Here is a 243,793-nt window from a genome sequence, read left to right as displayed (position 1 = left end):
AAGAGATTGTTTGAGGTGTTACTAAGGTATTTAGATTTTTTTTGTGTGTGTGTTTGTTGTGGGTGTATACAAAACTTTCTTGAGGAAGAAATGAGTTGAAACTGGCAGGAGCTTTTTTGATATCTTTGTGATGGTTGTAAGTACAAGTGCTGATATTAGACAGGTAGGAATTTTCTTCAATTTGCTTTCTCTAATAATATATAATTCTATATTTGTGCTATGGTTTTAGAAATTAGCTTGTTTTGCAATCCAGATTAAAAATTATGGGCCTAATATTCAAAAGGGTTTGGGCCAGGTAGGCAAGGTCCTGGCCAGTTAAAGCCACACTGAGCAGGCTGGAATGGGGCACTTAACCAGGCGTTCCCACTGAATATCTCCTGACTGCTATTGCACTGTCCAGTTAGTACCAGGACAGAGCTGGAGTGGAGCCAGCACTTAACAGTCTCTTAACTGGTTAAGTAAAGGATAAAGTTAGGACAACAAAAAAGGGTGTACTAACTTTATCTGGCAAGTTGCCTGGGCACTTTATGAATATCTGGCACAGACCTACAGGCTTAATTCAGATTGTGGCTATAAGATTTAAAAACTGCCTACTACCCAGGATGAATATCGGGTGATATATTTTTAATTAGTATGTTGCACTGGTTGTTGAGTTTTGCAGTTTTATTATATTTTTATATCATTCTAAAAAAATTATCCCTAGAATAGACCTGTTTGTTAATACAAAAGGACTTTTACTTTGATTAGTTCTGCTTATAACGCAAACAGACATTAAGCAGATGTGATGAATGGGGTTCATAGTAGTCAGCTATGAAACAGCTGAGGTTATTAAAGGAGGGATGATATTAAAAATTCCTTTTTTCATATATGAAAATCCTAGGATGTTCTTTATTCGTGCATGACTTAGATTTGTTGGACAATCACGAAAGAGGAAAGATCAGTTTAAATCCTTGAGATTCGTTCCTTGTGACACTAGCCTGCTGCTTAGTTCCTGTCTAAACCAAAGCAATGGTCTAGTCCTGTTAGAAACACTACGTTCAGGTCTTTATCTGCCGTCATTTATTATGTTACTATGTTACATGAGGGGCATTTTCCCTCCTTGCCTGACATTCTATTTTCTCTACAATGGGAGCACCCCAATTTTACTACAGTGAACAGCACTTAAAAATCATCCTTCAAATTATGTTTATAAGACATGTTTACTTTAGTGAAGGGAAGCTTGTGTGGTCTTCCAAAGAAATGTTGCACATTGCATTCACAGTGTGTATAAGTCCTCACAGGAAGATCCTGCTTGAAATGGATCTGTCTGGAGCAAAACGAGACCATCTGTTTTTTTAACAAAAGACTTCAAAGTTATGTGCATATTCAGGAAATGCTCAGGCTCCTTATAGATCCTTATGTCGCTTGATATATATTTTTTTACCAAGTATTTTAATCTCTGAAACAAAATGATATATAAACAGGTATGTGAAAAATGAAATTGAGGGGGGGGAGCATTTCAATTTTAACACAAATTGAACTTTCTTATTTATGCTAACCTCCTGAAATATGTAGCATTTGTTCAGATGTACGAAACTGCTAAAGAAAAGTTCCCCAAGCAGCAGGTACTAGAACCAGGGTTAAGGACAAGTACTGATAGAGCAAGGACACTTCTCTGATTGTGCAAGCTGCTAAGAGTATTTAAACAAAATGGAATCTAAAATTTGAATGAGGAAGTCACTATGAGATAAACAAGCTACAATATTCCAATTTTTATTTTTTTATGGAAATGCCAAAACTCCTCGTGGTCTAGTAGCTTATTGATTTTAAAGTTATTTTTTCTTTTTGTTGAACATGGTACAAAGAGGCTAAGGGTTTTAAATCTCCACTCTCTCATAATTCCTACCTGTCTTACGTTTATGGAAGGAACAAGTGGCATATGTTCTCTCATACTTCTGTATCAGTAGTGCTTCCAACAAAAATTAGACTTTGTAAGAATTTCTTTTGTTTAACTTTATACATACTTTAAGATATGCAATGTATATTGACTATATGCTGCTAATATTGTGATTATTCCATGGCTGCATTATCAGTTATCCAATCAGAGGTGTAAAAAGTATTCTAGATAGCAAATGGTGCAAAATTCATATATTTAGAGCTGCAGGGATCAGCATGGCAGCCATATTGGCCATACATGGACTAGATAGGATAATTAACATCTAACATGTAATAGAAAGCAGGTCCTTGATTGACTGAAAAAAAGGCAAGAATGGAGATCCTTAGAGATTGTATATTTCAAATACTAATAAAGATGATTGAACAAAAAAAAAAAATAATACTAAATCTAATGTTTTAATTTAGAAACAATTTTGAGTTGCATGCCTGACACATTTGCCATCACATACAATATCGTGTTCATAGTTGCTGTGTATGTTAGCATTAACAACAAAGATCTCTTGTGATTCAGTAATTACCATGACTCTTAGGGCTCCTTTTACGAAGCCGCGTTAGCGGCTTTATCGCTCGCACCTTTTTAGCGCGTGCTAGCTGAAAAACTACCGCCTGCTCAAGAGGAGGCGGTAGCGGCTAGCGTGGCCAGCAAATTAGCATAGGCTATTATGCACGTTAAACCGCTAACGCGGCTTCATAAAAGGAGCCTTTAATGCCAGTTCCACTGAGACATCAATACTATACTGTTACAGTTTAAAGAAATATTAACGGTCAGATTTTAACTTCCACACATACTGTATATATTTATTCCCTCTTTGGATCTAGAATCACAAGGAGGGAAGATCACTTTTTTAAATTAGGGGAAATAATATTTGGAATTGGGTATAGGCAAAAGTATATTTTCAAATGAAAATCAAGTATAGTAGAATCTTCATTTTAGGTACGAGTAATCCGGGGCTGTAATCGATGAATTATGCAGCTATATCAGTCAGGCAGTATAAGTTACGGTAGCCTAACTGTTTTTAATGCTCTTTCACAAACTATCTTTTTTAGCAACTGTTAAGTCTACTCACAAAACCAGCGAAGAGATTCACTAGTATGTGTGCCTGTATGTGCTGAATTTAATAAACTGAAGCTTTCATATTAAACGTTATTTATATGATAACTACTCTTTTCTTAGAACTCTAATTTATATAATTTGTGCAATTATGTGATTTTAAAATGATTTTTATACCAAAAATGCCTTCTAAATTTGAGGAAATGTAGGTGTGATGAGTATGTTTCTATAATTTAATTATTTATCTTTCAAATCAGCTGGTGTAATGGAGTTGCAGTTAGCCTTTGTGCAATAAAACTTTTCTTTAATGGTGCTTCCAAGGTTTAAGAATATTGTTGAATTCTTATCTATAAGTTTATGTATATCTGCTGTTTGTTTTTCTGTACAGGATAATTGACTCTTAAAATTGTTTGCACTTTCATAGGTGCTGCAGATTTGTAAACTGACAGTTCAAAATGCACACTTATTTTATACAGAATTATTGCTTTGTATATAAAAACAAATCTGCAAGTAAGTAAAATCTGAAATAAAATAAAATCTTTTTCCTCACAGTGTGAATGGTGTCTTCGTATATCTGTAACAAATTTATGTTGCTTTTACAGTATTTCTATGGGTCCTGCTGCAGATAAGGTAAAGATTAATAAAACACACCCTAAAACAACAAAAATTATTATCCACAAATGACCTAATACTCATCACATAATAGTAGCCCATTAAAATTAAGTAGAGGAGATCATTTCTTTACAAAGTCACAAAACCTGTGCAAATTCCACACTTGCTGCAGCCTTCCATACTTTATCAACAATTCTGGAGGCCGCACCTTCAAAAAGATATAAAAATGATGGAGTCGGTCCAGCGGAAGGCTACTAAAATGGTATGTTCATCATAAGGTGTATGGGGACAGACTTAAAGTTCTCAGTCTGTATACTTTGGAGGAAAGGCGGGAAAGAGGAGATATGATAGAAACATTTAAAAACCTACATAATAAAAATATGCATGAGTAAAGTCTCTTTCGTTTAAAAAGAAACTTCAATGAGAGGGCATAGGATGAAGTTAAGAGGTGATAGGCTCCGAAGTAATCTAAGAAAATACTTTTTTACAGAAAGGGTGGAAGATGCATGAAACAGTCTCCCAGAAGAGGTGGTGGAGACAGAGACTGTGAATTCAAGAGGCCCTGGGATAGGCATGTGGGATCTCTCAGAGAGAGAGAGAGAGAATGGTTACTGCGGATGGGCAGACTAGATGGGCCATTTGGCTTTTATCTGCCATCATTTTTCTATGTAACAAATTGGCCAATGAGATATTCCTCAATATCTATGTTGTTCCCACTGCCAGGGTGTTTAGAGACATTAGATGAGCCTACGGCCTCCTCCAATCCACTTTAAGGCTCCTAAACACCCTCCTCTCAGATTTTGATAATTAAGAATCGTAATCATCCTAACGCCAACCCTCAGAATAATTCTGTAAAAATACAAAATTGGATATCATTTTTTTAAATATTAAACTTTTTTTTTGTAAATACATATTTGTGTATGTACACACGATACATATGAAGGAAGCTTACAGAATTATTTATGCAAGTAAATTGGGTTATTGAGAATTACTCGCACTTCCTATGGCTAAAGGTATGCTTTGATTGTTCTTTAGTTTATTTGGCAATGACTAGAGTTGCCATTTGTCACCTCAGGCAATTGCCTTGTCTGCCCAATTGTTAAGCTGACTCTGCCAGATGCTCCAAACACACACAAAACCATGGACAACTGGAGTGGATGACACTTTCAGATTTTTGACATGACTGCAAGAAGATTAATTTAAATTACTCTCCTTTGGGAGGTGCAAGTGCTCTTTGTTGGAGGGGCTGTGGGTACCTATTTCCATATGTGGTGGCAGTGTGGGCGGGTGTCTGGGTTCTGGATTGGGATTTTTTCTCGGGTGTCTCGGATCCTGGATATCCCCATTCCGGTGGATTGGCGACATGCCTTGTTGTTCTGGCATCAATTGGATTTAGCTTGGGGTTATTCTATGTTTTGTAAATTGGCCTTCACTGCTGCTAGATTAGCTATTGCTTCCCTTTGGAACCAGGTGCTCCCTCCCATGTGGGCCATGGTGGAGCATCGCTTGCTTACTTGGCAACTTCTTTACCACTTAACAGCCCTACGCCATGGTAAACTCCATGGCTATGCTCATATTTGGCGCAGATTTCGGGCTTCTGTGGGGATCAGTGACAGGGGTAGATTGGGGCACTGAGTTGACCATGGGGCTGGACTGGGATGGCGGAGACTAGGGGGAACCTTTATTTATATCCCTATTCCTTTTTTTGGGGTTTTTTTCTGGTTTTGGATGCTTCTCGACCTAATTGGGTGTTGTGGGAATTGTGTTTTGTCCCTGGGGGGTGGGGGGGGGGAATTTGACTGCGTTTTGGTGGGTTTTGTAGTTTGTTATTGTTAGATTGGGGGGATTACATTTGTATTTGTTCTTGACTACACTTTGGGTGTTATTTGGAGTGTGGTTGCTTGCACTTTATTTTCTTGCTGCTGTATTCTATATGTTTATGTTATGTTTGAGGTGTATCTCAATAAAAGCTGTTATTTAAAAAAAAATAAATTACTCTCCTTTGAAAACCAGTATTTATCCAGCTAGTAGACTTATTTTTTCTGAGGGGCAGAGTGAGGAGATTATCACGGTGTAAAAAATGAGTTGTTACCTCCACATGATTTACCATGAAACTTAACCTGTGGTATACGTCATGCAGACTGCTGACTACTGTGGTAAATGAGTAATGCTGCTTGTGACCTGCCTCACAAGCAGCATTATTCCAGTAGTCTGGGAGCATGAGCATTGGACCTCGAGCTGCAGCCCAGTGCAGAGAATGACATGGAGATAAATTTGTCCCTGTGAGATCTATCTCCAACCCTGTGAGTTCTATCCCTGCAAACTCTGTCCAAGTCTGGAACACTTTAAAATCATAAGGGTTTAAGGCTTTTGTAGATGAGGAAAGAGCGTGCAGGGTTGGAATACCAAACCAAGCCTGATACTTGGTTGTCTAGTGCCCTTCCTGCATTGTCTCCAAAATGGTAACCCTAACAGTTCCTTTTGGGTTAAGGAGGGGGCAGAACAGCACCAACTCTTTTAGGCTCAAGCCTGGGAGTATCAGGCTGCAGCTTTGAGGCCCAATGCACCCAGCACAGTAATATATCCCCAGCTTTTGGCTGGACTTATTTTACTGTTTTATGCTCATTGTATGCACCCCACAAATCACATTCTGGTTTTACATAGTATTGAGCTGCTTTGCATCTCATTACTATGTAACCTGCTAGGGTAAGATGAACTGCATTAGAATCCTTTAAGTCATGTTAAAGGCCAAATAATGTGACTTATAGCCTTAACTCAACTTGATAACATTCCCTGCCCCCCCCCCCCCACCCATATCTTAAGATTTGACGTAGTTTTACCCTCAGAGGGTGGAATTTTTCCAACTGGATGCATGGCTCCTCAAGGTGCAGCTCCACAGTTGCCACAGACTATTGCAATGGGCCAATACAGAGTACTTGTCTTGGTTGGGTTTTCCTTATAACCACTAGTTCTAGCACCTTCTTTATCTTAGAGTACCAATAACTAAGAAACATCAGACCACTCTGTCTTAATACAAAAAGATACTGTAAGGTCTTTTTCTGTTTGGCAAACAAAGGTTAAATCAATGTGCATTTGAGATGGACTGCTAAAAAGAAAAAATAATACAAGACACATTTATTTCTGCAAACTCTTTATTTTTCATCATTACCAAATGTGTTTGTTAACAGTTGATTCAACTGCCATTCAATTTGAAAAAGCATTATGAACCTAAAGACATTCTTAGCAGGAAACTCAGATCTGTTCCAGGCTCATATTCGATTGGTGTTTTACCCCTGAATAAAGGGAAGGAAGCACAAAACAGCTTTTAGAATGTCGAGAATTCAAAATGGCAGCAAGGTGCTATAAATTATGGGTTTTACTATTGGAGTTAATATAAAAGTATCTGGCACTATCTTATTTGTAGGCTCAGGGCCCAAAATGACAAGCCATCTAAGCTGAGTTCTGCTACTACTCTCACCCTGTCTTAGGGGAGAAGTGTTTCAATCAGTTTCAGAGGACACCAAGGCTTGGATTCTATAAACGGTGCCAGTATCGTCGCCTACCTATATAAACTGCTGCCGACCACATGTCAATCACACATCAGTGGGGCTGTTTTTAAAAACAGGTGCCTTAAATGCAGGCCAACATTTTACAGTCTTACATTTAAGGCACCTGTTTTGCACTTGCGGAAGCATTTAGAATCACCTGAGGTCACTTCTGGAATAAACCACACCCATGCTGGCTTCAGGCATCCTTAGGCATGCCTATATGCTTCCATAGTCATGCGAATGGTGCCTTCAAAATAGGTGCCATTCACTGCATCAATTTTTTAGACGGTGGTAGGATATCTACCGCCACCTAACTTTGGGATACCGTTTCTATAATTCTGGCTCAAGGGTCTGATTCTATACAGGACACCTACTTTAGGTTCCGCTAGACACCCTAATTGTGGCCTAAGTTTTGTATGGGTTATGAACTTTTTAAAAAAATTTGGCTCAATCAGTGTGGTCATTGACCACGCTGATTTTCCATCATCATAAAATAAAATCATTACAACAAACAATTTAAGAGTTCGACACTGAACTCTTAAGACACTTAGCTATGCCTAAGTGGAGGTGCCATCCCACGCTTATCTGAAAAATAGGCATGGTTAGGATCGAAGAAAAGGCATGGCTGAGTTAGGCACAGTTAAGCGTCTGCTGTAGGCACTAAGAAATTAGGCCAGTGAAAACCTGGTTTAATGGAGCGGCACCTATTTTAAGGATACCTAGCTATGCCTAAGTCTGCTTAGGCGTGTAATTCTGTAAATGACGCCTACCAGTTGATTGACAATCGTGTCAAACAGTAGGCACCGTTTATAGAATCAGGCCTCAAATGCTTGAGTCCCTGAATGTAAAAACCACTTAAGACAACCTCCATTATAGGCAGTATATAAATAACTAAAATTTGGAAACGTGTGTGTGTAACATGAATCTCCCCACTGTTACAGCAAGATGACATCAAGCAACTAGCTATAGCTCCACTCCATCTGAGGCATCTCATCCACTGTAGCACAAAACCTGTTATACAGAAGTTTCCTGATACTGATAGCATTCCATGTTTTCTATGAGTTCAGAACATCATATTTGACTTCAGTACTCTACCTTAAAAACAAACGGGCTCCTGTTAATCCTAGCAAGCTTGATTTCTCATCTTCTACTAGAAGCATTGAACCTTCACGCAAAGCCTTAAAAATAAAGTCTCCATTACTGATTCAGCAAGAAAAATATAAAATTGCATTAAGGCAGTAACACTTGAAACCCATGAAAACTTCCTAGATGTTTTGTCTCTGGTTTCTTTTAATATTTTTATAATGTCTTCCCTGTTTCTGCCAATTGTACCTCCAATGTCATGTATTATAACATAAAATATCGAATTGGATAGAGACCAGACAGCTTATCTCATCTGCCCATTTACTTTCTTACTGAAGTACCCCAGAATCCACATTTCTTCTGGCCTTATCCTCACTTCCTTACAAATAAGAATTTTTCATAGCCCATGCATTTTGGAATTCAGAAACAGTTTTTGTTCTGTGTTCCTTTTATCCATCATTCTTTGTATAAAGAAATGTTTCTTAATGCAAATCCTAATTTTGCTGCTTGTCCAAGACATTGCACAGAAGTGTGATATGTAATAGTCAAAACTCTTACAAGTTAAAAAGTGTTCTCAGCATTGCAGAAAGGCAAATTTTTACTGAGTTGGGTAGATGAGATAAAAGTGTATGAATGTGGGATTGCATAGATGGGGGTGGGGGGTAAATGGATGTGTAAAGCTCAGGGATGTTGTGAATCAATTTCTCATAGGGCCAAGTCCTATGTTTCTAGTTTATTAAGACCTGAAATACTGACAATCAAGACAACCATATTGGTGGTTTACATTTGATAAAAAAATATGATAGACAAGAAAGAAAAAAAATGAATACCACTATTGATGGAATATAATAACAACATAAGAATAGTTATAGCAAGTTAGTAAAATGAATAACAATAGCACAAAGACACTGGAAAGTCATATCAGTCTATTCCAAACCTGGCAGATCCCATTCTCCCAAATTACCCTACAGCTCTTGAGAAAAATGGCAGGGTCATACTAGTATCTTAAAGCCCAACAGATCTGTAAATAGATCAATTTTAAGCCCATTTTTAAATGCTTGAAATTACATTTCTACTAATAAATACTTTGACAAATTATTTCAAAGTGTTGGGCCCACCATATTAAAAATGGAGGTGTAAATTGTGTAGCCTCTAATACATCTGAAAGAAGAGATTATGAGACAGTTTTGCTGAGAACCAAAGCTCCCTAAGAAGGAAATAGGCAATTAACAATCAAGCCAAAAACCAGCAAAACTTTGCAATGTGTTTTATGAACTAATGTTAACATTTAAATAATAATAATAATAATAACTTTATTCTTCTATACCGCCACAATCTTGCGACTTCTAGGCGGTTTACAATCAAGAGTGCTGGACATTCAGCGAAATACAATAAGTAGATATTCAGAGGAAATAACAAAGATCAGAGACCTCAGGAGGCAATAGTATAGAAATACAATTTGCTGAGCGAAAATGTAATATGTACATTTTAGTAGGTAATGTCCGACAGGACCTGTTGGGGATAAATGTAATTCCATGTGGAATACGCAGCCAATGTTCAGCCTGAAGCAATGGGGTTATGTGATCATATCTTCTTATTCTCAAAACAAGTTTAACTACTGTATTCTGGATAAATTGATTGAAGTCACTTAATCTCAACAGCGTATATTCCCTAGAAAAATGAGTTGCAATAAAAAGAGATTATGTACTTACCCTGGAAAGCTCTTTTCTAGTAAATAGGTGAGACATTCTCTAGACAGATGGGTTGTATCCCTTTTGCCGCATGCCATCTACAGAAGGATTTTTGTCTGAGCCCCTGCTCTACTGCACTGTGCTCCTTAGCTCCCTCTACAGTTAATACCCAAGCGCCAAGAACCACTAAATAAACGTGAAATAGAGGCACCTATGGCAATCAAATTCAGCAACAGCCATTCTGCTCAATAAGTAACATTAGAACATCAACTCCAAACAGCCAACAAAGGCCTCAAAGGAGCTCAGAAACTACTCCCGTAGAAAAGTAACATATACAATACGAAATTTATTCTGTAAATGGGTGTTAAATATGGTGTAATATGGGTGTTAAACTCATTTTTTGCTCTAGTGGAATAATGGATACACTTCTCCCTCCGTATTTGCGGAAGATGCGGGCGGAACATAGCCGTAAATATGGAAAAAAACGCAAATAACTTTTTATATGTTATTTGCGGCTTTTTGTAACAGCCAGCATTTTTGTTATTAAAACTGCAAATAACTTTTCAGCTGTTATTTATGGTTTTTGGAAACGGTCACTATTATTACTATTAAAATTTGCAATTTTGGTAGAATAACAATATTTGTTGAACAACAATACAGTGGTGTACAGTAATAATCTAAGGGTAAAAAAAAAGTTCAATACTGTTTCCTCAACAAGGAAAAAAAGAAATGTTCAATACTGGAATACCTGTACAGTACTCAGGCAGTGTCTTCGTCCTCATCGTCTAGTACAAGTACTGCAGGAGGAGGAGACGAGGAAGATAAGTGAGCACCAAGGGCATCCTCAGGCAGTGGAAGTAGGTCTTCAGTAGGAGGAAGACATAGAGATGAAGGGGATGCCTCTTCATGGGTGGAACAGGTGGACTGTGAGGCAGTGGATAGAGATGCAGTCACTCTCGGTATCTTTTGGAATACATTGTGATTTCCGTCTGGCTCTTCTACTTCATCGTTTCTTTATATATATTTTTGTATGTAGAAATCACTGCTTCTGCTAACTCCCTCATCTTTAACGCACGTACCAAGCATGGATGGGTCGATGTCATAGAAAAAGTCAATCGCACCACTGAACCTGCATATGCCCTCTGCAATATTATCCAGTCTTGTCTTCTGGCATCTCTTCTTCTACTCCTCCTTCCTCCTTTTCATCTGGTATTGCCTCTCCTTCAGGAGCAGTCAGGTCAATGAGATCATCTTCCGTTAGTTCATTTGCTTTGGTGTCTATTAAGTCTTGAATATCCTCCATATCCATATCTTCAAAGCCTTCCCCACCCACCTGCTTTGCCAAGTCAATGATGCCTTCCATAATTTCTTGGCCTGGCTCTGTGATATTTACATTGTTATCCCTTTTTACATATTCAGGCCAAAGATTCTTCCAGCACAAGTTCACTGTCTCTGGCTTGACAGTTTTCACCGCTCTTTCAATAATATTGATGGCATCGGCAATAGTGAATTCCTTCCAATTTTTCATGATGTTCTCCACATTGTGGCACAAAACACTGATGAAACCACTCTAGGAATAGACCTCTTGTTGTCCAAGCCTTCTTGTTGCTCATCCAGTAAACAGGCAGCTGGAACTTATCTTTTCCCTTCAAGGCTCGGGGGTTTGCGGCTTTATAAATCAGTGTTGACTTTATCATATGGCCTACTGCATTTGCACAATCTATCCCTTGCAGCCTTGAAACCTGGTGTTCACTTATCCTCTTTGCTGATGAAAGTCCTCTCTGGCATTTTCTTCCAAAAGAGAGCAGTTTCATCGGTATTGAATGCCTGCTCAGGTTCATATCCCTTCTCTTCAATAATTTGCTTAAAGGTAGCAGGGAACTCTTTGTTGGCAGATGCTGCTTCTCCTGTCACTCTAACATTATGCAGGCCATACCTGTGACAGAATTTATCAAACCACCCTTTACTGGCCAGAAAGTCGATGGATTGTGACATTCCACCTTCCCTGCTCTTCAAGTTTTCATACAAAGACTTTGCCTTTCCTCTTATCACAGAGTCTATTGGTATTCTCTTTTTGTAGCAATCCTGCACCCACAGAAATGTTGGAGCTTCCGTACGAGAGAGATTGGCATCTTGCACAACATGCAATGTCTTCGCACTTGCTGGTGCAGCTCCCTCAACAGCTTCACGGATTTGTTTTTAATTCTTTTTGATGTACCTAACGGTTGACTCATTAATGCTATAATGTCTAGCAACAGTGGAGGAGGACTTTACTCTCTGAAGCATATCCAATAATTCTACCTTTTCTTGTAAGGTTTTCACTTTTTTCCCCCTTTTGGGAGCACTTTCAGTAGCACTTGAACTCTTGCGCTTTGTAGCCATGGTGGGAGATCTGACCTGTTCCTGAAGGAGAGGCAATATCCCAGATATGTTAGGGCTTTTAGCAGGCAAGCAGCGATTCCCAAAGCTTTTGGCAGCTTTTAGGGCTTTAAAAAGGCAAGCAGTGATTCCCAAAGCTTTTAGCAGGCAAGCAGCAGTTTTCTGGGTAATAGCGATGTTCTCCATGCATGCTGGGAAGCAGCATTTCTTTCTAAGGATGCCGGGAAGCAGCGTTTTTCTCTGTGCACGCTGGGAACCAGCAATTTTCAGGGTGAAAGATTTGAAGCTTCGGTTTTGTGGGAGAAAGCATGGAAGCAGAGTGAATGCTGGTAAACATTAAACTTTTTTTTACAGTAAAAGGAAAGGAACTTTAATCATGATGTAATTTTGGGGGGATGGAGCCAGCCTGCAAAAAAATCGCAAATAAGTGACACGGCAAGTGCTGTAACCGCAAATACGGAGGGAGAAGTGTATTGTAGTGGAGAAGGATGTATATTTTGTTGTCTGATTTTGTATAGATGTTTGTTATGTATATTATGTATGTGATTTTGTGATCCATTTTGTAAAAAGCAGACTATAAATAAACTATAAACTATTCTTCCCAGTCCCCAAGGGCTGACAAGAATCCAAGAAACAACTTGGAGAAGAATAAACAAATTGAGACAGTAGACAGGTGCAGGAAGGACAGGGCAGGAGTCCAGAATGTCTCGCCTATCTACTGGAAGAGAGCTTACCAGGGTAAGTACATAGATCTCTTTTTCCAGTGCAATAAGTGAGACATTCTAGACAGATGGGATGCACAAAAGTAGTCCCCAAAAAGCTAGGGCAGGCTTGCTGCACTGGCCCGTAAGACCGAGGACCCAAAAGGCAGAATCCTGTCTCGCTTCCACATCCACTCTGTAAAATTTGGCAAATGTGTGTATAGAGGACCACATTGCCACCCTGCAGATCTCCTCAGGTGAGACAGCTCTAGCTTTGGCCCACGAAGACACACTTCTGATAGAATTCACTCTGATGGAAACAGGAGACTGTTTCCCAGAAAGAATATAGGCTGACAAAATGGCCCGACAGATCCATCTGGAAATCATGGCCTTGGAAGCAGGAGCACCCCACCAAACAGAATGAGTCAGCACAAACAGATGGTCAGAGAAACAAAATTTGTTAGTGACCTCCAGGTAGCAAAGAAGCACTCTATGCACATCCAGTTTCTTCAAAGGAAATCTTGCATCCTGGAACTAGTAGGCTGAAAAGAAGGCAAGAATTTGCAGTGGGCTAGAAATATTGGAATGTGCAAACATGCTTTTGTGAGAGCCAAAGAGGCAAGGAATTCTCCCGGAGCCACCGTTACATTGTCTCCATACGAAAGCGTGGAACCTTGAGAGCTGCATTCATGTCCAGAATAGGCCTCCAATCTTCACAGTCTCTCTTTGGCACGATGAAGTAGAATATTTGCCTGAGCCCAAGAGGTAGGCTGGCACTGGCTCTATAGTTTGAATATCCAGCAAACATTGAGCAGTGACTTGAACCTTTAGTGCCTTATCCGGCCACCCCACGGAAGAGTCCACAAACCAGTCTGTCAGAAGTTGGGCAAATTCCAGATTGTAGTCTGATCGAATAATGTCCAATACCCACTGGTCAGACAAAATGCAAACCCGGGCAGACTCTCAGTGTTCCTATCGGTAGAGGGGCATCCCTTGGCCTGGCATCATTGTGCCTTTTTGGCAGAAGGTACAGGACAGGAGGCGGAAGGCTGGGAACGCCTGTAGCCAGCATAACTGGATCGAGAGCCCTTTGAAACTCTCTGGCACTCGCATAAGGTCAGGATCATAGAAACATGATGGCAGAAAAAAGCCCAATGGCCAATCTAGTCTGCCATCCATAGTAACCATTATCTCTTTCTCTCTCCAAGAGATCCCACATGCCTATCCCAGGGCCTCTTGAATTCAGACACATTCTTTGTTTCCACCACCTCTGCTGGGAGACTGTTCCATGCATCTACCACCCTTTCTGTAAAAAAGTATTTCCTTAGATTACTCTGGAGCCTATCACCTCTTAACTTCATCCTTTAACCTCTCATTGCAGAGTTTCCTTTCAAATGAAAAACTCGACTAATGCTCATTTACATTACGTAGGTATTTAAACATCTCTATCATATCTCTCCTCTCCCACCTTTCCTCCAAAGTATATAGATTGAGATCTTTAAGTCTGTCTCCATATGCCTTATGATGAAGACCACATACCATTTTAGTAGCCTTCCTCTGTACCGATTCCATCCTTTTTATATCTTTTTAAAGTTGCAGCCTTCAGAATTGTACACACTATTCTAAATGAGGTCTCACCCAAGTCTTATACAGGAGCATCAATACTTCCTTTTTCCTACTGGCCATACATCTCCCTATGCAACCTAGCATCCTTCTGGCTTTCACCATCACCTCTTCAACCTGTTTGGCCATCTTAAGATCATCACATACAACCACATCCAAGTCTCACTCTTCTGTCGTGCACTTAAGTTCTTCACCCCCTAAACTGTACTTCCCTCAGGTTTTTGCAGCCCAAATGCATGACCTTGCATTTCTTAGCATGAAATTTTAGCTGCCAAATTTCAGACCATTCTTCAAGCTTCGCCAGGTCTTTCTTCATGTTATTCACACCATCTGGCATGTCTACTCTATTGCAGATTTTGGTATCATCCGCGAAGAGGCAAATCTTACCCGACAACCCTTCAGCAATATCATTTATAAAAATGTTAAAAAGAACAGGCCCATGAACAGAACCTTGAGGCACACCACTAATAACATCCCTTTACTCAGAGCAATCTCCATTGACTGCTACCCTCTGTCACCTTCCACTCAACCAGTTCTTGACCCAGGTCCTGGGTCTGCTGGCAGACAGGGTCTTAGGGTGAGGTCCACCATAGAATTCATGCAGTTGTCCAGGCCCTTGCCAAACAATAACTGCCCCCTAAAGGGAAGTCTAGCCAAAGTAGCCTTGGAAGTGGAATCACCAGCCCATGGCCTAATCCAGAGCATTCTGTGGGCAGAAATGGAGTACGCCGACACCTTTGCCAAAACCCGTATAAAATCATACAATACGTCAGCAACATAATCTGACCCAGCCAAAAGAAATTGAGGAGGATCCACAGCCTCTTTCTCCAGCATGTACAGTCGAGACAGACAGGCACGTGTGACAAAAGACGCCTTTACGCCTAAAGTAGCTGCATCAAAAAAGTCTCTTACTACATCCACATGGCGGTCCTACATATCTTTAAGCACCACACCAACTTCACTGGGTGAGAGATGCATTGTCACCTGCACAACCAAAGAATCCACCCCTAGGCTGACCCAGAAGCTGTTGGCACTCCTGTGCCAGAGGATACAGTACAAGCGAGACATGGCCCTCGCTATCTTAAGAGCACCTTCCAGAAAATTAGATTGCTCTGAAATCAGAATGCTCATATCAGGGTGCCGAGGAAAGGTGAAAGACTGCGAGTGCTCACCACAAAGCCAGGAAGAAGAAGTGGACGGAGATGGCTGAGTGATTAAATTCAACTCCTGCAAAGACTCCAAAATAAGATCTGGTAAAGCCGCAGACCTAAATAAACACAGAACCATGGGATCGTCCCCAGGTTCCAAAACCTCAGAGGGATCTGCATATCCAGCATAGCAGAGATACAAAACTCTACAAATATTCAATGCATTTTTTTCATACCTTACTGACACCATTTTATTTAGTACTGTTTGGCTGATATATCACAATCTGTCAAAAGCAGAAATAGATATATAATAATGATATTCAACATTACTCATTCCATGCACCACTTTAGCAGGGAGCTGAGTTGCAAAAAGTCACAATTATTGTACGTTACCTTCCTTGAAGTGAATTACTACTTCCATTTTTAGCGTAGCTGAAGCCATGAGTTTAATCACACTGATTTATAGACTAACAGTACAGTAATAAAAATGATCTGATAAGTCCAGTCCAGTAACCTGTGCAGCTTTTTTTCAAAATGTACTAGTATTGAGAATCACATCAAAAACATCATGTCATCCTGGGACTATCCTAACTGAAAATTAAATACAGGAAAAGTAATACAATGCACTCTCAAGGACACCAGGCCACCCTGTGAATTGAAAGTGACAAGGGCAGCATTTCTATCTTGAAAAAGAAATTAAAAATAAAAGATACCATCTCATTAAATCATGGTGCACTAAGGATTCTGCTTCTACAGCAGGGGTGTTAAAGTCCTTCCTCGAGGGCCGCAATCCAGTCGGGTTTTCAGGATTTCCCCAATGAATATGCATGAGATATATTTACATGCACTGCTTTCAATGCATATTCATTGGAGAAATCCTGAAAACCCGACTGGATTGCGGCCCTCGAGGAGGGACTTTGACACCCCTGTTCTAGAGTATATCATTAAAACTACTTTTCTAGATATGCCTCAGTAAAAATCATTATAGAACTGGAAGTTGGAAAACTGTACTGTACAGCTAGTGCAAATGAACTGTTCATACTGAATATACAGTACTGAGTGATTTCAAAACAACCCGTACAGGACTACACTTGAGAATCAAGCGTCTTTTCAGCCACAAATCACGTCTGGTCTAGAGATGAAATGTGTATGTACATTTTATAGAATTGCACTAAGCATCTATGCATTATATAACTTTTAGGTGCAATTTTAGGGTATCTGATCATTACTGACTAGCAACCAGTACTTACCAGCACCGGAGGTGTGTCTGGTTCTTCGTGATATTGAATAATTCGTTGCTCACGTGTCTCCTAGTATTGAAGAATGCAAAATAAGTTATTGCAAATCAGATCCTTATGTGTAAAAATCCCCTTCATAAACAGACAAATTAAACTTTCATAGGATAGATATTTATCTATTTTAAAATGTTTACTGCCATTTGAATCCAAAGATGCATCAAAGTGGTCCCCAAAATACAAAATCAAATAAAAACAGGCCACAACAAGGGGGCTCCAGCTTCAAGCCCCCTTTCCACTGAAGCTGCTGTCCTGTGTGTGTCATGGGGGGATTATATGTAGGCCTGGGGATAGAAGATGGCTGCCACAAATGCAACTCTTTTACTACTATAGAGAAGTGTTAAGACTCCACTATGAAGGAAACACCTCTCCAGCTCTCAGGCAGGCAAGGATTTCCCAGAGTTGTCCAAGTACGATATCTAGGAGAGAGGATGGAGGATGGAAGGTGGAGGATGAAAAAGTACCGTATTTTCATGCATATAACGCGCATTCGTGTATAACACGCATACGCGTATAGCGCGCGGGAACAAAGCATTTCTGTAAAAAAATTTCTATATAGCACGCACACGTGTATACCGCGCATGCTGCTAAAACCTCCTGCCGCCACCCCCGCTTACTCCCTCTTCTGGCTTGCGAACCAGCATCCTCCCCCCCGCTCGCGTCACCTCCCCCTCCCCCGCGATCCTACATCCCCCCAGCACTGCAAAGACATCACTTACCCGATTGGGCACCGGCACCAATGCACAGGACGTGCCAGTGCTCGAAGATCCTCATTCGCCTGGGCTGGGCTGGGCTGGGCTGGGCGGTGCGAGGGAGATCCTCCCTCTTCCCTGTGCTGGGCTGGGCTTTGAGCATTTGCGCATGCTCAAAGCCTTCTGGTCTCGCTCTCTCCGAGATTCTGCAGAGCGAGACCAGAAGGCTTTGAGCATGCGCAAATGCTCAAAGCCCAGACCAGCCCAGCACAGGGAAGAGGGAGGATCTCCCTTGCACCGCCCAGCCCAGCCCAGGCCAGCCCAGGCGAGGGAGGGTCTTCGGGCACTGGCACGTCCTGTGCATTGGTGCTGGTGCCCAATCGGGTAAGCGATGTCTTTGCAGTGCTGGGGGGGATGTAGGAGGGGGGGGTGACATGAGCGGGGGGGAGGATGCCGGTTCGCAGGGGGGATGCCGGATCGCAATGAAAAAAAAATTGTATAACGCGCATGGTTATGCTCAGTTTGTAAAATCGTGTATAACGCGCGCGTTATATGCGTGAAAATATGGTAATTAACATATTTTCACTTTTCTACCAATGATACTGCTGGTTTATATATACATGTAAATATAGTTGATTTCCACATTTCCTATGAGCAATTTGTTAGTCTGCCTTTTGAGATATATATTAAACCTAACTTTACATAAAATATGAAGAGTGTCTTCTCTCCTTCCAAAGTTACTATCCAAAAAAAGAGAGAGCGTTCCCTGTTACTCTGTAACCAGAAAGCATGATAGTACATACATGCACCAAGGGTCTGATTCTATATATAGCGCCCCAAAAATCGGTGCTCACTAGAATGGCGCTTAGTGCACTAAACATCTAGGCATCAAATAACTTTTAGTCGCACCCATTTAAGCCAGCTAAAACCATGCCCAAATGCCTATGCCTAAGTTGTGCAGAAAGGCTAAAGCAGCTAGAGCTCTTCAGCCTGGAGAAGAGATGGCTCAGGGGGGGATATGATAGAGGTCTATAAAATACTGAGTGGAGCGGAAAGGATAGATGTGAATTGCTTGTTTACCCTTTCCAAAAATGCTAGAACTGGGGGGGCATGCGATGAAGCTACTAAGTAGTAGATTTAAAACAAACCAGAGAAAATATTCCTTCACACAACGTGTAATTAAACTTGAATTCATTGCTGGAGAATGTGGTGAAATAAGTTAGCTTAGCAGGGTTTAAAAAAAGGTTTGGATAAATTCCTAAAAGAGAAGTCCATAGGCCATTATTGAGATGGCCTGGGAAAATCCAATGCTTATTTCTAGAATAAGCAGCATGGGATCTGTTTTACTACTTGGGATCTGGCTAAGTATTTAGGACCTAGGTTAGCCACTGTTGGAAAAAAGGGTACTGGATTTGATGGAAAGGGTACTGGACTTGATGGACCTTAAGAGGGTGGGTAAATAGTGTGGGCAGACTTGATGGGCTATGGCCCTTATCTGCCGTCATCTTTCTATGTTTCTATGACCTTTGGTCTGTCCCAATATGGCAATTCTTATGTTCTTGGTAGTCTTTAAATATGCTGGATATAGGAGAGCAAACTAGACATGAAGTTGAGCCAAGGGAATGCACATAACATAACATTGTACTTATAAACCGCATAACCGTAAGTTCAATGCGGTGAACAAAAGATTAAAAATAACATAACCTAAGGATGATTTAAATTAGTTCACTAAATATTTTGAAAATAGATGAGTTTTCAATTGAGTTCTAAAGTGCTTGTAAGAGCAAGCACTACGCAACAGTGGCCTAAATTCCCTGTCATAGAAAGCAGCCTAAAATGCTAGTGTATATTCCAAGGATTTCTTACTCTTACAACCTTGAGCAGAGGGAAAATTAAACAATGCATGTGATTCTCTCCTATGTTTATGGAATGCTATGAGAAATCTATTGGTCATATAGTTTGGAGCAATACCATATGCAACTTTGTAACAAAGACAACCCAGCTTAAACAAAACACATGCCTCCACTGGAAGCAACTCACAGTAGAAAGGAGTCACATGATCATATTTCTTTAGACCATAAATTAATTTGACTACCGTATTTTGAATCTGTCTAAGCCTAGCCATCTCTTTCTCAAATAGACACTGTTACAATAGGCGAGAAGACTTAAAAGTAACAACTAAACTAAAAGAAACTCAAAATATGATTTTATGGTACGCAGCTTCCACAATGTGTAATAAGCCTTTTGCACCACAGCATCTACTTTCTTTTTCATGGTCAACTGTTGATCTATAACAACTCCCAAAATTTTAATCGTTGGATTGATCTTATAGAGTGTTGTGTCTATAGTAATTGATGGTTCATGTTGTGAATGTCCTACACATCTGAGAAACTTTCTGAGAGTAATCCTGGAAGCAAAGGGTCCATTGTATTCCAAAGGTCTTCTGCCGCAGTGGCTATAGTATCAGTTGTTTGTAGGCCTAATTTAAAAATATGAAAATAAGTCCTTTGAGCTACCTCTTGGTATCCCTCTGGGGACCCAGCCGATGCACTAGTTATAAATTTTACTGTGAAGCCTAGTGACTTAACTGTATAGCATTCCCAATGATTGCAATGTACGGTGACACCTAGTGTTCAATTATGTACTGGTACCATAGCAATACCTGTTGACATAGGACAGTGGTACCCTGTGGTTTTGTAAATAAACAAACAGCAAAGCAATCCTCCTTAGTCCATATGGTTTAGGCTAGAGAGGTCTTTGCAATGGTCTTCCGCCCAGCCACTCCAAGACCAGGAGCCCAAAGGTCCTTTTCAAATCTCAGTTTCTTGAAAGGACAAGAAAACATGAAGATCTGAATCATTAGGCTGGCACCAAATCATTTCATTAGTGGCATACATTGAATCTGTTATTTCAGACTTACCCCCATGTGCGTACTGTTAACGTCTGGATCCAAGTAGTGAGGATTAATATTAAAAGGGACAAGTCCAAGAGCCTTCAGAGATGGTGGACAAACGATTGGCATGTCATTGGTTGTGTTGATGCCAACTGTAGCCACATTGGTTCCAGCACTGGACCCCATGTAAGGAATTCCATCCTGATTTTAAAAAAGAAGATGCTACATTGTAATAGATATTAAATTAAAAAGTGTGCTATTAGCTGACAACATGATTAAATCTCAGCTTCAAATAGAACCCGGCATTCTTGTCAATTCAGAGATTTTGTAAGCCCATTTTACAGGATTATGTTAATCATTTGTTACAAAAATATTCTAATGTGAGAAAACTACAATAAATTTGTATGATCTTTAGTTAATATCAAAACAAAAAACATCAATATAAAAAACATCAATATAAAAAAAATGAAAAAAGTGAAAAATATAAAATATATTAAAAAAGTGAAAAATATCATTCAATACATATTAAATACTTAAATGGTCATTAGTATTAACCTCATTACCAAAAGTGCAGGTAATGAAAACAATCAGACATTTCATAGCACCTGCCCTGCCTCCTCCTTGTTGAATTTCATAAAATCTAAATAGAGCAAAAAATGTTACTTATCTTTTTTTTTTCAGTTCATGAAATTTTTATTGAGTTTTCAAAAACAAAATAAAAGGAGTATACACAAGAAGCAAAATAAGGATTATAACAGTGTCAACTGTTGAATAACAGCTAATAATACAGATCTAATGATGAGTGATAAAAAAAGCATCCAGTGATACATAAAATATTATAATAAATGGAAGAATATTGATAACATAAAGCAAAGGATGTACAGCAAAGGATATAATAACAACAACTGAGGAGGAAAACAAGTCAGCAAACATATATAAGTAAGTATACAAAAGAAAAATGAAAAACCTTGCTTAGGTAGTAACATGGTAATATGTAAGACATATTTGAAGCTGAACTTCATAAACATTAACTATGAGTAGAACATATAAATAAGTAGCCTAACCTGGATGTCCTTGAAGCCCATCTGAAGAGCTATGTAACAAAACAAGCAGTGCAATCAGATATGTTAAAGTGTCTAATAGAGAGATGCGATAATTCAGACGCAGAAATCAGCCAAATGAAGGATAAGGAGAGATAGAATATTCCAACAGTGGAGCCCAGAGTTGCTCAAATCTTCGTAACGTGTGGGATCTATCAGCAGCTATGCGTTAAATGTTACTTATCTTAAAGCTGTAGTCCAGTGATGTCAGAAGGATCCAGAAGAAAACCTTGAAAGTTCTTATGACAAATCCTTATAAATCCTACGTAAGTCCACATCAAAAGCAATATTTCCTCCATGTTCTTCCTCAACATAAGTTAGTGTTTCACTTTAGTGCTTCGTCAGGAGGAAGGACTTGATAAGGGAAAGTTCACAACTGATACTCTAAGCACTGTGATAACCTTTAGAATACAATGTGCATAAAATCCTCTGCTTCCAGGATTACTCTCAGAAAGTTTCTCAGATGTGCAAGACAATCACACCAGTGTGCGCTCCCTTGGTTCAATTTAATGTCTGGTTTCATCTCCTATATACACCATATTTAAAGATGACTACTACTATACTTTCCCTTACTGAGTCCTTCCTGCTGACAAAACACTAAAGTGAAACATGAACTCATTTTGAGGAAGAACAAGGAAGAAATATTACTTTTGACAGACTATGCAGATGATGTGGAGTTACAATAGGATTTATAAGGATTTGTCACAAGGATGTTCAATATTTTCATCTGGATCCTTCTTTTTTTATAACTTTTTGGATTTCTTGATTATTTTTTGTACACTTTGGATACTTTATAGTAGAGAAATATGATATATTTTTGGTAATGAAAACTGACATCAATACTGGATTACAGCTTTAAGATAAGTAACATTTTTTGCCCTATTTAGCTTGTATGAAATTTAGCAAGGAGGAGGCAGGGCCTGTGCTATGATGTCTGATTGTTTTCATTACCTGCACATTTGGTAATGAGGTTGATATTGAGCACTGTTTATTTAAGTATTTAATATGTATTGAATGATTTTTTTTTTTTACTTTAATATACAGTAGAACCTTGGTTTACGAGCATAATTCGTTCCAGAAGTATGCTCGTAAACCAAATTGCTCGTATATCAAAGCGAGTTTCCTCATAGGAAGTAAGGGAAACTTGCTTTGATTTGTTCCACCTCCTCCTCCCCCCCCCCCCACCCAGGGCTACCGGCGCTGCTCCATCCCCTCCTCCTTGAGGCCACCGATGCTGCTCCATTACCTCCCTTCCCCGTGATCCGGCATCCCCCCTGCGAACCGGCATCCTCCCCCCGCTCGCGTCGATCCCCCTCCCCCGCGATCCTACATCCCCCACCCAAGCACTACAACGACATCGCTTACCCCGATTGTGCACCGGCACCAGCACCAATGCACAGGAGGTGCCGGTGCCCGAAGATCCTCCCTCTTCTGGCTTGGGCTGGGCTGGGCGGTGCGACGGAGATCCTCCCTCTTCCCTGTGCTGGGCTGGACTGGGCTTTGAGCATTTGTGCATGCTCAAAGCCTTCTGGTCTCGCTCTCTCCGAGATTCTGAATCTGAGAATCTCGGAGAGAGCGAGACCAGAAGGCTTTGAGCATATGCAAATGCTCAAAGCCCAGTCCAGCCCAGCACAGGGAAGAGGGAGGATCTCCGTCGCACCGCCCAGCCCAGCCCAAGCCAGAAGAGGGAGGATCTTCGGGCACCGGCACCTCCTGTGCATTGGTGCTGGTGCCGGAGCCCAATCAGGGTAAGCGATGTCGTTGCGGTGCTTGGGGGGAGACAACACGAGTGGGGGGGATGCCAGATCGCAGGGGGGGCGCCGGATCGCAGGGGGGTGGCTCTCATAAACCGAGTCAAACTCGGTTTCCAAGGCGCCAATTTTGTGAATGTTTTGCTCGTCTTGTAAGTCTCTCATCTGTACCCGTCTCCTCTACTGCCAACTCCCAACTCCATCCCTTCTGCTTTGCTGTGCCGTATGCCTGAAGCAGTACACCAGGCTCCATCGCTTGCTATATTCAAATCCAGGGTCAAAGCCCACTTTTTCGAAGCTTCGTTTAGGTCGTAACTCTTGCAGCTTGTAATACACTATATCTGTTCTCATTTCCTCTGTAGCCCCTACTCTTACTACATCTTCTTCTCTTATTTGTCCCTTCATGAGCACCATATATTTATCCACCCTATGTCTTGTGTATCTGTTATAACTTAGATTGTAAGCTCTTTCGAGCAGGGACTGACTCTTGCATGTTTAATGTACAGCGCTGCATGCATCTGAAGTGCTATTGAAAAAAATAAATAGTAGTAGAAGAAGAAAGTATCAGGAGCAGCAGAATACCTTTCTGATTGCCCACAAGTTCTCTACTTGCTAATGCCATGTTGGACAAAATATGTGCTCCATCCTATTCCACTCCCTATAGCCATTACCATATGCAGACTGCAGAGTCATCCTTCACAGGGGATCCATAGTAGTCCCACCCCCACACAGCCTCATCCTGAAACTAGCTGCAGAGCCAATGAAAAATCAGTATTGTGCAGAGCCTTAGAACATCTGCATACCTTCTGCTGGGAAAACTGAAGAAGCAAGACTGGTATAGATCTCTACTCAGAAATATTTGTTTTGGGTTCGTTTGGGTTTTTTTTTACTTGTATACCACCTTTTTGTAGTTTTACAACCACATTCAAAACGGTTTACATATAGGTACTTCACGTATTTTTTTCCCTATCGATCTAATGTACCTGGGGCAGTGGAGGATTAAGTGAGTTGCACAGGATTTGAACCACTACACCACAATGCTATACTTGAATACCTCACAGTCACAAACAGACCCTGAACAGACTTTTATCAAATACAGAATAAGGGATCATAAATTATAAATAAAAATGTGTAGACAAAACCTGAACTGTAAACCTCAAAAAGCCAGATGCAGTAGAACTAGAGGTCATGAATTGAGATTGTAGGTTAGGAAACTTAGGAGCCATGACAGAAATACTTTTTCACAGAAAAGGCGGTGGATGCCTAGAATACCCTCCATGGGAGGTAGTGAAGACAATAAACACAGAGGAGCACTATATAGAAAAAAAGATGGCATCCAATTAAAACAAAATATAAAATGACCCCATAATTGGTGTGAGCCTTGCTGGCAGCTTCAGAGGTCAAGGCCAGACTTCTACAATTTGGGTCCCATAAATAGAAAAAAATGATAAGAATCAAGGCTAAAGCGGGCTTTGACAGCAGCTCCAGTACTTGGAAAGTAGGACCAGTGCCATCCAGACTTCTGTGCCCCAAAATTGGCAGGGAGAGACAGATTTAAGTATACCAGTGTTTAATTATGAAAAAGAGGAACCTGTGCAGAGTATCAGATGAAACTTTGGCCACCTTGTTGGACAGACTGCTAACATTTACTATGTTCTCAAATCTAACCTTCGTAACAGCTGAGTGTCATGTTTTCAGGATATCTACATTGTGAATATGCATGAGATGAATTTGCATGCTATGCACATCTTTTATATAATTCATTGTAGATATCCTGAAAATCTGACTGCCTGATGCTCTCTCACTACTATAGGGCATACAATACTATTAGGCTCATTGTAATACCTATGTCATTTATACTATGGGGCTCATTTTCAAAAGAGAAAGATATTTTAAAAAATGGCATTTGGATGTTTTTCTTGCTAAAATGTCCAAATCACTATTTTCAAAACCCATATTTTAGATGTCTTTCTAGGTGGCCTCCACCTATTCGTCTAAACACTAAGGGGGGGGGGGTGTTGAAGGTGTGTTTTGGGTGGGCTTTGGACTTGAATGTTTTGCAGTGATAATCAAACATTCAACAAAATGCCCAGGGCACCATGTTTTAGACCTGTTTTAAAAATGAGTAAGGGTCAAAAAGGTGTCCAAACTGAGCAGATGAACACTGTAGGGATTAAGGCATGAACCCCCTTACTCCCTTAGTGATCATCGACCCACTCCCACAACCCAACGATGTGAAAGAAACAGTACATACCAGCCTATATTACAGCGTCAATAGAAACAGAGACATTTCAGCAGAGCAGAGGGGTACGCTAGAGGGTACTACAGTGAACATCACATTAAAAAGTCCCAGGTGCACGTCACTATAACTTGCTTATGTTGCATGGTGAGTCCCCCAAAGCCTACTCAAAACCTACTGTACCTACATAAAGATGATACCTGCAGCCATAAGGGCTATTGTTGTGCAGTAGAGGAGGGGTACAGTAAGTTCTGGGTGGGTTTTGGAGAGCTTACCATCCAATATCAGCAGGTTATGGCAAGATGTGTACCTAGGACTTTTTAATGTGATGTTCACTGCAGTACACCTTAGATTGCCCCTCTGCTCCACTGAAATGTTTCTGTTTCTATATGAAGCTATAATATAGGCTGGAATGTACTGTTTCTTTCACATTGTTGGGCAGTGGGAGTGGGTCGATCATCAACAGTAGCAAGAGCCTGCTGTAGGTCCCATGATGACATTTTAGGGTTTGGGGAGACTTCTTTTAGCATTTTGCTGTCTGCTCTGGGGGTCAACTTGCTTGGACGGCCAGTTGGTATGTTGGCAGTTGTTTGGAAAGTCCTCCACTTGTACACTATTTTCCGGACCATGGAAAAGCTAATGTCAAATTATTTCGAGATCTTTTAAAATCCCTTACCAGACTTATAAGCTGCTACAATTTTCTTTCTGAAGGCCTCAGACAGCTCTTTTGATCTCATCATGGTGTTCACTCTCACTGCAGCAGTCATGAGCACACCAAATTAAATGTCTGAGGTTTAAGTAGGGCAAACCTCCTTCAAAATGCTGAGTAACCATGTTCTAATCATGCACCTGATGTGATACACCTGTGTATGATTTGAGCCACTTTAAGTGGGAGGATATGTGGGGGTGTCCTAATTTATTCCTCAATTAGAATACACATTTTTGTGGATATCTTTTGTTTCATGAGTAAATCAAGGAAAATTTTTGTGGTTTACCAGCACTTTCTTTTCCAGAGATAAATAAAAAAAATTTAAAAAGATTTGACATCGATACATGAACATTTCTTAAAAAGAACTGAATATTTCATGGGGTATCCTAATTTTTTCACATGACTGTACATCCCATAGTTTGTTTGTGTACATTTTTCTTTTGGATGTTTTGTTTTCAAAAATGTTCCTAAAAGATAAACGCACTAAGCTCAAAAAGTCAAGGAAAAAGTCATTTTTAGAACAAAAAGATGTTTTTCTGATTTGAACATGGTCATTTTCTCTACTGGATTTTTGGATGTTTTTCCCAAAACTTCCAAAATCGGATTTAGACACTCTATCGAAAATGCCCTTCCCCATGTGACAATGCCCCTGGAATTTTATCCAATCAGACTTAAAGGCATGCAGCACCGTTTGAACTTGGATACCTGAGACCAGGGGAATAAGGTTTTAGCTCTTTCCTGTCCTATCATATTTATGGCATTCTTTTCCTGATTATGTGACAGTATTTTAGTATGATTATAAACTGCACAGATGGCTTTAATAAACTTGGAAACTTAGATCTCTGACCCAGAAATTAATGCCCTATTCCCCAAAACACAATCTAAGCTCTACCCAGAGGGGCTTATTTGAAGTCCCATCATTGCAAATCTTGTGCTCAACTAGATGGAGGTCTAAAGCATTCTCAACAGAGGTACCCCTGATGTGAAACAAAATGCCTCCTGCATTATGCCCGATGGACCATTAAAGATCTTTTCGTAAAGTACCAAAAACGAATTTACTCATAATGTCTGAATACACTAGGTGTAGGTGCATGGGTTTTCATTTAGTTTTTATTTCATAATAAGGGATTAGGTCAAGAATTAGCAAACATGTTTGTAACCAGGAAATGTTAAAGGTTTATTAAGGAAGGTGAAAAGGGGGAGGTTTTGCGTGGCAATTTCATTTGTGAACCACTTCAATTAGGGTTTCATTATCATGTAGGCATTATATAAAAATTAGAATAAATGAGCTTTATTATATCGTTCCTTCTCTACATACTGTCCCTTCCAGTGAATTTGATTTATCTCTGCTTTCTTGCCTTGGGTGAGGAAGTAGCCATCCATAGATGAAAGAGGAATTACTAAATCAATCAACTGCTTAATCCTTTATTGTTTTAGAAGGCTGGCAGGTACTGACTGTAAGGCTCCATATAGTTTCCCTAGAGCATATGCTTCTGAGCAGACACACAGGCCTAATATATTAAAGGACATTTAAATGCCAACATTCTCCCAACATATGGGGCTATTTAAAATATAAACTATAAAATTCACAATCTAAAGATTTCAATATTAAAAGAATTATATGCTTAAGAAAAGGTTTTGTAGTCACTCAAGTATGAGATTTCAAATCTCATGAACTATGCATCAGTTTTACATCACTTTTATTCAGACATGTACAGAATTTGTAGTTTACAGTGATGTGAAAAAGTATTTACCCCCTCCTGGTTTTATTTATTATTGTTTATGTGCCATTCTGAACGGTTTTTTATCTTCAAACAAAATGTAATATTAGACAAAGGGGCAGTCTACATATTATATACAAGTATTTATTTTGTACCTGGGGAGCTGCAGTGGGAAATGAACCTGGCTCTCAGGCCACTTCACTAAGCATTAGGCTATTCCTCCATTCCAAAGGGAACCTGAGTAAATATGTAGCACAGTTTTTAAATTATTATGCCATTTAATTAATGAACAAAGTTGTCCAACACCCGCATCACCCATGTGATAAAATAACTGCCAAAGCAGTTGTGCATTATGCTGGACTAACAGCAGAGAAGCCCGATAACTTGGGTTGGAAGTTTTCTTTAAACTTATCACTGTTCTATAACCTGGGAAGCAGCAGGTTCAGGCTTTCTAGACTTATCTGGATGTCATCAGTAACGTGGCAGAGTGAATTCACAGGCGGACAACGCCGAAGCAGCCTGTTTAGAGTGCTGCCGGCACGACGCTGCGAGGTGCTATATGTAGGGCTCGCTCGCGGTCGGCGGGTTTCAGATGGGAGAGAGGGAAGGATGGAGGTTCGTTCAGCTGCGCGGCAGGGGCAGGTGCTCGCACAAGGATTCTGCTGCACAAGGGATGGGAGGGAGGAAAGGGAAACTGCCAGCGAATCCCGGGACTAGGGCTTATTTTTGGGGTAGGGCTTATATTAAGACCTACCCTGAAAATCCTGCTAGGGCTTATTTTCGGGGTAGGTCTTATTTTCAGGGAAACACGGTACCTCCTTTTTCCTACTGGCCATACCTCTCCCTATGCACCCTAGCATTCTTCTAGCTTTTGCCATCACCTTTTCAACCTGTTTGGCCACCTTAAGATTATCACATACAGTGTTCTCCCTTTTAGCCGGGCGGTCCGCCCGGGTAATTTAGATGACCGCCCGGCTATCATCCGCTGTGAATTCTGCTCCTGCCGCCAGTGCTGCTCAACACCAAAAATAAAAAATAAAAAAACGGCTTGGAGATTTCACGCCTTAGCCCATAGCGAACTTATGCTCTGGGGCTCTAACGTGTGCATGCCGGCTTCCCTTCTCTTCCCTCCGAAACCGGAAGTTATGTCCGGGGGGTGCACGGGGGGGAAGAAAAGAGAAGGGAAGCCGGCACGCACCTGTTAGAGCCCCGAAGCATGCGTTCGCTACGAGCTAAGACGGGAGAAAGGTCAATGAAGCTTACAATTTGCTCTTCTTGCTGCCGGGTCCTGCCTACTTTCTGTTTCCACGAAGGCAGGACCCAGCAGTATTTCCCCAATAGGTCGATCGCGATCTTCGGCCAATCAGCCTTCCTCTCCCCGACGGCAGAATTGACGTCGGAAGAGGAATGCTGGTCGGCCCGAAGCATGGAGAGCTTGGGACGGCAGCAGCGGCGGCTTTGGGGCCTTTTATCCGATGGCGGCGGCCTGGGGGCCTGTTCCCCGATGGCAGTGGCTTGGGGGAGGGCAGGGAGAAAGAAAAAAAGAGGGCAGGCAGGGAGACAGAAGGAAAGAAGAGAAACAGAAAAAAGAAAGGGGGCATGAAGAGAGAAAGAAAGGGTAGGAAGAGAGGAAGAAAAACTTGGGGGAGGGAATGAGGTCTGGAGGAGAGGAAGCATACAGGCTGAAAGAAGGGAAGAAAGATTGGATGCACAGTCAGAAGAAGAAAGTGCAACCAGAGACTCATGAAATCACCAGACAACAAGGTAGGAAAAATGATTTTATTTTAAATTTAGTGATCAAAATGTGTCTGAATTTATATCTGCAGTCTATATTTTACACTTTTACCTTTTACTAAACCGCAATAGAGGTTTTTAGTGCAGGGAGCCTATAAGCGTCGAGAGCAGCACTGGGCATTCAGCGCAGCTCCCTGCGCTAAAAACTGCTATCATGGTTTAGTAAAAAGGAAGGGGATATATTTGTCTATTTTTGTATGGCTGTTACTGAGGTGACAGTACATAGAGTCATCTGCTTTGACCTCTTTGAAAAAACCCCGGAATACGAATGATAATTAACATTTTCTATGTGTACAGTGTTGCTTTGTGTTTTTTTTTAAATTTTATGGTTGGTAGATCATTTTGACTTGGTCATTTTTAAAGTAGCTCGCAAGCCCAAAAAGAGTGGGGACCCCTGCTCTAGAACATCGCTCCTTAGTTTTATCAAGTGGTGCAGTGAGGGGCCAGCACTTTACATCTTATCTCCTCATGTACAGCACGGTTCTTTATTCTAAGCAGCTCTGGCACTAACAGTACTACGGGTGCCTTATGCTACTTTCACTACCACTTGCAGTCAGGTTCGGCATTTTATCGGTCCAAGCTTCCTCAGCGTGTAACAATCAAAACACTGAGTATTTTTCACCCTTTCTCCCTCGGTGTGTAGATCTAACAAGGATTTAAAATTGGGAGTGTGATCGGACTTACCATTTTGATAGCATTGAAAAGGACCAAATGATGTATGGGGCAGTTCTCATTTAGACTTTGGTCTGGTGCTGGTCACCTATGAGGTACTGCCTGAGCCACAATTTCCCGTTTGTACACTAAGGGCTAATACTGATGTCCACTATTTAAAGAATTTTTTGTAATGATCTTGTATTCTCCCTAGTTCACACATTCTTCCCAAGGGATTAAGTATGTTAGCCAATTATAGATTGGATTTCATTTTGGACTTTATTGGCTACAACATTGTCCAAAGGGTTACAATTTTTTGTGATGTTTTTATGTGTGCATTACTCATGTCTGGAGGGTTTTTTTGTAATATAGTTCAGTCTAAGTATACTATAAATGGAAATAAATAAAATTAACTAAATAGAAATAGAAATCATTTCTTTCCCATGACACTGATGGCCACAAATGTTTTAACACAGTCAGTCATTTGGGGAGAAATTCTATAAATAGTGCATGGAACTTAATTGGTTTAATTGGTGTGGTAATTGACTGCACCATTAAAAACCAATTTAAAAATATTTTTAAAATAATTTAAACTGTTTGTGGAATACCATGAGGCGCCTAGCAATGCCTAACAACGTGTAGTAGAAAATTAGGTGTGGTTAAGGGTGGATAATAGATATGATTGACTTAGATGTCGCTAGGTGTCTGTGCTAACCACTAGTATATTAGGCTAGGAAAATCCTGGCCTAGTGTATCAGCCCTACCACTTGCTTAGGCACCGGTAGACATGAATCTATAAATGTGCCACATAGTTGACTAACAGCTGCGCTGACCGGCACTTACAAGATAGGTGCTGTTTATAGAATCAGGCCCTTTCAGCATAACAAGTAGATTATGGAATATCTTCAAATACATAGACAATTACTAATATTTAAGTCTCTTATAAAATACAAGTGTCCAAAATGATGCTTCAGCATGGAACAGTGGAAGAAAGACAGTTGTGAGGCCACAAACCTCATCTAAATAGAACATTTCATGCAGATTACCTGCAAGATTCTTTTCCTGATCTCAGAAATCAAACCATTATCATACAGAGTTTTCAGCAGTCGAAAAGTGTTGCCACCACCTGCAAGAATTAAAACAGAAAAACCCTTTATCATATACAGTACGGCTGGTGGAATCTTTTAGAATCCTTAAGGTAGGGATTTTTGTTTTTTTTTTTTACTATGCACAATAATAACTAAAATTATATTTTTGGAGTAATTTTTATAAAAGATTTTTTGCATATAAAAACTGTCTTATAAAATTACCTCATGGATTATACGTTTCAAAGTACACATGTAACATGAAGGTATGTACTTTTACATGATCCATGGTGAAGGCATGCTTGGGGGTGGATTTTGTGAAAAACATGGGTAAAATTCTCTACATATATAACCACATATTTTATAAAATATGTGCATACATTGCAACTCTCCCTCTGTTCTGCCCAAACTATGCCCCCACGAACACCTATGCACTTAGGTGGAAATTCTATCAACGGTGCTCAAAAATGGGTGGCAAAAAATATAGGCCTTATTCTACAAAATCCACCTAAAGTTAGGCACCAGTATTGGCACAGATTCTATAAAATTTAGGCACCCATTATAGAATCATGCTTAGCATTGCCTAAGCATCCTAACATTTAGGCATACCATATTTGTACCAGGTTTTTCTTTACCCAGTTAGGCACTGAATTTGGAACCTGTTAGGAGCCAGACTCGTGTTCAGGTCCTAGTAACTTGATAAACATCAAGTTCTCATGGCAGAATACAAAAGTAGATTGCTGGGCCTTTCTTCTGCAAAATATAAATTCGATTTCCCTGTTGTCGCATCGAACGTGATCCTCCGCCTCCAACACTGCTCATTGCTGCTGCCCAGATAGGTGATACATCGTTAGTCTGACATCTCTGCTAAAACCTTTCTGCCTTGGAAGGCCCTGCTGGTAGTGAAACTATAGACGACATAGCTTCCAGCTTCACAGATGCGCGCAAGCCCCAGTGGCATAACAAGCCCATATACCATGACTGGAGATTAGAGCCTGAGTGAGCTGCTGCCTCTGCGCTCAGAGGTTGTGAGATCAAATCCCGATGCTGCTCCTTGTGACCCTGGGTGAGTCACTTAATCCTCCAGTGCCCACCGCTTTGAATATCAGCTTTGAAATGCCAATGCGACAAAAAGGCAGTATACAAGTCCCCATTCCCTTTCCCTAATTCACAAAGATGTGCCTAACCCGAAAACATGCCGATGACCAGCCCCCTAACCACACCCACTTTTAGTGTAGGCACTTTGGGATAGGTGTCTACTTTTTATAAAATCAAGTTTTTTGAGTTAGGCACCTTTCAATTAACTCCAATTAAAGCCAATTGTGAGGTGTCAAGTGCCAATATTGGTACCAATTAAGCCTATTGATCAATTAACTTTAGGTGGACTTTATAGAATCAGGGCCTAAGTGCTATTCTATAAAGGGTGCATGTTCTATAAAGGGCGCCAATTCCTGCGCCTAACTTTAGATGCCAGACTTATACCTGCTGAAATCTGGTGTAAATGCCGGAATCCAAATTAGACACACTGAGGCAGTATTCTATAACCACATGTGTAACTTTTCGTAGCACCTTTGGCACACCTATGGCTATGCCCCCTTTTGAGTAATGTGCTAATATAGTAAGGTGCCATGCCTTATAGAATAACATGCAGCCAGATGCATGTACGCAAATTCAATGAGTGCTAATCAGCATCAATAATTGGTTTTTGACACCCAATTTATTGATGGTTAAGGGCAATGGCGTAGTAAGGGGGTGGGGGCAGACCACACCAGGCGCCATCTTGATGGGGTGCCGGCACCTCTCTGCCCCCATGCCACGTTGAGCCTTCCCTTCCCCACGTCCCCCACCTGTACCTCTTTAAATATTCGCCAGCACAAGCAACTTCTCTGGCCTGCTGCTCGCATCGGCCTGGCTCCTCTCTGAAATTACTTCCTGGTCGCATAGCCAGGAAGTGATGTCAGAGGGAAAGGCAACCCCAGAACAGCCAGCAGGCTGGAGAAGCTGCTCAGGCTGGTGAAGATTTAAAGAGGTATGGGGGAAGAGAGAACACGAGTGTGGTGTGGGGGTGGGGAAAGAGCGGGGGGGTGGGCAGAGAGGAGGGCGTGGGTGCCTCCCACCTCACTAAGGCACTTGTTAAGGGCTCATTGACCAATTAATTTGCATGTACATCTCAGCAGCATGCCTTATGTATAATCTGGGGAATATCGAAACGAAGAACACAAAGCAAAAACTGCAGGACGCCGAGACTTATTGAACAATCAAAAACACATAAGACAGTTTGTTTCCAAAAGGACTGATAAGATCGGACCTGACACGGTCTGTGTTTCGAAGAAACACTCCTTCCTCAGCGGTTCTAACATGTATCAGAACAAAATAACCTGATGGATAACAACTGAATAAAAAACAGGAAGCAGTGGTGAATGCATTGCAAAGGGGGATCAACGGCCATTCACCGCTGTTTCCAGTTTTGTATTCAGTTGATATCGAAACACAGACCGTGTCGGGTACGATCTTATCAGTCCTTTTGGAAACAAACTGTCTTATGTGTTTCTGATTGTTCAATAAAGTCTCGGCGTCCTGTACATCATCACTGCAGTTTTTGCTTTTTGTTTTTCGTTACAATATTTCACTGCAGTCGAGTTGGATCTTTTGTTTGTTGTAATCTGGGGAGTATAACATACAATTGTGCACACTCTTTCTATGTATCTACTTTTCTTGACATATTTTGTGTGTCACCCTAACCATTATTCCCTCCCAGTCTGGAAGATGTGAACATTTACTCCTCGTCATCTTCATCAGATGTATGTGTGGAATTTATACAACAACAAAAAACAGGGAGGATGGAGGGAAATGTAATCCAAAAATATCACTCCAAGACAAAAGCACCTCACAAGCCAAGAAAGCTAGCTTATTACTTAAGCAAAAGAAAAGCCTCAGACAAACGGAGAGGTGTGCCCACACTCTTCCTCCCCAAGCATCATAGGCAAAAAACTTTCGCACAAGTTTAAAGTTAGCAGGTGGGAGCAAAAAAAAAAAAAGCTGAGAATGATTAATGGTAAAAACCACTGAACACAAACAGGCCAGGCCGACGATCGTTTCTTGGCCGGTAACCACTGCTTCAGGGTCTTAGTTTCAAATCCAGGCTATTCAATAACACAAAACACAAACCCAAAAGGGAAATGAAAGTGCTCACCTGCAGAAAGTTGAAAAAGCTCATTCAACTACTTACAGTACGCAGATCCTAACTGCTGTTTTCAACCACAACTTTCAAAGCACTATTGTGGGGCTTATAACCACGTCTAGCCCTGTAAGGAGAAAAATCACGTGACGAGTCAGCTGAACGCGAACCAGCCAATCCGGGCAGACCATGTCAGCTCATTCACAAAACAGAATGATTTAAATCACATGGGCTAGAAACAGCTGATACACAAAAGAGAGCATACTAGAGAAATGCTGCAGACAAGATAACACTAAAATGATGACCTGATTAACTGTAGAAATGCTGATGGGATTCAATAAAAGTAGAACCAATCGATGCTTGCATTTAATCCACGGGGTTGCACAGCCTAGAGCTGAAAAATCCAAAATTGCTCCCTGCGCTGGAGTTGAAGTCTTCTATTGCGGCCCCTAGGATGAAAGGGAATCTGATAAAGTACCAGACAGTGTAGTTGGAAAAAAAATCATGCTTATCAGTATCACAATGTTGAACCATAGGAGCTGAAGCTAATTCTGTCTTTAAAGCACTTCTATGTTCATTTAAGCGTAGTCTCAGAGGATGTGAAGTTTGTCCTACATAAATGAGTCTGCAGGGGCAAACAATACAGTAGATCACATAAGAACATAAGAAGTTGCCTCCGCTGGGTCAGACCAGAGGTCCATCGCGCCCAGCAGTCCTGTAAGGTGATCCTTGTCTAAAACCCTTTATTCCCCTTTTATGCTTCTATCTATACCCTTTCATAATCCTATCTCTACCTCTATCTGTATCCCTCAATCCCCGCATCCTTCAGGAATTTATCCAATCCTTCTTTAAAACCCCGTAGTGTACTCTGTCCTATCACAACCTCCGGAAGCGCATTCCAGACACCCACCACCCTCTGAGTGAAAAAGAACTTCCTAGCATTAGTTCTAAACCTGTCCCCTTTCAATTTTTCCGAGTGCCCCCTTGTTCTTGTGGTTCCCAATAGGCTGAAGAATCTGTCCCTCTCTACCTTCTCTTTGCCTTTCAGGATCTTGAAAGTCTCTATCATGTCTCCTCCGAGTCTTCGCTTTTCCAGGGAGAAAAGCCCCAGCCTTTCTAACCTATCTGCGTATGGAAGGCTTTCCATACCTTTTATCATTTTCGTCGCTCTTCTCTGAACCCTCTCCAGTATTGCCATGTCCTTCTTAAGGTACGGTTGACCAATATTGGACACAGTACTCCAGATGGGGGCGCACCATCGCACGATACAGTGGCATGATGACTTCCTTCGTTCTGGTTGTAATGCCCTTCTTAATAATACCCAACATTCTGTTTGCTTTCTTTGAGGCTGCTGCGCATTGTGCCGTTGATTTCATTGTTGTATCCACCAGCACACCCAAGTCTTTTTCAAGATTACTTTCTCCTAGTACTAATCCCCCCATTTTATAGCTGAACATCGGGTTCCTTTTTCCTATATGCATGACCTTGCATTTCTCTACATTGAAGTTCATCTGCCATTTATTAGCCCACAGTTCTTCAACTGCCAGTCCGCGGACCGGTGACGGTCCGCAGGAAATTTTTGCCGATCTGCGCAGGGCCGGCAAGATTGACTCATTTCAACTTCCTGCCGGTCCGCGCAGGGCCGGCAAGATCAGCATCGGAAGCGTGCGCTGGGCCGGAGAGATCTTGGGGAGCCTCCGACAGTGCCTTTCTCCCCTCTCTGCAGCTCTCCTTCACTTCCCAGCGCAGCGATTCACCAAGGCAGCCTCGGGCTTTTGCTGAGTCGCGGCTGCCTCTGATGATGCAACTTCCTCTTTCCTCAGAGGCGGCGCGACCCAACAAAGGACCCAAGGCTGCCTTCGTGAATCGCTGCGCTGGGAAGTAAGAAGAGCTGCTGGGAGGGGAGAAAACCATTATCAGAGTCTGGGAAGCTGCTGGGCAGGGGAAAAAAGGGACAGCTGCTACTGGAAAGGGAGGAGAGATGCTTCTGGGAGGGGAGGAGGGAAAGGAATCTGGGAAGCTGCTGGGCCAGGAAAAAAAAGGGACAACTGCTACTGGAGAGGGAGAAGGAGAAGGAGAGATGCTTCTGGGAGGGGAGGAGGGAAAGGAATCTGGAAAGCTGCTGGGCAAGGAAAAAAAAGGGACAGCTGCTACTGGAGAGGGAGAAGAAGAAGGAGAGATGCTTCTGGGAGGGGAGGAGGGAAAGGAATCTGGGAAGCTGCTGGGCAAGGAAAAAAAGGGACAGCTGCTACTGGAGAGGGAGAAGGAGAGATGCTTCTGGGAGGGGAGGAGGGAAAGGAATCTGGGAAGCTGCTGGGCAAGGGAAAAAAAGGGACAGCTGCTACTGGAGAGGGAGAAGAAGAAGGAGAGATGCTTCTGGGAGGGGAGGAGGGAAAGGAATCTGGGAAGCTGCTGGGAAGGAAAAAAAGGGACAGCTGCTACTGGAGAGGGAAAAGAAGAAGGAGAGATGCTTCTGGGAGGGGAGGAGGGAAAGGAATCTGGGAAGCTGCTGGGCAAGGAAAAAAAGGGACAGCTGCTACTGGAGAGGGAGAAGGAGAGATGCTTCTGGGAGGGGAGGAGAGAAAGGAATCTGGGAAGCTGCTGGGCAAGGAAAAAAAAAGGGACAGCTGCTACTGGAGAGGGAGAAGAAGAAGGAGAGATGCTTCTGGGAGGGGAGGAGGGAAAGGAATCTGGGAAGCTGCTGGGCAAGGGAAAAAAAGGGACAGCTGCTACTGGAGAGGGAGAAGAAGAAAGAGAGATGCTTCTGGGAGGGGAGGAGGGAAAGGAATCTGGGAAGCTGCTGGGCAAGGAAAAAAAGGGACAGCTGCTACTGGAGAGGGAGAAGGAGAAAGAGAAATGCTTCTGGGAGGGGAGGAGGGAAAGAAATCTGGGAAGCTGCTGGGCAAGGAAAAAAGGGACAGCTGCTACTGGAGAGAGAGAGGGAGAAGGAGAAGGAGAGATGCTTCTGGGAAGGGAGGAGGGAAAGGAATCTGGGAAGCTGCTGGGCAAGGAAAAAAAAGGGACAGCTGCTACTGGAGAGGGAGAAGGAGAGATGCTGCTGGGAGGGGAGGAAGGGAAGAGAGTTACCGCTGGACAGGAGGAGGAGGGAAGGGAGAATGAAAAAAGGAAGGAAACAGCTGGCAGAGAGATTAGAGGAGGGGAAGGGGAGACAGGTATGAGAAAGTAGAGAGATTGATGATAGGAAGGGGTCAGCAGAAAAATAAGCAGAGGGACAACGATGATAGATCTGGTGTAGGAGAGATAAAAATGAAGAGAGCAGTGAAGCTGGAATGAATCATGTAAAAAGGAGAGAGGGGGCACAAGCTGGATGGAAAGGGGAGAGGGACATAGAAAGAAGACAGATACCATATGGAAGGGGGAGAGGACAGACAGTGGATGGAAGGGGCAGATGCTGGATTGAAGAGACAGAAAGGGCATACGCTGGAAGGAAGAGAGTGAAAAAAAGATTGAAAGCAGAAACCAGAGACGACTAAAGGTAGAAAAAAATAATTTTATTTCTATTTTGTGATTAGAATATATCAGATTTGAAATATATATCCTGCTAGAGCTGGTGTTAGACATAACTGGGGACTGCAAAACCCAGGCAGTGCTTCTTTAGCTTCCAGCTGGCTTAGGGCGCTCTCTGACCAGGGGGCAGTTGCCCTAGTTGCACTCCCCTAAAACTATTCCTGTCATGTGTTACTTCAGTATTCTGTTAGCATGATATTTCTGTGTAGCATTCTGTAATAATTTGGCTTGTTCAGTTTTCTTGATAGTAGAGGGGATATATGTGAAGGGGAGGGGAGACAGGGGTTTTGTTGATCCTTGCTCTGAATTATTTGTATTTATAAAATGACAATTCTACAGAATATTGTTTCTTTTTATACTTTAATAAAATACATTCAATATAAAATCATAACTGAGGCTTGTGTGGATGGGATCAGATGATTTGTGGGGACCGAGCTCGCGGAGATGGGGCGGAAATGGGTTTTTTAAATTTTAGTCCTAGTAGTTTGCCGGTCCACAAAATAATTCTTTTTTTTCTGCTGGTCCACGGGTGTAAAAAGGTTGAAGAACACTGTATTAGCCCACTCCTCCAGTTTGCTCAGGTCCTTTTGTAGGTCTTCACATTCCTCCAGGGTTCTAACCATGCTACAGAGTTTTGTGTCATCCGCAAATTTTATAACTTCACACTTCGTCCCTGTTTCGAGGTCATTTATAAATACATTGCACAGCAGCGGTCCGAGCACTGACCCCTGCGGAACACCGCTTGTGACCCTCCTCCAGTCCGAGTAGTGGCCCTTCACTCCAACCCTTTGCTTTCTGCCTGCCAACCAGTGTTTAATCCATCTGTATATGTCCTCTTCCACCCCGTGGTTCCACAGTTTCCTAAGTAGCCGCTCATGGGGTACCTTGTCAAAGGCTTTTTGGAAGTCAAGATAAATGATGTCTGTGGGTTCCCCTTTGTCCATCTGGCTGTTTATCCCTTCAAAGAAGTGCAGTAAGTTTGTTTGGCACGATCTTCTCTTACAGAAGCCATGCTGGCTCGCTTTCATTTGTCCATTTTTTTCTATGTGCTCACAGATGCTGTCTTTTATCAGCGCTTCTACCATCTTGCCCGGAACTGAAGTCAAGCTTACCGGCCTGTAGTTCCCCGGGTCACCCCTCGATCCTTTTTAAAGATAGGTGTAACATTTGCTATTTTCCAGTCCTCCGGAATCTCTCCAGTTTTCAAGGATAGGCTGCAAATTTGTCAGAGTATTTCTGCTATTTCGTTTCTTAATTCTTTTAATACTCTTGGGTGGATTCCGTCCGGGCCCGGTGATTTGTCGCTTTTCAATCTATCTATCTGTTGGAGGACATCCTCATGGCTTACGTCTATTTGCGACAGTTTTTCTTCTTGGTCACCACTTATGATCTCTTCGGGTTCTGGTACATTGGATGTGTCCTCGCTTGTGAAGACTGACGAGAAGAACTTGTTTAACCTATCAGCTACCTCTTTTTCCTCCTTTACCACTCCCTTTCTGTCTCCATCATCCAACGGTCCTACTTCCTCCCTCGCCGGTTGCTTCCCTTTAACATATTTGAAGAACGTTTTGAAATTTCTTGCTTCCCCAGCCAGCCTCTCTTCGTATTCTCTCTTTGCTTTCCTAACCACTCGGTAGCATTCTTTTTGGTGATTCTTGTGTTCCTTCCAGTTTTCCCCGGTTTGGTCCTTTTTCCATTTTCGGAACGATTTTTTCTTGTCTCTTATCGCTTTCTTCACTTCATTTGTTATCCATACCGGGTCTTTTGTTCGATTTTTTTTTGCACCCTTTCCTAAACCTGGGGATGTACTGATTTTGTGCTTCTTGCACCGTGTCCTTGAATAGGGACCAGGCTTTCTCTACGGTCTCCATCTTTCTTAAACTGTTTCTGAGTTTCTTTCTCACCATTGCTCTCATAGCATCGTAGTTCCCTTTCTTGAAGTTGAGCGTAGTCGCTGTGGTTCTCTTCACTTTTGATGTTCCTACTTCTAATATGTACTGGATCATGTTGTGATCGCTGTTTCCTAGTGGTCCTACTACTACCACTTCCTTTGCAGGTCCCCCTAGCCCATTGAGGATTTGATCAGATTCACAAGAGATATGAACCTTATGTTGGTAGCATTTCCCATCACCAGGATTGATGAACTCACTGCAGCTAAGCAATATATCACAATTGCTGCATCTCCCATAAGGACCATGTGACGCCCCCACCGCTCCTGAGTCTCTTACGTTGGAATGAGGAACCGCCGGACTGAGAATCTGTTTCAGGTTTTGAGTTCTCTTGTGCGAAAGTTTTTTGCCTATGATTCTTGGGTGAAAGAGTACACCTCTCCGTGTGTCTGAGTCTTTTCTTTCGCTTAAGTAATACGCTAGCTTTCTTGGCTTGTGTGGTGCTTTTGTCTTGGAGTGATATTTTTGGATAAAATGCCTATGTGCCTACATTTATGCTTCAAAATAGATGCCTAATTGATCTTTCAGCCTAGTGAGCTGTTTCAAACCTAACTCCTTTATGGCTAAAAGGAAGGTTAACACCTTAAATGTGGCTCCTGAGAGCTTAGTTTATTGCTAGGTAATGAAACAAGATGAGTGCCATTATAATATGGTTTCTAACTTGTTCTCAGTGCATGTCTGAGAAATCTTTTCACACCTTACTTGGAGCTATAAGAATATTTCAATGAGAACAGCCTCATTAGCAGAACTATAAAACTACTAAGTAGTGTTTCCGCAATTTGACCAGATGCTCATAAAATATTTGAAGTAACTAGGGTGACCAGCCAAGAATTTTACACAGCAACATTTATAATTGAGTTTCTAACTGCTAATCAAGGAGGCACTGAACACAGGCTCCAGTGACCTATAAAACAATTTAATAAAGGGAAACTGTAGAAAATAAAATCAAAGAAAGAGGGATGTAGATATCGATACAGCCAAAGCCCCTAATAATATATATATATATATATTTATTTTTTTTTTTTTTTTTAAAGAGCTATGCTGACAGTGGCAATGTCTCATATCTTACTGCGACAGAAAAACAGATCCTAGATAAGAAATGTGGATCATAAGTTGACAGGTGATAGGAGGAGGATAATGAATGGAAGCCGATACCAGATTATTTTTTTACACAAAGAGAATCCCAAAAATGTTTTGTTTAATTTGTTCATTTTGGCCCCCACAATAGAGAAGTTTAACGCTGGCCAGCAAGGTAAATGCTCCAATGCTCATTCAATTCCTTTGAGCATCGGAACATTTACCTCACCAGCCAGTGCTAAAACACTCTACCACGGCTTGATAAAAGGGGGTCTTTATTTTTTTAATTGTACAAGACAGTACTATCAAAATTTCAAAAATAAAATTTAATGGCATATCAAATAAAATTCAATTCTTGTAAAACAACTTAAATAATTAACTAATACATAAAACACAGTCCGCAGTATTGACCATTTAAGTAGCGCTTAACCGGCTAAATGTGAATATTCAGCGTGAGATAACAAGTTATCTCTGCTGAATATTTGCAGTTAGCTGCTGAAAGCTAACTATATCATGCAATAACCATCAACTGAGCAGTTAAGTTTAGTGGCCACTTCGGACTGTGTAAATCCTATCTTTGACCACTATAAACTTAACCCATCAATGCTGAATATTGACAGTTAACCCTTTAGTGGTGAATAAACCCCCAGATATTCAATGCTGGTCACTGGAAATTGCCCTGCGTTGAATATTCATGGGTTAGTGCCAACCACAGGAGTTATTCAGGCTACCTCCCAGTGACTGACTATCGAGCCCAGCGAGCTTAAAAATAAATGTAAGGAAATGTTATTTTCCCAAATTAATGCTGCAAATATATTTATAAGTAAAATCATAATTTCTTTAAAGAAAATAAGCGCAAAAAGCATTCAGAAAATAAGGGGGCCTTTTAAATGAAGAGCATTATGCCCCTCCCATGCAGTTAAGGCACAGAAACAGGCTATTGTACAACTATGTTAAAAGGTTTTGCAGTAGTTTATCTTGTTACTGCATTTTGAGGATTTTTTCCCATTAGAGAGTATGGAATGGGCGCATTAGCCAGTGATAAGCATAATGCATTAACACAGAGTGAACGCGGAACCATTTACTGTATTTAGTCTCGTATTAACTGTCAGCTACCATATGCTAATGGGAAAATTAACCCATGACCTGCAATAAAAATAGTGGGAACACCTCCAAAAATTTGCTGCTACTGCATAATAAATCCTATATTAAGGCAGGTTAACTGCAAGTTTTAGTGGTATTTTAATAAAAGGGTCCCAATGGTGGTTGTTATAAATTTCTAACAAAACAATACAACAAAATGATCATTTATCAAGGCAAGACATGTGGGGTGAGGGTGGGGTAATTTTATAATGTGTTTTTTTAATATGCAGAAACGCCTGTCATAAAATTGTATGACCCAAAATGCACATAAAAAATAAGCACATGGAAAGTCAGCTCCTACTTCTACCTGATGTGTAGGTTTTCTTAGGGGTATCTCATGGGCAGAACAGAAGCAGGGTTGGAAAGTACACACATATTTTATATAATATGCAAGGATATGATTACCCTTTCATTCCATAACCTTGCATGCCCAGGTTATAGAACACCCACAGTTATAGGCATAATCTAATTGACAAATTAGCTGTTGACTGGCACCAACAACCAATTTTAGTCATAATTTGTATTAGTTGATGTTATTTGGCACTAATTTGCAGTTACGGTATTCTATAACCTTAGTGTTCAAGTCTATCGTGCGTAACCACAAAGAGGTGTGGGTATGGGAAGGGCTTGGGCAAGTCAGGGGCATGCCCAGACTTGCACACTGTGGTTATAGAACATAGACATTCATGCAAGAAACCATAACATTTATCTAATCTAATCTAGGACTTATGGATCGCTCTATGCCTATAAAAGTTCAAAGCGATTGCACAAGAGCCCATACAAATATGAGAGCCGTTGACATGATGCTAGCAGCTGGGCCTAAATGTTGGCACATAACTGTAGACTTACACAAGTATCCTATAATGGCAATAGCAAGTGTAATTGGCAATATAGAATTTGCATTTAGTACATAACATCCCAGCACCTAATTTTTGGCAACCTATAGAGAATTAATCCCTTAGAGTATATATTTATACCACCTGTGGAATAGGTATAAATATGTGCACCAGCATGTGTGTGCTGTTGGGGCTGGTTCTAGGTACCTATGTTATGTTTTAAAAATAGTTATCTTTATACATTTTTCACATAGACATTTTACTATAAAATCAGGCCCTATATGCAAAAGACTTGTACAAAAAGTCAGCTCTTAAATCAGTTTATTTTTAAATGGTCACAATAGACATGGGGAGGGGATATAGGTGCTGGTGTAAAGCATGACATAAGGTAGATCTGTGCCATGCAGGACAAGAGCCTCCTCTCCTTTAGCAGAAACTGTTCCCTTCCCTCATGTGTCTTTATGGGTTGGGTTTATGCTCCGTTGTCTCCTGTCTTGGTCTGTACTTGTTCAATGTGGGCATTCCTATGTCTTGTCTTTCTTGCCATAATTTACTCTTCTGGGGCCAGTCCAGAGCACTGAAGGTGTTCATCTGCCCTGCCTCACCACTGGGTCATTGCATTGTGTTTGTGTCTATGTCGGTTCATGTCTCCCACCTTAGATCCCGCTGCATTTCTTACCTTATTCCAGCTTCTGGTTTGTTTCTGCTCCTGTGAATTCTTGTTTTGCCTTGCATGATCATCTAACCCCTGTTTCTTGATTCTTTGACATTCTTGGACACTTGATAGGGTGAGTGATGTATTAAACTTGCCCTTAGCATTTAAGACCAGTGAAAATAAAGCCTTAATCAGCTCTGTGTGCCTGAATTCCTCAATCTATCCATTCTTACTCCTTCTTCTAGAACTTCCTTTCCATCTCTTCTGCATTTGTATCTTTATCCTCCCAACTAACAGCAAAGGCACTGTAGACTAGGTCATGCAACATCTAAAACTATGCATTAAACCCCCCTCCCCTTCTATAAATTTAAACATCTCTTGCATGCTTAAATTCATAGAATACTGGCATTCATGTGGGTAAGTGCAAACTTAGGCAAGCTACTGCCATTTATGCATATAAGTGCTATTCTGTAGTTACACACTGAAACGGTTAGGGGGGCATTTACAGAGGAGGGGCATGGTCAGGGCCAACATTTAAATGTGTAAATTATATAATATTATAAATTATGTGCTTACATGTTGCATTTAGGTGCTAATATTTACACTAGCTGTAGACTGGCATAACTGTTGGTGCCTAAACATAGGCACATTGATGCCAACTTATTCTAGTGCAGTGTTCCCCCGCAAATTCGCAGTTCCGAGCTCACTAATTTGTGGTATTCTCTGACTGCCTCTTCCTGTACTAAAGTTGGGCACACCAATCAGAAGCTGCGTGTCAAAGCAGCTCCTGATTGGTGTAGCCTTACTTTAGTAACAGGAAGAGGAGGTCGGAGCATACCGCAAGTGATTTTCTTCACTCGCCGGCGCTCCAGCTGCCCTCTCCTGCCTTTTGACAGGTGAAAAACCATATTTGCGGTTTTTTTAAATTCGCAGGGGTTCCTGGAATGGAACTCCCGCAAATATCGGGGGAGTACTGCATTCTATCATAGCTATTTTGCTTGTGTCTTTATAATATGTGTATTACCCTCTAATTTATGCCACATAAATATGGTACTCAGTTATAGAAATGCCCCCAAAACAACCTAATAGACCATTACCTATAAATATTGCTTCAGATTTTTTTACAGCTTCCACTGGATCAGCAACCTCATGGATACTATCCAGCTTATACCCTAAAAATGTGAGGAGAAAACAAGACATTAAGGAAGCAGGAGCTAAAGGCGTTGCTGGCTATGGATAGCTAGGTGGTACCAGAAGGCTATAATGTCCCAAAAACCAAACAGTTGATGCTGTCACCCACTATGCAGTAAGGGTATGGGGACGTAGCTAGCTGCTGGCCAGATGTTAAAGCAATAAACTCACTAGTTTTGGTAGTTACTCAGAATCATTACAAATCGTGGTGGTATGACATAGGTGAAAGGGCCTGGATTTTGGATTTCATACAGGAACCTATGCCCATCTATCCAGGATAGTAGAGATTCAAAGAGGAAGACAATCAAAACAAATCTGGATAAGAAGCATTACTCTACAAAATTTCAAGCTTCTATGGCTAGCAACAGGGATATATCCTTAGCAATGTAAACCAGAAAAAAATGGGTAGGCTAGCTGGTCCAATCAGTCATCCACAACATTATCAATAATAATATTAGGATCACTGTTTAAAACCATTTAACTAGGAGTCAGCACCTGCTACCTAAATAACCCCCTCCCCTAGGGTTACCGGATGGCCGGATTTCCCCGGACACGTCCTCTTTTTGAGGACTCTGTTGGCAGTCCAGTTGGCTTTTAAAATTTACAACTTTTGTCAGGGGAAACCAGACATCTAGTAACCCTACACTTGCACACCTATCTGGAATCCTTCTCTCCCCTCTCCCCCACCGCACACCTATCTGGAGTCCTCCTCCCTCTCCCCCCAATGCACCTATCTGGATTCCTCCACCCTCTCCCACCCCACTGCACACTATCTGGAGTCCTCCTTCTTCCCCCACAAGGATCCTGTGCTTGCCCACCCAGCAGCGTGAGTAAATTAAACACGCTGCCTTGGTCAACCCAGAAGCTTTCTCTCTGCAGAGGAAAAGCTTCCGGGTTGACGAAGGCAGCGTGTTTAGTTCACTCACTGCCAACAGCACAAAGAATTTGCAGCAGCACCAAATAAGCAATCATCGGATCCGGGGTAGGGGGGGGGGGGGCAGACGGTAAGAAAGATGCTGGACTGCGGGGATGTGGAGGAAAAGGAAGGAAAGATGCCCTAGACCTACAGGGGAAGAAAGTAAGGGGCAGACCATGGGAGGAGGGGAAAGGAAGGAGAGAGATGTCAGACCAGGGAAAAGAAGGAGGAGGGAAGGATTCATGACTAAGGCAGGGGGAGAGGAATGGAAAGACAGGTCAGACTGTGGGAAGGAGAGGAGAAAGATCCCAGACCACAGGAGGGGGAAAGAGGGAAGACAGATGTCAGACCACAGGAGAAGGAAAGAGAAAGAGGATATGGTACACAAGGGAGGAGATAGGGATGGGAGGAGTGGGGAAGGTAAGAAAATAGAAGAAAAGATGTTTATGAGCAAATGGGAAAAGGGAAGAAGAAATAAGGAGAAGATAGTACACATAGATAGATGGGAAGGGAAGACATGGAAAAGTAGATAGATTTGAGGAGGAAGCAGAAAAATGGAAGAAAGTTGAATGTTAAAAGTTAATGCCAAAGATGGATGTAGGACAGACCATGAAGGAGAAAAACAGCAAACGGATAAGCAGGCCCCAGTGGAAACATAGTTAAGAGCACAGACAGACTGGGAAAAGATGAATAGAAAAATAAAATCACTAGACAACAAAGGTAGGAAAAGTGATTTTATTTTCAATTTAGTGATTGAAATGTATCAATTTTCAAAATTTACATCTGCTGTCTATATTTTGCAATGTTCGGGAAGAAACATATCTTTCTATTTCTCTTGTGTTGTACTACACGCAGAGCCTGGCATCTTAGGGATTTTTTTTGTATATATTAGGACTTTTAGTTTGTGGTCCTGTATTTGCATATGGTTTATCTGTGCTCTACACGTGTTCTGGTAGGAATGAATGTCGTGAAGCATTTTGGTGTCATAGCCCCAAGTAGGAAGATATTTGTTGGCAGTTTTTCTGGGTTTTGGAAGGTCCCGAGCTAGGGGCCGCATTTGTAGGGCCTCTGCACATGTGCAGATATCAAAGTGAAGTACATGAGCGTAATGTTATCACATCACGAGCAGAGGCCCTCAAGACATGGCCTGGAGATCAGGGAAGGAAACATGAGGTTCCTGTGGGGGCGGGACACGGGGCAACATGTCTTCTTTTTTCTTCCTCCCCTTTTACTAAGCCACGATAGAGATTTTTACTGCAGGCCGGAGTGCTAAATGCTGCTCCAATGCTCAGAATTCTACAAGCATCGGAGCATTTAGCACTCCGATCATGGTAAAACCTCTATCGTGGCTTAGTAAAAGGAGTGGGGTAAATGCAGCTGAGAGAGATATTCAGCAACACCGTCATATCTTTAGAAACCACCTTGGCACCATCCAGATAGTGCTGGACCTATTCAATGGCAGAGGCAGGACAGAAATGCAAGTTATGGTTTTTGGTTTGTTTGGGTTTGCTATACCACCAGTTACAGTTTAGTAAAGTAGAAAGGAAACAGAATTCCATTATCTGATGGGACAGCATAGCAATGGGTATAACTCTTTCCAGTGCCACTAAGTATCGAGATAGCTTGTCCTAATAGTTATCTGGATAAGCTATATCAGGGGTGTCCAACCTTTTGGTTTCCCTGATCCACATTGGCTGAAAAAAAAATTTCTGGGGCCACTCAAATACAAACACTAGCTGATGAGCAAAAACAAGGTTGAGCAGTTCCCAAATTTGCAATCACTAATATAGAAGATGAACGTATCTAATAATAAACCTTCATTAAAGGGACACTGAGGAGAGGAACCCAAAAAAGCAGTAATACTTACCCTGACTGAGTGATCCTCCATGTATACTGCTGACAGTGGGAGCAGCCACAGGCTTCTGCATCCCCACTCTGATGGTTCTCCCATTCACTTCTATTAGAGCTATGGTGAGCCTCATCAGAGCGGGGATGCTGAATCAGTTGTCAGTGTCGCACGTGGAGGATCGTTCAGTCAGGGTAAATATTACTGCTTTTTTGGGCCTCCCACTTTGAACTTGACTCCCTAAAAATGAACACCTCCCATGCTGTAGCTAGTAGGGCTCCCCAAGCCTCACCAACTGACAGCCACCTCCTCCCCCTCTAACTTCCCAAGCTCTGCAGCTGGCAGCAATATTACAGAGCTGCTGCCTTCCCTCCTCCCTGCCCCCCCTTGGCTTTCATGCATGCATGAAAGCAGTGGCAGCTTGAAGATATTGCCATTGGCTGCAAAGCTTGGAGATTTTGGGTTGCCAGACTGGAGAAAGACGTCTTCAGTTGGCAAGGCTTGGGAAGCCCCACTAGCTCAAGTATTTATAAACTGCACCCAGGCAGGGAGAAACTTTGGTGCCCATCCACCACTGAATACAAAAATAATTGTGATGCACATATCCCAAAGCTAACATATTCCAGTTAATAAATTCAAAATAAAACAAGTTTTTCTACCTTGTTGTCTGGATATTTTGTTTTTCCATCATCTTGGTCCCAGTTTCTATTTTTTGTCTATCTTCAACTAATTCTCTTCCAAGTGTCTGCTGTCCATCTTTTTCTCCTCTTCTCTCTTGTTCCATTTCCTCCTTATGCCTGTCTCCAACATATTGACTTTCCCTTTCAGATTTCTTAACTTTTTCTTTTCTTTTTTGCCTCTGTCCACTCAAATCTTGCCTTCTTTCTCACCCTTCTTCTTTTTAAATGTTCAGCTACCTCTCAATTCTCCATCTTCCCTCAGTCCCTAGCTCTTCCATTTCCCATCTTACTCCTTTCCCAACCTCCTATTTCTTTCTATCTACTCCCCATTACCACATTTCTACCACTGTACTCACTGCTCTCTCACTCATCTTGTCATCTCCCTTTTGACCTCATCCACATGGCTCACCACTTTCAGAATCCTCCTCCCTCTCTCCACTGGTCAGGCTATAACTCCCTATCCCTTTCTTTTCATCCCCTGCCTAGCATCTTCTTATCCCAGCTCTCTTCCCTCCTGCCCCCCCCCCCTCAAGGGTCCATCTCTCCTCCTCTATCCCCATGGTCCAACATTTTGCTCCCTCTCTTTTATGTTTTTCTTCTTCCCTCCCCCCCCTTCATGCTGAACAATGAAATGGAGGAGAAAAAAAGAGAGATGCTGTCCTCTATTTCTGGCCCCATAAGCTCTCCCCCCACGCCTAATCTGGCACTTCTTTTAACCAGTCCAGGAGGCTTCCTCAGCCCAACATGTTCTCCCCCCTTCTCTCCGCACCGATGCACTCCTCTCCCACCACCATGTACAATAATTTTCTCTCTCCCTCCCTCCTTCCTTTGCCCAAAAGTTCTCCTCTTTCTTCATCTCCCCATGTGCACCATCTCTTTCCCTGAGACACCCAATTCTCCCTTTTCTATTCCCTCCCTCACCTCAGCATCTTTTTCCCTCACTCTCTCACTCCCTATGGCTCATGCTCCCCTTCCTCTTTCCCTTCATTCTGTGTCCTAAGTTCATGCCCCTCCCTCCCTCCTTCCTTCCATCCATCCATCATTTGTCCTAAGTTTGTGCTCCCTCCCTCTCAAGTCCCAACACGCCCTTTTCCCTTCCCTCCCTTCTGTGCCTCCTTCCGATGTTTACCTTCAGGTTGACTCCCTCCTCACTGCTAGTCACTTTTCTGCTCAAAGCCATGGGCAGCGGCTCCTATGCACCTCCAGCGGCTGATCTGGATGCCTTCTCTCTGATGTCACGACATCACAGGGAACGCTTCTGGGTTAGCCGTGGGAGGCGCCGCTGCCCGTGGCTTTGAACAGAAAAATACTGCAGCAAGACAAAGGAGGGAGCTGGCCAGAAAGAAAACACCAGGGGGCAGCAGAGGATAACACCACATCGCCCTCGAGAGGGGCTGCACAAAATATCTGGCGGGGCCGCAGGTTGAACACCTTTGAACTATATCATCAATCTGTCTAGATATTCAGTGGCAGCCATTATCCGGATACTACTGCTAGATACCCAGCATTAAAAAAAAAAAAAAAAGATGAAGACCACTATGGGCTCAGTATCAGGGAGACAAGCTGTTTTTTCCCTTCTCACTCCACACAGTTCTGTCTTTCTCTACACTGTTCTCAGGCTGGGAAGAAAAAAAAAAAAAAAAAGCAAAGCCCAACAACCCTCTGAATCATTCAAACAAGCCAATAGCCTTTGAAACCTCTGAAAGAAAGATTCAGTGAACAGAGGAACAAATATAACTGGTAACATGGTTGTTCTCTTACCCAGAGATTCAAATTTTGTCCTTGCCTTGTGAGCATAAGCATCTCTGTCATGAAGGGCATAGGGAATAAACAAAACTTTTTTCACCTGTCTGTAAATAAAAGAAATGATTTTTAAAAATACATTTGCTTAGCCAATTTATAAACTACTATTTCTTCTTTTCAGCTTTTATTTAAATGTAAATAATTTATAATGGCATAAATGCGACCATCTCTTGGAAAACATGACTGAAGTCCCCAGAAACAAAAAATGAGGTTTTAATGAATACTATTAGAACAAATAATTTGAACCGATCCTTTTTTTTAAGGTTTAGAAGTTCAAACGTGTGGCTGCTTTTGGACCCATGATGTGAAACTTGGCCATTTTCAACATTTTGGATATGCAACTTTTCTCATGTTTTCCAAGAAATAGTCACAAATGTTCTCTTACATTGACTCTGTTAAGTTTGGTTTTCCTTTTTTATCATAAATTGTGAGCCCTCCAGGGACACACAAAAAACTTTGCTATGACTTCCTTTACTTTGTCCAGTGCAGAACTGCTCAATCAGTGCACTTTCGATAACCTGGACATGCCAAGCACCAGGTACTCTAAATACAGACATCAATCATTTAGCCCCTCCTTAGTTCTGCCCCAAACACATCCACACCATATCCTCATGTCATATGGAAATATCTGGTTTTATATAACAGGGATTCAGATGTCCATACAAATGAACATCTAAATACCAGTTTTCAGATGTCCAAAACAAGAATAGAGATTTTAAACTAACCACTCAAGTTATTTGCATCCATATGCTCTCTATCTTTAGTAGTTCCAAATGCATGCTTTTTTTAAATGCTTGTTAACCTATAAAGTACTTCTACCAAACTACTGTAAACTTCTAGTTCTAGTTCTATTATGAAATAAGAAATGTTAATATTTCAAGAATTAAGTCTTTGTCATTTAATTTATTTGTATCACCATTTTAATGACCTGGCTGGCTTAACAGGCCTCCACACTAGTGCTGCCCGATTCAGGAAAAAAATTTTTTGATTCGATTTGATTCAGCCTTTTGAATCAATTTTTAAATTAGATTTTCTTGCCCAATTGGCTGGGTTTTTGTTGGTTTTTTTTTTTCAAACATCCTGGTAGGTTTATTTTATAGCCTCTTTACCCACCCCACCCACTTTGCACTCTCCTACCAACACTGGTGCTGTGGTGTAAACAAAATAAACAAAAAAGACTTTAACTCTCTTTGTTAAATACTAGCTCACGTCTGTGGTCTAACATCAGCTCTGGCAGGATAACATTTCAAATCTGACATATTGAAAACAGAAAATAAAATTATTTTTTTCTACCTTTTGTTGTCTGGTCATTATTCAAATCATGTTGGTCCCAGACTCTGATTTCTCTTTGTCTTCTGATAACTCACTTGGCAGGGTCTCCTGCCCATTTTTCGTTTTCTTCTTTCTCAATGCTAACCATCCATCTTCCATCTCTGTCCTCCCCTTCTGTTTCCCTTCCCTCCCCCCGAGGTCTGGTATCTTTCCTTTTTTTCGTCTCCATCCACGTAGCTGCAGCACTGGACCCCACCATCCCCAGATCCACCATCTCTCCTATTCTCAACTATCCTTTCATCCAGCATCTCTCCCTCCTTCCCCACCACCCGAGGGTCCACCATCTCTCCCTTTCTCTTCCCAACTACTCTCCTATCCAGTATCTCTATCTTCCCCACCAACTCCATCCCGTGTCCAACTTCTCTCTCTTTTTGTTCCTTCCCTTTCTAAATCTCATTGTCTACCATCTCGCTCCATCTCCTCTGTTTTTAGACCCATTATTTCTTTCCCCCCCTTCCCCCTCAGTCCGGCATATATATATGTCTCTTTGGACCTCCCCTTCTCTCCCTCCGTGTACTTCTAAACCAGGGCCCCTCCACCAAAGGCCTGCATATTTCCCCCTTCTTTCTAGCGTCCTCTGGCTTCCCCCCTTGCCTCCTAGTCTCACCTTCAGCTAAATACAGCAGCCTGCAGAGAATCGCCAGTGCTGCAGCAATCCTAGCAGGCTGCCACTGGCCTCTATAGCACATTCCCTCTGCAGCGGGCCCACCCCTCCTCTGACATCAGGGGCGGGATTGCATCAGAGGGAATGTGCTGTGGAGGCCAACGGCAGCCTGCTAGGATAGCTACAGCACCAGTGATCCTCTCCAGGCTGCCATAATTAGCTGAAGGTGAGACTGGGAGGTCAGGAGGGGAAGCCGGAGGACTCTAGAAAGAAGAGAGGTACATGCAGGCCTTTGGGGGGGGCCTAAATCCACGAATGTAAGGGTACCTCGGGCTGGCGCTTATGCCTGACTGACCCTCCCCCTCGCCTCTATAGCAGGAGCAGCAGTGGCAGTGGACGGCTAGCAAGAGGCAGCACTGCCGCTCCTGCTTTAGGAGACCTAAAGGTAGGGGGAGGAGGGTTGGTCACCGAATCGCAGAGCCAAATTTTTTTTTTTAATGAATTGATTCGAATCAGCGGATTGGGCAGCACTACTCCACACCCATTCCCCATCCCAAGTATCCATTATCCTCCAATCATTATATACTATAGCTGCAGATTATAGGTCTCTGTCTATGGAGCAGATCCATCATTCCTGGCCCATTATTGCTGGTTTTCAAAATGCCAATAGCTAACCCAGAGATTCTCTGCAGGAAATTGCTGTAAAAGAAAATGGCACTGACCTCAAGTCGGTTACCGCCATTTTGCCAGGAATAACAAATCTCTCCGGCCCAGAAGAGGACATGCAAGAAAAAGATGAGGTGGGTAGTGGGATTGGCGGAGGAAAGGAGAAACCTGACTTTTTCCCCATTTTGTTTCAGGAGGGAGGAGAAATTCAGATTTTCATGTTTTTGTTCTTTTTTAAAGAACCAAAACAAATATAATAAAAAATTTTTAAGCTGTATGTACATTCTTGATGTTAATTTGTCTGTCAGAGTATTCTCTCCTAAGTTGTATTATTGCATTCCCTGTCTGACAATGAAGCTGTGCAATAGTTCTGGAGCTTAGCTTGCTATTCAAGATGCTGTGCTCTACTTTCATGGGTTTTGACAAGATAGCTGATTTGAGCTTACAAGACAAGCAAAGCGTAATGGATGCTACATATGTAGTGGCAAGAAGGGTGCGCATTATAATTGCAGTAATGTAAAAGTGCTGCACTCATGTCAGGATTCATTGCTCAAAAGAATTTCAAGCTTGGGCAATGAGAGGCAGCAAATTTAGAAGGCTGGAGATGCCGAGGTTGATTTGCCCAGCTTGATAACTGGAAATGAGGATTGGTGAGTGGCCATTTGGAGAGGCCAACACACTAAATATAACTAACTGTTCAAAGAAGCTGTGTGGAAGGCTGCATAATGACAAATTTGATAATAAATAAGCATATAATGAGGCATTAGGGGCCCACCAAGCTCAGAGCAGCAGATTGCACTAGGCATCTCCCAACAGTATACATAAATCTGATCTTTCTTGGACATGTTAAATTGCTCAGATGATACAGCTTCCCCACAGAAGAAAAGACAGCCATGCCAGTGAAAACTAAGAGAAAGAGGCCAACACACACACACATTTTACAATCTGATAACAGGGCACCAATGCCATATCAAACAAGAATGAATGAGGAACTGCTGGCATGCAAGGTCAGCCTGCTTCCAAATAGAGAAAAAATAACATGTTTTCCCCATTTACTGATTCTTAAGTCTTTGTCTTTCATTCACATCTGTTTGTTCCACGAAGGGTCACCAAAGGTCCAATGTCAAGGAGGAACCCCAATCAACATCTTCCACGGATATAAAAAGTGGTCCAAATAAAGGGGTCCCTAATTCTGGACCTAGTTGAGACCATTCCCCAAAGCTCTGGATATCTTCATTAGCAGTCCCAATCAGTTTCTGAGATGGTCGAGTGGGGAGCTCTGCACCACTTGACATGGAATAACCCCATTCATAAGACACTAACATAGCTACACACGTATCCTCTGCACACACCATGCAATCCTCAACTTATTCCTTGCTATTATGGCCTTACAAGCTCATTCCACACATTGATAGAGAACACTCATATGTTCTGCCCACACACCTCCTCCACATTTACGTTCTAAGGCAGTTGTACACAAATTCTAAAATAACCTTGATTATATGGCTAGCATTTAACACACATAACTAACGGTAACAATTGTAATTGCCAATGTTCTGTAACATATGTGTGCAATTGCCCCCAGATTCTATATATTGTGACTAAAGTTGCATGCGCAAATAAAAACATAGTAAATTACGGCAGATAAAGACCCAAATAGTCCATCCAATCTGCCCAAACATACACTCTCTATAATTTAAATTGTTCTTTTTCTTAGATATTTCTGGGCCAGAAGCCCAAAGCTCTGCCCGGTATTGTGCACAGGTTCCATCTACTAGAGTCTCCGTCAAAGCTCACTCCAGCCCATCCTCAACTGAATGGCCATATACGGGACACAGACCATGCAAGTCTACCCTAGTATTGGCCTTAGTTCTTCAATACATACCATTATTTTCCGATTAGAGATCCTCTGTGTTCATCCCATGTTTTTTGAACTCTGGCATCATTTCCTCTCCACCATCTCCCTCGGGAGCGCATTCTAGGCATCAAACACCCTCTTCATAAAGAAAAATTTCCTAACATTACTCAGGTCTACTACCCCTCAACCTCAGATTATGTCCTCTGGTTTTACCATTTTCCTTTCACTGGAAAAGATTTTGTTCTACATTAATATCTTTCAAGTATGAAGAATGTCTGAATCATATCTCTCCTGTCCCTCCTTTCCTCTAGGGCAGGAGTGTCAAAGTCCCTCCTCGAGGGCCGCAATCCAGTCGGGTTTTCAGGATTTCCCCAATGAATATGCATGAGATCTATTTGCATGCACTGCTTTCATTGTATGCTAACAGATTTCATGCATATTCATTGGGAGAAATCCTGAAAACCTGACTGGATTGCAGCCCTTGAGGAGGAACTTTGACACCCCCTGCTCTAGGGTATACATATTCAGGAGTTCCAATCTCTCCTCATATGTCTTTTGGCGCAAACCTCCTACCGTTGCTGATCTGTGCGCACAACTTAATTGGTAAACAAACCAATCAGCACTGAAATGCCAATTAACAAGCAATTATTGGCATTACTGTAATTAGCAAACAAGAGGAAAACCCAACAAAATCTGCAGTAAAAAAGAGGACAACACAACACAAAGAAACACTGCAGATGGATGTACAAAAATGCAGGCTAAATTTATTAATCAAGAATCATGAATGCGGTTAATGTTACCACCTTGAACCAAACCAAAGGACCCGACACGGTCCGTGTTTCGGTAAAACACGCCTTCATCAGGGGTCCCAGGTGGATAAGGTATCAAATGAAACTGCAAATCAAAAGCTTAGTCTTAGGAAATAGCAGCAACAGCAATGGAATAAAACTCTGTGAGTACTCCGCCATGGCTAAGATTTAGATGTGGCCAATGAAGCCAATGAAAACCTGACCTAAATGCCTGCGCCTAAATTGTGTGCAGATCGAGCATATTCTATTGCAGTGTGCCTAAATTTTTCGCCACGGCGGAGTACTCACAGAGTTTTATTCCATTGCTGTTGCTGCTATTTCCTAAGACTAGAATTAGTTATAAAATTTTACTATTAACCTTCACTACTCGTTCAAACAGTCAACCTGAGTTTATTGACAGACTTCTTACTCCTTATTATCCCTCTAAATCTCTTCGCTCTATATCACAAAACCTCCTAGTTGTACCATCTTTCAAATTAATTAATACATTGAGATCCAACAACTTTGCTGTCATTGCACCGTCCCTATGGAATTCTTTGCCCAATCACTTGCAAGCAGAATCTTTGACAAAGCAATTTAAAACAAAACTCAAAAATTTTTTATTTGAGGATGCTTTTGGATAAAACTGTCCTTCTTAGGACTAAATTAACTAAAGTCCCTCCCCTACCTATTGTTCTACCCCTAAGTGTGCTTTATCTATAAATTGTAGTTCAGCCCTTCTTTCCCAATGGTTTCCAGTTTGTACATGTGTCTTCTGTTAATATAGATTAACCGAACATTGTCTTGTATAATATTTTAACCTTAATTTGTTTTGTCTCTTTTAAAGATATCTTTTCTATTATTGTTGTACACCGCCTAGAAACCTGAATAAGTGGTATAAAAAATCTTTTAATAAACTTGAAACTTGACTAAGCTTTTGATTTGCAGTTTCATTTGATACATAAGAACATAAGAACATAAGCAGTGCCTCCGCCGGGTCAGACCATAGGTCCATCCTGCCCAGCAGTCCACTCCCGCGGCGGCCCAAACAGGTCATGACCTCTAAATCACCAGAAGGGGCCCCCATGCCACCTTGGTTTCCTATTGAGTCCTATCTTCCCATCAAAGTCCTAGCCCTCCGGTCTTGCACATGCATGACCTGGTTGGGTTTCTATACTTATTTTCTGGTTAGCTTTCTCAGTATCCCACGATCCCTTTATCCCTCAGGAATCCGTCCAGTCTCTGTTTGAATCCTTGTACCGTACTCTGCCTGATCACTTCCCTCCGGTAGCGCATTCCAAGTCCACGACCCTTTGGGTGAAAAAAAACTTCCTTGCATTTGTTTTGAACCTATCTCCCTTCAGTTTCTCCAAATGCCCCCTCGTACCTATTGTCCCCTTCAGCCTGAAGAATCTGTCCCTATCCACCGTCTCTATGCCCCTCATGATCTTGAAGGTCTCTATCATATCACCCCTGAGCCTCCTTATCCACCTGGGACCCCTGATGAAGGCGTGTTTTACCGAAACACGGACCGTGTCGGATTCTTTGGTTTGGTTCAAGGTGGTAACATTAACCGCATTCATGATTCTTGATTAATAAATTTAGCCTGCATTTTTGTACATGAGATAGATTTGCATCTCAAGGAGGCAGTGCAGGCAAAATCCGTCTCATACATATTCATTGTGGATATCCTGAAAACCTGACCTGCCTATGACTCTCAAGGACCGGAATTGTCTACCTCTAGTCTAGGCAGATATTAGAATAATAAAAACCTCCACAGTAAAGTCTGGGAAGAATAGGAGCCAGCATATTTATATAAGCAGGCAAAATACCTGATTTAACTTATGAGTCCATCAGTTCACACAGTTTGTCTCCTCAGAGGCTTGCTGGAACCTGCTTGCTAGTTCATAAAAGGCGGTATATACATAAGCAGAGTCTGAGAGGAGCATAGGCAGGAATTACATTAACACAAACTTTTGGATTCTAAATAGTGCTCAAAATTTCATGCACAAATGTTTCAATCTGCCCAATTTGCACATGCAATTTAATGAGCTAATTTAACACCAATAAATGGGCACTACCAATCAAATATTGATATCCATTAGCAACAATTTGGATTTACATGTGCATCTTGCTAAGGGATATTCTATAAAGATACATATGTAAATCTTTTAGCTTGCAACTGAAAAAGGGGTGTAGCCATGGGAGGGACATGAGGGACAATTTTTTCCCCTTCCCCGCAGGAACTCAATTTTCCTGTCCTGGCCCCGCAAGTTTTGTAGCTGCCCTGTCCTTCTTGTAGGTTCACAGTCATAAGCGCGCCAGACAAACAGGCGCTGACAAATTGGAGCGGACAATTGAGCGCAAGACATCAGTGCACCGCACATAAACCTTATTTTAAAGGGCTCCGACGGGGGTGTGTGGGGGAAACCCCTCCACTTTACTAAATACTGTTCACGCTGTCGTTGGGGGGTGGTTTTGAGGGTTTGTTACCCCCCATTATAGAGGAAACTTAACTTTTCTCTATTTTTTAAGGGAAAAGTTAAGTTTTCATGTTTAATGTGGGGGGTTACACCCCCCCACGCCCCCCCAACACAGCAGTGTGAACAGTATTCAATAAAGTGGGGGGTTCCCCCCACACACCCCTGTTGGAGCCCTTTAAAATAAGGGTTTTGTGCGGCGCGCTGATATCTTGCGCTCAATTATAAGTTCCAATTTGTCGGCGCCCGTTTGTATGACGCGCTTATGACCCGTCACCCTTCTTGTAAGCTCTGCCTTAACTGCACAAGCCTCGAACACTTATCATTTTAAAGTGTTTGAAGCTTGAGCAGATGAGGATGGAGCTTGCAGAAATGGGGCAGGGACAGGGAAAGAATTCATGGGGACGGGACAGGAAAATGAATTCCTGTGGGTACAGGGAAAAATTTGTCCCCGTGTCATTCTCTACATAGGTGGGTCACAGGTTTTACAGAATTTGGGGGATTTGTGCCTAATTTATGTGTAGGAGTTACACCAGGTTTCAGGTGGCATAAATCCTCATGCCCAGAACTTGATTGCAGATCCTAGTACTATGCATTGTTCTAGAAAGAGCATCCAACTCTGTTCATAGAATAGCACTTGGCACACATTTTTATGGTGCCCAAATTTGGGCAACATTTACAAAATCTGGTCCATAATTTATAGAAAACTGTAAGTTACCTGCATATTTTTGGCTCTATGACTGGCATAAGTACTCATGCCCTAACTCAGTGGTCTCAAACTCAAACCTTTGAAGGGCCACATTTGGATTTGTAGGTACTTGGAGGGCCACAGAAAAAATAGTTAATGTCTTAATAAAGAAATGACAATTTGCATGAGGTAAAACTCTTTATAGTTTATAAATCTTCCTTTTGGCTAAGTCTTAATAATAATATTGTTAATATAGAGCTAAAGAGACATATGATCAAGAAAACTGTTATTTTACTTTTGTGATAATGATAAACATACCGAGGGCCTCAAAATAGTACCTGGAGGGCCACATGTGGCCCCCAGGCTGTGAGTTTGAGACCACTGGCCTAACTTATAGGTGCAATTTTTTTTATATATTTATCTTTATTATGAGGCTTATTATAATACCATTCACTTAGCATATTTGTAAAAGTAAAAAAAGAGGTCACATGGCCTTGCCCTGTTCTACCCCTAAGCCCTGCCCCCCTCCACCCACCACAAACCTCATCTCCTCTCTTTCCCAGAGCTTGAGGCCATATCTAGAGGGCCTTCGAGCATGCATGGATGCAGTGTGATGTCATATGCATGCGCGCATGCATGTAATGTCATTGTGTTTTGTCCACACATGCTCAGAGGCCATCCAGATGTGGCCCTGAGCTCTGGCAGAGCCAGGGCCTTCCAAAACCCAGACAAACTGCCAGGTTTTCAAAATTCATCCAGATACCCAACAGTCCTCTAAAAAGAGGACATATCCAGGTAAATCCAGACTTCTGGTAACCCTATGAAGATATCAAAATAAAAATAACAAATAGCATCAAAGTGGTTACAAACTAAAATAACACAAAAATAAGAAGCAAGTAAAGAGAAAGAGAAAGAGAAGAAAATAGCAGGACAGCAAGAAATTCTCCCACAAAAATGCAACAGCCAAAATCACCCTAGCCCCCACCCCCCGTTTCAGTCACCGAAAGCAGAGAAAAAGTAGAAAATTTATAGGCTTCATTTAAATTTAATCAGATTATTTACTGAAGGAAAGTAGAATTATTTTAAGCAAGTGCTGCCATACTGGCATCAAGTTGACATTTAATTTCATTAGTTAAGCAAATAATTAAGGACTCAATTCAGCAGCCAGGGAGAACCTTGCTTGCTTGGGACAGAGTGTGCTTGTGTCACTGAGAAATTTACATAGTTGCAAACATACAGTTTTTTCCTAAGACTTTAGAGGTAAAAGGGAGATTTGAAATCAGGCAAAAATTGATTATACTGCAGGGGTCAAAGGAAAGCTATTTTATCAATGACCAAGCTTGATAGGTGGTTCTAGAAGTTGGTGGGCTTGAAGAACATGGCTGGAGCAGGAAAAGGAAAAGAAAGCACAAGGGGTTATTCCCAGGGTCAGCACAACCTGGTAAGAGTGGCAAGCATGGCAGGAGGATGCTGAGCTTTGGGGGTATTAAAAACTACCATGATTGCTTATATCTGCTGCACCAGCCTTATTCTCAGGGAGTAATAAGAGGGTGACCGGAACACAGGGGATGGGCTGAAATCCTCTCCCTTCTGCTACTGCCACTGCTGCTATGTCTCTTGACCCATGGTAGCAACCAATGAAGCATAAGCCAAAAGCACTCTAGGGCAAATACTATAAGAAGCACCCAAAAGTTAGGCATCGATATAGGCAACCGTCAGCGCAATTCAAGTAAAACCGGGTGCTGTTTAGTGAATCGTGCTGAGCGGCACCTATTTTGGAGGCAACCAAATAAATAGGACAGCTCTAGGCACAACTAAAAGTTAGGTGCCCATGCAAGCGCTTAAGCACGCTTAAGAGCAGCGATTCTGTAACAAGGCGCCTAACACGAAGCCACGCCCACGCCTAACAAGCAAAGCGCCTATTTTTTTGAAGGCCATCTAAATTTTTAGAGGCGTCTTGTTACATAAGAACATAAGAACTGCCATCTCCGGATCAGACCAATGGTCCATCGAGTCTGGCGATCCGCACACGCGGAGGCCCAGTCAGGTATACACCTGATGTAGTTTTAGAAACCCATATCCCTCTATGCCTCTCGTAAGGAGATGTGCATCTAATTTGCCTTGAATCCTAGCACAGTGGATTCCTTAATAACCTCCTTTGGGAGAGCATTCAGGCGTCTACCACTTCAGCTACGTGATGCAGAACTTCCTGACATTTGTCCTGGACTTGTCCCCCCTTAGCTTCAAACCATGTCCTCTTGTCCGTGTCACGTTGGACAATGTAAATATTTATTTTCCTGCTCTATTTTATCGATGCCTTTCAGTATTTTTGAAGTCTCGATCATGTCCCCTCGCAGCCTCCTCTTCTCAAGGGAGAACAGTCCCAGTTTCTTGAGTCGTTCCTCATATTCCAAGTTCTCATACCTCTTATTAGCTTCGTTGCTCGTCTCTGCACCCTCTCCAGCAGTTTTATATCCTTCTTTAGGTTGGGAGACCAATGTTGGACACAGTATTCTAAGTGTGGTCTGACCATTGCTCTATAAAGCGGCATTATGACTTTCTCCGATCTACTCGTGATTCCTTTCTTTATCATGCCTAACATTCTGTTTGCTTTCTTTGCCGCTGCCGCGCATTGTGCCGATGGCTTCAGGGTCCTATCTATCAGTACACCCAGGTCCTTTTCTTGTTCGCTCTTACCCAGAGTTGTGCCTGACATTCTATACTCGTGTTCATTATTCTTACTACCTAAATGCATTACTTTGCATTTCTCCACGTTGAACTTCATCTGCCATTGCTCTGCCCATTTCTCTAACTGATACAAGTCGCTCTGGAGTTCCTCGCTATCGTCCTGCGATCTGATTGCCCGGCATAGCTTTGTGTCGTCTGCAAACTTAATGATCTCACTGGATATTCCGTCTTCCAGGTCATTGATATAAATATTAAATAGGATCGGCCCAAGTACCGAGCCCTGGGGCACACTACTAGTCACTTTCTCCCAGTCTGAGAACTTCCCATTTATGCCCACTCTCTGCTTTCTGTTTTCCAGCCATTTGCCTATCCACCTTTGTATATCTCCCTCTATTCCATGGCTTTGTAGTTTCCTGAGAAGTTTTTCATGTGGAACTTTGTCAAACGCTTTCTGGAAGTCCAAATATATTATGTCCACCAGCATTCCACTATCAATTTGCTTGTTCACGGTCTCAAAAAATTGAAGTAAATTTGTTAAACATGATTTCCCTTTCCTGAACCCATGATGACTGGGTTTCAGCAAGTCGTGTGTATCTAAGTGCCGGACTATGCTATCCTTTTTTTTTTCCAATTCTTTATTCATTTTCATATCTCATAACAAGTATACAATAATCATTCAATATTCATACAATTCACTTGTATACTTCATATAATATTAAATCTTATATTATCCCCACTCCCCCCTTCCCTTCCACACATATCAACATTTTATTTGAATCTCACACATTATACCCTCCCAATCCCATATCATATTATTCTTCTATATTAAAAAAAAAGTGTCTAATCATTCGAATATTCAATCAATGGCCCCCAAATTTTTTAAAACTTGTTATAATTTCCTTTTTGCATAGCAAGAATTTGTTCCATTTTATAAATATAACATATAGAATTCCACCAAAAAGTATAGTTAAGTCTTGTATAATCTTTCCAATTTCTAGTTATATTCTGAATGTGCTTCAACCATCTTTCCAGGGACAGACGTAAGGCTCACAGGTCTGTAGTTGCCCGGTTCTCCTCTCGATCCTTTTTTGAAAATTGGCATGACGTTCGCTATCTTCCAGTCGTCTGGTATCTGTCCAGTTCTGATTGTCAGATTGGCAAGTTTTTGCAATAACTCTCCGATTTCAACCTTCAATTCCTTTAAGACTCTCGGGTGAATTCCATCCAGTCCAGGGGATTTGTCACTTTTAAGTTTGTCGATCTGGTAGTATATCTGGTCCAACTCCACTTCAACTGTGGTGAGGCTGTCTTCTATTACTCCACTAAACACTTTCACTGCTTCTGGTATTTTTGCGGTATCCTCCTCCGTAAAGACGGACGCAAAGAAGGAATTTAGTTTGTCTGCAATTTGTTTATCTTCCTTGATGTACCCTTTTCTTCCCTGGTCGTCCAGGGGTCCCACCGCCTCTTTTGCGGGGTTTTTCCCTTTCACGTATCTAAAGAAGGGCTTGAAGTTTTTGGCCTCTTGCGTTATTTTTTCCTCATAGTCCTTTTTGGCATCCCTCACCGCCTTGTGACATTTCTTCTGATCATCTTTATGTTTTTTCCATGCTTCAGTTGTTTTCATGTGTTTCCATTTTTTGAAAGAGTCCTTCTTTTCTTTTATGGCTTCCCTCACCTGTCTGGTAAGCCATGCCGGTTCTTCCTTACCTTTTGTTCTCCCTTCTTTGGAAATCCTCGGAATGTGGAGATTTTGTGCTTCTGTGATAGTATTTTTCAGTAGGGACCATGCCTGGTCTACCGTTTCAAGTTTGTCCACCTTTTTCTTGAGTCGTTGTTTCACCATGGCTCTCATGCGATCGTATTTGCCCTTTTTAAAGTTTAAGGTTGTGGTTAAGGTTTTGGCACGTTTTCTATTCCCGATGTCAAGCTTAAAGTTGATCACATTGTGATCGCTCGTCCCCAGTGGTACCGTAACTTCTACTTCTTTTGTCGGTCCCACAAGGCCATTTAGTACCAAGTCCAGGGTGGCTTTGCCTCTTGTCGGCTCTTTTACCATTTGTTCCAGGAAGCAATCCCCTAGCGCCTCCAGGAACTTGGCCTCCTTGCCGCAGTTGGAGGTTCCTAGTTTCCAGTCTATCCTCGGGAAATTGAAGTCTCCCAATATTATTACATTGCCCGTCTTGCATTCTTGTTTGATTTCCTCTATCATTTCTGAGTCAGTTTCCTCCGCCTATCCTGGGGGACGATAGTAAAGGCCAATTTTCGTGTCTGCGCTGTTTTGGCCAGGAATCTTGATCCAGAGGGACTCCAGCTTCTCTTTCGTTTCCGTCGTAGCCACTCCAACAGATTCTACTCCTTCCTGAACATATAGGGCAATACCTCCACCTTTCTGCCCTATTCGATCTCTTCTATATAGTTTGTATCCCTGTAGTACTGTGTCCCATTTGTTTTCTTCATTCCACCATGTTTCTGTTATGCCAATGATTTCCAACTTATCATGTCTTGCTATTGTCTCTAGTTTCCCCATTTTGTTTCCTAGACTTCTAGCATTCGTATACATACATTTGAGTTCTCTTCGTGTTACCTTTTTGGACTTTCTACTCTTTGCTGTCCCTACTGTTTCTTTCACGGTATCCTTAACCGCTCCAGTGTTGTCTCCCTTGTTTGCCATGCGGTCATCCCCTCCTGTGTCTGAGTTGTCCTTTCCTGCCTTGTCTTCCTTATTTGCTGTGAGGTCGTCCCCTCCTGTGTATGAGTAGTAGCCCATGGTTCCTTCATTGGGGCATCCTGTCGTCCGTGCCATCGATTGGTGGTCGACTGTCAGCTTTCCCCTATTTATTAGTTTAAAGCCTTCTCGATGGCCTTCTTCATGTTGCCTGCCAATACTCTTGCTCCTTCCTTGTTGAGGTGTAGTCCATCTTTTCTGTAGTACTTGCTTTTTCCCCAGTACGCCGTCCAGTTGAGCACGAAGTCAAAGCCTTCTTCTTCGCACTATCGTCTCATCCAGGCGTTAATAGCTTGCAATTCCCCTTGTCTCTTTCCATCCGCTCTTGGTACTGGGAGGATCTCGGAGAAGGCCACCTTCACCTCCCTGATCTTCAGCTATCTTCCAAGTGAGCAGAGCTGGCCCTTCATCTCTTCCCTGTCATACTTCCGTCGCTCTTTCTTGATAGGCGCCTAAGTTTCAATTATTGCTGATTAAAAAGCTTCTATGAGAGCTATAATTTGATGATATAATAAGTAATGTTAAAGTATAAAATGATTGTATTTTGTGTTATACTTATTTTGAGTTTAAAAATGAATAAAGATTTATATATAAAAAAAAAAGCTTAATTGAGCTTGATATTCAATTTAGATAGGTACCTAGATAGATGGGCACCTCCATAATAGGTGCCTAACATTAGGTGCCGGTTACACAATTTGGGCCCATATGCTCAGAGGGCCCTACCCCTCTAACACAATCCCTCCCAACTCCTCCCCCAAACAGCAGTGCTGTCTCCATTCTAACCCTTCCTAAACAGCAGTAGTCCCAACCTTCCTAATCCACTCTAGCAGCTGTGCTCTTCCTCCTTTCTAACCCCCCTTCCCACTCCCACTCTTTGTAGGACTACCCTGGGCCTACTTTTAGAAGCTTTAGAGTCCCAAAGGCAAGAGAAATGCCACTTGTCCCTACCTATTCCAAGTTTATTGTAAATTTAAACGCTTATCAAAATACTAAGCTTATTGCAGCAATAAAATAGGGGTAAAAACAGAATTAAAAACAACAGTATTAAACAGATGAAATATACTCAGACGAACAAGACACAAAGTAAATGTAATAAAAACAAAAAGGATAGGTGGGAAAACTACATAAATATAGAAAAGAGAACATATATGGGAAAAAAAACAAAAGGACTAAGGGGTTCAATAAAAAAAAGAATAGTAGTAAAGCATCAATGAATAAGAAGCTTTTTAAAGTTCCTTTAAATTTATCTAATTTCTGCTCTGCCCAAAGATAAGTGGGTAATGTGTTCCAGAGTGTGGGTGTGGTAACGGAGAATAATGTTGTTCTACAGGTATTTATTATTTTTAAAGAAGGAACCTTTAGTAGATGTTGTCCAGAGGATCTTAAGGACCTATTAGATTCAAAAGATATTAGATTTTTATCGAGGAATGCTGGTTCTTTAGTTTTGAGGGTTTTGAATATTAAAAGGGCAATCTTATAAGTTATCCTTTTTGGACTGGAAGCCAATGGGCTTTTTTCAAAAGAAGGGTAACGTGTTCGTATTTTCCAGAGTTTGTAATCACTTTAATGGCAGTATTTTGTACTAACTGTAAGCGCCTGATATCTTTCTGACAGATTCCCTGATATAAGGAGTTACAGTAATCTATTTTCAAGATGGGTTCCAGGATTTTTGCCAGAGATCTAATCATTCTAAGTCTGTAAAAGCAGCTTCTTACCACAGAACCCATTTGTGAACAAAAGCTGAGTCGGTTGTCTATAGTTACACCTAAGATTTTAATAATTTCGACAGATTTGATTGGAATGTTATTAATACATATTGGAGATGTAATTTGAACATTATCTTTTCATAAAAAAAGAGACTATTGGTTTTAGGAATATAGATAACATATTTGTTTTTAACCAATCGTTAATACGGTCAAGTTTCAAATTTATAGCAAAGACTGCTATTAGATGGATCAACGGGATGTATGATTTGGAAATCATCTACATATGCTGTAAAACTAAATGATGGGCATAATGTTAATAAAGGGGCCATGTAGATATTGAACAGCAACGGAGAAAGAATGGATCCTTGAGGAATTCCAAAGTTATTTGTATAGGTGTCTGAAGAGGTGTTATTGAAAATAACTCTGGAAGAACGATCAGTGAAGTAGGAAAGAAACCAATCCAAGACTTGCTCGGTGATGCCAATTGAGGCTAGTCTTTTAAGGAGAAGATGATGATCAATGGTATCAAAGGCAGCTGCAAGATCTAGTGAGATCAGGATAATAGATTTATGTTGGTCTAGGAAATATTGTATAGAGGTTGTTAAGCCTATCAAAGAATGCTCAGTAGAGTGGTGCTGACAAAATCCTGTTTGGTTTGGATGGATAATTTTAGTTTTATTGACGAAATCAGAAAGTTGATTAAATACAATTTTTTCTGTTAATTTAGCTAAAAATGGTAGATTTGCATTAGGTCTATAATTGTAGCATTCTGAATTGCTCTCTTTCTAATTTTTTAAGATCGGGAAGATAGTAGAATGTTTCCAAATATTAGGTAAAGTTGATGTTTGCAAACTACTACATATGAATTTGTGACTATATGGACCAAATATAGAAAATAATTTTTTAAGAATAAATGGGGGAATACTCTCAGATTTACCTCCTTTAGCGTTGAGAGATTGGATCGTATGTTGAACATCTTTAAGAGAAGGTAGAGTAAAGCGCACACAAGTGGAGCGAAAAGAGACGTTTCCTAATTATTCTTCTTGACATACGGGAGTATTTTTGCTGTAAACGATCATTTTGGATATTGCTGATTTTTTCTTGGAAAAAATCTGCGAGATTTTGGGCTGTAAGGGAGTTATCGGATGAGATATAAGAAGAAAAAAATAAAAAAAATTAAATTGAATCAGGTTGGGCAGACTGGATGGACCATTCGGGTCTTTATCTGTCGTCATCTACTATGTTACTATGAGTATGCTTGTATTGTGTGAGTTTTTTTAACATTGCAAATAGGGCAGCTGAGTTCTTAGCTTTATTTATGCATTCAGAGTAAAAAATTTTCTTTGTAGCATTTAAAGCGGCTTTATAGAAATGTGAATGTTCTTCATATTGTGATGCTAACCTCAAAATGACTGCTGCATTCTCTAGAAGCCTTGCAGTACTCTGAAGCACTTTCAAGGGTATGGGCTCAAAGGCTCAGTACTTTGATTGCTACAGCAAGCCTAGAAGCATAGCAGCAGTAATGGTGGCATAAGGGAGGAAGAGAGATTTGAAGAATTTCCAAGCACACTTGGATACATTGCCTAGCCACATTATATCTTATGAAATCCAGAAGGAAGCTCTCTTTGGCACAACGCAAGTACAATAATGAGCAACAGCAGTAAATCTGAGAGACTAAAATCATACTCCACCTATCCTGGCTTATAAGTGAGCTATATACAAAAAATAATAGAAAAATAAATATTTTGCTAAACTTTCTATTGGGAAGAGATTCATATCTCATTAGATAACTTAAGAGAATATGAAAAACAAAATCTCATACCTTCAAGGGGAGAACACTCTAACTTTGATTATCTCCTCCATAGGGTTTCCAGACGTCCGAATTGCCCCAGACATGTTCTCCTTTTGAGGACATGTCTGGGGGTCCAGCTGGGTTTTGAAAAGCTGTGTCGAGCAGGGAGGATGTCCACGCACGTGCGTGACATCATCCCATAGTGTCCACGATGCATGGACATCCTTCTCGCCCGACAAGAACAGGCAGAGGGGTAGGGCTTGGGCGGAATGGGGGTGGGATTAGGGTGGAGATGGGCAGAACTAGGTGGGACGGAGGGGGGGCAGGGATAGGGGGTCCGGATTTCCCAAAAGGAAAATCTGACAACCTATTTCTCCATTAATGAAGCCAAATCATATCATAGGATTTAATAGGTCCAGAAACTCAAAGAAGTGGAAAAAAAAACCCCTCCAAAACAGTGTTTCCATTAATTTACGGTACTTACTACAGAAGTCAGACTTACCAGCCTATAATTACGTACTTCTTCCTTACTTCCACTTTTGTGGAGAGGGACCACATCCGCACTTCTCCAGTCCTCCGGTACCACTCCCGACTCTAGAGACTCACTGAAAAGGTCAGTCGGTGGAGCCACCACAACTTCCCTAAGTTCCTTCAGCACCCTCAGATTTGGCCCCATCACTTTTACTTTTATTATAGCTAGCTTCTCACAAACACAACCCTCATGTTTGTCTTCTGTGGTCCCGCTCCCAATGTTTCAGCCATGAACACAGAACAGAAATATTTCTTAAGCAATTCAGCCTTTATCAGCTTCTACATATTCCTCCCTTTCACCTTCGAGTCTCACAATGCCACTTTTGCACTTCTTCCTATCACTAATACTGTATATCTAAAAAATATCTTGTCTTCCTGTTTTACTGTTTCAGCTATTTTTTCCTTCCATTTGCATCTTTGCTTTCCTGACTACATGATCAGCCTCTCTTAACTTTTCCAGATATTTTTGCCTGTCTTCCTGTTTCTGTGATCTTTTGTAGTTTATGAAAGCTAACCTCTTATTCCTTACCTTCACAGCTACTATTTTTGAGAACCAAAGTGGCTTTCTTTTCCTCTTATTGTTACTTACTTGCATCACAAAAAGGATTGTCACTCTTACAATTACTCCTTTTAGTTTTGCCCACTGCATTTCCACTCCTTCCAGATGTTTCCATCCAATTTCTTGACGTAATCCCCTATCTGAACAGTTTTATTAACGTCTAGAACCTTTGCTTTTCAATGCGCTCTCTCTATACCCATCTTAATATTAAACCGCACCATGCAGTGATCACTGGATGCCAGATGATCACCCACTGTAACATCAGAAACACTATCTCAGTTTGTAAGCACTAAGTCCAGTATGACCCCCATCCCACGTGGGATCCATTACCAACTGCTGGAACAGTTCTCCTTGTAAAGAATCCAGGATCTCCCTAATTCCAGAAGACCCCACAATAGGGATACCCCAATCAACATCCGGTATGTTAAAATCACCTATTAGAAAAACTTCCCATTTTTAGATATATTCTGAATATCTACTATTAAATCTCTGTCCACTTCTTTTGTCTGTGAATAACTTATGTGCACGACAGAAGAGTGGGACTTGGGTGCGACTGTATGTGTTGTCTCCCTGTCTCATCCAAATTAGTAATCCACAGCTATAAATATATACAACCATCTCCTCCTCTTTTCTTTCTGTACTTATAGCTTTATGTTCCCTTTTCTTGAATTTATTGTAGTTCTACCTACTCTCCCTACTGTTTAATAGTAAGTCTGTCTTTATCCATGTAATCTGTTTTTTATGTCGTTTTATTTTTTTGTACACCCCCATATTTTCTTGTACATCACCTAGAATCCATGATAGGAGATTAAACAAATTCTTTTTTTTTTTTTGTAATTATATATTTATTGAATTTTTCAATATAATCAAGCATAAACTTGTACAGAAAGGAAATTCAGCAAGATATTAATATAAAAGTAAACAATATAAAAAGATATTAAATATAAGCATAAATTTCAACTCAAGTTCTCAAAAGGGATCCAAGGTGGATAATAGGCGATTAAAGAAAATTACATTTACAAAAGTAGTAACTAGTTGAATGAGGTTAATGCACCCTTTCTTATGCTGAGCACTCATATTCCATCTTTCTCCAGACATGAAGTTGAGAGAAAGGTTGTCACTTGAGATGGCTCAAAGAAAACAAATTTATGTGAACGATAATTAATTACACATTTACATGGATGTCGCAAGTAAAAGGTCGCCCTCAAGGCTATAACACCAGGTTTCCTTAGCAAGAATTCACATCTCCTTCTCTGCGTATCCCTAGCCAAATCTGGGAACATCTGAATTTTACAATCTAAAAATTATTTTTGTTTATTTTTAAAGAAAAGTCTCAACAACCAGTTTTTATCTGGCTCGAGAGCTACTGTTAAAAGTAAAGTTGCTAGGGTTACTAATTCTTTATCAGATATTTCCAAAATATTAGATATATTCATTAAATCATTCATTAAATCCAATTTCCGTTGCTGTTGTTGATCCTGGATTTTGTTTGGAAGATAGTAGACCTGTGTAAATGGTGGTAATGAGTCTTCAGAAAGCTCCAATATTTCCATCATATAGCGTTTCAACATTTCCCTAGGGGCTATCATAGAAACCCTGGGGAAATTAATCAATCTAAGATTATTATTACGAGAAAAATTTTCCATTGCCTCCATCTTCCTTCTTAAGTTAGTATTGTCTTTAATTAATGTCTCAGTAATTTGCTTGGAGACTTTTAATTCCTGGTGGACATTCTGTACTGAAGTCTTAGAGTCCTCAATTTAGAGTCCTAAATTTTTAATCTCAGTTTCATGATCATTAAGTTTCCTTTCCAGTTGTTGTAATTGCGGATTTATAGATCTTGCCAAATTGGCTATAAGATCCCACAGAGAATCCAATGTTACCTCCCGGAGCTTCTCAATTTGAAAAGAATGTAAATTTAATTTGAATAGCTCACCCTCTGGCAACATGTCTCGTCCAACTGTCTGTCGGGCTCGTTTATTCTCCACGCTCAGATTCCTCTGCTCCAGCAAGGAATCTGGCAACACAGTCCCCCTCTCATTCTCCTTAGCCTCCGGGAGGAGGTGACCTCCGACCTCCGGAAGTACCTCCACTCGCGGGGAACTGAGGGTGTGAGGGAGGTGCTCTCACATCGGGGCTCAGCGATGTCTCCAACCCCATGGAGAACGGCACAGATGCACCTCCACCGTGCGTCTCCTGCAGGGGACTCCCCGATGATATCGGCGTGCCCTGCATTCTCCTCACCAGCTCTTCGATGTTGCCGAAGACGACCGTTCTGGAGCGCTGCGAGGCTCTAGTAGCGATTCGTCCTCTCCTCTTCGGCATTGCTCAAAACAGGTAAAAAATGTAGCGAACTAAGTAAATTCGAAGGAGCTTCAGGGAGAGTGTAGCTCAGACAACCTTACATGCGGCCATCTTGGATCCGAGAAATGACCAACTGATCATTCTTATAAGAGCCACATCAAATCCTGGGTGTTAGGCTGAGGTATACTGCGGTGTGCTCTTGGAACAGGTCTCTTGTCTCCATTCTGTCTCCTCTGCTCCTATGTGGGTTGGTTCAGTGGCTGCCTCCGATTAAACTAATTCTTAATAAAACTTGAATCTTAAGGTGGCCAAACAGGTTGAAAAGATGACTGTGAAACCTAGAAGGATGCTAGAGTACATAAGGTGAGGTATGGCCAGTAGGAAAAAGGAGGTATTGATGCCCTTGTATAAGACTCTGGTGAGACCTCATTTAGAATATTGTGTACAATTCTGGAAACAGCACCTTCAAAAAGATATAAAAAAGATGGAGTTGGTCCAGAGGAAGATTACTAAAATGGTGTGTGGTCTTCAACATAAGGCATATGGAGACAGACTTAAAGATCTCAATATGTATACTTAGAGAAAAGATGGGAGACGGAAGATATGATAGAGACGTTTAAATACCTATGTGGCATAAATGCACGAGTCAAGTCTCTTTCATTTGAAAAGAAACTCTGAAAAGTTAAGGGGTGATAGACTCAGGATTAATCTAAGGAAATACTTCTTTTTACAGAAAGGGTCATAGATGCGTAGAACAGTCTCTCGGAAGGGGTGGTGGAAACAGAGACTCTGTGAATTCAAGAAAGCGTGGGATATGCATGGATCTCTTAGAGAGAGGAAGAGATAATGGTTACTGTGGATGGGCAGACTGGAAGGGCCATTTGACCTTTATTTGCCATCATGTTTCTATTGTTTCCACAATGAGAACAGTGTTGGGCTACTCTATAGAGGCTAACATCCCAATAATTAATAAACATGGGCCTAGAATCCAATCAACTCCTCAAATTCAAAGCCATGACTAAAGTCTAGTCCATTTATACAGCCTAATGTGGTAGCAAAAGCAGTTCTCTCCCTGTTTAAGAAAGACAGTCATATACCCAAGCTCTCTTCAGGATGACCAACTAAGAAACAACTCCTCAATCCTTCTCATTTTAAAAAATCTACTTTTTTCAGAGAAAGGGAAAAAAAATCCTGCAATGAAATAGAGAGGATAGGGAATAGACTCCTCTGAACAGTTCCCTCAGCTGCAGTCAAAAAAGTCTCTCTCTTTTATTTAATAAAAGCAGAAGGCACTAAAAGGGCAACTTCCAACTTGCCCAGGAGCTGTTCTCCAGAATCAGTTCAGGAGCTGTCCAGTCCACCCATCACTATTTACTGTATACAGAGAAATACTGAGGTTCTAAAGCTGCATGGTGCCCTTTAGGGGCCGAGCACACAACGTTTTCAGTCTCTGTCTCCTTACTACTACTACTTATTTCTATAGCACTACCAGATGTACGCAGCACTGTACAGAGTCACAAAGAAGAAGAAAACAATCGCTGCTCGAAAGAGCTTATAATCTAAACAGCCAAGACAGACAAACAGGATGTCATGGAAACAGTTAAGGGGAACGGTTAATCAACTGTCTGGGTTAGAGGGCAGAGGAGTAGGGTTAAGGATTGAAGGCTATATCAAAAAGGTGGGTTTTCAGTCTGCTTTTAAACAAGGGCAGAGAGATCCAAGATGGCGATGGGAGAGAGATCCAAGATGGCGACGGAGTGAGTCACCCTTGAAAGCTGCTCCTGCTTGGCTTTGGCGATTTCTATTTCATTTAAAATTTTTTACCTTAACTATGCCTAAGCGCAGAGGCAAACAGAGAGGCATTCTTCCAGCCTCATCTGGTACTTCAACGGCGAGACAGGTGGCAATTACAGCGTATGCCACACCGGCTGGATCAGGCACATCCGCTGACCGAGGGGGGCAGACCTCAGTCTTGGAGAGCGAGATTTCGCTTAGCTCTATGGGTCCTGGAGCTCCTCCGCGGCCTGGGAGGATGTCGGGGACGCCGTCGGCAGCGCAGGAGGTGCCGGAGACGAGTTCTCCGTTGACGCTGCTGAACTCACCCCTGACCCCGGAAGTATTCCACGGCTTGCCGACTCTCTTGCAGTCGACAATGGAGAATGGAGGAGCAGTTGCTGGTGAGGAAGCAGGGACAGAGGAGCAGCGAGCTAATGGGGTAATCCCCGGAATATCTTTGCCCCCTCCTCTAGTAAGACCTGAAGTCATCGATATGGAAGCAATCTGGAGTGGACTTGAATCAATACATAAGGTATGCTCTCAACTTTTTTCTTCAACACAGAATACTAATTTACAAGTTAAAACTTGGAAGAGAAACTCCAAAAGCAGTCCAATAGAACGGACAATTTGGAAAAATCAGTGTCAGAAATAAAGGCTTTTATGAATTTACATTTGAAGGAAAAGTCTTTGCTGGTTAGAAAAATGGAAAATGCAAATAGAAATTTAAATCTTAGACTGTTGAACTTTCCGGTATCCAAATTTCAAACTCCAAGAGACTTATTTAATTCCTTCTTACAATCAGTGTTGAAATTTCCTGAAAATAATATGCCACCGCTCCAAAAGCTATACTATTTGAATATTCCCAAAGAAGAGAAAAGCAAAGGGACTGTATCAGGAGACTTGGATCTCACTGGTATGCTGGAAACATCAATTCAAGAAGAAATAATTGTTAGAGCAACTTTACTGGTAACCTTTGTTTTTCTTCAGGATAAAGAGGCAGTTCTCCGTTTATTCTATAGGACTGAGAATGCAGAATTTCACGGTTCCAAAGTTTCAATATTCCCTGATGTATCAAAATTGACGCAAGCCAGACGGAAGAAATTCCTGGCCTATCGACAGTTAACTTTGAATATGGGAGCAACCTTTCAGTTACGCTTTCCCTGCAAATGCTGTCTTACCTACCAGAATGTTAGATATATATTTTATGACCCTGACCAATTAAATTTCTTTTTAGAGGGTAAGACGGCGTCTAGAGCTCCAGATCCTTCCATACAGTCCTCTATCCAGACAGATGGTTAAATCCAACCGCACTCTGTAATTTGCATGAGTTTTTCTTTTCTTTTAGATCCAACTTCCCTTGGAGGTGATGGACTCTCTCTTCAATATGTGGCCTCTGATTAGTCATATATGTGGAATTATTATATATAATTTAATATAATTATTTTCTTTTTCAATTGTTAATTTCTTTAGATTGTTGTTAAACAATTTGTGAAAAATTATAAATAAATAAATTTAAAAAAAATAAACAAGGGAAGGGACTTGGCAGACGCACTCAGGTAATTTATTCCAGGCATAGGGGGCAGCTAGTTTAGGAATTTTACACTGTACGGAACAGATTTGTTTGAGAGTGGGATTAAAGGGTGGGCAGGAACGATAGGTATTGTGAACTACTTTGCGTGTTAAAGGAAAGTAATATATAAGTGTGATCAAATAAATAATATACAACTGAAAATGGATTTTACATTGTTCTTAATATATTTTTAAAGTTTAAGTTTAAAGTTTAATTTATTTAATATGTACCTTAATTTTGTAACCTGTTTAGGACATTGGGGTTTGTTTGTTTTTATAGAAAATGAATACATTTTTAATAAATGAAAGTTTCAGTTAAATTTGCTGTATGTTTTAGTAAGTATGAAATTTCCTTTACAGTCTCAATCCAATTTAATTATTTTTAACCATTAAAGACAATGTTAAAGTACTTAATAATTAATCTAGGGATAATTTAGATAAGACAAAAGCAGAAAGTCTACACTGCATTTGAATGTGCTGAGCAAGACAGTTTAAACTTAGACAGGGTTCAAAGATAACACCAAATCCATAAGTGATGATAAGAAACCTGTTCTAGAAATGTGAGAAAAAAAATACTATTCCATTATTAATGAGAAACCCAGCAACAGTGTAACAAAAATAGATTGTATGGATTTTTTTTTTTTTTTTGCATCATTCTTGAGCAGACATTAGAAGATTCTGATGGCGTACCCTCCCTAGTTGTTTCATTGTGATTCTAATTAACTCAGGGCAGGCTGCACCATTTTTTTTACCAGTATCCCAGGTAGGCATCACAGTGATACAAATAAACAGAGAGTTTGTGGAAAATGTTTAAAACCATAGCATGTTCTAGTACTGTACAATATGTACAGTTTTTTAACATTTTAGAACACTAGAGCGATAAGAGATCTTCATCTTGTCTGTGTCCCTTGACTAGATTTTACACTCCAAAAAGCATGAACAAATCTCTTCAGTGTTATCTGTAAAGGACTACAAAAATGATAGTAAAAGTAACATCTATATTTTGAAAAATATAGCTACCGTAGTAATTTCACAATGCTAACTATAAGAAATAAGCTTCTTTTGCAGTCAGGGATTTTTATTTTCATGTTTCCTACTCGTAAAGGATTTAGTACTGCACACATAAGATAACACCTATGATGCTGTTGAGGGCAGGTAAGTAGGCCTCTGGCTGAGCATTCCTGGGACTACACCTCCCAATAGCCTCTTTTTTAATGTTACTTCCTTGAACTATGATTTCCAGTAACCCCTTTCCAACTCACTATCTAGGTGCAAAGTCCATAGCACATTGCACCTAATTTTCAAAAGGAAAAGAGAATGCCTACTTTCCCTTTGAAAACTATCCACTGGCATTTTGCAATTGTTTCTTTGTGTGGGTGAAACTTCAATGAAAAATAAAAGATGTTGCTCTGAAAGTTCAACTTATGTGCATAATGTTCTGCCCCGACCCACATGCCGAGAGAGAGGTTTTCAAGGATAGTAACAAAAATGTTAATTACGCTGAAGAATAAATGTTATTGGGGAATTTTTTTTTTCATTTGTATGTTTTAAATTATTCAATATTGTTTTATCTGATTTACAATTGTAATTCCCTTGGTATTATGGAATGAGGCAAGATAGAAAAGTATTGGTAAATAAAATAAATACACAGTTGAGAATATTTCCTTGGAGTTATGTTGAGAGCATGTGTGCAATTTTCAGACAGTTTATCAACCTGGATAGACAGACTGTTTTAAAAATTGCCCTCTTAACCCTTTATTTGGCATTGTTGCTCAGAAGCAACATGTGTTTCTATGGCTCTTATGGGAGATCAACCCAAAGAAGCTGACCCAGTGACTCCACTGTAGAGAAATATGAGCAAAGCAAAAGACTCTGTGGAGAGTTGAAGTTCCTGATATAGACTTTATTGTTAATACAACTTGATAAGTCATGAAAAAACATACATATGGGACCTAATTTACTAGAGACATGGGACCCAACACGGTCTGTGTTTCAACAAAGATGTCTTCTTCAGGGGTCCCTGTGATCCATAAAACAAAACTCGTGGATTATCTACTTATCTGTATACTCTGCATGTTTATGCAGTAGACGGATCAGTAGATAATCCACGAGTTTTGTTTTATGGACCATAGGGACCCCTGAAGAAGACATCTTTGTCAAAAAACGGACCGTGTTGGGCCCCACGTTTCTAGTGGATTGGGTCCCTTATGTATATTTTTTTGTGGATTATCAAGTTGTATTAACAATAAAGTCTACATCAGGAACTTCACCTCTCCACACAGTCTTATGGGAGATCTGCATCTCCAAATGCCTGTTATCTTGGCACTGTTGGTCTTGTTCAACATCTTTACGTAAAGCAGCCATTTCACCATCTGCCACTTAAAGGGTTAAACAAGATATCACTCCTTACACAGATCAGTTTCTGCTCCAGTAGTACATACATGCCAAGATTAGTACTTCCCTAACGAGACAAAGTAGCTTGTGCACGATCTGACTTAACTGACATTATGGTTAAGACTCTTTCTTACCACACTCAGTTGGCTAAAAGGTCAATGCCTTTATTTAAAACAAGAATTTATGCAACTATGGCATACTATTTTGTCTAAATAAAAATTACATTCTTTCTCTTTAGTGATCCAAAAAACTGGAAGTAGCTAGAGAGAAAAACATTCTTTTATTCTCCTAATATTCCCATGGCCTCACCAGGCATATCTCTTCCTGCTCCATAGAACTTATAAATCCATTCAAAACAACAAAATCTATAGGAATCATTTAACTATTCCACAAACATTCTTAACCCTTTCAGGACCAAGGGACATATTTGTCCCATAACTTTAAAATCCTATAAATTTTGATTGGGATAGTCTACAGTTCTAAATTTGATATGTACGGATTCCATATGATACTGCCTTTATGTAAACAAATTGGTTCCGACATTCATTCATTAGCGTCGTTGCCAGATTGACGAGAAGATTCACTTGCCACACTGTCCATAAGCCAGAAGTGTGATTTTTTTTAAAAAAAATAATGATATTTCACAAAAAAAATCAAATTTTTTGGCATCTGCAAGCCCTTTTTACCATAAAAATGTCGTCAAAACCACAAAAATTGGCCTACGATCCTTATGGTCCTGAAAGGGTTAAAGGAGAAGAGTAAGAAAGGGAAGATTTGGAATTTTAAAGCAACCTCAAAAAGATGGCTTTTTAGGCGTTACTTGAATATAGCCAAAAAGAACAAGATGCACACCTGTTAAATCCTTCTTAGACTGATACGAACATAGTCACTGCACTTACTGTCCAAAGAACTTTTTAATCTGCTCCTGACAGTGCTCCAGATATCCTCCTCCATGCAAGGTGGAGTTGGAAACCAGTAGCAGCCGCTTCTGCACCCCCATGTTCGTGACTTTCCTCTCTCAACCCTAGAAACAATCTGAGCGCGTTACTATTGCTGGGTACGGCCACTAGTACAGACAAAATCACCGCAGCCTTTCCTCAGCAAGTGGCAGAAGTGCTGAGATTTGCAGATTTGGCAACACACAGTGGACCGAGGACAAAGTTCCGGTTCACGATGCTACCAAACTAGGATACTTTACAACTGCTGCTCCTGGCAAGTGGGTGGGGGGAGATAACGGAATCATAGATACAGCCTTCAGCCTGTTACTCTCTTCCGCACCGTTAAAAGGCACGAGGGATTAAAATTGGGTTGTTTTCTATTAAGCAAAGATAATCCCCTTTTTATCACTTGACCAGGACATTGCTAATATTCACTGTTTCGCTTCTCTTGTTAGTCTTTCTGCAACACAATTCAATATGGAATTAGGACAACTATTAAGGAACACAAGGCGGAAGGGAACACTGCCGCGGGAAACGCCTTGCCACGCTTTCAAAAAGGCAACCTGTCTCTACGGGCGCCGCGCAGGGTCAAATCGCTCAATCTGTTTCTGCGTGGCCACCTACACGGGAGAATTCGGTTGTCTACCGCTCTAGCCTGTGAGGGGCGTGGCGTCGGCGTGCGCCCTCTGCTATTGTTGACACGGACTCACACACACTCCTCCGCCCGCAGGCTGACCAGTCACTGCCTGAGCTGTCGATCGCCAGCAGACGTGGAGGGCCTCTGCTGCTGGTTGACGCTGGGCAGCGGGTGAGCGGATTGACGGAGGGGCGAGTGTGCTGTCTTTTCGTTCTTCCCCAGTATGCAGAAGTGACACTTTTCTTCGCAGAGGAGCGGATAGAGATATCTGGAGATCAGGGTGGGAACATGTTAGACTTCGTAATTTTCGCCATCACTTTCTTGCTGCTGCTGATCGGGGCCGTGTTGTACCTGTACCCGGTGAGTGCTAGCATGGGGTGCAAAAGCCGACACAAGTTATAAATTCCTTGTTGACAAAGTGAAAGAGTTTCTTGATATTGATGCAGGGCCAATGCAAGGGCACCCTAGGGGGAACTTATGAACACAAGAATAGCCTTTCTGGGTCAGACCAATGCACCCCCTCTCTTAATTAGCTTTAAATTTCTAGAACTAACCCCCCTCCCCTCCCCCCCCCCTCCACACACACACACTTCCCAATTCAGATATGTCAAGTTACCCAGTTCCAAGCTGGAGACTTTTGGGACAGTCCTGGCTTTCTACTCAAAGCAGTGGGATCCCTAGTGCCTGATTCTGCCCATTGAAATCAGTGTTGTAAATCACATAATGCAACAGGATGGGGTGATTAGAAATCCAGGACTGTGTGAAAATCTCTAGTCTAGAAAACACCCTCCAGGGATTCAAGACAAAGTTAGACAAGTTCCTGCTGAACCAGAACGTACTCAGATAGGGCTAGTCTCAGTTAGGGTGCTGGTCTTTGACTAGAGGGCCGCCGCATGAGTGGAGTGCTGGGCACGATGGACCGCTGGTCTGACCCAGCAGCGATTCTTATGTATCCATTGACTTTTCTGCAGATTTTGATCATTAAAATTGATCATCCCAATGCCATAGTTCCTAGAACAGACATGTTAAACTCTGGCCCGCGGTGTAATAAAACTTGGCCCACCAGACAATTATAAATATACACTTAAGCTGGCCCGCCAACAGACTTTTTTTTTTAACCCAGTCAAGTACAAGTGCTGCATCAGCTGTAGGTTCATGCGGCTTCCTGGTCTCACATTAAAGCAACCTGCTGAGGATTGCTGGTCAGCTTTAGCGATCCTAGCAGGCTGCTGTAGCCTCAGCAGCACGTTCCCTCTGCTGTGGTCCCATATGTCGGAGGAGGGGGTGGGCCGCAGCAGAGAGAATGTGCTGCGGAGGCTGATAGCAGCCTGCTAGGATCACTACTGACCGGCGATCCTCTGCAGGCTGCTTTAATGTGAGACCGGGATGGAGGGAGGGAAGGAACAGAGGGGCAAATCTCAGGCCAAAAGGAAAGATGCCAGATCTCTGGGGGAGGGAAGGGAAAGGGAAGGGAAGGAGACCTTGGCAAGCAAGTTATCAGAAGACAACCAGAGCCTGGGACCACAACATGATTTGAATAATGACCAGACAACAAAAGGTAAAAAAAATAATTTTATTTTCTGTTTTGTGATTACAATATGTCAGATTTGAAATGTGTATCCTGCCAGAGCTGGTGTTAGACAGCAGGCATGAATTAGGACCTAAAAGAGAGAGGAAAAGTATTTTTTTATTTATTTTGTTTACATTATAGAGCCAGCATGGGGTTGGAAAGGTTGTAACCCTATACTTCTTTTTTTTTAGTTCATTAATTTTATTGAATATTATAAGTAATATACAGAAAGCAGTTCAAATACATAAAAATTGAATAAGAAATAGTGATTTAGAAACAAAAGAAACCATAATTGCTGTTATTTGCATATAGTAGATTAGTAAGAAGAATTCAGAGTATTTGAAACTGCTAAGAAAAGAAATAGAAAGGATAGAAAAGCAGAGAAGATGAATTGAAATAAAAAAAGAAAAAAGAGAGATAAAGAAAGAGAGAGAGAAAGAGAGAGAGGCAGAAGTGTCTACAAGGCAGAATGAACATATGAATCTAAGAATGACCAAGGTGATTTATTTCGCACCAAATTTGTAGATAAACGAGATATCGTGTTCTTTTCATATGCATATGATTCGAATTTGTGGTACATGCTTAAGGAGTTCCACCAAAAGGTGTAGTCTAGTAGTGTGGGTGACTTCCAATTTTTCAAAATGTGCATAAGAGCTGTCACAATCATGGTGTCAATAAGTTTAGGAGGACAGTTTGATAGTGCGAAACAAGGGTGTTGAGAACGAAGGATTATAATGTCTATGGAAATAGCTTCTGAACATTTGGTAATAGATTTTATGGTGTCCCAGATACGAGTCCAAAAGGAATGAACCATAGTGCAGTGAAGAAGCATGTGATCAAGAGTTCCAGGCTCTTTCAAACAGTTCCAACAGGTAGGGTCTTGTTTCAGTTTCGCTTTCCACATTCGAAATGGAGTCCATACTGCATTCCACATAACAAAGAACATTGATTGCGAAACTCTTGAGGATAATAGAGGGCGATTTGTAGATGACCAGAAGAGTTCCCAATCTATTTCAGAAAGCGTGGTCTTTAGGATAGAGCCCCAATGGTTCATGGATTGAGGTGTAAAGGTGAAGGTGTGATCTCTTAAGATGCTATAAAAAAGAGATATCGCCCTACCTTTCAGTAAAGCCAAAGTAGACCAGTGACGAGTAGTTTGTTGAGAGGTCATAAAGTCAGGGCGCATTTGTACATTAGCTAGTATTTCAGTAAGCGTAAGCCATTGGGGATATATAGAGGATGGGAGTGAGTTTACAGAACAAAAAGTATCAAATGGGATAAATGAAGTGGAGGAGATCAATTGATGAACAAACCACACCCCTGCCCGTTGCCACCTCTTCCATGAAAGGGATCTACCCTTATTTTGAATTTTAGAATTATTCCAAAGGGACATAAGTGGGCCTTCAGCAACAGAGATCTCAGCCGCTGCATCTAATAGTTGAAAAGCATGTTGCGTTGCACTCAACAAAGAATATTTTCTCAAGTGTCTAGGTATCGACACTGTAAGGAAGCAAGAGATGTGTAGTGGTGCACATAAAAAGCATTCCATTTCAAACCATGCTGGTTTATCCTGTGGATATGAGTCAACAATCCAGTGAGCTCCGTATTTGGCTAAGGAGGCGATGTAGTAATAATAAAAATCAGGTAAATTTAAGCCACCATTAATCTTAGAGGCCTTCAGCTTGGCGAGAGCAATACGAGGTTTTTTCTTGTTCCAAATAAATTCAGTAATTTTCATATTAAGCCAATGAAAGAATGATTTATGGCAGAGAAGGGGAAGCATAGATAGAGTATAATTAATTTGTGGGGCTAAGGTCATTTTAATAGAGGCTATTCTACCCCACCAGGACAAATAAAGCGGGGACCAACGAGATGTAGTACTTGAAACTAAGTTTTTGATTTTAGATATATTGAGATCCTGAGCAAGTAATGGGTCTTTATGTATTAAAATCCCTAAATATTTTACAGCTCCCTGTGACCATGGAAAAGGAAAATGAGCTAGATCTGAGGAGGAAATGTGATCATTTAGCGGAAAAATCTCTGATTTCTCCCAATTAACAGAATATCCAGATATTTGAGAGTATTGAGATACGATGTGGATAAAATGAGGTAAAGAGATAAGAGGATTTTTTAGAAAGAGAAGAATATCGTCAGCGTAAGCTGCTAGTTTAATCTCTCGATTGGACGACGGAATACCTTTAATTAAGGAACATTGTCTGATAGCTGTCAATAGAGGTTCCAATGCTAAATCAAATAATAATGGTGAAAGAGGACAGCCTTGACGGGTACCTCTATGGAGGGAAAATCTATTAGAGAGAGAGTTGTTAACCCTATACTTCTAATAAGACTAAGGGGTCCTTTTATTATGCGCATTTAGCACACGCTAAATCAGTTAGCATGCCTTAATAAAAGGACCCCTAAGTATCTTAATAAAAGATTTGGCCCGCAACTTAGCCTATGTTTTAGATTTCGGCCCCTTATGTGATTGAGTTTGACACTCCTGTCCTAGAAGAATCTTATTAAAAAAACATATACAGTTTTGGTTTGCGAACATAATTCGTTCCAGAAGCATGCTCATATATCAAAGCGAATTTCCCCAAAGAAAATAATGGAAACTCGGATGATTTGTTCCATATCCCAAAAACTTTAATAGAAAATACAGTACTGTATGTACTTGTATTGCAAAATCTCACTCATTTCAAACAGTCACTACACTGCGGGTGAATTGGGCGTGATGTCTTTTATTGTGTTCAGCCACGCTCAGCGTGAGATATGACTATGTTGTGTGTGCTTGAACTGCGGGTGCATGTATTATGTTCAGACATGATGTGCCGTGCATATATTGTGCATATTTGATGTGATACATGTATGTATGCTTGTACTGCAAGACAAAGCTCGTTTATCAAGTTAAAATTTAAGAAAATGTTTTGCTCATATTGCAAAACACTCGTAAACTACGTTACTTGCTATCCAAGGTTTGACTATATTTAGACATCTGGAGGAGCATAATAAAAAAAAAAAATCTAAGTCTTTTTTTGGCCTAAGTCCTCTTAAGGCACTAGTCGCACAGTCAGCAGTAGAAAGATATCCATTCTTGGAAAAAAACATCTAAAATGTTGCTTTTTTTCGAGAATGGCCTACTTCTATATCTAGGCATTTAATCACCCAGACCGCCACTACGTTTATACTTATAACATATTCCCGACCAAAAATTTGCCCAAGTCCCAACACCCAAAACAAGACCTTTTAGGCGTAGGAGGGGCCAGTCCTTCGCCTAACACCACAATTCTCTAATCGGCGTGTGTCATAAATACTAGTTAGAGAATCAGGGAATCTGTCCCCCATTCCGCAAAGATCGTCGGCAGGAGAGATGCCCAATCCCTCCTGCCAGACACCCCCATGAACCCCAAAAACATTGCCAGAAGGAGGGATGTCCAGTCCCTCCTGCCAGACACCTCCCACCCCCTGAAAGGTAGGCAGCTACTGGACCCCCCGTCCAGCCAGATCCCCCTACCTTTTTCATTTGGCTGGATGGACGGATGCTTCCTCCAGCTGACCCACCTTCACCCAAATGGTGGATCTTCCCGGTGCATCATGGGATTTACCGTAGAGGGGCCTAAGGGATCTGGCCAATCGAAATCTTTAGCCAGTCTCCCAGTGCATTATAAGATGTGCTGGGAGTGGCCTAAGATTCCAATTGGCCAGATCCCTTAGGCCACTCCTGTGGGGGTGTGGCCTAAGGGATCTGGCCAATCCCATAATGCACTGGGAAGGGGAAGGCCAGCTATTTGAGTGAAGGCAGGCCTGCCGGATGGACAGAGGAAGCATCCAGCCGGCCAACTAAAAAAAGGTAGGGGGGTCTGCCTGGGCTGGGCTAGGGGGGGTCCGACTGGGCTAGGGGATGGGGGTCCAGTGGCCGTCTTTCTTTTGGGGGGTGTCTGGTAGAAGGGACTGGGCATCCCTCTTGCTGATGAATTTTCATGGGGGGAGGTTTTCAGCAGGGAGACTGGCCATTCCTCCTGCCAGCGATGCTTTCGGGGTTCATGAAGGGTGTCCGGCAGGAGGGTCTGGGCATCATTCCTGCTGGCAATCTTTGCTGGGTTCATGAGGGGTGTCTGGCAGGAGCAATTTTTGCAGGGTTCGTGGAGGGTGTTCAGAAGAAGGGATTGGGCATTCCTCCTGCCAGCGATCTTTGTGGGGTTCATGGGGGATTTCTGGCAGGAGGGATTGGGCATCCCTCCTGCCGGTAGTCTTCGTGGGGGGGGAATGGGTTGCCTGGGCCGCTAAACTGATCGTGGCTGGGAGATCCCTTGCTGCGATCAGCTCAGCGGCAACCTGATGCAGCACTTATACCTGTTTTGACTTTGTCTAAGTCACAACGCATAAGTTCCTTCCAGGCAACCTCGTAAAACTTTAGATTATCACTGCAAGACGACTAAGTCTAGGTCAGCCCACATCCTGCCCACTTCCCACCCTAACCACTTCTCCAAAACCATCCCTTTGAGCCTAAAAAGTCTCTGAATACTTCCAAAAACCAGTTTTATTTATCGGCACATGGATGACCTGTATTTTAGGGCTGAGCTGAGCTAACACATTACTGTTCAATGAAGACATATCGTTCAGCAGTGGATTCAGTAAAGTGGTATGTGGTGAATACAGCTCATTGATCTTATCAGGAAGAGAAGCAGCTATTTGAACAATTGAAAAACACTTATTGGTGGACTTCTATGGGAAAACGAGAAGGCGCGGGTTTTTTTGATATGTGTGAAGTGTTTGTAATATTAAATTTAGTTCAAATAATATTTTATGAATGATTAAATGATTTGAAAATAAAAATATGTGTATGTAATAGCTTCTTTTAAATTAAGATAATGAATATGCATGAGACATATTTGCATGCTTGTCTCCTCCATTATAGTCAAATTTCTCTCATGCATATTCATTAAGGATATCCTGAAACCCTGATTGGCTGGGGGTTCCCCAGGACAGGATTGAAAACCACTGCTTTATTGCACCAGGTACAAGCTTAGATTGTAAGCCCTCCAGGGACAGGGAAATACCTATTGCACCTGACATTCTACCTTCCTCAACTGAGATTTTATATAATTATGTGCTTTAATCTATGCTGCCCTGCCAGCTCTTTAATTAAGTATGATTCATCCGGTTTCATAGAACATTTATTTTTTTTCATGTTGTAGGCTTCTAGACAGGCTTCAGGCATTCCAGGCTTGACCCCAGCAGAGGAAAAGTAAGTAGTTAAATTGCTTCCAGATTTTTTTTTTTTTTTTAAGATTTATTAACTCCTTTTCATGAAGAGATTCACCCAAAATGGTTTACAATTCATTAAACAGTAATCAGGTACTATTAAATATGTAAAATTAGTTTTTCATTGTACTGTTCTATGAGCCCCTTTTAAAAATACTATATATGTATATGTATTTTTCCTCAGGGATGGAAACATTCAGGATATTGTGAACAGTGGCAGCCTGCATGAATTCCTGGTGAATTTGCATGAGAGGTTTGGACCAGTCGCATCTTTCTGGTTTGGACAACGACTTGTGGTTAGCTTGGGTTCCGTTGAGCTCCTAAAACAGCACATTAACCCAAACCGGACATGTAGGTTTTATTTTGTTCTGGATTTTGCTAATTTTTTAACTGAGCTGGAATTTGAAATAGTTAGTATAATAGCCAGTGCAAACTATAACATGTCTTAGGCCAATGTTCTCAAACCTGTCCTAGGGAATCACCAGCCAGTTAAGTTTTCAGTATATCCCTAATGAATATGCATGAGACGGATTTGCATAAAATGGAGATGGCATGCATGCAAATCTGTGTCATGCTTATTCATTAGGAATATCCTGAAAACCCGACTGGCTGATGATCCCCCAAGTTTGAGAACTACTGCCCTAGGCAAACCTTCAGCTTTGTGCCTCCTCCAATTATCTTTTAGGCTCCTGTGATCCTCAAAAAATCAAAATCACTCCAACACTACTCCTCCCATCTCGGTAAACGGGCTGTTTTGAAAAATGATGAACTGTAAAAAAAGAAACAAAAAATGAATCTGGTATAAAGCAATGCATCTCAACCCAGTCCTGGGGGCACACCCAGCGAGTCAGGTTTATCCCCAGTGAATATGCATGAGAGTCATTTGCATGCACCACCTCCTTGGTATACAAATTTATCTTATGCATACTCGTTGAGGATGTCATGAAACCTTAGGACTGGGTTGAGAAACCCTACTATAAACTTGGGTGAAAACTGCCTACCTTCCCTATTGGTAAAATACCTCCTGCTATTTCTTTGCATTTAAGTCACTTAACCTTCCATTGCCCGAGGTAGAAAAAAAACCTAAACCAACTTGGACTGTTAGCCCACTAGGGACAGAGAAAAGTACTTGCATATAATGTGTACAGGGCTACATACATCTAGCAGCACTATAGAAATAATAAGTAGTAGTAGAAGTTTGTGTGAATTTCAGGACCTCTTGTTTTGCTTGGATTCCAGCTACTCTTTATTGCCTTCCAGAAACTGCTACTTGATGAATTGCCTGGCCCTACGTATTGTTTGGGTCAGCCCTGAGTAGTACTAAATAACTGGATTCTTAGTTCAATGCTATTTATTTTTTATGAGCGAAGGTAGCAAAAATGGAACATTCTCCTGCTCCTCCTCACAGCTTCAACCATAGTTTGGGGACCTCCATGTCTGTATAATATAGTCAGTAACTAAAATCATGACAATTACTTCTGAGATGCCCAGAAAAGGCTGTCCAGCATTTCTGTAATATATATAGGCCATTCTATAAAAGACCTCAAAAGTTTTATAGGCCAAGATGCATCATGCTGGATGCTAATTTTATGATAGCATCACGGTGCTCAGATTCCATTACAGAATACACACACCCAACATTTAGGCATGCCTACTTCCTCCTTGTCAATAACAGGCATAAATGCACACACCTAAATATGACTAAAGTCACCAGAAAGAAAAAGTGAGCTTTTCCCAAGTTCTGTTAGAGCAAATAAGTTGTAATACAAACCCCATCCTTTCATGTGAAAAAAAGTAGATAAAAAAGTTCTAAGTTCAAACACTTTTGCAGACTGCATATGGACCCATGACGAAAAATCAGCCATTTTGGATCCACAACTTTAGTCACATTTTCCTAGATCTGGTCTCAAATTTAGCACCTTAGCACGTACCTTATAATACAGTAAAACCTTGGTTTGTGAGCATAATTTGTTCCAAAAGCATGCTTGTAATCCAAAGCACTCGTATATCAAAGCAAATTTCCCCATAGGAAATAATGGAAACTCAGACAATTTGTTCCAAACAAATTTTATCACCTTTTACCCTAACCTATTGTATTTTCCTTTTTTGTTTTGCTTTTTCTTTCACTATTGTAGTTCTCCCCTTTCTTTCCTAATGTTTGAAGTAAGTCCATATGTCTTATTATGTGTTTTATTAAGCCACTTTGGTTTTCTCTAATATCCCTGACTTAAACTGTTTTTATGTAAATTTGATATTGTACACCAATTAAGCGGTTTAAATTTTTTTTAATAAACTTGAAACTTCCACAACCCAAAAACTTTAATACAAAATACTATACATACTTGTATTTGAAGAACTCACTCATTTAGAACAGTCACTACACTCCTGCAGCATCAGAGAGAGAACCATCGGCTCAGTTGTGATGATGTGATACTTGTATACTGTATGTACTTGTATTGCAAGACATTGCTTGTATATCAAGTTAAAATTTAATCAAATGTTTTGCTTGTCTTGCAAACCAAGTTACTTGCAATCCAGGGTTTTATTGTATTAAGTTTTGTTTATAAATGTGGGATTCTGCTAAGTAAATTACTTGCCTATGTTATAGAATACTATTGAGCAAGAGCTAGTATTTTGTAACTTTAGGAAACCTGTTATAGAATAAGGAGGATATTGTACAGAATGCCAGTAATTTTGTCAAGGATTTTTTCTATGCAAAGCCTGTTTTGCATGTAGCAAAGGCCCTCTAGAAACTTACTCTACTAATGCCTGTCTTTCTTTACCTCCGTTGTGGTGCCGCTAATGTAGTCTTGTCACTTTTGCACTTCCCCCTTTTTGTATCTTATTAGGTTTTGATGTTATATTTTGTTTAAGTTTAATCAATTTTACTGCATTCATCTTCTCTATCCCTTTTACTGAACCGTGATAGCACATGGAGCCACACTGAATGCTCCACCCTACTCCCGACACTCACTGCTCCTTTAAAGAAAGCCATCGGCTCTCCATATCTTCTTAAAATCCAAAGCCCTTATCTTCTTCAGGCATTTTAGTTCTAAGGCAAGTCGCTAGCTCTCTTGCTTCTCTGCAGACTGGCCTTTTAATTGCCTTCCTCCTCGCTTCCAGTAGCTTCTGAGTCCGCCCCTTCCTTTCCTCAGGAGCTTACTCTAGCTATCCTTTTCTCTTATTGGAGGCTTTAGTTAGACTATAATTCACAACCTTCCCCCAGATTCCATTCTTCCAGCTTGGGCTTTCCTGCATGACTGCTTCAGCCTATGCCTGGCCCTCCCCCATACCATTTACTTAACATTTCTCTGAGGATCATTCTGGTGTGCCTGGAGGTTAGCTTCTCTTCCTTCCCCCTCCCGGGGAACACACAGGTTCACATTCTTCTCAGGACATCCCTCTCCCCTTGGAAAGTAGACCTTAAACACCAAAGCCTCCCACACTTTGCCATTTTCTTAGGTAAGAGCTTATTTGCTATCTGTTTCCTTCTGGCTCCTTCCATGCTTAGTGCTGGGGTTTTCTTTAGGGTTACTTCCTATTGTCACTTTCTCTAAGGCTTTCTCTTGGTTCCTAGCCATGCTTTATCTGAGTAGGAATGATAATGCAGGCAGTTCCTACATTACTCCTAGGGGCTTGCTTGGCTGCTTGCTCCTTTCTACTTGAGCTGACACCACTCTCCTCTGAGGTGAGCCTGCCTTCCTGTCTCTGCAACCCCTCCCCCATATAACTCCTAGGGCTTTAGCCTATGGTTTCCTTCTGTGATTTTCTGGAGATTCTGGGGCCTCTTAAGGCTATTACTACCCTGTTCCTTCCCCCCATAATCTCAGTGAAACCCCTTAAGTTTCCCAGTATAAATGCCAAGACAGTATGTACCTACATATGCACTGCATATAGGCATTCCCAGAGGTGTAGTTAGGCAGAGCAGGAGCAGAGTTACAATTTACCTGTGCAGTTTACTAAAGCCCTTCTGATTTTCCTATTGGCAAAAGGTTGTAAATTAAAAATATATCATGATCAGATGCTTTCATACCAGGCTGCAATTTGGAATAAGGTGTTTAAACCTTTACCATTGACGTCTGTTTCATATTTGCATTTTAGGAGACAGCTGAAGACTTACTTATTTTCAAAGTTCTTGGGTTTCTAGTTTCTAACTATTATCAATTATGTATTCCTAGCTAATTTTTTGTAAACTGCATAGATTATGGTAATTTAGTATATGCAGGTAATTCAGTTAGGACAGCTGAAACACTTACAAACAGTGCAAAACACTGCAATTAGATTAGTAGGCCATGCACATATCCGTGATCATGTGACACCTTTTATATTTAAAATTCCATTGGCTACCAATGGAATTTAGGATCAAATTTAAGACCTTGATGTTGGCACATAGAACATTTTTTCAGCTACAGCCTTCATATCTCTTAAACTTGGTGTTATTTTATGCCCCAAGATGTTTATTACGATCTCTGAATGACAACAGGGTAGTTGTTCCCCATATTTTGAAGGCACATTTTGCGTCAAATAGAGATTGTGCGTTCTTCTATTTAGTTCTACAGTTATAGAATAATCTGCCCATAGGTTTGAGAAAAGAAGAATCTTATATAAATTTTAAAAGACATCTAAAAGCACAATTTTTTTCAATTGGCTTTCTCAAATTGAATAATTGAGTTTGGGACTGTAATCTGTAATATGTACTAATATAATAATTAATTTTTGATGTGGATAAATGTTTTAATTGTGTGTTTTAATTATTAGTTTATTAAGATTTACTGTTTTTATTAGAATTGTTATGGTAGAGATGTTGCTTACCATTTAAAAAAAAAACCCACACATTTTTTTTTACTTTTTTCTATCCTATTTTTAAATGGATTTCCTTTCTTATTGAATATGTATTATATTGTACACCACTTGGATCCTTTTTTAGGCTGTTATGCGGTATAGAAAGGTGTTTTTTTGGGGGGGTTAATTAATCTTTATTCATTTTTAAAGCTCACAATAAGTGTAACAACTAATACAATCATTTATACTTTAACATCACTTAGGCTGTTATGTGGTATAGAAAGTTTTTAATAAACATAAACATAGAACTTAAAGGTAATGCTATCTAGAAATGGATTTTGTTATGTTTATGTTACGTTATATACTCTGAGGGGCTGATTTTGCAAGTGGCGCCTACCATGGCAGGCACCTAGAAAACAGGCGCCACTTCCAGAATTGGGGCTGCTGGTGCCTAGCAAGGACCCTAGGCGCTGGAAACCTAGGCCAGGATTTTACAAGCCTGTATTTCTGGCGCTTAGGGTCCTTGCAGGATCGCAGCTAGCGATGTCTAGTGATGGCAAAGTCCAACGCTGCCCTTAAACACGCTCATTCCCAGGTTTGTGTCATTAGGTGCCATGAATCCAGGCACTGGTCCCGGAGAACATAGAAACATAGAAATAGACGGCAGATAAGGGCCACAGCCCATCTAGTCTGCCCACCCTAATGACCCTCCCCTACCTTTCTCTGTGAATAGATCCCACGTGTCTATCCCATTTGGCCTTAAAATCAGGCACGCTGCTGGCCTCAATCACCTGTAGTGGAAGACTGTTCCAGCGATCAACCACTCTTTCAGTGAAAAAGAATTTCCTGGTGTCACCTCGTAGTTTCCCGCCCCTGATTTTCCACGGATGCCCTCTTGTTGTCGTGGGACCCTTGAAAAAGAAGATATCTTCCTCCGCCTCGATGCGGCCCGTAAGATACTTGAACGTCTCGATCATGTCTCCCCTCTCTCTGCGCTCCTCGAGCGAGTATAGCTGTAATTTGTCAAGCCGTTCTTCATATGGAAGATCCTTGAGACCTGAGACCATCCGGGTGGCCATTCTCTGCACCGACTCCAGTCTCAGCACATCCTTGCGATAATGTGGCCTCCAAAATTGCACACAGTATTCCAGGTGGGGCCTCACCATGGATCTATACAATGGCATAATGACTTCCTCCTTACGGCTGACGAAACCCCTTCGTATGCAACCCATTATTTGTCTTGCCTTGGATGAAGCCTGCTCCACTTGATTGGCAGACTTCATGTCCTCACTGACGATCACCCCCAAGTCTCGTTCTACTACCGTTTTTGCTAGGATCTCGCCATTAAGGGTATAAGACTTGCATGGATTTTGGCTGCCCAGGTGCATAATTTTGCATTTTTTGGCATTGAAGTTGAGTTGCCATGTCCTAGACCAGCGCTCCAGCAGGAGTAGGTCGTGCATCATGTTGTCGGGTATTGAATCTTTGTCTGTTGTGCATTTGCCCACTACATTACTTAGTTTGGCGTCATCGGCGAATAATGTTATTTTACCTCGAAGCCCTTCTGCCAAGTCCCTTATAAAGATGTTGAATAGGATTGGGCCCAAGACTGAGCCCTGTGGCACTCCACTGATCACCTCCGTCATTTCGGAGGGGGTGCCATTCACCACCACCCTTTGAAGCCTACCTCCAAGCCAGTTCCCAACCCATTGCGTCAATGTGTCACCTAATCCTATAGAACTCATCTTGCCCAGCAACCTGCGGTGTGGTACGCTATCGAATGCTTTGCTAAAGTCCAGGTACACGATGTCCAGGGACTCCCCAATATCCAGCTTCTCTGTCACCCAATCAAAGAAGCTGATCAGGTTGGATTGGCATGATCTCCCCTTAGTAAATCCATGTTGTCGGGGATCCCGTAGATTCTTTTCATCCAGGATTTTATCCAATTGGTGTTTGATTAGAGTTTCCATTAGTTTGCTCACTATCGATGTTAGACTCACTGGTCTGTAGTTTTCTGTCTCCATCTTTGAGCCTTTCTTGTGGAGTGGAATGACGTTAGCCGTCCTCCAGTCCAACGGGACGCTGCCTGTACTAAGGGAGAGGTTGAAGAGCGTGGACAGTGGCTCCGCCAAGACATCACTCAGTTCCCTAAGCACCCTGGGGTGCAGGTTGTCCGGCCCCATTGCTTTGTTAACCTTGAGCTTTGACAGCTCACCGTAGACACTGCTGGGCGTAAACTCAAAGTTACTAAAAGGGTCAACTGAGCCAACCCTTGTCTGTAGCTGAGGGCCAAGCCAAGCCAAGTTTTATGAGTTTTTAATGGTGCAACCAATTATTGCACCACTTAAAACCTATTAAACGCTTAAGTTAGGCGCTGGCAGGAGTGATCTAGGAGCCTGCCAACACCTAACGTTTGGTGACTTTAGAGAATCTGGATCTTAGTGCTCATACACACATTCACACTAACTTCAGGGCAGATGTAAATGTGTGCATTGACATTTGCATGATACAGGGGCTGGGGCTAGGTGCCTATCATATAAAGACACATGGCCACCTTTATAACATAGGTACGCTTTTGGTGTTCATAACATCAAGTCCAAAAGGATCTTTGCAGCCCTAAGCTTCCATTCTTGGTTAACTTGTCTCTTCTATTTCAGCGGATCCATTTGAAATGATGTTGAAATCATTGTTAGGATACCAGTCAGGAGCCATTGGAGATGCTGGTGAGAGCCTCCTGAGGAAAAAACTGTATGAAGCTGGAGTGAATAAATCTCTGCAGAGCAACTTTGCCATCATATTGAAGGTACAGCTCATAGGAGATTTTACAGGGTGGGAGGAAGTATGGCATATTACTTGAATAAATGAGATGCAGTCAAGATGTTTTCTATAGAAGTTAAATACCTTTAGAAGGGATAATGTAGTGTGAGAAAGGAAGGAGCTCATTAAACCAGTCTCAGCAGTAACCTCAGCTTATAAATGACAGGGGGCAGTGACCCCAGTTAGGGTTGCTTTTTCCCAAGGTTTAAGTAGATTAAAAAAAAAAAAAGTGTGAGGAATTGTAAACATTTGTACCCTAGAATCTTGGGAATTTCACCTGTCTGAGGTAAAAATTAAGTTACTTGTAGCAGGTGTTCTCCAAAGATAGTAGGGCACACTTTATGACAGTGTGCTCCAAGCCCCGTTACAGGAGTTGGAGGAGTGTATTTTGGCTCAGCATGACACCCGGCGTTGATGAACAGCCAATAGACAAGGCATGAGCCTCCAGGTTTAGCTAGGGCAATAATATGGTCGTCGTCAACACCCTCGATGCCTTGGCATCACACTAAACCAAGATACATGCCACCTCTTCTCCTAACAGGGCCTGGAACCAACTTGTCCTCAGAGAAGAGATGATTATAGATCCTGTTCACTTGAAGTTGTGGAGAGAAGGGACCTTTTATTTTTCCTATTTGTCCCAGGCTGTTTACTTCAAGATTGCTCACTGGCAACATGAAGAGTATCCTACCAGCTCTTCATAAGAGTGAACTGTTATCTGCTTTTGAAGCATTGTAATGAAGTGACATTAGAGCTTCAGCTTTTCAATTAGTTATATTCTCCCTTCCCTCATTTCCATCAGCTTTTCATCTCCCTTCTTATGTTGCTGGAGCAGCAGATCTATTGCTCCATGTTAACTGAATCCGGGTTCCATAGACTGTCACTACAGAGTGGGAAGGGAGAGCAGTAGCTGCTGAAGAGAGGTAATGTGAGGCAATAAAAATGGATTTAGCTGTAAAAGGCTAAGTTTATGGGAAGCTGGGGGGTCACTGAAAGAAGTCTGAGCAAGATATATGGAAAACTGCCATCCTCATGCCTGGGATGGCAAGGAATTTAAAAGCACTTTGATATTATTAAAGGTTGCTGTGTAAAAATTAGACCTTTGGGCTTCTTAAAGGATAGATAAATATAACATATGGCTTAGTGTGTTAGCATCAACAGCAATTTTTCCAGGCTTGGATTGATATTGTATTAGGACCTAGGCAAACATACATTTGTGCTTCCCCCTACCATTGATCCCAATTTACTTCTCCTGACTGTCCCTCCCACACCCCATTCATAGCCTTCCCACCCTCCCCCACTCATTTATTCTCTCCAACAGTTGCAGAGATGCCATCTTACCAAGTTCCAGTCTGGAGATTTTAGAACAGTCTTGGTTTTGAACTTAATCCCAAAGCAATGTGGGATTTGAAGTGCCTGATCCTGCCCATCAAAATCAGTGCTATAAATCGTATAATGTACCAGGAAGGGGTAGTCAGAAATCCAGTGCTGTCCCAAAATCTCCAACTTAGAATTTGATAATTTGCCATCTTTGGAAAACATGTAGAGCTTAGCTATGAGAGTGGTGGCAGTAATAATTTGTGCATGAGCATAGGGATTATGCAGACATATGCTTAAAAATGGAGTGACATAAAGCACAGTTACTTACCGTAACAGGTGTTATCCAGGGACAGCAGGCATATATTCTCACATGTGGGTGACGTCATCTACGGAGCCCCGATGCGGAAGCATTTTCAAGCAAACTTGATTGAAGATTTAAGTTTGCTCTGCTGCTCCACGCATGCGTGCCTTCCTGCTCCACTAGGGGGCGCATCCCCTCGTGGTCTCCAGTTCACTTAACTAGCAAAGAAGCCAACCTCGGGGAGGTGGGCGGGTTGTGAGAATATATGCCTGCTGTCCCTGGATAACACCTGTTACGGTAAGTAACTGTGCTTTATCCCAGGACAAGCAGGCATGATATTCTCACATGTGGGTGACCTCCAAGCTAACTGAAAAGGGATGGAGGGAAGTTGGCAATTTAAGCAAATAGATTTTGCAAAACCGATTGGCTGAACCGGCCATCACTCCTGGACAGTGAGTCCAGACAGTAGTGGGAGGTGAAAGTATGAACCGAAGACCACGTGGCAGCCTTGCAGATTTCCTCAATAGGTGTGGACCTGAGGAACGCTACGGAGGCTGCCATCGCTCGGACCTTGTGTCCCGTTACTCGACCATGCAGTGTGAGACCAGCCTGAGCGTAGCAGAAGGAGATGCAATCGGCCAACCAGTTGGAGACTGGGTGACCTAACCGGTTTGGGTCGAAGGACAAAAACAATTGTGGGACTTTCCGGTGTGACTGAGTGCGTTGGAGGTAGAAGGCCAACGCTCTCTTACAGTCAAGAGTATGGAGCGCCACCTCTCCGGGGTGAGAGTGGGGCTTGGGAAAAAATACAGGCAAGACAATGGACTGATTGAGGTGAAAATTAGACACTACTTTAGGCAAGAACTTTGGATGGGTGCGGAGTACCACCTTGTCGTGATGGAATACCGTGAAGGGTGGGTCCGCTACCAGAGCTTGTAACTCACTAACCCGTCGGGCGGAAGTGAGCGTGAGCAGGAAAATTACCTTCCAAGTGAGGAATTTTGGATGGCATTTGTCTAGGGGCTCAAATGGAGGTTTCATTAGTTGAGCCAGAACCACGTTAAGGTCCCAAACCACCGGAGGGGGTTTGAGAGGAGGGTGGACATTCAGAAGACCCTTCATGAAGCGAGAGACTAAGGGATGGAGCGAGAGGGCTTTCCCTTCCAGGGTCTGATGAAAGGCCGCAATCGCACTGAGGTGTACTCGAATGGAGTTGGTCTTTAGGCCGGAATGAGATAATTGAAGAAAATAGTCAAGGACCAGAGGGACGGGGATCGACACCGGGTCCTGACTGTGGGCGGAGCACCAGGTTGAGAATCTGGTCCACTTTTGGGAGTAGCAGGTTCTCGTCGAGGTCTTTCTAGAGGCCTCCAATATCTCCTTGACTGATTGAGACACGGGGAGAGCAGTCAGGGGGAAAGAAACCAAGCATTCAGATGAAGAGATTGAAGATTGGGATGTAACAGCGAACCCTGACCTTGTGACAGTAGAGAGGGAAACAGAGGCAGAGGCAGTGGATCTCTGACACTGAGTTGAAGTAGAAGGGAAAACCAAGGCTGGCGTGGCCAGCGAGGAGCAATCAGGATCAGGGTGGCTTGTACTGTTTTCAGGTGGACAAGCGTCCGCAGGATCAGAGGAAACGGCGGAAACGCATACAGGAACCTTCCCTCCCAGTCTAGGAGGAAGGCGTCGGCCTCGAGCCGGTCCGGGGAGTACATCCGGGAGCAGAAGAGAGGCAGTTTGTGATTGTGGGGGGATGCGAACAGATCTATTTGAGGTGTCCCCCACTGTTTGAACACCTGTCGTAGGGTTTGAGAGTGCAGTGACCACTCGTGTGGCTGGAGGAGGCGGCTGAGTCTGTCCGCCAGGCAGTTTTGTTCTCCTTGTATGTACACCGCTCGAAGGAAGGTGTTGTTGGAGATTGCCCATTTCCAGAGGCGCAGGGCTTCCCGACAGAGGGACCAAGACCCTGTTCCTCCTTGTTTGTTTACATAGTACATTGCAACCTGGTTGTCGGTTCGGATGAGGACAACCCGGTCGTGGAGCAGATGTTGAAAGGCTACAGCTGCGAGATAGATGGCCCGGAGCTCTAGCACGTTGATGTGACAGCGGTGGTCTTCCGCTGACCACATCCCCTGCGTGCGTAGGCTGTCCAGATGGGCTCCCCAAGCGTACTCTGACGAGTCCGTGGTGAGTACCTTGCTGTGATGAGGGGCGAGGAAGAGTAAACCTTTGGAAAGATTTGAAGAGTCGGCCCACCAGCGGAGCGATCTCTGCAAGGAAGGAGTCACTGTCACGGGGCGGTCGATCGGGTCCCGGTCTTGACGCCATTGAGAGGCCAGGGTCCATTGAGGGATTCTCAGATGGAGGCGGGCGAAGGGTGTGACATGGACGGTGGAGGCCATGTGCCCTAGGAGAATCATCATCTGTCGAGCTGATACCGAGGTCAGCAGAGAGATCCTTCGACTCAGACTTACTAACGCCTCTAGGCGCGGAGGGGGGAGGAAGGAACGGAGGTGAACCGTATCCAGCGTGGCCCCGATGAACTATAGGGACTGCGAGGGGCGTAGTTGGGATTTTGGGAAGTTTATTTCGAACCCCAGACTTTGTAGGTAGGTAATAGTCTGTTGGGTCGCTGAGATAACCCCTTCCCTGGACGGGGCTTTGATCAGCCAGTCGTCCAGGTAGGGGAATACCTGGAGGCCCTGGGAACGTAAGGTTGCTGCGACCACCACGAGGCACTTGGTGAAGACCCGAGGTGATGATGCTAGGCCGAAGGGGAGGACTCGGTATTGTAGGTGCCAGTCCCCCACCTGAAAACGCAAGAACTTGCGGTGAGCGGGGTGTACTGGGACATGTGTGTATGCCTCCTTCAGATCGAGGGAGCAGAGCCAGTCGCCCTCGTCGATCAGGGGGTAGAGGGTCGGTAGGGAAAGCATCCGAAATTTTTCCCGTACTAGGAATTTGTTGAGGCGTCTCAAGTCTAGTATTGGGCGTAGGTCTCCCATTTTTTTCGGTACCAGGAAGTAACGGGAGTAGAAGCCCTTCCCCCGTTGGTCGGGGGGAACCTCCTCCACTGCCCTGAGGCGAAGCAGGTCTCGAGCCTCGGATAGGAGCAGGGGTAGCTGTGTCCGGTTGGGTGGGCAATTCCTTGGGGGGTTGTCTGGAGGAATGGCCCGAAAGTTGAGAGAGTATCCTGATGAGATCACGCCAAGGACCCATGCGTCCGACGTGACTTGTTCCCAGCGAGGGTAAAAGGCTTTGAGGCGACCCCGATGGGAAGGAGGCCTGGGACTATGGCGGAGGGGGCCCGCCCCCTTCCGCGTATCCCGTCAAAAGGACGGGGATGGTTTGGTAGTCGCGGGCGGTTGGGACTTGGGCATGGCCTGGTGGTGGGCTTGCGGACGTCTGGGTGGAGGCCGCGAGAAGGCAGGAGTGGATTTTTGTGCGGAGGGGCCCTATACGGCCTGGACGCGGGCGGTTTGGGCTTTTGTCGGACGAGGGAGGCAAACGAGCATTCGTGTTCGGAGAGGCGTTTTGTAGCCGCCTCGATAGTGTCATCTAACAGTTCTTTTCCCACGCAGGGGAGGTTAGCCAACCGGTCCTGTAAGTTGGGGTCCATATCGACCAGGCGTAGCCAAGCTAGTCGGCGCATGGCGATAGCAAAAGCTGCCTCTCTGGAGGAGAGTTCGAAGCCATCGTAGGCCGCGTGGAATAGATGGAGGCGTAGGTTGCAGAGGGATTCCAAAAGTAGGCTAAAGGCTCCTTGGCGGGAGGCCGGTAGGTCAGTCTCAAAGGCTCTCAGTAGTCCAATGAGGTGTTTGAGGTAGGATGTGAAGGTGAAAGTGTAGCTTTGCACCCTAGAGGCCATCATCGCATTTTGATATAGTCTCCTGCCGAACTTGTCTAGGGTTCGGCCTTCTCGGCCTGGGGGGACCGCCGCTGAGACCCGGGAGGGGTGAGCCTTTTTTAAGGAGGATTCTACTAACAGCGACTGGTGGGAGAGCTGTGGTTGTTCAAATCCCGGAAAGGGTACTGTACGGTACTTGGCCTCCATTTTGGAGGGCACGGCTGTGACCATATAGGGGGTCTCCAGGTTCCTGAAGAGAGCCTGTTGGAGTATCGGGTTAGGCGGTAAGCGAAGGGACTCTCTGGGTAGTGATGGCATATCCAGTTCCGCTAGGTACTCTTTAGAGTATCTGGAGTCGGACTGGAGGTCTAAATTCAAAGCGTGGCCCATGTCCTGGACAAAGCGTGAGAAGGATGGTCGGGATGTTCCCGAGGCCCCGTGGGGGGTCGGTGAACGAGACCTCCGTCGGGTGGAGAAGGAAGGGGAGGCTTCCCTTGAGTAGCGAGACCGGGGAAGCACTGTGAAAGTGTTCCGGGGTCGTGGATCTCCGACGTCTCGAATTGTCCCTCGGGGACGATGCCGGGGTTCGGGGTACCGATCGATGTCGAATCGGTGACCTCGACCCGGACTCCCTTGGTGAAAGCCCGAAACCTCGGATCGGAGCCCCGGTCCGAGGGGGAGTTCGGAGGATGCGTGGGTTGGAGAGTGATAACTCTGCCACCTTCAGCGGTCCCGTACGAGGTGTAGGTGAACGGCCTCATAGAGTGGGGGAACCCCGGGCCTTCTTAGAGGTACGGCGGTTCGAGGTTTCTGTTGGTTTAGCCCGACGTTTTGCCCTGTGGCGGTCTGTGGAGGGAGAGTGCCTCGGATGCCTCGGCGAGGAGTCGGAGGAGGATGAGATGCGGCGAAGTTTGCGCACTTTTCCCCGAGGTGGCTCGACGCGAGGCTCAGGCTGGTCTGGCACATGCGGGGTCGAGGTCGAGGCAGAGGCCAGTTGTAGATGGGCCATTGCAGCGGACAGCTCCGACGAGATCATTGCTCGGAGTAAGTCCTGGAAGACGGGCACGGACTGCATCGAAGGCATGTCCCCTGCCTCGGTGCACTCCACCGGGGGCGACCTCGTATCAGAGTATTCCCGTGTGGTGGAGGCACGGCCCGAAGGCTTGGAGGGCTTTGTCGGGGCTGTAAGCATGGGGCTTCCGCCATGCGTCGCCGGTGTCCCCGAGGTTGGTTTCTTCGCTGGTACAGAACCTGAAGAGGGAAGAGGGGACTTACCCGGAGCCGAGGCTTTCTGTTGTCCCGAGGACTTCGGAGTCGAGTCTCGAGGCGATGCCGAGGTATTCGGGGCCGAGGTCAAGGCCGGGGCCGGGGCCGACCTCGAGGTCGAGGTAGAAGGTTGGTCTGGGGCGAAAAGATCCGCCATGCGGGCTTTCCTTCGACGGAGGGCCCGATTCTGGAAAGTAGCGCACTGGGGACAGGAGTCGGTTGGATGAGCGGCCCCCAGGCAGAGGATGCACCGGCGATGCGGGTCTGTGATGGAAAGAAGCCGCTCGCACCGGGTGCACTTTTTAAAGCCGGTCAAAGGCCGGGACATAGAATCGAAAGTAGCCGCGGCTCGAGTAGCCACGCGGCCACGGGGACCCGGAAGCCTCCGGGTAGGTCAAACGAAGCAGGAATCAAGTTGAAGAAGAAAAAAAATTTCGCGCACAGCGACTAAAACGATGAAAAACAAGAAAATCGCGGTGCTAGAAGGCAGTTGGGGCAGAGCCTGAAAAAACACGACTTCTAGGCTCAGCGGAAAATTTTTGAACTGGAGACCACGAGGAGATGCGCCCCCTAGTGGAGCAGGAAGGCACGCATGCGTGGAGCAGCAGCGCAAACTTAAATCTTCAATCAAGTTTGCTTGAAAATGCTTCCGCATCGGGGCTCCGTAGATGACGTCACCCACATGTGAGAATATCATGCCTGCTTGTCCTGGGATAAAGGAAGATTCTCAAAACTTCATGCTAAAATCTGATGGGCTGCTACCAGGTTGCTATTATAATGATTTCAAAAAGGCGAGTAATTATCAAAAGACCCCGCATGCAAATGAGATTTGCAGATGTTCACGTAGGCTCGCTAGATTTACTTGAGATGAGTCACTGGTGGTAGCGATCAGACCCACTAAACCAAATTGAAGATCAGCAGGAGAGATGCCCACTCTCTCCCGCCATGCTCGCACAACATCCGGATACCCAACCCTGGCAGTGGGAGGGATGCCCACTCTGTCCCACCGTGTCGCAAAATCCCCCGACACTACTACCCATCCACCCCGCAGCAGGAGAGATACCCACTCCCCACACCGCACAATCCCCCACTACTACCCACCCCCAACCCTCCACCCACAGCGGGAGAGGTACCCAATCCCGCCGTCACACGACCCCCCCTGTCCCTCCCTATCTTATTCACAAAGTCTAGCTGGAAGGATACCTACCAGCTCCAGCTGCCAAGCTTGCCTCATACAAAATGGCGGGCCTTCCCCTTCCTGGTGCATCCTGGGAAGCGCCAGGGAGGAGCCTAAGACTGATTGGTCCAGGCGGGGTGGAGATGGCTGTGTAGTAGTGTCATGGGATTGTGCGACAGTGAATGTTTGTATGATTATTTGTTTTGATGTACAGTTTTATAGTATTAAATCAGCTCTAGGCTTTGCCAAGCAACACTGCCTACTTTTCATGGCCACTGACTACAAATTATGAGAGAAGGAAACCAAGATTAATGATGATCTACTGTCACATTTCATAGTTGTCAGAAGAATTGCTTTCCAAATGGCTCTCGTATCCAGAGTCCCAACACATGCCCCTCTGCCAGCACATGCTGGGTTTTGCCATGAAGTCTGTCATGCAATCAGCAATGGGCAGCAGCTTTGAGGATGACCAGGAAGTACTCCAGTTCCGCAAGAATCATGATGCAGTAAGTTTCTTCATGGTGCAGCATTCCCCATATTCATTCTCTCTCCCTTGGAGACAAACATATAAACTATGGGTAATATAGGTGTTAGCATTTACAAAGCAAAAAAAGCCTCAAGGTTGAGAATAGGGATGGTTGGAGATATTTCTGGATGGATAGTTTTTAATATGTATGATGATGTGGAATGACCAGTTATAGAGATATACTTTGTAGGTATGATACTACTTTGTAGGTATGATACTACTTTGTAGGTATGATAATGAGTAGGTTACACTGTTTTAGTGCCGTCTGGTTGTAGTTTAATTATGAATGTACTAAGTGTACATTGCCTCGAATGCTAAAGTGGTGATATATAAATACCTAGTATATACTAAATCTAAATCTTAAATCTAAGTATTTAGAATAATGCCATTTACTCGTACATTCATACATGTACACATCCATACATAAATGCCAACATTTCCCTAAGTGCTATTCTGTGAATACCCACATAGGGGCCTGTGCAAAAAGCTACTGCAGGCTGTAGTGTGTGGTTAATGAGCTTGGCTTGAGAACTGAATCCCTGTTATCTTCATGACAGCATTGCTCCCTGATCCCTAGAGCAGGTTTTGTATACCGCTTATAAATAGGTCACAGTGGAGGAGCATCACCAGAGTTTCTGCTTTCTAAGACTAGGAGGAGTAAATAGTTTCTGTCTATCTTCACAGATTTGGTCAGAAATCGGAAAGGGTTTCTTAGATGGGTCACTTGAGAAAAGCAAGACCAGGAAGAATCTTTATCAAGATGGTAAGTGTGTTTTGAATGGTGTGCAGATGAAATATTTGTGCATACATACATGATGTCATCATTGAAACCACTGAATGGAGGGGAAAAAAGACACGTGTACACCCATATGTTTTACCACAGCCTATGCCAGCTACCCTTGTTTTTCTGCCTTCCGCTTCTCCCCAAAAATGTGAAAACAGAACATGTATTTATGCAGTATAATTGTATTTCATCTTCATATATCCTGTGGCTTCTTTTCCTCATATGACTATCAAACCTAATCTTAACAAGTATCTGTGGTGTATTTGAATCTTCTCTCAATTGCAAGAGTCAGACTGAGCTGCTGCTCCTTTACCCCATTAGAGCAAAGCTTGGAGCATTAACCTCTCCTCCTTGCACTCCACCCTCCATTTAAGATTTTTAGGGTTGCCACAGGAGTTAGAGAACAGGGCAGCATTGAGTCCATATGTCACAAAGGCCCGCTCTTTGTCCCTGAAATCTTTAGCAGCTCTGGTAAAGATTTTGGGGTAAACCAATATCTCGGGGAATATAATATTTTAAATCAGCACTCAAAAAATAAATCCTTAATCAATAGTGCTGCAAATAACAGAAAAATCAATCAAAAAGAAAAACAATATTTATAATATATAAATATCAAAATTTAGTACCTCCCTTACACACCGATCATTTGAAATAAGGACCAATGGAATAGAGAACCAAACATGGCAGCATTCTGTTCTCACATTTTTGGATTTGGGGATGCAATATCAAAATCAGTTGCCTTTCTTTTAGTTCTTAAATGCCAAAGAGGAAAAAGTTTGTTTTGAGGAGAGGATTCCTTTTGCCATTGGTTAGCTGAGTTCTGTGTGAGACCGCTTTTGTATTTATTTGGTTTTATATTTCAAGCTCTCATGCAGATGGAAGCTGTTTTAAAGAAAATCGCAAAAGAACGCAGAGGAAGAAATTTTGACCAACACGTCTTTGTAGACTCCCTGCTGCAGAGCAACCTGAGTGACAAGCAGGTAAGCTTCTGGGAGAACCCTGAAAAGCTTAGACCGATGAGGAATTTAAATCCAATGAGGGATACAAAAGAGCATGAAATGTATCATCTATGACCAGTAAACAGCTAAAGATACCAAAAGAAAATAAGCAACCAGGTGGCTAGCCCAATGAATACTGGAAAAAATAAAAATAGATTATAAATTATTATGTAAATCCTCAGTGTGAGGTTATGATCTTTGAAGAGAAAATTGCCAAAAGACCACTCTGTTGCTCAATTAACCCAGAATATAAACTGGCCAAGAAACCATAATTTGGTTTCAGCCACACATCATCATCAGATTCATCATCATGTATGCAAGTGAATAAAGTGACATAAATAATGTACTCGTGATTCAAAACAATTTCAATTTCAAATATATATAAATAAATTTTCTGCCAGAATTCAGTGTTAGCCCCCCAATTGCCAGCCAGGACACGAATCAATAGTGGCTTGTAAACAGGAAGAATACTTAGGGCTCCTTTTACAGAGGTGCGCTAGGGCCTTAACATGCGCAATAGCTCCTTTTTTGGATGCGGTAGATTTTCGGCTACCGTGCTTGCGTGCGCTATAAACCCTAGCACACCTTCGTAAAAGGAGCCCTTATCTTTGAAAGAGAGTAGTCCACGTTCCATTAGGTCATGAGCATCAAAAGTTAGATGCTGTAATAATCTTCCTTCTGTTCAAAGATACTCACATTTCAGTTCAACCAGACTTGGTTTCAGGGCACGATTGCCCCTTCTTCAGGAACTATTAGCAGTGACAAATCACAAAAATAAAGAGATGCCAAGATATCACCATTGCTTGTCACTGGCTCAAAAGGGTGAGGAGCCGGAGAGGCACGACCTATGCTAAATAAAAAGCCCTGAATGCCGTAAACGGGCAAAGCAGTGGGTATTAGTTCTGCCTAATTCAGGGAAAAAGGTTTGACTCGATTAAATTTTTTCCTGCCTAATTGGGTGTTTTGGTTTTTTTAATGTCCTGGCGGGTTTATTTTGTAGCCTCTTCATCCACCCTACCCCTTTTGCCCTCTCCTACCCATGCTAGCACTGTGGTGTAAACAAAATAAACAAGGCTTTTCCTCTCTCTGTTAGGTCCTAGCTCACGTTCGCTAACACCAGCTCTGGCAAGATACACATTTCAAATCTGACATATTGTAATCAGAAAATAAAATTATTTTTTCTACCTTTTGTTGTCTGGTCATTATTCAAATCATGTTGGTCCCAGGCTCTGGTTTCTGTTTCTCTTCTGTTAACTTGCTTCATTTGATGTTTTCTTCTTTCTCCGTGCTCACCATCCATCTTCCATCTCTGTCCTCCCCTTCTGTTTCCCTTCCCTCCCTTAGAGGTCTGGCACACCTCCTTTTTTGTCTCCATCCCCGCAGTTCAGCATTTCTCTAATGACCACTCCCCCTTCCAGTATTTCTATCCCCCCACCTTCCACACCATCCCTTGGGTTCAACTTCTCTTCCTTTTTTTTTCCCTCCCTCCATTCCATTGTGCACCATCTCTCCCCCTCTCCTCTGTTTTAAGACCCATTATTTCTTCCACGTCCCTCCATGTATTTCTAATAGCTACACCAGGGGGCCCCATGAAGGCCGGCATGTTTCTATCCACTGTCGTCCGGCTTCCCCCTGGCCTCCCAGTCTCACTTTCAAAACTAATTACAGCCTGCAGAGGATCGCCGGTGATGTAGCGATTTTAGCAGGCAGCCATTGGTCTCCATTGCATGTTCCCTCTGCTGCGGTCCTGCCCCTCCTCTGACATCACGTCCTGTTTTGGTCTGGGATTGACCAAGACAGAGGGAATGTGCAGCGGTGGCTAATGGCAGCCTTCTAGAATCACTACATCACTGGGGATCCTCTGCAGGCCATAATTAGTTTTGGAGGAAAAAGACAGGACAGGGGGAAGCCGGATGATGGTGGGGAGAAGGGGAAAACATGCTGGCATTCATGGAACAACCTAAAGCCGAGGAGCCAAGGGTACCCACCACACTAGCACCTATTCAGCACTTCCTGACCAAAACCCCACCGTGCGCTCTGACATCGGGCTTCCTAAAGCAGGAGCGGCAGTGGCAGTGGATGGCCAGCAAGAGGCAGCGCTTAGGACATGCTTTTCACTGCCAGAGCGCTGCTTCTCCTGCTTTAGGAAGCTCGAAGTTATGTGGGGAGGAGGGTTGGTCAATGGATCGGAAAGCCTGATTTTTTAAGAAAACAAATCAATTTGAATTGATTTACCAATGTGAATCAGTGAATCGATTTGAATTGGTGAATCAGGCAGCACTAGTGGGTATACTCTTCAAAATTTTATTCACATATGGGGCTGTGGAAACAATACATTGATATTTTTGTTTTGTGGGGGTCCATCAAAGAAGAATTGGAAGAAGTTCTGGCTTATTTTAATGAGTGTCACCCTCCATCTGCTTTGAAATGAAAGCACATAGTGTGGGAATAGTGTTTCTTGATGTGAAAGTTGCACAAGGACAGAATACGTTTTTTACTACAGTTTATTTGAAACTATCAGATCGTAGCACCTTATTGGAGTATTCATGTACTCTAAAAAATCCATGTACTCTAAAAAATAAATAAATAACTTACCTACATCTCAAGAATATGTGAATCAAGCGCAGAATCTGAAATTGCGGTATTTTGAGAGAGGTTATCCGAGAGCTGGATCTCCAGGGCTTGGAAGAGAATTCGGTTTAGTTCCTGGGAACATCTGCTACAATACCCAGGCTAGGAAATCAAAGAAGGCAATGATTCCATGTACAATAAAATTTTCATCCATTGCACATATTTGGGTAGGAGAATCAAAGGGTTTTGGCCAATGTTGCAGACCAAACCTTGTTTCCAGAAGCTGGACTGTTAAATTTCTTTTTCCAGGAACCGTAATTTAAGTAACATGTTATGTAGAGCGGATGTGTGGTCTAGCACAAGGGTGAGGCGGGTGGGTCATTTTCGTTGTGGGAGATGCACAGCTTATGATAATATGCAGGAGGGGGAGGTTGCTCTTATTCCTGGCAGAAGACCGGTTGAGTTACGCTCTGTTACAACTTGTGAAACTGTGGGAGTAGTATATGGGCTATTATATCTTTGTGATCTTACCTATATTGGACACACCTCCAGGAACTTTAAAACTAGACTTTTTGAACATCAGTCTAACATTACTTATAAAAAAGAACTTGACGTGTTGACGTGTCATTGCGTTGAGAAAAAGCACATGTTCCAGGAATCTAAATGTTTTGTCTTAGAACACATACCATCTACAGGACGGCAGGGAGATATTAAACGCATTCTGTACCAACATGAGCAAAGGTGGATTTTCTTTTTGGATACTTTGTGGCCCAAGGGGTTGAATCAGAGGCTGGAATGGTGTTCGTCCTATTAACTCCATCAACTGTGAGGTGACATCATCACCCTCCAGAAGTGGCCATGCCGGAAATTGATTGAATGAAACCTTTTTGTTCAAGTGGTGCTTCTTGTTCCGGTAGTGCACGGATATGCTGTGAGAGCAATAGCTGTTATAATCCCTGACACAGCTGTTTAGCGGCGAAACAAGGACCTTGTTGGAAGAGAGAACGAGCATGGACTATGAGCAGTTTTTGGCAGTTTAGTTAACATCTTTTTGACACTGGGCGTGAAAGAAAGCAACGCTGAATAGATGGTGGCTACCATGCTTTCGAGCTAAATGGAAGTTTTCTTTTTTCAGTAACCCTGTGCACTCTGATTAAAGAAAAACGTTCAAAACATTACACACAGAAAATAGGTACATCTAAAATAAATAGCAGAGAATTGTTTAAGTTGGTAAGCAAATTAATAGACACAACTTGGGTCCTCCATCGGTGGAAACCCTAGCCAAATTCTTCAATAACAAAATTCTAGACTTGAGAGCAACTATACCTCTGTCTACAGCTGATGTTGAATTCCAACTTGAACTTCATGAAAAGGAGCCCAGTGTGGACATGCTCGGGGACCACTTTGACTTTCCAAATTGTCATCAATTTTTAATTTTGTTTAACAAATATACTAAATCAAATTGTTTGCTGGATGAATGTCCTTCTAAGATTATGAAAGATGCAACACTCGATTTTAAAAGGGATTTATTTAATTGGGTAACTACTATTATCCCAGGACAAGCAGGCAGCATATTCTTGACTGATGGGTGACGGCACCGACGGAGCCCCGGTACGGACAATTTTAGAGTGATTGCACTCTAAGAACTTGGAAAGTTCTAGCAGGCCGCACCGCGCACGCGTGAGTGCCTTCCCGCCCGACGGAGGCGCGCGGTCCCCAGTTTCTTAGTTTCCGCGGATCTAAGAAGATGCACTTTTCAACGGCTGTTGAAAACTTTTTTCTCTTTCGCCTTCCCGCTCGCGTAAACTCGTTGAGAGAATTTGTTTTCCTCATTTTATTTTATTTTCTTTGTAAAAAAAAAAAAACTTCATTTTTCTTTCATTATTTCGGTTTCGCCCCAGCGGGGCCTGTTGCCACCATCGAGGCCTCGGCCTTCGATTTGGCTGAAGCCGTTTTTACCTTCATGCCCCCTCAACTCGGATTTAAGAAGTGCCAGCGGTGCGCTCGACCAATTTCACTCACAGACCCGCACAACTGGTGTCTTCAGTGTCTTGGTCCTGACCATCCCGCTGTGCCACTCTTAAAAAGAGAACTTTAAAAAATCGTCAAATCCAACAGCGATTATTGTTTGGTACCGAGATGTCAGATTCGGCGGCACCGGTCCCCACTTTGACCCCGACGCAGTCAGCACCTGCCTCGTCGACACCGCGCCGGCGTCGCACCCATCAGGTAAGCCGGCTAAGAAGCCTTCCCCGCTGGAGCGCCCTCCGGTCTCAGTGGCAGCGAGCCCAATCCTGCCGACCTCGAGGCGCCCGCGGAAGCGCTCCGCTCCGATTGAGGTAAGCCCCTCGACATCGGGTTCCTCTTCGGAGTGTAGAGCGGCACCCAAGGTACCGCAGAAGAAAAAAGCGGTACCGGTGCCTTCACTGGACGAGCGCATTGCCGCCGTCCTGCAAGTACAGCTTAAAGAACAACTACAGCAGCTGTTACCTGCTCTTCTGACACCGAGCCTTCCAGTCCCGGTCCAGTCAGAGCCTCCGGTACCGACAGTGGAGCAGCCTCCTTTGTCGGCATCCACCTTGTCGGTACCGATGCATACTACTTCCTCGGTATCTATGCCGGTCTTAGCACTGGAACCGAGATCCTTACACCAGGCTGTTCAAACCTCGGCGCCGACACAGCCTATAACATCTCCCGGTGCCGGTTCACAGAGGTCTGGGAAGTCGTTGCATAAAACTTGACACCTAGAACCCTCCACACCGGAATCCCGGGACCGCAGTTTTCAAGTAAGGGACCCTGATCTGTGGGGCGATTCGGAGGACCCTCTTCTCTCAGAGGGAGAGTGTTCATCAGGGGAAGAGGATCCTTCTGTTTTAGATCCGTCCTCTAAACCTGATGCAACTTCTTTTACCTCTTTTCTCAAAGAGATGTGTGAATCTCTCTCTATTCCCTTGGAGGCTGAGTCCAAAAAATCCAAGGCATTTCTTGATGCTCTGGATTTTGACCAGCCTCCAAGGGAATTTCTCAAACTTCCTCTCCATGACATATTAAGAGAGACATTTTACAAAAATCTAGAGACACCCTTGACCATCCCAGGAGCTCCCCGCAAACTGGACTCCTTATATAAGGTCATACCTATTCCAGGCTTTGACAAGCCGCAACTCCCCCATGAGTCTTTACTGGTGGAATCTACTTTAAAGAAATCCACGGGGGCTAGTGTATACGCTTCTGTCCCTCCTGGTAGAGAAGGTAAGGCCATGGATAAGTTTGGCAAGAGGTTGTATCAAAATGCGATGCTGGCAAATAGATCAGGGAACTATGCTTTCCATTTTTCTTTTTACCTTAAGCATCTCATTCAGTCTTTGTCATCTTTTGAGAAATATCTCCCTGACCGTAAAAGATCCACCTTTCGCCAAACTTCTTCATCGCTATTACAGCTGCGCAAGTTCATGGTCAGATCAATCTATGACACCTTTGAGCTGACCTCTAGGGCCACGGCTATGTTGGTGGCTATGCGGCAACTGGCCTGGCTCAGAGTTTCAGAACTCGATGTTAATCATCAAGATCGACTGGCCAATGCACCTTGTTTGGGGGATGAGCTGTTTGGAGAATCCATGGACTCCACTACTCAGAAACTCTCAGCTCATGAGACTCGATGGGATACTCTCCTTAAGACAAAGAAGAAAACCCCACCTTCTAGGCCTTTTCGCCAACAATCGGCCTATCAACGTAGATTTGTGGCTTGCCCTTTACCTCAGGCCCAGCAACAACCCAGGCGTCAGAGGCAACAACAGAGGCAAGCTGCTAGACCAGCACAGCAGCAACAGCAGGTGAAACCTCCCCCTTCACAGAAATCAACTCAACCCTTTTGACTTGGTTCTCCAGAACATAGCCAGTCTCCCTCCTTCTGCCCATCTTCCGCAGCCCATAGGAGGACGCCTTACTCATTTCATAAGCCGTTGGGAAATCATCACCTCGGATCAGTGGGTCCTCAACATCATCTGCCACGGCTACTCTCTCAATTTCCAGACTCTACCTGCCCAAAGTCTGCCAAGAGAGTCTGCTTTGAACACTCCTCAGTCTTCCCTCCTTCTTCAAGAGGTTCAATCCCTCCTTCTTCTGAACGCCATAGAGGAAGTTCCTCTAGATCAAAAGGGGCAGGGATTCTACTCCCGTTACTTTCTAGTTCCCAAAAAAACAGGAGATCTCAGACCCATTTTAGATCTTCGCGATCTCAACAAATGCTTGGTAAAAGAGAAATTCAAGATGCTTTCTCTGGCTACTCTTTATCCTCTTCTCAATCAAGGCGACTGGCTATGTTCCCTAGATCTCAAAGAAGCATACACTCACATACCGGTCAATCTGGCCTCCAGACAGTACCTCCGCTTCATGATCAACCATTGTCATTACCAGTACAAGGTGCTACCCTTCGGTCTTGCCTCCTCTCCAAGAGTGTTCACCAAATGTCTGATTGTGGTGGCTGCATTTCTACGTTCCCACCACCTTCAGGTGTTTCCTTACCTGGACGATTGGTTGATAAAGGCCAATTCTTCTCAGACAGTACTCCAGGCCATCAACCAGACCATCCTGTTTCTACAACTTCTGGGGTTCGAGGTCAATCTACCCAAATCTCATCTCATCCCCACTCAGAGACTTCAATTCATTGGAGCGGTGCTGGACACAGTCCTCATAAGAGCATTTCTGCCGTCCAACCGTCTTCACACTCTCCAATCTCGGTGTCAGCAGGTGCTTCATCAACGCTCCATCTTTGCCAAGCAAATGATGATACTCTTGGGTCACATGGCCTCCACAGTTCATGTCACACCCTTCGCACGTCTCCACCTGCGCACTCCTCAATGGACCCTAGCGACCCAGTGGTCCCAAGCGACGGATCCTTGCTCACGACACATATCTGTGACATCATCTCTTCGTCGGTCTCTACAATGGTGGTTGATATCCTCAAATCTCTCCAGAGGTCTTTTGTTCCATCTACCTCCTCATCAACTTGTCATCACCACCGACGCCTCCCCTTATGCCTGGGGAGCTCATTTGAACGAATTCCAAACTCAAGGACTTTGGACAGCCCAGGAAATGAAACATCACATCAACTTCCTGGAACTCAGAGCGATGTTTTATGCCCTCAAGGCCTTCCAACATCTTCTCTTTCCTCAGGTCCTCCTGCTATGCACAGACAATCAAGTTGCGATGTACTACATCAACAAGCAGGGTGGGACAGGCTCTCGCCTCTTGTGCCAGGAAGCCCAAAAGATTTGGGCTTGGGCCACAGATCACCATCTATTCCTGAAAGCTATCTACATTCAGGGAGAACAGAATTCCTTAGTGGACAAGCTCAGTAGAATTCTCCAGCCTCACGAGTGGACACTCGATCCTTTCACTCTACAGTCCATCTTCGCTCAGTGGGGCACTCCTTAGATAGACCTCTTTGCAGCTCCTCACAATCATCAGCTGCCCCACTTCTGCTCCAGACTCTACTCTCCTCACCGTCTGGCAGCGGTTGCATTTCTCCTGGATTGGTCCAATCTCTTCCTGTATGCTTTCCCTCCTCTGCCTCTCATGCTCCGGACCTTGTTCAAGCTCAAGAGGGAACAGGCCACCATGATTCTGATTGCGCCACGGTGGCCCAGGCAACATTGGTTCTCCCTTCTACTTCAACTCAGTTCCAGAGAACCTCTTCTTCTTCCACAATTTCCTTCTCTGCTTACACAGCATCAGGAGACCCTTCTGCATCCCAACCTCCAGTCTCTGCACCTGACAGCCTGGTATCTCTCGGGCTGACTTCGAATGATACTCTTTTGTCTCAGTCCGTTCGCTCTGTTCTGGATGCCTCCAGGAAACCTGCCACTCTGCAATGTTACCATCAGAAGTGGACACGGTTTTCTTCCTGGTGTCTTCTTCATCATCATAATCCTACGTCCCTTGCTGTGTAGACCTTGTTGGATTACCTTCTTTCTTTGTCTGACTCTGGTCTCAAGTCTACTTCCATCAGAGTCCACCTCAGTGCTATTGCTGCTTTTCATGAGCCAGTCCATGGGAAACTCCTTTCAGCTCATCCCTTGGTCTCCAGATTCATGCGAGGTCTTTTCAATGTGAAACCACCTCTTAAAGCACCTCCTGTGATCTGGGATCTTAATGGGAGAAGTCTAAGGGGAAGGGGAAAACAGGGGATTCAGGAGGACAAGATGGCACCAGGGTGCAAACAGAAGGCAATAAGGCGGAGCCACAGGGCAAAGGGGAGACACAAGGCAAGGGGGAACAAACCAAGGCCCAGGGGACGATAGCACAGGAGGGGGCTGGTACTCCCCGAGGAAAAGCGGGGAGGTGGGGTGGAGGGGACATGGGGAGGAAGAGAGTTGTGAGGGTAAAGGCAGAGGGCACAGCAGAGGCACCGGGAGCGGGAAAACGGCCCGAGACCCAAGGGAAGGCGGCCCAGGTAAAGGCAGAGGTGGAGGACAAACACCGGGACCTACAGTGCTTATACGCAAATGCAAGAAGCCTCATGGCTAAGATGGGTGAACTGGAAGTCATGGCCAAGGGGGAGGACCTGGATATAATAGGAATTACAGAAACCTGGTGGACAGAGGAAAATCAATGGGATGTGGCGCTGCCAGGGTACAAGCTCTACAGGAGGGACAGGACCCACAAGAAGGGGGGAGGCATAGCGCTGTATATAAAGGACTATATCTACTCGATTGGGATCGATACGGCAACAAAGGCAGAGGAGCTAGAATCGCTATGGGTCAAATTGCCGGGAAAGAAGAGTGCAGACATAAAGCTGGGGCTGTATTATCGCCCGCCTGGTGCGTCAGAAACAATAGGACAAGACTTGGAAGCAGAAATGAGACAGGAATGCAGGACTGGAAGTGTAACAGTGATGGGGGACTTCAACTACCCGGGGATAGACTGGAGTACTGGACACTCCAACTCCACGAGGGAAGCAGGATTCGTAGAAGCTGTGAGGGACTGCTTCATGGAGCAACTAGTCAAGGAACCGACGCGAGGGGATGCTACTCTTGACCTCATCCTTAACGGATTAGGGGGGCCTGCAAGAGGGGTAGAAGTGGGAGGAACACTAGGCAACAATGATCACAACGTGATCAGATTCACATTAGAAAGGGGGTCACCCATAGTGGGGAGGACCGCAACGACTGCGCTCAACTTCAGGAAAGGGAACTATGTTGCTATGAGGAAAATGGTGGGGAGGAAGCTCAGGAACGGCTTTAGGATGGAGACTGTAGGGAGCGCTTGGACCCTTCTCAGGGACACACTGCAGGAAGCGCAAAAACTGTAAATCCCCAGTTTCAGGAAAGGCCGCAAGAACAAGACCCGGTTTGGATGACACATGAAGTAAAGAAGGTAATCAGTGACAAGAAAGTGTCCTTCCGGAAATGGATAAGGGATCCAACGGAGGAAAATCACCAGGAGCACAGGAAATGCCAAAAGGAATGCCACCGAGAGATTAGAAAAGCAAAAGGGAAATACGAGGAGGGGCTGGCCAGGAAGGCGAAAAACTTCAAGGCATTCTTCAGTTACGTAAAGGGGAAGCAACCAGCGAGAGAGGAGGTGGGGCCATTGGACGATGGGGATAAGAAGGGAGTGATTAAGGAGAATAAAGAGGTAGCTGAGAGGTTGAACACGTTCTTCTCGTCGGTCTTCACGAGCGAGGACACGTCCAATATACCGGACTCAGAGGAGCTCATGAGTGGGGAGCAGGCCAAAAGATTGGGGCATATAGAGGTAAGTCGGGAGGATGTCCTCAAGCAGATTGACAGACTGAAAAGCGGCAAATCACCGGGACCGGACGGGATCCACCCAAGGGTTCTAAAGGAACTAAGTCAGGAAATAGCGGGCGCAATCCAGCATGTTTGCAACCTATCCTTGAAAACTGGAGAGGTACCAGAGGACTGGAAACTGGCGAATGTCACACCTATCTTTAAGAAGGGATCTACAGAACCATGGTGAGACCTCACCTGGAATACTGTGTGCAATTTTGGAGACCACACTACCAAAAAGACGTGCTTCGAGCTGAGTCGGTCCAGCGAATGGCCACTAGAATGGTCTCCGGACTCAGGAGTCTCCCATACGAGGAAAGACTGAACAAACTGCAGCTCTACACTCTTGAGGAGCGTAGAGAAAGGGGAGACATGATTGAGACGTTTAAGTACATCACAGGTCGTGTCGAGGCGGAAAGCGATATATTCTACCCCAAGGGATCCTCGACCACAAGGGGACACCCGTTCAAACTCAGAGGAGGGAAATTTAGTGGTGACACCAGGAAGTATTTCTTTACAGAAAGGGTGGTAGATCACTGGAACAAACTTCCGGTGCAAGTGGTCGAGGCCACCAGTGTACTCGACTTTAAAAATAAATGGGACATCCACGTAGGATCCCTACGGGGGTCGAGCTAAGGAACTGGGTCATTAGTACTCGGACTCGATGGGGTGGGACAGAAGAGTGGGCAGACTTGGTGGGCTGTAGCCCTTTTCTGCCGTCATCTTTCTATGTTTCTATGTTTCTATGAGAGGTGACCCCGGGAACTACAGGCCGGTGAGCCTGACTTCAGTTATAGGGAAGATGGTGGAAGCAATGATCAAGGACAGCATTTGCGAGCACATCGAGAAAAATGGCCTACTGCGGACAAGCCAGCACGGATTCTGTAAGGGAAGGTCGTGCCTGACAAACCTTCTGTACTTCTTTGAGGGAATAAGCAGTCAGGTGGACAAAGGGGAACCCATAGACATCATTTACCTCGATTTTCAAAAGGCCTTTCACAAGGTGCCACATGAAAGGCTGCTTAGGAAGCTGTGGAACCACGGGGTGGGCGGGGATGTACACAGATGGATCAAGCACTGGCTGTCAGGTAGACTACAGAGGGTCAGAGTAAAGGGCCAATATTCTGACTGGCGGGGAGTCACGAGCGGTGTGCCGCAGGGATCGGTGCTGGGGCCGCTACTCTTCAACATATTTATCAATGACCTGGAAACGGAGGCAAAGTGTGAGGTTATAAAATTTGCAGACGATACCAAGCTCTGCGCCAGAGTTAGGACCAGGGAGGAGTGTGAGGAACTGCAAAGGGACCTCGATAAGCTGGAGGACTGGGCAAACAAATGGCAAATGCGCTTTAATGTAGATAAATGCAAGGTCATGCACATAGGGAAAAAGAACCCGTTGTTCGAGTATAAAATGGGGGGGAGATTGCTGGAAGACACCGGACTTGAGAGAGACTTGGGTGTGCTAGTGGATCCATCCATGAAACCATCCGCACAGTGTGCAGCAGCCTCGAAGAAAGCCAACAGGATGCTGGGCATCATCAAGAGGGGCATATCAACCAGGACGCGGGAAGTCATCATGCCGCTGTATCGAGCGATGGTGCGCCCACATCTGGAATACTGCGTTCAATATTGGTCGCCGCACCTCAAGAAGGACATGGCAGTTCTTGAGAGAGTCCAAAGGAGGGCAACGAAACTGGTAAGAGGGCTGGAAAACTGCCCATATGCTGAGAGGCTGGATAAACTGGGGCTCTTCTCTCTGGAAAAGAGGAGGCTCAGGGGGGATATGATAGAGACCTTCAAAATACTTAGGGGCATAGAGAGGGTGGGCAAGGACAGGTTCTTCAGACTAAAAGGGACGACAGGTACGAGGGGGCACTCAGAGAAACTAAAGGGAGATAGGTTCAAATCAAATGCAAGGAAGTTTTTCTTCACCCAAAGGGTCGTGAACAAATGGAATGCGCTCCCGGAGGAAGTGATCCGGCAGAGTACAGTACAGGGATTCAAACAGGGATTGGACAGATTCCTGAGGGAAAAGGGGATCGTGGGGTACTGAGGGAGGTGCTGGGGTGTTGCATAAGTATAGACAGCTCACCAGGTCGTGCAGGTGCAAGGCCGGAGGGTTAGGACATTGATGGGAAGATAGGACTTCGATGAGAAACCTAGGGGGCAAGGGGGCCCCTTCTGGTGATTAAGGCAGGTCATGACCTGTTGGGCTGCCGCGGGGGCGGACTGCTGGGCGGGATGGACCTCTGGTCTGACCCGGCAGAGGCACTGCTTATGTTCTTATGTGGTTCTCTCAGCCTTAATGAAGCCTCCGTTTGAACCTTTGGCCACGGCTTCTTTCTAATTTCTCACTTGGAAGGTTCTCTTCCTGATTGCTCTCACCTCTGCCAGGAGGGTCAGTGAGCTCCATGCACTAGTAGCAGACCCACCTTTTACCGTCTTTCTTCATGACAAGGTAGTTCTGCGTACACATCCAAAGTTTCTCCCTAAGGTTGTCTCTGAATTCCATCTCAACCAATCCATTGTTCTGCCTGTCTTCTTTCCGAAACCTCACTCTCATTCTGGAGAACAGGCTCTGCATACTTTGGACTGTAAGCGGGCTTTAGCTTACTATTTAGACCGTACTAAGCCCCACAGATCATTCCCTCAACTCTTTCTGTCCTTTGATCCGAATAAATTGGGACATCCTGTTTCTAAACGTACGCTGTCCAATTGGCTCGCAGCGTGCATTTCTTTCTGTTATGCGCAGACCGGACTGACACTGGAAGGTTCTGTCACAGCCCATAGAGTTCGAGCCATGGCAGCGTCTGTGGCTTTCCTCCGTTCCACACCTATTGAGGAAATCTGCAGGGCTGCTACTTGGTCCTCAGTTCATACTTTTACATCTCACTATTGTCTGGACGCATTCTCCAGACGGGATGGTCACTTCGGCCAATCTGTTTTGCAAAATTTGTTTTCCTAATGGCCAACCTTCCCACCATCCCTCTTTTTGTTAGCTTGGAGGTCACCCATCAGTCAAGAATATGCTGCCTGCTTGTCCTGGGATAAAGCACAGTTACTTACCGTAACAGGTGTTATCCAGGGACAGCAGGCAGATATTCTTGCGTCCCACCCACCTCCCCGGGTTGGCTTCTTAGCTGGCTTATCCTAACTGGGGACCGCGCGCCTCCGTCGGGCGGGAAGGCACTCGCGCGTGCGCGGTGCGGCCTGCTAGAACTTTCCAAGTTCTTAGAGTGCAATCACTCTAAAATTGTCCGTACCGGGGCTCCGTCGGTGCCGTCACCCATCAGTCAAGAATATCTGCCTGCTGTCCCTGGATAACACCTGTTACGGTAAGTAACTGTGCTCTCTTACCAGAGGGTTATTTTATGAAGAAATGGGACACATTTTGATTACACCTATCCCTAAGGACCAGAAGACCTCAATTGCCCTGAAATCCAACTACAGGCCCATAGCGAGTATCCCATCCCCTTATTTACCAAACTCTTGGAAGGATTGGTTAACTTGGAATTAGTGAACTATCTAGATAAATTTAATATCCTTAATGAACATCAATCAGGATTTAGAAAAGATTTTAGTACTGAGACAGTTTTAGCTTCAATTCTTAATCACCTTTACGGTCTTTTTAGTAAAGGTACTAGTGCCCTGATTTTGCAACTAGATTTTAGCAGCACTTTTGATCTGGTTGATCATGAAATAATGTTACACTGCCTAGATGCAATAGGGCTTTCGGGAAGAGTCTGGAACTGGTTTCAGGGTTTTCTCACAAAAAGATCATACCAAGTGGTTTGCGAGGGAAAATACTCTGGTTCTTGGACTAACCCATCAGGGGTACTTCAGGGTTCCCTATTATCACCCACCCTATTTAATATTTACTTCTCGTCCTTAGGACATTTACTGCAAAAGTGGAATTTAAATTTCTATATATATGCAGATGATATTTTGATTTTACCGTAATTCCCTTAAACAGCATAACAAATGAAATTTTAGAACTCATTTCTTTTATTATGACTGAAATAGAACAATGGACAATCAATTTTAAATTGAAATTAAATACAGAAAAGACAAAAGTTTTCTTAGCAAACCTAAAGGATAAAATAACTAGAACATCACTTCACTTAGATGGTCATGATTATCCGATTTCTAAATCTATAAAAATATTAGGAGTTACATTAGACACAAATCTATCCAAACTTAGTGGTGAAGAAGTGCTTTTTTGCACTATGGAAACTAAAGACTATCAAAAAATATTTTGATCCTCTATCCTTTAGATTAATGGTGCAGGCATTGGTTCTATCTATATTGGATTATTGCAATATCGTTTATTTGGGTGTACCTAAAAAAACAATGAGAAAATTGAGAATAGTACAGAATACGGCTGTCCGTCTAATATTCGGGCTGAAGAAAAGAGATCATGCTAGTCCCTACCATAGATTGCTGCACTGATTACTGGTGGAGGCACGAGTAATATTTAAATTCTCTTGTATTTGTTTTAAGTTGATTTGGGGACTGGCCCCTACCTATCTTTTGTCTTATTTTGTGCTATACAACCCAATGAGGAGAACCAGAAATTGTAATTTATTTGCCTATCCAAAGATTATAGGTCATTTTTGGAAAGGACTTTTATGTTTCAAGCAAGTAAACAGCAGTCCTGGTTAGGTAATTACATTAGTGGAGCCAGGTTGCCCTACGGTGCTTATTGGAATAAATTAAGACTGTACTATTTGATAAATTAATTTTCTAAATAGAAGTTACACTAATTGCAATAATTCTATAATAATTGTAATAATTCTACTCTGATTATCCTTAAGAAATATATTGTACTTTTGCTATTTGTATTTGGTTCTTCGCTGATTGTCCAGCTCTCTTCGATGTAAACCGCCGAGAAATCATTTGATTGTGACGGTATAGAAGAATAAAGTTATGTTATGGTGGGCTTCTTCCCTGTGGGAGACATTTTTGTATGTGGAATTTTTTATGCCAATGAGAGGCAAATGTGCAACTTGATTGCTTTCCTGCTAAACCTGTTCACAAGGGGCATTCTCATAGAGGAGTGAATTTTTGGGGGCATCACCTTGCACTGGTTGATGTTTGGAGAACACATCCTTTTGGAAAAGAATATACTTTTTATTCCAACCCACATAGATTGTATACTAGACTAGATTATTTTTTGGCCTCACATAATCTTTTTTCTCGTATTGAGAACGCTTTTATTGAGAAGATGCCTTTTTCTGACCTGGATTGGCCACCTTGAGAATGGGCTACTGGGCTTGAAGGACCATTGGTCTGACCCAGTAAGGCTATTCTTATGATTCACTGCCAGGAAGACAGATAGAATGTGGAGGTTCTCACTAGAATTATATTACGACCATGACTTTCATAAGTACATTCATACTCATTGGCAGGAATATGTTGCCTATAATGCCACGCCTGATGTTGGGCCTGATGTTTTGTGGGAAGCATCTAAGGCAGTCTTGCGAGGACATATTATACAATATGTAACCACTAAGCGCAATTAAAAGCTTTACGGGACACTCATAGAGTTATTCGATCCAGCGCCACCCTAGCAAACATTAAAGAAATAAGGGCCCAGATTGATGCCATCTTGGACCAAAGAGCGCGACGGGATATTTACTTCCAGAAATTTCAGTTCTATCAATGGGGAGGAAAGGCTGGTAAGTTATTAGCAAATTTGGTTCGACCCTACCAGAAGAAACAGGTTATTCGCTTTATAAATAATGGACGGGGCACTACTTTTATACGGGGGAATCCCAGATCCGGGAGCAATTTGTTACCTGTTATCAGGACTTATATGCTCATCAAGCGTTTTCTGTGTCAGCTAGGGATTGGTTTTTTAGGGGCTTACCTCTCCCTAAACTGACAGCTGACCAAGCAGCTGCCCTGAATCTCCCAATTTCTTCAGAGGAAATTTGTAGGGGGATCAAGATTCTGAAATTGGCCAAATCTCAGGGGCCGGATGAATTTGGACCAGAATACTGTGAACTCCTGGCTGATCTTATCACTGATCCTTTACAGGCATATTTTCAGTCCCTGTCCTCTGGTGCCATTTTGCCCCAACAGAATCTGGAACATATCACCTTGCTTCCTAAACCTGGGAAGGATGCCACAAAAGTTGGTTCCTGTGTAGACCCATTTCATTATTGAATCAAGACGTTAAATTGTTGGCAGCTATTATGGCTTCTCGCCTCAATACATTTTTACCTCTGCTTATCAACCTGGACCAGATGGAATTTGTACCCAATCAGTATGCATCCATGAATTTAATCAAGGCTCTGGCCGTTATTCATGAACATAGAGGAGGGGGGGGGACCTCGTCTATCGTGGGTCTTGACATGGAGAAAGCCTTTTTACAGCATTTCTTGGGAGTATTTGTTTTGGGTCCTTCCTGAATACGGGTTCCAAGGGGAATTCTTGAATTGTAAATGGTTGCCTTACTGATTCATTAGATCTATGCTGGTAGACTAGGCAGGGCTGACCTCTGTCTCCACTTCTGTTCTTCTTGGCCCTTGAACTCTTAGCTATAAAATTAGAACTAGTGGGGATTTGCAAGGTATTTTGCTTGGAGGTAAGGAATGCAGACTCACATTATTTGCTGATGATATCTTATTATTTCTCGATCAGACTCCAGTCCATTTCCTAATTGTCTAGTTGATTTGAGACTTTGAGGTCATCTCCAGCCTTTGGCTCAATTGCGAGAAATCAGAATTATTGCCTTTGGGGTAGGGGGCGGAACCCGGCATGACTCGCTATCAATTTGTCCTGTGCATAAGCCTATGAGATACTTGGGAATTTACCTACATGCTGACCCAAAGATATTCTATCACAGTAATATCATGGCCCATATCGATTATGCTTATCCTGGAAGGAGCTTCCCCTGTCTCTCCTGGGCTAGGTGCCTCTAGTCAAGATGGTGCTGCTGACTAAGCTCCTCTATCCCCTTCAAACAGTTCCTAACTGGATGCTTCGAAGGGATGAGCGCCGGATGCGGATGATATTTGGCTCTTTTATTTGGAGACATAAGGTGGCACAATCAAAGAAGTAAAACGGAAAAAACTATACGACGGCCTACTAGCCACTCAAGCAGCAAAAATAGATAACCGAATCTCCATCCTATTAATAGCAACCCCAGACTACAAGATGTTCAGAAAGGAAATAAAAACTATACTCTTCAAGAAATCCCTTAATAAAGCTTAATACCATGAATACCCCTTCTTACCATTCCCTCCCCAACCCCTGATCCTTCGTATCCCTCTCTTGGAAACGATCTCTGATCTAACTTTGTAACCCTTCTTCCATAACTCTTTTTGTAATCCGCTTTGAACCGAAAGGTAATGGCAGAATAGAAATCTGTAATGTAAACATAGAAACATAGAAAGATGACGGCAGAAAAGGGCTATAGTAATGTATTTGTTACAACAGGAGACTCAATTCAAAATTCTCCACAGGGTGTATATTACAAAAGCAGGGGTCTTGGAGGGAGGGAACTTGTAGTAAATATCCTCAAACATTGGGTACTTTTTTTTCATTCCTTTTTGGAATGTTCCAAATTAACTGTATAGAATAGGGCCTTTCATTATATTGAATTGGTTGTACAGAGATAAATATGAGGGTCATTTCACAAATAATGCACACTATTTTTTTTTTTAATTTACATGTTTTGTTTTGTTCTTTACAATCTTTCAATGTTGTCTCCCTGCTTTGCCATGAACGAGTCCCAACGTCCAGAAAGCTTCATTATTCCATCCAAGACACCGTTTTTGTTCAGTTGCCGAATGGCTCGGGTAACGGCAGAAAAAAGCTCTTCAGATATGCAAAATGATGTCCACGCATAGGTTGTTTCAACTTTGGAAAAAGGTCAAAGTCTGGTGGGCTCATGTCTGGACTGTAGGGAGCATGAGATAACACTTCCCGGACGTATTTGCGTAGTTTTTGAACGATGACATTCTCTATGTGTGGGCGAGCGTTGTCGTGTAGAATGAGTGGCCCAGCCAAGAGCAACTGAGGTAGGGTTTTGTGCGTTTTTCTGCGCATTTTTTGCAAAAAATCACAATAATACACTGCTGTGCCACTTCTTCCACATGGAACTTTGTCTGTAATGATGAAGCCTTCATGATCATAATCAAAAATCATCATTTGTTTGATTTTTGATTGAGCTCATCCAAATGTTTTTTGGCCGTAGAGAAGGTGGAGCTCTCCACTCGTCTTTAAAAAATACACAAATATGGCTGGGACATGCTACCTCATGCTCCCTACATCCGCGCATGTGCAGTGGCCCTCCAGATGCCAGTAGGGGGTGCCAGCAGGGAAGAGGGCCATAGAGAAGGAGAGGCACTGGCGCCAGCAGATTGCCTACAGCAGTGTTTCTCAACTACCCCTTAAGTCTAACAAATATCAACTGAGCACCACAGACCTCCCTAGGCCCATCCAAGCTCTGCCCCAGATCCCATCCCCTTTACTAATTGTAATGCAATCTTTTCCATTCATTTTTCATATACAGATAATATAAACAGCAGATACAAATTCTCAAAACTGACACATTTCAATCACTATATTGAAAATAAAATCATTTTACCCACTGGCGATCCTCTACAGGCTGCTGTAATTAGCTTTAAAGATGAGACCAGGAGGCAGGGGGAAGCCGGAGGACGCTAGAGAGTAGAGGGAAACATGCAGGCCTTCGGCGAATTGGGCAACCCTGGCACTGTACCGCATAGGGTAGTCAGCTGGCAGGTGCCTCTCTTCCTCCTCAGTGTGCCTTGGCACACTTGGAATCTCAGGAGGCACACAGTTTGAGATACACTGGTCTAGACCATAAAGATGTCATCAATAAACCTAATCCATATATGGTCTCCTTTTGGTGACTTATTCTTCAGAGCTCATAACCTCACACTGAGCATTTACATAACAATTTATAATTTATTTTTTCCAGATTTCATTGGTCTAGCCACCTGGTTTCTTATTTTCTTTTGGTATCTTAAGTATTGATTTTTATATTGGGGTTTGTTGGGTCAGTAAACAGCTAAAGGCACTATATTTCAAGTTCATGAACTCTTTGGAACAGTGGCATCTATCAACTCTCAAAAAGGGATAATTAGATTATTCCATGCTCTTTGATTATAACTGATGTTTCTGATTTTAACTTTTAACCAATAAAATGTTGATGAAAACATCCCCAGTATTAAAACATTAAGGTTTTTTACTAAAGTGCTTTAAGTATTTGCACTTTGTGTCCTAAAAGTAAAAACAGAGGGTGTGTTAGGCACAAAGGCTGCATGCTAATTATTAGGGAAATGCCCAGCTTGTCCCATGCTTTCTTGAATTCAGATATTGTGCTCTTCTCCACTGGGAGGCTGTTTGATTCATCTATAACTCTTTCCGTGAAGAAATATTTCTTTAGATTGCCCCTGAGGCTTTCACCCTCATCCTTTGCCCCCTTGTTCTAGATCCTTTTTAATTGAAAGAGGCCTGCCTCATACCTTTATACCATGGAATGAAATATTTCGATCTTTTCTCCCCTCATGTATTTCTTCTAAAGTATTAAGATCTTTAAGTTTGATCCTATATGTTTAATGAAGAAGACCACATCATTTTATTAGCGCCCTTTGAACTAACTCCATCCTGGTTAGACTCTTTTGAAGATGCAGTACTCCACATGAGGTCTCACCAGCTCCTTTATAAAGAAGCATTTTCACTTTTTTCTTGTAACCTTTCCTTTCTCTATGCACCCAAGCATCCTGGCCTTTGCTGTCACATTTTCTACCAGTTTGGCCATCTTAAGATCATCTGATTATGGTTACCCGCTGGATCCCATGCTTCTTTCATGCACAGAAGTATTTCACCCCATATACTGTGTACCACTCCAATGGGATTTTGCAGGCCAGATTCACGACTTTGCATTTTTTAGCATTAAATCTTAGCTAATGTACTCGAAACCATAATTGAGCTTTACTAAATCCATCCCTGTGTTATCTACACTTTCCAGGGTGTCTACCCTGTTGCAGAGTTTGAAATCGTCCACAAAGAGGCAAGCTTTACCTGACAGTCGTTCTGCAATGCTGCTTACAAAAATGTTGAAAAGTAATGGACCAAGTACCGATCTCTGGATCACATCACTAGTTGGTACTCCATTATATCTGTCTTCTGTAACAATACCTTGTGCAGTCTTCTGTAATAATACCTTGTGCAGTGGCTGCACGAGCCTGGCATTTGCACGTCGGGGAAGCAGGGAGAAATCGTCTGCGGCGGTGGCTTGGGGGGGCAGGGAGAAAGAGTAACATCAAGCCCAAAAGGTGCAGCCGCTCCTTCAGGCTGAGCAAATGCAGGGCTCTCACCTCTGGTCTATGCTGCTGGGTTCCCAGTAAAATCTCTCTCTACTCTCTATTGTACCAGAGAGGAGGTGCAATCAAGTAAGGTAGTACTCCCCACCATCCCTTTTCTTTTACTATGCGGCATAGTTCAGCTAAATTGTGGCAAACAGAAGAAAGAAAATCATGTCTCAGAGGAGAGACACGGAGCTCACCAGGTGTGTGCCACCATCTTGACAACTCCCACACAGTGGCTTGGGGGGGAGGGGACAGGGAGAAAGAAAGAAAGATAGTGGCTTGGGGGCAGGGAAAGAGAAAGAAAGAAAGGGGGGCAGGGAGAGAGAAAGACTGACAGAAAGAGGGTAGGGAGAGAGAAAGAAAGACTGACAGAAAGAAAGGGGGCAGAGAGAGAAAGAAATAAAGATAAGGGAGGGGGCAGGGAGAGAGGAAGAAAAAGTTTGGGGAGGGAATGGAGTATGACAGGGGGTAGGCAGAGAGAGAGGAAGAAAAAATTGGACTCATGGAGGGACAGAAAGAGATATTGGTTGGGGAATGGAATGAGGTCTGGAGGAGAAGGAAGCATGCAAGAGGCAGAAAGAAGGGAAGAAACATTGGATGCACAGTCAGAAGGAAGTGCAACCAGAGACTCATGAAACCACCAGACAACAAAGGTAGAAAAATTATTTTATTTTCAATTTAGTGATCAAAATGTCTCCATTTTTAGAATTTATATCTGCTGTCTATATTTTACACTATGGCCCCCTTTTACTAAACCACAATAGTGGTTTTTAGCTTAGGGAGCCTATGAGCGTTGGGAGCAGTGTGGGGCATGCAGCGCAGCTCCCTGCACTAAAAACCGGTATTGCGGTTAAGTAAAAGAGAAGGGGGTATATTTGTCTATTTTTCTATAATTGTTACTGAGGTGACATTGTATATTTTAAAGTCATCTGCCTTGACCTCTTTGAAAAAAACCCTGAATATAAATTTATAATTAACATTTTCTCTGCGTACAGTGTGCTTTGTGGGGTTTTTTTATTTTATTGTTGGTGAATCATTTTGACTTGGTCATTTTAAAAGTAGCTCGCAAGCCAAAAAAGTGTGGGCACCCCTGCTCTAGATATTCCGGAAGTCTTTGATCAGTCTGTTTTTTAAATCTCCTTTTCTATGGAATAATCTTCTGTCATATCTTCGGGCAGAATTAGCCTTCCTCTTTATTTTCAACTTGCTTACAATAATCCACATCATTTATAAGATTTCATGGTTGTGTTTAGGGTTCTGTGGGGGAGACTGATATACACAGTTATGCCTCTGAATGTGGTTACATATGCCTTTTGATTGCTGTATGATTATAGAATGTATTTGTTTTATTTTTAAATGGAGTATCTTTTTATACTTTGATTTTATTTGTATTGTAAGCCACATTGACCTGTTGCAAATGTGTGACATCAAAATTTTAATAAACATAGTTAACACCCCTATCTTTGAAGTAAACTCTATTTACCAGTACCTTCTTGTCACCTCCCAATCAATTAATTTCTGATCAAGTCATTTTAATACCCATGCCAGGAGCACTTAGTTTGTTCCTGAGGTACCTGCGTTTGAAACTCTGTCAGTGTCTTGCTGAGGTCTAAGTACACTACACCTAGCACTGACCCTGATCCAACTCTCTGGTCACCGTTCAAGAAAGTGCTTAGATTCATCTAAGAGAAACCTCTAGCAGTCGCAGAACCATGCCGCCTTACATCCTGTAATCTATTTACCATTAAAGTCAGACTAACTAGTCTTTGATTTCCAGCTGCCTCTTTACTTCTGCTGTTGTGGGGAGGAACCATATCCACTCATCTCCAATCCTCCAGGATTACTCTATACTCTAAAGTGTTAAAAAAAGTTTGCACAGCGGAGCCTTCAGAACTTTTATTTACATACACTTAAGACTAGAAGCCGTAGTTATAATTAACTCAGCCATTCTTTATACTTGTACCATGAGTAGCCGAACAGTCTTTACTGTGGTAAATAAGAGGGAGATTTTTATTTAACCCAAGATCCATAAAATACATTTTAAAAATTTGCTTATTAAATGAATGAGATTGTGAGAAAGTGTGTATCGGATATTGGACCTCCTCCTTCCTTCTGTGTTCTCTGATCCTGAAGTTGGGTATCTTTTTATCACAGGCATATCCAGATTCTCAGCTCCAAGTTAGACCTTAGATACAGTGCCGCCAGCACATGAGATCTTTAAGAGATCTAATTGTCATCCTTTAAAATTTTTATTTACAGTAGTAGGGTTTTTTTTTTGTGTTCTGCTTACAAAAAGTGATACCTTGTGCCCTCTATAGTGCATTTCCCAACATGAAGACCATTTCCTACTACAATGAACACCTGACAGCCTGTGGCATGTTGGAGCCAAATCTCCAGTTACAGTGAAGGACAACCCTGTTACGTGGGAAGTCACAAATTAATAGTAGGTTATTTAAATGAAGAGCAGAATTCATAATTACATCACAGGAAAATGAAAGAATAAATGCACTTATGTAATTTTTGCTTCAGATATCATGCGCTTCCCAAACCTGTATTCAGTATGACCCATTTTTAATTTATGTGGCTCCAGATGAGGGAGAAAACAAAATAGCAGACATGCAGTCCTCCTCCCCTCCCTTACCCACCTGCTGCTACCATTCTTACAAAGCAAGTAGGCAGAAGCATTTGGTACAGGGCATGTGAGTAATCATGCACTCTAAGTGGGTTTCCAGTCCAAAAGGAAGCTTGACAGATGGAGAGGACAAGGCCTGCGAACGAGCACCAGCTGACCACTACCTCTACTAGATATAGGCCATGTTGGAGGGTAAAAGTGTGGGGGAGCAGGTCACATTTCAGGTCCTGACCCACAGTTTGGGAGCCATTAATTTACACAGATCAAGGGCAAAATTCCTAATGAAGTGCCTGATACTGGAGCTTTATTTTATTTCTTTGAAGGAAGCTTAAATATGCTCTGTTTAATTGGATATGGCTTGGTTTAACCATCTGCTTTGTTAAAAATCAGCATTTGTGAATACTGAATGTATTGTTTCAGGGTAAGGGAAAATTCTCAGACTTCAGTAGGGGCAAAGATGTGTTTAAATTTCTGTTTCTCTGGCCCCATCCCCTGAACCAGATTTTGTTTCCTAGATCTTGGAAGACAGCATGATTTTCTCCCTGGCAGGATGTGTCATAACTGCAAATTGTAAGTAAAGGACTAAACTGACAAAAATGCAGAAACAAATAAAACTGAAGGCTTATTGAGTAACTGTCCAGGGAGAAGTAGTGGCTAGAGCTGCAGCCTAGGATGCCCTCAGTTTAAAGCCCCTTCTGTCCTGACTATTTCATCCCTCATTTTTCCTTCCACTGATTGCAGTTGGGTAGTTGTAATAAAGGCTTTCTGTTCTAGGGCTCTCTTCTAAGTTGGCATTAAAATGTTTTCATGATCTGGTCTAAATGGGTGATGGACTTCTTTTTTTTTTTTTTTAATATTTTATTTATAAATTTTTCATTCTTACAATAATTTAATTTTACATAAACTTCAATTAATACATGAAAAATTGTGATTACAAGTAATTCATCTTATCACATAAAATATAACCCTCCCCTTTCTTCATTTCTTAAATCCATATAATATACATTCCCACCCTTCCCCAATCTAATATATCCATTACTAATGTGCTATGAAACCTGATCATTGGAATATCGAGTCAATGGTTCCCAAATTTTCTTAAAATTATGAATATTTCCCTGTTGTAATGCTATTGTTTTCCATTTTGTATATATGACAGACTGAATTCCACCAAAATATGCCACTCCTTTATCTAAGGTGTTATGATATGTCATCCTTTATCATAGCTTTACTTAATGGAGAAACGGATCTGTATCTCCCTATGAGTATATGATTTTAACGCTGTATAAATGCATTTTGGGTGATGGACTTCTTGTGTTTTTAGAATGCACGTTGGAGTCCAGTACCTATAAAATACTTAGCAGATCTAAATGAGTATTGTTGGTGATAGTAGTAATGTGTTTTCTTCCTGAATTCTTGTACGTTATGCTAACTCAGTCTAGCGTTAAAATCATATACTCATAGGGAGATACAGATCCGTTTCTCCATTAAGTAAAGCTATGATAAAGGATGACATATCATAACACCTTAGATAAAGGAGTGGCATATTTCTTACTCTGGAGTATATTGTTACTATTGGGGTAATTTTACTAATCCACCCAGCTTACTAATACTTTTGTACACGCGTACCTTGAAATGAATTTTGTACTGAGGTACAGAATATCCATGTATTTTGCACATGGTAATTCTGCAGGTGATGTGATAGGCATGAAACAGTTCACATACATTGGAAAATGCATTTTACATATTACACTCTACTGAAAGTATCTGTTTTATTTACTACTATTACTACTTACCATTTCTATAATACTACTAAACATATACTGCATCGTACACATGCGAGATAGTTTCTGCAAGAAAGAGAATTAGGAAAATAATTGATAACCTCCTAGTCTCCTGTTCATAAACATGTTAAGATTTAAAAGCAGCCTCTAAAAGATGTTGGATTTGAATAATACCAGAGATGGAGTATGACTCACCAAGTCAGGAACTCTGTTCCAGGTGTATTGGCACAGTGAGGCAGAAAGAATGGAGTCTGGAGTTGGTGATAGAGAAGAAGAGAACAGATAAACTCAAGAGGTAAAATGCATTTGTAACTTTACCTACAGGACCACCTAACTGCATACCACCACCAAGTTAACCCCATCATTACCAGACTACTTGGAAATTGAGGCTTAGTAAATGCAAAAAAGTGCCTATGATTCATGGTGTTAACAACATCTTGGGAATAACTGAATCCTGGATGGATAAAAGTGGGAAACCACAGACTGAACTATGCCGAACAAGATTGACAATTCAGTATCAACCAAGATCAGAGAAATAGGGTGGAGAGGTAGCAGTCCTGATCTGAGAGCCAATCAGATTGTACGGAGTCACTGGGCCCCCACCTGCCTAGGTCAGAATGATTCTAAATTCATCTAGGAGATAAGAAACCAGTATGGCTGCTCATGACTACAGAGCACCTAACAACAACACATTATCTATGCAAGAACACGTGGATCTTTAATACAGCCCTAGATTAGTGATCATGGGAGACTTTAACCTACATATTGAAACTCCAGACAACAGCATTGTTTTCTTTCATATGATGGCAGCTCCAGGATTTGCTGATGTAATCAATTCTCCAACGCTTGAAAAGGGACATGTAGTGGTCTACAAAGACATCATTGCATGGAAGACTAGTGGCATCAATAACACGTTTGTTGTGGAAAGATCATTTTTGGTTATAATTTTCTGTAAAGGGAAACCTAAAACAGAAGGGTCCTACCAGAGTTTGGAAGAAAATTAAAGAAATGAGAAATCTGACTGCTGAAAGCTTCTTGGAGGCCTTTTCCTACAACCTGGTTGGTGAAAAAATGACTAAAAGATCAGAGCAGATTGAAATCTGGAATACACATTTAGAAGAGAGGGTTGACCTGATTGTTAGAGCAGTGGGCGGAGAAACTAGAGAACTGGATTTGACCCAGGTAGAAAACTTAGATTGTGAATCCACTAGGGACAGAGAAAGTACCTGTATAATTAAACCACTTTGGTTGTACTACAGCAAGGTAGTATACCAAGAATTATGTAGCCACCAAAAGATATTCATAAAATGAATCCAAATATCAGAGACTTAGTAAAGCAGGTTTCAGAATTACTACAGAGAAAAGACCTCAGTGTTTCCCAAGAACAAACTCAGGGAAACTACTATGACACGTGCATAATTGTCATAGAAAAACACATCCTTGGTCTAAGAAAAACTCTGTTTAAAGTTCAATAAATAGTGTTTCATAAAAATGATTATTTCAAATTCGCTTATACAAAATAGAAAACCAGCACTTATCTTGTTAATATCTTTATATCCTCTGGTATAGGAAAGATCATCCCAGTTGGAAATAATCATCCAGTGCTATTTAATTTAGCAATGCACAGGGGATGATCTTAGGAACTCTAAATTAGACCAAGTCAAAACAGGTATAAGTTCTGAATAGTGGCTACTGAGCTGATTGTGGCTGCCGCGATCAGCTCAGCAGCCCAGGCAACTGTCCACCCCCCATTGCAATGATCGCAGCCGGAGAGATGCCTAATCTCTCCTGCCAAGATCCCTGCTAACCTCTCCGGCAGGAGAGATGCCCAATCTCTTCTGCTGACACCCCCCCCAACTGTTGCGATGCCCGGCAGGAGGGATCCTAAGCCCTTCTGCCGGAAGACAACCTCCTCCTCCCCCCCCCCCCCCGCGATTACCGGCAGAAGGGATCCTAAGCCCTCCTGCCAAAGACCAGCCACCACCCTGGGCCCCCCCTACTAACCTTAAGCGATAGTTGGATGGGTTCTCTGGCCGGCAGGCAGGCCTGCTCGGGTCTTCCAAATGGGCCTGCCCCTTCCCAGTGCATTGTGGAATGCACCAGGGAGGCACCTGGGCCAACCAGAATTAGGCCAGTTGACTAAGGCCCCTCCTATGGGTGGGGCCTTAGGCACATGGGCCAACCTAGAATACACATTTTTGTGGATATCTTTTGTTTCATGAGTAAATCAAGGAAAATCTTTGTTTACCTGCAATTACATCACTTTCTTTTCCAGAGATAAATAAAAAGAGATTTGACATCGATATGTGATCATTTCTTAAGAAAGAACTGAATATTTCATGGGGGTGTCCTAATTTTTTCATATGACTGTAGTTCATATTTTTTATTATCACTATTATTTATGGCTAGAAACTTCTTTAATTCTGTAATGCTCTTTGAACATGCCCTGATCTCAGAAAAAAAGCCCTTATCCTTTTCAGGTTATGTTACTGCTTTTCAGTAAGGAAAGTGACCCAGGATTATTCTCTGAGGCTATCAGGCATAAGAAGCATTGTTTGTTCTCTGAAAAGCCTGTCTAGGAGAACATTGTTTAATGGAGGACCTAATTTGCTTAGATACGAGCAGGCTAGTACTCTTGGGTATCACATCTGTTTACATTTTAATTAATCTGATTAAGAACATAAGATTAGCAATACTGGGTCAGACCAGTGGTCAATGTAATCTACATACTATCCTTTTTCCAGCAGTGGCCAATCCAGGTCACAAGTACCTGGCAGAAATCCAAATAGTAGCAATAAAAAAGTAGCTCTTCTGCTCATTCCATCATCCTGGGCACTTCTGAAGTGATGATTTTAGATCCCCCCACCACCTTTTTTTTTATCCTTTACCTTGCTCTGATTAAAATAGTAATTCTCCCTAGCGCTTCCCCATCCCTCAATCTCAATAGTTAATTTGCTGATTAAGAATTTTCATATCATCTGCTAAAAAAGTGATGAGTTTAATGTGTTAACTTAGAAATGCTCTGCAGAGCACACATGATTTTTTTTTTTTCTTATATAGGCCCTTTGGTTTGCATGGGATCAATTTGCTTTTACTTTCCAGGATATGAATGATGGTCAATAAAGTTTGCAATCTCTGCAAAGCTAATTTAATCTGGCAATTGTTCTGCATGAATGCATTTCATTCTTACGTGTTACATTCTGTTTGATTGACATTATTTCACTACTTCCATATCTAGGCTCTGGAAGTTTAGATCTATTAGTTTCCTCAATATTTTAGTTCTTTGCTTAATAGGATATGACCCAGGAGGAGAAAAAAACAGGTCTAATGTAGAAACTGCAATTTCCTTTAATTTTACTGAGCAATCTTCGACTGTATGGAAAACGAAATAACCTTCAGTGTTAACTGAACTTTTAGCAGAATAAATGACATCAAGCAACTGTAGGAGACCCATTTGTGGTCCTGAAGTTAGTGCTTCTTCTTTTGGCACTGTAAGACTGATAATGCATTTCACTGTCTGCTCTGAAGATAGTCTCTCACAAAGTTTCTTGAATAGAGTTACCCCTTTTCAGATGTTCAATTGAATTTTCCAGCTGGTTTTTAGACACTCCTGTGTTCTACTTATTGTAATTTGGACTTTTCTTAGAAGGTACCAAAGACAACAGAGAGGTAGAGATCATAGTAAATCTTTCTTTGTACTTACTTAAGCAGATCAGATCCATCCCAAATTATGTGTATGAGGGCTCCACTGCTGAATATGCTAAAGATAAATTAGCATAGAGAGTTTCCAGTGTATGGACATTCCTCAAGTATGTATAATAATTGTAGATACCCTGGAAATCCAGCAGCTGTAGAATTCCCAAAACAGGTTTGGGAAGTCAAGGACTTAAGTGGCCGACTTCTCTAATTTTAGATTACTAGGTCCACAGATTCATGCTAGCGCATTTTTGTCTACATATGCCTTTATACCTTAAGAGGAATAAAGAACTATCAATTCTTAGTTCAACAAAGGTTGAGATTTAATTCTCACAGAGAGGCAACTGCCATGTCTCCATAATATCCATGGACATTCTGTTTTGAGTTTTGTACAGGTGATGCTGTTGTTCAACTTTCATTATTCCTTTTTGAGCATTGCTAAGAATTCTCTTTGGGTCTAATTGTTTTGTTTCCTTCTAGATGTAATTCTGTAACTGGGCACCAAACACTTGCACCAGCCTTAGAACCGGCATAGTTGCGTGTGTGCCTGTGTACTGTAACTTACAGTATTCTATAAGTTACCCATGAACTGTGCACCCAGTCAGACTACTAATGTGTATGACCACCTGTACACCATTTGCTGTTGAAGACATATGCATAATTACAGGAGTCGCATTTAAGCAGAATATTGACATATACTCACATATGTGCTGCTTCAGAATTACCCCATTTTTGTATCTGTCAGAAACATCCTTAGCACATCAAGGGCCAGATTCTATAAATGGTGCCAGAAAAGATTGGCACTAAGCACAATTTGTAGAATCGCACTTTGCTCTGATTCCCGCACCCTAATTTTGGGCGCCAGACTTATGCCTGCTGACCTGTTATTCTGTAACAATGCGCGCAACTTGTCAGAACACCCCTGACGCATCCATGCCCCTCCCTTGGCCATACACCTTTTGAGTTGGGCATTATGGGATTAGGCGCCAACATTATAGAATAGCACGCAGCCAAATGCATTCCCAATTCTGATGCCAATTAATGTCAATAATTGATGGTTAGCAGCCAATTATTGCTCGTTAACAGCTCATTAGCCAACTAAGTTGCATGTGCATCTCAGGTTCACGTCCAAATTTAGTTGCCCAAATCTTTGCACCCAGATATTTATTTGACTTTGCATAAAAAGTATTATGCTACTATTTATCCTTCAGCCAAGTAGATAGGATTTGCCAGTAGTATGTATAAAGGAGCCATATGCTGTGTTCTTTGTTTCTGATCCTGTAGCAGCCTGTAAGGATAGGTTTGTAATGAGCCACTTATGTTAAAATTTGAAGGGACCGTATTCAAGTATTTTACACTTTGAAAATTACCCTACTGAAAATCCCTACTCACATTTTACACCTTCTCTGCACTATGAAAAATTTCCAACTTATTTTGTGCACATACTATAGGCTTGTATTTGTATATAAATGTAGCTAACCACTCTCAACCCTAGCCCCGACATATTGTGACAAACCCACTGTGATCCCATTTTTTGTCACAGGAAAATTTAGGAAAACATACAAACCCTGGTGCAGGAGGGCAGACCAGGTCAGAGCCCATGACAGAGAAATAGCCGACTACCATATGAGCAGTGAAGATGAGATTGACACAGAATGGCAGGACAGACAGAAACATGAAAGTTTTGCCTTACCTAAAGCAGTGCTAAAACAAAGCAAGAGACTGCTGCCCTGCTATTACCCTGTTCCTGTGAGACCAAAACCAAAGAGAAAGTTTTCCTTCTCTCAGAGAAACGTTGCAGGCTGAGGAAGGGAAGCCCTTCCCCCCCACACACAAGCCAAGCTGAGGTGAGTAGCCCTAATTGAATTCCCTGACGGACAAGACCAAGCAGCCTGTTTAGAGTGCTGCTGGCCCGACGCTACTTTGGATCAAGGTAGGGCTTGCTCGCTGTCGGCGGAGAGGGAAGGATGGAGAATCACCAGGGGTTCGGCTGCACGTTGGGAGTGGGGGCGGGGAGATCGGGTGCTCAAGGGTTCTGCTGAACAAGGGAATGGGAGGGAGGGAAGGCTGGATAGAAGCTGGGCAAGGGTTCCGCTGCACGAGGGATGGGAGGGAAGGATGGATGGATAGAAGCTGGGCAAGGGTTCCGCTGCACGAGAGATGGGAGGGAAGGATGAATGGATAGAAGCTGGGCAAGGGTTCCGCAGCACGAGGGATGGGAGGGAAGGATGGATGGATAGAAGCTGGGCAAGAGTTCCACTGCACGAGGGATGGGAGGGAGGGAAGGATGGATAGAAGCTGGGCAAGGGTTCTGCACGAGGGATGGGAGGGAGAGAAGGATGGATAGAAGCTGGCAAGGGTTCTGCACGAGGGATGGGAGGGAGAGAAGGATGGATAGAAGCTGGGCAAGGGTTCTGCTGAACAAGGGAATGGGAGGGAGGGAAGGATGGATAGAAGCTGGGCAAGGGTTCTGCTGCACGAGGGAAGGATGGATGGATAGAAGCTAGGCACGGGTTCCGCTGCACGAGGGATGGGAGGGAAGGATGGATGCATAGAAGCTGGGCAAGGGTTCTGCTGCACGAGGGAGGGAAGAATGGATAGAAGCTGGACAAGGGTTCTGCTGCACAGGGGACGGGAGAGAAAGGACGTGGAAGCATTAGGATAAAGGAGAAGAAGGGAGAGATGATCATGTGCATACCCTGAAAATAAGAACTAGTGCATTTTTTGGCCCAAAATTAATATGACATTCTTATTTTCGGGGAAACACGGTATATTGACTTCGTGTCTGAGATATACAAACCTTTTCTTTTTGTTTTATTTTCATGCTTACATTGAAACCTGTTATGGAATTATAGAGTAGACTTTGCTTAGTGCTGCACAAACTAAGCCAATGTGATGACCATTGATTTTGAGGTCAGTGGCCAAAATAAAACCTGCGTTTTTCTTTTGCCATCCTGACTATGTGATCTATTCATTAAAGTGTCTGCTGAAAAGGTCATGCCTAGGCTATTGCCTAAAGCTCAAAAGTCCTGAAGGGCTCCCCTAGTTCCAGGGGGAACACACCAAACCAGAGCAGTGTGTCATGACCCAGCTGCCCACCATGCTCTTTGGGGGACACGGGTGTGACAATATAGTCCAAAAATTTTACAAAAGTAGTATTACCATTTATTTTTACAGTTCTATTAATTGGCAATATGTGGTGCTAATAAAGGAGTGAGCGATACCTGCAGAACACTGTTCCTGAATATACTCATATATGACACATGGAGGCTCATTTTCAAAGCACTTGGACATAAAAAGTGCCATTAGTTTTTCTGGTTCTTTGTGTGTTTAAGTGCTTTGAAACTAAACCCCGTAGTCTACCTCAGCAGTCCTCACTGAAACATCACCTCATGGGGAAAATTTAGCAGAGTTCTGTTAAATGGCGTCTGGTGTGGTATCTTTTATTTTATTTCATGAAATTCATTTGAAGAAGTAACTTAGAGGATGACAGCAGAAAAAGTTTATTTAGTCATTCCATAGAGTGAGTGAGACTGTAGGACATTCTTCTTCATCCAAGGCAAGACAATTTTTATCATTATCCTGATTAGCTGAGCATGCAAGATAAAATAATCCCAGTTCTCTCCAGCTCCTCCTCCTCTTCAATGCTATATTGCAAGATCCTTCATATAATCCAAACAGCCACCAACACAGTTGTTACCTGAACATCCAGCCTCTCTGTTCTCAACTTCCTGCACAAATCAAGCTAGCAAAATGAGTGCTCACCCTGCCAGATAATCCCAACTATATAAGCTCCTGCTATAGGATTTCTAGTTGTATTTACCACTATACTAATAGCCTGCCAGAAAAATACAATCCATCTGCTAATTGATTCTGTCACTGCAACTTACCAGCCATAGCTGGCTATGTGAGTACCTGCATTTTCTTCTTGACCTTCTAATTATAGTTATTACCATTCTTGCAACTGTCAGATCCATTTGCTAATCAATCTTGCCCTGCCTTCCGTACATTAATGTTTTAGCTTCCACTGCCAATTATTTAAGATGGGCATTTAGCGCTCTCTATCCTTTCTGTGCTCCAAATTTTCCTGACATCGTTCTACCTCCTCAGAGGATCATATGTTGACTCCTTGTTCTAGAACTTTCTGTTGGAAAGATTTGCTTTTTTTGCATTATTAATACTTTTTAGGTTTTGAATGTCTCTATCATATCTCTCCTGTTTCTCTGCTCTGAGGTAAGCGAGTATACAATATACATAGATCCAAAGTGTCACCTTTTAGGTCTTCTGGGACCAGTTCTCTTTCAGAATTATAACAAAACACTCTCAGGGGTTCTGCCACTGTAATTTCTATTGCTGTCCACTTATCTAATATCCAGGAGTCTCAGCTCATCTGCCATCCAAACCTAGGCATGTGTGCATTTGCAAATGAGGAAGTAGAAAGCATGATTACTTACCTTAATGGCAAAAGTTTCTTGTAGCTGCTCATTTAGCACATTTAAATTCCCCCTTCCCAACAGTCTTTTTACCAACTTCATTGTTGCTATTCTTGTTAGAAAATCATAGTGGGTAAAGGGGTAAATTCTATAAACAATGGTGAAAAATTGGCATGAAACGCTATTCTATAAACAGCACTCTGATTTGAACACTTTATAAAATAGTGCCTAGAGCTGATTCCCACATCCAAAATTGGGCATCTGTATTTATGCTAGCTGAAACCTGGTGTAAGTGCCTGTGCCTAACTTGGCATTTGGGCATGGGAACAGTGCTATTCTATAACAATGCACACAGTGTTTTGGAATGCCTCACCCTTGGCCACACTCTCTTTTAAATGGCATACTAGTGGACCTGAATACCTGACAATAATTATTATCTGCTTATTACAAGGTAATGGCTCATTTAGCTCAGAGGTTTCCAACCCGTGGTATGTGTACCCCAAGTATTAATAAAGGGATGGCATGATGAGACACAAATTAGAGAATGACACGGTGACAAAATTCATCACCGTTCCCTTCCCCGCGGAAAATAATCCCATGTCATTTTCTAGTGTCTATTTCAGCCTCAGTCCTTCTACAACAGCATTCTTCAAAGCAAATCTTGCGGGTCAGTGGTTGTGGCCATTCATACTCTGATTCTTCCCTCTCTCTTTAAAGAATGACATGAAGATGGGGACGGGAACGGTGATGAATTTTGTCACCGTGTCATTCTCTAACACAGATGTCTAGTTATAGACCAATATCGGTTATTCCTTTTGTTAGAAAAGTTCTTGAAAAATTGGTGCTGAGACAACTGGAAGAGTATACAGTATACAGGGTATTGGTTGCCTGGATCCATTTCAATATGGGTTTCGTAAGGCTCATAGTGTTGAATTATTCATTAGTGTATACTTTGAGGGATGGTATGGATAAGTGTTGTTCTTCTGTGATCTTACTAGACATATCTGGGGCCTTTAATACAGTTAACCATAATGTGCTGCTTTCTAAATTGAAAAAGTTAGGAATAAAGGGAGTTGTATTTGATTGGTTCTCATCTTATTTAATGGGCAGGTCCTTTTGTGTGAGAGGGGAACGAAAGATCTCGGATTGAAAAATTATTAGTAGGGTAGTCTGCCAGGGATCTCCCCTGTCTGCAGTGTTATTTAACATTTATATGTCATCACTTGGGCAGGTTTTTCAAACATTGGGGGTTCGATACCGGATTTATGCTAATGACATCCTCTTCTTTTTTCTGGTTGAGGGTCAACAGAGCAAGGTCGAGTTGCGATTGAATCAATGTATGACAAAAGTATGTGACTAGATGAATCAACATAGTCTTAAATTGAACGTGAATAAAACAGAACTAATGATTGTAAGGAGAGATAGTGAAGGAAATTAATATCTTGGGAGTTTGCTTTGATATATCATTGAATATGGGGCAACAAGTTTTAAATATGATTCAAAAGGGTTATGCTCAGCTTCATCTACTATATAGATTGAAACCCCTCCTAACAACATATGATTTCAGGATGGTGGTACAGTCTCTATTCTTCAGTAGGCTTGACTGTTGTAATTCGCTGCTTTGGGGATTGGCCAAAATAAAGCTGAGAGCTTTACAGGTTATGATGAACTCTGCAGCCAGACTGATTAGTGGGGTAACGAGATCATCTCATATTACCCCAGTATTAAAAAATTTATACTGGTTACCAATCGAACAGAGGATTCATTTTAAAGTATTATCTCTGGTGCATCAAACTGCACCGCACGATGCCTTATTGGTTCCAGTGTCTCTGGAAGATATATAGACCTGGTAAAACCCTACAATCAGTTAACAATATGAAGTTGGTATGTCAATTATCTATGAACATAAATTATGAGTCTACAGGAATGAAAATATTTATGATCGCTGGGATGTCTATGGAATAAGTTATCTGGTCAAATACGATTATGTGTGGAATATCCCACTTTTTTAAAAACTGCTTTAAGACTGAGCTATTTGTTGACACGTAATTTTTTTTTCTCTGAAACTGTCTTGCTTTCCCTTATTTAAAGAAGATGAGTAATTGTTGCAAATACTGTAAATGGCATTTTTTATGCTCTGTGTGACGATTTTGAACTGTTATGCTCTTCTGTGTTTACTTTTATGTTTTTATGTATATTATCCTGGAAACTGCTGAGATTTTTGGCGGTATAAAACCTTTTAAATAAATGTATAACATTACGAAGGAGTACACAGCATCTCCAACACACAGCAAATTGGCATCTATTCCCCCTAGTTCCAGCAGCACCTTTCCCTCTTCTCCTCCCACCAGGGTACAGCACCTCACATTTTTTATCCTTCAGGCAGTCCATCCTTGACATTTATCTTGATTACTACAAGCAGCAGCACATAGATTCAATCAGGCAACCCTGGGGCCTTCGCTTGGCTATGCCCTACCTCCACGGGAGACAGCTAAATCAGTAAGCTTTCTGAGAGAGAGGGAAGATTGACTGAGGGCAAATGGGATGTGTGTGAGAAAGAGAGGGGAGGGAGGGAAGACTGGCTGCAGGCCTCTGTGGAGATGTAGGCATCATCTACAAACACTTTTTTAATCCACTTTAATTCAGTTATTGTCTTCCCTCTACCACACTGAAACATTGTAAAACAGGGATGCTTTAAGAATTTTATGGATGTTTGAGAGCCATTGGCTAAACACTGTAAAGAGGAATAGGTAATTTAATTATATTGACAAGTAAACATACACATCCTGGGGTGAGGGGGGGGAGGTAAGGGAAGGGAATAGAATTGGAATTGATTCAAGGATTTTATGAATAGTTTCATGAAGGTTTTATTATATTTTGTCTATTAGTTGGGAGGGTGGGGTGGGATTTCATTGTGCAGTAATATTTGTAAGTTTTGTTGCGCTTATTATGTAAGATGCAAATATGTGAATCATTTATTGCGCATTGTAGTCTGAAAAATCAATAAAGAATTTTTTTTAAAAATGAAGTCCTAGGAAATATTATAGCATTTTGGCAGAAACAGAAAAGGTAACAAAAATGGCTCTTGCTGAACTACTTTCCTTTGCTTCAGTGCACTCATGTGAAACCTGCTTCTTTCATCTAATAGTTTTCAAAACTAAAATGAGAAACTGCTTGTGTCTGGAAAAGTATCTGATTATGGAAATCAGTACATTGAAGCCAAAATTCAGAATGCTTGTTTCATCAAAAAAAGGCCAAATGTCCTATTCAGGCTGTAAAAGCAAACATGTACGCCTATATTTCACCAAGTTTTTAAGTCCACACTTTGAATTTAAGTGACTTTGGTTGAATTTTTTTGTATGTTCTGAAGATGTTTTCTACTTCCTTATCAATACTATATGCTGTTTAGTTTTCATTTGGTATGTAGAAAAGTGCCATGGTTCATTGGAGTCTATTTGTAAAAAAAAAAAAAAAAAAAGTACTTCACAGAAGTGGAGAACTTCCTCATAGTGATCAATCCAATTTCATGTTTCATTATCCCAGAGAGAAGATGAAACTGGAAAGCAAAAAATTGACCCCCAAAACTCCACAGAAATTGCAAGTCCAGCAAAAACAAAAAACGCTGTGGAGAAGGTGGTGTTCAAGTTGCAGGCTTGATTGAGGATTTCTCACCCGTGCAGTTTGTTTTTAGTTATTAATCCACGAGCTTTTATATCGATCTCTAGGGACCCCTGAGGAAGACAGCATGTGTCAGGTCCATAGCATCCAATGTTTTGGGTCCTAGATATGTGAATTATTAAATTGTACTTTCAATAAAGCCTGTATCTTGAACATCACCTTCTCCATAGCGTTTTTTGTTTTTGTTGGTCACTGTAGGCAACTTTTGCAGAAAACTTTGGGGTCCTTTTACTAAGGCGCGCTAGCTAATTTAGCTCACGCTAAATGCTAACGCGTATATTATAGTCTATAAATGCGTTAGCATTTAGCTTGTTTTTATAAATAGGCACCACTGAAGTTGTATTGTTCATTTCTACTCAGTTTGAAAGAACAAATACACCACCTATTAAGAGGCCAAACAGTTTATATGAGAGTGAAATGTGTTGGATCAGGCCGTATCTTGGTCTCTATGCTTGTTCAAGTGACCTGTATTTGTTAAGTATGTTGACAAGTTAGTTAACTGTTTAACAATGAGATGTTCATTTCAAAATCTCTGTTGGTTAAAGCTCAACTTGGTTGAAATTTGTTTGACTTGGCTTGAAAAAGTTGGGACGCACCGAGTTAGCTAATTAATTTGTGCATGCGTCTTCGATCCGTGCACATTTTGGGGCACCATATATAGAATCCAGGGAGAAACATTAAGGGGTCCTTTTATCAAGCCACGCTAGCGTGGTTAGCGCGTCGGACATTTCATCACGTGCTAACCCCCGCAGCTGGCTAAAAAACTAACGTCTGCTCAATGCAGGCGTTAGCGGCTAGCGCGGCAGGCGGTTTAACGCGTGCTAAACCCCTACCGCAGCTTGATAAAAGGATCCCTAAGTGGGCAGAACCTATTGTAGTAACACTTGGTGCTTTCCTGCTGAGCAATTGGGGTGTGATAAATGACAACTAACGGAAGAAAGCATCATGTGCTTTCTTAATGTGGGTAGTCCTGTTTATTTTGCTTTGGTGAGATATATCTTTGCACCATACAATTAAAATTGTACCAGTAGGTTCCACCATACAAGCACATCATGTATCAAGTAATTACCTTGCTGGAGTGTCCAAGATTCTTCCTCCATCTGTTGTTCAGATTTATTTTTTTCCCTACAGAAATAGTTGTACAGATGGTTTTTTCTGAGAAAGGAAGGCATTCTGGTGAGTGGGCTTCTCTTGTTTATTTTTCAGTATGCACATGGGCAGTGTATTTCTTAACTACATCAGAGCAGGTTCAAGAAAAACTCTTCAAGGAAATGAATCAAGTCCTAGGAAAAGGCCCAATTACAGTGGAGAAAATAGAGCAACTCAGGTGGGAACATTTTGCATTGATAATATCTGATTTTCACAATTTCCCCATACTCTCTGGTTGTAGCTGCAGTCTGGTAGAAGAAAGAAATAATCTGAGTTATCTCATTTAATTTGTATTTGTGTGTTTAATGATAAGTAATAATAGTTTGGCAACAACTTACGCTTCTTAAACGATATTAATATTGCCAGCCAGGGGTGGATTTACCCACAGAAAAAAAGTATTTGATAACAATGTGGAGAAAATGCCTCAAACACTTTGAGAGATGGCAATCAACACTGATTTTAAGCCGCTCGCTTCTTATCATAGGCTGCAAAAAACTCCACACACAAAAAATGCAAATTTCAAATCGTGACTAAGACCACCACTGTACACAGGTTTTAAATGCAAAACTTCTTTTAATCAGCTTAAAGTGTTTACGATTCCATTGCTCCGGCGCGGTCTCCTCTCATTTGTCAGACCTCAGCTGTCCATTACTGCGCCGCACCTGTTAAGAACATAAGAACTGTCACTGCTGGGTCAGACCAATGGTCCATCGTGCCCAGCAGTCCGCTCCCGCGGCGGCCCTTAGGTCAAAGGCCTAACTGAGACTAGCCTTACCTGCATACGTTCCGATTCATCAGGAACTTGTCTAACTTTGCCTTGAATCTCTGGAGGGTGTTTTCCCCTATAACAGCCTCTGGAAGAGCGTTCCAGTTTTCTTTCACTCTCTGAGTGAAGAAGAACTTCTTACGTTAGTACGGAATCTATCCCCTTTTAACTTTAGAGAGTGCCCTCTCGTTCGCTGTACCTTCGAGAGGGTGAACAACCTGTCTCTATCTACTAAGTCTATTCTAGAGAATGACACGGTGGCTAGCTGCGGGTAACCCACCGAAACGGGGGAGAGAAAAGAAGTGGTCGCTGCGAGTACGGGGAGAAAGCCATTCACTGCCCCATGGAGTGGTGAATGGCCTTGTCTCCGCAGTGAAGGGCGGGGAACGCATGTGGTCGATCGCACTCCCTCCCTCCATACTGATAGCTATTGCCGCCGCCCAAACATCTCCCTCCCTCCATTCCTTCTGATTGCCGCCACCGTCTTAGCATCTTCCTCCCTGCGCCTTACCTTTGCGGTAGGCAATTTCTCTAAAAGTGCTTCCTTCCAACAGCCGGAGCGTTGAAATCGCATGTGGCTGCCGTAAAAGACATCTCTGACGCAACCAGAAGTTGCATCAGAGACAACCTTTCCTGCAGTCACAAGCGATTTCAATGCTCTGGCTGCTGGTAGGAAGCACTTTTAGAGAAATTGCCTGCCGCAAAGTTAAGAAGCAGGGAGGGAGAAAGGGAGGAAAGGTGGGGTGGAGAGGAACAAACGCTGAAGCGAACTGGGGAAGGTTGGGTGCAGAGGAACAGATGCTGAAGGGAACTGAGAAAGTTGGGCTAGAGAGGAACAGATGCTGAAGGGAACTGGGGAAGGTGGGCTAGAGAGGAACAGACACTGAAGGGAACTGGGGAAGGTGGGCTAGAGAGGAACAGACGCTGAAGGGAACTGGGGAAGGTGGGCTAGAAAGGAACAGACGCTGAAGGGAACTGGGGAAGGTGGGGTGGGGAGGAATAGATGCTGAAGGGAACTGGAGAAGGTGGGCTAGAGAGGAAAAGATACTGAAGGGAACGGGAGAAAGTGGGGAGGAACAGACGCTGAAGGGAATGGGGGAAGGTGGGGTAGAGAGGAATAGACGCTGAAGGGAACTGGGGAAGATGGGGTGGAGAGGAACAGACGCTTAAGGGAAATGGGGAAGAGAGAGATTCCAGACTGGGAGGAGCGAAGGGAAGAAGAAGGGTGGCAGACCAATTGCGGTAGGGGTGGAGGGAGGAGAAGGAAGGGAGAGGCACAGTAACAGAGCATATGGAAGAGACAGAGAAGGCGACAGTGGAAGGAAGGAAATGAATGAGGAGATGAGGAAAGCAGAAACCAGAAAACAAAGGTAGAAAAAAAATTTATATTTATTTTATTTTATTTGCTTTAGGATAAAGTAGTATATTAGTTGTGTTGATAAAAATTTATAAACAAAGCCCTGCCTGCTGAACATCTCTTTCTCTAATTCAGCAGCCAGAACTTTGATTTATAAGGAAGGAATAAGCTAAATATTGCAGTACTGAGGCTTGTATGGATGCTGCGGGGATAGTAGTCGCAGGGATGGGGCGGGGACAGTGGTCGCGGGGACAGGATGGTGACAGGGACAGTGAGCGAGGTGATTAAATTTGCAGATGATATGAAAGTTATTCAGAGTAGTGAAGACACAGAAGGATTGTGAAGACCTGCAACGCGACATAAACATGCTCGAGAAATGGGCCGCGACACACACATAGTTTCATGACATGGCATGATGCGTATAATATATATTTATGCTTAAATATTTTTTTTTATTGAACAGACACAACCATAACAAAGACAAAAGCACAATTCAATTTTTACAATAGTATCTATTCACCATGGAGCAATGATCTCAAACTCAAACCCTTTGCAGGGCCACATTTTGGATTTGTAGGTACTTGGAGGGCCTCAGAAAAAAATAGTTATCTTATTAAAGAAATGAAAATTTTGCATGAGGTTATATGCAACAATCGTAGGGAAACAAGATTTTATGTATGTGATATGGAAACCGCATAGTTGTATGCGGTATATAAATTTTTTAAATATATAAATCTTTCCTTTTGGCTAAGTCTTAATAATAATATTGTAATTTATAGCTAAAGAGACATATGATCAAGAAATGTTTTATTTTACTTTTATGATTATGATAAAATATACCGAGGGCCTCAAAGTAGTGCCTGGCGGGCCACATGTGACCCCCGGGCCACAAGTTTGAGACCACTGCCATGGAGGACTGTACTCTTATATCATCCACAGCTACACCAAGGCACCAAAACCCCAACCCAGAGCCTCTCCCTAACCCCCCTCAGCCCCCCTTCCCCCTCATATTCTCCCCTCCCCCTGAAACAATGCACAGACTGATATCAAGGGCTTCTTTTACTAAGCTGCGATAGTGGTTTAAGCGCTCGCTGAATTGCCCCGCGCGCTAGACCTTAATGCCAGCATTGAGTTGGCGTTAGTTCTAGCTGTGTAGCTTAGTAAAAGGAGTCCCAAATCTTATGGCAGTATACAATTGAAGGTATGGCAGTATACAATTGAAGTCTTCAATATACGGCTACGACTCTGGAGATATAATGTTCAAATTCCATATGTTAACAAAGTCTCTGCTCCTGTATCGAGAAGAATACGCCAACTGAGCTGCTCAGCCCATCAGCTCATGTAGTCTATTTCTTCAATACCAAAAGGAGGGTTGGTTCAGGAGAAAGCCAACAATTCAAGATACATTTCTTATATATATATATATTTTTTTTTGAATTCTGGTGTCACAAAAGTCCTTCACTGCCAGATACTGTACAATAACATAATACCCTTCAAATATGCTATCCAGAAATATGTTATCCATGTAAAAACAGAAAGCAACCTATGAACAACAGATCTTCAACATTTCTAGTTGGGGGCTAGTGGCAGTAGTTATCATTGGGGGTAGTGGGAGAAATAGAAACAGGGACAAGTTAATAGGGATTTCAAATACTTAACTTTTCGGGTCTCTGTTCTCCTCCATCTTGTGGTCACCAGTAGTTGTTAGACAACAAGCCTGTACTTTCTTATGTCAAATTTTTGGTGACACACTGCTTGAGAATCACTGCTTTAGAGGAAGAAGGGCAGAATGGAGATCTCTTTATTGAAATATCAACTCTCAGAAAAAAAAAATTATTTTGTATGGCAAGCTATAGAGGATCCATCCTAGTTCTGTACTCTAGAATGGGTAAAAGTTTATTGATGATGTTAGTAAGTATGAATTTGTCTATTATTCAACCTCATATCAAAATTTGTATATAGTGTAGTCCCAGGAATCATACAACCTGTATTTCTTCAAGAAAAAAAAAATTTGATCATTTTAGCAGATGGTTAAAAAATAAATTGTTAGAATATTTTATACTTCCCCTGCATCTTTTCTTAATAATGAAATATTTAAGATTTTATTTTTGTCCAGCTGTGAATTTGTGTTCATGGTGTCACACGCATTAACATCTATCAGATATATCACGACAGAGAAAAAGTTGAGAACCACTGCTCTAAAGCCAACTGAGCTCTCCCCTAAGCACACAGAAGTAAGGTATTCTACCACCTTAGTCCCATGTACGAATAACTAAAAACATTGCTTCTATGCACATATGAATGCTTCAGATACAACAGTGGAAGATGAACTTTGCATCTGGACATAGGGTCAACAGGTTGATGTTATTTGATGCTTTTTTTCCAAAGCAATTCAGCCACAAACCTGTTCATTACAGATATTGTCGGCAGGTGTTGTGTGAAACAATACGGACCGCAAAGCTGACACCGATTGCAGCCCGTCTTCAGGAACTGGAGGGTAGAATTGATCAGCATGTTATCCCCAAAGAGGTAAGGAATGATCCATAACATAAAGACTTGTTTTCAACAGAGGGTGGTCTGATAGAAGTAACAAATTAGATATTTGTGACCCATCTGTGGGAAAAAGGTAAATGCAGTTGCAGTTCCAAAATGTTGAGAATGGCTAATTCTTCATGTCTTGGATCAATAAGCAGTTTGAAATAGTAGTACGTTTGAACTTCTATAACTTTTTATTATTTTTTTTACACATTTAAAGAATAGGTTTGTATTACAAATTGCTTGCTCTAGCAGAATTCATCACAGCTTCTGATGACCTTTAGTCACCTTTTCCCAGAGATGGTGACACTCGTATATTTTTTTAAAAATGCAAAAAAAAAACCCAAAGAAAAGAGGCCCTGGATTGCACATCTGTGTGAGGGAGTCTATAAGACACTACCACTCCCCCTGCTGTTTATGCCCTCACAATGCCAGAGCCACCTTAATATAGATAACTCCTTCTTGGGAGAAAGAAGGAGGAGGGCAGGAACCAGGAAGTATAAGAGGCTGGTCGAGAACTAGCTAGAGGAGACCCATGGGAAAGGAGGAGGAAGAGGTGATTCCCGTATACATCTTGATTACAACCCTTAAGATAATATGCTTGGCTGAGATAAGCCAATATTCCTTTTGTTGCTGAACACCTGTGAGTTGCTTTAAGGTCTGGCTCGGGCCAGACCTTGTGGCTTGACTGAAGAAAGGTATTGAAGGATTGTGTTTGGGCCATGGCAGTCACAAACCATGGTCCATGTCTTGATTCCTGTTAGCCACAGGCCCACCTCAGGACTTTGGAACCAAAAGACTTTTCATTGTATGCCTGATCCTGTGAAGCAATAGAGTGCCGGATTTTTCCTTTTGAGTTAATAAAGAATTTTCCTTTACCTTCTGTGCTTGTCTGTATGTTTGTGTGCCAGGCCAGACCCCACCCACTCATGCTGTTACAGTCTGATTATTGGCAGTGTGTTTTTAGCAGAAGTATGACTGGCTTAATAGAAAGTCACACCAAGCTGGCTTGCTGTTCTTTATTTTACTTCATCTGTGAATGAGTTTTGCCAGCTCTACTGTTCCAATTTCTGCAGAACAGACCTGAGAACACAATTGACATCATTATGCTTCAGGCCCATTTTTCACTGTAGATATTTTAAATGAAATTATGGTTTATTTGTGATACAAACGTCTTTAATTAAATATAGTCTTCAGGACAGAAAACCATATTTTATATTTTGGTATTTGTATTTTCAGTACAATAGGTGTCATTCTAGACAAGCAAGTTATTTCCCCATGGCCGAAAGCCTCTGCAGAAGGAATCCACTCTGGATTTTTTCTATAACTCTCCTACTTCACTGAGTGTTCTACTGCCATACAGTTTTTCCCTTCTGCACACAAGCTGGAAGGTGTGTTTCTGTTCTGCACAGCTCTTTATTTTATTTGAGGTATTTTTGGATTTTGTTTGTTTTTTTTTGATGCTGGGATTCCCTGTTTGTGAATCCAGGTATCCCTGCGTGGAGAAGCTCTACAATTGCGTGCTGAGCTCTACAATTTGGAGAGAATGTGGTATATAAACTTAAGGTTTAATTTAGAAGAAGCAGACGGTGGTCTTCAGTTGTGGTACCTGTTAGCCAGCCTGCAGAAACATTTTTGGAGCTCAGGGATGTCTCCGGTTATCATTGCTCACCTACTGTTTGGTGGTGGTGGTGGGGGGGGGTTGAGCACAGGCTGTCAGGCATCCGTAGGAGGCTCAGTGGTGCCAACTGCGTTTTTGTCTCACCCCTTCTAGTTGCACACCCATTGGTCCATGGGGGTGGAGGTTCAGTCAGATACCATGTCTGACTGGCAGCCCAAAGATCAGCAATGGAGGAGAGATTCTGGATGATGAAGTGATTTCTTCTCCCTTACCAGCACAGGTCACAGTGAGTAAGGTTGTTATAGCCTGTGAGGTGAATCGAGTGTGGTTCGAAATTCCAGTTTTCAGTGGTTTCTGCTTGTTCCCTAAGTTCCCCCTCCCCCCAAATCCTAAATTCACCAGTTTTTGACTTTTATTTCTTTGTTTTTTTTAAGCAATTTTTGGCTTCAAAATCCTGATGGTGGCCATCTTGGATTTTAAAGATCTTTTTTTAAACAAGTTTACAAGTTTATTTAAATTTGACAAATTGCCTATACATAGTTTCTAATTCGTTTCCTTTAGACAAATCAAGGATAATGAGTATCAATATAGAAGTCAGAAACACGTTTATATGCAGAAAAATAAACTGACTTCTATAGAAGACCTGTCTGAAGAGAGTGATCAATTGTATGTGTGTAAGATGCTCAGCGATATGAAACTCCGAAGGGAAGACTAAATAGCCACCCTGTAATAGGAATTCACCTTCCAGTTATTGCAACCTCTTGTATCTTTGATCACTCTCTGAGACTTGATGTTAAATTGTGTAGATCTTAAGGTTTATAGTCATTCAAAAATGCTAAGAAAAAATATTTTCTTCATATATCAAAATATAAGGTGAAAAAAATCACTGAGTACCGGAACCTGAGCAATTCTTCAATGGAAATCAAGCAGAAAAATCAACATCCATGGAAGTGAGCCTTGAAGATGTGCGCAGGCAGATAGAAAAACTAAAAACTGACGAATCCCCGGGTCCGGACGGAATCCATCCAAGGGTTCTGAATGAATTAAAGGAGGAGATAGCAGAACTACTGCAGCAAATTTGCAACCTATCCCTGAAAACAAGTGTGATCCTGGAGGATTGGAAGATAGCCAATGTTACGCCCATTTTTTAAAAGGGATCAAGAGGAGACCCGGGAAACTACAGACCTATTCTGACCTCGGTTCCGGGGAAAATGGCGGAAGCACTGATAAAAGAAAACATCGATGAACATTTTAAAAGAAACAAACTTCTGATAACCAGCCAACATGGTTTCTGCAGGGGGAGATCGTGCCTTAGTAATTTATTGCACTTCTTCGAAGGAATTAACAAACGGATGGACAAAAAGCCTTTGACAAGGTGCCTCATGAACGTCTACTCCGGAAACTGAAGAACCATGGGGTGGACGGAGACGGTTGGCGGGTAGGGGTGAAGGGCCACTACTCGGACTGGAGGAGGGTCACGAGTGATGTTCTGCAGGGCTCGGAGCTTGGATTTCTGCTATTTAATATATTCATAAATGATCTAGAAACAGGGACGAAGTGTGAGATAATAAAATTTGCGGACAACACCAGACTATTTAGTGGAGCTCAGACTAAGGAGGACTGCGAAAAATTGCAAAGGGACTTGAACAAACTAGGGGAATGGGCGACGAGATGGCAGATGAAGTTCAACGTTGAGAAATGTAAAGTATTGCATGTGGGAAGCAGAAACCTGAGGTACAACTATACGATGGGAGGGATGTTATTGAATGAGAGTACCCAAGAAAGGGACTTGGGGGTAATGGTGGACATGACAATGAAGCCGACGGCACAGTGCGCAGCGGCCGCTAAGAGAACAAATAGAATGCTAGGTATAATCAAGAAAGGTATTACTACCAGAACAAAATAAGTTATCCTGCCTTTGTATCGGGCGATGGTGCTTCCGCATCTGGAGTACTGCGGTTCAGAGGAGAGCGACACATCTGATAAAAGGGATGGAAAACCTTTTATACGCTGAGAGATTGGAGAAACTGGGTCTCTTTTCCCTGGAGAAGAGGAGACTTAGAGGGAATATGATAGAGACTTACAAGATCATGAAGGGCATAGAGAGAGTAGAGAGAGACAGATTCTTCAAACTTTCAAAAAAATAAAAGAACAAGAGAGCATTCGGAAATGTTGAAAGGAGACAGATTCAAAACGAATGCTAGAAAGTTCTTCTTTACTCAATGTATGGTGGACACCTGGAATGCGCTTCCAGAGGACGTAATAGGGCAGAGTACGGTACTGGGGTTTAAGAAAGGATTGGACAATTTCCTGCTGGAAAAGGGGATAGAAAGGTATAGATAGAGGATTACTGCACAGGTCCTGGACCTGTTGGGTCTCCGTGCGAGTGGGCTGCTGGGTACGATGGACCTCAGGTCTGACCCAGCGGAGGCATTTGCTTATGTTCTTAGTTTAGATGAAATACACTGTTCACTTAGCTTAAATATGCTTTGGGGGGTCCCAACGTGGCCCCGTTTCGAACTCTGCCTCAGGGTGATTGGAGCGGCGTTCCACAATGAAGGAGCGATAACCGAAAAGATTGATGTATGCAAAGGAGTTAATATAATTTAAGGGTGGTATAGATAGTAGATGCTGTGACGTGTATCTTAATGATCTTGAAGGAGTATAAGGCATGAGATATACTTATTTTTGAAATTCTGGCCTTTCAGAGGTGAGAGTTTTAAAGGTTAACAGAAGAATTTTGTAAGTGATCCTATGTCCGATTAGTAACCAGTGAGCTTTTATTAACAGTGGGGTAACATGATCATATTTTTTGGAGTTGGTTATGATGTTGATGGCAGTGTTCTGAATGATTTGTAACCTTCTCAGTTTTTTGGGGGGTAATGCCTTTTAAAGGGAATTACAATAATCAAGGCATGAAATAACCATAGAGTGTATTAGTATTGATAGAAGAAGAATCCAAAATTTTTGATAGCGAGTAAATCATTCTTAACCTGTATAAACATTTACGGACCACTGTACTGATGTGTTCATGATATGACAAATTGGAATCAAGGGTAACACCTAGGAGTTTCATTGAAGCAATTATCTGTACTGGTGTTGACTTGATCTGAATGGGGCATGAAAGAGAGATACCTTTCCTAGGTACGAATAGCATGGCCTTTGTTTTATTTATTTTATTTAAAAATTTATATACCGCATACAACTATGCGGTTTCCATATGACATACATAGAATCTTGTTTCCCTCTGATTACCATGTATGTGCATGAGTCGAGTCTCTTTCATTTGAAAGGAAACTCTGGAATGTGAGAGGGCATAGGATGAAGTTAAGAGATGATAGGAGTAATTTATGGAAATACTTTTACGGAAAAGGTGGTAGATGCGTGGAACAGTCTCCTGTAGGAAGTAGTAGAGACAGAGACTGTCTGAAGGTGTGGGATAGGCATGTGGGATCTCTTAAGAGGGAGGAAGAGATAATGGTTACTGCAGCTGGGCAGACTAGATGGGCCATTTGGCCTTTATCTGCTATCATGTTTCTATGTTCTTCTCTACGTTTTTTACTTGGTGGTCAATCAGCCCTTTGGGCCATGAAGAGTAATTTATTACTGGTGTATTTTGGGGTACTAAACTCCTTTGATGTTTCTGCTGTTATGTTTGTTGCTTTGTTTGATCATAATTCTTTTGTTACTTGGTTTGAGCAGAACAGATTATTAGTTGGGGAAGTTTTCCCATTTTCCTACTTCATCTAATTTCGGAAGAGTTCTTGCTTGCTTGGGGACTAACTGTAGGTGGCAGTAGAGCTTTCAGTGAAGTAGAAGGGTTATAGAAAAATACGGGATGACTTCCTTCTGCAGAGGCTCGCGACCATGGGAAATAACCCGCTTGTCCAGAATGACAGACCTATCTACTGGAAAAGATATTAGCAGCGTAAGAGCCTAATCTTTTTATGGTCATTTCTGAGAATTGATGTACAAGAGTAAAACAGTATCTTTCTGCATGGGTGAAATATCCAATAATCCAAGACAACAGTAAGGATCTATTTACTAAAGTTAATTAATAGCAATGCAAGCATTAATATATAATAAAAATAGTGTGAATGTTATAATGTGGCTGATATTCAAAAACATTTAGCTGGCTGCCAACCAATTAAATCACTTGGTCTGGATTAGCCACTAATTTTCTGAGAATTGATGTACAAGAGCATAACAGTACCTTTCTGCATGGGTGAAATATTCAATAATCCAAGAAAACAGGAAGGATCTATTTACTAAAGTTAATTAATAGTGAGGCAAGCATTAACATATAATAAAAATAGTGTGAATGTTATAATGAGGCTGATATTCAAAAACATTTAGCTGGCTGCCAACCAATTAAATTACTTGGTCAGGATTAGCCACTAATTTTCAGTGGCAATTAACTGGCTAAGTGCCACTAAAATTTGGAGTTAGCACCTAACTCAGAGCCGGTTATGTTGGGGATGTTCTGAGGGTAGGTTCGGCACTTGGCTTTTTAAGTGCTAATATTCAGCTCCTAAGCAGCCCATTTAGGGCATAAATAGGACATACTTATGTGGCCCCATCTTTGTGTGCAAACCCATGGCCACTTAAGTGCTGAATATCAACTTAAGTGGCTAAATGTTAGCTAGCTCAAAAATAACTGGATATTCATAGCTGAAGCCCAGACAGAGTCCAAATTTTGAGGCCTCAATTCTATAAATGGCGCCTAAAACATAGGAACTAGGAAATGCAGCACATAGCGCCTGTTAGTCTTAAATTAGACACTGTTTATAGAATTGTGCCTAAATTGGACTTAGTAAGCCAGTATGCATCAAATCCTTTGGCGCACCTTATTTATGCCAGGGTTTTCTTGCCCTAAATACCATAAGAACATAAGAATAGCCTTACTGGGTCAGACCAATGGTCCATCAAGCCCAGTAGATCGTTCTCATGGTGGCCAATCCAGGTCCCTAGTTCCTAGCCAAAACCTAAGGACTAGCAACATTCCATGCAACCGATCCAGGGCAAGCAGTGGCTTCCCCCATGTCTTTCTCAATAACAGACTATGGACTTTTCCTCCAGGAAATTGTCCAAACCCTTCTTAAAACCAGCTACGCTATTCGCTCTTACCACATCCTCTGGCAATGCGTTCCAGAGCTTAACTATTCTCTTGAGTAAAAAAATATTTCCTCCTGTTGGTTTTAAAAGTATTTCCCTGTAACTTCGAGTGTTCCCTAGTCTTTGTAATTTTTAACGCAGTGAAAACTCGATCCATTTGTACCCGTTATCAATTTCCTGTGCAATATGACTGTCAGTTTTGACCAGTGGATAATTATCCTAACCAACATGCAAGAATTTCTAGGAACCCAAATTTGCATCTCTCGGCTCTTCCTCTTTACACTCTGGGCTGTGCATAAACTCCTCAATCTAATTTCCTACAACGAAGATATAGGAGCCCTTTCTCTTCTGTTCGTGTTTATTTTTCCATTTTTTTCTCCAGATGAGGCTTTTTCTTGATGCAGAGGCTCTCGGCACCCCAAGATATCTCTGACTGCAAGAAGACACAGACTTCGGGTAGAAGTCTGTAGCCCAGAGGCACAAGCTTTGCTTGATTCTTGTTAGGCCAGCCTGCATTGTCAGCTAGGAAGCTCAGGGATTCCCCTTTGGGAGTTCGTTCACTTCAAGTTCATCCAAGTTCAGCCACTGTGAGCTTGAGCCCAAGATCTCTAATTTCTCCCTTTCTGACTTTGTAAATGAAAATTAGACTGACACCCAAGTCCACAGACTGAACCCTTCAAAAAATATCCTCTTCTCTCCCAAAACATGTTGCGTATGGTGCTCTGATCCCCCTTAACCCAGCTTATCCCTTCAAAGATTCTTTAGATAAAGTCACCAGGTACCCCTCCCAGAGGGATTGTTCCTATCTCAGCTCATCGCTAGACCATCAGGGCTTAAGGCAGGCCTGAGAAGAGGCCTGCAATGGGCATCAGGTGAGGGAGGGAGGGATGGCTGGGTGCAGAGCATACAGAGCACTTGAACATAAAACCTTCGTTTATATTTGAGTTAACCTTTTTCCCCCTTTTTAGGAGAAAAATTGTTACCTTTGTTTATATTTGGATGGGTTTATATTCAAGTATATATGGTATATGTAAATTAATCTTCATTCTGAATACCTTCAAGTATATTTTTTATTCTCGGTTTGCTTTGGGGTAGTTGGTGGATCATATGTATATCAGCCATTTTCTCAATAGTAGTGTTCTTTGGATGAAAAATGACAGCAATCATGCTGGTTGATTACTCCTATATGCACTGCAATTGATATATTCTCTGTCTGCTCTCTGTTTAATGTCTAGATATAGCAGCTCTAGATAAAAGCTGTTTTCTCCATGGTAGTTTCACAGATCCTCACTGATGCTTGATTGAATTTTTTCATTTCAGACTCTGGTGCTCTATGCTCTTGGTGTAGTTCTTCAGGATAGCACAGCCTGGCCATCGGCCTACAGGTATTTGACATCTGGACCTTATTATGACAGATTGTATGTCTAGCCAATTTGCTTTATGCATCTTCTGTTGCCGTTGGTGCTTTGCTATTGCTCTGTGGATTCTTTTACAGTAATAATAATAATAATTTTATTCTTGTATACCGCCCCACCACACAGTTCTAGGCGGTTCACAAAAAAGAGAACTGAACAATCAATGAAGATACAAGTACTGGAGAAATACAGGCAATGGAAAACAAAGAAATATCATGTGACAAATTTATCAAACAGAGAGATCTTCACCAATTTTCTAAAGGAGAAATAGGACAGAGCATGTGAAATAATTTCGCCTAGCCAGGCATTCATTTTGCCTGCTTGAAATGCAAGTGTTCTGTCCAAAAATCTCTTATAACAGCAAGATTTTAATGTCGGATAGGCAAATAAATGTGAGCTTCGAGTAGACTTGATAGACTGATGCAACTCAAAGTGAGAGGAAAGGTAAATTGGAGCCAAGATGCAAGAGAATTTAAACAAAATGCTTGCCTCGATCGGTAACCAATGTAATTGTCAATAGTAAGGACTAATATGCTCATGTTTCTTCAGGCTGAAAATCACCATCTCAGAAATAAAGGCCCTGATTCTATAAAAGATGCCTAAAGTTAGGCACCTAGATCGGCACACCTAGCTTATCTAAGCACTAACTTAATTATTTAAAAAGCTTAATTGGCTCCAAAAACAAGCAGTTAGTACTTTATAATTACTGTAGCTTAAATTAAAATTAATTGGGTGATAGGTGCCTACCACTGGAAAGGTGCTGAGTGAGGATCTGCTAAGGGGAAGAAAACCTCCATTTTGGAATATTTTACCTGCTGGCATTCAAAGTTGGGAAAAGGCAAACTTGGGTTCTATAGGTTGTTTCATTGTCTTTCTCTTTCACTTTTTTAGTTCAGTGCTCTGCTTTTCCAGAAAGGTCAGTTTAGGCAATAGTGTAGCCTTTAGAGTCTCTGTTATGGTTATATAAAATAAGTGTTTTAGTCTAAGGTTAGTATTTTAGATTGCAATAAGATTAGTTTAGGGCACAGATAGAAGTTGAGGAAAATCTCTGTTTAGTATTTAATTCCCTTCCACCTTCTCCAGCTCCCACCCATCCCAAGGCTGATCTTTTGATTTATAGGCTCTTCAGCCAATTGGGAACAGGGCATTGCTTGCATAGGATTATTTTCTGCTTTTTTCTCTCTCTCTTTTTTTCATCAGGTGCAAAAACTTCTGCAACCATAGTATGGCTGGGAAACATCATGGTACCAAAGCTGTTCCTCAGGTTACAGCTTTGGTTTCTGTGCAGACAGAAAATGTTACCCAAGGACAGGGAATAATTCCATGTGCAAGCTGTATTTAGCTTGAATCCCTCATGAAGGAAGTAAAGGAACTGAGAGAGGAGGTGACAAGACTGAGAAGCATTCGTGAGAATGAGAGGTGCATTGATGAAATGCTTCATAAGGCATCAAAGATTTCCAGCAGTGGGGAAGAAGAAGAGGCCATGCTGAGGTAGCAGAGCTGAACTCAGATTACAGGACACTGTAGGATTGATACTGTTGCTCCACCTGCCCTTCAACTAAAGAACCAGCAGGCAGCCTTGGAAGTAGAGGAAATGAGAGCATCCCAGGGAAAGGAAGGACCAAAGCTCGAAACCCCCAAAGTTTCTGGATCCATGACCACTAGGAGGTGTAAGGTAGTGGTGGTTGGTGATTCCCTTCTGAAGGCTACAGAGGCATCCATCTGCAGACCAGACATAATGTCCCAGGAGGTATACTGTCTGCCTGGTGCCAAAATCCAAGATGTTATAGAGAGCTTGCTAAGATTCATCAAGCCTAATGAATATTATCCAGTGCTGCTCATCCATGTTGGCACTAATGATACTGCTAGGTACCCTTCCGAATATATCAAAAGTAACTTTGTGGCTTTGGGAGACAAGATGAAGCAGTCAGGTGTGTAGGTGGTATTCTCGTCAATTCTCCCTGTTGAGGGTAAAGGCCTAGACAGAGACACTTGCATCCTGGAGATGAATGCGTGTGGATGGTGTTGTCGAGAGCGTTTCAGCTTCCTGGATCATGGGATGATATTCCAAGGGCTTCTGGGCAGGGATGATGTGCATCTATCAAAGAAGGGAAGTGTCTTCCGCAGCAAACTGGTTAACCTGTTGAAGAGGGCTTTAAACTAGAATTGTTGGGGCAGGGTGATCAAAGTTCCCAGGTGAGTATAAGCCCTCAGGTATGCAAATCTCTAAATACTTCTACACAAATGGTCACAATATTGGCCCTGGCACCAGAATCCCCACCCTGATGCGCCCCAGGAATCACCCCACCAGAAAACCCCCCCGCAAAGTCAATCCCACCTCTCTAAAGCCTGTCCCCCATGCTAACCTCCCCTGCCATGCCTCTAACTCTCTCACCCCTGTCCCGACCCTTTACTGCAACGCCAGATCCGCATGCAATAAGACTCAAATTCTGAAGGACCTCCTCAAAGACTTTGACCCTGGATTCCTGTGCATCACAGAATCATGGATCTCAAAAGACGACCTCTTCACACAAAACAAACTCTGCTCCCATGGCTACCAAGGCCTCTTCTCACCCAGAATCAACCGCAAAGGAGGTGGCCTGGCACTCCTCTACAAATCCTTCTTTGATGTCCAGCTCCTCGAAAGAGGCAGCCACGCTTCATTAGAATATATGCTAGCCTCAGTCAATGACGAACTCCGCCCTCACCCACTGGGCATCCTGTTATTATACCGTCCACCTATCCCTTGGTCCAATTCCTCTGACCTCGTCTTCGAGACCATAACTAATGCCTTTCTCAAATTCCAAAGATTACTAATCATTGGAGACGTTAATCTCCACCTTGACGACACCACCAGCAAGGACACAATAGAATTCAATGACTTCCTCACCTCCCTAGGTTTCTCCCCCCCCCCACATCCGCTTCTACCCATGAAAAGGGGCACACCCTAGACTTCATCCAGTTCCTCGACTTCATCCAGTTCCTCGACCTCACCGCTTATAAAACGTCTGCCGAAGACACCCGTTGGGAAAACGTCCCATGGTCAGACCATCTCCTAGGGGCCTTCTGCCTCCCCATCTTCATGTCTCATCTTGGATCCCCACCCCGCTCCCCTAATTCCATTATCTTCCGGAAAAAAATCTCGAGCGATCTGTTCTGGACCAAATTCCTCAACCACTTCCCCTCCATTCCCAAGCTTGCAGACTCTGAAAACAATTGGCACAACTGGATCGCCCTCTCTAAGTCTACCTACCACTCCCTCGCCCCCCAAACCACTAAATCCATCACCTATCACCATAAAGCCCCTTGGTACCTTCCACTCCACAGAGACCTGAAACAAAAATGTCGAGCCTTAGAGCGAAAATGGAAAAAATCCAAATCCCCATCTGACAGACAGGCCTGGAGAGTCAATATCAAGCTCTACAACTCAATATTAAAAAAAGCAAGGAAGAACTTCCATGGAGACAAGATCTCCAAATCCAACAACCAGAATAGCACACTGTTCAACATTTGGCGCTCCTTAACCACTAATAATGACTCCACCCTTCTCCCCTCATCTCCTTCAGCCAAGGTCCTAGCAAAATTCTTCCATGATAAGATCTCTACCTTAAGGCGCTCCTTCCCGCCCGCAGTCTCCTACAACTCTCTGGTGCCCCCCGAACCCAACCCCACCCTAGCTGCTCTCAACCCCATCCCTGCCGACAGATCCTGGACTGCCTTCGAGCTCATATCTGATTCTCAGACCCTTAAACTCTGCCTCAAGTTAAAATCATGCAACTGTATCCTGGACCCATTCTCCTCCTACCTATTTGAGAAAATCCCCACACAGGCCATCACATCTCTTACCAAACTCATAAATTCTGCCCTATTATCAGGCCTATTCTCTACTGAAATGGGACACATCGCACTGACCCCTTTACTGAAAAAAGCTGACCTAGACCCCTCCATACCATCCAGCTATCGTCCAATAGCAAATATCCCTCTCCTCACCAAGCTGCTCGAGTCTATCATATCTACCCAGCTCTCTTCCTACTTAGAAAGATTCTCTATCCTCCTACCTTACCAATATGGCTTCAGACCCAACTTCTGCACCGAATCTCTATTGGCCTCTCTAATCTCTAAGGTTCAGCAACTGCATTCTCGTAACAAGTTTGCTGTTCTTCTACAATTCGACCTCTCCGCAGCTTTTGACGTTGTCCACCACGACATTCTAATTTTCCAACTCTCCGAGATAGGCATTAGCTCCATAGTTCTTGATTAGTTCTCCAAATTCTTGCGCTCCCGCTCTTATATGGTTAACATGAGCGGCACCTCATCCTCCCCCTGGACCCTGACTTGTGGTGTCCCGCAAGGTTCACCCCTCTCCCCAATCATCTTTAACATTTACATGTCCTCCCTAAATTACTCCAACTATCCCCCCTTGAAACTCTTTACACTTATGCTGATGACATCCTTGTCCTCCTTGAGACCGACTCGAACCTCACTAACCTCTCTACGAACATATCCTCATGCATAACGAACCTCCAATCCTGGGCATTCACAATGCAAATGAAACTGAACGAGTCCAAAACAAAACTCCTTTGGCTCGGCCCAAAATTAGACCATTTACCCTCCTCCATCCCATTGTCCTCCGGCTCCTCATTACAGCTCGAGTTCTCAAGCAAAGTTCTGGGTGTCACCTTAGACTCTTCGCTATCCTTCAACGACCATCTCCAATCCTTGGTAAAAAAAATGCTTCTTCAGCCTTCACATGCTAAGGAAAGTCAGACCCTATTTTCACCAAAAACACTTTGCAGTCCTAGTACAATCCATCATCCTCTCCAGATTGGACTATTGCAATTCTATCTACCTCAGCCTAACCAAGAAAAGCCTCCACAGACTTCAGCGGATTCAGAACGCCGCGGCTAAGCTTATTTTCGCGAAAAGCAAATTTGATCACATCTCGCCACTCCTATCTAAGCTCCATTGGCTCCCAGTAATCCCCAGGATCCACTTCAAATGTGCGTGCCTAGCCTACAAGATCCTACATGGCATCCTTCCTGCCGTTATCCCTCTATCCTGGAACTCCCCAACCCCTACCTCCTCCAGATCCTCCCAAACTCTTAAACTATCCTTCCCTTCCACAAAAGGTATTTCCCATGCAGGCAAACTTGGGTCATCCCTCCCCTTTAGAATCACTGAGATCTGGAATAACCTCACCTCCCCGCTCCGAACCTCAAGCTCCCTCCAACTTTTCCGTAAACACCTAAAAACCTGGCTATTCTCAAAACTGTAACACTTCCCCCCTCTTAGGCCTCTCCCCCATCCCCCACCCTTTTTCACCTAACTCTTAATCTCTCCACTGTAGTTCCTCTCTCATCCTACTTCCTGTAAACCGTGCCGAGCTCTGCATCCATGGAAATGGTGCGGTATATAAACCCAAGGTTTAGTTAGTTTAGTTTAGTTAAATGGGGGTAGTGTCTAGAAAGCAATATATTCTAACTAGTCTTTAAGCCCGTTACATTAACGGGTGCTAGAACATATGTGTGTGTGTCTGTCTTTATTTCTTTCTCTCTCTCTCCTTAGCCGCTTTTTTTCTTTCTGCCTTTCTTTTTCCTTGGCTGTCCATCACCACCCCTTGCCTGCTCCCCCTGTCCATTTTCCCTTCCTTTTACCTCCCCTGTGTCCACCACCACCCCTTCACTGCTCTCCTTATGCAGCAGCAGCCCTTCTCCCTTTGTTTTACCTCCCCCCTGTCCAGCAGCACCTCTTTCCTTCTCCCCCTGTCCAACATTAGTCCTCCGTTCCTTTTCTTCAACCCCCTGTCCATCAGCATCTCTTTCGTTCTCCCCCTGTGCAACAGGTGCTAGAGTAGACGACTGTTTTTTTTTTTCCTTTCTCTCTCTGTGCTTGGATGCTGTCTGTCTGTCTGTCATTCTTTCTGTCTGTGTCTCTGTCTTGCGCCATGCCTGCCTATATCTCTGTGGCCCCCTTCTCTTCCCCAGCATGATTGGTGTGTGCCCCCAGAATACCCTTCCCCCCAAAGCAGCCCCGTTTCCCAATGCCCCTGCCCCCTTTTGTGCCATGCCTGCCTGCTCCGTGGCCCCTTTCTGTTTCCCCCCTATGATTGCTGTCTGGCCCAGGAAACCCCTCACCCCAAAGTAGCCCCCTTTCCCTCTCCCCTTGTTGAGCCATGCCTGCCTGTTCTGTGATCCCCTGCCCATGACTGCTATGTGCCCCCAGCACACCCCTACCCCCAAAGCAGCCCCTTTCCCTCTTCCCCTGCTTGCCTGCCATGCCTGCCTGCTCCCTGTGCATCAGCATCAGCATTTCCCTCCCCCTCACCTGTTCCTTCGTAGCAGCATGGAGATAAAACGGCTCCCTTAGTTCTTTGCTGGATTTTTTTTTAAGTTTAAAGATGCCTACGCGGTTCCTCTCACGATCCGGCCTGCGTCGGAAGCCTTCTCTGACACAGGCCGGGATCATGAGAGGAGCCACGGCAGCAGTTTTAAACTTAAAAAAAAAAATGCAGCGAACTAAGGGAGCCGTTTTCAAAGCCGCCGCCGCGGCTCCTCTCATGAGCTGCACTTATATTATGTCGGAAGATGAGAGAGGAGCCGCGGCGCCGGCGGCAGATTTCAAATTAAAATAATTTATGCGGCCAGCCGGCTCCCTCGAAACCCTCCCCCCCTTTCCCTTCCCGCGGTCCGTCTGGCTGCGTTGTTCTCTCCCTCATTCTAAAACCGTCCGTGCCAGCTGAAGTGGGAGTGGGGGGGATTCAGCACCGGCTGGGCGACTCGAGCCGCCGGCCTCCAGTAGCTCGAGGCCGACGGCGGACATGGTTTGCGTTGCCGAGTTTGGTGACGTACAACCCGCGCATGCGCACTAAAAAAAAACGGGACAGCTCAGGGAACACGATTTTTTTAGTGCGCATGCGCGTCTACCATTTTATTATATTAGATGCTTGAAATATGGGACACAAGGTTCTCGATCTAGCTCAAATACACAGTGGGCCAAAATCGCAGGCCAACCAAAACAAGTGCCGTGGTCGTAACCATGTTTAAGGACAAGGATCGGCAAAAGAAACTTAAGAGTGTAAACATAAGTGGCCAAAGAAGCATCGCGGGCACATAATAAACTAAAACCCAACAAAAAATATAAATAATGAAAAATAAATAATAACAAATCCTTGCATGCGGAAAGGTTTAAAAATGCATAAATAGAAAGTTTCTGCTGCAGAGCGTGAAAAAAGTGTAGCTGTCCTGCACTAACAAACGTCGTAGTGTGGCAATAGACTATAGAACACATAAAAACCATCAGCTAATATTTTATGGGAACTTAAGATAACTTAAAATAACTATGTGCACGTTAAAAATAAATAGGAAGAATGAAATAAAGCAATGGTGGCTCTTACCTAGTAGAGACAATCTGTAGCACTCTGAGCTGAGGAAACCGAAAGTAAAACCAGCTCGAAAACGCTAGCATTTTTAAAAAGGGGGTCACATGACAAATGCCATAGTCGCAACTGTAATCATAAGCAAAAAAAAACCGCTAAAGAAATCGATGGTCACATGATGAATTAAAACTCAATAAAAAATAATAAATAAATAAAACTGAATGGTCTAAAAACAACTGACACACATTGTGAAGATAGTATAGTTGTCCTACATTGACATACCTGGTGGGCCAGCTCTAGTAGACATTTGGTATTTTCTTACGGGCCAAATATAATTACACTTCGGGCCTGTGTTTGACACCCCTGATCTAGAGACTGTGATGGAAGAGGCTGAGATGGATATAGTGATGATCATAGAGATGTGGTTCATGGAGAACCATGACGAGGATATCATTATACAAGGCTATAATCGGTTCAGAAAGACAGGGGAGGAAGAAAAGGAGGAAGAGTGGCTTTATATGTTAACGATCATATTAAAGCCACACAATTGCAGAATCTGCAGCGTAAGGAAGAGGCACTGTGCGTCAATCTGGAAAGAGGGAATGGAAAAGTGTATTTATATTGGTGTGATATACAGGCCTCCTTCACAGATAGAAGAAGTGGACAGAGATCTAATAGTAGACATTCAGAATATAGCTGTAAAAGGGGAAGTATTACTAATAGTGATTTTAACATGCCAGATGTTGATTTGGTATCGCTATTGTGGGGTCTTCTAGAAGTAGGGAGATCTTGGATTCTCTACAAGAAGAACTGTTCCAGCGGTTGGTAATGAATCCACACGAGATGAGACCATGCTGGACTTAGTATAAAGTGTTTCTGATATTACAGTAGGTGATTATCTGGTGGGTGGTATCTGGTGAGCCCTATATGAGTGTCCCCTGATGAAGGTGTATTGATTACGCCGAAACTTGGATCCTAGTTGAGACTACATTTATGAATAAAGCTTTTCTCATTGATTGAAGAGATGTCTACCTTACCTTATTTTAGGTAAAGCTTTTTGGTACCAAAACGCTGCCGTGGCAGCCATTTTGGATTTCCCAATTTTATTTAAAGTTCTCCAGAAGATTCAAATCACAGCTAAACTGGCAGGGATGGAATCCTCATGTTCCTTTACCCCTAATTCCAGGTTTGTACTGGATGTGCGCCCAAAGAGTGCCCATACACCACCTGCCATTCAGCACATGAAGGGGAGAAAGAGCGGGAGCCATCAGCTTAGTCTCCCCTTTGCTCTCTAGGGCTGAGGAACCGTCAGGGCTGGGAGTAAATCCCTTCCAGAGCCCTGAAACAGCAGTCACTCTAAGCACAGGGTACGGAGGCCGCAGAGCGTACGAGATGCAAACTGGAGTCAAATAAAGGGTTTGTTTAAGTACGTAGGAATTCAGATAGCAATAGATATGCCTACCCTCTATAATTTAAATATAAGTAAATTGTTGCAGCAGACAGGTTGAATTCTGGAAGGCTGGAGGGATCTTTCAGTATCCTTGAAGGACCAGATAAGTTTGATCCGTATGATGGTCCTGCCAAAATGGTTGTATATATTACAAATCCAAAAAAGAAAGTGCTATAACCACTATTTTAGCGGGACTGAGACTATTAGCAGCTTTGCATATAATGTATGTAACAGTGATATAATCGCCAACATTTCACGGTATACAACCGTTTCTTCAGGGCTTTGCACATTTTCACTTCCCCACACTTATCTGTGGAAAAAACATATATAATCACCCTGTGTATCTCTAAACGATACTTTCAACTGTGATGAATATAGCAACCATAGTACTCACTGTGTTGCTTGCGTTCTTGCTCTTACCAGCGTCCTGTCAATATAGTGATTTCTCTTGTGCGATTTAAATGAGAGTTGAGCCAATCAACCTACACCACGTAAATCACGTGTAGGACGTCGGCTACTTTTCACTGAATGGCCAGCTCAGTTCTGGTAGATGTGGATTGGTCTTCTTAGACGCACAGATCATATAATGTCATTCTTAAAAGCAAAATGCAATACAGACCACAATATCAGTAGAAATAATACCACTCTATACACCTGTTCAGCCCATTAGGCATTACAGATTCGAGCTCATAAATCCAACGTTGCTCTTTTTGTTGAAGAAGTAACTGTCCATTACCTCCCCGTTAATCTAATTCATTGTGGTCCAGTACATAACATCGGAGCTGATAAAAGTCGTGCTTATGTTCTAGGCAATGTTATACGATTGGGGCATGTGGGATTTTCCTATTGATCGCACTTCTGTGTTCATTCATGCGAATCCTCCACTGTCTGCTTGTTTGATCCACATAAACCTTGGAGCATGGACACACTAAGCAATATACTACAAAATCCGTCTCGCAGGTTGTCTTATGCTTAAATACATATCTTCTGTGGTTCATGGGGTTGATGAACTCTGTCGCTGTCACCATAGAAACATAGAATATGAAGGCAGAAAAAGGCCGTCGGTCCAACAAGTCTGCCCACTCGAATAACCCACCCCCCTAAGCACTTCCTCGAAGTGAACCCACATGTTTATCTAATCTAATCTAATCCTTAGGTTTGTATACCGCATCATCTCCACGTTCGTAGAGCTCGACGCGGTTTACAGTAGGAGAAATAGGAAAGAACTACAACAGAGGGTTAGAGGTAGAAGTGTGAAGAAAATTTAGAGGACTTGGGATGCCAAGATATAAGAGTTTCCTTGATTCCTAAGTTGGAGGGAGACTTACATTTTTTGAGAAAAGCCAGGTTTTCAGATGTTTGCGGAAAACTTTATCCCATTTATTCTTAAAATCGAGCACGTTGTTGGCCTCTACTACCTGAAGTGGAAGATCATTCCAACGATTAACCACCCTTTCGGTGAAGAAATACTTCCTAATGTCACCATGAAATCTCCAACCCCTGATTTTTAGCGGATGCCCTCTTGTCACCCTAGGTCCTGTAAGGAAAAAGATGTCATCTTCCACCTCCATACGGCCAGTAACATATTTGAACATCTCTATCATGTCTCCCCTCTCTCTGCGTTCCTCAAGAGAGTATAGCTGCAACTTACCTAGACGTTCTTCATATGGGAGATCCTTGAGTCCTGAGACCATCCTAGTGGCCAATCTCTGAACCGACTCTGTTCTCAGCACATCCTTTTGATAATGTGGCCTCCAAAATTGAACACAGTATTCCAGATGTGGTCTCACCATGGACCTGTAAAGCGGCATTACCACGTCGGGTTTTCGGCTGACAAAACTTCTCCGGAGGCAACCCAGCATTTGTCTAGCCTTGGATGAAACTTTCTTCACTTGATTGGCAGCCTTCATATCTTCACTAATGATTACTTCCAGGTCCTGTTCTGTAACAGTTCTAGTTAAGGTCTCGCCGTTCAGAGTGTAGGTTCTGCAAGGCTTTCCTCTACCAAGGTGCATAACTTTACACTTCTTGGAATTAAAGCTCAGCTGCCAAATAGTAGACCATTGCTCCAGTAAAAGTAGGTCCTGTGTCATAGTGTCGGGTACGGTACCTCCGCCCACTACATTGCATAATTTAGGGTCATCGGCAAATAATGCAATTTTACCCTGAAGTCCCTGAGGCAGATCCCGTACGAAGATATTAAATAGGATTGGACCCAGGACCGAGCCCTGCAGTACTCCACTGAACACCTCCGACATTTCGGAGGGAGTACCGTTTACCACCACTCTTTGAAGTCTGCCACTGAGCCAGTCTTTAACCCATGCAGTTAATGTTTCTCCTAGTCCCAGCAAGCTCATCTTGTTCAATAATCTATGGTGTGGGACACTATCGAAAGCCTTACTGAAGTACAGATACACTACATCCAGACACTTTCCCTTATCTAGTTTTTTTTGTTACCAAGTCAAAGAAGCTGATTAGATTGGATTGGCAGGACCTTCCCTTTGTAAATCCATGCTGGTGGGGATCCCTCAGCCTCTCATCGTCCAGAACCATATCTAATTTGTGTTTAATCAATGTTTCCATAAGTTTACACACTATTGATGTAAGACTTACCGGCCTGTAATTTGCAGTCTCTGACCTGCATCCCTTTTTCTGAAGCGGAATGATCGTACAGTTCATACAAGTGCCACAAGCCATATGTCCCAACTGTCTTTCCGCTCTAGTGTCACCATTTCTCAATACAGTGGGGCTCAGCTGTTCCTTTAAATTTACTCCCCTTCTGTACGCCAATCTCAGACCATGTTCTTTAAATGGAGGCAACATCTGTATTAAAGGCCAATGCTTATGTAAAATTCTGCCCACTTGATGTGATTTTTGATCAAATTTTATGGTACAGGTCATTATATTCTCTCTTGCTGGCGGTCCCTTATCCATAAACATTAAGTCTCTGTTAATGTATAAAGCTCTTTTATATGCTTTATGGATGACATAGTCGGGATAGCCTCGTTGTTTTAACTTTTTCTTCAAGATCTTAGATTGAGCCTTATATTCAACCACTGAACTGCACAGTCGTCTATACCTAAGAAATTGTGAAATCGGTAAATTATTCTTAAGATGTTGTGGGTGAAAGCTTTCATAATGAAGGAACATATTCCTATCTGTGTCTTTTCTGTGTACAGTGGTGAGCAGTTCTCGATTATGTCGTGTAATCTTAATGTCCAAAAATGTAATACTGATTTTGTCATATTGCATACGAACTTAATGTTCGGGTGGCAATCGTTCAACCACCTAAAGAACTCATCCAGACCTCCTCTTTCACCGCTCCAAACAAAAAACACATCATCTATAAACCTGGACCAGTGAGAGAACTTCTCATTAAAAGGATTTTCTATAACCCACTTAGTTTCAAAATTGGACATGAATAGATTAGCGATGGACGGCACCATTGTGGCTCCCATCGCCACCCCCATTTGTTGTTTATAGTAATTTCCTTCAAAGATAAAAAAATTTTCACACAGGGCTATCCTCGCCAACTCAACTAAAAACACAGTAGGAATTTTCTGATTGTCCTCTTGTTGGTCTAGGTATTTGTATATTACTTGTAGTGCTTCTTGCTGGGGGATGACCGTATACAATGACTGAACATCTAAGGTTACTAACCATACTTCCTTTGTTTCTGTAAATTGTAGGTTGAAAATCTTTTTAAGGAAATCAGCAGAATCTCGAATGTAGGAAAAAGACTCCTTTACATAGGGTTGTAGAAAGGAATCTATGAAATTAGATAATGGTTCTAACACAGAACCCCGACTAGACACAATAGGTCTCCCTGGAGGTTGATTTAAGCGTTTGTGTATTTTTTGGCCGATCATGTGGGTGGAGGAGGTTTGAGCTTTCAAGCTCTTCCAAGATGAATACCTGAGGCCTTTTCTTCCGTTGGAATAGTACTTTTAGATTCACAAGTGGTTTTTTTTTCTTTTTTGGATTTATATTCATTTACCCACTTCCACGTTTCTATATAGATTTGTATATATTACAAACCATTCCTTTGAGAATGATGGCAAAAGAAGTGCGTGCTTTGAACCGTTTATTTTCAAAACTTTGTTGGGCACATGGAGGATTAGGTTTATTTTCAAAACTTTGTTGGGCACATGGGGGATTAGGTATGCCCTATTTGCAACTATGTAATTATGCCTGCCTGCTCCATCAAATTGGTGACTGGATTACACATTCTCAACTATATTGCGGTAGAGACGGAACAGGTTTTCTGTGCTCCTTATCTTTTATATTCTTTGCTGCATATGGGCCGTCCACTCATTCCAGTGTGGCTTAAGGATAGTATGCTATTGAGTCCGCTACAAAGGGCATAGAAATGGCTAGTTAAAGTATTGGGAGGAGACCCCCAACATGACAGATTTTCTGCTACTAAGAGGAAATGTAATGTTTATACCAGGGCAGGAGAATGTGGCATTTGGGACCTGGGGGAGAGAAGGGATAAAGAGGTTGGAGCATATTATACAAGCAGATGGAACCCTGCAGGATTTTGGGGATATATAAAATAAGGTGAGAATTCATTGGGACAATAAATTCAAATATTGTCAGCTCAGACATTATTTGATATCTCTGGGTAGAATACAACTTAGCAAACATGGGAAACAAATTAAGAATCTTTTTTCAACCAGAAGCCTCTGGGCTGGATGACTAGGCTTTCCTATGCCATGCGGCCAGGTGATGATGGTCTGGAGGCTGAAATTTAAAGTTGTGAATAAAATTTTTATGGGGGTGGGGGGATCGGTGATCACTGGGGTAGTGTGTGGGGGTCAGTGTTATGTGTTTTCAGTGCTTATCTGGTGAGTTTAAGTGGGTTTTTGTAGGCTCTGTTGTTAAACTTTCGGTTATACATGCTGTATAACTAAGTCTAAGCTGGTCCACGTCCCGCCCAACTCCCGCCCTCAACACGCCTCCCGAAATGCCCCGTTTAGCTTTGGACGTTGAGCGGCACTATGAAGGCTTAGGTCGTTTAGAAATACGTCCAAAACCCGGTTTTATTATTGGCGCTTGGACGTCTTTGAGAAATGTTCGTCCAAGTGCCGACTTAGGCCAGTTTTTGGACGTTTTTCTCTTTCGATTATGAGCCCCATAGTGTTCAGCACACTGGTTCCCTGATTCATTTAGAGCTATAATACCTGAGGGTATTCGCTGTACAGAAGGAACTTTCAGAAGCTTCAAAACACGGGTCTCTCTGCAGGAATGAAATATAAATCAGAAAGAAGGGCACAGGACCAAGTATTTTGTTGTATAGTTTAGGTGCACACTGGATTATTTAAAATGTATTTCTTAGTAGTAGAGCTGCAGTAACTAGTGAAATATGCCTCAAGAAGGAGTTGTGGTTATTATATTTTTGATATCAATTATTTGTCAGATTTGATATTCTACTTGCTGTGGTAATTATAAAGCAGATAATAATACTAAGCAGTGCAAGTAAAATACAAAAATAGGGCAATATCCATTGTACAATACATCTAAATCACATTAGTTTCTCTTTCCACTCTTTTTTTATTTTTTTGGTGGGGGGGGGGGTTGAAATGACTCCAGTGTGCACAGTCTGTACCCTTAATTTATATACAGTAGGCATTTCCCTGTCTCTGGAGGGCTTACAATCTAAAGCAGTGTTTTGCAACCTGCGGTATGCGTACCAAAGGGGGTATGTGGGCTGGCAACCGCCAGGGATCTCTCCCTGCCTGCCCCATCACTGAAGCCACCACTGCCGCTACCGCAGTTTTCTCCCTACCTTCCCCCCAAAGCTGCCACGCATTATTCCCCTCCTCCCTCCATTCCTCCCCCGCCAACCCTGCCACACTCCATTCCCCTGCCGATGCAGCAACAGAAATGGGCCAGGCGCATGCAGCAACTGCACAAGTGGCCGGCCCACAAGCCTTCTCCCGATGTCAATTCTGACATCAGAGAGGAAGTTCCGGGCCAGCCAGGCAGCAATTACATATAGGATGCACAGTCAGAAGGAAGTGCACCACAAAATCACAACAAAGGTAGGAAAAATAATTTTATTTTCAATTTAGTGATCAAAATGTGTCAGTTTTGAGAATTTATATCTGCTGTCTATATTTTGCACTATATTTGTCTACTGAGGTGACATTGCATATTTTAAAGTCATCTGCCTTGACCTCTTGGAAAACTCCCAAATATAAATGATAATTAACATTTTCTCTGCGTACAGTGTGCTTTGTGGTTTTTTTTTTATTTTAATTTTGTGGTTACCATTATGTATTAATAAGATTATATTGTGTGTATGTGAAAAATGGATTGAAGAAATTGCATTACAATTAGTACTATATGTATTATTATGGGGGTGGAGTCAGGCAGAGTTTGGGCGGGTCTGGTGTGGAGCTTGGGCGGCGGTACTCAGTTGGTATTTGTTAGGCTTAGGGGGTACTTGGCTTAAAAAGGTTGAGAAACACTGATCTAAAGGGTCCTTTTACTAAGCTGTGATAGAAAGTGGCCTTAGTTCACCTTCATGCAGGTCTTTCCTACTTACTAAAGCCATTTTTTTCTACAGCTGTAAAAATAGCTTCTTTCTATTAATGGCTATGTACTAATGTTCAACAGAGGAGCCAAGCGAACTTAATTTTTTGTTATCTGATATAAAAAAATAAACAGTAAAAAGACCTCAAACAGATATCAGGTTTTTAATGAGGTTATGAATAATATCATAGGGCAAAAAACCTTGTTTAATATTTTATTAAGAATGTCAAATGTGAAAATCTCATAAATCCCTTAACACATATTTATAGAAAAGCTGCCACTGAAATTGAAATGGCAACACTTTATATTTTCAAAAAACAAAAACTTAACTTGCTCCCAATGGTGACTCAGCCATGTCACTTTGAAGGCTTCTTCATGGGTGGTGTTCCCAAAATAATGTTGCTGCTTAAAACGCAAGTCTCTTCTTTCAGTCATAGGGGTAATGTTTACTGGACATTATTTTCTCCTTAAGAATAACCACAAAACAACATTATGCCACGTTTTAGTATAATTGCCGTATGTACTACTGTAACCTTAGCAACATGTTGGCTAGCAGTTGAAACATATGTAGCTGTCGGTTGACAAGTTCTCCTGAATCAATCTAAACTAGATTATAAGACTGCTGAGTCTATGGAAAAATAGAGGTTAGGTTCCAACAGTATACATACCTCAAAACTGTGGAGAGTGAACAATGAATCCTATTAAGAAAATAGGGTTTGGATCCTGCAAGGGAAAGCACTTGGAGTACCTGTAGATGCTTGTAATGCACTCTCTGGATGCTTGAGGGCCATATCTGGAAGCAAATGCCAGATCGTGAAGTGAAAATAAAAGCAAAGAAAGTTGTTGTTTTTTTAAGAGCAGGTTCACAAATATGCAAGCACAGTGGCACAAATAGGGAATATCGGTCACAATGGATGCATCTGCGGATATGCAAAATCGTGCATCGGGAACATGGGAATAGCGAGAACAAAGTTCCTGCATTTCTCGAAAGGCTTCTAATCCCTTATATTCCAATTAGATCCTTAAGATCCGAGGAAAAATCTCTCCTCTTAGTCCCTTCACTAAGATTCATTTATTCAAGGAGGGACATGATCTTCTCTGTCATGGCACCCCAAATCTGGAACTTGCTTCCAATTTTCATAAGGAAGAAATATCTCTTAGTAAGTTCAAAAGTCTTCTGAAAAGCTGGCTTTTTGAGGATGCTTTTAACGGAGTTGTTTGAATTCTACATAATTAGGACAATCTATAGCGGACTACAGTGTCAAGCAGACGACCCTTTCCCATCCCATTATTTTTCACCTCTGCCCTTTTTTTTTCCTTTATGACTTGTATTTAATCATATTTTCCTTTTGTGTCTTGTTTTGTCAATAGTTGTATTAATTGTCCGGTTTTCATTCAATGTGGCTTTCTTTTTACCCTGGTTTTATTATTACTTGTTAATCGCATTGGATTGTATTTCCATAGTATTCAAAGATCTTAATTCTTCCATGTGATCCAAGTGTAATGGTGAAGACCTGAGAATCAGAGCTTAACAGCATATTCATTCTCACCAGTTCCCTACACCCTTATAACACTGTGCCTCAGATGATCATTTACTTTCTCATTTTCAGTTGCATTTAGAATATTGTGTACAATTCTTGAGGCCACACCTTCAAAAAGATATAAAAAGGATGGAGTCAGTCCAGAGGAAGGCCACTAATATGGTGTGTAATCTTCATCATAAGACATATGGGGGACAGACTTAAAGATCCCAATTTGTATACTTTGGAGGAAAGGCGGGAGAGGGGAGATATGATAGAGACATTTAAATACTTACGTAATGTAAATGCGCATGAGTCGAACCTCTTTCATTTGAAAGGAAACTGCAATGAGAGGGCATACTATTACGTTAAGAGGTGATAGGCTCCGGAGTAATCTAAGGAAATACTTTTTTACAGAAAGGGTGGTAGATGCGTGGAACAGTCTCCTGGAAGAGGTGGTAGAAACAGAGACTGTGTCTGAATTCAAGAGGGCCTGGGATAGGCACGTGGGATCTCTCAGAGAGAGAAAGAGATAATGGTTACTGCGGATGGGCCATTTGGCCTTTATCTGCATCATGTTTCTATGTTTTCTCCTTCTCATTTTTTCTGCTGGTACTGCTCTACTTTATACTCTTCATCATACTAAGCTTTCCTCATTATGCCCTGTGGAGTATACCACCTAAGGGTTTCAGAACATATACTATTTCTACTAATTATTTATATAGCGCGACTAGACATACACAGCACTGTATATCAAAACACAGATGAGACAGTCCCTGCTCAAAAGAGCTTACAATCTTGTCAAGAGAGACAAACTGGACAAGAAGATGTATCAATAACACTGTGCTCAGATGATGGAATTACAGAGGGAATGATAAGACAGATATTGGTGCTTAGAAGGTGGGTTGGAGTTTGGAATTGAAAGCATCTTCAAAGAAGTGGGCTTTGAGTCTGGATTTGAATACTGCCAGAGACGAAGCTTGACATATCGAGTCAAGCAGTTTGTTCCAGGCATAAGGTGCTACAAGGTAGAAGGCATAAGGTGCAGCAAGGAAGAAGGGATGGAGTCCGGAATTGGCTGTAGAGGAGAAGGGTACAATTAAGAGAGACTTTTCTGATGAGCGGAGTGCCTGGGTGGGGGAGAGGCGGAATGTGGGGTGTGAAGAGAGATACTGAGGAGCTACGGAGCACATATTTGAGGCTGAGCATTGATTGAAATATGGGCAAGCATTTTTTTTACTTCTTGCTCTTAGATTATAGAGACATCACATCATAATCTAATTCTGTATGTCTCTTCTACCCTATTCCAGTTTGCAATGATGTCAGCAATGGTACATTGCCTTTCTTAAAAAAAAAAAAAAAAAGGATAATGGATTTCATATGCATTGTATTGAGGTCAGTAATTTATTGTGTGGTGCAGGGTGGCTTTTAGCTGCTGTTTTGTTTTGGGTTTTTCCACATACAAAATATAATTACATTTATTCACCTTAATAGGAAGTTCCTTTTTTGATATAAAAATTTTTCTGAGTTCTGAAGTTACTTGTGTACTTCCTGAAGTACTTTAATGCTATTCTGATGCTCTCATTCATTGAGGGACATATCTGCTATAGATGCAGTAATGAATTTATGTTCCGAGACAGGGTTAGTATTCACAAAGTTAACTGTATGGTTAAATTAACAAAAAAAAAAACCCACCATGCTCACAAGGTATAAGAATCATTATATGTCGATACTGTTCATTCCTAGAACCTCATAGAAACAGATTATGCATATAGAACTTCCATCGTAGGCCTCCAGGCCTATTTAACAGCATCAACAGATCCAAGTACACATAAAGTATTGGAAGTATGAAAGCAAACATCCAGAATGTAGTTCCATCATTAAACCTGGACAGACATTTCAACATGCAGATGGAATGAGTGAGAATCCACCTATGGGTACAGGAATGGAACCAACAGAATATGCAGAGCAGGAGAAAAAGCTCTTTAAAGAGCAAATCAATTTAAAAAAAAGGGTAAACACACTGCAAATGCACAAATACATCAGGAAATATAAAGTGGAAACCATACATGGATCAAGCCTGGACACATGAATGATTGTGGAAAGGAGAACTGAAACCTAAGAATGAGAGATTGAGAGTTGCAGCACAGGACAGTGGATTATGGTTCACAGCAAGTAGAGAAAAAGCTGGCATGAGATTCTTTATTAAAAAAAAAAAAAAGCTGGAAATAGTTACTAATCTTGTAGCTGATTGTGAAATGTTAATGGTAAAAAATGTATATACAGAAAGGCACAAGGTGGCATGTCTTAGTCATTGGAAACTTTGTAAACAGAACATTGCTGTATCGGAAAAGCATTGGGATCATGACCCTCAGAGAACGATGGAGAATGGAGAGGTTACAATAACCTTGGGCATCCCCATTCCAACCTATAAGAAGCTGGATGTAAGGAAACCAAATCTAATGATAAGAGAAAACCACCAGAATAATGTTGATCATAGAGGTTTCAGTGCCAAGTGATTTACTCTGTGAATTACGTGGAGTACGAAGAAATTCAGTCCAAGACCAAGAAAATGTGACAGAAAGATATATAAATATTTGCTATCTTTTTGGGTGCTACAGACTTTGTTGAAACATTTTAAGCATACTTAGGCTACCTATATATGATATATCTTATAAACTCCAGAGGGAAGCTCTTTTTGGCATGATGCTGGTATTATAGTGAGCATTAGCAGAAAGTTTTAGGGGCTGGAACATGAGCAGAGTGCCAAATACAATTCTGGCCACCTTGTTGAATAGGCTGGATGGACCATGCAGGTCTTTGTCTTCCGACATGTACTACATTACTATGTTATAGAATATCTTACTGTACTGCACATACCTGCAAAACCAACCCATTTGGATATATTGCCCCTGAGAGAAATAATATAACAGATGTGTCTCTGACTGGATGCTAAGGAATAAAACACTTGCAATATCGCCATGTTATAATAAAAAGCACGCTTTGAGTTTGTTGGACATTAAAGGTGCCTTGTATCAGGTTAGCTTTTACTTTTCTGTTCACTTCTTATGGATCTACTGTAAGTTTCCGAGTTTATTCAGGGCTTAATATCCTACCTATTAGTAGTTTTTGACATACATGATAAGCAAGCTTATCTTTTTGAAATGTTTGTAAATATAATGCAGAGAAAGCTAGGTCTGCATACTGTCGAGCAGTTTTTAATGTAGGTAAGTAAAGGATCAAAATGAAATCCTCGGAATGAAATGGACAGTCTTTTTTTTTTTCTTCTTCTTTTCTTTTTTGTAGAAAGAGGATGTATCCCTCATACATCAAGGCCTGCAAGGAGATGGATTCTTTTCAGAACTGCAGCTAGTAGTGGTGGGTACCAGGACTTCCTGCTGCAATCGGAGAGAAATGAATACTAGCGGTGGGAGCAAGGCAAGAGCTCTTGCCACACAGTTTTTTCAGGGGAATGGGGCTGGGTGTGGTATCGTGAAGCTCAAGGGTGACAAAAAAGAACAAGGTTAAAATGAAATCGCTTAATAAATATTTTTCACAGATGAAGGATTGGGAATAGGAAGGCAAAGCAAATGGGACCTTGAACAACCGAAAACTGTGTTTGTGATGCTAGATAAACTAAAGGTAGACAAAGTAATGTGGTCAGATGGGAAGAAAATTAGGGAGGTTCTGGTGGCTGTGCTGTCCAGACTTTTTAAATGCTTCTTTAGAGTGGGGAGTGGTCCCACAGGACTAGAGAAAGGCAGATGTGATCTCTCTTCAAAAAAAAAGAAATAAGAGAAGGTCAGGAACTAAAGGCCAGTTAATCTGACCTTTGAGGTGAGTAAACTTATTTATTTATTTAGATTTATACCCCGTCCTCCCCAAAGAACACAGAATTGGGTTACAGTTTACATTCACAGTGTTACAATGTGTTTTGCAATATACCTTCATATAAGATTACTTACTGATGCTGGTGAAGGGTTGAGGGAGAGACTAGGCAAAAAGGTAGGTTTTTACAGTTAAGAAGTCTTTTAATGGCTCTGATGTGAGGAGGTAGTCTGTTCCAGAGGTTTGGAAAGAAATGGGAATACGATCGTTTCCAGGCTGTCTGAAGTTGGAGGGAGTGTCCTGATGGTGTATATAAGCGTATTTCATCTTGGGAGCATAACATTCTCTTTGGGGTATAGAGAGGAAGTTTGTCTGAGAAGTATTTGGGGTCCATGTTGTAGAGTGATTTAGATTCCAACACAAGGCCTTTGAAAATGCAGCGTTTGGTGTTGCAAACGATATTGCACATGTTGGAGAGAGATGGAGGGTCTTGAAATTAATGCTACAAAATCTGAATTTAGTTAGTTAGTTTAAAAAATTTCTCACCTGCTTGGACCTAAGAGGTTTACAAAATACAATCATAAATAAATGACAAGTACATAATCAGACGGTACATTTCCAAGGTTCTCATACTACATGATTACTGAGCGAAGGCTTCCATAAACAAGGTTGTTTTAAGTACCTTCTTGAATTTTTGCATATCCATAAGTAATCTCAAGGATCCCTTCATATTGTTCCATAGAGATACCCCTGCTATTGAGAATACTGATGTTCTCATTCTTTCATAATGAGCACAAAGGAATTCATTTGTACATAGTTGCATCATTCCCTCAAATCTCAGAGACCTGGATGGCTGATATAATTTCATCGCCTGTGCCAAACATCAAGGGCTTTTTGATGAATTACTCTGAAAACTAGTACAAGGACTTTGAAAACAATACGAGAATGTACAGGCAGCCAATGAAGTTTTTTCAATAGTGGCAAAACATGATTGAATTTTTTGAATTTAACTGCTCGGGGAGATTTTTCTACTTATTATCAAGCCACACAATTACAGGCCATATTCCTCTGGGTCTTTCCATCTAAGTGTTGGGTACAATTGGAACAGGTGTTACTGAATTCTTATCCTTTAGTTGCCCTTCCATGGTTGTCTCTGGCAGAGCTTCATGAGCTCAGTAAACAGACTCCTTATGGAGTCACCTGTACATTGCAGGTATGGAGTCAGGTGCGTACAGCATGGTCTCCCCATCAATATTTTTAGGATACCCCCATACGATATGCTCCAGGGTTTGCTCCCAGTCAGACTACACCGGTGTTTCACCGTTGGGAATCTTTTGGGTTGTGAGTATTGGGACAGCTGGTGCTTCAGGGGACTGTGGTACCATATGTATCCCTTTCTGATTCATATAGTTGCAAAGCACTGATTTTTTTTCTCATATGTTCAGCTTTGGGATTTTTTGCATAGGATGGCCCGAATGGAATAGAGTGGACTCTGCTTTTCTGAAAGTTTTTCATATGAGGGTACGGATGGGGCTGACTTCTCAATTGTACAAAGCATTGCTATACAGTCGGCCCCTACCCCAGACTTCTGAAAACAGGTGGGAAGATTTATTGGGCCAGCTCCTGGGCATACAGTTGTGGGGTCTAATTTATGTTCAGTTACTTCGACTTTCTCTTGCAACTAATTTGATTGAACAGGGTTATAAAATGCTCTTACACCTGTTAAATTGCAGCATTTGTTTTCTTATGGGTCAGGGAGATGTTGGCAAGAGTGTGGGGAGGAGGAGTCATTTGTCCATAATTGGTGGGATTGTGGGAAAATTGATCAGTTTTGGATGATGGTTCAACAACTTTTGGAGACCCTTCTACAGGCTCCCATCCCACTGCAAATGGACATTTACTTCTTAAACAGAACATTAGTGGGTTTTAGAGGTGGGGAAGGGTCATTTGCTTGCTTGGTTGTCATGGAAGCCAGATTATGTGTGTCCTCTTTCTGGAAATGGGATGTCATTTCTCCTTGGGATGACCTCCTTCTCAAGCTGGACCACATTTATTTGATGTCCAAACTCATCGCTCTTAGGAGGGACCCTTGTGGCTTTTGACAAGTCTGCCTCCCATATAGCAAATGGAGGGGAAGTAACTGATGGCAAATTTTGCTGGGGATGTTTTGTTACTCTTTTGTCACTCTTTTTTTTTTTCTGTCTGTCAGGTCGGCTGGGGGTGGTGGGGTGGAAGGGTTAGGATGTTTCTATAATTGCTCTGTTACTTGTTGGCATTCAGCCTGTGTTCTTTGATATGAGTAACACTTCTCAAATTTCTCAAAACATGTTTCTTTGGTTTAACTGCCCAATAGTCTGGGTTTTGTTTCTCTCCTTTGTAGAAGAACTAAGGTCCAGAGTCTGTAACAGGTGCCATTGTCAGCGGTTGCCAATCGCATGTCTATCACGCAACGGCACCAGGTGCAGAATTTTGCCAAAAGTAGGCACCAGAAATGTAGGCCATAGGTTCTAGACCTACATTTCCAGCACCTATCTTTGATATGAATCGCAGCTTCATAGGCGCTTTAGGCTGCTTAATGACACTTCTGCATTAGCCACACCCACAGTGGGGTTAGGCAGCCTAAAGCACCTACAGTGGTGCTGTTCCAGCACTGATTTTTTAGGTATTGGTAGGCACCTTGAAATTCTAATCAAAAGCATTGTTTAAATGGTGTTTACTGAGCTTGGGTGCCTACTGGCACCTAAAGAATCCAGACCTAAATGTATAATTCCCTCACGTGTTAAAGTTCTCTTGATCTTACTGAACCTAACTGGATAGAGGCAGTATATAATAACTGAACTGAAAAATTAGTTTTCTGAAATCCAATAAACTGCAGGACTTGAGGCAGCATAGTTAAACTAGAGGTAGGTCTTGTGAGAAGAATCTGATTTTTTTGACTGGATTTTTAGGCAGTCAGATCAAGGGAGTATGCTAGATTTAGTGTACAAAGATTTTAGCAAAGCCTTGGATACGGTTACACATGGACAACCTCTAATATGAGTACCCATAGTATGAGCCTTAATGTGATTGACTGAGTTAGAAACTGGTTGATGGAAAACTACAAGGGGTCGTGGTAAAAGGATTCAGTCTCAGGGAAGGGATGTTAACAGTGGTATGCCAAAAGGTTCTTTTTAACAATTTTGTGAGCAATATTCTCTGATAAAGTTTACCTTTTTGTTGATGATTCCAAAATCTGCAATTGAGTAGACACCCCTGATGATGTCGATAATACGAAGAAGGATCTAGTGAAGCTTGAAGAATAGTCTAGAATTTGACAGCTAATATTTAATGATAAAATATGCAGGGTGATGCATTTGGGTTTCAAAAACCCAAGGGAGTGATACAGTTTAGGAAGGAAAATTCTTCTGCACATGAAAGAGGAGCAAGACTTAGGATGATCAAAAATGATGATCTGAAGGTTGCCAAACATAGAAAATGTGACAGTAAAAACCAGAGCAATGCTTGGATTCATAGGAAGAGGAATGGCCAGCAGGAAAAGGGGGTGATAGCACCTTTGTATAAGTCCTTAATGAGATCCTATTTTGAGTACTGTGTACAATTCTGGAGACTGAACCTTCAGAATGATTTAAACAGGATGGAGTTGTTTCAGAGGGCTGCTACTAAAATGGTCAGTGGTCTTCATAAAGCTTATGGGGATAGACTTAAAGATCTCATATATACTTTAGAAGAAAGTGGGAGAGGAGAAATATAGAGACATAAGTACTGTGACATAAAGATAACTTTTGATTGAAAGGAAGCTTTGGAAAGAGGGGAACATAGCATGAAGGTGAAGGGACAGATGCAGGAGTAATTGAGAAAATACTTACGAATGGAAAGAATGGTGGATGCGTGAAATAGCTTTCAGATGGAAATGGTGGAGACAAAGATTGTATCTGAATTCAAGAAAGCATAGGACAAACACATAGGATCTCTGAGGGAGAGGAAGGATAGTAGATGAATTTATATGGTCTATCCATCTGTACCAAGAAAGCATGGGGCAAGCATATAGAATCTCTAAGGGAGAGGAAGGGGTAACAGATGGTATGGATGGGCAGACTGAATAGGCCATATGGCCTTTATTTGCTCCCATTTTCTCTGTTTGTCTTGCTACAGATTGGATCAGAGTGACCTGTGGGCTGCATCTGTTCTCATGGGTCCAGAAGTTCCCTGCCTTTTTTCTAAAATAAGATGTGAATCTCATCTGTTATTTCAAGACTATATTAGAACTATATTCTCCAGTTTCAGGAGATAGGCTAAGATGTAATCTTTAATAAAATAAATTACAAAAAAAAAAAAGGTTTACAAAATATTTCAGCAGATAGTACTCCCCTGAACAGTCTTTTGTCATAACTAAAATTAATCAGTATATTTCGTGTCTCATCTATTCTAGGTTTGATCCAGACAGATTCAGTGATGATGTGGCCTATAAAAGCTTGTCCATATTAGGCTTCTCAGGAAGTCAAGAGTGCCCTGAACTGAGGTGAGGAAAGAGAAGGATACGTGTATAAACTAGACTGGGGAACTTTCAGCATATCCAGTGTGATTTGGTTTTTGCTAAGCCTGATGTGAAGCTGGAATGGCTTTTATTTCAGTGTTTCTCTAATGACCCATTCTAATTAAGCAGGCTGAGACGGCATCTAACTCCAAAATCTCTGCCAGGCACGCACAAGACTTTTCTCTGCTTTCTGTTACAGCCCCACGACGGACCTATTTTACAAAGTGACTGGTAAAGTTAAAAGCAGCGCTCTAGTTAATTAATTAATTGGACTCTGAGAAAATTCCAGGTGGCAGTTCACAGTACATCAGGTCTCTCTCAGGGTTTCCTCTCTGACTGCTGCTGTGCCAGCAGTTAGGAGATGTTGAGGCAGCACCTCTTTGGCAGCTGAGCCTAATGAAGGGAGTTGAGAGGCGGGAGCAGGTGATGCTGTGACTCTTGGTCAGCATTCTGTGAAAGCCCAGTTGATTCACCAACTAGAACTTTGTTTTTAAATTACCAATTAGTATTTTAAAGACATGGAACAGAACAAAATGCCTTAATTTAACACCACCTGCTTAGCCTCCTCTCTTTTTTTTTTTTTTTAAAATATGTTTATTAAAGGATCAAAGCATACGAGAATGTACAGAACATGACCATACAATAGGGACATCATGTACAATAAGCAAAGGTGCAGGCAGAGAATGAACAAACATGAATGAATCCACAACATATCAACTCCCATGCAGATCCAATTTTAAAACGAAACCCCCCCTCCCGAATCACAAAGAAACTGATTCTTCGCCACTGGATTGGTACAACGCGACCAACAGTGCAACAGTGGAGAGCTCATATGTCTCTGATGGCTGGGTGGGAACGGCAGCATCATAAGGGGGCAGCGAGCTGGAAATCTAGAACCTATTTGGATTATTGGAACTCCTATTAAGGCTGGTTAAGGAGCCTCCTCTCTTTTGATGTAATTACTGTACATTCTGCAACAACTAGATATACGTTCTCTCTAGGCAATTCTGGTCCTCGAGAGCCAGAGCTAGGTCAGGTTTTCAGGATATCCACAATTAATATGCATGAGATAGATTTGCATCTCAAGGAGGCAGTGCATGCAAATCCATCTCATACATAGTCATTGTGGATATCCTGAAAACCTGGCCTGGCTCTGGCTCTGGAGGACTGGAATTGCCTACCCCTGCCCTAGAAGCTGGTCTGTTTCTTTCCTCTGAAGTTTTGCTGCTATTTTCCCTAAACAGACATGCTTGGCTCTGGAAATGCTTTGCTAATCATTTGGGGGAGTGGGGAGGAAGTTGGTTTGTCAGTAGACTGGCGGTGTGCCTATGAATGTGTATATACTGTATATACGCATATTTGATTCTGATCAGTCTTTACTATGTTAAAGATACAGACCGTAGAAGTCTGCCTGGCACTGGCTTTACTTCCCAACTAGTGTAGTTACAGTTGAAGCTCACTCTAGCTCATCCTGATCTATCTTTTGCCATTTACAGGACACAGAACATTAGTCTGCCTTCCCAACTCTCTGCCTATCATAACACATCAAATAAGTTGTATTTTTGAAAAATGAGCTTTACAAAAAAAGTACCAGTATGAATACAGTAGAATCCCAGTTAACTGGTCCAAACCAACCAACACTCTCAAAAATCGGCAAAAAAAAAAAAAAATAATAATAATCTTCCCATCAGCCCCCAAAGCAGAAGCGGCAACCTACAACCCCCCTCCCTCCAGCCCCCAAAGCAGCAGCAGCCAGTCCTGACCCAACAACCTCCCTCTCTCCCTCCAGTCCCCCAAAGCAGCAGCTGGTCAGCAGAAACAGCTCATCAGAAGTGACGTGGCAGAGGAAACTTCCTGCTGGGGCTGGCCGCAAGCAGCCTGTTTATAGCGCTGCCTCTGCTGACCGGCTGACGCTGCTGCTTCAGGAGAGCCGCAGGTAAGTGAGAGGGGTTCTTCGGAGGCCAGACTCACGCAGAGGGAGGGAAGGCAGATGCGGGTGGGGAGGTGGACCAAAAGTGTGTGGGGGAGAGGAAGGGACATGGATGCTGGACCTGCAGGGTGAAAGGGAGGAGAGTTGGATGGATGCTGGACCCAAAATGGGGGGGAAAGAAAGTGACCCAGACCAGAAAGGAGGGTGGGAAGGGAGGAACAGATGCTGGACCCTACAAGTGGGGATGGGGGGGAGGGCAAATAATAGAGAGTGGCTCAGACCAGAAAGGAGAGGTGGGAAGGGAGACAATCTATTTTTAATAGTAACACTCAAGCAACCAGAAACTACATTTACCAATCCCCATGGCTGCTGGATAAGTGAGAGTTTACTGCATTACAAATAACAGAAAATGTCAATAAATTTTGACTCACCTGTAGAATATAGTAGAAATCTATCACTAAAATTGTCTTTCCCATTCCAACTCCCTTTCTCAGAGGCTTCTCCCATCCAGGTTCCTCTGATTTTTCAGACCCCCCTCTCATACCCCCACTTCTCTTCCTCTAGATTCCATTTACTCTGCACTACCTTTCTTAAACTACATTACCCTTAGTCCACACTAGTCCTTTTTGCATGTCAGCAGCCATAGAGGCTGCACTGTCTTTATCACTTGTTGGTACTCAGGGTCTCACTTGCCCAGCTATTTGGCAGTTGTGGCATCATGCTTTGGTAGTGGCTGCAGGGTCACATAGCTTACTTGTATTCACGTTTATTAAAAAGCTTAATATACTGCATTTTAAAACAGGAATCAAAGCGGTTTACAAAATATAACGTACATGTAGTAAAGAGGAGGTAAGCTGAGAAAGGGACAGGAAAAGGAAAAAGCTATGTGACCAGCAACCAACTCAGGTAACCACTGTTATATGCAAGAGTCATGGCTGCAGGGCTGTGTTGCATTTGCACAATGGCAACATAGAGGGACCATAGAGACTCTCCCAGTCAACAGTGAATTGAGCCTCTTGCAGTCAGAATATCGCTACTTAACCCATTTACTGGCATCGAGCGAGTTTAGAATGCACAGCTACATGCCTCTTCACATGGTACATCATGTTTACAGTGCTCATGAGCTTGGTGGTCAGGTTTTTCCACATCTTCAGTCCAGAGCTGCTGCTACCCAGGCACTGCATGAAACATTGATCTAAGTAGACAAAAAAAAAACCTGTACTACCAGTCCTATTAAGCTTCAAGAGAATTAGATACCTTAAAAAATACATATAAAACCTGGTGGTTTTCTCAGCATAAATGTTGTAAATGCAGTGAAACTTGTAAAAATCTTTAAAATGTATTCTGCTTTTTTGCTGGTTGAGTGATCACCATTTTACCTTCTTTCCTGGTCTGCCATGAGACATGACAGACAGTAAATCACCAGATGGATACTTTTGGAACCTAATGTCATTGAGCTGCTCAAGTATAAAGGTTTTCAAGTCTTACAAATGGCCTTTTGTTTACATTCATTTTCCTCTGCTTCTTTCTTGCCAGATTTGCATACACCACAGCTACAATTCTGCTTAGTACACTGGTGAGAAAATTGCATCTTCATCCTGTCAAGGGACAAGTCATGGAAACAAAATATGAGCTTGTAACATCGCCCAAAGAAGAGGCCTGGATCACTGTATCAAAGAAAAGCTGAGGCCTGAGCAAACATAGATACAGAAAAGCGTTGAGATTATGGATTGTGAAAAAAATATCACAGATTCATACAGAACTGATGTACACAACCTGACAAGACTGAGTTTCTTTACAAATATAGCACCTACTTGCTTCTTTTCTTCAAGCTACATTTGTTGTATTAAAATGAATTTTCTCATATGAGTGAGCAAGTTCTGTTTACTTAGCGAATTTGAGACTTTTTATGTTTCTAATTAAAGCAAAAGCTAGCACTGTTTTTCTAAAATTTAGTACAATCTTATGTCTCAATTCACAACAATGTAAAACTGTATATAAAAAATTAGGTCAAAGGGCATTGCCACGAATCTCATTAATGCTACCTAGGGATAATAGCACAAAATCTAAAATCCTCAAAGATATGACCAACTTCCAGGCTATGTTCCACAAGCACCTTATTTTTGAGGATTTTAAATTTTGTGCTATTGCTGTACCAAAGAGACTATGGAGAGGTGACTCTATAGACGACCTTTTGCTGAAGACTGAACAGAGGTTATTTTTCAGTTTTGAACATTTTCCCCAGGTGGCCTTAATAGTGAGATCGACTTCTCAGTCTTTTTATGATTATACATGGATATGATTGAGACAAAATGAGTTCCTCATAGCAATGCCCTTTGACCTAATTTTTTGATAAGCAGTTTTACATTATCAGTTCACAACAGGCTAGACTGTATTTATTACATTTCTGTGAAGATGAGCTGGCTGATAGAATGTGTTTGGATTTTCAAATAGCATTTGACAGTCTCGTGAGAAAATCCTTAGGAAATGAAAACCTCTTGGAATAAGGGGGTAGTATCCTATTGTGAATTAGAAACTAACTAAAAAAAAAACACAAAAACGGGAACAAGAGTGTCTACCATCTCCAACTAGAATCAGACTGGGAGTAATTTGTAGTTTTAGCCCACTTCTATAGAGCTTTCATTTGTGTGCTCTGAGAGCCCCTACTCCCTTTTCAAAACTGCCTGGAAGATGTAGTTGTTTAATCAGGCATTCAAAAAGAGGGTTGACTGTCTGGTGTTCTTTATGACAGATTTTGACATAATTGGGTTGACCATTTTTCTTTCTTTTTTATCTGTTCTCTGTCATTTCTTAAATTGTTGTTTACCATTTGTTTTGTATTCTTTGTTTCTTTTCCTTTTGTTTTTATAATTCATTTTAGTATTGTATATAAATCACTATGAGATATATATAGTGCATTAGGTATGTTTTTGTGGACAGTGGGCTATTTTCCCCATGCTCGCGAGCCATGCAGAAAGAATCCACTACAGGTTTTCAACTCCTCCCCCTTTTCCAGAGGGCTCTGCTGCCCCTTTCAGTTTTTCTTTTTGCACATGAGCTGGAAGGTATCTTTCTGACCTGCTTTGTATACTTTATTATTTTCTGTGGGGTTTTTTTGCAGATTTCGGTGAACCAGAGCTCCCCAGTGCAGGGTTAAGCTCTGCCTGCTTGGAGAAGAAGCAGCCTTGGGTCTGCAGCCAGCAGGTTAATCCCTTGGGGACCTGTTTGCCAGCCTGCAGAAAACATTGGGATCCGTATCCTTAGTAATTTAGGGGGAGCTTGGGGTCCGTATCCTTAGTAACTTAGCTCACCTACTGAATCGCAGGGGCTTGAACATTGGCTGTTAACTATCTGCAGGGGGCTCAGTGGGTCTCTTTAGGATGGCAGCTGTGATTTCACCTCCCTCCCTTTGCGTGCACGGTTCCGTGGAGGTTGAGCATCAGTCTGACTGGCAGCCAAAAGATCTCAAGGTTTAGAATACTGATTAAGGCAGTGATTCTTCTCCCAGATCCAGCTATTTCTTAGAACTGAGTCAGGCTGCAGCACTTTCAGAGCACATTACACAGTGAGTAAGGCTATTATAGCCTATCAGCAAAAGTGTGTGTGGGGGGTCTAAAATAACTGTTTTTAAAGGTTTCTGGCACTTCCTTTAAGGTCCTCCACCTCTAAAATCCTGTTTTCAGAGTTTTTAAGTTCAAGTGTTTTTCAGCTGTTTTTTTGGCACCAAAACAGTGCCGCCCCGGCCATCTTGAATTTCCCAAATTGTTTTTCAGTTTTCCAGACCCCTAAAAACTCCTTATTTTGCCTCAAAACTGGCAGGCATGGCGTCCTCAGGCTTTCTTCTAATTCATGCCAAATTTGCGCTGGATGGACACCAGAAGAGTGTTCTTGCACCACGCGCAGCGCATGAAGAGGGGGGGCAGGAGCTTCAGGTTTAGCCTCATCTTGGATCTCTAGGGCCAAGGAGACATTGGGGGGATATGTCTTCTGGGAGAAAATTTCCAAAGCCCCAGTGGCTTACCTAAGCATAGGAGCACGGAAGCCGCAGAGCCCAAGAGACGTACAGTGAAATTATCTAAAGGGGACTCGGCATCACCTAGTAAAGCTTTTCTCCTGAATTTGTGAATTTGATGTGGAGGACTTATTTGGATAGCTGATTTGGCAGCGAGCCAGGGGCCACTCAGGGTGGGCATGGGCTCCCATGGTGCATCCATCCCAATTACAGAGGCGAGCCAGGATCTTGCAGACCATTGACAGGTCTCTGAAGGTGAGGGGTCAGACTGTATGCCCTTGTTCTCACAGAATGAGCGTTCCCTGCTGAGAGATACAGATCACAAATTGGGGCAAGTATGTAAGAAATGGTGGTGGCCCTTGACAAACGGGAAGACCTCACAGCCTGCAGGGCTATTAGAGCTCATTACTGACTCTGTGAGAGTTACATCCCCAGGAGGCATAGTTTCATAGTTTATTTAAAATTTGATTACATGCATATCATAAATTCTAGGTGAGAATAAAATGCTAAAAAACAGGGAAATATAGAAATTTGAGACAGAAACATATACAGCTGACTACAAAGATGAAAAACAGACAATACAGATTAACAAGAGAGAAGAAGGAGGAACTATAATATAGTTGAGAAAAGATAACATTGATGGAATGAACGCAAGGAGAGGGTAACGTATAGGCACCATCCACTCAATATTCTATCTGAGCGAAATAAGAGCATAGCCTGTAGTATTTCCCTGGCATCTTAATATGAGTGTTTTAGTCATGGAGTGTTGGTATGCTCCTGAAGGCTCTTTAAAGGTAGCCAAAACAATGACAAAGCTGTATCCTGTGGCACAGGAGTGTCAGCAGATGTTTACAGCCTAAGGTGTATATTTTGTTGTCCCAGATGACCAAGTGCATGTCCCTGCCAAGTGAGGGAGGCGTAGTATTAAAGGATATCCAGGATTGCAGAATGGATTGGATCCTGAAAAGGCAGTTTGAGGTGCTAGTTTTAGGAATTAAAGCAGCTGTGGAAGCCTGTTTTATGGTACATGCGTGTCATAGCAAGATGTGTGAGTTTACCCAGAGGGCAAAACTTTGCCTCAGCTTATACAAGCAGGGGTGGCTTATGTGGCTGATGCTCTCCACAATACAATCAAGGTCATGAGCAAAGGCTTATTTAATTCAGCCTGAAGAATACTTTGGATCAGGAAATGAGCAAGAGACTCCACCTCTAAGGCTACACTCAGCAGACTTCCCTTCAAAAGACAGATATTGTTTGGAAAGGGCCTGGACGATCTTATGGGCAGCGTGGCAGATCATCAGCCAAAATCTCTGACAGCAGACTGGTTACCATCAGAGGTTATGGGCAGTCTAATTTTCATGGTTCCAGGCATTTTCGTCAATACTCAGGAGGAGTCTCATCTCAGAGATCCTATCAGGTATCAAGACAGATTTACAGGACTGAGACAATACCAAGCTTCCAGATCTTGTCCTTCTTCAGCATCCAAGAAAGCACAATGATGCCAGGACCACAGCCTTTCCCCTGATGACAGGAGGAAGGCTTTCGGAGTATTCAGAGACCTGGGTGGAGATCTTGTCAGACCATTGGGTCCTAGAGATCACTCAGGGAAGTTACAAGCTTGAGTTCACTCATCCCTTAACAGATTTGTTTGTGGACTCCCCAGCAGGGTGACCAGAAAAAGCAAGCAAAATCTTAACAACAGTGCAGAGACTGGTAGAACGTCAGGCCATAGAGCTGTAGTGAATTCTATATTCTTTCAAATGCGACTACTGAGTAGGTTAAAGTCAATAATGTCAGTGCATGAATTTCAAATAGTGATTCAAACAGTAATTATTGTAAAATTAGATTACTGTATTGCCCTTTACTTGGAGATTGTGTCAGCACAGAGTAAGGCCACACAGATGATCCAAAACACTGCTGCGTGTTTAATCTGTAGTGAAAATTTTGACCATATCACACCATGGTTTAAAAAAAAACTTCCTTGGCTGCCTGTAAGGTTTTCAATTATTTTCAAAACAATAGTGCTGGTATTTAGGGTTATTCATCATGGCATTCCTTGGTACTTCACCCAGGCGATGACACTCTACTGACTGCTCAGAATCTTACGATCTGAGGAGATGATACAGTTGTCATTGATGGATTTTTTGAAAGCATATTATTAAAGCATAAGAACATCTGCTTTCTCTTTAGCAGGAGTGACCTTATGGAACAATCTAACTAGACCATTAAGAGCCCTCATGGATTTTCAAAAATTTTAAAAGGTATTAAAAACCATCTTATTCATGGACACATTTAAATGATTGCTTATTTCTGGTCCATGCAGAATATTTCTGCTGATATGTGGGTGGCTATTTCAGATAATTGTTTCTGAAGAAACTGATATCTCTATTGTGTGTTTGTACAAAATTATTGTATGTGCCTGCATTTTATGATTGTATTTTGTAAACTGCCTAGGAACAGGCGGGTAAGAAATTTTTTAAATAAAATAGTGCCCAAGAAATGCTCAGAAGATTGGAGACCCATACTAGATCTCATATACATCAACATGGCTCTGAAAGTTCTGCACTTTCTCATGGAAACAGTGCGGTCAGTCATTGCAGCAGTAGCGCTGAGGGAATTTCTAGCTTCCCAAGACTTGACAGAAGCCTACCTGCATATTCCCACATTTTTCCAGTTCTCAGCACTCCCCTTTGGCCTGGCAACAGCATCCTGCACTTTCACTAATGTGATGGTGGTGGTTGCTGCGTATCTATCCATGGAAAGCTTATAAGTGCATCTGTACCTGGATTACTGGTTAATCAGAGCCCCGTCGTTCTCAGAGGGAGAACAAAGTAGTGAATCAAGTGGTCCAGGTCTTACAAAGCCTGGGCTTGATAGTGAATTTTTGCACCAGCCAACTGGGTCTGTCCCAATTCCTGTAATATCTGGGAGTTTTATTTGACACAGAAGATGGCCTTGTTTATCTTCTAGAGGCTCACAGACAGAAGATTTGTTCTCAGATTATAGAGATGATAGTCAGGCCAGCCCCATCAGCTTAGCACTACCTCCAGGTGCTAGGCTCCTTCCTTGGGCGAAGGCTCACATGCATCCCCTTCAGAACGTGCTGCTGTCTTGGTCTCTGTAAATGGACTCACTTCAGATTGCACACCCGTGGACCCCGGAATCCCGCAACAGCATGTCTTCTTGGCTCCATCCACAATCGTTAGTGAGAGGCATGCCCCTCCGGATAACTTCATGGATTATTCTGACAACAGATGCTACCCTGTTTGACTGGGGTACTGTAATTGAAATGGATGCCCAGTCCTGGAGCGTTGGTTAGCCTCTCAGAAAAAGTTGTCCATCAACAGATTGCAGCTTCAAGCCATTCGATTGGTGTTACAGAGTGTCTGGAAGCCCACTTGTTCTGATGGGCAGAGCTCCATCTTAAAGCAATTTACACAGCATATGTAGTAAGAAAGGACAATGTCCAGGCCGATTACCTCAGCAGGCAGACATTAGATCTGGGAGGGTGGACGTTATCTGCAAAAGCATTCCAAGCCATTTTTCTTCGCTGGGGCCACCCAACTTTTGACCTAATGACTACAGCGAGCAACAAGAAAGCGGACCATTTCTTCAATCAAAGATCCGAGCCCAGAAGCACAGGGTTGGATGCTCTGATAGGGCGGATTTTCCACCGACTAGCAAGCCACCTAGGGAGAATGGTGCTCATGGCACCAGATTGGACATGCCATCCTTGGTATGCAGACTTGGTACGTCTACAGAGAGACAAAGGTCTCAGTCAACAGGTACATCCTGATCTCTCTAAGGGCCCAGTAGTTATAGAAGATCAGTATCTCTTTGGTCTTAAGATACAACTCCTGAAGGGGACACTAAGGCTCAGACCACCAGTAAAACAACTGTTTCCATTATGAAACCTTAACAAGGTCTTGTATTGACTCAGTCAGGCTCCATATGAGCCTTTTCAAGAGGCGTCATTGATGGATCTTACTGATAAAACCATTTTCCTCATGGCCATTATATCAGTGAGAGAAGTCTCAGAGCTACAGGCACTGTCATTAAGGGAGCCCTTCCTCAAGATCACAGAGACAGGAGTTATTTTGTGCACAGATCTGTCCTTTTTGACAAATGTTGATCAGCTTTCCATGTCAATCAAAAAGTAAGATTATCAGTGTTCCAGTCCACAGGGTCAAAGAAAAAAAACCAAACAGATTTTGAGAAAGCTGGATGTGAGGAGAGTGCTCCTATGCTATCTGGAGATTACTAATGAGCTCCGACTGTCTGACCATCTGTTTGTGCTCACCAGTTATACTAGACATGGCAGACCAGCGTCCCAGGCTACCATTTCAAGATGGATACACATGGCCATCTCAGCAGTTGCTGGTTTCCTTGAAAGCACATTCAAGAAAAAGCTTGGCTTCTTTCTGTGCAGAAGCTCGGGCAATTTCATCTGAGGAGATTTGTAGAGTAGCAACCTGGTCCATACTGCATGTGTTCTCCAAGTTCCACAGAGTGGACATGGCAGCTCAGGAGGACACCGTCTTTGGGTCCTTGGTGGTATGAGCAGATGCAGAGGACATGCAGCTCCTGATGGTTGTAGCCCAACTTTACTACAGGAAGAGGCGGTCGAAGCAGATTGCGAATGAATTCACGGGGGAACACTGTATACGCCATGTGTCTGTACTGAGACCAGTGTTGTTTAATATATTTGTAACTGATTTGGAGAAAGGAGCAACAAATGAGATTATCAAATTTGTAAATGTCACAACAATATTCCAAAACCTTTAAGATAGCAGAGGATTTTGAGAAATTGCACAAGGACATTGAGACTAGCAAACTGGGCATCTAAATGCTAGGTGCAATATAAGGTCCCTTTTACTAAAATGTGCTAATCAATTAATGTGTGAATTAGCATACAGTAACTGTTGCCATACTGACATGATTGTGTGTTAAGTGACGTGAACTGTCTAGCCTATGGGCCTAGGATAATTCATCACAGCCATTTTCATTATGGCCAGTTCAGCACTGGTTGTCCTGTGATGAACATGCTAGACTTATCTTCCCTCGATGTGGTCTGCCGGAATGAGATGATTCAGGGATTGGGGAGGCGATGACCCTCCCACCACCAAAATTCTACCCTCCCTGTGATGAATTGTCCCATTCCACACAGACCCCTATCCCATCAGTTTCCAGTGCTAACGAAACCCCTTGCAAAACATGAGAAATAGGAGAGGCAGGCTGAGCAGCAGATGCAGAGAAGCAAAAGCTGCTGCTACTCCTTGGAGAGGATTCCAGTGCTGGACCCAGTCTGATGATGATGCCCAGAAGTGACAGCAGCTGCCAGGTGACATTATCAGCATGCTTGGATGATTCAACTTGGCTGCGATGAAATATCCCGCAATGAACTGGCCACAATGAATTGTTCTATTCCAATAGCTTGTTTGGGAAATTGATGGGTTATTGGTAACAAATGAGTGTTAATTCTTATAGTGTGCTCTCACTGGTGCAAATAGCATGATACACTTAGAGGCAGATTCCATAAATGAGCGTCCCAATTGTAGGCAGCAGTAGGCATCCTACCGCTGTCTAGCAGCCAATTGGGACGCATATTTAAGAAAAAAACCTGAGGCAGGCCGCCTACACTGTAGGTGGTTGTTGCGGGAAATGCGTCAGGACACAAGCTCACCCAAGGCTGGGCATGGGCGTGATTTCACCTGGACGTGGCCTTGGGCGAACTTAAGCAGCCCCAGACATCTCCCTAGTGCCACAACAAATGCCTGAAATCTTTTCAAACAGACATGGCTGCTGAGCTGATTGCGGAAAGGGAATCCCCCGCTGTGATCAGTTGAGCGGCTGTGGCAGGGACGACCCCCCCCCCCCATGAAGTACCCCAGCAGGAGGGTTGCCCACTTCCTCCTTCCACTGAACCCCTCCTGAAGCAGTGGGAGTGGTCTAAGACTCTGGCCAAATACCTAAGGCCCCATGGAAGGGGTCTTAGACCACTTCAACTGCATCTCAGGATGCACTGGGAAGGAGGCCTGACTGATTGGCCCAGGTGCCTAAGGCCCCTCTGCCAGTCAGCCTTAGGCACCTTCCTGGTGCATCCCATAATGTACTTGGAAGGCAAGGTCTTTCATTTTGGAGTGGTGGGCCTGTCATCCAGAAGGTTTAAGCATCCCTCAGGCCAGAATTTCTTCTGGAAAGGTGGGGGGGTTTAATATAATAATAATAATAACTTTATTCTTATATACCGCCACAATCTTGCGACTTCTAGGCGGTTTACAATGAAGAGAAACTGTACAGACAGCAAATTACAGAGTATAGCATTGAACATCTAGTGATAGTAACAGGAGAGTTACAGGGTCTGTGTATTACATGGTTTCACAATGAGTAGCATTATACATTCGACGATATTCAGAGCTTAAGTAGGAGAAGAGAAAGGAGATTGCGCTTTGAGTTACAAAGGTGCAAGACTGCGAAGGTGAAAAAGATAACATAAGATGTTGATGAGAAGTAAGTTGTTAACTTGGTACATTTGAACGAAGGACGGGCACCAGTGGGAAAAACTGGTAACAATAGGGGTACACAGGTTTGGGGGTACCAGGGGGTGTACACGTTTTGGGGGATTGTCAGGTTTGGGAAGTTCCAAGGGATGGCAGCAGGAGGGAGTGGGCATCCCTCCTGCCCGGTTGCTTCAAGAGGGGTTCGGAGGGAGTGGGCCTTCCCCATGTCGATTTTGGCAGGACTTGAGTGTCCCCTGCCACCGCTGATTGCAGCAGGGGGATTCCCTTGCCATGGTCAACTGATTGCAAGGGATCCATTGATCAGGCAGTCGTGATTCTGTAACCGGCACCAGTTAGAGTCGGAGTGATTAGGTGGGGTTAGGCATCTGTCCATTAGGGTAGATGTGATTCTCAGCCACTTCATAGGCGGCTGCTGAGAATTTCCCCCTTATACTTTATGGTTTATTAAACTTGATATACCGCCTTTCTTGTTGCACATAAAGCAATTTACATTACAAACATCCAGGTATGAATAGTAGGGTAAGTGAGAAGAAAAAGATAGGTTTTGGGTGTAAAGTTTTAAATTTGAGAAAAGAGGTCTTGTCACAGGGCCAGTGGAAGCATGTTCCATATGGAAGGTGTGACAAAATAAAAAGCAGATTGCCAGGTTCAATCTAAGTGAGCCTGAAGGACTGGTGAACAAAGCAAGAGAAAAACAGAAGGGTTCTTGTCTTAAGGTATACAAATATAGCAAAGGAAAGGCAAGTAGGATGTCTGTACAACCTGGTGATTTATTTCAGCAATAAATATCAATGTAAACAGTCTCAAATGGAGTCTCTGTAGATATTTCAATAATCCAGAACTGAAAGATGGATAATACAGTGGTTCATTGGAACAATGTCCTGTTGGAACAACATCCTGACTAGGAACCCAGTTTTGCCATATGAAAAATGCCTTCGTCAGGGAACACTTAAATAGACAAACAATCGTATCAATGTAAAACTGCTGGATATTTGACATGAAGGGGCAATCATGTATCAAACAAAGAACGCTAAATGATAGCATAAAACGAAAGACTACTTAAAAACAATCATGTTAACTAAAACACAAGATAATGTAACATGATATTACAAGTATATAATATACTATAAAAACAAACAAAGCTGTTTAATAAAGCCATCTTTAAAACAAATAACTAAAATCAAATAAAAATTTAAAATAATGTAAAAATTAAAACACATTTTTGAACATGAAAGAATGAAAAGAAGTAATGTCTGAGGTGAGATGAACATGAGAGACCAAACATGTGAAACGGATGGAAGACCGTGAAATAGGCCATGGGTATCCATGTGAACGTGAGTAAAAACCATTAAGCCAATGATACATGTCAGCATAGTAAAATCAATCATAACTTAGTAAGAAACATACCTGTAGTATATTTGCATAAAAGAAAGGAACTGTGTGAGCTTAAAACCAAAAAGACTGAGTGAGTCAATTGTAACAAGGCATAGTACTGATGGCGCTGTCAAATACAGAAAAAGTTATTACATATCAGCATGCAAACTAAAGTATCTAAAACCTGTGAAGCATCAGAAGAGTAGACATTTTATATAAAAAGGGTGCTTAAATCCAGAAACACCTGGAAAACTAAGGAGGTAAAAATGAAACCGAGCTAAACTTACCGTGTCAGCATCTAGTGCACACGGAACAGACTGGAAGGACTGTGCGTGAAGCAAGGGACTAGAAAAAGAGGGTGCTATACAAATTTTTTTTTGTTTGTTTCTTTATTGATTTTTCAAAACTTAGACAATGCAATACAATTATCTGAACATAAATATTTCATAAAACATATTATTAAACATACAGTTTATACTTATAACAATCATTTTCTCCCCCCTCTTCCCAGATTTAATACAAGAAGTCAAATTATGTAATTATAATATTACTAGTCTTATAGCCCATTACATTAACGGGTGCTAGAATATGTGTGTGTGTGTCTCTCTTTATTTCTTTTTCTCTCTCTCTCCTTAGCCGCTTTCTTTCTTTCTGTCTTTCTTTTTCCTTGGCTGTCCATCACCACCCCTTGCCTGCTCCCCCTGTCCATTCTCCCTTCCTTTTACCTCCCCTGTGTCCACCACCACCTCTTCACAGTTCTCCTTATGCAGCAGCAGCCCTTCTCCCTTTGTTTTACCTCCCCCCTGTGCAGCAGCACCTTCCTTCTCCCCCTGTCCAACATTAGGCCTCCGTTCCTTTTTCTTCAACCCCCCCCGTCCATCAGCACCTCTTTCCTTCTCCCCCTGTCCAGCAGTAGGCGCCCCTTCCTTTTTCTCCCCCTCCTCCTTCTTATCCCTATGATACACTTACCTTGCTCTGCCCCTGATCAGAGGCTCCCGACAGCCGCCCAGTTGCACCCATTGGAAAAGTTCCCTCTGCGGCATCCCGCACCCCTCCTGACGCGACTCCCGCTGTCTTTCTTTCTGTCTGTCTCTGTCCCTGGCCCCCTTTGTCTGTTTGTCTTTCTGTATATCTCCCTGCACCTGTGTCTGTTCCCTGTGCACCTGCCCCTGTGTCTTTCTGTCTCCCTTCCTCCCTCTGTCTGTCTGTCCAAAGCAGCATTCCCTCCCCCTTCCATTTCCCTCCCCCCACACCAGTTCCCTGTGCAGCAGCATTATTGTTTCCTCTACCCCCTTTCCCTTCCCACAGTCGCGACTACAAACGCGGGCCCGAGTCCTTTGCCGGCCCCCCCCCCTCCCTTCCCTTCCCGCGGGTCCGACTACACATGGTGATTAAAGCAGCGTGTCCAGCAGTCTTCACACGCTGCTTCGGGTCCTTCTACTGGCCTGATTTACTCTGGCACGTCTGGAGCAAATCAGGGCAGTAGAAGGGCCTGAAGCAGCGTGTGAAGACTGCTGGACACGCTGCTTAAATCGCCAGTCAAGGCCGCGGTAAGGGAAGGGGGGGCGGCAAAGGACTCGGGTGCCGGGCAGCGGAAATCTTCTTCTACCTTGCCTCTCCTCCACCGTCGGGAGTCAGTGCCAGGAGCTTTAACGGCTGGTGGTTCCGCGTTGAAACAATCCCGCGCCTCTTTGAAAACTGTCACACCGCTGGAGCCGGGAGGCGACGGAGAGGGCAGGGGGTGAGTCGCGCATGCGCACTTCCTAGCTACAGCTCACAGAAAACAGATGCACACTTAGGAAGTGCGCATGCGCGGCTTACCGTTTTATTATATTAGATGATCAAGTAATTTTAATAATTGGTGCTATACAAATTAATGTTGATGTAATGCTGTACAAATGGATGGCTCCGTGACAAACGAGAGGTGACTTTAAGTGAAAATAGCTCTGATGTAGACAAACTGATAAGAATAAATTTATAAAAGTGCATGCGGAGATTAAAATATAAAATAAATGAAAATATACGAAACAAAACTGAAAAAGCTGAACAAATGAACTAAATTGTAGAAATGTTGATTTTCCTTTTAGCAAGTAAGAATTTTTCACATAAAATTAAACAGAGAGCAGATTTTAAAGAAAAAGATAACAATGTTAATCTTCTAGCAAATAAATATTTTGACCACATAAATTGAGATTGAACAAAGAACAGAACTTGAATAATATGTAATAATGAGGATGTTAAGAACATGAATATGGTTTTACAAATAGTATAAATGAAAATTGACCAAATGAAAACAGGAAGCAAATACAATGTTAGTCAAAAAATATATGGAATGAGGCTCATATTTCTACTATTAAACAGTATGAACTAGTGTGGAATATCATGCTGTTGGATGAGAAAAAAATGTATTGGAATGATGCTCTAAAGGAAGACACTGTAATCAATTTCTGTGTTCAGACTTGAAGGTGAAGGGTACTACTGAAGTCATGAATCACCTTTTGTTCCACCTGTAGTAGAGTTTTGTCAATATCGCCTCCTCTTGTATTCTAATGATTCTATACAGCAGGAATCTTAAATCATTAATCTCATGATTTTTGTCTGCCCAATGTGATACAAGTGATGTCTCTGATATTGCTCCTATATTCTATGATGCATGTTTTGACTATCTTCTTGATTTTTCCTATATAGAGTAAATTACAGGGACACGGTATGATATAGATTACACAACATGCATTGCAATTTGAATAATGGGGTAGCACATATTCTCTTTGGGTGCTTGGATGTATAAATTTCTCAGTCTCAAGATTTCATGGGCACACCGAGCATCTACATTTTCTGTGTCCATTGTTAGTCATCAAGTAAATGCTTGTGTGCAGGTCTGGGAGTCATGATGGCACTATTCTCTCTTTAAAAATTTTGTCTCTTGAGTAGGCAACTACTAATTTCTTGTTTTTAAAGCATTCATGTCCTTCCAGCATCTGCCCATGTTTTCTGATGATCTTATTTATATCTTTGGATAAATAAGTGTAGCATAATGTGCAAACAACATCAGGGATGGGCTTAATGGATGGTTGAAGCAATTGAAATCGTTCTTTGGTACATGCTTTACTGTATACCTTATGTATCTGAGAAGACGGATAACTCCTACTTTGGAACCTGATGGCAAGATCTTTTACATTCTTTTTGAAGTCTTGATCATTTGCACAAATCTGTTTGAATCTTAGAAAATGTGTGTAAGGTAGGTTGTTTTTCAGAGATGGATTATGATTACTGGTGTAGCATAGATACACATTATTATCTGTTGGTTTCCTGTATAGTGTAGTTAAGCGATTACCTTCTTTTCATATCAAAAGGTCTAAATAATTTTTGTTAGTATAGTTTGAATTCATTTTAAAGTTGAGATGAAGGTCTCTTGTGTCGAACTAATCGTAAAAAAAATAGCTAATTTGCTTTCATCACCTCTCCAGAGAATGAATATATTATCAATATATCATTTATAGAATATTATATTCTTGATAAATGGATGGTTTTGTAGATAATTCTTTTCAAAATTAGCAACATATAAATTAGCTAAAGTAGGTCAGGAGCCATGGCTGCTCCCATTGCAGTACCAGTGATTTGTTGGTAAAATTGTCCTTGGAATTCAAAGTAATTTTCAATAAGAGCAATTGTAGCCATTGCTAATATTGGACGGTTTGGGATTCTACGATCAGTGATGCGTCCGCCTAGGATATTTTCGATAATTGCAAGGGTGTTAATCTGTAGTATGTTAGTATACAATGGTTCAAAATCTAAAGTGACCAAAAGAACATCTGTCAAATCTTCTGTGATGAGTTGGTATCCAGGATCTCTGATTTGAAGACATATTTGGACCACTATCCCACAATTTGTCTAAAAAAGAGGAGGGGTTTGTATATCCAGTTACTGAACTGGATTTTCCTTATATGGTAGGGCTACTTAATGGTGATGTGTATAAATCATCTGAATCACTCCAGATATGTTTTTTTCTTCTCTCATCTGTAGTCACTTGTCTCATCTGATCTCTGTTAGTTGTATTCTGTATTTGAGGTATAGAGTTCTTCTTATGTAGCATTGTAGGCCTAGCCTTGAAAAATGGCTAAATGGATCCCTTATTGTAGTCTCCTTCATCTCTTTTAGTTAACATGATTGTTTTTATGTATTTCGTTTTCTGCTATCATTTAGCGTCTTTGTTTGATAAACGATTGCCCCTTTATGTAAATTATCCAGTGGTTTTGCATTGATACATAATTGTTTGTCTATTTAAGTGTCCCCTGAAGAAGGCATTTTACATATGCCAAAACTGGGTTCCTAGTCGGGACATTGTTCCAATGAACCACTGTATTATCCAACTTTCAATTCCGGATTGTTGAGATATCTACAGACTGTTTACATTGATATTTATTGTTGAAATAAATCACCATGTTGGACAAACATCTTACTTGCCTTTCCTTTGGGATAAACAGGTGATCATCATGCAAAAAGCGCAAAGTTATAGCTGATATGTAAAAGATAATGAAAAGAGATAGACTGACATACCACTGTGCAGTACTTTGTGAGTGAGTGCTTGATTAGGAGCCTCAATTGAATCCTATTTCACAACTTTTTGAAGCACATTGCTCTCTCCCCTCCTATTGTTTTTTTCCCATACATTACATTACATTACTATCAACAACTTGTATTTTTTTTCCCATCCTTTCCTTTTGTTTAATATGTTTTGTCAGGTTAGTTCTATTCGTTTGTTTTGTTTCCCCCAGAAATTTGTAATTTTATTGATTTGTACATCGCTTAGAATTTTGAATAAGCAATTAATCAAATTTATAATAAACTTGAAACTTTTAAAGTGAATTTATATAGAACAGTGATGTTGGATTAGTAATGGCAGGGTATGATCATATTTTTTTGGCATAGCAGAAAATCCTAAGAGCAATGTTTTGAACTATATGCAGATGCTTGGTTAGGGAAAAGGGAATACCAAAGTAAGTGACATTGCTGTAATCTAATTGTGATGCCACTAAGTCAGTGTCCCGCAAAATTCATCAAGTCGTGGCACACTAAACTTAGTGACCGTGGCTCAAGGCATCCAGAAGTGCACAGCCATCACCATGATGACATCACACATGTGCATGATGTCATCACATTGAAATCTGTGCATGCGCGAAGGCCCTCCAGATGGGCCCTGAGCGGTCAGTGGGAGGTGCAAGCAGGGAAGAGGCTGGAGAGAAGAGGAGGTGCTGGCTCCGGCTGATTGCCTACAGCACATGCCTCTTACCGTGAGAAGCATGTCCTGTAGGCAGTTAGCTTGTGCCAGCGCCTCTCCTCCTTCCCAGTGTGTCGCAGCATACCTGAAATCTCAGGAGGCATACTAGTTTGCAATATACTGTACTAAGGCATAAAGTAGAGTCATTTGGGAGCTTTTTAAAAATTCTTTATTGATTTTCAAATCATACAAAAGTGCAAAGAATACTTAATCAAGTAGTACAACAATCAGCACTTACATCCAAAGTAGAGTGCTGCATGGGAACGGGGATGATGGGAATCCCGCGGGACCCACGGGGATCTCACGGGTTCCCCCTTCGTGTCACAGGGATCCTGTGGGGACGCTCCCTAGGATCCCAGGGATCCCGTGGGGATACCGCCTAGGGTCACGGGGATTCCGTGGGGATGCCTCCGAGGGTCGCGGGGTTCCTGCGGGGTTGGATGCGAGGCTCATCTTCTCCCTACCTGCCCTGCCACAGCACACAGCCGATCGGAACGGAAGTCTTCCACAATGTTAGCGCTGACGTCGGAGGGAGGGCTTAAGCAAAGCCCTCCCTCCCTCCGACATCAGCAATGACATTGGGAAGACTTCTGTTCCGATCGGCTGTGTGCTGCGATTGGCAGTGGAGTACCAAGGGGGGGGCGGGGAGGGCGACCAAGGGGGGGTTCACAGCCGACCAGGTCCGCTTACCTTTGTGGTGCTTCCCCCGGCCTACCGACAACAGGCCCGGTCCGACAAACCTTCCTGCCCTGTAGCCACGAAATCTAAATTACTTTCTTACAGCAGCTTCAATACTCCAGCTGCTGTAAGAAGTAGAGAATGACACGGTGGCGGTTTACCCGCGGCCACCGCATTTTAGCTGCGGGTCACCCGCCGAAAACGGGGAAGAAAACTAGCAGTCGCTGCGGCGACGGGGACAAGGCCATTCACCGCCCGCGGGGCGGTGAATGGTCTTGTCTCCGCAGTGAGGTATCAAGGATCGCGCGGTCCCCGCAGCCACCGCCCGCCCGCCCGTAGCATTTAGCCAGCTCCCTCCCTCCACCTCACCTTAAATTTCGAGTTTTCCGGCTTCCTTTTTTCCGAGCCGCACGTGTTCAAAAATCCGTGCACGCGCGGCTGCGCGAGTCAATCAATCTTCTCCTCTGACGCAACCGGAAACAGGAAGTTGCAGGAGAGGAGAAGTTTGATTGACTCGCGCAGCCGCGCGTGCACGGATTTTTGAACACGTGCGGCTCGGAAAAAAGGAAGCCGGCAAACTCGGAACGAATATAAGGTGAGGTGGAGGGAGGGAGGGAGGGTCACAATGGGCAGTTCCAAAGACCAAGACTGGCCAGTGTCAAAGACAGGATGCTGAGCTTGATAGACCCTTAGTCTCCACTGTTTTTAGTGATCAACAAAGTTCTATGTTTCTATAATCACCCTAATTCTGTTATCATTGGACTAGATATTCAAAATGATTTAAATGGCCAGGACAGGCTCCTGGCTGTTCAAATCATCTGTCCAGGGCTAACCAGGCATTTTCAATCTTCATGTTCAGCCCAAATGGTGTCACACAATTCAGCAAAAATACCCAATGTTGTTCCTCATAATTTAAATATTGCTCATAGAAGGAACAACATTGGGTATTTTTGCAAATGGAAGTTGGAGGGTTAATTCCCTTGAAACAGCCAATTGAGTGAAACATGAATTCATGCTGGGACACAAGATAGGTTGAATTTGTTTTGAATTTAAAAAGAAAAATGATCAATGAAGAATACTATAATGGCAAGAAAATATAATGATAAAACAGCAACTAATTTTGCCTATTTTTATATATTAAAAAAGTACTACATAAGGTGAATGTCCATATTGCTGTCTGTTGTTCTGCTGAGCACTGGCATTGAAACAGCAAAATGCATTTATTGCATACTTGTCCTCTGTCGGAAACATTATGGTGGTATATTAGTTGTGTTAATAAAAATTTATAAACAAAGCCCTGCCAGCTGAACATCTCTTTCTCTAGTTCAGCAGCAGGAACTTTGATTTATAAGAATGGAATACGCTAAATATTAGAGTACTAAGGCTTATATGGATGCTGCGGGGACGGTGACGGGGCGGTGAATGGGATGGCAGGGGCGGTGAAAGGGATGGCAGTGACGGTGACGGGGCGGTGAATGGAATGGCGGTGACGGGGCGGTGCAGAGGATGGTGGGCCGGGGACGGGGCGGTGACGGGGACAGATTTTTTCCCCGTGTCATTCTCTAGTAAGAAGGTAATTTAGATTCATGGCTACAGGGCAGGGAGCTTTGTTGGACCGGGCCTGTTCTGTTGTGAGTCGGCGGAGAAGCGCCTCAAAGGTAAGGGGCAGGGAGGGAGAAAGGGAGGAAAGGTGAAGAGGAGAGGAAAAGACGCTTAAGGTAAAACTGAGGGGGGGAGAAGGACGCTGAAACACTGGGGAAGACAAAGGGGTGGAGAAGGATGCTGAAAGGACATGGGGAAGATGGGGGAGAGAAGGACGCTGAAAGGACATGGGGAAGAATGGGTGAGAAGGACACTGAAAGCACATGGGGAAGACAAAGGGGTGGAGAAGGACGCTGAAAGGACATGGGGAAGACGGGAGGAGAAGGACGCTGAAAGGACATGGGGAAGACGGAGGGGGAGAAAGACGCTGAAAGGACATGGGGAAGACGGGGGGAGAAGGATGCTTAAAGGACATGGGGAAGACAGAGGGGGAGAAGGACACAGAAAGCACATGGGGAAGACAGAGGGGGGAGAAGGACACTGAAAGCACATGGGGAAGACAGAGGGGGCGAAGGACGCTTACAGGACATGGGAAAGATGGGGGGAGAAGGACGCTGAAAGGAAATGGGGAAGAGAGAGTGGGGAGAAGACACTGGCAGGCAAGAAGACAGAGATGCCAGACTATGGGGGGAGCGGAGGGAAGAAAATGGGTGCTAGACCAATTTGGAAGGGGGGAGAAAGGGAGAGGCACAGTAACAGAGAAAATGGAAGACGCAGAGAGAAGAGAGATAGTGGATGGAAGAAATTGAATGAGAACATGAGGAAAGCAGAAACCAGGCAACAAAGGTAGGAAAATATTATATTTCTTTTTTTTGTTTGTTTGTTTTTTTGCTTTAGGATAAAGTAGTATATTAGTTGTGTTGATAAAAATTTATAAACATTAGAGGCTCTGGTAGAAACCCGTTTACAAAGTATGTATTCTTCCCAATTAATATTTCCAAATTAATAAAGTCTTTTTGCTTATTTGTAAATGGGTTTCTACCAGAGCCTTTAATTCAGAAGCATAATTAAATGAAATAACTATTTCTGTAGTTTATGGGGACGGAGGGGATTCCTCACGGGGACGGGTGGGGATGGAGGGGATTTCTCGCAGGGACGGGTGGGGACGGAGGGGATTCCTCACAGGGACGGGTAGGACTTTGGCGAGGCCGGGTGGGGACGGGTGGGATTTCTGTCCCCGCGCAACTCTCTAATCCAAACAATGTTATAAAGTACATTTCCCCCTCCCCCTCCCTGTGTGAAGATCAATTAGAAATCAAGGTTTATTTGTTCAATCAGTTTTTATAAATTTCTTATAATGTCCCTGTTGTTCCAAAATCATTCTCTCATATCTATAAAATTGACATAGGGTTTCCCACCAAAAGTTAAAGTTCAGTCTATTCCAGTTTTTCCAATTTTTTGTGATTAGCTGCATAGCTACCCCTGTCATAATGAGAAGTCTGTTCTTACTTACATTACTTGAACTCATAGGTCATTTGGGAGCTTTGATTTAAATAACAAGGTAGTACCTTGAATTGCCAAAGGGTGAAAAACATTTTTTTAACCACAGTAAGTTCATCTACACTGTCTGTACACTTTACTGTGTGATGGCTTGACCACCTTTCATAACTACAGTTCAAGGTAGTTAACAAATTAAGAAAATCATGAAGCAGCATTTTAAGAAATGATGTACATATTGGAACTGAAATGTCCAGGTCAAGGTGTCTCAAGTTCTTTTAGCATTTTTGATATGACTTCCAAATCCGAGTTTGGACATTTTGTGTAAGATACACAAACATTCAGTAGCGAACATGATCATTTTTGAAATAGAAAATGTCACTTTTTTTTCCAAAAATGACCATTTCTAGATGTGTTTGCCCTCAGTGCTAAGCAGCATAATGCGCTAGCCTAACCTAACCCCACCCATAGATGTTCAGGAATAATGATAATTGTACAAATATTTCCAATCAGATATTGTTTATTAAAATTAACAGAAAATCTTGGGTCAAAAGGCATTTGTACAATGGAGATGCATGTACAGCCAGGCGTGAAAATTGCACCTTTCCTGAAACAATACATGGTCTCGGGGAACCAATGTCACCAGGTTCACATATACTTTCGCAGTGACTAAATATGACATCACTCCTCATCATCCAATCAGCCATGAGAGGTTGGCCATATGTTGAATAAAGACATTCCTTTTAACATAGTTACCAAGCTCAAAGAAAAGTTTTAAAAAATTATATAGTTGTTATAATATACCCCAAAGCAAACTCCTTTCTCTAAAATTTAAATCCAAACAGCTTTCTGACAGCCTCAGGTTTCACTGACACACAAAAGAAAGCCCAGATGAGCCTTCCCTTCACAAGTTTCTAAGGTAGTCTAGCTTAAAGGTCAAATAGGTCAAATTGCAGATATTACATCTCAGGATTTCTCAACTTTTCAGGATTTAAAATATATAAAAATAACATTTGCAAAAGCATTTTCATATTTAAATACGCATACAATTCTCATCCATCCAATCACACACACACATGGGATCGCATACAGTCATTCACAGCCACATGTCATATATCATTCATATTTCAGTCCTATTCAATACTTATTTAGAGCATATTTTAAAACTTTAGGCTTTCTTTTTTACCCAGCAATGGAATGCCAGACACATCTGTTTTCACTCAGGCCTTGAAGTTTCTCCTATCCACATAAAGGACACCAGAAAACCCAGGCTTTTTAAAGCGGGAAACTAAAATATGTTTTAGACAAAGAAACAAAGAATACTGAAGAGAGAGAGATAGAAATAGATTAATACCTCTATGTAGCTAGGTATACATATATTTAATGTCCCCATGGCTTGCTTAATCCAGCAAAGTACATAAAGAATATATTATTATACTTTTCCTTCCTAATAACCCCTAGTATTTTTCTGTTAATCTCTAGTTTTTATGGCCTCAGCAGCAATCCATATTCTGATTTTTATCTCTTTGTACCAAAACTTTTCATAGGCTTCTAATTGGGCATGGCCTTATCTATTACATGTGCATTACTAGCTAGATTTACCCAGAATCATATGAAAAGTAGGTAGCTTATATGTAGAAAAAATCTACAACATATTCAAATTTTTTCCTTGCACACTATCCATTCCACTACAGCATACCACAGCACCCCCTGGCTGCTAGTGCCACTCCTCAGTGCATCTATCTTTTTGAACTATTTTATGGGGAAAAAAAAGTTCAAATGTAAAACATACAAAATCCAACCATAGGGGTGTAGGAGCTAGCACTCTTAACAGACTGGCCACACAAACATCCTAGCAGAGCAATAGGGCACCCTAGGGGGCACTGCAGTGAATCACATACAAAGTCCCAGTTATATATCTCATCATTACCCTCTTACATTGTATGGGGAGTCCTCCAAAACTCACCCACAACCTACTGTACTCAACTGTATAGAAACATAGAAACATAGAAACATAGAAATAGACGGCAGATAAGGGCCCACGGCCCATCTAGTCTGCCCACCTTAATGTCCCTCCCCTACCTTTGCCCTGTGAATAGATCCCATGTGCCGATCCCATTTTGCCTTAAAATCAGGCACGCTGCTGGCCTCAATCACCTGTAGTGGAAGACTATTCCAGCGATCAACCACTCTTTCAGTGAAAAAGAATTTCCTGGTGTCACCTCGTAGTTTCCCGCCCCTGATTTTCAACGGATGCCCTCTTGTTGTCGTGGGACCCTTGAAAAAGAAGATATCTTCCTCCGCCTCAATGCGGCCCGTAAGATACTTGAACGTCTCGATCATGTCCCCCCTCTCTCTGCGCTCCTCAAGCGAGTATAGCTGTAATTTGTCAAGCCGTTTTTCGTATGATAGATCCTTGAGTCCCGAGACCATCCGGGTGGCCATTCTTTGCACCGACTCCAGTCTCAGCACATCCTTGCGATAATGCGGCCTCCAGAATTGCACACAGTATTCCAGGTGGGGCCTCACCATGGATCTATACAATGGCATAATGACTTCCGCCTTACCTTAATAGCCCATATGCCTACAGGTGCCACCTATATGTCAATACAGTAGATTTTGGTGAGCTCACACTTTCCACTACAAATGTACTAGCTAGAGTGAAATAAGGGCCTGGGTCCCCTTCTCTGGATTCCACTGTACTGACTATTAGCCTCCTCCAGAGACCTGGCTATAACATCTGAAACTGTCATATGTACTGGTATGTACTGTTTCATTCACATCTCTGGGGGATGGGGAGGGAATCAGTAATCATTGGAGAGGGGGGAGTAAGGGGCACATGCCATCATACCTAATCAATTTGGGCACCTTTTTGGCACTTATCCATTGTTGAAACAGATCTAGCCCCAGACAGTCCAAATTGTGCCCCAGACATCTAAAATGTTCACTTGCTGTGGGAAAATGTCCAAATCATAAGCCCTCCCTAGTCCTGCCCCCTTTGGATTTAGATAAACTGCAGATGAACAGCATAGAAATCCGTACAGAAAATAGGTTTTGAAAACAGCAAATTGGAAGGATATCAGGATATCAGAGTCTTCTGTATTGAAAACAAATTGAGTAAAATCTCACCCAGAGGAAGCAAAGTATATAGAAGAAGGCAGCATTGAAATTGAATCAGAATTATCTGGAAGGTTCCAGTGACTGAAGAGCAAACCTCATCCTCATCAATGTTAGTAGTAAGGATATATGCTACTTCTCTTGAATTATTCACCTTTTCTAAGAAGTTAGCAAGGTCATCGGCCAGGGCAGGAGAAGGAGAATATTTAGGGGCTAAGGAATTAACTACCTGAAACGTTTCTTCCTATTGTTTTTGGAATCATATATAGCTTTCACAATATAAGATTTAATACCTTGAAATGCTTTATAGTTAGGTGGAACAGTGTCTTCGTTATTGCCCCTCCATGCAGCACAATCGCTGTTTTAAGAAGGCACAGGCCAGAATTAAATATTGGATTACTATGCTTCAGGTGTACCAAAACCTCATGAATGGGAGGAGCCAAAGTATGCCTAATTTAATTTCTCCACCTTTTTTCACAGGGCATCATTTCACATAAGCGCACGAGGAATATGCTACTGAAATCCATACACAGGAAAATGAGAGGCCAATGCAGTAAAGTGCACAAGGTGAGCAAGGCTTTAGCGCACAATCTTGTGGGTATAGAAATGCAAAAAAAGGTTTTGCACAGAAACAACCCCTGCACAAAGCCTTACTTTAAATACAGCATATTAACATCTATGATGCTATTAGCTAGTTGGCGTAGATGAAGAGAAATGCACAGATCTGATATACCATCTTTCTGTGGTTTCAATTAAAGTGGTTTATATACAGTATTATATACAGGCACTTAGGGCCAAATTCTATAAATGGCATCCCGATTGTAGGCAACGGTAGTGGCTTTAGGTAGCTGGCCAATCGGAGTCTGAGGCCACTCCCAATGCATCCTAGAATGCACTGGGAAGGAAGCCTAAGACTCTGGTTGGCCCAGGTGCCTAAAGCCCCTCCTATGGGTAAAGCTTTAGACACCTGGCCCCTTCCCAGTGCATTCCAGGATGCACCGGGAAGAGGAAGGCCAACCATTCTGAAGAGGTAGGCCACTGGCTGGCCTTGCTAACAAAGGTACGGGGAGGGGGGTGTTTGGGGAGGGTCATGTGTTCAGGCTGGAGGTGTTAGGGAGGTGCCGGCAAGAGAGAGTGGGCATCCCTCCTGCTGTGGACAGTGGGAGGGGGGGGGATCGGGAGTGGCAGCGGGAGGAGTGGGCATCCCTTCTGCTAGCTAATTTGCTGGGTGGGGGGGATCGGGGTTCCCTGCCGCTACCATTCAGCTGATTGGAGCTGGAAGATTCTTTTGCTGCAATCAGCTGAGCAGCAACACAATTCTCTAAACAGCGCCTGTGACATGGATGCCAATTAAAGAATTGGGGTGGTTAGGCGGGGTTACGATTCTGTATAAGACATCCGTGTGCGATTCTCAAAAGCTGCTGAGATCGGGCATCCTATAAAGAATCAGGATCTTATTTTGTACCTGAGGCAAGGAGCTACATTGGGAATCAAACCCAGTTCCCTGTGTTCTCAGGCTGCTACACTAACCATTAGGCTCCTCCACTGAACAGAAAGCCAAATTAGTTCATTCTTCTGCAGTAGCATCTGTAAGGATGTAAGGCATATTTCTTCTTCTGAATGCAAGCATACAGGACCTGCTATTTTTCATGGCTTCTATGAACAGCACGGGTTTAAAAATAATACAGAAGGGCAAGATGTGTTGGTAGAGCTGGGCTGTTGAGAACATATGGTTGTGCATTAAAGGCAGCTAGAACTGGGCACAGGTCTGAGCAGGAAAAAAAAAATCTATGCAGCTGCTAAAATGTTGTTCTGTGCATAAATATTGGCACTTCAACAATGTTATGCACAGAATAGCATTCTAGCAAGTGCACAGAAGTATGCCAATACATGTTTTTTTCTGCACATATGTTTGCAGCCCTTAGCACAGAAATGTGTGCACACGCGTCTGGTGGGTGCACAAGTTTAGCTGGTGACTGTCTGCATATAATTTGTGCACTGCATAGGTGAGCAGAAATGTGGTGTAACATTTTCATTAGAAACTATGCGCTAAGCCATCAGTGCTCATCTCTAATACAAGCTTACTGCATCACTTCCTGAGTCTGCTAATGTACTGTACTGTGCTTCGTGCAGTAGGACAGATGCAGAATGTCCCATTAAGTGCCCATTTGTGCCTAATTTGGTCTCCAGTGCAGCTTTTGCTCCACATCCTCTGTCAACCATTTCCAGAGCTTAACTATTCATTGAGTGAAAAAATATTTCCTCCTATTTGTTTTAAAGGTATTTCTTTGTAACTTCATTGAGTGTCCCCTTGTCTTTATAATTTTTGAAAGTAAAAAAATGGATTCACTTATACCTGTTCTACACTACTCAGGATATTGAACACCTTGAACATATCTCACCTCTGTCATCACTTTTCCAAACTGTAGAGCTCTAACCTCTGTAGCCTTTCCTCATATGAGAGAAGTTCCATCCCCTTCATCATTTTGGTCCCTTTTTGAACCTTTTCGAATTCCGCTATATCTTTTTGAGATACAGCAACCGGAATTGAATGCAATACTCAAGGTGAGATCGAGTGATACAGGGGCATTATAAAATTCTTTGTCTTATTTATCATCCCTTTCAAATTATTCCTAGCATCCTGTTTGCTTTTTTGGCTACCACAACACATTGGGCAGAAGATTTTAGTATATTGTAATGTAATGTAATGTAATTTATTTCTTATATACCGCTACATCCGTTAGGTTCTAAGCGGTTTGAAGAAAATATACATTAAGATTATAAATGAGAAGTAAGAAGGTACTTAAAAAATTCCCTTACTTATTGTCTATGATGACGTAATCTTTTTCTTGAGTGCTGACCCCTAAGGTGGACCTTAGCATCAGGTAACCATGATTTGGATTATTCTTCCCAATGTGCATCACTTTGCATTTGTGAACATTAAATTTCCTCTGGTTTTTGTCCAATAACCAGTTTCTAATCCACAACAGAACATTGCCTCCTATCCCATGACTTTTTAATTTTCTCTGGAGTCTCTCATGAGGAACTTTGTTAACACCTTTCTGAAAATCTAGATATACTATGTCAACTGGCTCACCTTTATCCACAGGTTTATTCACATCTTCAAAGAAATGATGCAAATTGGTGAGGAAAGACTTCCCTTGGGTGATCCATTCTGACTCTGTCCCATTAAACCATGTTTGTTGTGTGTTCCGTAATTTTATTCTTTCTAATAGTTTCCACTCGTATCTTGCCCAGCACGGAAATCATGCTTACCAGTCTGTAATTTCCTGGATCACCCCTGGAACTCTTTTGAAAAATCAATGTTGCATTGGCCACCCTCCAATCTTCAGGCACTACAGATGATATTAATGACATATTACAGATCACTAACAACAGATCAGCAATTTTACAAACTCTTAGAGCTCAAGTTCATATTTAAGATTGAGATGGCTCTCGGCTTCAGATCACTTTGCATATTGGCACATGCATCATTACACTAGTACGCTGCCTGCCAGAGCACTGTCGGGGAGTCCCTTTAACTCCTTCAGGAGGGGTTATGCCTAAAAGCACAGAATACCATTCCTTTGAGATTCCATTTGAAATCCCTAGAGGAGCATCTCCCCAGTTTCGATTACGCGCACCTGTGTCAACAATGGACTCGTGATTTAGGGGTTTCTATCTCCTCCGATCTCTTGTGTCATAGCCTTAAGAGTGGCATCCCAGATGCGCTTATCAGTGGCTCTTTGGGAAATCAATTATGACTATGCAGTTACTCGTATCTCCCCTTCGCGCACAGAAAATTGCACTCCAATTGGCTGCTCGCTGTCTTAAATGTAATGTCCTGAGTGCTACCTTGGGACATATATTTTTCACCTGCCCGGATCCGTGCTTTCTGGGAGAGGGTCTTGGATCACATTTCCTCAATATGGCATGCCCTTTGTATAGTTTCACCTCAGCTTTGTTCTTTTAATGTCAGGTGCTTGCTCCAGTGCCAAAGGGCTTGCGCTACTTTCTGAGAAAAGCCATTTTGCTGGGGAAAAAAATAATACTATTGCGCTGGCTGGAAATGGCACCCCTCTCCTTGCAACAATGGAGGGCGACCATGATCCAACTGTTAGAGATGGAGCGTCAAATGATTCCCAATATGGAGTCCAAAGCAGATCAGCACTTACAGGACGCCTTTTTGGAATACATTAATGCCTGCGACGTGTAGCTATTTACTCAATATGTAATTTTTGGCTATTGATTGTTAACTCCAACTGAGTCACTCACCCTGTTCGGGCGCTCCTATCGAAGTGGTTCTGGGGACACAAGTTTTGTCTGGGCCACATCTGAAGTATGTTTGGAATGGAGGGTGGGGGGGAAATTACAAAACTGTTTCTTTTCATCTTGCAAACCATGGTTCCCTGTTGTTGTGTTGGATATTGCTATATTTCTTGACAGAGTTGTTATTTGTTCTGCTTAATAAAGACGATATTTCTAAGAATGAGATGGCATTTGAGACATCCATGTCAGGACTTGTAGAATTGCCCTGCTATTATCCAAAAGGTTCTGTCAAGCATAGAACCTTTTGTGGAATATAATGGCATGTTGGAGTACATATGTATCTACTAGCATGTGTAACAGGAGCAGTAATTTTAAAAAGCTGCACCTGAGGAAAAAAATAGAGTGTCCTGATCTCCTCAAATCTCTATATATACAGTCTTCTTTTTTTTCTTCACCTTGTAGTATTGATCCTTCCCCATTCCCTGACCCCCCCCCCCTCCCCTCCATTATCTGAGCAGCTCCCTGATGAAGACCCCACCCTGACCTGCCTTCAGGTCCTACTGAGGATCACTATGTGTCTAGTAGTGCCTTCCAGTACCAGTGGCAGTATTTGACCCCTAGCAGTGGTCTTGCGGTACTTCTGCTACTATTAGAATTTAGTATTTCTAGAGCTCTACCAGACATACACAGCTATGTACAGAGTCACAAAGGAGACAGTCCCTGCTTGAATGAGCTCACAATCTATGAGCTCACAATCTAATCAATCAATCAAGACAAACAGGATGGCAGGGTAGGGTTATAGTTACTATAGCAGAGAGTGGTTAAACTGCTGGATGGGGTGATGAGCAGAAGGGAGAGGGTTATGAGATGAAGGCAATCTCAAAAAAGTGGGTTTTCCAGGGCAGGATTAATTTGTCGAGGGCCCCTAGGCACACAAGTCCACTGGGCCCCCTGCCCCACTTCACCCCCACCCATCCCTCCCTCTCCCCTACCCTACCCTACCCTTGCCCTGCACCATTTACCCATTTTCTTATTTACTTCTTTTCTCCCTTCTTGCTTCTCTACTTCTACACTTCACTGTTCTCTTTCTTTCCCTTTCTCCCACCAGACATTTTTCTCTGCTCACTCCATCCCTCTCTCCAGATACCCTTTATCCTCTTTCCAACCCTATATCTCTCTTCCTTTGTCTCCTCTTTCTAATTTCCTTCCTTCGTTCAGTACTTTTTCACTTCTTCATAGCCTATTCCTATTGGCTCTTCACTCCATGCCTCGTTCCCCTCAGCTCTCCTCTCAGGCTGATTGGGGCTGCCTACACTTGATCTCTTTTTTTTTTTACCATGCAGCCGTCTGATGGCAGCCGAAGAAATGTTTAAATATACTTCATTTAGTGCTGCTGTGGGTCCAATCTCATGGCAAGAGTTGCAGAATCCACATAGAATCCTCCCTCCCCCCCTGAATCCTACCTGCCCCCAAGCTGATCCGCCGCAGATTCTGCCTCCTGCCACTCGCCCCCTACCCACTGCCGCTGCTCGCCACTAACTGACTGACGCCGCTCACCAGCTCCATTTAATTCCCCCGCCTCGCTGCTACCACAACTCCAAAAGGGCCAGGTGCATTCAGCGATTACACCCACCAACCCATAAGCCTTCCCCCGACGTCAATTCTGACATCAGAGAGAAGGCTTATGGGCTGGCGGCATGCAATCACTGCAAGCGCCTGGCCCTTTTGTAGTTGCGGTAGCAAGCTTATGGGGGGAATTAAATGGAGCTGGCGAGCTGGCCACGAGCGGACGGGCTACGGTGCAGGCAAGCACCAACAGCAGCATTGTCGGCCGAGGCAAGGAAGAAGTACACAGAACCACCACTGCCACCTGCAGCCTCCTAACCCGGGCACGATGTGACATCATTGTAGTAGTGCATCGGGCACCCCTGAATTCCTCGGGCCCGAGGCACATGCCTACTGGGCCTACCCTTTAATCCGGCCCTGGGGTTTTCAGTCTACTTTTGAACAAGGGAAGGAGCATGACGCACAGATTCAGGTAGTCTATTCCAGGCATACGTGGCAGCGAGATGAAAGGAACAAAGTCTGGAATTGTCAATGGAGGAGAAGGATACAGATAAAAGCAACTTATTTGAGGAACAAAGTCCTTGGAGAGCTGTATAAGGAGAGATGTGAGGGGTCAAGTTGCTTTTCTTAGACATCAGGGATAGCCTTAGCAAAATGTGAGGGAGGGTCAGGGAGTGGATGTAAGAGAGGGGCTGCCCTTGTCAGGAGGGAGGGGTTAGGGATTCCATATGAATGTTGTTGGGGGGCTTAGGAGAGAAGGGAACAGTGCTAATGCTGTCTGGGATCTCTCGGAGAGAGAAAGAGATAATGGTTACTGTGTATGGGCAGACTAGATGAACCATTTGGCCTTTATCTGCCATCATGTTTCTATGGTAGGTTTGGGGGAAATGCCATCAACCTGTGAACCCTACCCCTTCAGGTTGACACTTATATGTGCCTTAGGGCAGGACTGGTGAAAAGACTGACAAAAATTTTAAGGTCTGCACATGTATTCCCCCTTGTTAAATGAGAAGTAGAAGTGTAGATTATCAACCTACTAAAACAACATCCTATCCATACCCACACTATATCCACTTAAAATCATTAAGTACGGTAACATGGACTTCCATGGGCAAAATAATGGTTTTCAAAAATCACAATTTGCATGTGTAGCCAATCTATCTATCTATCTATATACATATAAAAGCTGCTGTTTACAACTGGCGATTTTTCTAAAATAACCCCATTAGTGTGTTACACATAAAGTGTCTTTATTGTTTGCATGCATTTTTATCTCATTCTGTCCAGTAACAAAATTGGAGAGATCTCTGAACTATTCCATATCTAAATTGAGAGTATTAGATTTTAATTAGTCTGTCAAGTTTGTACTAAAGTAGTTTTCCTTCACATCTAATATAATAAAATGGTAAGCCGCGCATGCGCACTAAAAAAAACGTGTTCCGTGAGCTGTAGCGAAAAAAAAACAATTGCGCATGCGCGGCCCCGGCGGCGGCTTTCAAATAAAAAAAAAAATTTCCATAGCTGCGGCGGCCTTCCTCACCCCCGGCTCCTCTCTTGAACTGGACGGTCCCCGCGTCTGCCTACCCTTCCCCCCAACACAGCGCATTCCCCCCCCCCCCCAAAGAATCAATAAATCGAGCCGGGCCGCCCTCCGCAACAGACCAGAGGAGTTCTTTGCCGCTCACACCCCTTCCCTTGCCGCTGACCCGAATACCTACCCGGCGATTCAAGAAGCCTGTGCAGCAGTCTTCACACGCTGCTTCAGGCTCTTCTACTGCCCTGATTTGCTCTGCCGCGTCTCTGATGATGTCATCAGAGACGCGGCAGAGCAAATAAGCGCAGTAGAAGGACCCGAAGCAGCGTGTGAAGACTGCTGCACAGGCTTCTTGAATCGCCGACTTACAAGTGAAGGGAAGCGGGGGGGGGGCCGCAATGACTCTATCCGATTAATTAAAAAACTCTGCACAAGGGGAGCAGGAAGAGATGATGATGGACAGGGGGGGAAAGGAAGGGAGGCCTATTGTTGGACAGGGGGAGCAGGAAGAGGTGCTGATGGACAGGGGGGGGAAATGAAGGGAGACCTGCTGATGGACAGGGGGGGGAAATGAAGGGAGGCCTACTGCTGGACAGGGGGAGCAAGAAGAGGTGCTGATGGACAGGGGGGGAAGTAAAACAAAGGGAGAAGGGTTGCTGCTGGATAAGGGGAGCAATGAAGAGGTGGTGGTGGACAGGGGGGAAAAATGAAGGGAGGCCTAATGCTGGACAGGGGGAGCAGGAAGAGGTGCTGATGGACAGGGGGAAAAAATTAAGGGATGCCTACTGCTGGACAGGGGGAGCAGGAAGAGATGCTGATGGACAGGGGGAAAAAATAAAGGGAGGCCTACTGCTGGACAGAGGGAGCAGGAAGAGGTGATGATGGACAGGGGGAAAAAGGAAGGGATGCCTATTGTTGGACAGGGGGAGAAGGAAGAGGTACTGATGGACAGGGGGGAGGTAAAACAAAGGGGGAAGGGCTGTTGCTGGATAAAGGGAGCAGTGAAGGGGTGGTCGTGGACACAGGGGAGGTAAAAAGAAGGGAGAATGGACAGGAAAAAGTGGCTAAGGAGACAGAGAGAGAAAGAAATAAAGACAGACACACACACATATATTCTAGCCCGAGGGAGGAAAATGCTGCACAGGGAAGTAGGGAGGGGGGAAATGCTGATGCACAAGGAAATGGAGGGGGAGGGAATGCTGATATGGCTACTGTACAGGAAGGTGGACAAGGGGAGATAAATGCTGCATAGGGGGCAGAAAGAGAGATAAATAGAAAGAAAGACAAATAATAGGAGGGAGGGAGACAGAAATAAAAGAAGAAAGACACAAGGGCAGGGAGTGAGACAGAAAGAAAGACAGACATACATATATTCTAGCACCCGTTAATGTAACGGGCTTAAAGACTAGTATATTATATCAAACAATTAGAAAAAAGTAGCAAGTTTAATTCAAATACAGTTCATAATGATAATCCATCAGGGCTGGACAAATTCCAGGCATCTAAAAATCAATGCCTAGCACCAACTAGGCTTGAGAAAACAGGCAGCTGCTGCCATGGGGGAGGGGGTAGACCTGAGGAAAGAAAGAACACTGCTATTGTGGAGGACCTGGGACCTTGTGGATATTCTGTGGTCTGGGTCATGTAAAAATAACTGGCTGTAAGCAGGTAAAGTTTCTGGGTTGTGTGTGAAGTGGCTGAAAGAAGGCTTAGGCTAAGAGCAGGGAAGGGAGGAAAAAGGCCCAGTATTAGACTCACAGAGAAACTGAGGCATGGGTCCAGCCAGCACCAGGTGCCCTGAAGCACAGCCTTAGTGACATCATTCAGCGTTATCAAATGGCTCCAATGCAAGGGCCATAGGCAACTACTCCTTCTTGTACCTCCCTCCCTTAAACCAGTCCTAGCGGTGTGAAGAGCAACTGGAGAGAGGAAGGGAAGAAAGAAGAAAGGAAATCAGAGCAAGGGGTGCACTGAGAGATTGAAAATAGCAAACATTGTACAAACACAAAACCTGAAAGTAAGCAAAACAGACAAAAAAAAAGTTAAGGAAAAATATTGTCTTGGCAATTACATTTTTTAACTGGTGCCTAGTGTTTAAAAATATTTTTTCAGCCCTGATCATCATTTCCTAGGAAGGGTCCTAAAGAATAATTAAAAAACTGAATACTGGAAAATAATACAAGATGTAAGAAGTCATCTTAAATCAGACAGCACAAATCCAAAAGCAACAAGAATTCTTGTCTGTACCCACATTTCATAACCTAAATCAGAATGGATCTAAAGATACCAAAATAAGAAAAAAATAGTTGTAGTTGTATAAACAAAAATGTAAATTAATAGCTACAATAAATTAAAAGAAAATTGGTTTATTCGATGATGTAAAGAACTAGAACACAAATTCAGTGCCAAAATAAGGCCCTCTTTTTCAAAGCTGTGGTAAAGGTTTCTACTGCGGCCGGGACGCTAAATGCTCCGATGCTCATATAGCACTTCGGGCCACAGTAGAAACCTCTACCATGGCTTAGTAAAAAGGAGGGGGAGGGGTAAGACATTTTACAATTTTTGTACGGATCTCAGATTTACAAAGTAAGTTGCATTTTGAAAAAACTAGCTATACTACAAAAAGTATCAACATGAATATTACATAAGAACATAAGACTGGCCTTACTAGGTCAGACCAATGGTCCATCTAGCTCAGTATCCTATTTTCACAGAGGCCAATCCAAGTAACAAGTACCTGGCAAAAACCCAAATAGTAGCAGCATTCCATGCCACCTATCCAGGGCAAGCAATGATTTCTCCCATGTCTTTCTCAACAGCAGCATATGGACTTTTCCCCCAGGAACTTGTCTAAACCTTTTTTTAAAACCAGCTACATTAACCGCTCTTACCACGTCCTCTGACAACACATTCCAGAGCTTAACTATTCTCCGAGTGAAAAAATATTTCCTCCTATTGGTTTTAAAAGTATTTTAAAAGTATTTCCATGAGCAAAAAGTCAGATTTCTTCAAATAATAATAATTTATTACTTATAATGACTGGGGTTGCCATTCAACAAATTACGTATAATTGGAAAAACTGGAGTAGATTAAACTATAATTTCTGGTGGAATTCCTTGTGTCATATTTATAAAATGGAAAAATTTATTGCAATACAGCGAGGATGTTTTAGGAAATTTCAAGATGTGTGGGAGCCATTAATAAAATATTGTACTGATTAGATGACATTTTTTCCCTTAAATTTACAGGTTGAATTATGAGGGGGAGGGGGGTAATTTTATTATTACATATTGTACAAGGTATTTGATTATATAATATGGAAGGGTGGGAGATAAGAACATATCATTTGTACTATTGATGATTATTAAGTGATATATTTATTGTTAATCTGTTTTAACATATTGACACACTTATTGTAAGTTTGAAAATGAATAAAGATTTTATTTAAAAAAAAAAAAAGTATTTCCCTGTAACTTCATCGAGTGTCCCTAGTATTTGTAATTTTTGACGGAGTGAAAAATCAATCCACTTGTGCCCTTTCTATCCACTCAGTTTTTACTTGTACCCATTCTACTCCACAGTTTTTACTTGTTATGTTTCATTTTTTAATGAACTGTAAACCGAGTCGAGCTCCTTAGGAAGTAGATTCGGTATACAAAATGAAGATTAGATTAGATTAGATATCTCCCCTCAGCTGTCTTTTCCAAGCTGAAGAGCCCTAACTTCTTTAGCCTTTCTTCATACGAGAAGAGTTCCATCCTTTTTATCATCTTGGTCACTCTTCTTTGAACCTTTTCTAATGCCGCTATATCTTTTTAAGATAAGGAAACCAGAACCGAATGCAATACTCAAGGTGAGGTTGCACCATTGAGCAATACAGAGGCATTATAACATTCTTGGTCTTGTTTACCATCCCTTTTTTAATCATTCCTAGCATCTTGTTTGCTTTCTTGGCTGCCACCACACATTGGGTGGGAGGTTTCAGCATATTGTCCACTATTGTCCACAGAGTCGCCTGGAGACTAAAACTAAAAAACTATAAAAACCTCACCAAGGAAAAACGCAAAAACTTCTATGCCCTCAAAATCGGAAACGTTACAACTAACAGTAGTAACCTTTTTAAACTGGTCACGACCTCTATAATCTTGAGACCCTCACTGACAACCTAGAAGAATCCACATTAACCGCTAACACCCTAGCAGATTTCTTCAACTCCAAAATACAAAAACTAAGATCTTCGATAACTGCCCCAGCCATTCCCCACGGGTCCTTCCCAACTTTCCCCGACACCGACACATCAAAACAGGACCAAGGGTACAGAGCGGACCTAAATTGGAACCACTTTTCACCCATCGACTGGCAAACCTTCAGCAAATACTATAACAAATATACTAACTCCTTCTGCAGACTGGACACCTGCCCCCCAAACGTCATGAAAACGGCACCAACCCACTTTAAAGCCAATATGTTGGCTTGGGTAAACTTCTTACTATCCACAGGAAATTTCCCTCCTGAGCAAGGTCATATCACAATAATTCCTATTATAAAAAACACAAAAGAACCCTCCAACGCCCCATCTAATTACAGACCCATCGCGAGCATCACCAAAATAGCAGAAGGGGTGGTAAACGTTGAACTCAACACATATCTGGAAAAATTTAATATCCTAAATGAAAACCAATCGGGCTTTCGTTCGGACCACAGCACCGAAACCATTATAGCCTCCCTACTCGATCACCTGCACGCACTCTTTAGTCAAGGCTCTAGCGCCCTGATCCTGCAACTCAACCTGAGCAGTGCCTTCGACCTTGTCGACCACACCATCCTCCTTGATTGCTTTGAACACATCGGCATCTCCGGCCAGGTCCTAAACTGGTTCCACGGGTTCCTAAAAAATAGATCATACAGGGTATTCAAGAACGACTCTTACTCATATAGCTGGGACAACTCCTGTGGCATCCCACAGGGTTCCCCCCTGTCCCCCACCCTGTTTAATGTCTACCTCGCCTCCCTGGGAATCCTCCTACAAAGCTCCAAGCGTAAATTCTTCATCTACGCAGACGACATTACAATAGTCGTCTCACTAACTAATTTCACCCCAGAGTTGCTCTCCTCCCTTTCAAGCTTACTTAATCAGATAGAACTCTGGATGTTATCCTTCAGATTAAAAATAAATCCCAACAAAACTAAATTCTTCCTAGCCACCCCCAATGACAAAATCAAAGACACCACAATTCAAGTGAACGGTTCAGCCTTCCCCCTTGAACAAACCTTAAAAATACTGGGAGTCATGCTAGACAAACATCTATCCCTAGAGAAACACACTGATCTTACAGTCAGGAAAAGCATCTCAGTACTCTGGAAACTCCGCACCATAAAAATACACTTCCACGACTCCTCTTTCCGACTGCTGGTACAATCCTCCATTCTCAGCATCCTGGACTACTGCAATATTATCTACTTGGGCGCCACGAAAAAAACCATCAGGAGACTAAAACTAATTCAAAACACCGCTGTCCGCCTTATATTTGGCCTAAATAAATGGGAACACATCACCCCTTTTTATCTCAAACTTCACTGACTACCTTTCGAATCCAGAGTCATATTCAAGTTTGCTTGCTTCTGCTATAAAACAGTACTCGGTTTATCCCCAACCTACCTCAACCCACACTTCAACCTGAATTGCAACACTAAGAATTCCCGCAGAATTCATGTGTTCACTTTCCCCTCACTAAAACTATGTCACCTCAAAAGGTTCTTCGACAAAACCTTCGCCTTTCAAGCGGCTAAACTGAACCCATGGCTAGCCCAAATGGTGCTCGAGGCCCCCACCTACCTAGACTTCAGAAAGCTACTCAAAACTTACCTTTTCCACGGACACAACCCCTGATACCACGTCCCTCACTTCTCCCCCCCTCTTCAATGCACTGAAATCTCCTCTTTCTCCTTCTTACTGTAATATCCCTTCCCACTACCTTCAATAATCTATACTTCCCTCCTCCAGCTAACCTTAACGACATCATTCTTTGTCAATTGTTCATTATTGTTTGTGCACTATTTGTAATCTCTGATATGTTTATAACTTTGATAAATTGCTGTGAACCGCCTAGAACTCCCTGGTTATGGCGGTATACAAGAATAAAGTTATTATTATAATTATTATGACACCCAAACCTTTTTCTTGAGCACTGACCCCCAAAGTGGACCCTAGCATCTGATAACCATGATTTGAATTATAGTTGTCCACATTAAATTTAATCTGCCACTTGTACGCCCAGTCTTCCAATTTCCTAAGGTCCTCCTGCAGTTTTTCACAGTCCGCATACATTTTAACAACTTTGAACAGTTTAGTGTCATCTGCAAATTTAATCATCTTACTTGTAGTTCCAATTTCCAGATCATTTATAAATAAGTTAGATAGCACCGGTCCCAGTATAGATCCCTGCGGATCTATACTGGGACTGGCACACCATTAGTTACCCTCCTCCATTGAGAAAAATGGTCATTTAATCCTACCTTTTGTTTTCTGTCCGATAACCAATTCTTAATCCACAATTCAACATTACCTCCTATCCCATGACTCATTAATTTTCTCAGGAGCCTCTCATGAGGAATTTTATCAAAAGTTTTCTGGAAATCTAGACACACTACATACATCAACCAGTTCTTTATCCACATGTTTATTCACACCTTCAAAGAAGTCAAGCAAATTGGTGAGGCAAGACCTCCCTCAGCTGTATCCATGCTGGCCAATTTTTAAAAAATGAGTAAGCTTTGACAGTACTTAGCAACTTGGCATTATTACATTACATTAGTGATTTTTATTATGCCATTACCTATTATCAATGGAATTACCTCTGCTCCTTTCTCCGGTGTTTCAAAAATCTGAAAAATATATCTTAAGAGACAGGAACATTGAGAATTACAGTGGAATGGAGGAGAGACCATAGCTCTTTATCTGATATATTAATCTGAGAGAGGTTTTGGCTTTCACAGAAAGAGATATTTTTGGTAGTAGCTCAAGGCAAATAACATTCAGATACAGTAGGCAAAACATATAGGGCTCCTTTTATGAAGGTGCGCTAGCGTTTTTAGTGCACGCACAAGATTAGCGCGTGCTATCCGAAAAATTACCGCCTGCGTAAAAGGAAGTGGTAGCAGCTAGCTTGTGCTAAAACCGCTAGCGCACCTTTGTAAAAGGAGCCCATAGAATTACTTGAAAATGATATGATATTATCTTTGTCAAACACAGAAATTGAAACACAGTTTTTAACATTATTATAATTGTACTAGATTTTTAACCCATTACATTAACGGGTGCTAGAATAGATGTGTAGACTTAGGCTTTTCTTTTCTTTCTCTTTTTCTGAATCTCCCCCCTGTCCAGCAGTAGCCCTTCTCCCTTCCTTTTACCTACCCATATTCAGGCTCCCATTTCCTCTTTTACCTTCCCTATTTTCATCTTGCGTTGGTGGTATTTGGGCTCCAGGGCAGCTAACTTATGCATTGGGTGCTGACGCACTATGGCGCAGGGCCTCTGCTGGGCCACAGGGAGCTGGTTGATCTCAGTGTCCAGGGTTGTCGGGTAGGTCTTCGGGGCCGCGGGAGAAGTAGATTTTGTCTGGGAGCCGACAGGATAGCGCCGTGGCTCCCTTAGTCCCTTGCCGCCCCCTCCCCTTCCCTTTCCTTCCTGCGGTCCCCTCTGCTTGTTTAACTTTCCGGCGGCTCCGCTCACAATCACCGCCTATATTGGAAGCCTTCTTCAATGCAGGAGCGACTCGTGAGAGGAGCTGCCGCAGCATCTTTTAAGTTAAAAAGAAACTTTGGCCGGTAGGTCTGTATTTCCGGGATGAAGGACTGCGCGAGGTGGAGAGCAGGGAGGCCAAGGTCACTGGCATAGCTAAGCATGCATGCGTACTCTTGGCAGCCAGGGACCTACAGATCACAGATTACGCAGGTAAGAGTGTGCATGCACGCTTAGCGTTTTATTATAGTAGATAATGCGTCAGAGTATGTATTGGATCCTCCCTGAGCTCATGGAAAATCTTACCAGACTGGTTATGGTTGGAATGGCAACTCCTGTCTCCATTGAGATTGTGTCATGTTTTGAGTATAAAGCTACCTAGGTTGTATAAGGATAATAAAATTCCATTGGACACTTGGGAGACATTAAAATATATTAATAATTTAACATCTATTCCAATGCATAAATCCACGTCAGTCCCTTTGGTTAAACTCCAAGATTCAAATTGGCGGGTGTAAGATCATCTGGAAGCACTGGATGAAGGCGGGCATATGGACTCTAGATCAGTGATTCCCAACCCTGTCCTGGAGGAACACCAGGCCAATCGGGTTTTCAGGCTAGCCCTAATGAATATGCATGAGAGAGATTTGCATATGATGGAAGTGATGGGCATGCAAATTTGCTTCATGCATATTCATTAGGGCTAGCCTGAAAACCCAATTGGCCTGGTGTTCCTCCAGGACAGGGTTGGGAACCACTGCTCTAGATGATATAATTTCTGATGGAAAGCTGCTTGATTTTTCACGATTGCAACAAACATTTGGTGTTGCTAAATCTCAAAGTTATTGGTGGTTGCAGTTGAAGCAGGCCATTCAGGAGGGGTTCCCTGACTGGAAAAATCTCAAAACTCAGTATAGTTTGCTGTTCCTATGCTTCTAGATGGATTTCCTGGGTCACCAGGCTGCTCAGTGGTATAAATTAATATCTGGATTTTTGAATAAGAAACCAAAAACTGGTCTTCGTGACATTTGGAGCATTGAGATAAAGTATCAGATTACTGCGTCTCAATGGCCATGAATCTGGACTTGGAGGTTGAGATGTACGGTGTCTACATCTATGAGACAAACGTGGGGTTTTTTGTTACATAGAGCATTTTGGACTCCAGTTAGATTACAGAAATTAGATAGTTCCAAGTCTAATAGATGTTGGCACTGTCATCTTGAACCTGGGACATTAGATCATTTATTATTTTATTGTCCCTTGATACTCCAATTTTGGAGATCCATTTGGGATCAGTTGAACAAAGTAATGGAAAACCCAGTGGCACTAACATACGACACTATGCTATTTGGCACTTTGATGAGAGCTAAAAGCCAAATATCATTTCACAATAACAAACTTCTCTTTATTATGACAGGGGTTGCCATACAGCTTATTTTAAGGAATTGGAAAAACTGGGATTGATTGAATTATACCTTTTGGTGGGAGTCTTTGTGTCACGCCTTTAAAATGGAATGTATTATGGCTATACAACAGGGACAATATATGAAGTTTCTGAGGATTTGGGAGCCATTGACAAAATTTTGCAAAGAGTGATTGTTGATTTTGCCCTTTGATTATGCACGTCCAGGGTGGGTGGGTGGGAGTGGGGGTTGGAAAATAATTTTAATTCTTTAATTTGAGTGCAATTTTTGAATATAAGTATGGTGGGTGGTATATCTATTTGTCAAAGATTACAATTTTGATTGAATTTACGTGCTTTTATAGAATATTATGATTGTATAATATGTTGCACTTATTTATGGTTTCAAAATGAATAAAGATATTTTTTAAAAAAAACATTAATATAATTGAAGAGTAATGATTTTCTTTTAAACTTTTTTTTTTAAATTTATCAACGTCTTAGCAAATACAGTACATACAGAGGAGCATAATCAAAACATATGCCTAAGTCTGATTTGGGTGTATGGCGCTAGACCAGGGGTGTCCAACATGTGGCCCGAGGGCTGCATGCGGCCCCATGAAGTATTTTGTACGGTCCCGGTCGAGGTCGATGCAGTGTTTTCCTCTGCTGCCCCTGGGTGTTTACCGTCATGATGGCTCCCTCCTCTGTCTTGCTGCAGCATTTGTGCGGCTCCAGAAACATTCTTTTTAGTCAATGCGGCCTAGGGAAGCAAAAAGGTTGGACACCCCTGCGCTAGGCGCTCAAAGTCAGCATTTTTTTTTTTTTTTTTTAATCATCTATCTTAACGTCCAGGCTATTGTTTGTCCAGACTACCAGGACATCTCTCTTTATACCACATTTCATAATATTGAATGGAAAACCTTTCTATTAGAATCCAATCTTGCCTATCCTATTGACTGAGGAGGAGTAGCCTTCTGGTTAGAGAACAACCACTCACTAGCCCCCTTTCCTGAAATAACCCATTGTTTCTTTCATGCCAATGCTTCCTCCATCCCCTCACTCATAGCCCCACTGTGGGGCTCTGATCACAGAAAAAGGAAGGATACCTCAATAAAGGCAAAATTTTATTTAAGAGAATTCTTGTTTTCATGGGTTCCTAATACAAATTAAAGTAGGAGTATATGATAGAAGTATCTAGGCTTTTATTAGACTAGAAGTTTGAATGAGTGCTAAGTAAGCTCAGTCTATTTACTGGTAGCTCATCAACTAATGAGCTTTCACAATCAAGCTATGAAAGAGAAAAGCATGAATTACCAAGGAAATATGTGAGAAGTAAAAATAGAGATGAGCTTTAGAATTATTCCAAAGACAAGGATAAAAAATGGTTTTATAGGAAGAAGAATTGCAAGGCTAAAAAGCACAAAGTCTAAATGAATCCCAGATTATACATAGGAGATGGCAGAAACAGCAGTTTGTTTTTTTTAAACTCCTTCCCACCCTGTACTGGCCCATCTAGGCTTGTTGTAAGGAGAAGGAGAAAAACAGCAGCAGTGCAGTTATCTTGGGCCATATGCTCTTCCTTTCCTACCCAGGCCTTTGAGTTAAAGTTGTGAGTAGGATGGGTCAGTCCTGTATTGTACTGGCCACCCAGACATGGCAACAGAGCAGTGGGGCAATTTAGAGGGCACTGCTTTGAACTTCACATAAAGGGTGCCAGATAAACATCTCACCAGAACTCCCTTATAGTTTATGGTGATCCCCCCAAACCTACTATACCCACCTGTCTACAACTCCAATAGCCCTTATGGCAGTAGAGTAGAGTTTTGGTGGTCTCACATTTTTCGCCATAAATGTAGTAGTTTGAGTGGCTTATGGGATTTGCTACTTCTCTCTATGGTTCACTAGCCCACCCACCAGGCTACTTAAGACACCTGTGTGAAGCTCTACTAGGCTTTCCTATACCAGGTGCTGATGTTCTGGAAACGGGTATGTATGTTTGTATTCTGATCTTTGTGGGAGTGTCTTACCTTGATGCATGCAACGGTCATCTGATCAGTTTGGGCACCTTTGTGGCACTTAGACCCTTCTAAAACAGGGCTAGTTCCAAACATATAAGTTCCATCCAGGATGTCTTGAAAAATGTTTGATTAGCGCTGCAAGACATCCATGTCTAACCCACCCTTGAGACTGCCCAAAGTCCACCTATAACATACCTCCACCATGCCCATCTTGTGCTTTGAACGTACAGAGGCTGGAACACCTTTCTAGACATACAAAAACACAGTTTTGATTATCGACACTTGGACGTCCTGGTGATTAAGGATGTTTTTTGATTATGGGCCCCATAATATTTAATTGGATTGAAAAGAGGAGGTTTTTATACCAATGAGATTTCCCCCTGTTTGCATAAAAATTAATACAGTACTTGAGGTCTTAGGCTGTTCCTCCTCTTTCACAAATGAAAGGTTAAAAATTAAAATACTAAATATTTCTAAGATTATTATCTTCCTCAACAGTGAAGTTAGTAATATAACAAGGATTGCTATGTGCTGGGATTATATTGTATCCTTGGTCTGCATCTTATTGGGTTTCGTTTGAGTCTAAGTCCCCATCTCTATACCACCCACTAGATTACTCCAGGACTGGCCACAACATCTGAAGCTATCATACAGGCAGGTATGTACTGCTTCATTCACATCTTTGGGGAGTGGAAGGGGGTCAATGACCACTGGTGGGAGTGTTTGGGGTGCATGTTTACATTCCTCCAGTGGTCATGTGGTCAGTTAGGGCACCTTTTTGGCACTTGTTATTAAAACAGGTCTAGCCCAAAACATCCAAACTGTACTCTGGATGTACTCTTAAAAGTTTGATTATGATAGAAAAATATCCAACACAAAAATGTCACTCCAATATACAGACATACCGTATGTGCCACAGAAACAAGTATAGTACTTAAGCGAAAGAAAAGCCTCAGATCAAAGGAGAGGGGTACCTACACTCTTCCAGCCAGACATCACAGGCAAAAAACTTTTGCAAAAGTTAAATACTGGCAGACGGGAGCATAAAAATAATCAAGAATAACCACTGATCATATACACAGGCTGACAATCATTTCATGGCCAGTAACCACTGCTTCAGGGGCCAACACTCTGGGCTATCAATTCGCAGATCCACTCTGCTGCTTTCAACCAAAATATCCAAATCATAAGCCTGCCCTAGTCCCATCCATCACAACAAAATAGGAGATGCTACCTTCTCAAAGGTAGAAAGACAAAAAAGACAGTAAAGGTCATCTAAGGTGCTCAATTACTTTATTCCTTCATTTTGGCTGAAACACGTACAGCATGTGTTGAGTCTTAATTGAAGGAATAAAGTAATTGAGCACCTTAGGTCACCTTCACTGTGTTCCTAGTCCCACCCACACCATGCCTCTAACATGCCCCCTTGAAATTTAGAAGAACTACTGACAAACTGCATAGAAGTCTAGACCGGTGGTTGTCATTAGTTTTTAAGCGAGGGCTGTTGTGGGTCCAATAGGGCTGAAGGAAAGCCGACAAATATCTTCTTACTTGGGGCCATGATGCTAATAGCACTTCTTGATATTCATTCCTACCAGAACACCTGGCCTTGGTGACACAATGCAGAACACAGATAAGCCCTATGCAAATACAGGACCACAAACGAAAAGTACTAATAAACACAAATGAAATCCATGATGCCAGACTCTGCATGCAGTACAACACCAGAGAAAAAGAAACAAATGCATTTCTTCCTGAACAGTGCAAAATATATACAGCAGATGTAAATTTTCAAAACTGACATATTTCAATCACTGAATTGAAAATAAAATAATTTTGCCTACCTTTGTTGTCTGGTGATTTTATTTTTTCCAATCTCTGGCTGCATTTCCTTCTGTCTGTGCTCTTAACTCTGTTTCCAGGTCCTTCTTATCCATTTGCTGTTTTTCTCTCCTTTATTTTCTGTCCTACACCCATCTTTGGCATTAACTTTTAACATTAAACTTTCTTCCATTTTTCTGCCTCCCTCTCATTCTGTCTACTTTTCCATGTCTTCCTCTCCTCTAAAACAAAACAAACTGTGGAAAAGAGGTTCTTTTTTTGATTTATTTATATTTTCAATTAACATCCAAAGCAGATTCTTTGACAGGAAATATAAGCAAATTTACAAGCAATTAACATTGGATATTAGAAAAGAGAGAGAGAAAAAACCTACTTATTCTTAATACAGTCCACAATATGAAGGGACAAGAGAAAGGGGATCACAAACAGATCGGAGAAGGTTATTGTGCCGCTGTACCGGGCCATAGTGCATCCTCACCTGGAGTACTGCGTCCAACAATAGTCGCCGTACATGAAGTAGAACATGGTACTACTCGAAAGGGTCCAGAGAAGAGCGACTAAGATGGTTAAGGGGCTGGAGGAGTTGCCGTATAGCAAAAAATTAGAGAAACTTGGCTTCTTCTCCCTCGAACAGAGGAGATTGAGAGGGGACACGATTGAAACATTCAAGGTACTGAAGGGAATAGACTTGGTGGAAAAGGACAGGTTGTTCACTCTCTCCAAGGTAGGGAGAATGAGAGGGCACTCTCTAAAGTTGAAAGGGGATAGATTCCGTACAAACGTAAGGAAGTTCTTCTTCACCCAGAGAGTGGTAGAAAACTGTAACACTCTTCCGGAGTCTATCATAGGGGAAAACACCCTCCAGGGATTCAAGACCAAGTTCAACAAGTTCCTACTGATCAGAATGTACGCAGGTAGGGCTAGTCTCAGGGCAATGGTCTTTGACTAGAGGGCCTCCGTGTGAGCGGAATGCTGGGCATGATGGACCACTGATCTGACCCAGCAGTGACAATGCTTATGTTCTTATGTATACCATTAAAAAAAAAAAAAGAGAGAAGCCCTAACAGGAGGCGGCTTCCCCTGTCACTGCTGTTAGGGCTCTGCGCATGTGTCAATCGCTCACTGAGCAACTGATCTGTGGGGTTTGCATGCAAATGATTTACACCTCCATGCAAATCATTTGCTTGCAAACTTAGTAGCACATTGATCGCTGTTCCACAATCGACAATTACCGACTGACAATTACCAACTGACTTTAGTGCATCTAGCCCTAAATCGACTAATGAACCAATTAGTGCCAATAATTGAGTGCTAATTGGCACCAATTCGGATTTGAATGCACATCTTACTACTTGCTGTTCTATAACAATATGCATCCAAAGACCATAGTGTGCAACCCAAAAGAGGAGGCAGATCTGCATGGGCAGATCAGGAGAATTGTTAAAATATGCAGTGTTACAGAATGCTGGGGTTGTGTGCCTAAACTGGGCGCAGGAAGAATCTGCAAAAGTGCGTCCTGATGATAGGCGGTGCTAGGTGTCCTACCGATGTCTCTCAGCCAATAGGGATGCAAATTTAAAAATGTTTTAAAAAGGGAAAGGATGTAGGCGTGTGTTGCACATCTACGAAGATGATTAAGCATGCCCAAGGTGGGATACGGGCATGGTTTTGCCTGGAAGTAGCCTTGGGCATGCTTAAGCATCTCTATGCATCTCAGTAGGTGTGAGACAGATGCCTTAAAGGTAGGCCTGCAAAATTTTGGCCTACTTTTAAGGCTTCTGTTCAGCAATGTAGACGTGATTCTCTTTAGTACACCGATGCGCGATTGGCATGCAATCGGCAGCCAACTCTTAGGCGTCCACCGAGATCATCGCCCTAAAGAGAATTTGGCACTCAATAATGGGCATTCATCTTTGAGTGTCCGATATAGAATGGGATTGAGCACCAATTTACCATTTACTGAATCTAGCCCAAAGGGCCTAAGGACAGGTTTAGAGATCTCAATATGTATACTTTGGAAGAAAGGTGGGAGTGGGGTGATATGTTAAACATGCTAGAGGTACACATTTGACATTCTAGGTATGACATATCCAGTAGGTTCTTTAGAAATGCTCTGTCTCTGGCTGTATTCTAATCTAGGCTAATGGCCCACCTTTTAGAAGCTGCTTTTAACTCCTAACTTCTATTCGCTTGTAGAGTACTCGTCTGTTTTAATAATTACCACCATACAATTCCCTAATCTCTTGTTTATCCTGCTTGTTTGCTTCGATTAGATTGTAAGCTCGTTTGAGCAGAGACTGTCTCTATGTTTAATGTACAGCGTTGCTATAGAAATGATTAGTAGTAGTAAATACTTCCACTGGCATAAATGCATAGGAGGTGTGTCTTTGGAATCTCTGGCATAAGGGGGCAAATGAGGAGGGTGAAAGGGGAAAGACTCAGGAGGAGTAACCTAAGGAAATACTTCTTCACAGAAAGGGTGGTAAATTTGTGGAATAGCCTCCTAGTGGAGGTAGTGGAAATAAAGATTGTATCTGAATTCAAAATAGCATAGAAGTACAAGTAAGGGAGAGGAAGGAATAGTAGGTGGCATGGACTTCATTTTTTTCAGTTTCTATTTTTCTCTGTTATATGGAAGCTCAGCCAGGAGAGACATGGTGAACTGTGACTCAGTATTCTTATTTATTTAAAAAATTTCTAATCCATTCTATCTACAATACTGGGAGGAGTACAACACATATCCACAATCTTTAAATAAAAAATAAAATAAACACGTGACATATAATAACTAAAATAACAATGCAATTACAGAATACAAATTCCACAAACAATGAGCAATTCATAACATCAATAATTTATATCCTGACTCAAAATACAAATATTGTAAGCAAAAAGCAATTCCTGAAATCAGAGGCTCCTTCTGAGAAATATTGAATGCACGTTGAAACAATATTGTCTTTAAGACCCATTTAAAGTCATTCAAATTCCTCATCTTTCTCAACTCCTCAGGTAAAGAGTTCCTCAACGTGGGCCCTGCAACATAGGGTAACATGTGTGAGCGGTGGGGTATGTGAGGTGTGAGAGCTGAATGAGAATATATTTGAAATATATGTGTGCATGTATAAAAATGAGGTTCACAGCATATTTATCTGTTTCTTTAGGGAGACTATACTGTAGATATGTGCTTGAGGGGATTCAGTCGACTCCGCTTAAGTGCACAGCCTTTGGATTGGGTTGCCATATGCGCTTAAACAGAGTATGCGCTTAATAGGAGTGTGAGAGGGGGAGGCTGTAGTTAAGCCGGCTCAGTTTAAATATGGCACGTGGGCTGCTAGAGCCTAAAGTATAGGAAAGCTATGCCCTACAGCTTGAGTGGAAGCGGAGCACTCACTTTCCCAGCTGTCCCAGCACTAGGTGAAGCCTAGCCATTGTGGCCAATCTGTTCTGCCAACTGGCTTTCCTCCCAGTCAGAACGTGATTGCATTTAACCGGAGTGAAGGTAACGTGAAAGAATAGAGGTGGGACCTATGACATCAGTGCGCATAAGCGGATTGTGTGCTTATCCGAATTGCAAATATCCGGAGTTTACATCCATTGACTTTAATGTAAAAAAACAGGGACCATGGTGGTAGGGTGCGGATAACCGAAGCATGCGCTTAACCGATGTGCACTTAGATAGAGTCATACTGTACAGTATACAGTAGGTATAAGGGTGTGAATTTGTTTTGAGATTTAAAGGATATGTACGGGAAATGTATGTAGGACATGTGGTTAAAGGGAGGTGCATAAGGGCTATAAGAGTATATTCTGGCTGTAGTCATATAGGTGATCTTGCCCCCTCATCCCATGCTTACCCCTCCTTCTCCCCCTCCCCCCCATATTCTCACTTTGTCCCATGTTCTCTTCTGCTTCCATATGGCCAAAATGTGTATCCAAGCTGTCATATTCAGCACAAACCGCTTATAAGCTTAGATCTGAGCACAGATGTTTAGAATATTGTCTTCTTCAATCATCCCCCACCCCCCCAGTATCAAGATTTAAAGGAAAACAACCTAAAATAAAGCTGGGCCACTCTGCTCATTTAGCTTGAAGGGAAATGGAAGTGCCTTAGAAATAGCAATCACAGACAGCCAGGGACGGATTTTCCTATAAGCTAACTAGGCTTCAGCCTAGGGCCTCAAGATCAAGAGGGGCCTACATTCAAATTGTTAGCAAAATAAAAATTACACTATTCTAAAAACAGTGAACACTAAAACACTGAACCGAAAATAAGGAGAAATTCTACGCTTCAGGATCAGAACCGGCTCCAGCCGCAACGGGGCGCTGACTCGGCTTCTTCCTTTCTTTTTCTCGCCCTGGGAGGAGGATCGGGGAGGGAAAGACGTCAGTCCGGAAACAGCTGGGCAAAGCCCAGCCCCGCGGGGAGAGAGGTAAAACATGGATCTGTCAGGACAGGGCAGCCCAGACTGGCATCGGGGGGGGGGGGGGGAGGTTCAGTGGAAGGGGGATGGGAGGCAGGCAGGCTGGCATCGGAGGGGGGTGGGGGGTTTAATGGAAGGCAGGCAGGCAGGATGGCATGGGGGGTGTTCAATGGAAGGGGGATGGGAGGCAGGCGGGCATCGGAGGGGGGGTGAGGTGATGAAGGATGCACTGGGGGCACTATGGACATAGGAAGGGGCAATGTTACATTACATTACATTACATTACATTACATTAGGGATTTCTATTCCGCCTGTGCCTTGCGGTTCTAGGCGGATTACAATATAGAAAATATCTGGGATATTCCAGTAGAGTTACATTTCAGGGTAAGAGTAAGTTGCAGGAACAGTGATGAGTTATGATACTACAATTTCACAGAAGATAATACTTATTACAGAAGATAATACATATAACAGAAGATAATGCATTTTACAGAGGTAATACATGTCAACTCGATCGGTTAAATCGGGTGTAGTGTAGAAGAATTACAGTACATTCTAGATCACAGATAAAAAGATAATATAGATGGGTATTTCCGAAGTCGTTGAATTGGGAGCTCATTAGGTGGTGGTTAGATTGATGGGAGATATTTTTTTTGAACAGTAATGTTTTTATTTCTTTGCGGAACTCTTTTATGTCTGTTGTTTTGGTCAGTAATTTTAAGATGTCAGAGTCTATTTTAGCTGCCTGTGTCCCCAGGAGGTTGTCGTAAAGTTTCTTGCGACGAGTACCGTTGAGTGGTGGGTAGGTGAAAAGGTTCTGTGTTCTCCTTTTTCTTGGTGGGAGGTAGTGGTGAAAACGGTTATTTAGGTAACTGGGTGCCGTGCAGTGGGTTACTTTGAAAATGAGACAGTAGAGTTTGAATTGTGTTCTTGCTTTTATTGGTAGCCAGTGGGATTCAAGGTATGCATTGGTAATGTGGTCGTGTTTGCTGAGTGAGTATATGAGTCTGAGGGCTGTGTTCTGGATAGTCTGTAGTTTTTTTATTGTGTTGGTCGGGCAAGGTAAGTAGAGGCTGTTGCAATAGTCTACAATACTTAGCACAAGGGATTGGACAATGATCCTGAATTGCTCTTTGTTAAAGAATTTTCTGATTTTTCTTAGATTTCGCATTGTGAAGAATGCTTTTTGGGTGATTTTTTGGATTTGTGTTTGCATTGTGCAGCGTCTGTCTAAATGTATTCCTAGGATTTTGAGGGTGCTCTGTATAGGGTATTTGATTGAGTTTATTTCCAGTTCTGTTAGGGATGGTTTTTTGTCCTTCTCTAGTAATAAGAATTTAGTTTTGTCAGAATTGTTGTGTGTTATGTTTGATTAGTTATTGTTACAAGTACTATATATGGTGCTGAGAATAAATGTCCAAATAAGTGTTCTCGACTTTTTTTTATTTATTATCCGTGTCACATTTTTTATAAAGGTTAGTACCAATAACAACATGTTTCATTTAACATATTGATATATATCACAGTAATGATGTATTTTATTATCTCTCATGTAATTTACAAACTTAAAAATGGGAGGTGAAAGGGCCTCATAAGTGGAATAGCCTAGGGCCTCTTTTCATCTAAATCCGGCCCTGCAGACAGCCCTTGGGGAGGGAGAGAGCCTCAGCCATTGTCCAGCATAGGCAGCTATGGATAGAGCATTCAGATTATACACACAGACTGAGCAGAGCTACCCTGCAACACCGTATTCTCTCTATTTTTCTTATTTCTGTCTTTCCTCCCCACATCTGCCGATGGTCTAACTTGTTTCATACATCTGTAGCTCATTGGGAAGGGAGTAAGAAGATATGCATAGCTGAACGGCTTCCTTGCTGTCTGCGATGCTATCACAAGAGAACTGCAGCCAAATATTTCAGATAACAAATCTGAAATTACCAAATGTACCTGCTGAGGGGACATTATGAGTCACATGAAATGCTGAAGATCTAACTGCAGGTTTCTTGGGAAACATTTAATGAGCCAGAATCCTTTTCTTAATGAGAAACTTTAGATAGATAAAGGCAGGGTGATTTTTATATTTGTAATTTGCTCTGCTTAAGGGTCTGAAGGATTATATTATCTGTAAGGAAGTGGACGGATAACCCTAATAAGGACTGATTTTTTAAATAAAGGAATCCTTATTTCTGATGGATCGCTAATATGAATTAAAGTAGAAGTTATATGACTGAGGTGTCTAGGCTTTTATTAGGAGTTGTAGCAAATGAAGAAGCTAAAACAAATCATGAAAAGAATAGTAATGTTTTCCTGTCATAGGAGAAGTATCTCTGACTGTCACTGAAGGTATTTGCAAAGCAGCATTGTGATTCGTCACTTGTTTTTATTTTCCAAAAGGAAAGAATGGTAGAACACTTTTCATGTGATAAGTCCTAAGAATCTTGAAGCAGAGTGATAAATGCGTGCTGTATATTAAAAAAAAAAAAAATAAAAATCCAAACCATCGCTCATTTTTCTTAATGATTTGCAGTGACACCCAGGTTTCTATTATCTCTAGCCCCACCAACCAACTTCCTAAATTCTGAGCATTATTTTGCCATTGCAGCTGAAAAGAGTGTTAGCTTATTTGCAGAAACATAATTCTATGTTTTGACATTGTGTCAGATCATTGATTGAACCATAGCCATGTCATTCATGGTTGGGCTGAGAACTTTTCAGCACCCTCTCTAGAAGGAAGTGAACTTTAACTGTTGTCGTTTTAAACTTTCCCATTTTGTCCAAACAAGTCTCATACTTTATAGTTTGACCATTCTTCCTGAAGAACATATATTTACTGTACAGTACACCAATAAAATCGTGAAGGCAGGGTTTTATCGGTGAACTTTAACAAAAGGCTTTTGTTTCTAGTCGTTTAGTGCTTGTGACCACACGCTGGGTTACCAGAACAGGAAATGGAAGTCCTCTTTTTATCTTCTGTACTTGTAGCCCCCTCCCCCTTTCCCATGTCCTGAGTTCAGAGGGGGATCAGGAGACACATACCAGAGTCCTTGGGGCGATCAGCTGATGTTCCAACAAAAACACTTTACAGCTCTCAGCTTGGTCAGTTGAGATAATCTAACACATTTCCTAGGAGAAGAGTCTTTATCTTCTTGATTGCATTTAGAAGCTACGATCTTTCAAGATTATAGTTTATAGTTTATTCAAAGTGTTTGATTGAACGCTTATCCAGCAGTACAAAGCGTTGAACAAAGTATTTAAAAATTACAGGAAGACAAACATGTCTACATTATAAACATATATGTATTCAATTATTCTCACTAGCAGAATCGCCCCATGGAATTGGTTCTATGGTTTCTTATACAGTTTAAAACACCCCTTGGTACCGTCATCCTGTAATTTAATTCTGGCCAGTCAATTATTGTCCTTCACTCTTCTTGGGTTTAACATCAGATGCACATTAGCCTATTGCTTCTTCATTACTATACAGTACACATGGGCATTCCCCTGTTGCCGAACCAGATTTGAACATACATATAGGCTCGGTCATTATAATCTTCTCCTGACCAAAACTACAAGCAGCAAACACAACAAAAGTGACCAATTGGTGTTCAGTCTCTTTTATTGCAATGGACTCGACACGATTGTGTTTCGGCCCGTGAGGGTCTGCCTCAGGAGTGCACTTCTTCAGGAACAAACATGTACTGCTGACTGCGGCTCAAATAAATGGCGTCTGCTGCTGCCAGCAGTACATGTTTGTTCCTAAAGAAGCGCACTCCTGAGGCAGACCCTCACGGGCCGAAACACAATCGTGTCGAGTCCATTGCAATAAAAGCGACTGAATACCAATTGGTCACTTTTGTTGTTGTGTTTGCTGTTCGCTGGTGTGAAGGCAGTTTCTCCTGTTTGTTTCCAACAAAGCTACAAGCAGCCATAGCTTCTCCGATCCTTTACTGTAGAACAGTGTTTCCCAGGTCAGTCCTGGAGTAACTCCTTGCCAGTCAGGTTTTCAGGACATACACTATGAATATGCATAAGATTGATTTGCATACACCACCTCCATTATATGCAAATCTTTTTCATGCATATTCGTTCTGGATATCCTGAAAACCTGACTGGCAAGGGGTTACTCCAGGAGCAACTTGGGAAACACCATTGTAGAATTTAAAGCTTGAACTGGACATAGTGGTAAAGGAGAAAAATACCAGAACAGCACTGATTTTTAGAGATGTCAGTTCTAAGCGATTCTCCTGAGAACTGGGAGGAGAGAGAGAAGCTCCTCAGAGACCAAGAAAATGTACCCAAAAAATATAGGAATAGTTCCCATTATATTAGGGAACTTGATTATACATTTTACATCTTAGGAAATACAAAAAGAAGCTCTCTTTGGCACAATGCAAGTATAGCAGTGAACATTAGTAGTAAATATGAGAGACTAAAATCACACTCTACATAGCCCTGGTTTGGGAATGAGGTTCATTATTGTCATGGAATGCACAAAACAAACCTATTTGGTAACATCACCCTCAGAGAATCTGACAACACAGGATTTTCTCCTCCTTGGAGACAAATTCCTAGTGTGAGAGCTCTTTCCTATCTGTGGAGAAATTCCACAGATGAAAATGAGAAAGCATAGCCCTAACATCTGCTTTCTGTCTAATAACCAATTCCTAATCCACAATAGAACATTGCCGCATATCCAATGATTCTAAATTTCTCAGGAAGCTCTCATGAGGAACTTTCCCTCCTTTTATAAAATTGTAGTGTGGTTTTTAACGTCGGCCAAGGTGGTAACAGCTCTGACGCAAGACCAAAAACTAAAAGTACTAATATTTACAAACAAACCCTAAGATGCAAGACTCTGCAAGCAGTACAACCCCAGAGGAAAAGAAACAAATGCATTTCTTCCTGAACAGACAGCAGATGTAAATCAATCACTAAATTAAAAAACTAAAAGCATTCCCCCTACCATTGTTGCCTCTCTCCCTCCATGTTGTGCCTTGCCTTCTGGCCTGCCCTCCGGTATTATCTTCGGGTTGGTCCACGGTGCGATCAACGCGGCGTCTTTGGGCCAGCTCCCTGAGTGCTGCATTGCACAAAGCTGTGGGCAATGGCTACTTGCAAGCGTCCCGCACCTCATCTGGAAGCCTTCCCTCTGACGTCCGGTTCAGGCGCAGGACACTCATAGGAGCCTTTTCCCATGGCTTTGTGCACTGCAGCACTCAGGGATCTGGCCTGAAGATGCCGCGTTGATCGCACTGTGGACAGACAGCTGAAGAACACTGTCTTCTGCCCGATGGACATTCCGGCCCTTGAATATTGCACACAGTTCTAGTTGACATATCTCAAAAAAAAGATATAGCAGAATTAGAAAAGGTTTCAAAAAGAGCAACCCAAATAATAATGGGGTAGAACTCCCCATAGGAAATAATGGAAACTCGGACGATTCGTTCCACATCCCAAAAACTTTAATAGAAAATACAGTACTGTACATGTATTGCAAGATCTCACTCGTTTCAAACAGTCACTACACTGCGGGTGAATTTGGCAGGATGCTTTTATTACATTCAGCCGCGCTCAGCGGGATGTTGTGTGTGCTTGAACTACGGGTGCATATTGTCAGTTTTGTTAGTGGCCCCCCCAATATTAGGTGGTAGGGGTTAAGTGAAAGGCGTACTGACAAACGCTGGTCCCAGATTCAGCTCCCTCACTGAAGTTTCACCAGGAAGTAGAATCAAATAATAGGCACAGCCAGAGGTGATTGCATAAAGAATATATTATAGAAATAGGCTTACAGAAAAGCAATATTTATAAGCATTACAATTAAGCAGAGAGCAAAGCAGTTTCCCTTCCTTACAGAGTTCAGAAGGAAGCGTGAAGTTCTAGAGAAAGGCAGAGAGAGAGAGAAAAGGGGGATGGTCTAAGCTTCGTGTTCCATAGATAAAGAGAAGGATAGACAGAGAGATAGAGAGAGCTCAAGAGAGAATCAGAGTGCCAAGCCAAAAGCCAAGAGTTAGCTAGATAGAAAAAGATAGATGTGTGTTGCAGAGAGGAGGCTTTTATACCTTGGAATCTTATTCTGAATAGAAAACTATTGAGCTTCAATAGAAGTTAAATCTTCCCCTCCTTAGTAAACAGCCGAAGAATAGGCTATGGGCATATATGTATTTCCAGTCTGTCTCTGACAATAGTTTCTGATTAAGTTATCTGTGCACCTGGACCCATTGTCCTAAGCACCCTCTTAATCAGACATTAACACCTTTTAGCTAATCATGATTCAATCAGAGATACTTGAAACAGTTTCCCTGCCCTCAGTGTCTATCTGCATTCCCATGCCAGAGTCAGATTGATATAATTTCCCATAGGCCTTCGCTGACATAAGTAATGCTAACTGAAAATGCTGAATGGTAGCGATAGCTAGGCTGACACATATATTACATTCAGACACGATCAGTGATGAGACGCACATATATTGTGTGTATTTGACGTGACGCAAGTATATGTGCTCATATTACAAGATAATGCTCGTTTATCGAGTTAAAATTTAAGAAAATGTTTTGCTCGTCTTTGAAAGAAGCGGTGCTAACGGCTCACCAAGACCAGCAGCAGTATCGGGAGCCCCTCTCCAGCAGGGCACCTGATCACAGTTACACCCCTCCCCCGATCCATATATATTTTTTATTTCTCTTGATACTTATTTTTTATCTCTATTTTTTAATTTATTTTACTTATTTATTTTAAATTCTATCTTTAAATATATTTATTCATTACTTGGTGGAATATTCATTTCTATCTCTATCTCTGTCTTTATATTTTATCTTTATTTTTCATAAATTGTCTCTTCAGGTACTTTAGTTAGATTGTGAGCCTTTGGGACAGTTAGGGAATTTCCAAGTACCTATCTTATTTATTTTTATTTATTGTATCTTTTAATGCATTCATTTTTGTAAACCGCTTAGAAACCTCACGGTTATTAGCGGTATATAAGAATAAGAATTAAATTAAATTAAAACACTCATAAACCATATTACTCGCTATCCAAGGTTTGACTGTATTTACTGGAGAGGACAAAAATTTCAAATCTGCCTAGATGTTAAGTTCACTTAAAAGCAGGGGGAGAATGAGGAGATGACTGCTACCTATGACTGTCCAATTAAACCTCTGTCTCCTACTGGGATTTCATAATGTACATTCCAGCTAGACTAAGCAGCAGAAAATAAATAGATGGCTTGGCTCGAGACTAGCTGTGACTCACTATGATTTACAATGTCACTTCTGAGGAACTCTTGTTGTGGCGGTTGTTTCTGAGGTCTCATGCCAGACCCCTGTGATCTGTGATTACAGCACTGTTGGCTGCAGTCTGCAAGCAGAAGATATTGGTCTCTATGGAGCAAAGTGCAGAACACAGTTCAGGAAGAGTCCTTGGGAATGTTAAATAACTCTCTGCATATACACACAGTGGATGAGGTTTCTAATGTTGTATATGGACATGCATGTATATTGCTGGTTTCGTTGTTAGCATTAATATATAGACTTGAAGTTTATATTTCATACCAGAAATTATAAAGCAATATATTATTCATAGTTTATTGTCCTAAGAGTATTATCAATAAAGACGGGCATAAGCTGTGTTAACCCTCTATATGCAGTTCTCTTATTGTAACCCTGATTTCTGAACTCATACAAATTCTGTTTTATCTTCGTGCCTTCATTGGCTCACAGGCAAAGGGGTTGAATAATTACTGCAGGGACAACTCCCCTCAGAAGTCTATTCACAGTGGGGAAATCTATCATTAGATAGCCCACATCCTTCAGTGGGGAGACACCTAGATCTCTGTTGAGAATGTGAACTAGAGCTGTAGCTGTTATAGTCATATGTATGCATATCTCCTTGTAAGACCACCAAATTGTTTCAAATAGGCTTTTTAAATGGTTTCAAAATGTAGTGGTTTTCAACCACTATTAACCACTAATTACTTTCTATCAGGGATCTAGGGCTGGATTCTCCAAACTCTCCGTGCCTTTAACAGTGGTCGCTAAACCAGCTCCAGTCAGTTTAACGTGGCAGTATTTTACCACCTGATTATCAGAATGGCTCACCGTGGTCTTTTCTGAGCCTCTGACTCTGCCATGCAAATGTATTACAATGAGGTCATTAATATTAAAATGGTAGTAAAATGGACTCATTAATATTTAAACAAGCACTCTGAGTGATTCTCTGTCATTGCCGGGTGATTCTCGAGTGCAGTGCTGGCTTATGATGACCAAAATTACCGGCTGGTCTGGGGGTGATGGTACTGTGAAAAGCATATCTCAGGCATTTGTTTCTGGCTGTGGCTCATCCTATATAATAAAAAGCTAGCCGCGCATGCGCACTCAGACCAGCGTGATCTGTAATCCCTGATCCATGATCTGTAGGTCCGTGGCCAGAGTGCGTATGCAGCGGACAGATCGGGAAAGCACAGCACAGCCGGCAACTCCCCCCTCCCGCCCTCACTCACTGCCAAAACCACCACCTCCTCCTTCTTTCCGGCTCACCCGCTTTTCAATGAAGAGAAAAGCGCTGCACCACGCTAACGCTGGCTTTGCTGTCTTCTGTCCACTGCGGCCGCCCTCTCTGACTACTTCCTGTTTCCGCTAGGGTTGGCCGCAGTGGATAGAAGACGCCGAAGCCAGCGGCTGTAGCTGCTGATCTCCGTTCCTCCGGGGGGGGGTCTGGGAGGAGAGGGTTCGCGGCCACTCAGCGCCCCCACCGAGGAGCCCTGCTACTTTCCGCTGCCCGGGACCCGAGTCATTTGCCGCCCCCCCTCTTCCCTTACCGCGGGCCCGACTGGCGATTTAAGCAGCGTGTCAGCAGTCTTCACACGCTGCTTCGGGCCCTTCTACTGCCCTGATTTGCTCCGGACGTGCCAGAGTAAATCAGGGCAGTAGAAGGACCCGAAGCAGCGTGTGAAGAGTGCTGACACGCTGCTTAAATCGCCAGTCGGGCCCGCGGTAAGGGAAGGGAAGGGGGGGGGCGGCAAAGGTCTCGGGCCCGCGTTTGTAGAAGGTAGAGGAAACGCTACAAGAAGAAAGACACAGGGGAAGGTGCACAGGGAACTGGTGTGGGGGGAGGGAAATGGAGGGGGAAGGAATGCTGCTTTGGACAGACAGACAGAGGGAGGAAGGGAGACAGAAAGACAAGAAGAAAGACACAGGGAACTGGTGTGGGGGGAGGGAATGCTGCTTCGGACAGATAGACAGAGGGAGGAAGGGACACAGAAAGAAAAGAAGAAAGACACAGGGGCAGGGAGATACACAGAAAGACAAACAGACAAAGGGGGCCAGGGACAGAGACAGACAGAAAGAAAGACAGCGGGAGTCGCGTCAGGAGGGGTGCGGGATGCCGCAGAGGGAACTTTTCCAATGGGTGCAACTGGGCGGCTGTCGGGAACCTCTGATCAGGGGCAGAGCAAGGTAAGTGTATCATAGGGATAAGAAGGAGGGGGGAGAAAAAGGAAGGGACGCCTACTGCTGGACAGGGGGAGAAGGAAAGAGGTGCTGATGGACAGGGGGGCTGAAGAAAAAGGAACGGAGGCCTAATGTTGGACAGGGAGAGAAGGAAGGTGCTGCTGGACAGGGGGGGAGGTAAAACAAAGGGAGAAGGGCTGCTGCTGCATAAGGAGAGCTGTGAAAGGGTGGTGGTGGACACAGGGGAGGTAAAAGGAAGGGAGAAAGGACAGGGGGAGCAGGCAAGGGGTGGTGATGGACAGCCAAGGAAAAAGAAAGACAGAAAGCGGCTAAGGAGAGAGAGAGAAAGAAATAGAGAGACACACACACATATATTCTAGCACCCGTTAATGTAACAGGCTATAAGACTAGTGATAAAATAAAAAGAAATGCACCAATCAGATAAATTATAATAATATAATAGTTTGGGGGGGGAAAAAATCTTAAAAGCACATGTCTTGGTGTAAAATTCAAAAGCCCGTGAATTATATACATTTGCAAGCTGCGCATGTTTTGTGCTAGAACAGCAGGCGGCATTATGGATATTCGTTCTTAATCTCACACTCTCCATATTATCCTGATGAGAAGACATGCGATGAGGCCCGAAGATGATGATGATGATAGTGGAAGGAGGGAGGCACAGCAGGAGCTATAGCGGCCATGGAGGACTGTAGCGCATGCCTGCCTGCAAGTGACATGCGCCTATGACATGTGCATATATTGCGCTCCAGTAAGGCACACCCATGATACATGCCTATGGCGTAGCTTTTCCTGACACCCGCGCACATTTACGCCTCTTTCTGTGGACTATTCTGTGCATGTGCTGATTGTTGTCACCAGAGACTCATCTCATGTAAATTTGGTGACCCTCTGTGAACATATACAGTTCTTCAAGAATGACTCATCTTTTTAAAATCGCTACATTTATGGCTGCGACATTGGCCCATCGGATTTTACCAGTGATATTAGAGTATCCAGCCCCTAGGAGGTAAAAAGTTTGCATCTTTATGTTCAGCATGTATTGGAAGGACTCAAGCTCCACATCTGGCCTCTCTTATGTTTCTGATACCTGAACTAGAAACATACATGCTTTCAATTCACACTACTGGTGCCTCTGCTTTTCTCCCATCTTGTTGCTCTTCCTCAAATCTGCCCATCTTAGGATACCACTCCTGTTCCCTCAGCCACCATCCCTTTTCCTTAAAGCAAAGTTGTTCACTTGTAGCAAATGTCCTCTGAGAACAGCAGGACACAAATTCTCACAGGTGTGTGATGTCATCTGATGGAGCCTTGTGCAAGAACATCTCAGATACTTTCCAAAAGAGTTTAGAAGGCCGCACTGCACATGCACTTACAATTTCACTCCTGAAACCTGGGATCAAACAGTCTATTAGAAAGCTAATAGAATACAACTTCTAGGGGCTGGTATGTGAGAATATGTGTCCTCCTGTCCTTGGAGAATACTTGCTACAGGTGAGAAACTTCACTTTCTCAAAGGACATGCAATACAGCGTATTAACACAGATGGGAATCCCTAAGTATTAGACTGCCAGAAATAAAAAAGGAAAATAGCAAGGTCTGCAACAGGCTATGGCCCAGAATATTTTTTTTCTGAATCAGCCTGGAACAGAAACAAATGGGCCTAGGGGGTGGAGTTGGATTCTAGATCCCAAATAGATTCTGAAGGACAGATACATTCTCGAATCCCCCCGCCTCAAAAACAACAAAGAACCCATCTCCTCCATCACCAACTATAGACCCATCGCCAACATACCACTCTTCCAAAAACTTATGGAAGGCCTCATTAACCATGACCTCATGAACTACCTAGAAAAGTTCAACATCCTTCCTGACTCCCAATCCGGCTTCCGCGCAAACCACAGCACAGAAACAGTCCTAGCTGCTCTAACCAACTACCTCCTCCAACTATTCTCCCTGGGCAAAAGCGCCCTAGTACTCCAATTCGACCTAAGCAGCGCTTTCGATCTATTCGACCATGATATTATGCTCCGTTGCCTTGACTCCATCGGCATTTCTGGCCAAGTACTCCACTGGTTCTCTAGCTTCCTAACTAGCCGTACCTATCAAGTCCACAGCAATGGAATCTTCTCCCATCAATGGCGTAATTCCTGTGGAGTCCCACAAGGCTCCCCACTCTCCCCCTCCCTCTTTAACATCTACTTGGCACCTCTAGCACGTACACTAGCTGATTTAAACCTTAAATCATTCATCTACGCTGATGACATCACCATCATCATCCCCTTAACTTCACTCACCCTACAGACGGAACAACTCACATCCTCCATCCTCACCAAATTAGAACAATGGACCTCACAATTTAAATTAAAATTGAACACCGAAAAAACCAAAATCTTCCTAGCAAGTCCTTCCCACAAAATAACAAGCACCTCCATAAAACTAAACGGCCTAGATTATCCTATCAACCCCTCCATAAAAATACTCGGAGTCATCCTAGATAGATGCTTAACATTAGAAGACCATACCAATGCCCAGGTCAAAAAATGCTTCTGTACCCTCTGGAAACTCCGCACTATTAAACACCACTTTGACCACCTCTCCTTCCGCTTACTGGTCCAATCATTAATCTTAAGCACATTGGACTACTGTAATATCATATACCTAGGAGCCTACAAAAACGCCATCAAACGCCTAAGAATAGTACAAAATGCCGCCGTCCGCCTCATCTTCGGCCTCAAAAAATATGACCACGTCAGCCCCTATTATGCTAAACTCCACTGGCTGCCGGTGGAGGCAAGAATCACCTTTAAATTCGCCTGCCTCTGCTTCAAAACCTTAGCAGGCTCCTCACCAATCTACCTATCCAAACACCTTGAAATTGCAAGCCCCTCTCGCACACGAAACATCTACCTGTTCTCCTTTCCCTCCATGAAGAGCTGCCTCTACAAAAAATTCCTCGACCGATCTCTAGCATTCCAAGCGGGCAAATGGAACAAATGCCTCTCTACCCTCATCTCCAATTCCCCCCACTACCAAACATTCCGGAAGTTAACCAAAACCTACCTCTTTGACAAATTCCTCTGATCAACCCTTCCTCCTCCCCCCTCCCCTCCTGACCTCTCCCCCTAAACCCTTACCACCTCATGCAACACTGCAATCTGTAACACTGCTGTATCTAACTATAGCAATTGTAACCGTTCTGAACATATAACCTAGCTGCTAAAATAACTTCATAGTATATTTATTGTCAAAAAATGTAAAGGTAACCTGACCAAATTTGTATCATCCAAAATTGTAAATCTAACCTTAACGAAATTGTAACATCGCTGTAAATGTACAGTCTCTTCTTCTGTTAACCGCATAGAACTTCCATGGTAATGCGGTATACAAGAATAAAGTTATTATTATTATTGATCAAACTGATTGTTGTGTTAAGGAATCTTGCTCTAAGTAACGATAAGATGTGAATATGTAAACTGATGACCACGTTGCAGCTCTGCAAATATCCTCTCTATATATAGGCTGACCTCCAGTGGGCTGCCAATGAAGCCATGGCTCTGACATTATGAGCTAGACTTTGCATAAGTAAAAAAAAGATGCATTCTGCTAGCCATAGATGGTCAGTGACTAAGATGTTTGGGATGACTAAAGTGGAACAGGCTGGGGTGGGGCATGGAGATAAGGGGTGGTGGTCCAAGTTAAAATTCTTGGGGTGTAAAGCCCCTCTGTTTCTCTCCCTCTACCATCCAGCATTGCCTGTCTCTCCCCCTCCCCCCATAATTCTTCTCTCTCTTTTGTCCCATGGAGTTCCTTCCCTCACCATCATTCTATCTCATCCTCTCACCCCCCACAATAACTCAATCTCTTTTTCTCTCTCCATCCCTCTTCACTCACTGATACCACAGCAGCAAGAACAAATAGGAAGAGTGATCTTTCCTTCCCTGCCTCTGTCTCCACAACTCCAGAGGCTGCAAATAAAATTAAATCATGCTCTGTGCGTGCTGCTGCCAGATCTTGCTTGTCTCCCTCCTCCTCTGGGATGACCAATGACCTTGAGTATGGAGCTCCCCACTCCATTCTGGATGGATTTGTCATCAACTTCTTGTGAGGAGGAAGAATTTGGAATGGGAGTCCTATTATCAAATTGGGCCAAATTGTCCATTACAAGAGAGATTCCTGAAGAGGAGTGAATTGATAACATCTGCTAAGTTCTCTGTGGCTAGTAACCACTGAGAAGCTAGAATCTACTGGTGGGGGTAG

At 42.4% G+C, this 243,793-nt stretch overlaps 2 protein-coding genes across 3 annotated transcripts; one reads left to right on the top strand and one right to left on the bottom strand.

Annotated features, from left to right (window-relative positions):
• Positions 1–6,738: 6,738 nt before the first annotated feature.
• On the bottom strand, positions 6,739–78,482 carry LOC117360703 (alpha-aspartyl dipeptidase-like). Of its 2 annotated transcripts, XM_033944935.1 has the most exons (8): positions 77,866–78,478; positions 50,462–50,550; positions 45,165–45,239; positions 31,663–31,742; positions 20,679–20,852; positions 17,022–17,081; positions 8,242–8,324; positions 6,739–6,891 (listed from the first exon to the last, which is right to left on the bottom strand). In XM_033944935.1, the coding sequence occupies exons 1-8, from the start codon at positions 77,964–77,966 to the stop codon at positions 6,819–6,821; spliced, it is 735 nt and encodes a 244-aa protein (XP_033800826.1). In that variant the 5' UTR covers positions 77,967–78,478; the 3' UTR covers positions 6,739–6,818. The 2 variants fall into 2 exon arrangements, with proteins under 2 accessions (XP_033800826.1, XP_033800828.1); XM_033944937.1 differs by lacking the exon at positions 45,165–45,239 and having other exon boundaries at positions 77,866–78,482.
• Positions 78,483–78,612: 130 nt separating this feature from the next.
• On the top strand, positions 78,613–183,862 carry LOC117360702 (cytochrome P450 20A1). Its single transcript, XM_033944934.1, has 13 exons — positions 78,613–78,901; positions 85,310–85,359; positions 85,561–85,727; positions 92,816–92,961; positions 101,225–101,392; positions 102,097–102,175; positions 103,061–103,176; positions 127,049–127,103; positions 141,328–141,448; positions 145,811–145,922; positions 153,985–154,049; positions 179,219–179,308; positions 182,790–183,862. Exons 1-13 carry the CDS (start codon positions 78,830–78,832, stop codon positions 182,938–182,940), a joined length of 1,392 nt encoding a protein of 463 aa, XP_033800825.1. The 5' UTR covers positions 78,613–78,829; the 3' UTR covers positions 182,941–183,862.
• The last annotated feature ends 59,931 nt before the right edge of the window (positions 183,863–243,793 follow it).

This window comes from Geotrypetes seraphini, chromosome 5 (genome assembly GCF_902459505.1).
Source record: "Geotrypetes seraphini chromosome 5, aGeoSer1.1, whole genome shotgun sequence".
Classification (NCBI taxonomy): domain Eukaryota; kingdom Metazoa; phylum Chordata; class Amphibia; order Gymnophiona; family Dermophiidae; genus Geotrypetes; species Geotrypetes seraphini.
The sequence above is the reverse complement of the archived record's forward strand: the minus strand, read 5'-3'. Positions and strand labels throughout refer to the sequence as shown.

Bases quoted from the DNA above. Each gene is read 5' to 3' on its own strand.
- LOC117360703 (XM_033944935.1), bottom strand. From the start codon at position 77,966: ATGGGGGTGCAGAAGCGGCTGCTACTGGTTTCCAACTCCACCTTGCAT. The intron at 31,743-45,164 runs GTAATGGTCTAT...TAATTCTTGCAG, and splicing joins ATCTGAAGCAATATTTATAG to GTGGTGGCAACACTTTTCGA. The intron at 8,325-17,021 runs GTAAGTACTGGT...TTTATTTTTAAG, and splicing joins CAGACACACCTCCGGTGCTG to GCTTTGCGTGAAGGTTCAAT.
- LOC117360702 (XM_033944934.1), top strand. From the start codon at position 78,830: ATGTTAGACTTCGTAATTTTCGCCATCACTTTCTTGCTGCTGCTGATC. The intron at 103,177-127,048 runs GTAAGCTTCTGG...TTTGTTTCCTAG, and splicing joins GCAACCTGAGTGACAAGCAG to ATCTTGGAAGACAGCATGAT. The intron at 179,309-182,789 runs GTGAGGAAAGAG...CTTTCTTGCCAG, and splicing joins CAAGAGTGCCCTGAACTGAG to ATTTGCATACACCACAGCTA.